This window comes from Lonchura striata, chromosome 20 (assembly GCF_046129695.1).
Source record: "Lonchura striata isolate bLonStr1 chromosome 20, bLonStr1.mat, whole genome shotgun sequence".
Classification (NCBI taxonomy): Eukaryota; Metazoa; Chordata; class Aves; order Passeriformes; family Estrildidae; genus Lonchura; species Lonchura striata.
Genome location: NC_134622.1, coordinates 10,516,259 through 10,739,430, shown reverse-complemented (window position 1 = coordinate 10,739,430; position 223,172 = coordinate 10,516,259). Strand labels below are relative to the sequence as shown.

At 53.8% G+C, this 223,172-nt stretch overlaps 10 protein-coding genes across 13 annotated transcripts; 5 read left to right on the top strand and 5 right to left on the bottom strand.

The window, feature by feature from the left end:
* Window positions 1–22,844: 22,844 nt before the first annotated feature.
* On the bottom strand, window positions 22,845–25,269 carry MRPS23 (mitochondrial ribosomal protein S23). Its single transcript, XM_021533011.2, has 5 exons — window positions 25,153–25,269; window positions 24,907–25,071; window positions 23,937–24,014; window positions 23,710–23,833; window positions 22,845–23,224 (listed from the first exon to the last, which is right to left on the bottom strand). Exons 1-5 carry the CDS (start codon window positions 25,203–25,205, stop codon window positions 23,087–23,089), a joined length of 558 nt encoding a protein of 185 aa, XP_021388686.1. The 5' UTR covers window positions 25,206–25,269; the 3' UTR covers window positions 22,845–23,086.
* Window positions 25,270–28,719: 3,450 nt separating this feature from the next.
* Window positions 28,720–35,944, bottom strand: CUEDC1 (CUE domain containing 1). The gene is made up of 10 exons (XM_021533014.3): window positions 35,540–35,944; window positions 34,946–35,073; window positions 34,033–34,150; window positions 32,123–32,294; window positions 31,492–31,575; window positions 30,622–30,711; window positions 30,127–30,220; window positions 29,920–29,978; window positions 29,563–29,633; window positions 28,720–29,344 (listed from the first exon to the last, which is right to left on the bottom strand). The coding sequence occupies exons 1-9, from the start codon at window positions 35,828–35,830 to the stop codon at window positions 29,566–29,568; spliced, it is 1,104 nt and encodes a 367-aa protein (XP_021388689.2). The 5' UTR covers window positions 35,831–35,944; the 3' UTR covers window positions 28,720–29,344; window positions 29,563–29,565.
* A 17,356-nt stretch (window positions 35,945–53,300) lies between these two features.
* On the bottom strand, window positions 53,301–68,037 carry VEZF1 (vascular endothelial zinc finger 1). The gene is made up of 7 exons (XM_021533005.3): window positions 67,819–68,037; window positions 61,819–62,516; window positions 61,028–61,091; window positions 59,860–60,043; window positions 58,195–58,419; window positions 56,093–56,137; window positions 53,301–55,748 (listed from the first exon to the last, which is right to left on the bottom strand). The coding sequence occupies exons 1-7, from the start codon at window positions 67,849–67,851 to the stop codon at window positions 55,321–55,323; spliced, it is 1,677 nt and encodes a 558-aa protein (XP_021388680.1). The 5' UTR covers window positions 67,852–68,037; the 3' UTR covers window positions 53,301–55,320.
* A 12,755-nt stretch (window positions 68,038–80,792) lies between these two features.
* Window positions 80,793–82,322, bottom strand: SRSF1 (serine and arginine rich splicing factor 1). The gene is made up of 4 exons (XM_021533008.2): window positions 81,992–82,322; window positions 81,641–81,825; window positions 81,261–81,433; window positions 80,793–81,005 (listed from the first exon to the last, which is right to left on the bottom strand). Exons 1-4 carry the CDS (start codon window positions 82,183–82,185, stop codon window positions 80,811–80,813), a joined length of 747 nt encoding a protein of 248 aa, XP_021388683.1. The 5' UTR covers window positions 82,186–82,322; the 3' UTR covers window positions 80,793–80,810.
* A 13,735-nt stretch (window positions 82,323–96,057) lies between these two features.
* On the top strand, window positions 96,058–101,359 carry DYNLL2 (dynein light chain LC8-type 2). Of its 2 annotated transcripts, XM_021533013.2 has the most exons (3): window positions 96,058–96,206; window positions 99,335–99,473; window positions 101,067–101,359. In XM_021533013.2, the coding sequence occupies exons 2-3, from the start codon at window positions 99,342–99,344 to the stop codon at window positions 101,202–101,204; spliced, it is 270 nt and encodes an 89-aa protein (XP_021388688.1). In that variant the 5' UTR covers window positions 96,058–96,206; window positions 99,335–99,341; the 3' UTR covers window positions 101,205–101,359. The 2 variants fall into 2 exon arrangements, with proteins under 2 accessions (XP_021388688.1, XP_021388687.1); XM_021533012.2 differs by lacking the exon at window positions 96,058–96,206 and having other exon boundaries at window positions 99,321–99,473.
* A 10,755-nt stretch (window positions 101,360–112,114) lies between these two features.
* HEATR6 (HEAT repeat containing 6) lies at window positions 112,115–127,250 on the top strand. The gene is made up of 20 exons (XM_021533003.3): window positions 112,115–112,303; window positions 113,210–113,317; window positions 113,669–113,809; window positions 114,895–115,010; window positions 115,376–115,490; window positions 115,706–115,807; window positions 116,201–116,338; window positions 117,153–117,424; window positions 117,711–117,888; window positions 118,165–118,371; window positions 118,991–119,090; window positions 119,289–119,638; window positions 120,462–120,584; window positions 121,093–121,179; window positions 121,951–122,085; window positions 123,098–123,220; window positions 124,234–124,358; window positions 125,136–125,232; window positions 125,609–125,813; window positions 126,234–127,250. The coding sequence occupies exons 1-20, from the start codon at window positions 112,115–112,117 to the stop codon at window positions 126,782–126,784; spliced, it is 3,462 nt and encodes a 1,153-aa protein (XP_021388678.3). The 3' UTR covers window positions 126,785–127,250.
* Window positions 127,251–137,028: 9,778 nt separating this feature from the next.
* Window positions 137,029–157,458, top strand: HNF1B (HNF1 homeobox B). Its single transcript, XM_021533006.2, has 9 exons — window positions 137,029–137,370; window positions 141,859–142,058; window positions 143,302–143,566; window positions 143,998–144,239; window positions 151,572–151,735; window positions 154,266–154,398; window positions 154,504–154,695; window positions 155,056–155,174; window positions 157,438–157,458. The coding sequence occupies exons 1-9, from the start codon at window positions 137,033–137,035 to the stop codon at window positions 157,456–157,458; spliced, it is 1,674 nt and encodes a 557-aa protein (XP_021388681.1). The 5' UTR covers window positions 137,029–137,032.
* A 6,867-nt stretch (window positions 157,459–164,325) lies between these two features.
* Window positions 164,326–170,228, top strand: DDX52 (DExD-box helicase 52). The gene is made up of 15 exons (XM_021533004.3): window positions 164,326–164,452; window positions 164,562–164,778; window positions 165,095–165,225; window positions 165,423–165,608; window positions 165,793–165,936; window positions 166,719–166,830; window positions 167,073–167,145; window positions 167,219–167,422; window positions 167,789–167,879; window positions 168,046–168,168; window positions 168,383–168,533; window positions 168,782–168,857; window positions 169,025–169,096; window positions 169,216–169,308; window positions 169,578–170,228. Exons 1-15 carry the CDS (start codon window positions 164,366–164,368, stop codon window positions 169,663–169,665), a joined length of 1,848 nt encoding a protein of 615 aa, XP_021388679.2. The 5' UTR covers window positions 164,326–164,365; the 3' UTR covers window positions 169,666–170,228.
* A 4,882-nt stretch (window positions 170,229–175,110) lies between these two features.
* SYNRG (synergin gamma) lies at window positions 175,111–205,278 on the top strand. 3 transcript variants are annotated; one of them, XM_077787588.1, is made up of 23 exons: window positions 175,111–175,276; window positions 175,378–175,418; window positions 176,825–176,943; window positions 178,154–178,284; window positions 178,564–178,669; window positions 178,933–179,044; window positions 180,167–180,457; window positions 181,152–181,379; window positions 182,805–182,882; window positions 183,594–183,790; window positions 184,512–184,796; window positions 185,529–185,656; window positions 187,622–187,740; window positions 187,935–187,997; window positions 189,427–190,371; window positions 197,175–197,771; window positions 198,128–198,291; window positions 198,984–199,037; window positions 199,724–199,820; window positions 200,093–200,241; window positions 202,821–202,931; window positions 203,477–203,512; window positions 204,434–205,278. In XM_077787588.1, the coding sequence occupies exons 2-23, from the start codon at window positions 175,382–175,384 to the stop codon at window positions 204,563–204,565; spliced, it is 4,179 nt and encodes a 1,392-aa protein (XP_077643714.1). In that variant the 5' UTR covers window positions 175,111–175,276; window positions 175,378–175,381; the 3' UTR covers window positions 204,566–205,278. The 3 variants fall into 3 exon arrangements, with proteins under 3 accessions (XP_077643714.1, XP_077643715.1, XP_077643716.1); XM_077787589.1 differs by lacking the exons at window positions 180,167–180,457; window positions 181,152–181,379 and having other exon boundaries at window positions 175,122–175,276; XM_077787590.1 differs by lacking the exons at window positions 180,167–180,457; window positions 181,152–181,379; window positions 203,477–203,512 and having other exon boundaries at window positions 175,122–175,276.
* Window positions 205,279–208,937: 3,659 nt separating this feature from the next.
* DUSP14 (dual specificity phosphatase 14) lies at window positions 208,938–221,184 on the bottom strand. Its single transcript, XM_021533009.3, has 3 exons — window positions 221,035–221,184; window positions 212,702–212,796; window positions 208,938–211,358 (listed from the first exon to the last, which is right to left on the bottom strand). The coding sequence occupies exon 3, from the start codon at window positions 211,238–211,240 to the stop codon at window positions 210,644–210,646; it is 597 nt and encodes a 198-aa protein (XP_021388684.1). The 5' UTR covers window positions 211,241–211,358; window positions 212,702–212,796; window positions 221,035–221,184; the 3' UTR covers window positions 208,938–210,643.
* Window positions 221,185–223,172: the final 1,988 nt, after the last annotated feature.

The window sequence follows — 223,172 nt, the reverse complement described above, 5'->3', positions numbered from 1 at the left end:
AAGGAGCGCGGGTCTGGAGTACATTAGTGTGGTGGGAGGCCGGGAATAGCAGCCACTTAACCCTGTCATTCAGCAAACATTAGTGAATTATGAGTGTATTATATGTGGGTGATGTGTTTTGTGCAAAGCCCGCGGGCCCGCTGTAGCAGCACTGAAATGGGAGTGGGGGTCGGTGTCAAAATGTAAATTTTTATACCAGCTCTGGAACAAAAATAAGATTTTGTGTTCGCCTCCCAGCTACTGAAATCAAATTGCAGCCGAAATCAGAGTTGTAAAATAAGCAAAAATTTCCCTTCCCTGTCAAATTAGTGCCCCGATAAAGAAAACAAGGGAGATAAATGTGATTTACTCCCTCTCCCTCCTGTCATAAACATTTATGGCCGAGCTGTGAGCATGAGCTGCAGGAGGCAGCTGGGGCCGTTGGGGTTGTGCAGTGTCACCCACGTGGGGCTCGTTGGGCACGGAGCCCCTGCAGCCCTGTGCCCCCCGTCCTGCAGCCCTGCCCCGGGACCCCCAGCCCCATCCCACAGGCTCTGCCCTACCCCAAGCCACAGGTGGCTGTCCTGGCTGTCCCAAAATCTCAGCCTAAATCCCAGGTTTATTAACGTGCTTGGAGGACTCGAGCACCCTCTGCTCTTCGGCAGAGCCACGCATCCCCAGTCACACACCTCGAGGCTGCCACAGAAACCAAGCCAGCATTTATTAATTATGAGCTTAAGCGCTCCCTTTCACGGCTATTTACAAGGGCCGCCTCATTATTAATACAGAATAATAAAACAGAGGGGTTTAAAACCCATTTGTTCCACTGGGTACCAGTCCCTGTGGTGGCACGAGCTCGGATGCCGCCCAGCCTGAGAGCACTGAAACCCTGATGGTGATGAAACCCCCCCAAAAAATCCCTCCCCTCTTCACCATTCTGCACTCAGCTCCATCAGATGCCGTCAGAAATGAGCAGTTGCAGCCAGCCGAGGGCAGGGCTGCAGTTTGCAGCTGGGCACGAGGCGGTGCCAGCGCCTGGGTAAGGAGAGGCACTCGTGATTCATCAGCGCTTTGCAAAGGGCACCCGAACTTGACTCTGCTTGTGCATCAGGCCAAGGCTGATTCTGCTCTTCACCTCCACAGCAACGAGCACGGAGCAGCTCCCGCGGGCTGCCTGCCTGCTCTGTGGGCAGACAGAGCTGCTCGGAGAATCCCGGAATGGTCCGGGCTGGAAAGAGCTAAAAACCACCCAGTTCCACCCCCTGCCCTGGGCAGAGGCACCTTCCACTATCCCAAACCGTATCCAAGCTGGCCTCGAGCACTTCCAGCTTCTCTGGCACCCTGTGCCAGGGTCTCCCCACCCTCACAGGGAAGAATTTCTTCCCCATGGCCAAACTGAATCTGCTTTCCTTCAGCTTGAAGACGTTTCCCCTGTCCTATTGCTGCACACCCTTGTGAAACTGCAGTCTCTTTCCAGTGTGAGTGGAAGAGCCTGGCCCTCAGAGCCTGTCCCCAAAGCCACTGCACCCATGGTGGCAGCAAGCCCAGGTCGCAGCCTGACCTCCCCAGCGTCAGCAACTCAACCCTGATGGGGTCAGGCCTGCTGAAATTTGGGCACATTGCCACCCACTGCTGAGCTTCTGGGGAGCAGCCGAGGTGTGGTGACAGCCACAGTGTCCAGCCCACAGCTGCTGCTGCCACCGGGTGCCCGTGGCTGGGACACCTTGAGTGGCACTGGAGCCTGCACACTGCTCCCTCTCGCTGATAATTACTGATTAAAAACCAGTTAAACGTGCATTAAACCAGGTGAGCCCACCACGGGGAGCAGGTACAGAACGAGCACTGGCAGTGCCTCCATCATCTGGCGACACCCAACAGGGATCTGTCACCTCCTGCATCCACAGAGCATGGGCTCTGATGTGACACAAACATCAGCAAGAATAAAAAGCAGGAGAAAAGTTCCTGCTTTTGCCTTTTCTAAGCCTGCAGTGCATTTCGGCCGCCAGTAAAACTGCTCAGGATTGATACAGGGCTCTACCTCTTCAAAGCAGCAGTTTGTTCCTCTCAGCCCCTTTCATCCACACATCCAAAGTGCTTCCAGTCGCTCCTTTCACAGCCTTTTGACGGGTGGGGAATTCCTCTTTTTTTGATATTGAAAAAGTGAGCCAGGCTGGGCTGTGGGCTCCAAACCCTCCTGACTGGCGGTGGAGCCCAAGCCAGGTCCCATCCCTGTCCCCGTCCCGCTTTGCCCCGGCAGTGGCTGAGTGCCCGAGTTGAGATGCTGAGGGAGGTGAACGCCTGGAGGGGCTCAGCACCCAGAGGGGCTCAGCACCCAGAGGGGCTCAGCGCCCAGAGGGGCTCAGCACCCAGAGGGGCTCAGCGCCCAGAGGGGCTCAGCACCCAGCCCCGCACATCCCACCGAGCCCCGCACATCCCGCACATCCCACATATCCCCGCACATCCCGCACATCCCCGCCGAGCCCCGCGCATCCCGCGCATCCCGCACATCCCCGCGCATCCCCGCGCATCCCCGCATATCCCCGCACATCCCGCACATCCCACATATCCCCGCACATCCCCGCGCATCCCCGCACATCCCGCATATCCCCGCGCATCCCGCACATCCCCGCACATCCCGCACATCCCGCACATCCCGCACATCCCGCACATCCCGCACATCCCCGCACATCCCGCACATCCCCACACATCCCGCACATCCCCGCACATCCCCGCACATCCCCGCGCCTCGCCGCTCGCCGCCGGTGCCACCCGGGGCGCGGGGAGGCGGCGGGGCCCAGCCCGAGCCCGGGGCCGCTCCGACAATGCTCTGCCATTAGCAATCAGAATTTCCGCCGGCCGCTCATTCAAAATCAAGAGGCAAAATAATTGAGTCAATAGCGCTGCGAAAGGATTGCTCCTTCAGCCCCATTCTTGTGCTAACAATCCTCCAGCAGGGCTGAGGATTCAAAAGCCCGGAGAATCAAAAAGGAATTGATTTGATTCAGAGCTTTAGCCCGGGCTGTATTTAACACATCATTTTTGCTTGCTCTACATAGAGTAGAAACTGTTTGAAGGCAGAGGAGAGAGGGGAGCGGGAAGCCCAGGAGCAGGAGAATATTCTGGATTTGCCACTTTCCCAAGAGCCTGGGGACCCACCAAGAGCCACCCCGAGCGCCCTGAGCATCCCCCGAGCCCATCAGCCCCAAGGGCAGCGGCTGCGGGCTGAGGAGGGGCTGAGGAGAAGGCAGAAGATGCCTCCTGACCCCTCCCGGCCTCGGCACAGGGTCACAAATCCTCCCCTCCCGTTACCGAGTGGCCACGAGCAAAGCCACCGGATTGCCACCCACAAGGCTGGGATGCCCCAGGGTGCTGCAGGCTGTGCCAGCACTCGCCTCCTGCTCCCCTCCAAAGCACCATTCCCGGGATCCTGCAGCGTCCCAAGGAGCCCCTTGCTCCCAGAAAAACTTCCAGAGTAAAACCCCCTGCACTGGCAAGTCTGGCAATGACCTGCTTCTGGGCAAACACCCAGACACATTTTCATGATATCTGTGGTGATTTCTCAGAGCCCTTCTTGGCCTGCTTTTTATCTATGAAAGGGCCAGAAAACTCCTCATCCAGCTCCAGCATCCCAGCAATGAAGACAAACTAGAAAATACATAATTTCCCCAGATTCCATTAAACGCGAGGGCAGCGGCCACTGGGAGAGGATCAGCAACAAGAACAAGCCCACAGCTCCCTCCAGGGCTGTTCTACAAACCACACATTGAAACAGCAGCAACACGGAGGCACCTCAGAGCATCACACTGAAACACTTCCAGCAAAGTCTGAATGAACTGCAGAAACAAAGCCAGGATCCTGAGCAGGGGAAGGAGGGAGTGCCAAGAACATTCCAGCAAAGCCTTTTCTCTGCTCGCTCTGTGGCACGTGAAGCTCCTTGAAGCCCTTCTGGGTCGTTGTACCCCTCACAGAGCCCAGCTGGCGCCTGACACAGCGGGGACCCCCAGACCCCCACCCAGGCAGCTGATCTGATGTGTTGATGAGCAAGTCATGTCGCTATAATAAGGAGTGTTTATTTGAATAATAAGGTCAGGGAGTTAAGTAGTTGGTATTCCACTCGTAGGAAGCAGTTTGCACAGTGTCACTAATAATTAAAGGGGTTTTTTGACTAATCTAGTTGCTCTTCCTAAATATACTCCACTCTGTTCAAGAAACTCATCAAAGCAGCGAAGTCATCTTCAAGGTTATTAATCTCCTTTGCTCCACAGCTGGAGCAAATTTATTTGCTTGAATTAGCATGTAATAAACTTATAATAAAGCTGCCATATCCCTCACTTTAGAGATATAGTTTGTGTAATGGGTAGTTAAATCGAGGTAATGTAGCCATGGTCTTTGGCTCAGAAAGAAGGGGGAAGAAAAAACTCAAACTCAACAAAGTGCTGTGTTATCCCCAGCACTGGGGCTCAGGGGGATTCCTTGCAGGTCAGGAAAAGTCAAACTTTTTGGAGACCAGTGGCGTCAGATATTAAGCAGCAACTGTTCCCTGTGAGGGTGGGGAGGTCCTGGCACAGGGTCCCAGAGAAGGTTGGACAGGGCTTGGAGCACCCTGGCCCAGTGGAAGGTGACCCTGCCCACGGCAGAGGAGGAGAAATGGATCCCATCCAAAGCATTCCACGATTCTGTGACTCCGCCAAGCCCCTGAGCAGCCCCTTCACCATCCCCAGACCACCGGGAACAGCTGATTTAACAAACCCCACAACACAGCAAAGGAGGGGTCCACAAACCAGTGGGTACCTTCCCTGCCACCCAAGGAGAATTAGCCCCAAAAGCCCCCAGGGCTGCCCAGGAGGGGTGAAGCCCCAGCCCTGTGCAGCCCCACGGGGCAGCAGCGGATGCTCAGGCTGGCACCCGAGCCACCCATGCCAGCAGCACCCACACAGAAGGAATATTTCAAACAGGCTGAGCTGGGCACAGGGTGTCCAAGGGGGAGGAAAGAATTCGCTTCAGTTCACAAGTGGAGCCTTTCGAGGCTGCAGTTTCCCAGGAGCAATAAATCCTCTCCTTCCCTTGCTGCGGAGCGCTCAGGGCCCCGATGGATGTGGCACCCAGCAAAGTTCAGCTGCGCAGGGAGCACGGCCCCCACTCCTCCTCACAGGTTATTATTCACACAGCCTGGGCAGTAAATAATTCTTCCCTCTCTCCATTTCAGCTCTTTTCTGTTCCCGCTCTGCCTGGAGCAGGGCCTGAGCATTAGCCAGAGGTGTCAGAGGTGTTAGACAAGGTATTAAGGAGGTGTCAATGGTGAAATAGCTGGGATTACAGTAAAGTCTAAATAAGGTGTAAAATAAAACCAAAGGTGATAAAGTCGTTGATAAGAAAAGCTGCAGAAAAAATAGGAGTGCAATTATTTTTCATCCTGCTTGTTCGCTCTCACAGTGCATTATCTGTGGCTTTGCAAAGACTTGGAGAGATGGAGAGCTCCTGCTCTGCTCCCCCTCCGAGCAACCGCGTAAAAATAATGCGAGAAATTACTCCGGATGGCAAATCTACAAATTAGCCCTGATTACCATCCGGGTCTCACAGCCTCCTCTTCCTCGGGCTCATCAAACTCTGCTGAGATTCCCTGGCTCTGAACCCAGTGGCCCTTTCTGCCAGCACAAACCAAAATAGGGGTTTTTTTTTTTCAGAAAAAAAAAAACACAGGGGAATAATTCTGGTGAGGGAGAAAAAAAAAAAAAAAAAAGGTTATTTAAAAGCACGTTCATCTGCAATTCTGCCAGTGCTGTGAAGGGTTATTAACTGATTGGATTTCATCACATCCCACTTTGCTGCTGCAGAGGCTGATTGTCCCATATTTGCATTTCTCGTGGACAAGCAGCAATCCTGGCCCCCACGGTGGGCACAAGCCATGCCGTGTGCCCTGGGATGGCAGCGGGGGCTCAGCTCCATCCCATCACGGTTCAACACCTCGCCCAAGAATTTAGCAAAGTATTCCCATTTTTTTTTTCCTTTAATGGAAAAGCATTCATATTTATGAACAAGTCTGTCACTACCATACGTTGTGCCCTTTTTCCATACATGAAACAAGCTGCTTTCAAGGTTTTTAACTAAAATTGAGCCAAGTCTTAGTAGAAAAACTAGATAATGGGGAGGAAGGGAAATATTTTCTACCCTCTGTATGAACAATGACAAGAGTTTCCTTTCCTCACAAGGACTGCAGAGACTGGCTGAGTTGAGGGTCAATTCTGTGGCTGCCTCAAGAGAAAGCCTCAATGGTTTTTACAGAGCCAAGTGCAGGGGAACTTTGGCTGCAGCCCTGGACACTTGGCTTCCATGGATCTCCACCATTTGCAGCTCCAGCCACGGCCTGAGCAGCTCAGATCTGCTGCTCCAGACCTGGCAGCTCCCCTGAGCACAGCCAGAGCCCCCAGCAAAGCAGGACAAAGCAGCAACTCCATCCTGCCCTGCCGTGTGTGTGCAGAACCTCCCAGCCAGGGTCACCAGCAGGTGACAGCCAGAATTTGGGCAGGGGGGAGAGATCCAGCCTGGCTCCCGAGGCTGGGGGTGGCCGTGGCCCAGGCAGGCGAGGGGCACAGCCCGGGGTCTGCAGAGTCTCCTGGAGACTCGCCCAGTCTGAATAGCAAAGGACCTCAGAGAGCATCCCACCCCCCTGCCATGGGCAGGGACACTGCCCCCTAAACCAGGCTTCCCACAGCTCCATCCCTTCTGGTCTCGAGCACTTCCAGCTCCAATATTCACGTCCCTGTGCAGGTCTGCATTGCTGCACCCTGAACCCCAAAGAGCTGCACCCCAAACCCCCAAAAGAGCTGCACCCCAAACCCCCAAAGAGCTGCACCCCGAACCCCCAAAGAGCTGCACCCCGAACCCCAAAGAGCTGCACCCCGAACCCCCAAAGAGCTGCACCCCGAACCCCCAAAGAGCTGCACCCCAAACCCCAAAGAGCTGCACCCCGAACCCCCAAAGAGCTGCACCCCGAACCCCAAAGAGCTGCACCCCGAACCCCCAAAGAGCTGCACCCCAAACCCCAAAGAGCTGCACCCCATCACCCACAGCTGCCTGAGCCCATCACCCGGCCCAGCGAGCAGCCCGGGTGATTAATATTGAACATCAACAAACAAAACAATTGACAAGTCAACAGTTGAGGGGAAGAGGGGACTGCGCCAGCCCCGCGGTCCTGAGGATTATTTTAAATGTGCAAAATGCCAACTCTCTAAATAATCAAACTCCGCCGCTGTGACTCGGAAATTGCCACCCACGGCTAAAGCTCCCGTTTTAAACGCATCCTCAAGTCAATCTTTGTAAATTCCACATTAAATATTGATCAGCCCCAGCCAGGGCTGGTGCTGTGTGTGTAGCAGAGATGTGCCAAATTCAAAGAGCGGCGCCTGGGGAGGAGAGCTCACCCAGATCCCAGCCCAGGCCACAGCCAGGGACACTCCAGGGGCAGGGAGCTCCATCCCCCCAGGGACACAGCCAGGGAACCTGCCCAGAGGCCATGGAGACACTGAGGAGGACAAGGCAGGATCCCCACTGATGGACAGACAGCTCCTAAAGCTCCAGGAGGAATATCTAAAGCATCATGAGGAATATTTAAAGCACCATGAGGAATATTTAAAGCACCATGAGGAATATTTAAACATGGACACAGGAAGGAAGAAGAGATGCTCTGGTGCTTCCCTTCTTAAGACCCCAGCTCCAGCCACACTCCATGGGAGTGCATGCCCAAAAAATTCAAGATACAGCATCGGGGCTGTTCAGGTTCCCAAATTCACAGCATCACTGGAGGGCTCCAAGGGGGAGGTCTGAACCACCAACATTGCCACTGATCCCATTGAGAGGGGTTTGAGGAAAACATGATTGTAGGGAAATGATCCCTTCCATTTCCAAATCCCCAAATATCATGCATGTCTGTTTGTATATATATATATATATATATATATATATATATATATATATATATATATATATATATATATATATATATATATGCCTGGAGTATTATGAAATCATACTTGAAACCCAGATTCCAACTCCATTTCCCAACCACTCGTATAAAATTTTCATTACAGATTGCTGCCCTGCAGTGGAACCAGAGGGCAACTTTATTAGAGGCTGCCTGGCAGCAGGAGAATGAGCCAGTCAACAGCTCCAGATATTCCTCTGCGAGACATGGCAGAGTGCTGGAAATGGAACAGATTACATAAAAAAAAGTAATTCAGAGCAATTTCTAGTAAAGAGTCAAAGAACCATATAATTCAACATTTATATAGACAAGGCTTCAAGGGAACTCTTAAAAAAAAAAAAAAAAAAGAGGACGAGGTAAGGGTAAAAACTCTGGTTTGATTTTTCCTCTTTTCAATGTCTTTGTTAACCTGCCCCGTTGGTTTGTGCCACCCTTGGCTCTGGCAGCTCCTGCAGGGCCAATTCCAGCTCCCAGTGCCTGTTTGAGGCTGCTGCCCCCCTGCTCCTCCGAGGGCAGGTCCTGCCAAGGCTGCCAGCCAGGGATGGGGATGCTGTCCCCAGATGTGCCCACGTGCAGTTCTCCTCTCCCTCGCTCAGGGAAGCTCTGGAAGGAGCAGGGGAGAGGACAATCCTTTTTCTCCGTGGTTAACTGGGCCAGGTACCTGCAGCAGCCCCGTGGCTTCCCCGCCTCGTTTGTCATCTCCCGACACTGATGAAGAGCTTCTCCAGCGCCCTGCCTGTGCAGGGAACACATCCACATCAAAGCTGCTCGGATCATCCTTTTGCAAACTGTCTGCTGCATTTTCTGGCCTCGTTTCCTTTCTCATCTCCAGCTCCCGTTCTCTCCCTCCCTGAGCCCCTGCGGCAGCAGCGCCGCCCCAGCACCCGAGGCTGAAGGCTCCTGGGGAAAAACGGGGTCACTGCTTCCACTGCTCAGCCTGGGACCCCAGCCTGCCTCGGTGCATCAGCCAAAAACACTTCTGCAGCCAAGGATGCCCGTGGTGGGATGAAGGCGTTCAGCCTGTGATGGGACTCACTCTCAGGCAGCTCCTGGGACCTGGGGATGGAGGTGCCACAGCTGCCTGGGGGAGGTGAAAACAGCACCTAATTCTCAAAATGGCCACAGGTCACAGTGTGTGCAGTAGAAAAGCAAAGAGCCCTTGGGAAAAGCATCTCCTGCCTGTCCAGCAGAGCAGATTCCACCCCGAAGACCCGGGAAGAGAACTACAAGGAATTCTGCATTTTTGGTTTTTAAATCCAGAGGTGCTTTTCTCTCAACGATGGCACTTCAAGAAGAGCTTAAGGAACAGCATCCTCTTGGTTCTGAGAGCCACGACAGGCCAGATAACACCACTGCTTCATTAGCATCCCATCCCTTCTGCAGCCTCTGTTCCCCAGCCATATGGCCAGCACGACGTGCTTCCAAAAACTGGGACACCTACAAAGGCTTCAGCAGCAGCAGCCATCACGCTGGAGTAGCCTGTGCTTACATGGAGATGGGGAACATCTAATTTCAGGATCTTTTGGGTGTGAAGGAACAACGGGAGACAAGGTGACTCTGTGGGACAGAGCATCCCTCCTGCTGCAGATGGATTTTAACCAGGATCGCTCCAGGGCCCGAGCAAAACACAAATGCAGAGTGGGAGCACATCTCCAGCAGGGCTGCCCGGGTGGGGACACAGCTCCTGCCTTCACCTCCCTCCAGACAAACTCCCCACATGACTGCTCAGAGCCCCAGTGAGCTGAGCTGTGTCCAGCACCCAGCCAGGCCAGGGCTGAGACCTCAGCCAGCCGTGGAGAACAGAGTCCTTCTCCCCAGCCCCACCAGCCCCACCAGCACAACATCTGGGCACTGCATCAGGTGCCACAAATAGATGTTATGGGACTAAAAATAGATATTGAATGACCATATGCAGCCTCTGAGAGCAGCAATCAGTACAGGAGGCTCCAGGCTCTTGCCAAGGCATGGGGGGAAAGGAGCCCCCAAAAATGAGTGCAGGGAACAGCAGCACCCCGAGGTGCCACGAGCCCCTGGGGGATTTTATGGCCTGGGTGGAGGAGCAGGGAATTTGCTGTGGCACACTCGGAGCAGTGCAAAGAGCTGCTGGCCCAGGGACGTGTGTCCCTGGAGAGCCCAGCTGGCATCTCCCACCCTCCCGAGAGCATCTCCTGCTCTCTCAGCAGCACCAGGAGCTGCCCAGCACCCCAGGGGTGGTTTCCAGCAAGCAGGAACTCCTGCTGGCTCCTGCAATTCCGTGGGAGCCAGCAGGAGGGTCCGGGCTGCCTCCCTCCCCAGCCTATGTCAGCACTTTGTTATGCAGCCCTGTAGGCTCTTCAATTCAAAAAAAAAAACTAAGAAAGAGGCATTTTCAAAGCTTTAATGGCTTTGAAAACAACACGGAGAGTTCTCTTTACTGCGGGAGAGGTTAACGATCTCCCTCTGCTACAGAAGCAAACCGGACATCATAATAAATAACCACAATAAGATCTAAAGCATCACCCAGAAACTGCCAGGTGGGCAATGCCAATCAAACCACGAGAAGCATTGCTTAAACAGAGGCTGTGTGTCTTCTCCTGCCCCGACCTGTGCCCCGGCTCCTGGCGGCACCGAGGGGATCCCCGAGGCCCAGGCAGCAAGGCCAGCAGGGTGGCACCGTGCCGGGGTGGCACCGGGTCAGGGTGACACCGTGCTGGGGTGACACTGTGTCAAGGTGACACTGTGCCAGGGTGACACCATGTCAGGGTGACACTGTGTCAGGGTGACGCCGTGCTGGGGTGACACCAGGTCAGGGTGACACCATGCCAAGGTGACACCATGTCAGGGTGACACTGTGCCAAGGTGACACCGTGCCGGGGTGACACCGTGCCGGGGTGACACCCTGTCAAGGTGACACTGTGCCAGGGTGACACCATGCCAGGGTGGCACCAGGTCAGGGTGACACCGTGCTGGGGTGACACCCTGTCAAGGTGACACCGTGCTGGGGTGACACCAGGTCAGGGTGACACCGTGCCAGGGTGACATCGTGCTGGGGTGACACCAGGTCAGGGTGACACCAGGTCAGGGTGACACCGTGCCAAGGTGACACTGTGCCAGGATGACACCGTGCCGGGGTGACACCCTGTCAAGGTGACACTGTGCCAGGGTGACACCATGCCAGGGTGGCACCGGGTCAGGGTGACACCGTGCTAGGGTGACACCCTGTCAAGGTGACACCATGCCAGGGTGCCACCACACCACAGTGCCACCACAGCACGGTGGCCCTGCTCCCCAGGGGACACTCAGGCGTGGCAGACACTGAAGCAGAGGACGGCGGGGCTGGGAGGGACAGTGAAGCCCACCTCGCCCCAGCCGCCCTGCAGGGACACGGGCACCATCGAGCCCTGTCCCCGCTGGGTGACAAGCCCAGAACGTCGCCCTGCTCTGCGCCACCCCGGAGATGCCACCCTGCCCCTCGCCTGCCCGGGTCCCGGGCAGGGCTGGGGACAGGGACACAAAGGCAGCACAGGGGTGGCAGCCCAGCCGGGGAGCGGGGAGGAAAAGGGTCGCAGCTCCTCTCAGCGGGCATTAATCACCATTAATCACCATTAATCACCTTTCCCGCGGCTCTGCAGCCCGACAGAGCCATTCATCAGCGGCTATCAGCCCCACAGCCCGCTGGGCCCCTTTGTGTGGGTCCCTTCCCATCACAGCCAGATAAGATTATCAGCCAGGAGCAAGACACCCATTGAGCAACACCTGCCTGGAAGAATGGGATTTTGCTTTATTTTTTTATTTATCCCCCTGTCTCTAAGATGAGCTGTTTCTTGTCTTGTCAAACCACATCCTTTTCTTGAAAGAACCAGCTTTAAGAATCCAATTTGTCAAGCTGGACAATCATTTGAGAATCCATAAAAAGCCTCGGTGACTTTATCAAAAAAAATAAATCAGAAGGTTTTAAATGGTAACTGAAAGGGATTTGAAAATAGGTTGAGTGGCCTACATCAATTAATCTTCAGAGAGCTGGGGCTTTGTGAAGCTGGAGTGGCAGAGAAGTGTCAAAAACTAGTTACCGGGCTGGAGGAGATGGAAGTTGTCGATATTTCTCCTCTCCTTTTTCTCTTCTCCTCTCTCTCTGACTCTTCAGAACAGGGAGGCAACATCCCCTGCCCCAGGGCACTGGGAAGCCGGGCAGGGCTGGTGGCCAGGCCAGGAGGGGCAGGCTCGGGGACACTCTCTCCTGGTGGCATTTGTCCCCGTGTGTGCCAGCGAGGCTGGGAGCCTGTCCCTGTCCCTGCTGCCACCGTCACCCAGCACGGCCCTGGCAGCACCCGGGGCTCTGCTGGCACCGCAGGAGTCCCCAGGGAGGATGGATGGAGGAGAGGAGCGCACAGAGGGAGAAATGCTCCAGTTCAGCTCAGCAGACACACCCGCGGCTGCCAGGGGAAAAGCAGAAGCTGCAAAAGGAGGATTTGGCCGAGCAGAGCCAGTCCTGGAGCTGCCCAGCCACAAAACCGGGGCTGTGACAAAACAGAGCCCCAGGGATCACCCCAAGGGACACCTGGATGGAACCACGGGCTGGACAATTCACCAGAAAAATAAAGAGCCTGGGAGGAATCAACACTGGAAAGGGAAGGGCCACGCTGCCCTGCTCCGGGATGTGAGGGGCTCCAGATGGCTCTGAGGTTTAGTGCAATAAAAAATTTAATCTGACAGGCAAGCGTGGGGCTGGAGAATAATAATAAGACAAATAATTTCCTTAAAAAAACCCGAAAGGAATCTAACAGCTCAAAGATATCTTCATTTGCTGCAAAGAGCAGAGACCATCAGTTATTTCCTGCAGTTGGGAGCACATTCACGGGCTCCCAGACGGTATTTTGTTGCAGAAGCACAATGTAAGGACACTTCCCTCAGAAGGGGAAATGGATCTGGCTTGGAACCTGGCCAGAAGGGCGGCAAGTTCGGGCTCTGAAGCGAAGGCGAGAACTTTACCAATTAAATATGGATGTGATTGTCCCCCCTCCTCCCCTGGAACACTTCTGCACTGCCATTAGGTGATGATATAAAGACACAGGCCTCCTGGTGCAGCTTAATTGCTCCTATACAGAAAAATGATGAGCTGGATTGCGCTGCACAGGGGCTGCTCTGGCTACTTGCTGCCTTATTAATAGGTGATAGCGAGCTGTGTTTAATTCCTCTGCCCTAGGAAACCGGGGAGCCAGCAAAGCCCTGCTCAGCAAATACCTCAGCACTGCTCAGCTGCTCCACTGAGCAGCGAGGGCCGAGGAGAGTTTATATTTAATCACACACTTAAAGTGTTTTGCTGAGTTGATGCTCGGTGCAGGGGAGACAGGATGCACTCCCAATTAAGTCATCTTTTATTCCCCTATCCTGGTATTTTTCTTTTTTACTGATACACAGCACAGACATTCCTGTGTTTTGCAATCTGCTGCTCAATGATTTCTAGTCCAGGGTGAAGCCTGGGCAAGCTGAGGACCAAAGAAAAGCTGTTGTTTCGATGAGCAAGGACCTCAGAATGGGCTGGGAGCAGAAGGGGCTCTGGGATTTCTTCGCCTGGGATGGGGAGGGGGCAGAAATCCCCTTCAGCACACAGAGATGAGCAGGGATACCTTGCTTAGAGGTGAGCAGGAGGGAGCTCGCAGGGCAGAACACAGGGACTTGGAAAGGTGGCCAAAGGATGCTGCCTGATATTTAATATATTAACGTTATTGTTATCATAGAATCACAGGATGGTTTGGGTTGAAAGGGACATCAGAGCCCACCCAGTGCCACCCCTGCCATGGCAGGGACACCTCCCACTGTCCCGGGCTGCTACAGCCCCAGTGCCCAGCCTGGCCTTGGGCACCAGTGCCAGGGCTGCCCACCCTCCCAGAGAGAATCCCTCCCTAATATCCACTTGTTATTATCCAGCCTTTGGGAAAGCAGCATTTCTGCAGGTTTTCAGTCTGTACCTCCTCAGCAGCCGCTAAGTCTCTCCTAAAATCCCGCATTTGCCTCTCCTTCCTAACAGCAGCTCTAGGAAGAATCTTTTTTAAGGGCCTGACTCTCTCCCAAGAGAAGCTGGCGAGCAAGAAAAGCAGCTGGGCAGGGCTGCAGGGATCTGCAGGGGATGTGCAGGTTGAGTCTCAGCCGCAGAAGCTGCGCCGGGCGCGGGGGAGCGGCCGCCGCTACATTGATGGCAACAGGAAAAGCCGGAGGTACAAATGGCTTGAGAAAAGGCGTGATGAGATGTGACTGCCCTGGGTGCCGGCACTGCCGAGAGCAAAATGGGAAAAGACCACCTGGACGAAGAGAAAATGCTTCTGATTGCTCGGGGGAAAACGGAGTTAAAGACCATTGGAACGGACAGGGCAGTCTGGGATTGATTCCCGGGGAGGCGGCGGGGCTGGGAGCGCGGCATCCTCCCCGGGCTCCGGGGGCACAGGGCTCCTGCCCCCCTGGCACCCAGCTCCGTGCCCAGCCCTGCCTCTGCCCGCAAGCAGGAGGAGCCCGAGCCATTTGGGGAAATGCAGTTTAGGGGTCACACGAGTTTTTGGGTGGGACGGCCCCCGCATCTCCCCCCCCCATGCAAGGACCTCGACCCCAGTGATGCTCTGTGCCCGGGGCTGTGGGTTCACACGGCCGAGGGTTTTCTAAAGGTTATGCAAAGGTTGCCACCCAATTAACAATTAACAATTAACGTGCCGGAGCAGCGCCAGCTCTGCCTCATCCCAAACCTGAAGGCCACAGCAGCTCCCCGCACACCTCTGCACTGATCCCTCAGTCCCAGAGCACATTCCAGCGCGGGGGCCACGGCAGAGGTGAAGATAACAATAATATCCATCCATTTGCTCTACCTTGGGCGTTTTAAAGGCATCTCGTCTCAGAAATGAGCCCGTTCCAGCGTTCTGCACGATAACCTGCTGGGCATCCCAGCACGGGCAGGTGGCGGGGCTGCACTCACATCGCCAGGCGGGCCGGGACCCATCGCTGCTCTGCTCCGAGGTCACAGAACCACGGGACACTGGCTGAAAGGGACATTAGAACTGGAACCGCCGGGGTTCCTCCCTTAACAGAGGTCACAGACTGACCCAGCTGCCCTCGCGGTGTGCCCGACACCCCTGAGCTCCGGTGACACCGGAGCGGGGCAGAGCCCCGGGACGATGGAGATTCGGTTGCTCTGGGTGCCCAGCAAACCTGCAGCAGCTCTGGAGCCCAGCTGCAGGATACCCCTGCGTGCAGCAAACGCCGAGAGCGACCCTTGCAAAACAGCCACAAGACATTTCTCCAAATGTCATTCATTATGTCTCGGGTTACTAAACACAAGCAAATTAGGATGATTTCCTTTCCAGCATCACCAGCCTGAGCTTTGCTGTTCCCTTTCTCTCAGGTCTTCCATGAGATGATTTCCCTGTCAGCCTTGCCGTGCCTGCTCACGGCTCCCCAGCATTCCAACCCACCCAATCCACGCTTATTGCAACTCCAAGTGCTCCACCAATTCCTCTCCTCGCGTTGCAATTTCACATCCCCAAATATTGGGTGTAATGGCAGCAGCGCTCCTGCCGCTGCTTCCAAATTGAGCCAGGAGGAAAAACATTCGGGAACGTTTTCAACCGAGCCTTCACGGTCTGAAGGACGTTTCAAAGGCAGGGAACACAACCTGGCTCCTGCGGAGGGTCGTGAGGATTTCATCACGAGAAATTGCAAAGAGGGTGGGAGCGGAGCAAAGAAAGGGGTTGGGAAAGTGTGACTCACTTTTTCAACCCTCCCTGTGTCCCACAGAGCAGGGCTGGCCGTCTTGGCTGTATTTTGGGGGTCTGGAGAAAATAAAGAGCCATCAGCAGCAAGAGGCGGAGCTCAAATAACCTTTTTAACCTAAGGAATTGCAAAATCAAGGACATTTTTAAAAAGCCGCTGTTTTGGAGAGCCCCTCAATAAAGGCACATGGGAGAGGCTGTGGCACTGCAGAAATTCCCCCCGGGGCCCCCCGTGCGCCCACCCTGCCCCACCGTGCCAGGAAGGAAAACAAACAGCAGCAGAAAGCAGAAAACTTTCAGTCTCTCTGCTGTTAATTATGATCTTACTTTGCACAGAGAAGCTGTCATTCAGGCGCCGGTAATGGATAGTTTCTATTTCAATTCTCCCTCCACCCTATTATCTTTTATAAAATCCAGCCAGGCCGGTGATGGATTGATAAGGACCGGTCCCGCCGGCTCGCTCGGAGCGGCTCCACACACACCCAACTTCTGTATCTTTTTAAATATTTCAGTTGTCTGAGATCTTTATTTCACATTTCGATTTCCTGTAGTGCAGTAAATTTATCTTAGTCACCCAGTCAAGTTCTCTCCGGGTCTCTTATCTCCTCTCTCCGCACGACCCCCCTGCACCGCCGGCGCCGCGGTACAAGCGGCGCGCAGCCCCCGGCCCGCAGCCCCCGGCCCAAGGGGCGCCTCGGAAGCCCCACGGGGGCCGCAGCTGGGAATCCCGAGCCCAAACCCCGCGCTGGCCGCAGCCACGGCAGCTCCGCTGGGCTGGGAAAGCGCCCGGAGCCGCCGGCGGAGCCGCTCCCGCAGGGACGGCCCCGGGGCCGTGCCAGCCCGGGGCTGCCCGGTCCCAGCCCGGTCCCAGCCCGGTCCCTGCCCGGTCCCAGCCCGGGGCTGCCCGGTCCCAGCCCGGTCCCTGCCCGGTCCCAGCCCGGTCCCTGCCCGGTCCCAGCCCGGGGCTGCCCGGTCCCAGCCCGGGGCTGCCCGGTCCCTGCCCGGTCCCAGCCCGGCGCTACCCGGTCCCAGCCCGGGGCTGCCCGGTCCCAGCCCGGCGCTGCCCGGTTCCTGCCCGGTCCCAGCCCGGCGCTACCCGGTCCCAGCCCGGCGCTACCCGGTCCCAGCCCGGGGCTGCCCGGTCCCAGCCCGGTCCCAGCCCGGGGCTACCCGGTCCCAGCCCGGCGCTGCCCGGTCCCAGCCCGGTCCCAGCCCGGCGCTACCCGGTCCCAGCCCGGGGCTACCCGGTCCCTGCCCGGTCCCAGCCCGGGGCTACCCGGTCCCTGCCCGGTCCCTGCCCGGTTCCTGCCCGGTCCCAGCCCGGTCCTAGCCCGGTCCCAGCCCGGTCCCAGCCCGGGGCTGCCCGGCCGGCACAGGGCATCCGCACAGGGACGCGCTTTCCCCCGCTACAGCACGGGTTTTCAGTCTACGGCGCGGGTTTCCAAATATCGCAACAGCGAGGGCAGCGAGCACCGCAGGACCCCTCCCCAGCAGCGCTGTCCCGCCGGGGCAGCAGAGGGGAGCACTCGGACCGAAATGAAAGCGAAAATCCAGCGAACAGGTAAACGCGAGTCCCCGGCTCGCCGCTCTGCCGAGCGCGGTCGGGCAGCACCCCCTGGTGCCACCGCGGCACCGGCACCGGGGGCACGGGGAGCCGGGAGAACTGCCCGGGACACCGGGAGAACTGCCCGGGACACCGGGAGAGCCGGGAAAACTCTCCCGGGAAGGCTGGGATGCTGGGATTCGCCCCCCAGGGACCCCGGCCGGGGATGCCCGCGGAGCCAGCGCCGCTCGCCGGCCTCGGCCCGTGCCCGTCCCCGCTGCCGGCAGCCAGGAGCTGCGGGAGCCCGAATCCAGGGATTTCCCTCCCGGGGAGCAGCCCTGGCTCATGCTGGACGGAGCTCGGGTCCGCTCCTCCCCGCGGCTCTTGGGGCGATTTCCTCCCCCAGCATCAAAGCCAGCAGCAGGGCACCCGGTAAATACATCTGCACGATCTGCAGAAAGGTGATTTATCTGTAGGGGAAGCCATGGAAATTCCCAAACGCTCTTAAACATCCGTTTTCTGGCTCGAAACCATCAGCAAGTTGCCAGCTGGGGAACGCGTTTGCCTGCTCCCCTCTGTGTATTTTCTGCTTTTCATTATAATTTGCTAAATAATACATTACAATGAGTTATTTATCACACTCAGCCGTTCCACGCCGCCTCCTCCACGGCGGGGAATTTCACCCATAAATCAGACACACAAATACCGGCTGGCACGGCTGCAGGTCCCACCCTGACCTGCCCCGGCAGCTCCCGGGCTCTGCTCGGAGCCACCGCGGCACCGAGTGACAGCAGCGCAGGGAGAAGGGACAAGTCCAGCACCGGGCAGGGACCAGGCGGGGACAGCAGGGACACCTCGGAGCCGCGGACCTTCTCCTGGGGACCGAGCACAGAGCCCGGCCAGCACCAGGTTTGTCACTGCTGGGAGATGAGACAAGGACAGCGCCCACCTTCAGCAGCAGCACCGAGAGGGAAAATCGATGATCCCTCCTTTCCAAGTCACCGTACCCTCCCTTTGAAACAAATTGGTTTGCAAATACGGATTCATTTAACTTCACGCCACCTTAAATCAACAGTATCCGGGCCCACAGATTGGGAAAATCAAGGCATGGAAGGGAAAATTTAAAAAAAGCAGAACTAGGAACAAAACCCTCTCTCTGTGCTTTAACTACAAAATCATCTTTCCTCATTAGCAGCTAATCAGAACTACCAGAGGGGAAGAGATTACAGACAGGGCGGAGAGGGGAGTAACTCACAGAAATACAGACATCAGAACAGATTTTCATTTATTTACTCATTTATCACAGCGAGTCACAGGCTTTGAGTTCATGAGTCTGCATTAGCCTTGCAGGATTTTGGGATGCAATCTCCAAAATCTCAAGAGTGAACAGGTCACAGCCACGTGCCATCTCAGGAAGGAGAAAATCAGCACTTAGGGGTTGGTCTGGGGAAGTCTGATACTGCTCTGCCTGCTGGATTAGAGGAAAGCACTAATCTTCCCTCGCCAGCCTCCCAATGTCCCCGGAGCCCAGCCGCCTTATCTGGAGCTGGCTCGGGAGAGCAGGCCGGGCTGCCGGGCTCTGGGTGGGCTCTGGGTGGGCTCTGGGTGGGCTCTGGGTGGGCTCAGCCGCCCCGGGAGCCGGGGCTGGCAGCCGGGGAGCCCCGCGCTGTGCCAGCCTGCGGGGCTGCCCCCGGGAGCCGGCTGCGATGGGCAGCACGGGCACCGCAGCCGGGCTCGTTGTGCTTCACGGAGCAGCTCCCGAGCGAGCTGGGGGCTGAGCCCCGCGGCCCTCCTGCTCCCCAAACAGCTCCGTGAGTTAGACACCAACATGAACCACCAGCAGCTCAAGGCCTTTTCCCCCTCCCTGTTTTTCCCCAAAATTATTTGCAAGAAGCCGAGATTAGTATTTAGTCCAGGCAGGGAATGTCTCGTTTCAAGCCTTCCTTAGTTCATGCCAGCCCTCCAGAAGTGAGGAGAGACTCCCAGACCCGCCCACCGCCCCCTGGCACTGCCCTGGGCTGGCCCCCGGTCCCCCCGGGTCACAGCAGCCCCGGCACGTCCCAGCAGGAGCATCCCCAACCCTGCACACCGACCCCCGGGAACGCGGTTCTAAACAAGAGCAGGAAATGGTGTCTTTGTGTCAGGCAAGTGGAAGAAATCCAGGACCAAGAGGCTGCAGAGCCTTTCCACTTCAGACAGCAGGTGCTCTCCAAGATGTGGTTATGGCAACAAAATAAATGATGGATAATTGCTTTTGTGACAACTTGCCAATTAAATTAGACTCAGCAGAATAACATAATGACAATTTGTTATGCTCTGGTGGGCACTAACACACCAATCATAATTAAATGCTATGACTGAAATAGAACGCTGCTGTACACAGGAATATATAACCCCAATTCCCTCCCAGTGAAACATTATAGGTTCAGACTTGATTTCAATTTCTGGAGGATAACAGCATTAGCGCACATCAGAACGAGCTTGCAATATGCAGAGAGGCAGCACGGGGACAGGCAGAGCCGGGGCTCCGTGGGGAGCGAGCCCAAATCCCCGGCGAGAGCTCAGAGCCCCGGCGGGGAGCAGCCCCGGGGCTGTCCCGGGACAGCGCTCCCCTGCCTGCCAGCACGGAGCCGGGCTGGGCCACACGGGCTCCTGCAGCCCTGCCAGAGCGTTTCTGAACCACGCTGCCCTGGCCAGAGCCAGCTCAGCACCCCGGGCCCCACCGCCTGCCCTGGCTCAGGGCTCAGAGCCCTGCCAGGGTCCAGAGGCACCCAAACGTAAATGGGAACCTGCAGCTGAGCTGGGTCTGCTCTGCCCCTCCTGCCCTGCACCTCACCCAGCCCACAGCTCCGGGAATTACTGTGCCATGGACACTGCTGCTGCTGCGGAAGCAAAACACTGCAAAAAGCACCAAACCCGTTAAAAGCCCCGGTTTAGAACCACAACCAGGCAGGTGGCAGAGCTGGCACCACCCAGGTCTTGTAAAGCAGGAGCAATTCTGTGCCAGCCTCTCTCCAGTGTGCAAACAGCACATCGGAGCCAGCACCCTGCTCTGATTCCACATCCATTTTCCTAACAGATGCGGATTTCTGGAATATTCCAAAGCTCAAAACAGGGCAGGTTTGAAGACCAAACGTGTGTGCTCGGCACGGTTGGGCAGAGGTCAATCCCAGAGGATTCCACAGTGGCAATGCCAACGATTTTATATCTTATTTGGAGCCACGTCCTTTAAACACAAAACCCTTTATTATCTGCCTCGGTGAAGCTTGGCATTGGCAAGGTCAGATCACCTGCTTTTCCAGCAACGCTGATGAATTACTTTGGCTGCTCCAGACATTAAACCCGATCCTATTAAATCCTTAGCTCCCCTGCCCTCAGCACACACCAGCAGATATTGCACGGCCCAGGAACACGTGGAGGGGCCGAGCAGGGCTCTGGGAGCAGCTGCCCGGGGGTTAGAACAGAGCCCAGGCTCAGAGCCCGGCTCGCAGCCCCGACCTGTGGGACCGGAGGGGTTTGTTCCAGCAGGACACCTCCGCACCGCTTGGGAAAACATCGGTGTAAGGGATGCTGCAGCAGCCCCGGGAGGCTCCGATCACCCCTGCGCCTGCATTCTACCCCCCGAAACTTCCAGCCCGCATTTTTGGGACCTGCCCTTGGAGAACCTCCAGCCCGCTTCACCGGAGCTCGGGCCGCGTGTAACCGGTCCCGCGGCATTCGCTGCACTGGAATCAGCCTGGCAGTCGCCGGGAGGAGCGGCCACCCGCGGGAGGAAGGTCAGGGACGGGCGCAGGAAAGGTGGCACGGCTGCCCGGGGATGGCGAGGCGGTGAGCGCCGGTGCCCGGGCAGAAGGAGCGCTCCGGCGGCGCCGCGGGGACGTTACCGGCGCGGGAATCCCGGAGCATCCCGGAGAGCCTTTGCCCTGCCCGGGCGGGGATCCCCGCACCCCGGGCGTCCCCCGCTGCCTCGCGGGGAAGCCGCGGTGCCTTTGCAGGAATTCCCCGGTGGCAGCCGCGGCTCGGCGGGGCCCGGGCCGGGCTCGGGAGCGCCGCGGCCGCCGCTCGGTGCCGGGAGCGCGGAGCGCGGCTCCCACCTAGCGGGGAGCGCCGGGGCCCGGGGGCTGCGGGCCCCTCGGAGCCCTCCTGCTGCCGGGAAACGCCCCGGCAGTGACAAATCGCCCCCCCGGCTGCTGCCCGCAGCTTCTGAATTAAATCCCCGCACTCGCAGCGGGTCCCGACCATCGGCATCGCCCTCCAGCCCGGCAAACGCGCCCATCAACGCTGCTGGGGCTCGCTGCTTTAACTGGTTTTATGTGAATCGCACCAACGCTCCGGCTCGCATCCCTGACCCCGCGGGACCCCCGGCAGCCCCCGCACACAACAGATCCACGGCGCTGAACGTTCCAAACGCTTCTCATCAACCACAGCCTGCCCGCCCCAGCCGGGGCCGCCTCTGCCCCGGCAGCTTCCAGCAGGGAATTCCCATTCCCACAGCGGCACGACGCCTCTCCCTGCCCCGTCCCCCTCCGCCGAACCTGTCCCGCACACGTTCCCAGGTTCTCCCGCACCTTTGGCCCGTACCTGTCTCGGGAGAGCGCCACGAACCGCTGGGGCTGGGGCAGAAGCCGGGCACGGAGCAGCTCCTCAGCCGAGCCTTCCTCCCCTTCCTCCCCTTCCTCAGCCGGGGCTCGGCCCCCTGGGCACGGGGCAATCAGCCCAAACTCCCTTCAGCTGTGGCAACGGTAATTAACGCCCTGTGGCCATGGTAATTAACGGCCTGCAGCTGGTCCCCATCACCTTCCAGGGAGGAGAAGGCCCTGAGGGGTCTCCAGCTGGCCCCGAGGGCAAACCCAAGGGCTGCCCGTGAGCCCCCTCACTGCTGCAGCTGGGTCTGCCCCCAGAGCCGCCCTCCCGGGCTTCATTCAACACAAAACAAAACCAGTTCCAACTTTCTCTCATCTGCTCTGCACAGCAACTCCTTCAGGGCAGCCCCGAGGCTCTGGGAGGGCTCCACACTCCATGTTATTGCTGGACCTGGAAATGGATAACTGCTAAAACACAGGGATTTTTACTCTTTGTAACAAAACCCTGAGAGGGTTTAGCTCTTCTACAAGAGCAGAACTGGGAATAAAGTTTGACCTTCCAAGGATAACTGAGCAATTCTGCTGTAATCACAGCGCTGCCAGGAGGAAAGCAAGGCACAGGAACCAAACCAGAGGCGTTTCTGCAGCTGCTCTGCACTGCCACCGAGCTTTCCTCAGCAGCAGCAGCAAACCGGGCGGGGAGGGAGGGGCGCGGGGTGGAGCCAGCCCGGGCTTTTAAAGAATCACAAACGAAAGAAAAACGCGGCAAAAATCGCCAAGAAAAAGAGAAAAAACAAGTTATTCTCTGGTACTGCCACACCTCATCCCGCTCTGAATTTAGGCAGGTGAAGGGATGGGGAGAGCACATTATACCACTGCTATAAATAGCACTTTTCCTCCATCAGCTATAAAAAGGTGACACCTATAAAAAGGTGACAGCTGCTGGAACACATCCAACAGGATCTGCATTCCCCCAGCAGGAAACATCTTCACCACTGCACACCAGACACCTGGACAGGCAGAACTTCCAGTTTTTCAGGACAATGTTTTAATTTTCCACTTTTACACTCGGTATTTCCCAACTTGATTCAGAAAACAGTTGTGAGCCCTACAAAAAAATAAGATTATCTGTAATGTGGAGCTGGACAGAGGGGAGCGTGTGTGCCATGGACAGGCCTGGAGGGCACCAGGATCCTGTCCCTGAGGGAAACGTCCCCAGAGAGGGCTGGAGGGTGGCTCCTGGCAGTGACACGGCTCAGCAGGGCTCTCAGGAGGGACAGGGATTCTCCTTCTGTGTCCCTGCCAGCTCTGGGGGCTGCTCCTGCTCGTCCTTCCTCTTCTCCTGCAGCTCCTGCAGCACAGCCTGGAGCTGGGGCTGCAAGGCAGGATCCCTGGATCCAGCAGCCTGCAGGAAGGACAGGAGAGAGTTCATGGAACAGGCTGGGAAAAGCCTCTGAAGGGTGAGTGAGGAGAGCAGCAGCCCTCTGTGTGTCCAGGAAGGGTTTGATCCATGCTGGGATTGTTCTGGAGGCACAACACATTCCCAGAGAGGCTGCTGACCTCCAGCTAAAACATGGAAAAATTCAAGGTACAACAACAAATATACAAAGTTCCAAACACTTTCTACAGATACACCATGGATTATTTGAATGGTTATTCAGTTTCTTCTGCAGAAAAACATCTTTTCTGAGCCCCAAGTCCCTTAACCTTGGCCAGGCCCGCTCATGGCCACGAGGAAAGCTTTCTCTGCACAGCAAAGACATTTGTAGGACCATCAGGTGTGTGACTGCTGTGCTGAGGATTTAATTCAGACCAACTCAGCACTAAGGGTTGACAGTGGAGTTTTCCCAATCCAGCAGCCAAGGAACTCTGTGGATATTTAATACTCACTTTATCTACTCCTCTTCTCTGTAAAACGATCCCACTGGCTAGAAGGGCTTTTCCTGTTTCTTCAAACAACTTCTCCTCTTCAATTTTCCCTTCTTCCTTCAGCTCATTGTATTTCTCCACAAACCTGGGTCGCAAAGTTGCTTTTTTACACTCACAAATGATGCTCTGGCTCCCTGACTGAAGGGAGGAGGGGACAGCCTCAGGAACATTTCTGGTTCAAAGATCACCTCTGGCAAGTGGATGTGAAGTTTAACCGTGTCAGCTCGAAAGGCTTGGGGCCGTTGCCATAAACTTTGTAAAACCTCCTGCTCAGAAGAGGGAAGGGTTGAGATTTTGCAGCTAAACCAGGAGCAAACAGCCAAGAGCAGGCTCAGAACCCCGAGGGAGCAGTGAGAGCATGCACAGGGTTATTCCTCCTTCTCACAAGAACCTTCATGGGCACCTGGCAGGGTGGCACGGGGTGGCCTTTAGGGTCCCTGGCAACCCAAACCTGTCTGGGATCCTACAGAGCTTCCTTCCAGCTTTTTAATTGTGTTAATAACACAGCTGAATCACCAGCAGCCGTGGGTCAGGCCAGGTCTGGGGCTCTGTGCTGGGCAGGGCCCAGAGGAGCCCCCGGCTCCGCTGCAAACACGGGGCAGGGCAGAAAAAACACCCTGATTTACCCCAAAACCCACCCTGATTTACCCCAAACCCACCCTGATTTACCCCAAAACCCACCCTGATTTACCCCAAAACCCCCCTGTTTCACTCCAATTCCCCCAATTCACCCCAAAGCCCCCAGATTTACCCGAATCCCCCCCCAGTTTACCCCAAATCCCCCAGATCTACCCCAGGCTTTCCAATTTACCCCAAACCCCCCATATTTACCCCAAGCTTTCCAATTTACCCCAAATCCCCCTGGATTTACCTGAATCCCCCCAGATTTACCCCAAATCCCCCAGATTTACCCCAAACCCCCCGATTTACCCCAAACCCCCCCCGGTTCACTCCAATCCCCCCAACTCACCCCAAACTCCCCGATTTACCCGAATCCCCCCAAGTTCACCCCAAATCCCTCCAGTTTACCCGAAATCCCCCCAATTTACCCCAAATCCCCCCGGTTTACCGGAACGGCCCGGTTCAGCCCAAACCCCCCCAGCAGCGGGCAGCGCAGCGGGTCCGTGCCGCTGGCCGTGCCCGGGCCGTGGCACTCACGCCCTCACGGCGTCCTCCGGGTAGAGCACGGCCCGGACGCGCTGCCCGGCGCCGTAGCGCGGCCGCGGCACGCGGTACACGGGCTCCCGCAGCGGCGGGAAGGCGGCGTACACGTCCAGCCACAGCGGCTTCTCCAGCAGCCCCACGCGCACCAGGCTCCGCGCCCTGCGGCCACAACCGGCTCAGGGCGGGGCCCACCGGGAACCGGCGCCGCCGCGGCTGAGCCCCCCCCTCCCGTCGCCGCACCGGCTGAACACGCTGCCGATCTTGTGCGTGCGGCTCCCGGCCGTGGCGGCCATGGCGGCCCCGCCGGTGCTGCCCCGGAACCGGAACCGGAAGCGAACGGAACCGGAACGGGAACCGGAGCGCCGCCAGGGCACGCGGCCGAGTGCCGAGCGGCGGCGGGAGGAGCTGCCCAGGCAGCGCCAGCCGATGGCCGAGCAGGGTCGCGCCCCCGGCGCTGTCGCGACAGTCGGGACGGTGTGCCCGTGACAGTGACACGCACAGTGACACCGTGACAGCGACACCGTGACAGTGACACGCACAGTGACACCGTGACAGTGACATGACACCCACAGTGACACCCACAGTGACACAGTGACAGTGACACCCACAATGACACCGTGACAGTGACACCGTGACAGTGACACCCACAGTGACACAGTGACAGTGACACCCACAGTGACACCCACAGTGACACCCACAATGACACCGTGACAGTGGCACCGTGACAGTGACACCCACAGAGACACCCACAGTGACACCGTGACAGAATTCCCTCTGCAGAATTCCTTGTGCAGAATTCCCTGTGCAGAATTCCCTGTGCAGAATTCCCTCTGCAGAATTCCCTCTGCAGAATTCCTTGTGCAGAATTCCCTCTGCAGAATTCCTTGTGCAGAATTCCCTGTGCAGAATTCCCTGTGCAGAATTCCCTCTGCAGAATTCCCTCTGCAGAATTCCTTGTGCAGAATTCCCTGTGCAGAATTCCCTGTGCAGAATTCCCTCCTCCCCGCGCAGCCCGGCTCTCCAGCCCTCCGGCGCTTCTGAATTTAGCACAAGAACCCCTCGCCTCTCCTCCCAGGCTTCTCCTTCCCAGGGAGGGCTCCCGAGCCACACGTGAGGCTGGGAAGCTCCGGTCTTGCCGGGCAATGGAAGCTGTGAGATAGAGTAAAGATTGAACAGGGTACAAATCTATTCAGATTTAGGTCAAATGTACTACTTTCAGCATGCTAACATAAGTAAAATAGGTTGTTTAGTCTGCTAATTAGAGCACTAACACAGTTGTCCCAGCTAAGAAAGAAATACGAAGCCTCGGACCTCGAAACAGACAGGGTAGAGAGACCCAAGAGTTCTCTCTGTACTTTCTGACAAAAGCTAAATGGAAGTGTAACGGTAATCAGCAGAGCTGCCCCTTCCCTTCCCAGCCCCCTTTCTTTCTTCTTCCCCCTGTAAAGGGTAGAGAAATGCACAGTGATTTTAAAAATGTACAGTGTTAAGAGTACAACAGGACTTTATTATAGGAATTACTATTAAACATCTTTAAGAAAAAAATCACTTATGGAAATAAATTCTAAAATACCCACACTCACAAAGGTCACAGATCAGTTTGTCTTGTTCTTCCGAAATCTTTCTGTAGAGAAATGATACAAACATCATTGCGAATTGTACATTTTTATGTAAGAAATGCATTTTGGCTCCCAAGCCAGGCTTGTGGCCTTTCCACTCCATAGACCTGACTTTTGTTTTTCACAGGACACAAAACCAACCCCTCTCCACCTCCATTAGAAGGATGCTTTGTGCCTCCAAGAGATTTTGACACAGCCACAGAGCCCTGTGCCAGGCCCGGGCACCGGCACCCACCGGTCCCTCCCCAGCACGCAGCCCTGGCACCCTTCCTGCTGTCCCTTTCCGGGTGGGAGCAGCGGGACGAGCTCAGGCAGGGAGCAGAGCCCCGGGGCTGCTCCTCCAGCACACCTTGGTGCTCACGGAGGTGACCTGGACGTGTCACTTCACGAGCAGCCCGGAGGAGGGACAGGGTCCCGCTCTTGGCCCCGCTGCTGCTGAAGCCAGCGGGGCACAGGCTGCCCGTGGCCGTGTGCCAGCCTCCCCAGCAAAGCTCAACCCATCCCCTGGGCACCACCCGGCCCGTGCCAACCCAGCGGCACGTCCCGGTCTGCTCTGGGAGAGCTGAATTCCCAAATTCCCAGCAGCACGTCCCGGTCTGCTCTGGGAGAGCAGAATTCCTGAATTCCCCTCTCAGTCTGGTCTGGGAGAGCAGAATTCCCAAATTCCCAGTAGCACCTCCCGGCCTGGTCTGGGAGAGCAGAATTCCCAAATTCCCAAATTCCCTTCCCGGCCACGGGGGCTCCTCGCTGGCAGCGCAGCCCGTGCTGGCACAGAGGCGCCGGAACGCTGGAATGCTGATCCACTTCCAAGCCTGATTTTCTTCCAAATCCGCAGAGCTGGAGTGGGAAGGAGTCAGGGCAGCTCGCAGGGCCCCGGAGGGCAGGGAAGGAGCCCCCCGTTCTCCTCGGCGCTCTCAGGATGGAAGTCCCACCCAGGGATGAAGGGTTTTCCATGTCCTGATTCCCCCTCAGCCCCGTGCACCCTGACCAGGTGCTCCTCCAGAGCCACAGCCTCCCTGGCCAGGGCAGCCTGGGCATGCTGTGCCCTCCTGGCAGCTGTGCACAGCAGCAGGAGCAGGGACAGCCAGTGTGGGACAGCGTCCCAAACCCGTCACCGTGCTGCCCCACTTGGGACGGGCTCTTCCATCCTTCAAAGGAGAGGACACCAAAACTGGAACGGGCTGGGTGGGGTGGGAATACGGCTGCTTTGATTTTAGGAACCCAAAGTTTGCTGCCATCCCAGGGTGCTCCCAGCCCTGGCCCTCGGCACCCCAGAACTTGTCTGAGCACCAGTGCTGCGGGAGAGATTTGTGCTGTGGAGACATCACCTGGGAGCAGCCCAAGACACCCAAAAGCAGCCCCAGACACCCGAAAGCAGCCGTGCTCCTGGCCAGGAGCCAGGGGAGAGTGGAGCTGACGGGATGTCCCCGCTCCCCAGCACAGCTGCAGGGGACAGCAGCAGCGCCCAGCAGGTGCAGCAGCTGCAGGGGGAGGAAATCTTGGCGCCCGCTTCAAAGGCCCGCGGGCTCCGTGGGGATTGCAGAGGAGCCTGCCGGGAGCCAGCGCCTGCGAGGGGGACTTTTGTTACCAAACCCTGCGGAGAGGCAGCGAAAACAGTTGCGTGAGTGTTTGATGGCTGGGGCTTCTGCGTCTGCCGCCTTCACAGCTCCGATCCTGCAACATTTGTGCTGGTTGGCAGGAGCCAGAGAGTGAAACAGGCACGTCTAGAGCCACCTCCTGCATTTGGCAGGGAACGCCGTGCCGATACAGGAGAAGAAAATGTGCTGGCGGGAGCGAATTCTGCCTTTATGCTCGTCACTCATTACTTACACAGCGGAGGAATTTGTTTATGCAATTATTTTTAGCCTGACAGCATCTCCGAGAGCTGCAGCATTCCGGCGCTGCGGGCACGAGGAAGGGGCTCTGCTCCTGCCCCGCACCAAATCCAGCAGTGCCCCCAGGCCCTGGTACAAACTCTGTGCTGAAAACACCTCCACCAGCCCTGCCAACCCCTGGCTTGGGCTTTGCCTCTCACCTACAGCGGGGGCATCCCTGGAGCTCCCAGACTCCAGGAGCACCCCGCAGCCGGCAGGATGTGTCCTGCTCCATCAGTGAGGGTTAAACTGGTGTGAAATCCAGCCCTTGGAGCTGCCCCGTGGTGGCACAGAGCTTCCCAACCTCAAGGCAGTTGTAGCAATGCCGAAGGCAAAGGTTTAATTCAAAGTGAAACGCCTAGGAAAAGAAGGCCTTTCCTTTATAAACAATTTATATTATTTGACTATTACCTGATCTGAATCTCTGCTCATTACTCCTAGCAATAATAGACAACGGCTGTTAGCTTCCCTTTCTCACGTGGTTTTTGCTCCGGTGTGCGCAGAGTGAAGTTACATCAGACCACTACAGATATGTTCAGGAGTGCTCCGGGCAAGCAGGCCCCACGTGGGAACAGATCCTCGTTAGTACCTCTGATTTCATTCCTCCTGGACTGATTTCATTCCTCCTGGCCGAGGGAGCAGGCGGGGCTGCTCCTCCCCAGCCTCAGCCCACTGGCTCCTCCGCAGCCGCTCGCAGCAGCTGCCTGCTTTTTTTTCCTTTTTTTTTTTTTTCTTTTTGGCTGATTTGCTCCATAGGAAAAGTTGTTTTCAAACCATTGGTAAGAAAACATTGTGCCTCACTTTGACACTTGTACTTCGGAGGAGTACAGCAGCAGAGGGGGAACAGCCAAAATCTGGGTGATTTGTTGGGTGGTTTTTTCCTTTTTCAGCCATCTGCTGATGAAGCCTCGTGCCAGCAAGAAACCCCAGAGCTGGGACCTGCAGGGAGGGGAAGGGGAGGAAAGAGAACAGCAGGTGCTCAGCCTCAGCCACACAGTGACAGCAGACAGGGCTGTCCCAGCCGTGGCACCCATGGCCACTGATGGGGCTTGTCCCCACCCAGACACACTCTGGACCCAGCCTAAAGCACGTGTCTGCTCCTCCTGCCAGGCTGGGCATTCACACCGAGGTGATCACCCATCCCCAGTGCCTCTCACCGTTTACTGCCCGTCCTTTGGAGTCTCCTCCTCCTCCCGGAGCTGCTGCCGCTGTGCTTGGAAATCTTCATCTGAAAGGCAGAGGCAGGCGGGGGCTGTGCCACCTCCACACCACGGCCCCAGCCCAGGGGGAGGCATCCCAGCCTTCCCCAGGGCAGGGTTTCCTTGCTCAGAGAGAGAATTCCCAGTGGGACTCGGGGAGTTTCTCCCAGAACACACCTGAGAACACCCACAGGGGTATTTCTGCCAGGCGTTCACACCTGAGCCAGCCCTGGGGTGATTGTGGGGCCAGGCACCACGGGACCCAGTTCTGCCAAGCCCAGCACACCCAGCACAGCCTGGCACAGCACTCCTTACCATATGCATGTCCTTCCACGTCATCGAGGAGATTTGCTGTGGAAGCTGCTGTCCCCATCCTGCTCCCTCCGCTAAGGAAAACCACTTGTGGGGCCAGGATGTGGCCACGGCACCACAGCCACCCTTCCCAGCCACAGAGGTGCCCTTGGGGAGCCCCCAGGAGCACCCAAGTGAGGCTCCCCTGTCCCACAGCCCCTTTCAGGATACACCTGGTGCTTCAACAAGTGTTTCCTTTTTGATTTCCTCATCTTCGTCTTCTCGGAGAAGGCTCTGGCGAGCTCGAACAGCTTCTTGCGCGTGGCTGGGAGGAAGCAGCTGGGTGAGGGTCTCAGCCAAAAACCCTTCCCAAAGCTGCCACAGGCAGGGGACAGGAGAGGGGCAGGGCCAGGGGTGTGAGAGCCACCCGCACCCAACACTCTGTGGTGATTCCCAGACTCGGAGAGGGAGACAGGGACACCTCGGTCCCTAGTGGGAGGTGCTCGTTTTACCCTTTTTCTGGGATTTTCCTGACCTTCCTTACCCACCCCTCCCAGTGTCCCCAGTGCCTGCAGCCCAGCTGGGGCCACCCAAGGACCTCGGTCTAGTTGGTGGTGGGAGAAGCAGGCTGTGACCTCTGAGAGAGAGGATGAGTTTGGGAGAGTGCCAGGTACCGCTGCCATCTGCCCTGCCCGCCCCCGTCCCTCTCCCCTGCACAGCACTCACATTTCCCCATGAGCCTGAGCTTGTCTCGGAATAAGGCATCGTCGGACACGGCCCCGCCGGCCTCGCTGGCTGCAGAGGGAGCTCCCTCACCTGTGGGGCAAGCACCAGCTCAGGGGCAGTGCCAGCCTGCCGAGGGGCTGGCACAAACCCTTCCACCCCCAGTTCCAGCGCAGCGACGGGCAGAGCTGGGCAGAGCAGGGGGCATGAGGGTGCTGGCACATGGGGCTGGCTCTGGATGGGGACAGAGCCCCTGGGCCAGGGAGTGCAGAGCCAGGGGCTGGCAGCACACCCTTACAGGTGCACCAGCACCTCCCTCCAGGCTCAGCAGCTCCAAACTCCCCCGGGCTCTGACTGTGCTCTCCGTATCGGATGATGCCACCCAGTGGATCAGGAGCAAGCCCAGCTGGTCAGGGAACCAGAGACCCCCAGAACCATGTCCCTGTTCCCCAGGTCCATGAGCCCATCTGGAGCCCTGCCAGGCTGCCCAGCCTCGCCCAACCCTGCACGGGGCCATCGACAGACACCAGCTCTAATTCTGACTCTGGGCAGCTGCTGTGCTCCGAGGTTAATCAGGATTACCCAGGAACAGTCATTATGCCTCCAGGCACAATCCTCTGCTCCAGCCCAGGCAGGGAGGGCAGGGATGGATGGAGGCAGGATGCAGGAGCACTTCCACATGGGGAGGGCAGGAGCACCCATCCCCAAGACCCACCAGCTCCTCTTCCATGCTGGGAGGGCAGCAGGGAGGGGTCAGCCAGTTTCCTCCCTCCACAGCCACTCTGGAGGAGCTGGGCAAAGGGATGGGAATGGAGGGGCTCTTGGGGGGTCCTGCTGTGGAGAAACAATGCTCACATACGTCTTGGAAGTTACCTGATAATATGGAGGAGAAACCAAAGTCATTGCTGACAGCAACACCAGTCGACTTGGATTTTTTTGACTCGTATTTCAATCGATCTGAAACACAAAAAGCACAGCTCTGCTCGATCAGACCCTCGAGGCAGAGCACATGGCTCTGCTCCCCTTTCCCCTCACAGCCCCGTGGCTGCAGAGGGACAGGCTGCTGGCAAGGGAGGGAGCTGGGGCTTTGCTTCTGCACAGCGACCACAAGCACTTCGGTGGGAGCCCGCAGCAGCAGAGGAACTGCCCACCCACCACAAGCACACGAGGAGCACACCCGTGGTTTTCCTGCCACCTGCAATGACAGTGCTGCCAGGACCCTGCAAAGCACCATGACAGGGCTGGGGAGGGCTCAGAGGCCATTTCCAAAGCTCCTTGCTATGGACTCTGCCAGAGATGCTGCAGAGGGGTGGGAAGGGGCAGGAGAGCAGGAGTCCAGGGAGCAGCCCTGCAGTGTGGGCAGCTCAGACCCCCAGCCCCCTTCCCGGTCACATCCTGTACTGGCTCTGCTTTGGCACAAGCCCTGATCCCACGGGCTGCCAGCAGGCAGGGTCACAGCAGGGCACACACCCAAAAAGCAGAAGTTTCCAAAGGGCCCTTTCACCTCTCTCCAGGGCGAGAAGGAAATCCCGGTTCCTCTGGAGCTCCTTCATGAACTCTTCGTTCTGCAGGAAGAGCGCGATGCGCTCGTCCTCCAGGTACTGCTTCCAGCGCCGCTCCTGCTCCAGGGAGCCCTGGCCCCGCGGGACCACGGGCTGCCGGCAGCCGCGCGCGCCCTGCGGAGGCAAACGGGCACCTCGGCTGCTGCTCCCGGCTCCCTGCAGCGGCACCTCGGGCTCAGCTCGGCCTTCTGCCCCTCTGCCACAGCCCTGCTCCCCAGCCCCGATGGCAGAGCTGCTCCCAGAGCGGTGCCTCCCTCCTCCGCCCAACAGCCCAGGGCAAAAGGGACAAAGGGGGACAGCCCAGCCCCTGGGAAGGGGGACAAACACCCACAAGGGAACCTTTGGGACAGACACCCACATGGGAACCTTTGGGACAGACACCCACGGGAGAACCTTTTGGACAGACATCCACATGGGAACCTTTGGGACAGACACCCATGTGGGAACCTTTGGGACAGACACCCACGGGAGAACCTTTTGGACAGACATCCACATGGGAACCTTTGGGACAGACACTCACGTGGGAACCTTTGGGACAAACACCCACGTGGTAACCTTTTGGACAGACATCCCACATGGGAACCTTTTGGACACACATCCCACGTGGGAACCTTTTGGACAGACATCCACATGGGAACCTTTGGGACAAACACCCACGTGGTAACCTTTTGGACAGACATCCCACATGGGAACCTTTGGGACACACATCCCACATGGGAACCTTTTGGACAGACATCCAACATGGGAACCCCAGCAGAGCACAGGCTGGCAGGGATGTTTAACTCCAAACCATGGGGTTGTGCCATAGCAGAGGTGTAAGAGGTGTGCAGGTACGAGAAGGGTCTCAGCATGTCTCCCATCTCCAAAGAGCAGAGTCTGCAGTGTCCTGCTGACAAACGTCCCTGCACGAGGCACTGTCACACCTCACACCTGGGGAGCAGCACAGCCGCATGCTGCGGCACAGCCTCATCCCTGCCTACAATATTTATCTGATTTGTAGCTGCTCCCAGAGAGCCATAAAAAGCAAAAGCACACAATTGCTGGGGAAAGAAAAGGGCAGCTGCTCCTCTCCTCCCCCTGAGCCCAAATGAATTGGCAGGCTCCTATTCCCAGAAAGGTAATAGAGCCCGTGAAGCTCAGCTGGAAGGGCAATCATTCATGCAAACGTGGCAGGCTGCCTTTGCAGACGAAACAGCAGCGAGGAGCAGGGTGCCTGCAGCCCCCCCAGCCCTCTCCATGCCAGGAGGGTGCTGGACCCATTTAGGGGTTCCTGTGATAGCAAAGGGCCAGAAGATGCCCCAAATTGTGTCTGGAGCTGAGCAGCATGCTCAGCATGTGTTGGGGCTGCTTGTTCTCCATGGGATGCTACCCACTGCCTGCCCTGCTGCTGGCACCCAAACTTTGTGGCTTAAAACAACCACGGAGCACACGTGGGCTCTGATTTCCCAGGGGCAAATCCTCTTGCTTGCACTAGGTGTCCTACCCAAATTCCACTGCAGCTGTCCTGAAGTGCTCTGGCAATGCTGCTCTCCTTAGGAGCATTACTGGTCCTGTGCTTCTCACCAGAGCAGTGGGAAACATTTTCAAATAATTGAAAATATTAGGTGCATATGGCAAGTGGCATTTCTGGCACTAATCACTGGGATAATGCAGGAAAAATATCAAAGCTTTGCTGAGAGCTCTTTCACACCTTGCCCACTTCAGTCTCTTGAACAGGAGACACTTCAAAACTTTTGGGTTAGTCCACACCTGGTACCCAGCGTGCTGATGCTGCAAGCTGAGGGTGCCTTAGGACTGGGATGGTGCCCATGCCACAGCACAGAGCAGGCTGGAAGGGGTGGCCAAGCCTCACCTGCGCGCGGGCCGGCTGCTGGGGCAGGATGCGCAGGAAGTCCTCGGGGAGGCTGCCCAGGAGCGGCGGGTTCCAGTTCCTGTAGTGCGCCGCGCTGCCGGGGCCGGGCACGTCCGTCCTGCGGGGCGAGCACAGGAGCACCTTTGGTGAGGAGAAAGCCCCCAGCGCTGCCACGGCAGCGTGGCACAGGGCCTGGCACAGCACAGCCTGCCCAGCTCCGCCAGCAGTGCTGGAAACCACAAAACCCCAGCACATCCCCGAGCCTGCAGCGTTAGCATCGGCTCTGAAGAGTGAAAGCTTTCCTAGAATGTTTGGAATATTTGGGAGCTGCATTTCAAGCCTTGCCCTGCAACTCTGCAGGCTGGGCTTTCCTTCTCCTCCGTGTTTCACTCAGACTCCCAAAAAGCAGCTTGGTGGAGCCCCAGCACTGCGGGGATTTGCCCACAAAGCTGACAAACGTCTCTCACCCAGTGTCACACGCAGCTGCACAGAGGGCAGGGGCTGGCACAGAGGTGCCCAGGGCTCAGACTTGCTGACCCACAGCTCCACAGCTCCAGCCAGAGCGGTGCTGCCAGGGGCCAAGGGAGAGCCAGCCGAGGTGTGTGGTGCGTGGGACCGGCTGCCCAGCACCTGGTGTTTTCCAGCAGCAGCAGCGAGCGCTGCCCGCCCCCGGAGCTGATTTTTGCCATTCCACAGCCGCCGGAGCGGCTTTCCGGCCCCTCAGCTGTTGGTGTTTTAGAGCCTCACAGGGATTTTTGAGCCAGCTGTGAGCTTCATTCATCTCCCTTGGCTTTGTCTCACTGGACCCTGTACGGAGCAGGGCCAGAGGGCCATGCCAGGGCTGGCTGATGGCAGCCTGGGCCCTGTGCTAGCACAGGGTGCCCCAGGAGCGGAGTGCGGGGCTGGGGCTCACCTGGGCGGGGGGGTGGGTGGGGCGCGGGGGTAGCGGCTGCCCAAAACCTGGCTCTCGTAGGCAGGAGGGGAGTACACGGGAGGGGGCTCCTCGTCCGAGCTGTCCGGCTCCAGGGTCCGCTCCAAGATCTGCAGGGTGAGAGGATGGGGTGAGGGCAGGACAGGAAATGCTGTCCCCAGTGGGCCAGAGCTCCACGGGCAGCAGCAAAACAGGGATGGCACAGGCTGAATGCTGCTGCAGATGATGGGGCAACCTGCTGGCACTGGGGGGTTTTGGTGGAGTTTGGAGGTATTGTTTTCAAGGGGAGATGGTGGCTGAGCCTATCCATGCTGCACACAGCCTTGGGGAGTCTCTCTGCCAGCAGCAGAAGGGTCTCTGTTGGGTTTTGGGGCAAGGGAGAGCAGGGAGAGCACTTGGATTGATCCTGAAGATCAATCAAGACAACCTTTGGTGCAGCAGCCCAGCCAATCCGGGTACTCAAACCTCTGCCTGCCTGCAGCAGTTGAATAGCACCGTGGCCAGGCAGGAGGAGGCAGGATGGGGCTGCTGTGCCCGCTCACGGTGACCCACACAGGGGAGCCCCAGGCAGGTTACCTCGGGCGGGATGCTGTCCTCCGAGTCCGAGCTGTCGTCACAGCCGCTGCCGTCCAGGTTCATCTGCAGAAGCTGGTCGATGGTGGCGTCCACGGCGCCGTTGTTGGCTCTCAAGACGCACTCGATGATGTCGTAGTCCATGTTGGGGAACATGGTCTTGAAGTCCTCCATGGCCTGGTTGAACTCCAGGCGCCGCACCTGCCTGGCGGGGCGGCTGTTGTTGAGCTCCTGGGCGGAGGAGCCGCCGCGGGAGCCGCCGCCGCTGCTGCTCCGGCGGAAGAGGCTCGTCATGGCGGGGCGGCTGCGGGGGCTCGGTGCCCGCGGTCCGGCTGTGCCCGTGCCCCTCCTCACCGGGGGCTGCCCCGGCTGCCAGCCGGGACCATGGGTGGGCGGCGGGGGTCCCGCTCCCCGCGGCCGGCGGCTCCGCGCGTCAGCCCCCGGCGCACGGCTGCATCCTCCCACCTGCGGAGGGGACACGGGACAGTCACCCAGGGACAGCACCCAGGGACGGCACCCAGGGACAGCACCCAGGGACAGTCAGCCAGGGACAGCACCCAGGGACAGTCACCCAGGGACAGCACCCAGGGACAGCACCCAGGGACAGCACCCAGGGACAGCACCCAGGGACAGTCAGCCAGGGACAGCACCCAGGGACAGCACCCAGGGACAGCACCCAGGGACAGCATCCAGAGACAGCACCCAGGGACAGCACCCAGAGGCTCTCCTGTCTCAGCAGAGGACATTTGGTTCCATCCCACCCATCCCACCGCATCCTCGTGGGACTGAGCCGTCCCTGCAGCAGGCCTGGCACGCCGGAGCCTGGATGTGCCATGCCAGGATCTGCACCAACAAAATGCAAGGCAAGAAAAATGGCATTGCTTCCACTGCTGAGGGCTGCCCAGATTTAACGTTTCCAGGTTTGACATGTATTTATAAATACAGTAAAATCACTCTTTAAAATAAAACATGGAGTCGGCTCAGAGAGTGTCAGAGGAGGGGGCTAAAATGCTCTGCAGCACGGCAAATCGACCTTTTGGAAAAGCTACCAAATCCAAGATTAACATTCACTTTAAAACCATAAACAGATTATACAGCTACTGCTTCTCGTTTGAAAATGCAGGGCCAAATTCAGTTCTGGATTAACTCCACTGTTTGAAACAGAATTACCTCAGGAACACTTTCGATCCATAATATCATTTTCAAGGGTTTTTTCCTAAGTGGCAGGCAGAGAGTTCAGGATAACTGTCCCTAAATGGTATTTAATGTAGAACGTGCCAAGCACATTTCTTAGCAAAATGGTATAATCAGATTCCAAGCCATTAAGAGGAGCAGTCACCTCTGAAGGTCACCTGGGCTCTCCCCTGCCCAGCAAGACCATGTGTGACAGCCATGTCCCCTCAGCCCCTGTGCCAGCCACAGCCCTGAGCTGCTCCAAGGAACTTCCAGAGGCTGCTAGAACCAAATACACTTGTAATACATGAGGAACTCAGCGGGAGCTCGGGGAGAAGTTCACTTTTTGCCCCACTGCTAATTTACCCCCACCTTCATCCCTAGGGACAGCACTGCTCTGACTTGGTACCAGAGGAATCACAGGGATGATTCCTGCTCCAGGCATGCTCTGCTCTCCTTCCCTGGCTTTTGTAATCCTGGAAACATTTGCATTTGGATGCACCAGTGCACGGTGCCAGGGCCATCCAGTGCCACCTTCCTGTGGCATTTTCTCCCAGGCAGGACAGGACCCAGGGAAAAGCTGCTGCAGAATCACTGTCAGGCACAAGGGGCCATTTCCAAACAGCACCAGCAGCCCCCAGCTCACTCCTGCTCACTGATAACACCCATCTAACTGGTCACTCAGGCAGGAACTGTCTCCATCCCAGTAAGTCTCAGTGCCCAGGACCAGCTTGCCAGGAGGCAGGCACGGAGCAGCGCTGTGCGAGCAGAGCAGGAACAATTCCGACAGCTCTGCCCGGCTCCATTCACTGAGGACAAATAAATCCACGGGAGTCAATTAATAAAACACTGCTGCTCGCTTCCTCCTCCGCTCCCCTGACACATTCCCAGTGAAGAGCCAGCATTGTTCACACCTCTGGAATTAGGCTTTAATTGCAATATTGCATGGCTGCTTTGGTCACGTATTAAATTGAGTTGTAACACATTCACAGGGTACACACCTCCTTACAAGATTTGGCTACTCCAAGAGGATGGGGAAGGAGCCTGGACACACATGAGAACACGGGTTATACTGGATACACACACACACATGATCCACAGATGGATATGAGAGCTTCTGAGGAGAACCAATGCTGTGCCAGCCCATAAACCTCAAACAGCAAAATAACCCCCAAAATCAGGCTGGGATTCTCCAGATCTCCATAAAGTAACCAAAGTACCTGGGCTGGGGAATCTTTGTCTCCCAGCATTTGACTTTTGAGTGTGTATTAAAAGACTTCCCTGTAACCTGGCTGTGCCAGGCACTGGCAATCCCCCTGCCAGCCCTTTGGGCTCCTGCTGCCAACACCAACTCAGGGGAGGTGTTAGTCAACACTGCAGAGTCTGGGACAGCTCCCTGCAAGGGCTGGACAGTGGCACTGAGCACAGCAACGTGCTGAGCCATGGAAATCTTCCGGTCAGAAGATGAACAAAATTAGGGATGGGGACAAGATATTTCACACCAGAAAGGCTCCACTGCACATCTGGCTTCAAACAGCCCCAAGGGAATGTGTTGGGACCTTCCCTGCCCTGAGATACACCCCAGGAATTCGGGGCTGGCAGACCAGGGCAGTTCACATGCCCCGAAGGCTTTTAAACCCATTTTTCAAAGTCCTGCTGCTAATCCAAAGAAATGCAAATCACTACATCAGCATGAGTTAAAATCCAGGGAAAAGCAGCAAGTGGCCCTGTTGGCAGGAGTTGTTTTGAAGACCAACAGGCAGCTGTACTCCAGATCCCCCCAGCTCCTGTGTGCCCGCAGCAGTGCTCAGGTGAGCAGCGGGGAGGGCAGCAGGACCCGGGGGGCAGCTGGGGAAGAGGCTGAACCTGTTCCTGGCCCTTATTTCTGTGATGTCAGTGAGGGGCTGGGAAGACGCCAGGAAAAGCAAAATCCGTTGGATTTCCCAAAAAGGAAAGAAGAAGTTGGCGTGTGCCTGCAGTCCATGCGTGGGCACAGGCACACTCGGGCACAGGCTGGGCCCCTCTGCTCTCTGCCCCTGTGCAGAACCAGGCTGGGGTGACTCCTTGGCTGCTGCCTCACCAACTTTTCTCCTGCCTGACAACAGCTCCCGCTCTGCTATCCGCAGAAGGACCCTGAATGCTGTTATTCATCCACCAAACCCAGGCACAGGCATAATCCTTCTCCCTTCTGCTGCGCCCATCACAGGAGGAGCTTAAAGGCTTTGCAAGCTCCTGGCCTGCGTGTCCCTGTCCCGCGGGTCACAGAGAGCAGGGATGCTGGCACTGCCCCTGTGCCACCACCAGCCCTGGCAGCACAGGGTAAATCCTCCTGTCCTGGCAGAGCCTGGTCCTGGCTCACCCCAGCTGAGCCACCTCAGCATCCCGCAGGGGTGGCTGTCCTGGCAGTGACCTGTGCCACGGAGAAAATTCCAGGTGACATCCCGTGCCAGGCTGGGGCCAGGCACGGAGGCAGCACTGGGGTAGGAAGGGCTGCCACAATGCCACAACCACACCAGCTTTTTCCCAAGTGCCTCCACATGCTGGGACAGGGCTGGCACTGAAAATGCTGTGTTTTGGTGTCAGTGCCAGGGTAGCACAGGACACTTCCATACCACTGCTGTCTCACTGCACACCTTTGGCTGCAGCCCCTGCCCTTGGCTCACCACACAAACCCATAAAATACAACCAAACACAAGCTGGCCTTGGGGGGCAGCTCCCCGCTGCCAGCCCAGGGGCTCACCCTGCTCTCCTGCCACCCGAGCTGCCAGTGACCCGCACAACTCGGAGCCACCCTTGGCAGAGCCAGGGACAAGAGCAGAACCAGGAGAGCTCAGTCAGGGATAATGCTCACAGCCCGGCAGAACATCCTCCTGTGCCCCTGGCATCCGCCTGGGTACGGCTGCTCTCACCCAGCCCAGCAGGCACTCGGCACCTCCCAAAAATGGCTCTTCCCCGGCCCGAGGGGAAGCTCTGGAGAGGCTGCCGGCCTCAGCTGCCCGGGAGAGCAGCTGGATAATCCCGGGGGTGGGTCAGGCCGGGGATGTGGCGCTGGAAGCAGCAGTTGCTCGGCTGGGCGCGGAGCTCAGCCCCGCCGGAGGAGCCAGCAGCTGGAAAATCCCCGGGACCGACGGCTCCAGCCCTCCCTGCTCGGGGAAGAGCCTTGGCACCGAGTGCAGACCAGAATATTCTCTTCCCCAGAGTCTGCTGTGGCTCAGACAGCAGATGGGATTGCTCAAACACTGCCCAGCCCCTTCTCCCCTGCTATTGCCACGCTGTGCTCACGGATCCCCCAAAAACGCGCCGGAGCCTGGACCCCCCTCTGCAGCCAGGACAGGGGTGACCCCACCGAGTGTGGGGTCCCCCAGCCCCGCACTCCCCAGCCCTCAGGGCACTCATCCCGTGGTGGCTGCAAGCCCAGGCCTGTGGTGCCTCAGCTGGGGATGCAGAACACACGTGCAGAAGCATTTCCACGCACAGGATTATTTGGAGAAAAGGGCTGACAGCTCCCCCAGTTCTTGGAGGGAAGACTCTTGGAAGAAGTCTCAAAACTCAAGGATGTTAAACTAGAAGGAATGGCTCTGTCCAGAGCAGATGTGCTGAGTTCTGCTGTAGCCAGGCCCCTGCAAGGGGATTGCTCAATGTGGGAACGAGAAGTCTGGGAATGTGACTGCTGAGCAGCTGCATATGTGATTATAATAGGACTGAAATTAGGATGAAAAGTATATGATCAGGAACAGAAATGATGCTATTCTCTAGCACCAAACATGCCAAGGATGTGCAGGATGGGGCCCTACCAGTCTCTCCTAAATCTCCTTGTTACCTTCCTCTCTGCCTCAGGGGATGCTGTGCACCCCTCCTGGGCCTACAGCCTGGGAAAACTGGTCCCAGCAAATCCTTTTTCATGGAAACAAATAAGCACCTGAGGATCTCCTTTAATACTTGTTCTACCAAGTATTAAAATGGCTGGGTTTAAGCCCTTTTCAAAAGCAAAAGCAATCAAGGAGGCAAGCACAAGTAAGCCCTGCTTGGGAACCTGTGCAGCACGTACCTCTCTGCAACAGGAAATTCCCCTCTTGGCTCCGAGGGCAAGTGCAGAGGAGCTGGGAGAGCCAGGGAGTGATCCCAATCCCAACACGTCAGCATTCCTGCCTAGGTGGTCTCACCGACAGCTTTTCTGGGGAGCCCTGGCCACTGCAGCACTCTGAACACTCAGGATCCTCCTTTGAGGGATGCAGCTGCAGCCTCGGGGCACCCACTGCTCTCCCACCACCCTCCTCCCGGACAGATTTATGGGAGCCCTTTGTGAGCCCACCAGATGTCGGCCGTGCACGGCACCCAGCTGGCTCTTAAACCAACACCACCCTCTAAAACCTGGGGGGACACTTGTGAGAGCCAGGCAGGGCTGCACCCACATTCCCCCCAGTGCCGGGATGCAGCAGGATCCTGCTGCTGGGTCCCCCAGCCCTTCTGGATCCTGCTGCTGGGTCCCCCAGCCCTTTGGGATCCTGCTGCTGGTGTCCCTAGCCCTTCTGGATCCTGCTGCTGGGTTCCCTAGCCCTTCTGGATCCTGCTGCTGGTGCTCCCAGCCCTTTGGGATCCTGCTGCTGGTGTCCCCAGCCCTCCGTGCCACGGCAGGCAGAGCCACCCCCTGCCCCTCGGCATTGTGCAGCGCTAATCCCCGGCTTTCACACGTTTGCCACGGCAGGACCGCAGCCCCCGCCCCAAACTAAGCCCACATTAATGAGGTAGCACTACATCCTCATCCAAAAGTCGCCTGCCTTTCGAGGCCGCCTTGCACTGGTTTCATTGAAGGTAATTTGATCTTGGTAGGACGACATTCCTAAAATAGTTGAGGGAATTCAAACATGAAATAAGGTTTCCAGGAAGGGATTAAAAAAAAAAATAGGTCAAGCAAGTGTGAGCGATTAAAGTGACCCGGCATCCCTTTGTACGGTTTAGCTGCGACTCTCTCCAACTCTACCTCGCATCAACGTGTAATAAATTAGGTCCAGGAGGCTGCCCAAAGCAGAGAGGCTGATATAAGATTATTGCAGGAGGTGGCTGGTGTCGGTGACCTTTCCTCCCCTGGCTTTCACCGCCGACATCACATCAAACACAGGGCCCAGCTGCACCATCAGCTCAGAGCTTCGGCACGGCCGGGAGCCAGCGCTGCCTCCGTCCCACGGGACAGCCCCGCGCCCATCCCGACCTTCCTGCCTCAGTTTACCCATCCCAAGGCTGGCAGGAGGGAAGCTCAGGCACCCCGTGCCCGCTGTTGTCCCCCCGGCGCCAGCCGTGGCCACCACGCAAAGCCCTCGTGCCATATGTCACACAAACCCATCTTTAACTGCTTATCCCTCTTCTCCCTTTGTGCTCCCAGCTCGGCACAAAAGCGCTGGGAAGCAGCTGGGAGTGAAAGAAAATAAAAATTCCTGCGGACACAAAGGTGTGTGGCATTCCCTGGGGATTGGGCTCAGGGCGGGGCACGTGGTGAACCCACTGCCAGGCAATTTTTGGGTTAGGTTTGGGCAGTGAGGAATAAAGGGGAGTGGGAGAACATGAACCCAGCTGGGGGCAGGGCCAACCCCACTCTCTGGATAATTAGTGTGGCTGATTCCAATTGCTAATTTGCCATTACAGGTCAAGGGTCACAGAAATTAAAGGATAGGAGGGAAAAAGGGAGAAAGAGCCTGAGCAGAGGCAGTCCCTTCCCCTCCATCTCTCTGCAGAGCAGGAACATACTGAAATGGACTGGGATGAGACTGGGCTCACCCTGCCCCAGGCTGGTGCAGAGCATCTCTGCAGGATTTGTCGCTGGGCATCCCACAAAGGCAGGGATGGGCAGGGATGGGCAGGGATGGGCAGGGACAGGCAGGGCTGGGCAGGGATGGGCAGGGACAGGCAGGGACAGGCCGTGCAGAGCAGGCCCAGCCTCCAGCCTCTCCGGGGGCTGCTCTCCTGCCATCGGGGTTTAAGGGCCGTCACTCACTGCGCAAAGGAAAAATCCCGTATTGATTCACCCGAAGCTCTGGAGCACAGACCACACGAGTTTCTATGGAAACAAAATTAGTGGAGTAAAACTCTCCCTGCCAGCACACGGTGAATTATTCACCAGGACAGGCCCCTGGCCAGAGGGGCTGCTGAGAAGATTTAAAGGTGATCACAGAGCGGCTGCTGTGATCCCCCTTCCCTCGGGGACCAAACCACAGCTGGGGAGGAGGAAAGGCCCTGCCCTGGGTTTCCATGCCGTGTGTGTGGTGGGAAGGTCCTGCACCTCCCTCACCAGATCCACAGCCTCTGGGGTCCCCAGGGAGAGGAGGAGGGCTTCCCCCTTGCTTCCCCCATCCCAGCCCCTTGCACCACAGCAGCAATACATGGCACAGAGTTTCATTGCCTGATGTCCACCTGCCATGCACCAGCCACCCTGTGGTCACCCATCCCTGGCACCCAGGATGAGCCTGAGGGCAGGACTGGCCACAGCCCAGTTCATCCCACAGAGCCTCTGCGAGCCAAGAGCCAGGGAAGAAAGGGACTAAAGAAACACAAACAGAGGAGGGATTTTTCATGAGTCACTAAGCCATATGGCGGATGCGTATCCCGGGAAAGTGCCGAGCCAACAATGCAGCGCTGCCGTACCCTCGTTGTCCTGGGACACAGTGTCACACTGTAATTGCACCAGGCTTTTGTCCTCCCTCGTGCTGGGTGACATTGCTCAGCAGAGGAGAACCTGCTTGAAAGGCTAAACTCACCAGGGACAGGTATTTAATTAAGGCTCTAGTCAGGCCCCTCCTGCCAACCGGCACGGGCTGCTCCATCCCAGCACAACCCGGATTGTGGGGCGGAGAAAAGCCCTGAAAGGAGGAACACTGAGTTTGCTCCATCACAGCACATCACAGAAATTACACAGGACACTAACCTGGATTTGAAGCCAGGCCAAGGCTCAGAGAAACTCTCAGTCTCCTCAGCAGCAGAGTCACTCCTGCGCCAGCACAGCTCAGTTCTGGGTGCCAAAGGGACCCAGACCACCAGCAGTGGCTCTGCCTGTTGTCCCTTTTGCCAAAATCTACCTGCTGGGCCTAGCCACCACAACAGGTCACGTTCTTCTTCAAAGTCCCATCTTGCTTCTCTTCCATTATTTTTAAGTTTGCGTGACTAGTTCAGGTACATCCCACCCCAGATGATTTGCACCGATCATGGCAATCACCAGCCAGGGAGGGTAAAAGCCACAAGGATTTTAGAAGGAACAGATTAAGCTCCAGGAGCTGGGAATCCTCCCCAAAGACTGTTCCCCATCCCCACTGCTGCCTTATGGCCCCAGCACGTGCTCATCTCCCTCAGCAGAGCTCCAGCCACCGCTGTCTCTGTTTGCTGAGATGCTGTCCCTGTTTTCCCCTGCTCAGCCCTGCTTTCCTCGCCACGGACAGCAGCCAGGCTCCATCCCGCAGTGTCTGTGTGCCCATCGGCCTGAGCCTTCCCCGGGGAGAGGAGAGCCAGGGCAGGGATCGACCAGCTGTCAGCCAGAAGGAAGAAATACCACTTCCAGGAGTCAGAGCTCATTTCCCAGCAATAAAAGCAGGCTGGGGCTGGAAAGAAGTACTGCTAATGGGGATGCACATCCCACACCACTCCAGCTGCCGATAGGAACGTACCCAGGGGCTGTAGCTTGGAAAACTAAAAGCCATCAAGGCCTGGTTTAAGTGGCACAGCTGTAGATTAGGCTCAGATCAGGGCATAAAGGATCTGCCATTCCCCACATGGCTTACTGCTGTGGATGATGCCCTCCACGTGCCAACCTCGGCTTCTGGCTCTGAGTTATGGCTCCTCCAGCAGATGGAAAAGAAAACCTTAATGCTTCCTTCCAGGGAGGGGAATGGCTCAGATCAGCATCCACCCTTAACTGCTCCACTCTCCATCCTCCTCATCCCCATTATCCCCACTCCACCCACACACACTGCTCTGGGGACTCGAGGAAGAGCCAGCATCTCCAGTGCTTGTAAATGCTACATAGAAAGGAAGACCTGGGGAGTTTGTGCTTCCTGGAGTTATTTGTGGGTGGATTTTATCTCCTTTCCCATCTATTCTCGGTGTGCTTTGGTGAGGAGGGTCCTCACTGCTGAGTGGGCAGCCTGCCTTGCCTCTGCCAGGCTCACACCCTCCAAGCAGGGCTGTGAGACTGTTCTACCTCCCCAGAAGGCAGACCCCAGGGACTGGGACATGCCTGGGCCCAGCCAGGGGACAGTCCCTGCAAGGCAGCTACTGTGGGTTTGAAGACACACTTGTTTGTTTGTTTGTCGCTGGGCAACAGAGGGGATGGAAAAAATGTCAATGTCATATTGTCACCTATGAGTCACTGCTCAGCACAGTCGAGATGCCCAGGTCCTGGGGAGACCGGAAAACGGCCTGAGGCACCCCAAAAGCAGCTCACTCCAGCTCTCTGCCTGTGTCATCCTGCTCTTCATCTTCCCCATCCCCACAGATGGGGACTCGAGTGGCCTGGGCACATCAGTGGCCTGGGGACATCGGTGGCCCAGGGGCAACTTTCCGAGCCCCAAAAGACGAGGCAGGAATTTGCATTCCTATTTGCATTTCCTAATTGCGCCTGCGGGTTTCCTGGGGCAGCGGCTGCCTCTGGTTTCCATGGCAGGTTTTGTGCAGACCTGGAGAACCGAGGGAGGCACAAAGAGGCCACAATGGACCTGCCACTCACCCGCATCAAAGGCGGCCGGCGGGGCGGGCCGGGGGCGCTGCGGACGGGCACCCCGGCACCGGGGGACCCCCGGGCCAGGGGGAGAGGGTGGCTGGTGGCCGATGCGCTGGGACAGCCGTGGGGACACGGACATGCCGCGGTCCCGCTGCCTGATGGAGGAGCCCAGAGGCAGCAGCTGCTGCGCGCCCGTCGGAAGTGGTGCAAGAGCTGGACCCAGATGTTCCCCCTGTTCTCATTTCCTGTTATTTTCAGCCAGCTTTCCACCCAGCTGGGTGGGTTGCTTTCTCCTTCCAACCTCCCACTCCATTCAGGGACTGTCTGGCTCGCTGCTGTGCCCATCCAGCTCCCGTGCTGGCCCCGGGAACTGGCAGAACGGCCAAAATGGACCGGGAAAAGCCAGTCCCCACACCGCTGCTGCAAGCCCAGTGCCCACGGAGCAGAGGTGAGGTTCCAGCCAACGTCCCTCCACCATGCTGGCTATGGTGACAGAGATGTTGCCACCACAACAAGAGAGCGACACATTTCTGTGCTATTATTTCACGGTTTTTTCTTATTCTATAGTTATCAATTATCATCACCATCATCTTGTGCTGCCCCAAAGCCTCCCAGCTCTGACCACGAGCACCCCACAGGCGAGCTCACCCACAGGGTTAGGGCAGAGCCCGCTTCCCACACATCCCACCCCGGGATTTTATTCACAGCACAGACCCTGACCATGAACGACCCTCTGATCCCCTCCTGGCTGTCCCACTCCCAGTGCCAGCATCGGTACTGTTGCAGGCAGACAAGCCCCAGCACCTCCTGTCATGCTGCTGCTGCTCCCTGGGGCTCAGGGAACCGCAGCTCCGGTGCCACGGCAAAGCCTCTCAGCCACGGCACCAATGCCGTCAGGTGTCGGCAGGTTTTGTTCATGTTCTTCTCATTTGAAAGCTCTTCTTTAATAAAATGCTGGAAAAGTTCAGACTTTCCCAGGAACTCTGTGGCTGGGAAGATGATAAGCACCTTTGACAGAAATAGTTTTGGCTGTCAGAGTCTCTGACACCAGGGCTGTGGACAGCCAGGGACTGGTGCACGAAGCTCTGCCAGCATCAGGCACACCCACAGGTGCACCAGGAGGTGACGGCAGGGTCTCCTGTGCCATGACAACCACCCAGAGCTTCCCACCACCCCACCACCAGCACCAGCCAATCTGCGTTCCCAGAGGACTCCCCTGGGGTCTCATTGCCCCGGTGCTGCACTCCCGCCAAGTACTTCCACAGGAAAACCTCTGTGAAAACCACAAAAAGCTTCTCAGCGCAGCAGATGCCGCTTCAGCCTGTGTTCTTGGAGATGGAGGAGGAGGAGGAGGATGTGAGGAAAGCCACAGCTTCCCCGGCCGCAGGGCAGCCCCGCCGGGAAAGCCCCGGCGGCAGCCTCAGGGGTCAGCCCAGGATGGTGGTTCTCCAGTGGAAATCCTTACGGCTCCAACCCCCGTGTTTGTTGTCAGTGGCAGCAGCACGAGGAGGAGGTGTGAGGAGGAGGTGCGACTCCACTGCTTTTTAAGAAAATAATAAAAAAAGAGCCTTTCCAACCCGCCTGAGAGACAGGCGGTGCAGGAGAGCACTGCTTTGAGTGGTGACTTGCACTTGCCTCCTTCTCCATCGCTGTCTGCCCACAACCACTGGCAGCAATTTCAGCGCTGGAACCCCAGGTGAGGATCAGCCTGGCAGGACGGTGCCCTCCATCCTTATGGAGGATGACAAATGTGCCCGAGCTGGACACCCGGTCGGGGGCTCACAAATGTCCCTGGTCACCCAGGAGGTGACCACCACTGCTGTGGCACACTAGGGCTCTACCAATTCCTGCACCAAGTCATGCCTGCCGGGCGGGGATGGCAGAGTGTGAGGTGTGCTGCTCCGTGAACGTGGCACAGGGGGACAGGGATGAGGTCCAGCAGCAGGAACCACCTCATCCAAATCCAGTGGCACAGAGGGGCCACGCTCAGGGACCGGCGATGCTCTGGGGCTAAGCAGGACGTGGGTCCTGCTCCATGGCCGAGCCTGCCGGCCCATGCCTGGCCCCACATGGGGATGGCTCCTGGAGCACACAGGATGGTCCCTGGAGCACACAGGATGGTCCCTGGAGCACACGGGATGGCCTTTGCCCCACACAGGATGGCACTTTTGGCCCCACACAGGATGGCTTCAGCCCCACAAAGGATGGCACTTTTGGCCCCACATGGGATGATACTTTTGGCCCAACATGGGATGGCACTCGGCCCCACAGGGATGGCCCCAGTCCCACACAGATGACACTCGTGGTCCCAGACAAGATGTCCCTGGCCCCAGCCCCACAGGGATGGCACTCGTGATCCTACACAGGATAGCCCATGGCCCCACATGGGATGGCCCAGCCTCACAGGGATGGTGCTCGTGGTCCCACACGGAATGGCACTCTTGGCCCCACACAGGATGGCACTTTTGGCCCCACACAGGATGGCTTCAGCCCCACAAAGGATGGCACTTTTGGCCCCACAGGGATGGCCCCAGTCCCACACAGATGACACTCGTGGTTCCAGACAAGATGTCCCCGGCCCCAGCCCCACAGGGATGGCACTCGTGGTCCCACACGGAATGGCACTCATGGCCCCACAGGGATGGTCCCACCCCACAGGGATGGCCCCAGCCCCACAGGGGTGGCACTCTTGGCCCCACAGGGATGGTTCCACCCCACAGGGACGGCACTCATGGTCCCACAGGGATGGTCCCAGCCCCACAGGGATGGCCCCAGCCCCACAGGGGTGGCACTCTTGGCCCCACAGGGATGGCCCCAGCCCCACAGGGGTGGCACTCTTGGCCCCACAGGGATGGCCCCAGCCCTACAGGGGTGGCACTCTTGGCCCCACAGGGATGGCCCCAGCCCCACAGGGATGGTCCCACCCCACAGGGGTGGCACTCTTGGCCCCACAGGGATGGGGACGGCGCTCGTGGTCCCACAGTGCCGGGGGCTCCGCACGCGGGCCCCTGCCGAGCCCGGCGGCCGCGGGGCCCCGCGCAGGCCCGCGGCGGAGCCGAGCAGCCGGAGCGGCGGCGGGGCCGGGGCCGCGGCCCCCGGCGCTCGGCTCCGGCCCGGTCCGGAGCGGCGGCCGCAACAGGCGCGGCCCCGGCCCTGCCGCTCCGCCGGGCCCCGGTAGAGGCCGAGCGGCGGCGGCCCCGCTCCCCCCCAGCCCCGGCGGGGCCCGCGCGGCTCCGGGCCCGGCCCGCGCAGGCCGAGCGGCCCCGCCCGGCCCGGCCCGGCCCGGCCCGGCGCACAAAGAGCCCCGGCCCGCCCCCCCTTACCGGCGGTCGGCGCCGCGCTGCGGGGGCGGCGGCGGGCGGCTCCAGTCACGCCGGGAACCATGGAAAGGAGCCGGGACGGGAGACGTACGTGGCGGGCGGGCGGGGGCGGCCGTGCCCGGCAGCGGGGGGCGGCGCGGCGGGGCCGGGGCCGGGGCCGGGCCGGGCCGGGCAGGCTGCGGGGGCGGGGGGCGTGCGGGGCCCGCGTGTGCCCCGGGCCGCCGGCCCGCCGCGGGGAGCGCCGGGCTCGATGCGGCCCCGCCGGGGCTCCGAGGGGCGGCACCGCCCGGGCCCCGCCGCTCCCCGAGGTGAGGCCGCCTGGCCTGGGGATCTCGGGGCGCCCGCGCTGTGCCCAGGCTTCCCCAGCGCCTCCAGCCATGGGCTTGACACCTCCGAATGGCCTGGGGGCCGGTGTGTGTAGGGAGCAGCATCCAGATGGGTGGATGGATGATGGATAGATGGGTGCATGCATGCATGGATGGATGGATGATGGATAGATGGGTGCATGGATGGATGGATGGATGATGGATGGATGGATGGATCCATCCTAGATTTCCAGGCTGGCTCTCAGACTCTTCCACACCTTTGGAGTGTCCCGGGCTTCTGGAACCTGGACCTCCAGTCTCGTGGTAAGGGAGGGAGACAGCCCTGCTGCCCCACAGCTGAACATCCCAGATGGGTTATAAGCAAGGATCACTCGGAGCAGACAGAAAACAGCCGTCCCCGTATCGCACGCTCTGGCTGACAGCTCAGGACGGGAAGCGATCTCCTCTTACAAATTACAGGAGCCCGTTTACACAGGGCAAACACTTCCCGTTCCACAGAGACCAGAGCGAACGGCAGCAGCTCAGAGCCTCCACTTCCCTCCTGGCTCTGCAAACCTTCCAGACATGCTGCGGGAAGAACTCCGCACCGCTGGGCACCACGGCCTCCCACAGCACCCTGCCACAGCCAGAAACTGCTCGGCTGCAGGGCTGTGGGTGCTGGAGCCTGAGCACGTGTGTGGGATGGTCCAGAGCTCTCACAGCACAGCTGAGATTTGTCCCACTCCATCATTTCATCTGTGTCTGAGCTGAGCAGTCCTGGGTGAAGATGTGGAAGGCTTTGATGAAATACAGAGTAAGAGTGGAAATACTGGAGGCAAACCTTTGGTTTTCAGTGCCTAGAACATGTGCCTCAACATCCTCTTCCCCAAGTTAGCGCAGATCAGACTCTTCCGAGGCACAGTGACATGCAGTGAGCTTTGGTGGCTGCAGTCTCCTCCTAATCCAGGCTTGTTTCAGGGAAAATAGGCAATTTTATATCCCTTTGATGTGGGTCTTACCTGCTAATGATGCTAGGAAGTAAAAAGAAATGGGCATAGAAATACACAACTATGAAGAATTAAAATAGTGAATTTAATTCAGCCAATTCCAACAAAACTGGTAATTCCCTGAAAAACAAACCTTGCACAGAAAACATGGAACAGAAATGGTTTCATCTTGACAGCTGGTGAGAACAACTGGTGAAAAGGTGAATGGAATATTTCTGACTTCTCTGGAAAACACAAGGTTTCACACATCCTGAAAATGCCCTATTTTTTACTAAATGGGTCGGCTTGGGAGGCAGTGATTGTAAATGCTCTTCAAGGAAAGCACAGGTCTGTGCTCTGAACTGCAGATGCCAAATGTCTGGCTTTCAGAAAGCACTGATGCCTCCCCTAAAGGAAAAGCTGGGACTTCTAAAAATGCTAGAAACATGGAATGATCTGGGCTGGAAGGGAAACTCAAAGCACAACTCACTCTAAGCCCCCACCAAGAGCAGGGACACATTCCAGTAGACTAGCCCAGAAACGTGAAGAACAGCAACAAAAAATGTATTCTTTTTCAGAATGCTAAGCCTGGCTTGCCCAGTGGTCCTGATCGGGGCTCCAGGGCGATGCAGAGTCTGATGAAAGGACGCGAGGCTGCGGCTGTCGCCAGGCGCGTGGCTGGACAGCCTGGCTCGGCTCCTCAGCACTGAAATACTCTTTCCAAAGCAATACCAAAAAAGGTTTGTTTCTAGGTCAGGACCTCAGTACTCAATTTTAACCAGGGGCTGACAGTCCAATCTGAACACAGCTGTAAAATGGATTCACGGGAGAAGCTTTGGCATTCCTTTTGTAATTAGAAAACAGCCACTGAGGCGTGTGCCTTTAAAGGTGAAAGCTATTTTTGACATAAAAATTAGCACGTAGTTCCTCTGTCATCCCTCGGCCGCTGCGCTGGGAGCTGTGAGTGAACAATCCAAAGATAAGCAAGAAGTATAAACATGCTGATTTATACAAATACGTAGAAGGGGATCAGGTTTAATTTGTTTTATTCTGTGACAGTTAGGAGACAAGATTTATTCTTACACTTTTTCTCCTAAAAAGCACTGGTTCAAAGGTCCACTTAAGCACTGAAACCCCAATGGCATTAAAAAACTTGAAGAGCTTTTAATAGCTACCTTTTGAAATTACTGTTAAATCTATTTTTGAGATGGATAAACTAAGCTACCAATGAAGCAGGGCAGGAGTTTTTGGAAGGGCCCAGCTGTGAGAAATTGTCATTCATTTCTCAACAACTCAGCTCCTGTACAGGGACTCTGAGATAAAAACTACCACAGTGCTTGATGCTTTAAAAACCTGAGCATTCTTGAAATTCCAATTTTCTCTCTTTGGTGGGAATCTAACCCCGACAGCCTTGAAAATGAACCCCAGGCAGTTTTCAGGATATGGCTCAGAGTGGCTGTTTCTAAAATAAAAGTGAGGGAAGAGAAGCAGAACTTGGAGGCTTATCAGCACCCGGAATGCCCCGGCTAATCCTCAGCAGCCCCGGCCCCTTTATGTAACCTGGGATTGCTGCAGCTCAACAGCTTACTGGGGTCTGGGTGGTTTTCTTTATGCCTCTTGTGGACAAATGCAAACACCTTAAATACTTCTTTCTTCTGCCTCTCTAAGGAAAAAAACTGTTGTAAGAGGGGGAAAAAAATGTTTTATTTGTATCAATGGCTAATAGAATTAAACTTCTATGCTGAGACTAAAACATGTTTCTCTCTGATTCATCATGACTGAACAGAACTTTCCCAATTTACAATATTCAGGTGTAACGCTTGAAAACAAGGTTGAATCCCAAAGTTCACCCCAAACACTCTGTGGAGGTGTTGGGATGTTCCAAATAGAGAACACCAGCCCGTTTTTACCCTGCACCCCACTCCTGGCAGTGTGGCTGGCTGTGCTGCAATACTTACGTCCCTGTGGCCACCTCCCCGTGGCTCTCCTTGCCCGGAGGACGCCTTTCCGTGCCCTCCATCTGACTGCTCTGACTTTCCACGGCACACATCCTTCCAAGGCAAAATTCAGCCCTCAAGCTCTCTCTCGGCTGGTGCTAAGCCATTCACCTCACGCTGAATGCTTACGGAAACTTCAGAAGGAAAAAAATAAACCCCCTATTGAACTCCTTGCAATCGGAGACCTGAATGGGCTCGATATAAACCCCACTCGAACCAGCGGCAGCAATAGGCTTCCCTGGATGTTGGATTCCATCCAGCTTAAAAGTTTCCATGAAATAAACTAGGCTAAGCACATCAGCTGCATAGAAACTAACTCGGTGTAACAGGAGCATCTGTTCTTCACGTCCACCATTTTCTCAGCGCCTGAACTCGGCGGCGCGAGGTGCCAGTGGATCCCGGCCGCGCCGGCACGGACACGGATTAGCAGGGAGCATGCACGTCGTATAAACTACTACACCAGGTAGCTTTTGTTTGTCAGAAAAACAGCTGAATGTATTTGCAAGGATGGCATTACAGAGCGAAGTCGATGTCCGCACTGAGACAGCAGAGGAGCACACCTCGGACCCATTAATACACGGTACAAAGCAAATGTTTACCCAAGTACAAATGAAACAGGTCGACAATTAGCTAATGCAGCTTTGTGGACATAAACCAGGTACAGTCGAGCAGAACCAACATAAAATAAAAAGGAAACAGCCCTTTTCCTACGCCACGCTAAGAGCATTGTGGTTAGTGGTTTGGGAAGCCTCTGTCACGGTGAAAAATTTCCTTGCCGGTGTTTAATGTGTTTATTCTACTGCTACACTGCTGGGATAAAAATAACAGCTGGCTGTACAAGGGACCCACTGTCAATACTGCAGTAATTGACAACATACAATTAAGTCTCACACCTGTTTATTGTAAGTAATTCATAGATAACCACTTCTAGTACACATTTTCATATTGGCTTTTAATGCTTTTGCTTTTTTTTTTTTTTTTTTTAAGCTCAGGGATACCCAAATTTCACCTAAGGGTCGTCACTGTGGTTACCCAGACCCAGAAGGCTATACCTACTTTGGGAAACTGGTGCAAGGTGGTGTCGTGGCCAGGGATGGCAGAGATGGCTGGGGAGCTACAGGTCCCAACATGCAGGACGGTGTGGAGGCGGCAGCGGGGCCGGGGCAGCGGGGCTGGGGACATGCGCTGGCGGGCTGGCCGTGCAGCCGGGCTCTACACAGGGCCAAAACAAAGACCTCTACACACCTGGAGTAAGAACAGTGGTAACAAAGTCATAGCTACATATTCTTCTCTACATTTTTGTTTATTGAGACAAACTAATTAAAAGGCACAAACATAGGGCATATGTTTACATGGACATTATAACAAACATATACATTAAAAGTGTAGGAATGTGTTTCCTTTCTGCTAAACAGAAAGTTCCTAAGCTTTTATATATACAAAAGTTGTACAATTTGATGTCCTAAAGTACAAAAGATCATTTATAAAATTATTTTACACTAAGCTCTATTTTTTTTTTTTTGTTTGTTTTTGTTTTACTATGTAGTCCAAGCCCCTAGAACAGTTTCACGTAAGGATACAGATACCTGTCACCTGAGCCAGCAGCCTGGCAATCACTGCTCGCACGGACACGGCCGGGGAGGAACGGAAGCAGTCCAGTGTGACTGGTCAGTCCTGCTAGCACTCTGTGAAAATGCACACGCTAATCTCCAGAGCTCTCAACTTCATTAAGATAAAAACATCTCAACTGTAATTTCTTTTTTTTTTTCTATTTTTTTTTTTTTAATTTAATGTAGAGGTTGGGTTTAGGGTGGTTTGTTTTTTTTTTAAAACAAAGTTTTAAAAATGTGAATATGTGACATGATAGTCTAAAAAGTATATCTGTTTCCCTAGACTTTGCTTTCTACTTTATGTACAGATAAACAGGTTAAGAAAAAAAAGCACATGTAGCTTAAACATGTGTGACCATTTATGAGCAGTTCTGGGCTGGACAGTTCAGCACCCCAGAACTCCCACAAATTGATAGAAATGTGTTAACACAATAGAAGAATAACGTAAAAATGATGATGTTTGCAAATATTTACAAAGTTGAACAGATTTGCACAACACTTGATTAAGAAATAGGGGAGAAATTAAAAGACGCTCTCTGCTTGTCCTGGAGGGGCATCCTACCTAGTTAGTGGTTAGAATAAAAACTGTATACAATTTAATATAAGACAAAACTTCTAGTGAACAACTAACACGTCTGTCCCCTGCTGAAACACCAGCAGGCTCTGACTGGGAGGCAGAGGGCATAAAAATCACACCCAGGGCCTCCAGAATCTTCCAGCTTAAAGCAATTTTCCTTAAGTTTCCAAGCACTCCTTTTGCTCCTAGATAAGAGTCCCATGGGGGTCTGACTGTTCAGAGACCATGTTTACATACATTTCGACTCCTCTTCTGTCAGCCATGGCTGTTTCTCACCAAACAATAACAGGTTTTTTTTTTAAAAAAATGTTGACTACAATGCTCTATTCCCTTAGGGTAATATGTTGGGTAATATTTACATCTCCAAATATCAGGTCACAATCCCTATTATATGTTGAAGTTAGAATGATAAGTTATCATATGCTTTGCATATCAGAGCTGGTATCACCTTTCCCATAGGGAATGCTGCCTGAAATTACCATATTCCCAAAGGTAAAATGCATATTTTCTCCAAAAATGCATTTTTTAAAAAATGACAACATTGTAATGCATTTACTCATTAAAAAAAAAAACAAAAAAACAAAAAACCATCAACACAGACAAAGGTTCTACACTAGCTCAGAAACAGTGGACTTGCCTGGCAGGTTAAAATGAGCCATCCACCCTGTCACAGATACAGAGGGGTCTTTACTAGTGTTTAGTTTAAAATAATTTTCTAAGTTATAATTTGAGGGGATAAAACATAAAACTGGTTTCTTAAATTACCTTTTTTTTGTTTGTTTTTTCTTTTTTTTTTTTAAACTCTGGCAAATAAGTATCTGCTCTAATTCAGCATCAGTCAGCTACAATGTAAAACTTAGTTTAAATGAAGTGCTCCAGTGAAACTCAAGCCTGAACCATGTGAGCCAAATCAAGGGGAAGATGCTACTGTGGTCTCTGATGGTGTTGCCCCAGTGAATTTATTATTAACTAAAACAAAACAAAACAAAAAACCCAACAGAACAAAACAAAACAAAACAAAATAAAATTTAAAAAAACCCAACCAAACAAAACCCAAAAAAGAACTGCTGGTAAGGATTCCATTTTAATCCTTTTTAATACTGTTTAGAACTTGTTTACCAGGGAGGAGAGGTGGGCAAGGCCTGGGGCAGGAAAGGCATGCTCTCCACTGGTCTCATGGCTATGTTGAGGGGACCAGCCAGCGTCATGGGGGTGGGCAGGTTCATGGGGGACGTGATGGTGACGGGGTGCGCTATGTTCACTGGAGCGGTGACCGGGGTGGGCAGGTTCACCGGGGTGGTGAGCGTTAATGGAGAGGTCATGGACAGAGGACTGGTTATGGTTACAGGATGCCCTAAGTTCATCGGACTGGATATATTAACTGCACTTGATACATTTACTGGACTTCTCATGCTCATTGCAGCTGCCACTGTGACTGGGTTTGTGATAGTCCCAGAAGCCACAGAGGACGTTATATTGAATGGAGTAGTAAGAGTCACAGGCGTAGTAGCAGCAGTGGAGGTTTGGCACAAGTTAGCAGCTTCTAAAAATGAGACATAAAAAAGACAAAAAGTTTTTTAACACAGAAAAAAACCGTGGACAAGATTTAAAACAAAACAAAACAAAACAAAAAAACCCAAAAACCGAACAAGAACAAGTACAAATTCTGGAATAATTTTCTTTAGGTATTATTAGTAAGTTAAAACTGTTAACATTCTATAGCCTACAGGAAATACAAACTCTCATGCAGGTAATTTTTTTTTTCCTGAGAAGTCAAGTGAGGTTGTCTTAGCAAGAGGGTTTTTCCATGTTCATAAAAACAGTACTGTACAATCAAAAAAATTCTCCCAAGAGGAACAGTAGAAATAGAGGAGAGAGTGTACATACCGAATGGTACGTACTCTATAGCCTTCTCAAAGGTGAACTGACATTCTGTGAAGGTTTTAAAAAGTCATTATTAGGGACTGATAAGCAAAGCTCGTTTCCATATTTACCTGCTTATTTCAGTCTTAATTATTGCCACTAAACTGCTCCACTGCTCACAATACCTCTACTTCAAGGCTACCCCAGCAGCACATCCCTCAACCCCCACCAGCCCCTCAGCTTTCACACAGCTCCAGCTCCAGGCCGTGTTGGTTTGGGGGGGTTTGCAGCAAGCAGGACTGAAGTGCAGAGCAGGGGAGAGCCAGGAGGCCGGGGCTGGGGAGCGGGGGGGACGGGAATCACTGCACATCCATCAGCACCACCTGCCGGCTACCCACACCGGGAGGCTCCGGGAGCAGGGAACGGGAACGGGGAGGGGCTGGCTGCTAAGAAACCAGGGAAATACACTCCGCATCAACGTTACTAAGCCGTGGCTGCTTCCACATTGGTAGGGCAGGACCCCAAGCTCAGTTACACCCACGTGTCAGAGGTAAGCCAGGAGCAAAGAGTCCGCTTTGCCTCTGGGGCAATACAAATGTAACTTTGAAAGCAACATTAGCCCCATTCAAGGGTTACTGTTGGTTCTTCAAAGTCCACAGCTAGGAGGGGTGGAGAGGAAGGGAAAGAGTAAAAAAAAAAATAATTGTGAAAATAAACTGTACTTGACCAAAAAAAAAAACCAAAAAACCACCAAAACTCCCATCTAGTGTTGTAAAGCCACACGTGGAACTAGCACAGGAGGACCAGCATGGAAAGAGCAGCTCAAGCATGGCACGGACTGGTCTAACTTCACCTTCAAGCACAGTCACAACCCAAAGACACATCCCACACATGCCCCTTCCCCAGTTAAGCTAAAAGCACCAGTGTGACACCACTGTCACCCACCCACCTCCCTCACCCCTCTCCTGCTCCAAACCACTGTTCTGTTAAAGCATATTCAACACTCTCAATAAGAAAGGAAAAGGAAACAAGACATAGGAAAGAACAAGCAGAAAATAATTTCCAGTGATTTTCTAAATCAAACATCATTTGCTTTATCTATTTAGTGGCCTGATGATATGTAATGTTTCTGTTATCACTGCATTTTAACATGAATAAGCTGTTTCTGCACTGTCTGATCACAGAATTCAATTACTGGCAAAACAAGAGGAAAGGAAGCAAGCAGCCTAAAACACAAACAAGAACCTAGAAAACAAAAACCAGATTGAAGAATTGAAAGGAAGGTTAAGAGAAAAGGAAAAAATAAGGTAAGTCAAAAACATTCCTTAAAACAGCCAGTGAAAAACGGTAAGCAGTGGTCATTAAGAACTACTAAAACATGTAATTCATGAAGTCACATGATAGGCATTAATAATCAAACTGTTGTGAAACAAATAAGCAGCAGTAATGAGAGAATTTAAACTACTGTATCCTAAAACCACTAAACTGAAGCAATCTCTTCCCTACAAACTGACACCATGACCAACACCAGCAATCCCACTTCAATTACAGCAGCAGGGGTAGAGGTAAGCTGTGAGCCAACACTGATGAGAAACAGGATCACTGATTACCTCATTTTGCAATGAAACAAAGCAACAGAGAGAGAGAGAGAAAGTTCTCTGAGGTCTAGAAAAATTTGTGCAAAGACAGTTAATGATGATGGAGCAGCTGGAATCAGCGGGAGGAGACAAGATGAGAAGGACACAGGAAGCACACCCATGCACCCTGGTGCTGATGCAGGGGCAGAGGGAGTGTGTGTGCACAGGTGAGCAGGGTAAACAAGCACAAACACAGCCAAAAGACACATGCAAGTGCAAGCCCACACTGCTGCCTGGAGCACACACAAGCTTCCCTCTGTAACTGATGGCTCGAGGAACACAGGCAAGCACAGAGACCAAGGGAGCAAGTCACGAGCAGGTCATTTACCACAGCCTGCTCTGGGACCTGTTTCCTCCTGTTCTCTCTTAGCTATGACTTCCAAGAATGAAACTGTCATGTAAGACATCCTTCCTGACACCCTCAGCTCCCCGTATGACTGTGAGCTGCCCTATTTCACAAACCCCCACGTCAATATTGGTTTGTTTTACCTTTCTTCCTGGCTTTGACGGCCTCTTCCCACAATCTCAGGGTCTCTACCTGCTTTCCAGGCCAACTTGTTACGTGTTGCTGCTGCTGCTGCTGTTGCTGCTGCTGCTGCTGCTGTTGCTGTTGTTGTTGCTGCTGCTGCTGCTGCTGCTGCTGCTGTTGTTGCTGTTGCTGCTGCTGCTGCTGCTGTTGCTGTTTCTGGTTGCTGGTCTCTTCACTCATGCATGCTATGCCAATCAAGTAAGAACACAAATTCACCTTGAAAAGTTATTCAGTTTTCTGCTGAGATCACAAAGGCAACTTCTACAAAGAGCATGCGGAATCTCATAGGATTCCAAGAACAGAATCACAGAGATGTTTAAAATAATATCATTAATTCTGTGCTTCATAAAACTACTTTTCCAAGAGCTAAAAACCAAAACATAACTCAAGAACATCTACTTTTAAGTGCCAAAACAGACTTTTGTCATTATTTAGTTTGTATTTAGGAAAAATTAAATGAAAAACTCCAGTTAGTCTCTAGAACTCAAACTGAAGCCACTTTTTTCTAAACTTTAGCTACGGCTTAAAAATGAAAAGTAAAAAAAAGCCTTTTTACTTTTTATTGAAGTATAACGTAAAATCTTCAGTTTACATCAGAGAACAGCCTGTCACTATTCTCTGGCCACAGTACAGCTCATCATTTCCACCTCTAACAACTGCTCAAAATGCCTCATGTGAACTGGCTTAGCACCACCAAACTGGCTAGGGAAGCCAGAGTTGTAACCCTGTACCTTGAAAAATACTTCATATCCAAATTTCCTACTAAGCTCAACATTCAGGCATTTCAGACATTCCCAGTACCTTTAAATTATCCAGGAGTAACAGGAACTGCAAAGATGTTGTAAATTAATACAGTTTAAAGGCTTTAAGGACAAAGTTTCCAAAGATATTCCTTACTTCTGCCTCTTTATTCTTCTGAAAACCCATTTTATATTACTAACCATGTGGGGCTAACTTAAGTTACAGGTATTTTAGTAGGGAAAATTTGGAAGTCAAGTCTCCATTTGCTTGCTAGGCATTCCCAGGTCCAGAGTTTAAGTCTAGAAGGAGCTATTACAAACTTCTCATCTGACCTCCTGCACACCAGTCAGATGCCATTAATGCCCAAAACCTATCAGGGCTGGATTTAAATCCTTTTCTTGTCAGCTACTGCCTGAGGGAGGAAACACTGAGCCCCAGGGTCAAAGCTCAGAGAAAGCAGAGAAACCTTTCTCCTGATTTTGATGAGCTTTGGATGAGGCTTCAGACCCAAAACCTGGCAAATCTTAGCAGTTCTTAAATGGTCTAAAATATCCAAATTATCTGTTGGACTTTTAGACCTGCACAGCTGAGGAAGCAGCACTGAACTTTAAAGGTAAGAAAACTTGGGAACTCTCTTCTTCAAGAGAGGGGTCACTGTCATGAACTGCAGGGCATTCCCAAGGGATGAGAGCACAGTCTTGCAGCAAACAACTCCACACACGCCAATTCTTGAGCTGAAGCACATTCTGTTACTAAAGATCTACTTTTAAGGAGGTGTGACCACCCAGACTGACAGACACATATAGCTGCATTTTAACGTCATCAAAGGCAATTCCCTTGGCAAACACATTGTTATTAGAAATGTTTGTAAAACGTTCACCTACTTTTATTGATGCCTTGTTTACAGGTATTACAGTTGATACTTTGGCTCTGCCCGTGTGTCTTTAAGTGGCTGGTGATATATGCTGCACTCAGAAGTTTACCACAGATATTACACGATACCTTTCCTTCATGGCGCACCATGTGTGTCCGCAGTCTGTCTTTGGTGGCAAAGGCAGCAGTGCACGTCTGGATGGAGAACAAAGTTACACTTGAGGTGCAGACAGAGCAGCACAGCATCACCTACAGGCCCACTGCAAGCCCACCTTACCCTGCAGGTCCTAGCAATATCCTAAGTGCATTGACAACTTTAAGTTTTACCTGTATTTGCAGAGAAACAAAAATCAAACTACTCAGCAGAGACCGAGAATGGAATTCGCTTCTGAGACAATCAGGACAAAAATCATATTCTATACTGCTTGAACTTTCTGAAAACAGTGGGTTGCCTTACCCACCAATGCAAGAGGGAGCTTATAAAAAAACACCTACAATAGGCAAAGTTGGTTTCTAATGTAATTTTACTGTACAAATATGAACTTGGTACCTTACATGCTCAATTACTTCTGCTCCCATCCAGAACAAGGAAACAAAACCTTTTCCTAACACTATTCTTTTTACCCAAAGCTTTTATTTAATAAGATGAGTCACTAAAACAGGTTGGAATAAGCATGGATATTCTAAGTAAAACATTTAATTGTTCAAGGGCAATCAAATTATTTCTCCTAGATTCAGTCATCAACTTAGGACAACTTGCTTTCCCCTTCCAGCAAAAAAACAGATCCAGAATCAACCATTCCACCCATTTTAAATAGATGTGCTGAGAAAGACATTTGATTGGAACATGCTGAGAAACACAATGCACACATTACCCCAGAAATGAGCACTAAGCTGAGGATGCTGCTACAATCCTACTACTACGTTAAGCATATGGTAAAACAGAGCAACTATGCTGTTCTCCAAGAAAGCAAAAAGCCTCTAATCTTCCTAAAAAGGCAACCATGGCATCTTTTCAAAGTTCCACCAGAACTCCAGCACTGTGGTGTGGTGGCAAACGTTCCTTTTTTCTAAACTTGCTTTTCAAAAATCCAGGAGTAAATACAGTTCTGGAAAGATTCACCTGAGTTCTACTGACACAATAAGGTATTGTTCTTAATAAACCATTTTAGCCCTTACTTGGCATTTGAAGGGTCTCTCTGTTGAGTGAACATGTTTAACGTGACAGCTTAAATGATCAGGCCTGCAAGAAAGAGAGGAACAGGAGAAAAGTGCACACTGTTACCAACACAGAACCAGGACACCTTGGCTACCAGTGCTGGCACCGCGCTGGTCGCTCCCTGCAGCCCCCGTCCCTCTGACAGCCAGGGTAAATCCCTTCCCCTCACCTACCAGGGGCTTCACCTGCAACAGCTCACAGCTCAAAACCAACCTGCAGTTTAAAACTTAACTCTGTTCTCCTCACACACCTGAAAATGGCACCTTTGGTCACACCTTGTGTAAAGGTGAGAGCGCAGCAGCTCTAAAGGTTGAGGTTTTCTCTGTTGCAGGCACAGGTATAAACAGAGCCAGCAGCAGTGCAAGATCCCCCTGAGCTCTGTCAGTGCCCTCCACCCTGCTGTAAGAGCAGGTAACAGCTTCCCTGCCCTGACCCATTTGGTCACAGACCATGGAAAGGCTGGTGAAGGGGCTCTGTGCCCACCCCCAGTGACACAGACACACATCTTGTGGCACCTGGATGAGGTCGAGAAACCATTTCAAACCACTCTCCTAAAAAAGTGACCACTCCTGGCCACTGCTAACCTTGCTCAGATGGAGACTCCCCCAGGCTAACTGCAGACAAGGCTCTTTATCCCCTCACCAATCTCCTCAGAAGTTTGGTTCTCCCAGCTCCTCACTACCACAGAGCTTAACCCTTCTTGCTGCTGAAAAGCAATAGCGGAGCATGCCTGGGATTTGCTACATGGTACCTTGAAAAGCCTTTTCCACAAACACCGCAGGTGTAGGGTTTCGTGATGCCACCTTCGTGAGACCTCACGTGGTAGGTCATGCGATCCTTTCTCTTGAAGCGCTGATTGCAAATGGGACATTCGAAGGGTTTCTCGTCGGAGTGGGACAGCTTGTGCCGGTTGAGGTGGTAGACGTCCCTGAAGGCCTTTCCACACATCTCACAAGCGTGGTTCTTCTTCACGGGCTTGCTGGGCTTCTTCACCGTCTGCGTCACTGCCATGGCCGTGGCGCCGGCGCTGCTGCTGGGGTTGGTGGCAGAGGAAGACGTAGTGACTGTGGACAGGATGCCTGCGATAGTCGAAACCAGCGAACTCCGGCTGTTGTCACCAGCGATGGTCGAGATAAGGGGCACCATTGTGGTGGGAGTTTTCTTTGGCCGTGACACTAACTTTATCCCTGTGTGGCAGGACTCGTGACGCCTCAAATGGTAGCTGTCCCTGAAAGCTTTGCTGCAGTAAGTGCACACAAAGGAGGTTTTAGGTTTTTCCTTTTTAATCCCAACAATAGCATCCTTTAATGTTTCTGATGCAGGCTGAGGTTTCTGCGTTATTGGTAAGGGCAGAATCGGCTTCTGATCGGGCGGCTCAACAGCAGAGCTCAGGAGAGGCAACAAACTGTTCTGTGCTGCCTGCTGTTGGTGATGGGAGGCTTCGTGTGCCTAAAACCAAACATTCACACTTAAATTCTCTGGATGGGTGCTCGCTCTGGCACGGTGAGAACATTTACAAACGACAGGGAAGCGCATTCTAGACCAAAAGCCGTGGAAGGAACAACGGGGGAAGGTTACATAATGCTGGTTTTGAACAAGATAAACCGCTCACGCTGTAAATGCCCAGGCTGTGCAGATCCTGTGGTAAGTGCAGGACACAGCACAACCATCAAGGAATTATTAAGTTTCTGGAGGGCAACTTTTTATGGAAGACAACTAGGTGCTTGTCAGATCTTTTAATAACAGCATTTCATCTTTACATAACAGATAACTCATTTTGATAATGATCGTATCAGATGGCACATCAGGACTATCTCTGGAGAGGATGAAGGTACTGACAGGAGTTGCAAAATAAGGCCCCACCTTTAAGCCGAGCTTAGTGCACACTGAGAATTGAACCGCAGCCACAAAGAGCCAGGAGGCGATAAGGCGTCTTATTTAAACAGTGTGTTCATACCCCTGTGCCAGCACTGAAACCAAAGCAACTGGAATCAGGAGCTGTCTAAAGCCACATCTCTATATTTAGCAGGTTCCTGATGCATTTATCCACTGACCACTGTGCTCTCTGCGTCTGGAACTAACAAGAATAGCGGCGCAGCCTTTTTCTCTTCGTCAGCAGCTACTTTGTGCTGGGAAGAGAACCTGATCGATACACACTGGGAGACATCTAGAGATGCTGGAGAACACGGTTCAGGGGTGCTGGGAATAAACCCTGAATGAAAGCTGTTTGAAAGCAGCCAATACCAACCAACTCTGAACTACAGAATCTGTGGCAGAAGCTCCAGGGAAGGGAAGGGGGGGGCCCACAGCCAGCATCCCTCAGCTGAGCTGCAGCCTGCCTGCCACCACGGGCTGTGCTGCACCACGCGTGGTTATTCTAAGGCAGAAACACTGTTATTAAAACTCATCCAGTCAGACTGGGACAAAACACTGGCAGATACAATTTTAATGTGGTTTAGAAACCACACAGACCAATTCAGCCTAATGGAGCATTAAAATAAATCACTCCAGCACCTTAAGCCAGTTTAAGTGCATCTGTATTCAAGATGTGCCTCGGTCTCATCAGACCAGTTTTAAATCAGGCTCGTTATTAACGCAGTGTGCCAGGCCCGAAGCTGAGTTTGGGGAAACTTGCATTCCCATTAGATCAGCCTTCCAGGACTCCTTTCCTATGGTTTTCCTCACGAAATAACGTGACTCAAAGCTGTGAGAGATGAATAAAACACTGTGCCAGTGCTCGACCCTGACCTGTCTACTTTTACATCTGTTGGGGTGGACAGTACTGGGAGGCGCACTCAGGCTACTGCTCTTCCCATGGGAATCCATTTCAACACGTCCTTTGGACAAGCCAGTATTTCCAGAAGCTCACTTCGGGCCTTTTTCCCAGTTGTATCCTGGCTGCTTTGCCTGCCTGGATCGCAGCAGGGACTACAGCCCCTGCAGAACATCTCTCCCTTGCTGTGGGGCAGCTCCTGCATCACTCCAATCTCACTTTTTGGGAGCGTGATGCTGGTGATCTTTGAATAAAAGCCACGGGTGGATACAAACAGTAACCCACGTGGGAAAGAATACGAGCTCCCAAACACTCTCAGCCTATCTGACAGGAAAACAGCTCACAGGAGAAAGCCTGGACTCCGGACACTAACAGGAGACAAAACTTGCAGGAATCATTAGGAGCCAGGCCAGGCTGTCCATCTGCATCTGCTTTTGAGATCCGTCTGTGCCGAAGCTCGGGATGCAACAGGTAGGCTGGAGATGAGCACACCTGCCAGGCCACGGCAGCCACCTCGCACAACAGCCCGAGGGCTGCTTTATTTCAGGGAGAGATTGCTGAAGAGCCTCATCCAGAACTCTCCTGGAGGCGACGCTGCTAAATCAGGGCACGGCACAAGCCCCAGCAGCTCCATTAAACTTCTCCCTCACTTCAGTGACAACCGTGGATATTCAACCATTTATTTTCCATGTTTTTAAAAAGGTTTTGACACTTCTACATTGCATGTAAATAAGAGTTTGCATGATACACACTGACAGCACAATACTGAGCAAGTTGTGCACTTCAACACAATTTTAACTTTAAAAAAATCTGAAATGTTTTACAACTTCAAATCGGCATTAAACAATGTTGTTAAACTGCACCAGAAGACACTGCAGAGCACCTAATGATAGCTCCGGAGATACAATTTCAAAGGCAGACCTAGCAGCTCGGATAATGGAGAGCCCAAATCCTTTGGACAAGGTTCAAACTTAGGCAGTTTATGGATATTTTTAAGCCTCAAAGAATCGTCAGCACTTCAAGGTAATGATGCACTTATTCCTACAGATCTGATGGAGACAGTGGACATAAAACAATGTATATTCATCAAGCTACAGGCTGTGGAGCTGCTGCTTATGTAAGTCTGCTTATCTCGGTTCCGAGGGAGCCAGCATTATTCACGGCACCGTGCTCCTCGCAGCCCCTCTGCCACCAGCCGTGTTCCTCAGTTTCCAAGGGCTGTTAAAGCCTTTTAAAAAAGGATCAGGCAGCATTTTTTTTAACTCCCTGCTGGAGAAGGGAAGCCAGCACCTGCTGCACGCCTCTGGCAGGCGCAGCTATGCAGGCTCTGACCACGGTTTTACTTGACCCAGCATTAACGTCAAGTCAAGTCAACATTTTGGAGATATTCTGATGGCCTGGGACAGGCTCTCCTGAGAAATCCCCTTGTTCTGTCACTAATTCCTTCTCTCCTTGTGGGGCAGTAAACAAAAAAACCCTGCAATTCATGACCCAGAGAGTAGGATGTGGCATTGTGAACTTCCAATGCCAGAGGCTAAAATATTTTTGTGCTTCAGCCTTAATGTGAGAGCAACAAATTAGCATGAGTCATATCTTGAACACTCCATCTGATGGATGAGTCCTCCTCACATTAACAGATACAACTTTCGCTTCCCGAGCACATCCTAAAAGTGGTTTTCCAGCTATGCATTTTGGGGACTAAGAAGATCCAAACAAGAACTGCTTATTCAGTAGCACGATTGTTTCTTTAGAAAGGGATACAATTCATCAAAATGCCACCTAAAAACAATCAAACAACTTTATTTGGAAGGAACAGTTTACAGTTGCACAGCCCACTGCTACAGGACTAAAATGAAGGCATCGAAACCTCCTCTAAAAACATTTGGCTAAAAATGACAACTTTATATTCCACGTATCAAGCAGTCCCTTAGGAATCCTGTCCCAGCTGGAATGAACACTTGGTTTAACACTCCCCCCAGGAAGAACGAGTGTGAATATTCAGTCACTTCCATTTGTTATTTAACTGACACTGGAGACAGGCTTTTAAATCCACGCTTTTTAACTAGTTTTAACTAATCAGCTGGATCGGGGCTGATGTGCTGCTGTGAGAATGGGAAGAAGAAAAATGAAAGTCACATCAGGACTACCTCAGTGCTGCTTTCTGCTGGGTGCATTGGCACACTCGCACCCCAAATCATTGATTCTAACAAGACCACTCAAGAAACAATATCCAGCGCTTATTATGAGCTCTGAAAGCTTTATTATTTAGTGAGGGGGGAAAAAAAAATCAGAGGAAAATTTCCACGTCACAGTTTTATGAAGATGCTTTCGAGTCACACTTTCAGAAAGTGAACTGCTGACTCCTTAATTAAAAGCAGCAAAGCTGACTCCTAAATCAGCGTGTGACATCACTACTTCAAAACTCAGCACCTTCAGAAAAGCACGGACGAGCAGCGAGGAGCTGGACACGTACTTGAAGCATTACTTGGCATTTCTCAGCCTGCTGCAATACAGTCCTGCCAGCGAAGGAAAAATTTCCCCTGGAAAACGCTCAGCTGGGAGGAAGCAAGGCACCTAAAGCAGGGCTCGGAGGGAGATGGCCCTAAACTAAGGAGATTAACTTCTTAGCGTGAAGTTTCCTACGTGCGAATCACAACTGCCCACTAGAGTGAGAAATAATTCACCAGACCTCAGCCCAACTCCATGGCATCGCCCGCATCCATCACGGCAAGGCGGAAAGCCCAGCGCCCAGCTCCCGGTACCGGCTCCCCGGAACATTCCCGGCGTGTTTTCCGAGGCAGAGAACCCGAGCCAGTGACTCATCCCCTGCTACTTGCAAGGGACGAATTTTTCCTCCCTAAAGGAATGGTGCTCGCTCTTTATTCGCGGATTTATTCATTCAACTCAGGTTTTCAAACTCGTGTCACGGGTTGGGTCTGGGTTTAATTCCGAGGAGGACAGTGAGGAAGCGGGCGGCCGCCACCAGGAACGTGCAAAGAGGATTATTTTACCTTGAGAAAGGTGATGTGCTGGGAGCTTTTTTTTTTTTTTTTTTTTCTCGGCAGCTGCTGCTGCAATCACACATTTTATGTTTTCCAGCCCAAAAAAATTTTTTAAAAAATCCAGGAGAAAACAATCTGGTGAGAAAGGGCTCGCGAGGCTCACAAAAGCCAGGCAAAGATTTTTTTTTTCCCCCCCCTTAGGTTTTTTTTTCTGGTACATTGGATTTTCTTCGGAATTACATAAACAGCGGTGTTTTTAAGTCAGTCTTTCACCGACAGAAAGGGGGAAAATTGTGACTCAGTTGGCAAAGGGAGGGGTTGCACGCTCCACCGTCCCTATTCCTCCCCATTCCCGTTAGGATTTCGCCAGTTTTTACAGAAATCCAGCCCGCTCGCGTCCTATTTTAAAAGAAAACAAGCTCCCTCGTCAGCCGGCCCTGAGTCAGGCTGTTTAAAGAGGGATTAATTTATTCTCCCAGACACGGCGTTTGTTCCATCGGGGTTTTGTTGGAGTCCGGTGGAAGCTTGGGGTTGGTGTTTTTTTTTTTTTTTTTTTTTTTTTTGTTCGTGTTTTTTTTTTATTTATTTTTTTTCTGTTGTTGTTTATCTCTTTGGACGAGGGGGAAGAGGAAAACAAGCAAACACAAAAAAAAAAAATAATAGAGCGCGATCTCACGCTTTACGAGGGAAATAAATAAAATATAAATAGGAATATCGGTGGTTTGTAATGAAAGCGGGAAGGGAGCGCGCTGCGGGGCGGCGGCGGAGGGAGAAAGTGCAGGAGGGAGAAGCGGAGCCGCGGGGCCGGCGGGCCGGGCCGGGCCGGGCCGGGCCGGGCCGGGCCGGGGGCGGGCGGGGGCCGGGCGGGCGCGCTGAGTGACAGCCCGGCCCGGCGGGGACCGGCGGGGCCGCGGCCGGGAGGGAGGGAGGGAGAGGGGGGGGCGCGGGCAGCGCCGCCGCCGCCGCGGGGCCTCACCTGAAAGAGGAACGCGGTCCAGTTGGCCTCCATGGCGGGGGCGGCGCGGCCCCGGGCGGCGGCGGCGGCGGCTGCGGCGGGCGGTCCCCCCGTCGCTCCCTCCCCCGGGCCGCAGCTACATGGAGCCGACAACAAAGCGGCGGCGGCGGCGGCGGCTCAACATGGCAGCGCCGAGCGGCCGCTTCCGCTAACCTCGGGCTGCACCACTGCGGCCCAGAGGGGGGAGGCGGCGGCGCGGCGCCCCGGCGGGGCGGCGATGACCGGGGCGGCCGCGGCGCCGCCCCCGCCGCTCCCCTCGCCGCGGGGCGGGCGGCGGGCCCGGGGCGGCGCGGCGAGGCGGCGGCGCGGGCGGCGGGGCCGGGGCGGCGCGGCGGGCCGGCCGCCCCCCCCCCGCGGGGCTGGCAATGGGCCGGTCCCGGGCTGGGGAAGCCGAGCTGTGGCGAGAGAAGATGGAGGAGCGGCCGAGCTGTCCGGGGCCGCCGCCGCCGCCCGCCCCGGCTCGGCCCCGCGGCCGCCGAGCCGCCCGCCCGCCCCTTCTCCCCTCCCCGCCCGCCCGCCGCGCCGGCAGGCAGGGAGGGAGGGAGCGGCGGGGGCGGCTTCGCCCGCGGGTGCGGGCGGGCGGCAGCGCCGGGGGCGGAGGGGGGGAGCTCGGGGCCGCCCCGGGGGTCGCCCGGCCTCGGCACAGCCGGGATCGCCCTCGCCCAGCCGGGCTCCCCTCAGCCCCCCGGGGCTGCCGCCGCCTCCCCGGGCCGGCCCTGCCTCGCACCCCGCCTGGCCGGGCTCCAGCAGGGCCGGGCCGTGTCCCCGGGCCGGGCCGTGCCGGGCCGTGTCCCCGGGCCGGGCCGTGTCCCCCGGGCCGTGTCCCCCGGGCCGGGCCGTGTCCCCCGGGCCGGGCCGTGCCCCCCGGGCCGTGCCCCCGGGCGATGCGCTGACCCGGCGCAGCCCCGCACACGTCCCCGGGGCCAGCCGGGTGGATTCGCCCGTACCTGAGGCATCTTCCGCAAGCATGCAAATCGTAGCCACCAGCAATTAAATACATACGTACCGTTAATTACGTGTTTACACACACCAAGCACGTCCCTGACAGGCAGCGCGATGGGGCCCGGGGACGGCTCCCTGCACCTCCCTGGTGCTGCCAGGACAGGGAAGGATGCGGGGCACATCTGTGCCCTGCCTCAGGTGGCATCTCAGGGACACCCGGCACTTCTTCGACACCCGACTGTGGCAGGTTTAACACTGTCACATGAAGGAGGTTTTAATCCTGACCTCCCTTTGCCTTCCCTGCCACTGGGGAGATGAGAACAGGCTTACAGCACTTTATTATTTATTTTCCCCCAGCTCTGGTCAATCCTCTTTGCTCAGGCCTGGATCCCTGCTGATCATCCGAGCCCTCGGCGGCACCGGGCGCGGGAAGAAGCGGCCGAGGCGCCCTGGCTGCAGCGTGCAGGGCTAAATTTGGCCCCTGTGACTTCCTCCCATATGGGACACCCGGTGGTTTTTCTCGTCTCCTGTCACAGATAATGCAAAGGCCGGTCCTGAAGCAGCCACTCGGTGCAGCAGGCAGGAGGGACAATGGGGACAGAGCGGGGACCAGGGGACACGCAGCGGGGCTCAGCTGTGCCTTTGTTGGCTCAGTGTTGGGCAGGGCACCTGGCTCCTGCAGCGCTGCTCCCCAGCCCTCCCCAGGCAGTTCTTCACCTTCCCAGAGCATTGCAAAACAGTCCTTGTTCTGTTCCGAGAGATGCCTGCGGTTCTTTCACGCCTCTCAGGCTTTTTCCCTTGAAACTCCAGCCGGAGTCAAGTGGTTATGTCAAAATGTGTTTGCATTTGAAACAAAAAAGAGTTTCTCAGCCTTGTGACCCAGAGGGAAGTTTGTGACTACGTGTGGGCTTGGCTGCCTGGAGTGGCCCAGCCTGCCTGGGAGCACCTGCAGCTCCAAGGGTCTGTCTGCCTCAGGGAGTTTGGAGCCTGCTTGGTTTTGACCCCGCTGTCTGCACCACACTAGAGTTCCGTGCTGATGCGCAGCTCTGGAAACTGCAAAATATCACCCTTGCTCTGCAGAAGCTCCTAACTGAGAAAAACACCCAAAAAAGGGAGCCAAAGGGGCTTGCCAGTGCAGCACTCCACCAGCCCCGCTCTCCTGGAGATGGTCTGTGCTCATCCCAGGTGTTTTTCCCAGCCGTGGGATCAGCTGGATCAGCCCCGTGTCCCTGTTCCCAGCCCGGTGCTGCCTGCAGGAGAACCCCACGTTCGGGGAGAGGGGACACCACTGGTAATGTCCCTCCCGGCCGCTCGGTTATTTTTGTTAACGCTTATTAAGGAAGACTTGGGAGAGCTCTTTGTTAAGGGCTCACACTCACTTCAATTAAAGGCTAAGAAAACTACCCAAGCGTATCACTGACTCATCGGAGAAATCCCGACCGGCACGTAGCCGCCTAAACTCTCTTCTTGTTTTCACAGCTCAAGGAGCGAGAGGGGACACAGGAACAAAACCTGCCAGACTCGCAGCTAAGTCAGACCAGAGGGAAACGGAGCTGGAACCCACTTCCCCCTCGGCAGTGCCGGGCTGGGCCCTCCCAGCCCCGCTTTACCCCAGCACACCCCGAGCCCGGCGCTGGAGCAGAGGCGCTGGGAGTCCCCGGGGGAAGGACTCGCAGGAGCTCTATTTAGAAAGGGCAAGTCTGTGCCAAGCCTGACGAACCTTCCTTTACCCAGAATTATAACTGGAAGTCTAAAAAGCCGCAGTGTTTGAAAACACATATTTACATTATATATGCCCCAAAGCAGAATAAACAAAGGTTAGATTTGTAAACTCTCCATCTTAATTAAAGCAGCGCTGCTTAGGACAAACCCACATAACAGGCGGCTTGTAGTGGTGTGTTATTTAATTTATACCTTGCAGCTCCCTTAGTCATGGAGCTGGGACAGCGATAGCATCAGCAGCCACCCCGCTGTGCAGGCACAGGGAATTTCTAGGGCACTGGGAGCCGTGTGGCCCATTTACCACCCTCCCGAGGCTGCGCTCTTCTGCCTTCTCAAACTCAAATCTTCCCTCCTTCTCCCCTGGCTCGAAGGAAGGGAATGCTGCGGGTGTCTCCTGTGCCGGTGCCAGTGCCGAGGCTGCTGGTGGGAAGCGCCCAGGGCCAGGCCGGCACCGGAGCTGCCCCTCGGTGCCGCAGCCACGCTCTGCCCGGTGCCAGCACCACGGACCCCCAGCTGCTGCTGGCAGCCCTGCTCCCTTCTGCTGGGCCAGCGTGTGCTTGCACCGCTTACAATAGAGACTGTGGCCAAATATTTCAGCTTTGCAGGAACCCCTTTCTGTTCATGCTCTGAGTGCCACAGCGGGCTTTGAATTTCGCAGCTCTGTGGGGCTGGAGAGCCCTCGAGAGTGTAAATAAGCTGCGCTGATGGTACTGAGAATGTGCTCCCCGCAGGCAATTTCCCTTCAGCTGCTTCCCAGGTTCTGTCTTCTCCGCTTTCTCTCTTTGTAGCCTTGATTCCCTCTCAAAGTGATCAGGGACACTAAACAGAGACAGTGAATTACCTCTGCGGGAACCAGGGGTGGAAGCGGAGTGTGCCTGCCGGGAGGAACCCTGGGATGATCCAGCATCCTCAGAAGAGCATCCCACGGTCTCCCACCGCCCAGCTCCTGTTGGACGAGCATCCCTGACCCGCAGCAAAACGAGGGTTGAACGTGCTGCAGGGAGAAACAACCCATTTACTAGGCAGAGGAAAAAGGGAAAGGGAAAGGGAAAGGGAAAGGGAAAGGAAAAGGAAAAGGAAAAGGAAAAGGAAAAGGAAAAGGAAAAGGAAAAGGAAAAGGAAAAGGAAAAGGAAAAGGAAAAGGAAAAGGAAAAGGAAAAGGAAAAGCCTTGCCGGATGGCTGCCCACAGTCACAGACTCCATCCCGCCCTCGAGGGTGGCAGCGATGCCCTGTCCTGCCCGGGCCACCGCCCAGCCGGGAGCGCTGCCACTGCCGAGAGCGCCGGAGCTGCTCGCAATGCGCGCATCTGAAAGATCGCCTCACTTTCCAAAAGAGGGAAATAGGAGGCAGGAAATCAGCAGCCAGCTCGGCTGAAGCACGGAGAGGCAGGACGAGGAGCTGCTCCAGGGGAAGGAGGCTGTCCCTGGGACTCAGCAGGGATGGCCGGGCGCTGCTCCCCGCTCGGCTGCCCCGGGTTCAGCCCCGAGCTCCGAGGCGCGGTGCTGCGGGATGTGCAAGGAGGATGGACGGAGGGAAGCCGGGGGAGCCCGGGGATGCCCAGGGCAGAGGGGTTGCGGTGCCGGGTGGCAGCAGGGACACCGCCGGGTCCGCAGGGAGCTGGGGGCCAGCTCCCTGCGCTCTCACCGCCTCAGGGCTGCCCCAGGGCCGGGCGATGCTCCCCCAGGCAGGAAAAGCCTCGCGGTTACTCCATGCTTTAAGCATTCCCTGGTGAAAGCATTCCCATGGCAAACTGCCCTGCCACGGTCCCTCCCTTCCCTGCGGCGCTCCCGAACTCTTTCTTCTCCTGCACCCTGCCCCTCCTGCCCCCTGTGCCCGCTCTGCCAGGCTGCCGCAGCTGCCGTGGGAGCCCTTCGTGCCTCCTGGGATCTCCTCATCCTCCCTAAGCTCTGCCACCCCTGTGGCTCCAGCGCTGTCCGGGGGCACGGCAGCGCCCCAGCATCGCTCTCTGCCGCAGCCCGAGCGCGGCTCTCCCGGGCTGGCTGCCCGGTCCGGGGCTCGGGGCTCTCCCGGGGCTGGCTGCCCGGTCCGGGGCTCGGGGCTCTCCCGGGGCTGGCTGCCCGGTCCGGGGCTCGGGGCTCGCCGGGGCTGGCTGCCCGGCCCCGGTCCCGGGGCTCTCCCGGGGCGGCTGCCCGGTCCGGGCTCGGGGCTCTCCCGGGCCGGCTGCCCGGCCCCGGTCCCGGGGCTCTCCCGGGCTGGCTGCCCGGTCCGGGGCTCGGGGCTCGCCGGGGCTGGCTGCCCGGGCTCGGGGCTCTCCCGGGCTGGCTGCCCGGCCCCGGGCTCGGGGCTCTCCCGGGCCAGCACACGCCGTGACCGAGCGGGAGCTGCCCGGGGCTTCCGGCGGGCGAGGGACAGCGAGCCCCGGGCTATGTTTAGCCCTGAGTGCCCTTATCTCTTCCCACCTCCTTGTCCCCAGCCGTGCCTGGGCTAATCTCCGCTTGGCACCTTGAGCGCCGCAGTGCCCCGCGCCGCCGGCACCAGCGGCTTTTTGTTGTTATTTTGGTAATCTCCGTCACAACTTTTTCTCTTTTTTTTCTGCCATAGAACGGCCGCTGTCATCTGCTCCCCACGGAGGGAAGAGCCGCCCCGCGGTTGTCACCCCGGCCCCGGGGATGCTGCTGGTGTGGCCTGCAGGGTCACTGCCCGTGCCCATCCCTGGGGACACGCCGGGACAGCCGCACACGGGGCTGGGCACTGGTGTCACATGGTGGGGATTGCCCATGCTTAATATCAAACTCCAGAATCGTGGAATAGCTTGGGCTGGAAGGGATATTGAAGATCATCCAGTTGCACCTCCCTGCCATGGTCAGGCACACCTTCCACTAGACCCAACTGCTCCAAGCCTCATCCCTGAACACTTCCAGGGGCGGATGGGGCAGCCACAGCTCCTGTGTGGCCTTGTGATTTACAGGGTGTGCACAGACACCAGGGGATCACAGCTTTTTCTGTCTCCCATGGGACATATCAGAGCCCTCCTGGCAGGTGCTACCGACCCCTGCTCACCCCCTGCCCCGGGCTGCCCTCAGCACTCTGCCTTTGAACCTGCTGAACTCTGCTGCTCTCCAGGAAAACTGGTTCCCAGTTTGATTTGCAAACTTCCCGAGCCAGGGCCCGTACCAATTACTTAGCAGCGCGCTGCTGCGGTTAATCACCAGTGACCATTTTTAGTAATAATTCCTGCGGGGCCAAGGGCTGCAGGGAAACATCCGCTCCCGCCTCGCTCCCCTTCCCACCATCTGCCCCGGCTTCTCCCGGGCACGGGATGTACAGCAGCAGGCACATCAGGTCAGTGCATTTAGGGAAAAACACGGCCGCTGAATTAGAGCAGCCGAGCCAGCGAGGAAATCCTAACGCTAATCCCTGATCTTTCACTGACACGCGGCAAAGCTCGGCCAAGCCGGCTGCTTCCCTCCTCCCCGGCCACAGCTGGAAAACACGGATAATGCTGCATTACCTTCCCTGCAGGGCTGCTGCGATTAATAGCGGCAGAGAGCTCCGAAATCCTCCAGGGATGGGGATGGCAGGGATTAATACTCGGCTAGATGGTCCCCCAGGACCATTTGCCAATGCAGTGCCCCATTTTCTTTATTCTTTGCTATTTACTTTTATTTTTTTCTGGGACCTGGGTGGTGTTTAATCTCATTTGGCAGTTATGGATTGTCTCCAAAATAATCAATGTTTGTGCATTCATCTGCATCGCTCAGCTGATCCCACAGGGATGAGCATCCAGCGCTGGCGGGAGCCTGGGGCAGAACATCCCTGCTCTCACTGGCCAAGGAACCAACTTTGCTCCGTGTTTCCAAGGAGGAAACAAAACCTTTGGTGGTAGCAGGCAGCTCTGCCTCAAATTAATTTCGGTGCCATTGGGAAAATATCCTGTGTCATCCTGCAAATCAGGCAGAAAATGACGCTCCCCACGCCTTCCCTCCTGCCTGCACCCTGCCTACTGTAAAGACACGCACGTGTGAGGATGGAGAATCAATGGATCCAGAGCCTGCGCAGCGGAAATTTCCCCCCGTGTTTCATCTTGTGTCAAAAATCACGACGAAAATACAGCCCTGCCCTTTGTCAGAAGGAAAACACGCAGAGTTCAGCAAACTGCCAAGTTTTCCATGTTCAAATTTCCGCTGGCAGCTGCTCTCCGCAGCATCCCAGCCAGTCAAACGCCCCGTGGGATGCAGCCAGCCCCAGAGCCCCGGATCCACGCTGGCAAATCTTCCCCGCTCGGCATCCGCGTGCTCCGAGCTCGTCAGGATCTGTCACGTCAGCAGCTGCGCAGAGGGCAACCAAGTCATGCGAGAAACCGGCGTTTCTTCAGAAAATACCGGTCCCGGAGCGTGAATCGCGGCTGAGTCACTGAAACACGACACTCACTAAAGGGATGAATTAGAGCTATTAGAATATAGAGGTAATTATTCATGTGAACAAAGCCCGGCTCGATTCTTTAATGATGACACAAATTAGTGCATAAAATTATGTTAATGGCTCTGCAAGCGGCACATCCGCCCAGTGCCCGGCGGGAGGGGACGCAGAGGTGAGCGGGGTCCCCCTCAGCGCCCGGGAGCGAAGCGAGGGAGCCGGGAGAGGCTGCGGCCATCCCGCGGCTCTGCGGGCTCCGTGCCCGTCCACGGCTCTGCCAGGGTCTGTGTCCATCCCACGGCACTGCTGGGCTCTGTGCCTGCCCTGCGGCTCTGCCCGGCTCCAGGACAATCTGCGGCTGTGCCAGGCTCTGTGCCCATCCCATCCCGCAGCTCTGCCTGGCTCCAGGACAATCCTGCGGCTCTGCCAGGCTCTGCCAGGACCATCCCACAGCTCCTGCAGCTCTGCCGGGCTCCGTGCCCAGGACCATCCTGCAGCTCTGCCCTGCTCCATGCCTGTCCTGTCCTGCAGCTCTGCCAAGCTCCGTGCCTGTTCTGTCCTGTGACTCTGCCAGCTCTGTGCCCATTCCATCCCGCAGCTCTGCCTGGCTCTGTGCCCATCCCACAGCTCTGCCAGGCTCCAGGACCATCCCATCCTGCAGTTCTGCCTGGCTCCAGGACCATCCCACAGCTCTGCCGGGCTCCGTGCCCGTTCTGTCCTGTGACTCTGCCAGCTCTGTGCCCATCCCATCCCGCAGCTCTGCCCAGCTCTGTGCCCATCCCATCCCGCAGCTCTGTCGGGGCAGGACAAAGCATGGCAAGGACCACGCAGTGCGGGTGGGCACATCACTGGCTCACCTTCAGGTGTGCGGGAGAGGGATTTTAGGGGATGCTTATTACACAGGGAACTGCCTGGAATCTTCATTTCTCCTAAAATTCAGCTTTCTCTTTGAAAGTGCTCCAACTGCCATTCCAGATAAACGTCTCTTCCCGTGCAGGTGCAGCGAGAATCATTCTGCACTCGGCATGGGGGACTCTCACCAAAGCTGGGGCTGTTCTAAGCCAATCTAGAAATTACTCTGATTTTGCTGCACAGCTAAAAACTTTGCTGTTATCAGGAGCAAGAAACCTCACGGCACAACCAACGCAGAGAGATCAATGAAAGAATCCCCTGTTCTAAAGCAGAAGTTTCTGTTAGAAAAAAAAAAAATAAATAAAAAAGAAGCAAAAAACCAAACAACAGAAAGAAACCCCAAACTGCGGTTTCTGGGAGAAACCACAAGTTTTCTAACCGTTTCTATTTCGGAGCTAGCCTTGGGTTTATTAAGACGGGGCTATGGGACGAGGCGCAGCGAGGAGCGGAGGTTCCCTCCCTCTGCAGGGCGCTCCCGGAGCGCAGCGCTCGCACAAAGGAGCCACTATCGGCCGGCTGCCGGGCAGCTGCGGCCCGGGGCGGCACGGAGGGGCCGCCCAGCCCCGGGCCGCACAATCGCCCTCAGTTGTTCCAACAAAGCGGCACTATGGGAAGAGCAGGAGCATCGGAACGCATTCCCTGCGGGAACGGCGCGGCTCGCCCAGCGCTGCCGGGCAGGAGAACCGGGCAGGGAACGCTCCCTCAGAAACTCACCTGCTTCGGGATGGAAAAATGATGTAGGAGAGGGGGGCCACCTTTAGATGTCCCTTCTGCTTTAACAAAGGCAATTCCATTTCCCTACCTCTTTTCACCTTCAGAGAGAATGGCCTCTCAAAAGGTTTCGTTTCAGGAAGAACACGTTCGTGAAAGAGGACGCCTTGCCTTGGTTGGCATCTGCTGAAATCCTAGCAAATACCTTCCGGGAAGAGGTGCTGCTGGAACAGCCTGTTCCCAGCACCACACGAGGATGATGTCAAAGCCAATGCCAGCTTTGCCCACCAGCCGGGCCCGTGGATGGCCCCCAGGCAGCAGATTCCCCACGGGGGAAGTCAAACAGGCTCTTCCTCATTCCCTTGCACCCTTGCAGAAGCTGAAGGGCAAAAGAGAGGGCACCGGGCTCCCCGGGTTGTGCCAGGCACGAGTGTTGTTCCCAAAACTCACCAACTCCTCATCATCTCTGTCACAATGTTAATGAACTCATAACGTGGTATAATTAAAAACTGAGAGTGTGTCAGGAGGCACAGCCTCCTCAGTTAACTTCTCCTAATGCTGTCAAACCTGGTTCATAGCACATTTCTGAGATATTAATTTAATTCCTCTATTTTATGTCAATCAGAGAAGATGATGCTCCCCTTGAGGACGGTGGAACACGCTGGATCAGAATCTGAAATTAAAACACAGGGCACTTGGGGAAAGCCTTGCTTCACCCTGTGGTTTCCCTGCTCCAGCAGTGCCTGCAGCACGGTGACGGAAACAATTTTATGGGAAAAAGCTCCACAGTGGGAACAGGGTTATTACAGGATCTCTCAGTGCTTCACAGACACCACAGCTGGGACATGGAGCACAAAGTGAGCAGGTGATGCTGGAGCAGGAACAGACCAGCACCTCCTCCTGGAGTGACCCGAGCTCTCCTCTGGGAGGGGGAAAGCCAAAACGAGGGAGAGGCTCTGTTCCCTCCCATTCTCCAGGTGAAAGGAAAGCATCCTCTCCATGCCACCGGAGGATTGCAGCCTTCTGGCAGAGGTGTGGTCCCCACCGCCTCCGAGACTCCAGTCAGCTTTCCAGGAAGGTGACACTCCACAAATCCCAAAGTAGAGAACTCTGTGCTCCACTTCCTCTTCAGTGCCCTCCTGGAGCATCCACAGGGTGATCCAAACCACTGAGATCATCTCAGGTGCAAACATTCCTCACGTAGCTCCTGCTCCAGCAGTCGATCCACACTTGGAGCACATCCTGCACCCACCAGCTCCCTGGTGCCAGAAGCAGGACTGACAAATTCCAGCCTTCCTGCACCTCCAGCACACCCCCCGCACAAGGAATTGAATCCTGAGTTCCAGCCTTCCTGCACCTCCAGCAAACACCCTGCACAGGGAATTCCGAGTTCCAGCCTTCCTGCACCTCCAGCAAACACCTTGTCCAGGGAATTGAATCCTGAGTTCCTGCCTTCCTGCACCTCCAGCACAGGAATTCCACGTCCGAGTTGGCTGAATAGTCCCTGAAATTGGTGCTCCACACGTCAAGGAGCTCCTGGAGAACCCGCTTAGAGCCGCCAGTTCTGCCTGGACTCCCTGGCTCAGAACTAAGGGCTGGATTTCAAAGTGGACACTGCGATCCCTGAGGAGTGCTGAGGGATCCTCACTCCCCGTGGGTCCTTTGGAGAGGGATCCTCTCCCACCTCCAGTCCTGGCACACCCAACTCTTCAGGTTTTGCTTTGTGAAGCACCCTGAGCACACCCATACCCTTTTAAATCCCTTTCCTTCATCACCAGCGATGGAACAGATCAATTCCAATTCCCAATCGAGTCTGGTGGTTCTGGGCTGAACTTCACCTTTGCTGCCCCAGCTCACACCCGTGTGCCGTGCAGCCCCCACTGCCCCGGCTTCCCACATCCCACCAAACTGCTCTGGCAACAGCCACCCCAGTCACACCTCCTCTGGGCATCCAGCCATCCAGGGGAAGGTGCTGTCCAGCCTGGCCACAGGCTTGCCCCAGCCCAAGGATTACACAAGATCCCCACTCCTGCTCCACCCACCCACAGACCAGTTCTGCCCACCTTTATCCCCAGGACAAGCCCAGAAATCTCCATTTTCCCTATGTGATCTCCTATCGACACTCATCCTAACGCTCCCTCCTTGAAGCATGGAGAATTCCTCCTCTTCCCCTCCCCATCTACTGGATTCCACCCCTTTCCCAGGGAACTGATCCTTTATTGAGGAGAAGCTCAACCACGGGCGCTTCCTGGGGAACACTCCGGCTCTGTTCCACACAAAAGGCTTTTGTCCCATCCCAACGCCAGGACGAGCCTCTGCGACCAACGATGACACGGGCCGTGTTTTTGTAAAAATTTTATTTGTCAAAGAAAAAAAGCAATGGCCAATTGAAACCTACATCATCTTTTAACTCCAATTTTGGTCTTTAAATTTAGAGAAATGACTTATTTACTTTTTAAATTTTTTTAAAACAAACCCCCCTTTTTCCCCTTTAAGGTTTACCATCTACTCGTGCTGAATCCTTCCAAGGAGATTGCTCCAGCGTACCTCTCCAGGTCCTCGCTTTGCTCCTTTTACCAAAAAAATGCAAAACTCCATCGTGCATCTTAAGGGCTCCAATCGTCAAAAATAGGAAAAAGGTATCTTTGGAATAGCCAATTGAGTTGAATAAAAAAATCCACACGAATGCGGTTTGGTTGGGGCAGGAATCCACTCCTATGTTCCTGGTAATTTGATCCCGCTCCATGAATCCTTGTAATTCAGCCTCCCTATCCTATCCACATTATGATTTGAATCCAATGATCCAGCTCCAAGGATTGGGATCCAGTGAGCCCTCTCCAATCCAAACCTTTATAACCAGCAAAACCAAAAAAGAGGAGGCAAAAAGTTAGATACTGTAATGAAAAAATAGGATTCTGGGGAATGATCAGTTATGTTTGCCATCAATTAATTCAGATGTACAGTAATAACTATCAATTCCCCAAGACAAACTTTCCAATGGTGATGCTCAGATAATTTCTTTAGAAACGTTAACTACTATTCGGAGGAAACATTGTAAATATTTACAATATGTCAACTGAAAATGCCAACATACTCAGCGCATTGGTGGGTACGAGGTTTTGTGGTTGTAAAAAATGGTTTTACTAAACTGGAAAAGCTTTAACTGCTCGGTCTATCCACCTACTATGGAATGGCTGGACTACAGCTGCACTCCCAGCTGGAGGGAACGTTTACAATCGGTGTTTTCACACGGATCGTGAGTCAATCGTGAATTAGTCTGAGGGGGCAGGGCTGAGACTTAAATTATTCCCCACTAGGTTTGCTATTTTTATTTTGCTTTCATTCTGGTACTTATAAAAATGCAACAGCCACGCTGTATCAGTCACACAGAGGACATGCAGATTTTAGCAGTATTGATATTATACTCTGATTGCAAGTTCTACTACAAGTGTACGGCTACTACGGACATGGACACTTGTAACCAAACGCTGCGGGACAAACAAACCAATACTTCCCCCCCGGCCCCGCTTACTGCTTTAGAGAACGAGAATGGAATAGAGAATTACAAAAGCAGGGATCTGGCCACAATTGCCCCCCCAGTAAAGAAGTTTTAAAAGAGAAGAGCAATCGCAGCCTGCGGTCACGAGGACATGCCTGAAGCGACACGTGGGGACACGTAGGTGCTCGGCCTCAATTCCCCTGTCTCTCAGTATAAGGTCAATACTGCCAAGTTCATCTGTGACAATAGCACTTGGAGTCATACCATTGCCTCCATTATTGATCTGATCCTCCTCAATCCTCCTTTTGACAATCCTAAAATGATTGACATGTGCTCCACAATCCTTTAATCCAAAGCATTCTTAATCCATCTCTTCAGATATGTCTACAGAAAGACACACGAAAAGGCAAGATAAAATGTAAGATCCCCCAGAAGAGACAAGTTAGCCACAAACATCCCAACATCCCCAGCTCGTCTCGACCACAGCGGAACACTGAGACATTTACACAGCAATACCACGGCTCCAAGAATGTTGGTATCGAACTAGAACTAAACCAGAACAATCCTGACTGACAGCAATTAAAATACAATTTACCAAAGACAGGAGGGGAATGTCGGTGTCCAGGAGCAAATACTCACTAGGGATTTTACACAAGAATGCAATTCAACACTTCAGCCAATTCGAGTAAAACAGTTGGAATTTGAAAAAAAAAATGAAAGACTGTACTAAGTAAAGGAAAACTGTGTACAACATGGGGTTCTACAAAAAGATCAGAGCTAGAGTGATGTTTATGTACGAGATCGGGATCTGCTGTGGCGGGGAGAGTAGCGTGGAGATCCTCTGCTTCTTCTTGGGGAATAACTGCGGCTTCTGCTGTTGCTGCGACTACGGCTCCTGCTACGACTACGGCTGCGGGACCGAGATCTTCCATAGCTTGGGCTTCTTGGGCCATCAACTTTAACACGGATGTAGGCAGTTTCTCCCTATTGGATAGACAGAACTTTCGATTGACACGTCGAGGCTTCAGGGCCATGTTTCAGGCATGCTGACAGACTGCAGACAGTGCTACTATGGCCGGGACACACAGCAGAGCTTACACGTCTATGTCCGGCCTGACCACACACTCACTTAGCTGCCTCCTAACCAAACAGCGACCACCACGCGTTCCTTACCTTCAAATCCTACTGTTAAGCCCCTTGTATCCAATTCTGGCCAAAGAGAATAAGTGTGATACCTACCTCGTGAGATCTAAATTTAGTGTTATCCAGCTTTCGCACAGCGTAGGTCATGTCTTCCTTCCGCACAAACTCCACGACACCAGTGCCATCTCGGAAAACATCAGCATAACATACATCACCTGCTTCACGCATGTGATCCTTTAAATCCTGCCAACTTCCACTTGGAGGCAGCCCTAGGGAAAAACCAAAACGTGACTTTAAAACCGGATTAGAGCCTCACCTCCTGTACTGCAGCAGCAGAGCAGAGGAGCGCTCAGCATCGCGGGGACACCAAAGCACACGGGGCCATGCTTTTTAAGGAGATGCTGGCAGCAGCACCGCGCCTGCAGGACCCCGGGGGAGCGCTTACGCTAAGAGAGAAAGAGAGAGCAATGACTCACCCGAGACGATCACTCTGTACTCCGAGCGCCGGGACGGCGGGCCGTACCTGCCCCGGGGGGCTCCTCCGCCCCCGCCGCCCCCGCCGCCTCTGCCGGTGCCGCGGCCGCTCCGAGGGAACTCCACGCGGAGGCGATACCCATCGTAGTCGTAGCCGTCCCGCCCGTAGACGGCGTCCTCCGCGTCCCTGCGGGCGGCACGGGGCGGGCGGTGAGCGCGGCCGCCGCACCCCCGCCCGCCTTTGTTCGCGCCGCCCGCCCGCCGCTCCCCGCCGGGCCCCGCCACCGCGGCCCGCTGCTCCCGGGGGGCTCCGGGCAGCCCGGGGGGCCAGCGCAGCGCCGGAGGGGGCTCACCTGGGGTCCTCGAACTCGACGAAAGCGAAGGGCGGGCCCCCGCGGCGGTTCTTCAAGTCGATGTCGCGGATGGCGCCGTACTTGTAAAACACGTCCTCGATGTCCTTGGTGCGGATGTCGGGGGGCAGGTTCCCCACGTAGATGCGGCAGTCGTTGTTGCCGGCCGGGCCGCGGATGACGCCGCCGCCGGACATGGCGAGGTCGGCAATGTTGGCGGCGGTGCGGGGCCGGGCCGGGCTCTCGGGGCGCTCCGCCTCACCTCACCGCCGAGCGCCGCTCCAAAATGGCGCCCGCGCCTCCGCTCGCGCGGCCTCTGCGCGCACCGATCCCACCGCGGGCCGCACCACCGGCCGCAGCACCGCCCGCAGCAACGGCGGCTCAGCGGAGCGCGCGCGCGTCTTCCGCCGCGCCCTCAGCCTCCCGCCGCGCGCATGCGCGGTTCCGCCACAAAGTAGTCCCTCGGTTCTTGCCGCCGCGGAGAAGCCGAGTCCGTACGGGGGTCTCGAGGCTGCGGGAGTTCCGTTATACCGTGCGGAGACTGCGGTCCCCGCGGCATATAAAAGACGCTCCTCCCGGTAGCGGCTCAAACGGCGGAGGCCGCTGGCGTCACGTCCGGTGCGGCTCCCCGCGCCTTTAGGCCCGGCCGGGGAGGGCGCGGCCCAGAATGCACCGCGCGGGACGGCGGGCGCGCTTGGCGCCAAGAGCGGGCGCGGCCCACAATGCACCGCGGCGCGGCGGGGCCCGCTCTGCCCTCATGGCCGCGGCTGCGAGCCCGGCTCTGCCTCTGCCCTGTGCCCGGCTGCGAGCCCGGCTCTGCTCTGTGCTGTGCCCGCCTGTGTGCCCGGCTCTGTCCCCACTTCTGTTCCCGCCGTGCCCGGTTCTGTGCCCAGCTCTGTCCCCCGAAGTGGAAGGGCAGTGTTACAGGCACATTCTTCTCTCTCCCAGGATTTTTCATAGGGGAGCACAGAGGAAAGAGAGAGAAAACAATTTCTATTTCTGCTCCTTGTTTTTCCCAGGTGGAATGTGTTTGGAGAATTGTTTACCTGGGGTGATTGGTTTGATTCAGGTGAGGATTGTTTGAGCCTGATGGCCAATCCAACCCACCTGGGGCTGGGCTCTCAGAGAGGGGCACGAGTTATGAGTGAGTTATATGGGACTTAGAAAAAGTAGGTTTGTAGTTTTAGTATCTCCTTTAAATAGTATATTAATGTATTGTAGTATAGTTATAATAAAGAAATCATTCAGCGCTCTGAACTGGAGGCAGACATCAGCATTTTTTCCCAGTGGGTTCACCTGCACTTACAATAGGGCAGCATGTCTCTGCCCCAAGGTTTTTAAGGAGAAATGTCCATGTTGGATTGCCAAGGGTGGGAGAGCCCATCTTCACAAGGGCAAAGGGTAAATTCCCGACTGCCTGGCCATGTTCTGCATCTGTGACAGAGTCTGAGGTTTCACAGTTCTCTCTGCAGTGGGGCACAACGCCTGTCGTGAATCTGTGTAACCTCAGGGGGTGATTTGGGGCAGATAATGGGCTTTGAAGATTGAACAAGCTGCTCACAATTTAACAAGCTGTTTGGTTATTTGCCAGCTCACCAGAAACACTTCATGGAGTTCCCATGCCTGGAGGTGCCCAAGGAGTGGCAGGACTGGCACTCAGTGGTGATGGGCCCAGGATTGGACTCAGTGGTCTTGGAGGTCTTTTCCAAACTACGATTCAGGGATTCTGTGATCCCTGGCAGTGCCCCAGGCCAGGCTGGATGGGCTTGGAGCAGCCTGGGACAGTGGGAGGTGTCCCTGCCATGGCATGGATGAGCTTTAAGGCCCCTCCCAGCCCAAACCTTTTTGTGATATTAAAAAAACCTAACAAGTCCTCTTGCCACCAAAAAACAACCCCACAAAGATCCTGATTATGCTTTTCCCAGGTGTAGGGAAACTCCATCCCTTGCCAAGAAATGAGTCTCTGTTTTCAAAAACTCATTAAAACCACTGAAAGTTATTCTTAAAGGCATCATGAACCAATGGTAACTCTGCCTGCTTTGTGTAAACCCCATTGCATAATTTCTTTTGTGTCTTAATAATCCTCATAACTGCTCTAAATGATTCTCTTAATTACCTTAATGAAGTGTCTCTTTATAGCAGTATTAGATGTTTTCTTCCTCATCACTTTCCTTAGGTCTGTGTTATCACTGGAGTGTTCAGTTGGAGATGCTGCACAATACTTATTTCTCAGAGTCAGTTTTGGCTCTCTAGCAAAACACATATGTGGGGAATTAATAAGTTATGTAGAAAATAAATTACTGGGAAGGCAAGGCAAATAATCTTGCTGAAAAAAAGAAGCCAACTACTCAAAAATGACAAGTTTTTGTCCTCAAAATGGGAGCAATGGAAACGAGGGCTTTCCAAGGGAGAATAATGCAGATATTAGGCACATAACATCATTGCTTATTGTTATTCCTGCTGAAACTTGGGAGGCAGGAGGTTTCCCAGGCAGAGCTGCAGGGCTGGGGCTGTGGCCTGTCATCGCCCAGCTCTGTCACACAGAACCTGTTTGTCCTAATCCTTGCTACAGAGCATCCAGCTGGATTAGTCCTGACTAATCTTACTGTGTTGCAAAATAACAGTTCATCAAAGCCCAGATTGTCTGGGAGAAAAGGGTCGGTTTTTAAGAGGCATCTGAAGTAATTTTTTTTTTTTTTTTTTTTGAGATCTGAGCAATGAACTGTCCAAACTTGTAATTTCCCTCTGGTAACTGTCCTTTGGAATCTGCTGCTGGAGGGGTTTCCTTGGCATTGCACCAGGAACTTGAAACCACACAGGTTGTGCCTTTGGAGTGAAATACAAAGCTGATACTTTGGGGGTGTGTGTGTGTGTGTGTGTCCATTTTAAACAGTGCTTCCAGGTGATCAAACTTACTGTTTTGCATGTAGGAAAAAAAAAAAAAAAATCCAAAAATACCAGTCTGACTTTTTCAGAGAAACTCTGAGCTTAAGATAAGACAAGGAAAGTGTGTGTAAGCTTGAAAATAATTCCCACAGCAGTGGATGGTGACAGCTTGTTTTATTTATGCAGATTTAACTGCAAGCAAAGAGATTTCCTCTGCACATGCTGGGGCATGTCTGGATGCAAACAGAAAACACAGCACACTGCCAGTGGGAATTTTTCCTGGAAGCCAGCCCAAAAGGACACACACAGGTGGGGACTTAAAGGAGAAAAGCCAGACGAGCAGAGGTAGCACCACCACAATTCAAATCGTCCCAGGGGGATTGGGAATGCTCATTTTTTAAATTTCCAAAACCCTGCTGTTTTTCCTTTCTGAGAACAGCCACACCCCATGATGTGCTCAGATCCCAGGTCCCTGGAGCACAGTGAGGGGGCACAGGGAAGCAGAATCAGTTAAATTGTACGTGTTTATTTGTTGGGCTGGTAGCAATAAAAGGTTAATTTTTAAATATTAAAAATAATAAAATTGTTTGGTTTGCTGTGATTTCTGCTGTCTTGTTTTCACGTTACTTGGATTTGCAGTGATTCCCACATGCCAGCACACCATGGCTGGGGCTGGGAGGGAAAGGGGCAGCAGTTAGCACAGACCAGAATTTTCAGTGAGCCCCCCCAGTCCATTTTCATGGATTTATTTCTCTGGGAAGACATTTCTGTTTATCCAGAGCTCTGCCATTGCTCCCTGCCTCCCACTGTCACCGAATATTGTGGCAGCTGCTTGCATTGCTCTTCCCTCTCCCTGCCTGGTGGGATGCTCCAAGGCCTGACGAGGAGAGGGAGGAAAATAAATGCAAGCTGTCAATGTAAATAAACCTGCTAACAGTCATTGCTGCTAAGGAATAAATAAGCGGAAAGGAGCGAATCCATTTGGGTCGCTCACTCCAGAGGGAACCTCGCGGTTTGGCGGGGACTGGGCAGCGAGGCTTTTCCTGCAGCTGCTCCTTTTCCTTTTGCTGTTGCTATTTTCCTGGAGTTTGCTCCTTTCTGCTGGAGGCATTCCCACACTCCAGGTGCGTGGCACACAGCTGGCTGAGCCATCCACGCCGGGATCCGCTGGGCAGCCGCGGCCGGAGCGGCACAGCTCCGGCAGCGGAGCTCACCGGCCCCTCCTGGCACTTCCCTTCCCAGCTCTTGTGCTCCAGCTGGGAGTGGGCAGTGCCATCCTGACACAGGGAACTGAAACGCTGTTTGTAAATTCGAGGTGATGATCACTTCTTATCTGGCGTGTGGCGTCTGTCACCATCCCTGCCAGGACACCGCAGGGCCACAGACACATCCCAGGGGTGTCTCTGGACGGGCCGTGCCACCCAGCCAAGCCTTGGGAGCGTGGACAGAGCTGCATCTCTTGGTTCTCCAGAAAGAACCCAAATGTGCCAGGCCTGGGTGGTTTTTAAAAGGTTTTCCATTAGCTTTGCGTGGAGAGCCGCTGGCAGCGCTGCCGATGTCCCCGCTGCCTCCCCGACTCGGGGCTTTCAGCACCACGCGGCCCCTCTGGCATCACTGAGGGTCTGCTGATTTTATTTAACACGAGGAACTACAACGAGAGAGAAATGCATTAAGATTGGTTTCAAGCAGACTATTTTAAAATACAAATAAAGTTTTTGGAGCTGTTTTGTGGGCGCTGTAACTTTATGTAAACACTGGAGGAGGCGAAGGACTGTGATAACCATGTGAAACAAAAACTCACAGAGACCAGGGTGGGAGGGACGCTGAGCCATATATTTTTCCTGTTGGAGCTCAATGAAAGGCAAATAAACGAGGAAAAATAAACTCAATGTTTACAAAAGGGCCAGCGTGGGATCAGCTGCCAAGGTTTGCTGATCCCAGTGCCCAGGTACTGCTGAAAGGATTCTGCTTCCACTGGAAATCCTGTTCCACAGCATTTTATTATCCAGACATTCCTAATCTAGGAAACCTCATGGTTCATATCCCACTAATTCTTAAGGAGAAGGATGCAAAGTAAGTGCTTTTAAATGAGCAGGTTAAAAGATGTGTCAGAAATTAGGAGCGGGGCCCCAGCAGCGGCTGTTCCATGCTCTGCTCTGCAATGCAAATGCATTTGATTTATGTATAATGCTGCACTTGCTGTACCACTGTAGCCCAACTAAAACATGAAATATAACCCCTTTTTTTTCCTTTTCCTAGTAGGCCTTTTAGGTGCAGTTTCTTGAGGGCAGTAAATAGGAATATCAGGCCTTTGCCAGCTGTGTCATTTAGAGCATGAAAGATGGATACAAATTTGATCATTTTCCAAGAAGCAGTATTTTTATCCTCTGAAACACACGTGAGAAAGAAAGGACCCACAGAGCAGAAGCTGCCTGGGATGAGGAGCCTGGGCTGGCAAGGGCAGGGAACTGCAGCACCAGTAAAAGCTGCAGTTCCTCTTTGGGAACCAGTTAACCATAAATCCAAGGTTTTGGATAATGTCCTGGCATATCAAGGACTTTACTGCTTCTTCATTTTCCTTCCTGTTCCAAAGGGTTTCACCACACACACACACACACACGGGGCAGCCCCATGAGGCTTTTTTGCTGTTAGCAGCAAACAATACCTGTGCTGCTGGGCCGAGGGTGAGCACAAAGCAGAGGCTCCCCTTCTGTTTGCTCCGAGAGCATCAATGCTGCCAGCGAGCAGTTTTTCTCCTCTAGGGCTCATTTTTGTTTATTATTCCCCGTTTCATTCCTCGTCCTCCTAAACTGATTGCATACCTGCTTGGAGTTAGGCATGAGCCGAGCACTGTAATGGACTGGGGCTGAGGTGCCCCTGGACACTGGTGGGACTGGAATGAGCTGGAAATATATCTTCCAGACCCCTACATTGGTGGTTTACACAAGAACATGGCTTTGGGTGTTGCTGGTGTCTGCTGGCTTCTGGGTGCTCCATGGCAAAGCCAGGTGTGTGTGCTGGTGGCTGACCACAGGCTGGGCTGGATCCCAGCACAGAGGTTCACCTGGATCCCAGCACAGAGGTTCACCTGGATCCCAGCATGGGGCTCACCTGGATCCCACCATGGGGCTCACCTGGGTCCCACCATGGGGCTCACCTGGATCTCAGCACAGGGCTCACCTGGGTCCCACCATGGGCTCACCTGGATCCCACCATGGGGCTCACCTGAGTCCCACCATGGGGCTCACCTGGATCCCACCATGGGACTCACCTGGGTCCCACCATGGGGCTCACCTGAGTCCCACCATGGGGCTCACCTGGATCCCACCATGGGACTCACCTGGGTCCCACCATGGGGCTCACCTGGATCCCACCATGGGACTCACCTGGGTCCCACCATGGGGCTCACCTGGATACCAGCACAGGGCTCACCTGAGTCCCACCATGGGGCTCACCTGGATCCCACCATGGGGCTCACCTGGGTCCCACCATGGGGCCCACCTGGGTCCCAGCACGGAGGCAGAGCCGTCCCAGGCCACCAAGGGCTGTTCCCAAGGCCACCGAGGGCTGTTCCCAAGGCCACGTGTCCGTGCAGAGCTGTGCTCTCCTCCCACGGATATTCCCGGCCCGTGGGACCTGAGCAGTTGCAACGTTCCCGCAATAAAATCACCACCTCTGCAAGCTTTGGCAATGTTTGCCTGGAACCTCTGCTCTTTGCTGGCCATGGAGTGCATTCCTGACACCTCTCCCTGTGTATCCACGATAACCATCTCCTCAGACCAGGGACCCTGCCCAGTAACTCCCACGCTGGCAATTGTCAAGCAGGGGATGGGGTGCACTTGCAGCTCCAGATGGGAGTTTTCCTGGCTCGTTCTGGAGATGCCAGAGGGAGTGGATATGGGCTGTGCTCCCCTCTCTCCCTGCTCCTGCCCTCGTGCCCTCGCTGAGCATTTGGGTTGTGCTGGCTGGGAGCAGTGCCCTGCACAAGGACAGCCCTTCCCTCTGCGTTTCCAAGGCTGATTAAGCGGGAGGCAGAGTAGCCTTAAGCATTCCTCTAATTAAAACAAAATCCCTCGTGGCCTCTTATATCCAGAGAGATATTACAGACCTAAGGGTTGTGTAAAATGTGTATTTATTGATCAGATCAACTGTTGCAGCTCCTGTAGAGTTCAGTGAGAGCATCAACATGACCAGGCTGATGAGGAGGGCAGGAGGGGGTTTGATCCGAGCTCTCAGTGATGCCAGCCCAGGGCCAGTCCGTGAGTACAACCTGCTGTGAATATATTTATACACTTTTTTATACGTTTATGTACATTGAAATACACAGCTGCCCAGCTAGGCATCACCTCCAACACACCCCTGCTTTCCCAGGCTCTTCCCTGGATATGCTTTGTGGAGTTATACCACAGGGGTTTGTTTCTGGCTGCTTTGCTTCTGAGCCCACTCAAATGGCAGTTTTTTTCTATTGCAGGAAGGCAAAAGCATTTCTGGTAAAGCCTCAGAGTGATTGAAGGACAGGACATACTTTCCAGGGAGAAGCAACCTGAGATTTTGCAGGCTGAGATTTTGTTCTCAACAAGTTGCTCCAATTTGAAGCAGAATCCTAAGAAATGTGAGTGTGTGGCGGAAATGTCTGCAGGCCTGGATTAAAGTGGTGCTGGCAGATGAGGCTGTAGCTTCCACAAGATAAACATTACAGAAAAATAGTGTAAATACGGGGGATTCTATTTTTTTTTCCCCCTCATTTTTCCCTCACTTGGGCTAGGAACTGCTAAAGCTTAAATAAATCATTGCAGAAGTGAGACTGACCTAAATTATTCTACACAGTGGAGACCTTGTCTCCTGCTTTTGGAGATTCTTGTATTTAAGCTGTGCCAGAACAGGGTTTAAGTTGTCTGTTCAGCAGTAGCTCCTTCCTACGCCCTGGGGAGCTTGGGGGAAGGTGTGAGATCGGCTGGTGCGTGCCAGCAAGGCTGCTGGGGAGGCAAAGCCACCAGCTCACACACTGGGGGAGCCAGAAGGGATTTTTGGTGCCACACATCCCGTGCTCAGTGCTGGCAGGTTTCCCTGCCCCGTGTGGGGCTGTCGCTGTGCCGGGCTCCACTTGCTCCCAGTGAACACGCAGTCCAGTGCCTGATTAAGTCATGCGTGTGTGTCTAATCAGGGAATGCACAAGTGCCCAGATAATTTGCATTTGAGCACCCAAGGAGGTCATGCATCAGCATGCAAGCTGAGCCTGCAGGGGCACACACAGGCTCACGCTTGGAGCTCGCACAGGTGCAGGGCTATTCCTGCAGGGAAGCGGGCTCAGCATCCACGGAGGGCTCATTCCCGTGCCCGTGAGCCCGGCCAGGGCATGCATGGGCACGCGGGCAGTTCATGCATGAGTGATTTGGCACACAAATGCCCAATTAGCCCGTGCGTGACTGCTCAATCGTTTCATGCATGAGCACCAAGTGGTTTACACATGGTTTCCCAGTAGCTTCACTGGTGAGCAGCCAGAGTGTTCCCAGAGCAGGGACTCCCCTGGGGACTTCAGCCTGAGGCTGGAAGAAGGAGCAAGGAGCATGGCAGAGTGGAGGGAGTGCAGCATGGGGACGTGGCTGATGTGGATGTGCCGAGGTGGGACAGGAGGAACCCCCACCGTGCAGTCAGCCCAAAGCCACTGTCATGTCTTGGCACCTCCCAGCTCCTCTGACGGCAGCACCGTGCTCTGTGTGACCACAGGAACCCAGCTTTGGCAAGTGCTGTGGCTCACAGGAGGGTGGAGTAAATGATCACAACAGCCCTTCCAGCCTTAAAAATGTAGGAAGCCTTTGATGTGCAGGCAGGACGTCTTGCAGATAAATCATGTGCGGTGTAGGGCTTGTGCTGGAGCACCAGCCCAAGGAGGGGGAGCACAGAAAAATGGAGAAACACAAAGTAAAATTACTCATCCTCCTGGCCCTGGCCCTGCAGGCACCGAGTCTGTGTCCCCAGCCCCTGTGCCATGGTCGGCTCAGAGCCCTGCACAGCCCACTGTGGGAGTGAAGCCACAAGACACAGTCACAGAGCACGTGGCTTTGATGTGACCTTTCCTTCGGTGTTCATGTTGTCTCCAAACCCGTTTTTCTGTTCAGGAGACATCCGATTAAAGGGAGTCACCAGTCCTCAGTGCATCCAGCCAGTCCAGAAGCCTGGGCTGGGGTGGTGGGAGCTGGGAGCAGAGGGCTGGGTGGCTTCTTACCCTTCATCCCCCTGCACACACTGAGGCAGTTCTTACATCCCTGTGCTCATACAAGCCTGGCGAGATTCCAGAGAGACATGCTTATTTATGGATCCTGCATGAACTGCACACCTCGAGTCACTCACAAAAACTTGCAGGGAGCAGCTGACCTGAATCCATATTAATAAGGCTCACAAGCCGTGGAGTGTTTTCTCTCATGCCTGTGGGATGGCAGGAATGCTCTGCCTTGTGGCACGCAGGCTTTAGACAAAAAGCTGTCTATAGCCTGTCACATTTTGAAGCCCGTTTGCCTTGGAGATAAGCCCAGGCTGCCCTGCCGTGGTGCCACGCTGCCTCTGCTCCGGGCCAGACCTGGGGAGATGAGGAGTGGTGGCTCCCAGCACGCTGGGGCCAGGGGAAGGCCGTGCTGGCCTTGGGGATGGCGTTGGGGTTTCAGAGCCCCGGCGTGTGATGCTGCTGGCAAGTGTGGGGTCTCGTCCCACAGAGGAGCATTGCCCCTTGGGCAGGGTCACCTCAACCTCTGCAGCCACTGCCTGGCTGCTTCCACAGCGGTCACAGGGAGGCACGCTCTTCCCAGATGGGAAAGCCGGGGGACAGTCCCAGCTCTGGTATTCCTGCTCTCTGGTCTCACCTTGGGATAAAGCCTTTGCAGATCAGGCAATAATCCAGAGGCCTTGGGGCTGCTCTTGCTGTTAAAGGACCACTCACGTTGTCCAAACCCTCCACGTCAGCAGTGGCAGCTCCCGAGGGAGGTTTTAGAGCCTTTCCTTTTAAAGGGCTTTTTCTTTTCCAGGGGATTTATCCAGGTTCAATAGCAGGGATTCAGGGAGATAATAACGTACATTAACCAGGGCGCTGGAAACTGCTTTGCAAACAAGATTGATCAAAGCAGCCCAGGATGGAGAGCAAACCCTCCGGAATGTGCTTTGCAAAACACTTGCCAAAACAATTGACTCCTGGTAAAAAAGAACACATTGGGCAGCCCTGGGGGCTGTGCCAGGGAGGGACCCGGCTCCAGCAGCCAGAATGCTGGTGGGGGCTGCAGCCATGAGCAAGGGCTTTTGTGGATATGATGGAGTGGCCAAAGTGCCCTTGGGATGGAGGAGCAGTCCTGCTCCAGGGTGCCCACACCCTCCATTCCACTCCGGAGGGAAGGTGCTTTACTGCTGGTGTTGTTTTTATTGATTATTGGCAAAGAGAGTGACTGATGGTGGAGTGTAGAGAAAGGAGGGGAGCAGAGGTGCAGGATACACGTGGGAGGAGGAGAGAGGGAAGGAACTCCTGCAAGGACAGGAGATAAAGGTGACATTTCAGCCGTTGTCTGCTGTGGATCTTTGCTATAAAGTAAGTCAGTGTGCCATGTCCACAACAGGGCAGAGCAGAAATAAAGGGCTGAGTCATATCAAAGTGAGTTTAGGTTAAATATGAACAATTTCCTGTGGGGGATGTTTCTACAGAGGTACAGCATGGAAGCAGAGCTGGTGGAAAGAATGCTGTAGCCACACTCACACTGTCAGCCCTGCGTTTGGATCTCAGAACTCTGCATTCCTTGTGGCGGATGGGTACAAAGTCTGTGGTTTTTTTCTTGTAATCGCCTGGGATTGGAAACACATCCCAGGGGAAGCATGTGGCCATGGGGCAGGAGGAGCACAGCCTTAGATGGCAAACTGCTTCTCACGCCAGGCCTTTTTCCTGTGAATCTCTGTGAAGTGCTTTATATAGTCCACTCAGAGGAATTTATAAACAAATACCCCTTGTCACTCTTCAGGAATGCATCTTCCTCCATCGATTCTCCAAGCACTTTCTTTGTCAAGGCCACGCTCCTTCCAGTGCAAGGAGCAGGACTGAGCCAGGCAGGAGCCAGGCTCCTCTTGGGGCTTCCTCTTGCTGCAGTTTCTTTGGGAGGAGGCAGGATGTAACTGGGATAGGGTTACTCTGGGATTATAGAAGCAGCCACCAGCTCTGGGGACAGCAGACTGTCACCATTTGTGTTCACTGCTCTTTGATACCTTTTCCCTTTGCTCCTCAGGGCAGCTGACTCCTGCCCTGGGCTGAAGGTGCCCACAGCCTTGTCCAGGACAGGAGGGAGACAAGTGGTTCTGCACTGGGAAAATGCCAGGAGGTTCACATGGTGTAACTCCTGGGGATGTCCTGTGCAGGATTAAAAACTGCACTCAGTGATTCTCGTGGGTCTCTTCCAACTCAGAGTATTCTGTGATGGGAGCTCTTGAGGGAAAGCTGGGGGCTCCCACTGGGTGGGACAGATATTGTTAATGCAGGTGAACCCAATGGGAAGAAATGACTATGTCTGACTCAATTCAGAAGGCTGAATTATTTCTTTATTATAACTATGCTAAAATGCATTAATATACTATATAAAAGGAGGATATTAAAACTACATACTACTTTCTCTGACTCTAACACAACTCATGACCCTCTCACCAGTCCAGCCCCAGGTGTGTTGCATTGGCCATCAGGCTCAAACAATCCTCACCAGAATCCAATCAAGCAATCAGCCCAGGTAAACAATTCTCCAAACACATTCCACATGGGAAAACAAGGAGCAGAAATAGAAATTGTTTTCTCTTTCATTTCTCTCTGTGCACCTCTATGAAAAATCCTGAGAGGGAGAGAAATGTGCTTGCCACAGACAGACAGGATAAACGTCGCCCGGCAGCCGCCCGTGGCCTTGAAACCTGCCGAGCCCCACACTGCCCTGCCTCAGCTGCGCGCTGAGCAGAGCTCGAACCTCAGCGGTGTGAGCGCGGCTCCGTTCCAGAGCTCCTGGGAAGCTCGTGAACCAGATCCACGCCTCAACAGAGCCTCGGCACAGCTATAAATAGCCCAGCCCAGCGCGGTGCAGCGAACCTGGGCGAGCCGGCTGCCCGCGTGGGCAGGGCTCCGGGAGCCCGTGGGGACGGCCGGTTGTTCGCTCCACAGCGTGGCCTTGTCCGTGTCACCTGCTCGGTGTCACCAAGACTGTGTCACCTGCCCGGGCATGGCCTTGTGCCCCCGTGCTCCTGCAACCTCAGTGCCGGGCACTGCAGTGTTCATTCATCCTCGCTTCATTTTCTGCTGCTGACTTCTCTCTTAAAGCAGGAGCTCAGGTCTGGACCCATTAAGGAACAGTAAATATTTTATTTGCTGTTGGAGCTCTGACCGATATCTCAGAGGCTACAGAGGTCACAGTAGGAAATATCCATTTCATTAGCAAACGGGATTGGCCTGTTCCGAGGCTGCTGGCTTGTGGAGTGAACCCAGCCTGTCCCCTGGGTGCTGTTACCAGCTCTAAGCTTGTCTTCATTCAGCAATCAAGTCAGGGAGGTTTCAGGACCTGGAGTGGTTTTCTTGGTTCTAAAGGCTATACAGGCAATTAAAACTGGTCTTGTTAAGAGGCAGCTGAGCCCAGGCACCGCTGTTTCCCTCTCACTACTGTTCGGGCACTGCAGCATGGGAACGGGGACAGCACAGGAATCAGGATTTTTTGTTTTGCTGGGCTTTTCTTCAGGTAGCTTCTGCAAAGGGCTTCTTGGCACTGCTGCTTGAGTGAAATGGAGCAACCAAAACAGGAGCTGGCTGGCGGCCAGCCCAGCAGCCGGGGGGGCAGGTGTGTGCCTGGAGCACGGCGATGGAGGGCAGGAGCCCCGTGTGGGACAGCCAAGGGTCTGAAGTGCCAGGGTCACACCTGTGTTTGAGGAGCCCTGTGCAGGAAATCCAAGTGCACGAAGCACCGGGGTCGCACCTGCGTGCCGGGGTCCGGCTGGGCTGTGGTCCCTCGCTGCAACCCCGGTGCAGGATGCTCAGAGCTCCTGAGCAGGTGTGTGAACAGAGAGGTTTCATTCTGCCCTCTCGGCTTTGCGTGCCTGTGGGACATCACACGTTCTCGTGGTGAACGTATGATGGAGCAGCTCAAACAGCCACATCCCCCCAGGTTCTGGGCGTGCGAGGACAATTCTCCATGGTACCCAGAGCACCCGGAGCGCAGTACCCACGTTTGGGATTTTATCAGCTTTCCCACACGAAACAAGGCTGGCAGGAAAAGGGCCTGGCAGGATGCCCTGACTTCCCAGTGACTCCCGCAGGAGTTCAGTGAAAGCTGGTCGTTCCCCAGACTTCGCTGGGCATTCCCCACACCCTGCTCCCTGTAAGAAAACCCCAAGAAACAGCGGAACACTTTTGATGTGTTCAGGATGGGGAAGTGTGTCCGGGGAGATGCTGAGTCCTGCGGGGGACACTGAGCACCTGCCTGCTGTGACCCGAAAACCTGGACTTTTGGGGCGCATTGTCCAGCTCCAGGGAACATGCATCTGTCCCAAATGGGGTGCGAACAGCCTCAGGGACTTTTCACTTTAATGCCTTTCAGTTGTACGTATGTGCCACTGTGGGAGGACATCTCAAGGCTCGGGAGATGCATGTGCATGGCAGATTGGGGCTCTCAGGTGAAAGGAGCCACTGCAACTCATCACCAAGACAGGACTGAGTCAGGCTGAGCCCTCTGACCAAGAACACTTTGGTGTGTGACCCAACCCAGTGAGTTCCTCTTAGAAGGGTTCAGCTCCCGCTGGGGATCGGGGTGGTCGGGGATCAGGGTCCCCAAGGCAGAGGGGACCCCCGCAGAGGAATCATGACTCCCCAGGGCAACAAAGGTCCCTCTAGGGATCAGCCGCTCCAGGGGCTCTTTCCCCGGGGATGGGGCCCGAAGGCGCGGAGCCCCCAAGGCGCCACCGGCCCCTCACACCTGCGGGCCCCTCACGGCGCCCCCGCCCCCGGCCCCGCCCCTCCTCGGCGCGCGCCGCCCCGCGGCATTGTGGGATGAAACAGGATGTAGGCAGAACAGCGCGGGCGGACGGGCCGGGCGCGGCGGGCCGCGCCGCGCCGCAGCCAATGGGGGAGCGGCGCGCCGGGCGGCGCGGCCAATGGGGTGGCGGCGGCCCGCGCGCCGCAGCGGGCGGGGCGGTATTTGAGAGCGGCGCGGCGCCGGGGCGCAGAGCGCGCGGGGCGCCGAGCGGAGCGGAGCGGGCTGAGGCAGCGCGGCCGGGCCTCTCACACCTCCTTCTCCTCCGTGCCGTGCCTCGCCCTCCCGGGGTGGCCCTGTCACTGTGAAAGGTGAGCCATGTCTCCGCCGGGCTGCGGGTCTCCAAGCCTCCCGTGTGCGGGTGGCGGCGGGGCCGCCCCGAGGGCGGAGGTCGCTGCCGTGGCCGGGTGCGAACGGCTCTCGGGGAGCGATTGGAGCCCGCCCCGCCCTAAGGGTCCGCGCCGCTGCGGAGCCGGTGCCGCTCCAGGCAAGGTCACCGCGGCCTCGGGCGCCCCCGGAGCTCCCCCCGTGAAGGTCACGCAGGGCTCCGGCTCCCGGGAGCCCTGCGGGGGAAGGGGCTGTGCCGCGCCCCCTCCCAGCGCCCTTTTCCGCCAAGGTGGTGGATGCGGTTTGTGCAGGGGTTGGGCCCCGTCCCCAGTCGCCAAATCCATGCTGTCCTAGCGCTGGTGGAGCGGTGGGTGCTGGGCTTGGGCCCCGTTCCGAGCCGTGGGATCTATGCCGTCCTGGTGGGGTAATGGTGGGTGCTCCCATCCTCGCGATCCACGCTGTCCTCTTTGCGGGGGGTGGATGCTGGGCTTCAGCCCCATCTCATTGCTAGGGTTCTATCCTGCCTGGAGAGGGAAAGAGTGGTTACTAGGGGGCTTGTGTTCTATGCTCTTCCCAAAGCCCCAGCTTGTCCTACTGCAGTACTGGGCTTAAATATTAAAACCTTATCCTACTGTGGTAAGAAAAGGGTTGGTTGCTGCCTTGGGCCTAATTTCCCTCCCAAGGCCTCATGTTGCCCTGGAGTGGCAGCTGGGGCTGTGGTCTTCCTTCTCAGGCACCACATCCTGCTCTTGAGGGGAAGGAGTGACTGCTGGAGCTGTAATGTTACCCCTTCCTAGGCCCAAATTGCCGAGATAGGTGCTGGGGCTTTGTGGTTTTCCTCAAAGAGGGCCAGATTGGGTGGCAAGACCCTGAGAGCCACCTGTGATCTTGTGGTTTAGGGTTATGATGTGTCTGTGGTGCTGCTGGGCTGCCTCTGCAGGGTGACCCTGTAACCTCCCAGGACTGAGCAGAGACTGGGGCCCTGCTGTGTTCTGTTCAGGTGGGCGCAGGGTGTGACACTGCCAGCCCCTGCTGTGGCTGGCCCTGGGGGATGCTGTGCCCTGGGCCAGTGCAGGGAAGGTCTCCTGGCCAGCGAGTGCAGCCCTGCTGAAGGATAATCATTTTTTCCTCTGGCGCTGTCGCCCGCGGCAGCACAGGCCTGCACTGGGATGCTCCTGGCCTAGACAATGAGGAGGGAAGGTGCCTTTTGCAGGTCGCTCTGTGGCTGCTTATGCAATGGCAGGTGCCCTCTGAACTCTGGGAGCAGTGCAGGTGTGTGTGAGGGCTTGCTTGCTCTTTCCCTAAAGAAGCTTTTCTGGAAGAATGCCCCACAAGTGGATTTCTGTTGCTTCCTTCTTCCTGTGGACTGGACAGACACCCAGAAGACTTTTCCAAGGGTGGTGAATCCAAATCTACAGGCAGTTTGGGCTGTTCTGAGCTGTGTCTTCTCTTCCCTCAGCTTCTGGGCTGCGGGCAAAGCCCCACTGGCTGAAACCACGGCATGGGAAGGAGCAGACTGCCGGGAAGTGGCTTTTCCAGGGCTGTGATAGGGGCATGTGCTCTCTGTTGGCAGTGGAACTCAGTTCCTGTCATTCCTCCGGCTGCTGTTAGTGTGTGTTAATAGCAGCGCTCTATTAAACACTATATCTAAACTGTATAAATTAAGGTCGCAATAGAAGTCCTCAAGTGCAGGCAGAAGGAAGAATTGAAGTATTGTAATCAGAGGGCTGCAATTATGTAACCGGATTCTCTTTCTCTCTGGGTAGCAAGCTCCTTTAATTGCTGTAACAAAGCTACTCCTTCAGTTTTCTGGGGCTCTTCCAGGAAGTGATCATTGCAGCAGATTTTTTTTCACTCCACAGCAGAGCTAAAAATGTGTAGTTTCACTGTTTCAAAACACACTTACTTGGTAGTATCGCTCAAGACTTAGAGTGCTGTAAAAGGATTTAGGAACCTTAATGGTGCTATGCAGGCTTAATTGGAGGCACTCCTTGCCATTAAGAAGCTTATTCCCACAAAGTTTTAATGTGCTGGGGTAAGAGCTGCTGCAAGGTGAGCAGCTGGATCCCCAGGTAACATGTGCCTCCCCAGGCCTCGAGTGGGGAATGGGAATGAGAGCTGTGGTGCCCAGAGCAGGCCTTCATGGTGGTCCTTCTCCAGGGCTTGAAGAAAGACTGCAGTGTTGGGATCGTGAAACCCTGGTTTTCTAGGATAAGAGGAACTGTGCTGGAAAGTTCCCAGTGCTGAACACCTCCCTGGAAAGGGCACGTCAGAGCTAATGGCTGCTGTGGCTGCTACAAAGCAGTTTAGTTTTGAGAGCAAAGGGGGCTGCACACCTCACTCCAGAACAAGTCCTGGGCTGCAGTAGCATGCTGGTTTTGGCAGCTGTGTTGTGGTTCCCAGTTGAGGAGGGGGCAGGAAAAGGAGAGCTTTGCCAAGCTCTGTCTCGGTAGTGGGCCCTGCTTCCCCTGCCCTGTTTCCAGGCTGCAGTGTGGTGTTAACCTGCTTCTGGCTCATCAGACTGGCTCTGTCCCCTGGGAACAGCTGAAGGCTCCGTTTCATGGCAGAGCAGCAGGGAACTGAAAGTGTGATGATGGCTGAATGTGGAGCAATGCTCCTTCCAGGCTAAACTAGCAGCAGGAGCTGCGACACCTGGGATGGGGTAGAATAAAAGCTCTGCTCTGAATGAGCTTCCTGAGCCTCTGTGCCCGTGGCAGACAGTCTGGGATCTGTTGCTTGCAAGGCTCTGAGCATGGGATGCTCCAGAACACTGGTACACCTGGACGGCAAACTTGGCTGTAGCCTATTGATGTGCAGGAGGGCTGTGGCTCTCTGCAGATCCCGTCTCCTCCCACACAGAAGCTTTTCCTGCGTGTGGGTAATGCAGGTGGTGATGCTGGACTACCTCTGCTCTAACCTCCTGCCAGTGCTCCGGCTGTAAGGGGCACCTTGGCCTGGGGCTGCTGTAGGCAACCCCGATAAACTCACTCTGGCCATAGCAGGGGTTTGTGGATCGCCCTGTGACGCAGCCTGCACGGAGAGGACAAGCTCTGATGCACAGGAAGCGTCTCCCGTTTGGGAAGGGATTAAAGGAATCTATGTTCTGCCTTAGGTTCACAATGTCTGACAGAAAGGCTGTGATCAAGAATGCGGACATGTCCGAGGACATGCAGCAGGATGCTGTAGACTGTGCTACACAGGCCATGGAGAAGTACAACATAGAAAAGGACATTGCAGCATATATCAAGAAGGTAACTCCGGGATGAGGGTGCTGTGCTGGCTGCGACTTCCCAAAGCTCCTGAGTCTGTCAGGAGCTGAGTGGCTGAGGCTTCATGCTTGCGTGCTGGGAGGGAGAAGATACTTGGCTTCTTGGCTGCTTTACTGCTGTTTTCAAGAGGATGGTGTGACTTCTGCAAGGTCAGGGGAGGGCTGTGGCAGAGCTCTGGCAAGCTCTGAGCAAACTGCAAATGCTGTCCCTCAGGATTTGCCAGCCTGGAAAGGGCTGGCAGCTGCCTCTGCTTAGGACTTGCTCCACAGACCTGCAGCACCAGTGCACTGGTGTCACCCCAATGTTTCACCTGGTGGGCAGCAGTGCATGTGTGCTTCTGGGATGGGCCTTGTGCAGGAGGATGGGCCTTGTGCTGGCTGCTGGAGCTGTGCAAGCTGCTGTCTTAGAAACAGTGCAAGCAGCTGCCCTGGCTGGTGAAGAGGTTCTCTCCCCATTTGCAGGAGCCTGTTAATTCAGTCTCATGCTTGATGGCACCTGGGGAGCTGTTGGTTCCTCCTGTAGCAGCTTCTCAGAATGGCCAGGAAAAGTGCTCTTGGAGGAGGGGGATCTTACTTCAGAGGCAGTGAAGTCCTGGCACCTGGGCTGGTGTTTGGGCCTTGCTTGTAATCTAAGCTTGAAGGCAAAGGATTCAAAGGTGTCTCCTGACTTCTCAGATCACTTTGAGGCATGACTTAGCTCTAAGTGCTTGGGGCAATGCAGCCTGTAAAGTGAGGGAGTGCAAGAGAAGGCATCCAAAAAGAGCTTGGCCTTTATTTCATGAGAGTGTGTTGGGAGAAGGGAAGCAATTTGATGCACCTTCGTGCTCTGGCAAGAAAGCCTTTTCCTTACTTCAAAGGTTACTTGCAAACAGCTCAAACTCTTCTGCTGTCTGAGAACTAGAACTGGCTTTAATCTTGGATGTTGGGTCTGTTCTTCTTGCTCTGTCTGGGGGGAGGGAAGGGTGTTCTTGGGTGTTAATTAGAGGGAAGGAAAATGGTCTTTAACCCTATCCTGCCTGTGAAGTAGGAGACTGTTGAACCAGCATTCAGCTCACTTACCTCTGACCTCTTGGGTCTTTGATCTCTGGCCTGTCAATCTGCTCATTTTCAGCGTGGATTTTCTCCCCTTTGTGTACAAGAGTTCCAAATAGCAGAAGCCAGGCTTTTCTTCCTTCCTTTTTTTAGGTGACCTTTAAGCTCAGATGCCTTGCTGGAGCAGACATGCCAAAACCTTTTTTATTTTTTGTGAGTGGGTTTGGAATGGGAGAGGAGGATTATTCCCCTGATTAGCCTACACACAGGGCTGTACCAAGGAAAGCTCTTGCATCTGCTCTTCCTGCCCAGGGCTGATGGTGCTCCAAGGCTCAGAAGATGTTTTGCTTGTGTTGAATCCTTCAAACAATCCAGTGCAGAGGTTTGGTGCTTAATTTAATAGTGTCTCGCAGTGGGGTATCTCAAGATGCTGCAGGTGGGAGGAGAGGTGATAGTGTGTGAACAGAACCAGCTCAGAATTTGTGCTTAGAACTATTTTGATGTGGGCTTTCTTGGCCTTAATGCCTCTCTTCTCTTTCTTCAGGAATTTGACAAGAAATACAACCCAACTTGGCACTGCATTGTTGGCAGAAACTTTGGCAGCTATGTAACACACGAGACAAAGCACTTCATCTATTTTTACTTGGGTCAGGTTGCAATTCTTCTCTTCAAGTCTGGATAGGAAGTAGGAGCGATTTGAAATTTGGACTGTAATGCACTGATGGCTGAAGCCACGACTCCCTCTAACATGGCTATGCCGCTGCATGGACTGTATACTATATTTAATGTGTATATGTTGCAGTAAAAATCTACTTCTGTTTAGTTGCCTGGGAAGAAGGCGGCATTTTTTTGTTACTGCTTTTTTTGGTTGTATTGCACTAGGAAACCTGTAAATGCTTAAACAATGGCCTTTACGTGGGAAGAAAGAAAACTATTCCACAACAGCTCCCTCACTGGTAACTCCTTCTTTGAGGCTGGGAAAACTTTTTTGGGCAGGCCAAAAGCCCCAGACTTCCTTACTGAGTCCTGTTAGACTGTTAATCTTGCAAAGAGGAGCAAAGCCAGTGTGAGCCTCTGTCCCACCCTGCAGACTGTAGAGAGCTGGCTCTCCCAGTACCCTTGGGGCAGGTCTTAGACCTTCCCTGAAAGCTGATGGGGTGGCTCTGGGTGACGTGGCTTCCACACCCAAGGTGATCTCCACCTTTGACTGTGATACAGGCTTGCAGCTGGCACCCCTCGGTGTTCTTGCTCAGTGCCCTTCGCTGTATTTTTGGCTCTGCTGAAACATTGACCTAGACTTGAGTAAGCAATTCAGCATGGTCTAGAAGGCTTCAAAACCAGCCCCTGAGTTCCTGCTTGTTGCAGAAAGCAGCAATCCTGTGGCTGAAGTCTTTAGACCTCGATACCGAGTCTAAAGCCACGTGGCCCGGCCCCGCAATGGAGTAGGATATCAAATTGGTGACTACTGACAACAGCTCTATTCGGCATGTTTGTAGCCAGTTGTCTTAACACTGCCTTAACTTGATGCTCTCCTTAAAGCAAGCTAGTCGTGTGGAAGATTTGTAAGTGGCCACTGTCTCTTTTTTCTTTTTTATTTTCTTTTATTTTTCTGTAGCTAATAAGCTATTTCTGGAGGATTGTCCTCCATGTTCTGATATCTGCTTTTGTTCTTAAAGCACAGTACCAAGAAGTTAAATTTACATGTGATGTTTGTGTGAAGGAAACTCATGTGACATCTGCTTCAAAGGCAGACAAATGTCTTGGTCTCCAATAGGTTCAGCAGTGATGTTGTCTTAGTACGTACTGACTCGGGATTGCACTGCAGGAAGTTCTGACCTGGGTGTGCAGAAATGCTGTGTGATGGCAAGTAAATCCCTGGTGCTCGTTTTAAGCTCTAATTATTGGTTTGCTGACTAATGCATTGGCAATACCACTGGGCTGGTGAGCCCAGCTTGTGTTCCTGAGATTAATTTGGTGTTGGGAATAAATCATTGCTGGGGGCAAAGGGCAGAGTGAAGGGAGCTCTTTGTGAAATGATTTGGTGACCCAGGTTGATGACTTCCTGAAGTAAAAGTCCTTCTTGTCTCTGTGCAAAATCCAAAGTATGCCTAATTTTGTATTATGGGTAGAACAATGTTGTAACTAGAAAGAATGTAGCTGTCATAAGTTCATGTCGATGGAAATGTCTGCACTGGGATAACGTGCCTTGGACTGTCTGGGGCACTCGTGTGGTCTTCTCTCTTCAGAACTCCACTCTGGGTCTGAAAGGAGAATGTTTTGGGTTTGTTTTTTTCCAAGCATGAGTCTAATGTGAATCTGTTCACGGTCTCTCGTGGAGCAAGATCTGTTCCCTTCATAACTGCAATTGCTCAAATACCATTTATTTTTTTTCAAACATTAAAGGTGAATTGACACATTTAAACAGTCTCTGTTTTCTTCTTCCTTACCAGCTTTCTTGAGCAAAGCCTGTCCTTGTCCACAGAGGGTGAGCAGCAATTTCTCTGCCCTGGAAGGTGCTGATGACCCAAAGATGGCAGGTCAGGGAGGGAGAAACGGCCGGAAGAGTTTGGGTGGCCCCTCTGTGCTGGTGCTGACCTCCAGCTCAGCTCAAAGGCTGAGCCAGAGGGGAGACATTGAGGGAATTGTGTCCTGCTGCACCCTGATGGGATGCTCTGTGACAAGTAACCTGGATCTGATGGCTGGGAGCTGACCTCTTAATGGCTTGAGGCAGCTTCCTGCAGGGGAACGTGTCTCCCTGCTCCCCAGGAAAGCAGGTTTTCCCTTCAGGCCTCCCCCCTGTGCTGCAGAGAAAGCTGAGCGCTGAATCTGATGCATTTGATGCCTCTCACAGCGCGGGGGCTGCGGGCTTACCCTTAAACAACCTCCTCAGCTTGTTATCTTGCTCCCGATGCAACCTAAATTTGGGGTTGTGGCCTCGGTGATATTTTGGAAAAGCTGTGGGCTCTTCCCAAGCACAGCAGTGTAACAGCTCTGCTGTGGCACAGTAACACCAGCGTGAGCAGCGTGACTCAGCCCGGGCGCTCCACACGGGCTGAGTGCTTGCAGCACGGCTGTTACACACAGGCCATCTGCTCCAGCCTGCACCTGCCAGCGCCCCAGAGCAGGGGTGGTTTCTACTTTAGGGGAGCTGCCAGTGATGCTCTTTTCTTGGTAGTCCCAGCCTTTTAGCTGGGAGTGGAATTGCTGGGCTTAAGTGCCAGCTGGGCTGTGCTGGGGCTCTGCATTCCAGGCCTGGCTCAGTTAATACTGTGGCTCCAAGGAAATGTGCAGTCATGTGGGGCTGGGCTAGTCAAGCCCCTCTGTGCACGGGGCCCTCAGGCAAAGCAAGAGGCAGAGAAACTGGATCCTGAACCCCAGCTGCAGTACAGGAGGCTGCTGATCCAAACCTCAGGTGAAATGCTTTTGCAGCCTGAGTTTCATCTGGGAAACCCCCATTCCAGTCATGTATCCAGGGGCTGTGGTACTGCTGGAAATCCATCTCTGGTGGGATGGGGAAGGCCCTGCCAGGGCTGGAGGGATGGTGTGCCCTGGAGCTGACACACACCACTACAAAGTGGGCTTGGTGCCCCCCTGGATGTGTCTCTGCAGCAGGAGTCCTGCTTCAGGCTGAGGAAGAGGAGCTGTTGCTCACATCTTCAGGAACTAGGCAGTGAAACAGAGCAGTCTTTCCCCTCAATCATCTTCCTTGTAGCACTGGGCCCTTGAAAAACACAAACTGCCTAAATTTGAGCAGTGCTTCCCTCTACACAGCTAAGAGCAGGGAGAGGTTTGGTCATGGAGCTGTGTCCCACTTCCCTCCCCTCCCACTGCCCAGCAGCTGACAAGGCTCTTGGCTTTGACTTTTTCCATTACTGGGCTCCACTTTGTCTCCAGTTTCCACCAGGCACAGGTGTCCTGGATGATGCCTCGGAGCATTAACTGTTTCCATGCTGGAGAAACCAATGGCACTCCCAGGACAGCTGCTCCATTTCAAGCTATTTGGAAACATCTGGATCTGGGACACAGGAGTGGAAGGTATGTATCTGCAGGGGGAATCATCTGGAGGAAGAAACTGCTTCCAGATGTGATTGGGCAAAAATGCTATTGAAATGTAAACTCAGTTTATGTTGTGCTGCCTCAGAAGCGCTCAGAAAGCGCCTGGGTGCAGGGGAGGGACTCTGAGGCTGCTGCTGTGGGGGAGTTCTGGGTGCAGATGTGCCTGCAGATGTGCGTTCGCTGCGGGGAGCTGTGTGGTTTGTGGCTGGTGAGAGTGTCACATTATTTTCTCTCTTACCAGCCAAGTCATTCAGTTCCTCATGCTGAGTATTTCTTCCAGATGCTGGAAGTGCCTTACAAAAGCGGGGAAATGTGGCACTGGAGAGCAGAGAGGCTGGGGAGCTGTGCTGTGTGGGTATCACTACAAGACACTGCCTGGGATTCACTCTTCTACAGAGTAAGCATTGTGTAAAGCCACAGGAGAAGGTGCCAGCCCATTTCCTTGCCTGCCTGGTACCATGTTCTTCCCTTCTCTGTGACCAGCTGGGACTTTGGAAAGGGACAAGAGGCAGCCTAGGCTTGGGAGTTGTACATTGCTCCTGTGGGAACACCCAGGCTGCAGATCAGGGCTGTCCTTGTGTCCCAACCAGCCTGCAGCATTGCCATTGCAATGTTGTGCTCCAGGCACATGGAAGTAGAGTCTGTGGCTGGAAAACCCAGTACCCAACAGACCTGTTCCTTCTCCCAGCGCTTTTGCAGGTGATTAGTGATGATGAGAGAGAACGTGGAGATAATTTTGATCTCACTTTTAGCCTCTGCTGGGTAAATCCCGAGGAGGACGGTGGCACACAGTGAAGGAAGCAGGGCTGTGCCATCCCTGCCCACCCGAGGTTTCCCTCCTTTGTTCTATTTATTGAGCAAGGATCCTGACACCCTTTCCCAGACAGTGACTCACAGCAGCGCTGTGCAGAAGCCATGTGTCTTGGAGCACTTTGTAGATGCAGGAGCTGCAGGAGCCTCACAGGAGCCAACTGTGTTTATTAAAAGATGATCAGATGTTTCCTTCCTTAAGGCAGTGTCTAGCTGAGGCTGAGTAATAACTCATTACCAACAAGACAAATAACTGCTTATCATCAGGTCAGTGCCTTTGCCAGCCTTGCTGGTAGTGGTGGCAGGTGCTCTGGGCACCAGTGGGCTCAGCACCCAGAACAGGGGGTAAGAAGACCCCTTCCAGTCCCTGTCTCTTCCCCAGGGGCAGCCCCAGGCTCTGCTCTGCTGCTCAGTGGTGTTTGGCCCTGAATTAAGCTCGAGGAACAGCTTTATCCAGCCCTGGTGCAGCATGTTCCCGACTGCCTGTGGAATCAGGCTGCTGGAGTGGCCTCTGCAGGCCATGTTGTTCTTTCCTGGTGCTGGGGCTTCAGAACCAACGTGCCAGAACTCCTTGTGGCCTGATGGAAAAATCAGCAGTGGGCCAGGGCAGTGTGGAGAGGCATGCCAGGAGTGCAGCGCTGTGGGGCCATGGGTGAGGTGGGCAGTCATGATCCTCCATGTCCCCTGTCCCCACATGCCCCTTGCTGCCAGGGCTGGGCTGGGGAGAGGCAGAGCAGGGCCAGCTCTCTCCCTGGGGCCGGGACCCTCTTGGGCTGGCTCAGAGGCTTTCCTCAGACGCCATCCTCTGGTGCAGCCGCCGTCCTTCCCTGCCAGATGCCATGGCATGTCTCCATGTCCTTTGTTCCCTGCCTTGCTCACGCCTCTGCCATGATTTATGGCCCTTGCGGAGCAGCCTGGCTGCAGCTCGGCTGCTTGTCCAGACCCCTGGGCTCTGTGCCCTCGTTCCCAGCCTGGGGCAGGGAGCTCTTGGGGAGTGCTCTGACCCCCCTGCATTCGGCCCCCATGTGCCTGGCCTTTTCTTTCACCTCCTTCCCGCCTGGGTGTGAATGAAGCGCTTTCAGGGGGAGGAGATTGTTGGGAGCCCAGCTCTGCCTGTGCATTGGTAGCAGCCCATAAAAGCATCCCAGGAATTCGCCTCGGCAGCCCTGTGCGGGGTGAGCCAGTGAAAGACACCCTTTGTTCCTGCAGCCCAGTCCCACACACCCTCTGGAATCTGCAGAGCTGGATGCGGCTCCCACTGCCTGCCACGCTGCACTCAGGCCCTGGGGAAGAGGTTTTCCCACGTCTTAGCCCGGCCAGGGTGAGCAGGGCACTGGAGAAAGGCTTCCCCAGGCTTTCCTGAGGCAGGCCTGTGACCCCAGCCTTAGCCTGAGCTGAGTCAGAGGGACGGAAATCCCTTCTCTCAGGGCTCCCTCTCCCCGCGGGGTTTGGTTACAGGTTTGGGGTGTGATTCCTGCTGCCTGCCCAGCTGCCGGGGCCGCTCCGGCGGGGCTGACACGGAGCCAGGCCGGGCCTCGCCGCAGCCTGCACACAGCCGCCTGGCGCCCGGCCCAGAACATGGCTCTGGAAAAAAATAAATGTCTTTGTTGTTGTTGAGGAAAGCCCAGAGCGCTCCGACAAGGACACAACCTCTTCCTAAAGCTGGGTTTCAAAGCCCTGCTTTCTCGGAGGGCTCCAAGTGACCTGGACAAAAGCATCTGCTTCTCCGTGGGTCAGCCCGGCTGGAGGAAGCGCTGACCCGCGTTGCAAGGGCTGCCTCTGAAACCCCAGCTTGCAGGGCACCGAGGGATGGCACCCATGCAGCCCCTTCCAGAAGGGTGCCCACCCAGGGGTGCTGCTGGGGAGCTCCTGGAGCTTGCCTGGGCTGTCATTAGCAGAAGAAAAGCTTCTGGTGACTCAGCAAGCAGGGCTCGGACACTGCCTCTGTCCTGAGCAAGACTGACACATGCAGTTCCAGCAGAGCCAGCGCTGGCTAAAGATACTGTGGTACTTAAATATTTTATAGAAAATCATTAAGCAATTAAATCTGGTGGATCTCACATCATAGAAAAAGCAGCTTGAAACCTGTGCAGTAAACAGGGCAACACTTCCTGCTCGTTTGGGATGTCTTCTTGGAGTCTAAACTACAATCCTTGCTTCAAAATAACTATAATTATCTCTTAATTGCCATTATTGTTTAACATTTTTAGTATTTGCAAGTGCAAACTGTTACAGTTTTCCGTGCAGATACAATCAGTAGCCGGGGTTCACAATGAAAGCAATTAAAATCCTGTGATTATCACAAGGCTGCGTGTCTCTACACCAGCTTCAATCTGCATCACTTGCCAAGATGTAGGCTAGAAACTCAGACAAATTTAGCATTTATTTAGTAACCCAGCAAAGCTACTACCTCTTGTTGCCTCCAATGATTTGCATCTACGGCACTTTTTGGAAGGACGGGAGCAGGGAGGGGAGGGGAAATAAAGCAGTTTCTAGAATACATCCCAGGAGAATATACAGCAAGAAAAATTATGCACATGAATTATGCATCTGAATTATGATTTCACTCCTATTTTTGTCCGGATTAGCTCATGTTTGGTGTGCATCCCTGGCAGGGTGCTAGCAGAGTGCACTCCAGCTCCCAGCAGGTCACTGTGGCTCTGGGTCCTGTGGTCCCTGCTCTGCTGGCAGCTGCTTCCCAAGGGCTCACAGAGCTTCCTGGGGCTCCAGCCCCCCAGTAACGATGGCAGCCCCTGCTCCTGCACCCCTCGCAGGCTGGGCAAGTCGTTTTTCTGTGTTAATTGGATGCCTGTCTTCTGTAAACACACCAGGGATGACAAGGGATTTGGGTGTAAACTAAAAAAGCAGGTCTGTGCTATTTTGTACAGAGGGGGAGGTGTTTGGAGGCTGTGCTGCCACCACCAGCCTTCAGCGGTGCTCCCCGGGTCCCCAGCATCTCCTGGAGAAGGCAGACATGGAGACAGCTTGGCCTCTGCCAGCCCTGGGGAGGTAAACCCAGGAGAGAAGGGGAAGGCAGTAGCAGGGCTTCCAAAATCTCACCCGATGCAACTTCGATCCCAGCACACACTCAAGTAAAGCCAGCAATCCTTCCAGGAAAAACTGCTTGGGAATCCTCAGCTCCCTTCCCAGGAGGGCTGGTGACCCCAGGCCATGGATGTTTCCATCTGTAAGGAATTTCAGTGGCCCTCATTGCCATTAGGGAGGGAATTATCCTCACTGGCCAAGTCAGCAGGGCACCTGCACCCAGGTGTGGGGTCCAGTCTGGGGTGGGTGGGAGCACAGGGCACCTTTGATGGGGCTGTGAATGCTCCCTGGCTGGGTTCTTCCCTCACCAAACTGCATGTCTCATCTCTGCTGTTGCCTTGGATTAACATCCCTGACATCCCAGCAGTTGTTTGCATGAGAAAATGAGATTAGGAAACTATTTCAAGTATTTGTGTCTGTTGTTGAGTGGCAAACAAAGCTGGAGCCAGTGCTGTTTGTCCTGTCAGCTGGCCCAAAGCTTGGGAAAACAGCCGGGAAGGCAGTGGGAGACACACAGCTAAGCACCAGGGGCTGAATTTGTACATACCTTTGGAGAGTGGGAAATGTGGAGCTGGTGCAGGCAGAGGCACCAGCTGAATAATCCCCTTGCCAGGGATGGGGTACCTGCCTGTGTACATTTGTGGGTACCTCAGAGGATTGGGATTTTTCTACATTCAGGTGTTTCCCATCTGCTTTGAAATGCTGCTGGTAGGAAGCAAAAAGTAAATTTGGGCAGTCACAGGAAAGAGGAGCAAAGGCAGAATTAATGGAAACGGGCATCTTGGAAAACCTGGGCTTGAAACCCCTGAAATTGCCTGCTGAGATCTGGGCTAGTTGTGCTCCCGGGGCGATCAGGTTAAGATGAACTCTCCAGTTTGCCTTTTGGAGAAGGACACAGCTGGTGAGGCAGAGAGGCAAGGAGGAGGCCAGGAGAGCTGCAGCAGCTCCAGGTCTGTGTATTCAGCTCAGCAGGTCCCTGCCACATCCTGGAGCTCTCCTGTGGCTCCTGTTCAGTTTGGTTTCCCCGTGGCAGCTGTCACTGTCCCTGCATTTTCAAACCACCTGCTGGAGTTTCACAGAAGTCATCCATACATTCAACAGGAATATCAGTTTCCAGGAGCTCCGGGGGACCCTGAGATCACAGCAGCTGATACAGGGATTCTGCTGAGCTGTGCTCCCCCCACCAGAGCTGGAATTCCTCTTGCATGGGATGTCTGCTGGGGGTACAGGGAGCTGGGGGCTGTTTAAACTTCCCCTGGTCTTTCTGGGGTCAGGGGTCCTGGGATGGGCCCCCACCCCAGCTACTGCATCCAGCCCAAGCAGGACACTTTCTCCACATTTTTAAGCCAGAAGTGGCTCCTAAAATCAATACAAAAGGAGATTCCTCTGCAGCCTAGGGAACCACCCTGTCCACATTCTTCCCTGAGGCCTTCAAAGGAGCTGAGGAATCTAATTCCCACTAATTTGCTTTGAAAGCACCAACTTAAAATTGTAATTATGGCCTGGTGTCTTACTGCTAAGGGAAGACCCCAGCAGACTGCAGCTTCCTTGCTTCCTAAAACATCAGTTTTGATGATTTATTAAGACTTACATTTTTAACAATATGATGTTGGTTAATGTTGGAAGATGTTCCTACAATTAATGAAAATTTCATAGACTGACTGGAGAAGAAAGAGACCATTTTATGTCCCCTACCAGATGGCCTAGACCAGCTGCTCACTTTTTTCTTTGAACTGTGATTCTAATGACTTCTCAGTCCTTTGAAGTCTGCTTAGAGCTGCTGAACCAGATGGATTTGCATGATAGTAGCAGTGCACGTTTAACAGTGGAGGACTTGTGCTATTTTCCCTCCTGGCCACTGCTGAATGCTGCAGTTGGGGGATTTGGAGGGGTGAGTAAACCCGGAATATTGCCAGGCACTGGCAGAATGTATCTTGGTGTAACATGACTGGCTTCAGTGGAGTTATTCCCCAAAGCCACAGTGTCCTTACCCAGCTCTCAGCTGGTTTTGCTGCTTTATAACCCATGGGATGCTGTCAGTCATGGATTTATTTGGGCCTCACAAAGCAGGGGCTGCTGTCAGAATGCACAGTTCAGCACCATTAAAAAAAAAAAAAAAAAGAGGAAAAGAAGAAAGGAGCTTTAAATATGTATTAATAAGTTTTTAAAATAATAAACCACAAAGTAAAATGGTGACAAAAGAAACAAAACTGAAAAAAGATCCCTGAGTGCAGGTTTGGTAGGAATTTATGCAGAGAAGTTGGGGAGGTAACACTGACATTCCTGGGTTTGAAACCTCAAATCAATAGTGAAGGTCACTATTTTCACACTTTTTCACATCACTTTTTCACACTGCCTCCCAGAGCACTCACAGGATCTCAAGCAGCTGCTCTCCCTGGAGCAACGTCTGGGCTAGGCTGGCACAGAGCTCTCTAAAATCTCTCAGGACTCTGATGATCCTTGTGGGTCCCTTCCAACACAGGATATTCTGTCATTCTATCAAAATCATCCCTGCACAGTAATAACATGCCTGGGGCTGTCTCTGTGCTATGTTTCGCTGTGCCTGCCTCAGTGGCCTTTAGGGACTTTTGAGGAACAAACAGCACAGGACAAATGGAACGATAAAGGGAAGGAGCAGAGCAGGTACCCAGAACCAGGCAGCCCAGGGCACAGAAGGACACCGAGGCCGTGGCACTGGTGGAACAGAACACACTTGTCTTACTCAAGGTGGTCAGTGTGATAAGGAAATGGAGTGAGGGTAAACCAGAGGTAAGGCTTTGCCTGGATGTGACATGAAAAGCACCATGTCCTGGCCCTGGAGCCCTCCTGCTCCTTCCCAGGTGATGTGGATCCAGTGCTGGCAGCATGACAAGGCAGGAACACTAGGCTGAGCCCCGCTGGAGCGAATGTCCCATCAAGCAGGGCTTTGCACGCCTTGGCTGCTCTCCCCGGTGCTGTTCACAGGGAGTGCCGGGAGCCCAGCTGTAATTTGATGTTACCTGCCAGGGGGATGTCAGTGCTGCTGGGATGCAGATCCCATCCCCGTAAGGGGAGCGGGTTCCTGCTCGCAGCCGCTGGTCCCGCTGTCCCCAGCGCTGGGGATGGCAGCACGCCCTGGGTAGGGCTGGGACAGGGGCGTGGGGCAGGCGCAGCCTCTGACAGCGCAGCAGCCCTGATTTCGCCTCACAGCCATCTCATCCTCACACCGGCCGCAGTTCAGGCTGGACAGCGGGAAAGCTCGGTGGAGCACGCTGTGGCACAGGCGGAGCCCGGTCCCTGAGGTGTGGGGCGGGAGCAGCCCCTGACAGCACAGCAGCCCCTGACAGCACATCAGCCCCTGGCAGCACAGCAGCCCCTGACAGCACAGCAGCCCTGATTTCACCTCACAGCCATCTCATCCTCACACCGGCCGCGGTTCAGGCCGGACACCGGGAAAGCTCGGTGGAGCACGCTGTGGCACAGGCGGAGCCCCGTCCCTGAGGGGGTTTAAAACCCGCGCGGCCGCGGCTGCCGGACGCGGCCCGGCCCCGGGGGCCGTCCCAGCCCGGCCGACGCTGCGCTCCCACACTCGCTGCCGGCCTCCCACAGCCGGGCGGGCACCGCCACCTTCCGCACGCCCTGCCCGGCCCGCGGCGCCCCGGAAGGGCTCCGGTTGCCATAGCGGCGGGGCGGGGCGCGGGCATGGCGGCGGCCCCGCCGGAGCCGGAGCCGGGGCCGGGCCCGGCCGGGTCCCTGCGCCGCTGCCTGGCGCGGCTGGGCGCGCTGCGGGCCCGGCCCGACGGCAGCCGCCGCACGGAGCTGCACCTGCTCTTCGACCAGCTCATCTCCGAGAGCTGCGGGCCCCAGCCCGCCGCCGCGCCCGGCCCGCAGGTACCGCGGCCGTGGGGCACCGGGCCGCGGCGGCCAGCAGCGGGAGCAGGCGGTGGGGGTGGTGGACGTGGTGGAGAAGGTGGAGGCCGTGGTGGAGGAGGTGGTGGAGGAGGAGGAGTTGGAGGTGGAGGTGGTTGTGGAGGAGGAGGTGGTGGTGGTGGATGTGGTGGAGAAGGTAGAGGAAGTGGTGGAGGTGGAGGAGGTGGTGGAGAAGGAGGTGGTGGAAATGGAGGTTGTGGAGGAGGAGGTGGTGTGGTGGACGTGGTGGAGGAGGAAGAGGTAGTGGAGGTGATGGAGGTGATGGAGGAGGTGGAGGTGGAGGTGATGGACGAGGTGGAGGTGGAAGAGGTAGTGGAGGTGATGGAGGTGATGGAGGAGGTGGAGGTGGAGGTGATAGACAAGGTGGAGGTGGGCACGGCGTGGTGCGGCTTTGCCCCGCTGTGCCCACCCCCGTGTCCCCGAGGTTCCAGCACACCTTCCCCCCGGCCCTTCTCCAGCTCTTTGATGCCTCTTGGCCCCGCTGCCCCTCGGTGCCAAAGCTCTGCCGGGTGGGTTCGTGGGTGACGCCAGCGGGTGGGACTGTGGGCCTCGGCAATAGTCTGATGTTGGAAAAATAATAATTTTTTAAACCTTAAAGCAAGCCCTTGAAAGCTGAGCACTCCAGATGAGCAGCATGGATGCCGCTCCATTGGCACAGTACAATAATACAGTAATAATGAACACAGTAGTTCATTATTACACTGGTTTGTCTTAATTTTATTTCCAAAGCAGGCTTACTTTGTGCTTTGGAATTAATTGATTTTTGGACAGTATCTTCCTTTTCCTTGATCTAACTTGGTGTTTTTCTTGAGCCATTATTGCTGTATTTGTAGTCCCTAAATAATAAACTGAGCCTTTCTCTTCCAGGATGTTTGTGCTGTGCTTGTCCAAGGCTGTCAGTTGGTTCCACTTGATCAGGAGCATCTTGTCAGCAAAGTCTGTCAGCTTATGCATCACTTACTCAACAGATATCAGGTAGGAAGAGTTTACTCATGTCCCTTAATAAGCCAGTGGAACTCTGTCTTTTTCCAGGGCTGTGGAGCCAACCTTCAGGCAGAGTTTCTTGGATTTTCACTGTATTATTTATCTGATCTGGTTTTAGCATGGTTCCTTATAAAACCACCTCTCAGTCAGAAGTGATTCCCCATGGGAAATAGTCTTGGTTTTAGGACACTTGTACAGATTTATCTATTTCTGGTCAGGTGTGATCTCTGCTGGTGTGTGATTTTAACAGCCAGGTCACCCGAATCTGTGACCAGTTTCTCAGGGTTTATTGACTGCAGCACTACAAGATGATGTTTATCTTGGCCTTTTCTGTTACAACAGGTGATGGTTGATGAGCAGCACTTGAATTTCCTTCTCTCCTACTGCATCTCTGCTCTGAGGCAGTGCAGCTCCTGGACACATGTTGAAATTCTGCAAGCCTTAGCAGCTCTTGTTTACAACAATGGGCCTAAGTGTCAGAAGGTGAGTTTACAAACAGAGAGATAGTAACAGCAAAAGTATTTGCACCGCTGCCGTTTGTACTTTATATTTTTTCCTGAGAGAAAGAATAAAAAAGTTCTCCATGCTAAGATTAAATCCCCTTTAAATACTGGTTGATATTCATGGGAATTTCAGTTGTGTTTATTAATAATTATTATTGCCATGTGGAATGCTCTGTACCTGGTGGCTGCAGCTGTTGGGATCACCATTAAATAAGGGCACAGGCTTAGCCTGCAGACCAACCACCTTGTGCCTCAGGCAGGAAGACCATGGGGAGCTTGAAATTGCACATAAGTCTCCAGGCAGGCTCCAGTGAGGATGCTGAAATCCATCTGTAACCAGGTCTGGGCTTTCGCTGGGCACCGTGTCACAGGAGCAGCTCTGGGGGCTCAATCCTGTGTGAAGCTCCTTGCTGCTGCAGCTGACAGGGTTTGAAATGCTGAATCCTCCTGCTGTCAGCAGCTCGTGGCAGCTTGCAAAGCAGTCTCTGCTGCTGGGCTGAGCATGGGGTGGTGATGCTCACAGTTTGGGAGCTGCCAGCTTGTGTGGGCTTGTAGCCCATGTAGAGGCAGCAGTTTGGTGCAGCAGTTGTTCCTAGCTTAGCTTCATGTCTGGGAAGGGAGCATAAGCTGGGACTCAGCTGAACTGTGCTCAACTGTGTCCTTTCTTAGTGCAAAACAAGAGGACTTAAGGTTTTCATGCTGTTTTTTACAAAGGTGAATCTGAAATTGCAGCTGAGAATTTTTAGGGTTTGCTTTACTTCTCATTATTGTGCTTTGTTTTTTGTTGGTAAAGAATTCAACTCATTTCACTAAGTCAGGTCTGCTCTGCCCATGATGGTTATCAGTGGGTGACCTGTCCTTGTCCTTGTCTCAACTCATGAGCCTTTCCTTACGTTTTCTCTCCCCTGAGAAACATCTCTCCCCATCTGAGGGGCAGTTCTGGTGGGCACCGGGTGTCCAGTCATGCTCCAGCCACCTCTCTTGGTATTTTCCCCCCAGACACAAGCCCCAGGAGGCTGAGGGAGGAGCACTGACCCCTAATGGCTTTTGCTGGTTTGTTTTCAGTACCTCCCGGATCTGCTGGGCAAGGCTGGGCTCCTGCTGCAGTTCAGCGACCCTGCCCAGCCAGAGGTGGAGCTCAGGAGGGCAGCTGTGCGCAGCATGGCCAACCTGTGTCTCAGGTGTGTACCAGCCTCCTCAGGTGGGTTAGAACCTGTACATCTGCCAGCACAGGGCCAGCAAGGTGGAGGTGCAGGAATTTGAAATGCAGAGCTTTTAGTCTGCATAAACCCATAAACTCCCAGTCAGAAATAATGTTTCAGGGGTCACTTTAGGGAAGAAAAGAAAAGCTGTTGTGCTGTCTGGTTTTTTGTGCAGAAGGTTTCCTTGTGTTCTCTGTATGCTAGAGCTGGCCCCTTTCCATCAGCCATCCATCCATCTGGGGCTCTGCAGGTTAACAGAGAGCTTGGATGGGACTTTGTGTAACTTTATGAACCTATGGACAGACTGTAAAGCAACCTCATGTCTCCTCCTGCTCTAACTTTAGTGTCCCTGGACAGCCATACCTGGATGAGTCCTACAGAATTGTCTGTTTTCAAACTTTCCTGAGTGTTCTGCAGTCTTCAAAAACCCCTGATGTGGATGACATCACTTTTTGCATGGTAAGTGTGAGTCTAATTGCCTAAAATACTCTAATTAGGAGATTGTGCTGCTGGAATATATGGACTTTGGAATGTTGGCAATTAAGATTTTGCTTTATTAGTCTATAGTTTATCATATTACTGTCCCAATTGAGCAAAACTGCCTAGAAAGTTACTTGAAAGATGTGAACTTGCAGTGTTTTGGGAAGGAAAAGTAAGTAATTCTTTGTTTTCAGTTACTGCAAAGTGCACTGAAAGGTGTCCAGTCGCTTCTCAATGGTGGGAAGATGAAACTGATGCAAACTGACCAAATTGGAGCTCTTCTGGCAGTGTTAAAGGTAAATCCTTAAATCCACCTGGAGGAAGAGGCAGGCACTGGGAGGTTCCAGGTGCTGTTAAGTGGGAAACAGCAGGAGATGAGCAAAAGGGAGCAGAGAAGCCTGAGTGTGGGGGTGGAATGGTGTGTGAAATATTTAAGAAAAATATATTGAGTTTCTCTCACAGCATTTCACTGCACTTCCCACTGCAGAATGTGAGAGGAAGATGGGAGGCTTGGGGTTTTTTGGACCTACTTGAAATCCTTCTATATGCAGATGGATTTCAGATGTTGCATAGCCTTATATATGTGAGAGGCAGCAGCTGGGGGAAGGAGCACAGCTGAAATTGGGTGAATTTGGTAAATCTGTGCCTGAGAAAGGGACAGAACACTAACCTGTGTGTTCCTGTTGCAGAAATGCATGTTCCATGGGCTGCCAGGACTGAGCATAGAGGTGCCCACAGCCCTGTACCCTGCTCCCTTACCTCAGTATGATAAAAGGTCACCTGCCAAGCAGGAGCAGGCAGAAGCAGCCACCTCCAAGCAGACAGGGGTAAGCTGGGCTGCTCCTGATTCTCCAGCCTGTTTGTTGTGGTTGTGTCTTACCTCTCATGGTATTGGTGGCTCTTCATGTCCTGAGCATGTGGGACATTTAATTCTTTGCTTCTAAGGTGATGATTACAGATTCTGCACTGAGTAAAATTGCTTTGGGAACTCAGGTGACAGGAACAAATGGCTCTGCAGGGCTTGGCTTTCCTCAGTTAAGCTTTGTGCAACAATTATTCATCCATAGCCAAGAATTCCTGGCCTGCAGGCACGGGATTGATGTGTGCAAACTCACCAAAATTTTGTTTGACTCTTTCTTAGGGAAGTCAAGTTCATTTAAGACTGATTTCTTGCCTCATCTGTTCTGCTCAATCCTTCAACAGGTTATTTTTTAACATGTAAATAGTTTGGATTACTGATTATCTGAAAGACATTAGAGGAAATCTATCTAGTCATGTTGACTTGTTTCTTTTGAGGTGCTGAAAAGGAAGAATAGTTATTGCTACCTACTGTAAATCTAAAAGAACTACAGAACTATTTAGTGTTGTTCTTTAATCACTTGTGTGTGAAATATGATTTTTAGCTAAAAGTTCCCTGGATATATTTTACTTTATTGATGAAGAAGTCAAAGGTTAATTTTTGAGGCTATTCAGTTATAAACTGTTTACTTGGGCATTACTGAAATTTTGCGACTGTTGCTACTAATTTTAAAACTCGGATGCTAAGGAGTGTCTGTCTATGTGTAGGGTATTGCAGAGAGATGTAACTGCATTTATGTATTCATTAAGCATTGACTAAGAAAAATAAATTTTTTCTCTTAGAGCCGAAGAAAAAAGTGCAAAGGGAAACAAAAGAAGGGAGAGTTTGGGGAAGAAGGAAGAGAAGGCTCAGAGGATGCAGGAAATGAGTCGGTGCTGGGAGCAGACATGCTGAAATTGCAGCTGGGGGATGTGCAGAGCAGCCCTTGCCCAGGGCCCCGTGTGCCAGACGTGTGTGCTGGGAAGGAGCCCCTGAGCTCTCAGCCCTGGAAACGCTTCAGCAGCAGCGAGTCCGAGTACTCCGACACCGAAGGGGGCATCCAGAGCAAAGTGAGGTGACTGCTGTGCCCATGAAAACGTGGCATCCCCAAAACCCTTCCACACCACCCTTTGTGCTTAGCCAAAACTGCTGAGGGGATCGCTTTCCCTTTTGATTTATGAGATGGTGCGAGACAATTGGAGGGCAATAATTTGTGTTGGTTTGGAAGTAAATTTGTTCTTCCTCTTCCTGTTCTCGGTCTAAAAGATTTCCTCTCACAGCCAGCCACTAATACACACGAAAGAGGTGGAGCCCATGCCTTGTTCTTGCTGTTTTTGTTAATCTTTTTGTTTGTGTTTAAGGTCTTACCAAGCCAATGTTCGCCAAGGGGCTCTGGCCTGTTTCCTCTCCACTATAAAGTCAATAGAAAAAAGAGTTCTTTATGGCTACTGGTCAGCATTTGTTCCTGATGCCCCTGGTATTGGCAGCCCCCAGTCTGTGTCCCTGATGACTATTGCTCTAAAGGACCCTTCTCCAAAGGTGAGGCACTTCTGAGTACAAAAATTGTTGTTTTCCCCGTTAATCTTAAGAGTTGTCTTCTCAGGCCTTCAGTAAGTTTTTGGCTGCTGCCCAAGAAATAAATAGGAAGTGTTTGGCTAAGGAAACAAAGGATTGGTTCTATATTGCCTAAAGTAATGAAAAAAAAGATAGTTGGAGTTGAATTTTCTCTTGCTAGAGAGGATTTCATATATTTTAAAATTCTCCATCTGCTCAGAGGAGTTGTTAAAAGGTATCACAAATGTTTTCTCGTTCCAGACACGTGCCTGTGCTCTTCAAGTCCTCTCAGCCTTCCTGGAAGGTTCAAAGCAGTTCCTGTCTGTGGCTGAAGATGCCAATGAGCACAAGAGAGCTTTTACTCCTTTCTCAGTCACCATGGCTTCCAGCATCCGGGAGCTGCACCGCTGCCTGCTGCTGGCCCTGGTGGCCGAGTCCTCCTCTCAGACACTGACACAAATAGTCAAGGTACCTGCACTGCAGCTGTGCCACGTGCTCCCAGGGGCTGACACTGCTCTCTGCATTATGTCCTGAAGAAAGATTGCACAGAATTGCTGTTGAGGATTGAGGTGGTGGTGGTGGCAAACAGCCCTTTGTCACCTCACAGGGGTTTCTTGGCTGAGTCATCCTACAGAATCCTGGAATCACAGAATGGTTGGGGTTGGAAGGGACCTTAAAGGTCACCTTGTTTCAATCCCCTGCTGTGGACAGGAACACCTTTCACTAGACCAGGTTCCTCAGAGTTCCATCCATAGTCTTGGGGTTTCTTTTCAGCACAGTTCTCTTTTTTCTGCATTTTTTTAGTCTTTTTGGAGCTGAATGAACCTATAAAATGAACCTGAAGACTCACATTGACTTTAAAACTGGAATCCAAATTGACAAATCCTTCCATGGGCTATCAAAATGCCTTGGTCTTTATGCCATGTCAAAGTAGTTAAACCCAAGTTCATATCCAGCAGATAATTGGGGTTGTTTTTTTCAGGTGCCCTCAGATAATGAGCTGCCTGAGTGACCTAAATTACAAATGTAAAAACAGACCTGTTGGAGGCCAGGCTGACATTGTAACCAGCACCTTTCTCTGTTTCAGTGCCTTGCAAACTTGGTTTCCAATGCACCCTACAGCAGGTTGAAACCCGGGCTGCTTACCAGGGTGTGGAACCAGATCAAGCCCTACATCTCTCACAAAGGTTTGCATTCTCCCTGCTGTATTCCTCCTGTCTGTGCTCCATAATTCAGAATTCAGTAGCAGTGGATGTTTATATGTTATAATCCATCTGAGGCTGGATGGATAAAACTGCTGAGGGAGGATGCCGGGCTGTCAGTGAGGTTCTAATGGAGTTTTTTTTTTTTTTCCTTTTCCTTCTCCCCCCCATTGTCTCTTGCAGATGTCAACGTTCGAGTGTCCAGCCTGACCTTGCTGGGGGCGATGGTCTCTGCCCAGGCACCTTTGCCAGAGGTGCAGCTGCTCCTGCAGCAGCCCAGCTCCTCGGGGCTGAGCAGCAGCGGCAGCGCCAGCCCCGGGCGCCCGGGCTGCTGCGAGCAGTGGGGGAAGGCAGCGCCCTGGGCAGGGCAGAGCCCGCAGGGCAGCCCCGCAGGCCGTGCCCCCGGCGAGCCCTGCTGGCTGCTGCGCCTCTGCGTGTCCCTGGTGGTGCTGCCCAGGGAGGATCCCTGCCCCGACGGCCCCTCCGTGTGCAGCGTCTACGAGCCGTGTCCCCTGCGCCTGGAGGCCCTGCAGGTGGGGGTGCTGGGGGGCTTGGCTCACACCCAGCTGTCCCCCTTGTTTCTGGGGTCCCTTGGCTCCCTGCTTGCTCAGGGAGATTGAGGCTCAGGCCTTGGCTTGACTCCGGGAGAAACGTTTTGATCCCGTGGCCACAGCGTGGCTGTCCCGCTGCAGACCTGCTGCAGCCAGTTCATCTGCCTGTGCCTTTTTGTCCTCTTCCAATGTTATCTGGGGGTGTGTGCTGGCAGACTGTGAGACTTCCCCGTGCAAACTCCTCCATGCAGAATCCAAATTCAAGTTTTGGTGGGAAACAGTGGGAGAAGAGCCCTGCAGTCAGAGAATGGTCTGCAAGGAGCTGTGGAGTGACTCAGGGAGTCACTGTGGATGCTGAGGCTTGGCTTTGTTTTAATTCATGTAGCCACAGAAAAGGGTAAGATTTTGTAACATGCATCCCAAGAAGTCTCACTCTTTTTCTGGAGCAGTAAATACTTGTTAAATCCAGCTTCACGGAATGCTGCAGCAGTGTTACAGGAGGTACAGAATGTCTGGCTCTCAGTTTTTTTGGCTACAGGAGCCCTCGCTTACAGTAAATAATTCATGGTCTTGCTACCTGATAGTGCTTCTGTGGCTCTTCTTTGAACAATATAATGGAACAGGGAGGCTTTTAATCAACTCTGGTATTCCAGAAGTTGTGCTGCAGGGTGTATCTGTTACATCAGAGTTCAGTATAGGGTGCCAGGGTTGATTAGCCCATTAACATGATTTCAGTGTAAGTTGGGGTATTTTGGGTAAACAGAAGGAAGAAACGCTGAATGGAATTTTTTTTGTCTGTGTTTAGGTGTTGGCTCTTCTTGTGAAAGGTTATTTCCCTATGGCTCAGAGCTATTTCCTGGGACTTGGAGAAGTGGCTTGCAGATGCATGGAAGAAATGGATCCATCCATTCAGCTTCATGGAGCCAAAGTAAGAGCAGGAGACACATCAATGTCGTTTTGCCAAGTCAGTTTTATCTGTCTGTGTGCTTTGCAAATGCAGATGAGTGGTGATGAATATTCAGAGCATCTGTGTGTGTGATATAGAAATGCAGTACCCTGACACTTTGAGAAATGCACCTTCAGCTTCCAGTCTTGAAGTCTCAGCAGAATTTTGTTGCTCTGCTGAGTCACCAGGAAGCTTGGGAAGTGCAAGGACCACAACACTGGTGCTTCCCTGGCTGAGCATCAGCTGGTGCAGGGGCTGGACTCTGTGACCCAAAGATTTCCTCTTTGTGCAGTAGTTTGTTATGCTGTGCTTGCTGAAGACTATGTAGGAAAGGCTTTTCCTCTAATTCCAGTACTAGCAGGGACAGAACAGCCTGAACCAGGACTGAGTCTTTTATGTTTGTTCCCTGGCTGAGGAGATGCAGGTTCTTTAGTTCCATGGTCCTTGAGTCATCCCTGATGAAAACCCCCTTGCTTTTTGTTCTTTGTAGCTTCTGGAGGAGCTGGGCACGGGTGTCCTGCAGCAGCACAAACCAGACTCCCCCACTGCCCCTGAGCAGAGGGTGCCTGTCAGCGTGGTAAGTGTGAGATTCCACCTGGCTGAGCTCCTTCCCTGCCCTCTGCAAAGTCACTGGCACAGACACAGACAAAGCATTGCAGGGAGGCAGGAAGGGACTCAGACTGCAGCTTTATGGATGCCAGGGTGGACAATTTCTGGAGACTTCCTGCAGTCATTTGGCAGTTGTTCTTGTCTGTGGACAGATGTGTTGGGGTTTATTTCTTTTACATGATGTTAACTCTGTGTCTTTGCCTCTTCTCTTCCCAACTCTGCAGCCTGCTGTAGCTCAGAGAGCTGGAAGAACAGCACTGATTATGTGTGTGTCGTTACTGCTGCATAAAACTTTTAGAATTTTGGTGAATTTGCATTGTTAAAGAGCCAACCTACATTTTCTGGCTGGTCCCAAGTGCAGAGAGTGGGCAGAACCACAATATATGTGAATTTAGAAGAATTCATGAGCTGTTTGTTGGCTAAGTTTGCAGAAGTTGAGTAATAATAGGCCTGTTTAAGTCTTCCTTCTGTGAACAGAAGACAAGCTTAAAAATTTCTTTGGCTCATGCTAAGTTTTGAGCCTACAAGACAGGAAATGTGTTCGGTAGCATCAGGTTCCTGTTATTTGCTATGAATGTAAATTGTCAGGCAAATGAAAACACTCAGCTGTGTGGGTTCAGGAGTGGGATTGTAACTATTTAATGCAGTTTAAATTTCAGGGTATGATGATCATTTTTAAGACAAGAAATTAGGCTTAATTGCTGAGTTTAGAAGATAAACCTGGCTGCTTCTCCTGCAGGTTGTGACCTTCTGGACGATGATGTTAAATGGCCCCTTGCCTGGCACCCTGCAGAACTCCCCCCATGCCACTCTCCAGACAAGTGCCTGTGATGCCCTGTCCTCTATCTTACCAGAGGCTTTCAGCCTCCTGCAGGTAGGAGAACACACCTTTCAATGTGGTGGTTTTACCTTCGAGGCTTTGTCCTTGTCCACCAGCTTACAGTAGTGTAAAGCCTTTTAAAACTTGCCAGGAGAATGTAAAGAGACCTTCCCAATTTTTTTTTTTTCCTCATTCTGAACATTGTGACTGTTGAAGGCTGGAAAGGGCAATGTTGGGAGCAATTAGCCTGTCAGAACAATTAAACTGTGGGTCACAGCAGCTGTTTGGCCCCAGCCTTGGCAATGATGCACAGGAGATGGAGGACAAGAATTTCATGGCATGAGGGAGGGCTGAGGGATTAAATTAATCCTTTGAGGAGCCAGCGGAGCCAATAGCCAGGGCCTGATGTTGTGCACCCGTTTGCACGTGTGTTTTTATCCTTTGCAACATGAAATATGCTTTTAAACATGAAAGCCTTGGCAGTGGATTCCCCCTGCATTGTGCAGCTCCTTCTGTGTCACTGTGCCCTTGCTGGGGAGTGCTCTGCCAGGTCTCATTTGCCCAGGAATTGCTGGTCCAGCAGTATCTGTGGAATTCTCCAAGTACAGCGTGTACTTCATCCTCCTGTACTTTGATCCCATCCCCTGTCCTGTCCCTGTGGCCAAGTGGGGTCAAGTCAGTGCCCACTCTGACCTTCTGTCATGGGCTGGTGAGCTGACAACCTGCCCAGGCTGAGCTCAGCCTGGCCTGGCTAACGAGGGGCAGGGAGGGAGGGGAGGCAAGAGCAGCCCATCCTCTCTGAGTGAGCTCTGAGGGGCCACTCCTTCAGCTTTGGATGGAGCTAACACTCTGATTTCCTTCTTGGTCTTACCTAACAGCAGAGATCCTGTTATTAATAAAAATTACTATTTTTATTGCTGCCTGCTGGAAGCATTCCTGTTTCCTGGGTGGGCTCCTGAAACACCCCTCAATTCGCTTTATCTAGAGCATGCTGTGAGTGGCAGCTCCTTCAGACACAGGGCGTTTCAGAGAATTTGTGTGTGCCTGTGTCCCTCTCCTCTTGCAGGGTGACCAGCAGATCCTGTGTGTCACCTTGCTGCTTGGCCTGAACCACAGCGAGAACCCCCTGGTGAAAGCTGCTGCTGCCCGTGCCCTGGGAGTCTACATCCTCTTCCCGTGCCTCAGGCAGGTCAGAGCCAGCCCTCCCTTCTTTGAGCCCTTCTGGAATCAGCCACGAGATGTGGAACATGGATTTGTTTGCAATGAGTTCCCTTAACTTTTGGCCTGTAGCATGTTCATAGTTTTCCTTACTGGCTCCAGAGCTGCTCTTGCCTCTGGTGTGAGAGCAGAATTGGTGCAGCTCTGAGGGAGGTGAAGCAGAAGGGAGAGGGAAAGGAGGGAGGTCAGGATCTTCCCAGGCTCTCAGGGATGGAAGCTGGAGTGGGGAGCTTGGCACAGAGGAGCTGCAAGAGGTGAGGGGAAGCTGGGAGGAAGGGAGCAGCTGTCCAGTGCTCTGGGAGTTTGGTGTTGGACTCGATCTTTGAGGTCTTTCCCAACCTCCACGATTCTATGATTCCAACAAGTTTTTAATGTGAGGCCCTCAGTCTTGCTTAAAACTAAGAAATAAAGCTTATTTGGAGGGAAAAAAAGGATTTTTTTCTACAAGATATCAGCTTGGCTGAGCTGGAAGATTAGTTTTTACAACGTAACCTTTAAGTGAATGATTTCAATAAAAAAAATACGCAGTAGCTGCCTTTGGAGTTTAATTCCAAAATATTTTGAAACAAAATCCTTTACCATAGGCACATGTAATGTGCCATAGAAGAGAAGATTAGACAGGCAGCTCAACAGGGAGTTTGGAGAAGCAATTACTTTAAGAGCGGGATTTGTTGGGTGTAAGGTTGGCAGTCCATGTAATTATGTTAAAATCCAAAGTAACTAAATCACCAATGGAATTAAATAATCCATTGAAGCTTTTCAGCAACAGCTACCCAAGAGTGGTGGACTTGGTCAGCACTCAGGCTTGGACTGTTAATTAAAGGTCAGGCAAAGCTGCAGAGAACATCATGAGCTCATTAGAAGGTGTCACCTAAAAAATTAAATGAACAGAGTTCAGTTTCCCTGGAAAAACCAGAGTGTGTTACTAAGAAAATCACCTGTATTTTGAGAACTCTGACTTTGCAGCAGTTTTTGCTTTGACAGGATGTGATGTTTGTGGCAGACACAGCCAATGCCATTCTGAATTCCCTCCACGACAAGTCTCCCAACGTCCGTGCCAAGGCAGCCTGGTCCCTGGGCAACCTGACTGACACCCTGATCATCAACATGTATGTGACATACCCTGCCCCTGCCCCCTTCCATGCTCTGGAATGATTCTGTGATACTTAACATCAAAAAAAGCGCTGAATGTTGGCTTGGATCCTTCTTTTTAACACCCTCTGCCTGTGTGTCTGCCACTGTGGGACACTGTTTGAGCATCCTGTGTCCATCTGGGAACACGTTCCACTATCCCAGCTTGCTCCAAATCTGACTTTGGACACTTCCAGAGATGGGACAGCCACAGCTTCTCTGGGCACCCTCACAGGGATCACTTTTTTTCTAATATTTTATCTAAACCTGCTCAGTTGGAAGCTATTCCTCTTTGTCCTGTCACTCTAAGGAGAGACTCTTTAAAACTTTTCAGTTTTCCATTTCTTGTGTGTTGCTTGGTGTAATTACATGGTTCCTTTACTTTCAACATAACACAAGTAAAATTAATAAATATTTAACCCTTCCTCAAGCTAGAGACTGAAGGAAGCCCAGCCTACTGTTACATTTTTAACAGGAAAATAGTTATCATATATTCCTGCTACAGAATTGCCCCTGAGCAATTCCTTGCCCTCTGTTTTTTATTACAGATTTAACCATTGCTAACCAGCTTTCTTGCATTGATAGTTTGGTTTTAAATTAATAAACATAGTGGTCACATGCAGAAAGGTCTGCCTTACATATTAGCCCTCTAGAGAGTGAAGGTTGTTTGTTCATGGGCCTTTATAAAGGGTGGTATCACATCTTTGGGGATGGAGCAGCCGAGCTGGGTGTTCACAGGGTGATTCTCCTGCCAGGGAAACCTTGGGACCAAGCTTCCAGGAGGAGCTTTCTGATCTCCTGCTGCTGAAATTGCTTCGGTCTGCCACGGAAGCATCCAAGGACAGAGACAAGGTGAGGCTGAGGGCAAGAGGGGTCGGTGTACTTAACTCCTGCATTAAAAAACAAAATGAAAAAGGCACCAGTTACTATAGGTGTCTTTACCCCAGTGTTTGAGGGGAGCTGCAGCTCACCTCTTCCCCACAGGGCTGGTGGTCAGAGAGTTCCTGTGTTGTTTGAATCACAGGGAATTTGGCTGGGCTTTCCCACAGTACAGAGGTTTTTGGTTTGGTTTGTGGCCATTAGCAGAGAATGATCTTTCTGGTGGCTTTTAGGAAGACACAGTGTGATTCCTGCTGTGCTCCTTGCTGGCTCTGAGATGATTTCACAGCAGGCTTGAAACCAAACCTGCCAACAACCCGAACACCGGCGAGGTTGTTGTGTGTTCCAGGTGAAGAGCAACGCCGTGCGCGCCCTTGGCAATGTGCTGCATTTCCTGCAGCCCTGCCACGTGGCCAACCCCCGGTTCAGGGAGGCCGTGGAGGAGTCCCTGCAGGCCCTGATTGCCACGGTGGGCAGCGAGGCCACCATGAAGGTGCGCTGGAACGCCTGCTACGCGCTGGGGAACGTCTTCAAGAACCCTGCCCTGCCTCTCGGTGAGAGCCTGCTGCCTGCTCCCTCCCTGAGCAGAACATCACCTCTCTGCCAGGGGCTGCAGGAGGAGGGGGAAACCAACACAGCTGAGCCTGGCTGCCACAGCTTTCCCGGGCTCTGCCCAGTGGAACAGGCTCAGCTCCTCCCCATGCCAGTGCAGGTGTAGCTGCTGTACAGCTGGATCTGTCATGGCAGGAAACAGTGTGAGGGTGGGATTATAGGTGTGAATAAAAGCCAAATGTCCTCTTGTAAAACTTAAGGAGATTAACAGTTTTAACTAATATTTCATTTCATAACCCCCGATTCTCTCTTTTAAATGACAATAAATTCAATAAATGTCAGCCCATTAAATTTTCAGGAGACATTTATAGTTTTGCATATTTTGGCTGATTAAAAAAGGGGTTTTTTTGGGTTTTTTTTAGGAGAGGCTCCTTGGGCTACGCAGGCTTTCAGTGCCCTTTCCTCTGTAGTGAAGTCCTGCAAGAACTTCAAAGTGCGGATCAAGTCAGCCATGGCCCTGTCCATCCCCAGCACGAGGGAGTGCTACGGCTCCACAGAGCAGTTCTGCCAGATCTGGAGTGCCTTGGTGGTGGCCCTGCAGAGGAGCGAGGACACCGAGGACTTCCTGGAGTTCAAGTACAGCTCCAGCCTCAGGAGCCAGATCTGCCGGGCCCTGCTGCACCTGCTGCAGCTGGCCAGGGGCACGGACCTGCCCCTCCTCGGGGCCAGCCTCAGGGAGCACGGCCAGGCCATCAAAGCCCACGTGCTGCACTACCTGAGCTCCTCGGGCCAGGAGAGCGAGGCAGGGGCGCACCCGGACCTGGGGGAGAGGCAGAGAGGATTGCAGGGAGCCATCGACCACCTCAGTGGCATAGAGAGGGAGCTGCAGGGCAAGGCCAGGGTGCGAGTGTCCCTGTACCTGCAGGATGTCCTGGCACACCACACCAATGCCACGGAGCTGGCAGAAGCTTGAAGGAAATGCCCGTTTCAGTGACCAAAGCTTCCACAGGAAGCACTGAGCTGTGTTCCCTTGCACAGGACATCCAGAGGAAAAGTTTCCTGCTGCTGATATTAAGTATTTTGTTTCAGACTTCATTAATAATGCCTCTAGGACTTCTTTTTTTTATTATTATTACTATTTTTTATTGTTTGGGGAATTCTGCTGTTGCCCTCCCTGGGGCTGCTTTGTGCACTTTGCTGTCACAGCGTCGCCACTTGGAAAACAAACGCCTTTTCCTCCTCTGTGTGTTTTTTAAAGCTGCTTGTTCCCTCAGCTTATCTCAAAGCATTTTGTTCCTATTGCTGCAGGATCCAGAATCGTGTTTGTAAAGCAGGGGGGTGGAAGAATTTTGTTTTTCAGAGCACTGCAAATGTTGTCACTCTTGTGTTCCTGCAATAAACCTGAATACGCCAATATTTGAAGAATAGCTTAGAGCAAACAGCCTTTGCCTTCAGCTGTCTGTGTTCCCAGTGTTGTACACCTGGCCTGAGCCTCCCTGCTGCCTCCACTCATCCTGTCTTCCAAAAAAATCAGAATTCCTTCTTTCCAGGTGGATGGTACTGTGCTGCCTAAGCCAGAAAATTCAAAGTGGGTTCTCCAGGGCTGGAATTTTGGCTCTCCAAGCACCTCTGTGGGAGGTGCAGTGGTGTTCTAACAGCGCATGGATTCGTTTCTGGTTCTGGAGTTCTGTCCCCTTCCATTCCTTCCCGCTGCTGTTACTTACTCTGTGTTTGCTCTGTGCTTACTCTGCTGATAGCCGGGGAGCGCTGAGCTCTCTGATGTTGCTGGGGACAAATGAGCACCTCCAGGAATGAGCAGGGCTCTGGGGCTCTCAGAGTTAAGTGCCTGCTGTCCTAACCCTGGGCTGGATGTTTGAACAGAGCTCAGGGCAAGCCCTGCCTGTTGTAAAACCTCTGGGGGATACAAAATTCATCTGCTTTGTTCTTCCACCCTCGCCGCTGGTTTCAACAGGCTTCAAGTGCTGAGAGTATCCAAAACTTCCTGCAGCAATGGAGCATTTTTCAGGGGATGGATGAAAGGAGGGATGGATGGAGGGATGGATGGAGCCAGATCTCTGCCAGGGATGTCTCCTGCTCTACCAGCCCCGTGTGTGTGGTCAGGCTGGATGCCCTGGGATGGAGGCAGAGCCGAGCATCCCTGCTGGGCCTGTCCTGGCTTGGCTTCAAGTGACACATTTGCACTTCAGCTTCACTTGCTCCTTTCCTCTGCCTGCTGCAGCTGTAGCTGATCCCATCTTTGAGCTCCCACACCTGAACCAAGCCTGTGTTTCTTCACTGCCTTGGAGAGAAATCTGTCCCATAGCCACTGAAAACACAACTTTGCCTGGATTTCTTTCCCAAAGTTGCTGACATCTCTGGAGCTGCTGGTGCTGGGGCAGCTGTGGGACTTGGGAGCAGGGTGTACCTGAGCCGAGTGTGCTCCAGCAGCCCCATCCAATGTGGGGCTGTTCTCTGAACGGAGAAACCTCTGGTTTTGTGCACCCCAGGAAGCAGATGGGAGCTGCTGTTATTCCCAATAGGGCCTCACCCTTTGCCAACCGTCTGGGGACCAAGGGCTGTGCCCTGCCTGTGCCACCCCTGGCTGCCACTGAGAGCCACGGGGCTGCTGCAGCCTCCGTCCACGAGGTGCTCGGGCCGGGGAAAGGCAGCACCTTCCCCACCCTGGCCAAGGTTTTATTGTACTGCCTCTTTATTGTGGTGTTTACAAGCCAGGCCCTTTATAGGTTTTCCTATGAATAGTTCCAAGGAGAAGGTAATTACCTTATCACATGCAGGATGATTTATAGCCAAGGTGGCAAGGGACATTCAGCTCCACATCGGCTCCGTTTGAAAGACAATCCGCCCGTTCTCCCGCGGGGTCACTGGGTGGGGAAGACAAAAGGGCTTTAGTGCCCGGCCTGCTGGCAGCCCGGGGATGTCCCCTGCGCCGGGAGCGTTTCCCTGCGCTGGTCGCCACCTGCAGCCCCGCGGGTGCCCCCGGGGGTGGTGGGCTCTGCCCTGGGCAGCGCAGCACAGCGGGGCACTCACGGCGTGCCTGGGGCGCTTAAACACCCCAGCTGCTTTGATTGGGAGTTTTATTTTTTAATTACTTTTCCCCTTCCCGCCAACAGCTGTCTCTATGACCGGGGAGCAGAGGCAGTGATTTACCGGCCGCCCTGCGGCTGCTGCGCTCCGAGCATCCCCGGGAGCGGCCCCGGTCCCCGGGCCACGAGGTGGCACCACGTCCCCGGGCACGGCGGCGCCTGCCCGTGTCCCCCGGCCGGGGTCCCGGCTGTCCCCGCGGTGCTGTCGCGGGGGCAGGGGGTCCCCCGGCAGGACCCGGCTGCCAGCAGCCCGTGCAGCCGGCGGTGCTCGGGCTCCGGGCGATGCTCCGGGCGGTGCTCCGGGCGATGCTCCGGGCGGTGCTCGGGCTCCGGGCGGTGCTCGGGCTCCGGGCGGTGCTCCGGGCGATGCTCCGGGCGATGCTCGGGCTCCGGGCGATGCTCCGGGCGGTGCTCGGGCTCCGGGCGATGCTCCGGGCGATGCTCGGGCTCCGGGCGATGCTCCGGGCGATGCTCCGGGCGGTGCTCCGGGCGATGCTGCGGGCGATGCTCGGGCTCCGGGCGGTGCTCCGGGCGATGCTCCGGGCGGTGCTCGGGCTCCGGGCGATGCTCCGGGCGATGCTCGGGTTCCGGGCGCGTTCCCCGTGTGAGACCCAAACGTTTTCCCTCCCGGTGAGCTCTGGCCCCGGGGATGCGGGCGCAGCCTCCCGGGGCTGTGACTGCGGTGTCAGTGACACCGGCCCGTGCGCGATGGGGTGGCGGCGGCAGGGGTGACTTCCAGTGGCGGGGTCAAAGGGAAGAGGCTGATCCTCAGTTCATGCCTGCTGTCTCTGCCATAAAAAATGGCCCCGCGCTATCTCGCCGGCCGTGCCTCCCTGGGACCCGCTAATTCGGTGATTTTTATCCGTCTGTTTTCCTTTTCTCCCCTCTGCAGCCTCCCGGCGCTCCCTCTGGGGCGGCTCCGGGGTCGCGGCTGATGGATGGAGCCGCGGCTCGGGGGAGGCGGCGGCGGGCGAGGGGATTTGGGCACAGCCCGACCCTCGGTGGCCTGACCTGGCTGTCACCACGCTCTTCCCGGGGGCTGAAGCCCGTGGCAGGAGGGATCCCTGCAGGAAGGGTGTGGGCAGGGAGGGAAGGAGCGTGGAAACCGTGGACGCCTCAAGCCTTTGGGCACCGCAGCGCCAGGTGGGGATGGGGACAGAGATTCTGAAGGGGTTTGGAGAGCCCGGGCCCCAGGATTGTCCCTGGGGTCATGCCTTCCTGTGCCACCCCCGGGAAAAGGGAGCCCACGCTGCTCCGGGGGGGTCCTCTGGCTCCCCGGGGGCCCAGACTGGTATTTCAGTCCAGACGTGCTGGTATTTTTTCAGTCCAGCAGATTTCCTTGATGGCCCAGCAGCGGAGCAGGGGGCACGCTCGGCACGCTGGCACGGTGGCAGCTGCAGGGTGGGGGGTTCCCGTGGGAGCACAGGGCGCACAGCCTGGCCAGGTGACGTCCCAGTCCCCTCTCCTGGAGCAGCAGGAAAAACATTTGCTCTGGAATGGGAGGGAAATCTATGTGGAACTTGAAATTTGCTCATAAAGCCGGGCTGGCCGGGTGGGAGGCTTGCCACATCTTGCTCGAGCGCTGGCCCACATGCAGAGAGCTGTGATGGGCCGGGTGATTCAACAGCCACCCCCGTTCCTGTTCCCGTTCCTGCTGCGAGCCCCTGTGTGCCGCCACACCGCTGCGGTTGGCCCGCTAAATATTTTGGGGGGCGCCCAGCTCGGTGCTCGCCGTGCCTTTGGTCAGTCCCCCTGTCCCTGCTGGGCTGATGCTTTTACCAGCAGCCTGCCCAGGCGATGCCCCTCTGCGTGCCACCCATCCCATGGGGACCCATCCTGGGGACAAAGGCGGCTTTCAGGGCCCCGGCCGTGCTTGGGCGGCCTCGGAGATGTGTGAAATTCGGCTTTGGCCCAGCTCCTTCCTGGAGCGGAACTGTTCTCAGCGAAACCGTCCCCACCGCCCGCCCTAATGGCTTTTCTCTGTGCGCCCGCATTAATGAACGCGAGGCCCAGCCTAATCGGGGGGAAGCCATGCAAGTAATTGCTTGAATTTTTAATTCGGGGTTATGATAGGGGAATCAAAGTCACACGGCAGCCGCTGAGGCCGCCCGCGTCTCCGCACCATTGACTCCCGCAATTTGCTTTTGATTTTTGCCCTCCCGGCTCCCCCCACGGCCCGGTGGGGACCCTGCTGGGGGCCGGGGCTGGACCCTCCCGGGGAGGGCAGCGGGTGCAGGGAAATGTGCTTGGAGAGGGGGTCCCACCTGCCACAGGCGCTGGGGTGAGCTGGGCTGGGCCCATCGCGGGGCTCTTGCCACAGGTGGGAAGTTGTTGCCAGCCTCCAGCAGCATTTCCTTGTGCAGAGTTGGATTTTGCTTCTCTTGGGACCTTTTGAGTTTCTCTGGTTCCCTTGCGGCAGCTCTTGCCCTCAGCCTGGGGAGCCCTGCACAGAGCGTGTCTGGTGCCACCATTGTCACATCGAGGGGCCGGTGACACATGGCAGTGGCCATGGGGTGACACGCAGGGTGTGGGGCTGGCCAGGTTTTGGGTTGGACCTCCCTGTAGTGCAAGTGGGACTCGCGCTGAAGCTGGCCCACATTTGGGATCCTGTCCTCAGAGAGCTCCTCCAGCCCCGAGCATCCCCTGGGCCTTGGCAGCGGCCAGGGTGCTTTTGTTTTCCCAGAAAACAACCCCACCTCCGCGCCGGTTCCAGCTCGCTTCCCTCCGCTTTGTCTCAAAATTAATAAAGAGTCAGAGGACGCGCGGCAAAGCAGAATGGCATCTGGGCAATGCCTGCCCCTCTGGGGACACGGGGCCAGCGGGGCCACCCTGCCCGGACCGGGCGCAAGGCAGGGCCACCGGGCCGGCGGCTGGCTGGCCGGCGGGCACAGCGGGCGTGGGATGTGCCCGCGGGCACGGGGCAGCCTGGCTCTGCTCCGGGACCCTCTGCCTGCCCGGCTGTGCCCCGTGACCCCGTGTTTGGGGTTCGGGCCGCTGTTGTGGTGTTCCTTGTGCCGCGATCCCACGGGCAGATAGCATTGTTTGCCCTGACACGTAAGCCAGTGACAACCTCGAGCTCTGGCATGGATTCCGACCCTCTCCTGGCCTGCCCTGCTTCCAGCGCCTTTTTATAGCCCAGCAGAACTTGTTTTGCTGTGGCAGCGAAGCAGAACCTGAGCGTGAGCTGGAGCTGCAGGGGGATGTGAGTGCGGCTCGCGGTGGGTGCTGGGTCACGTCCGCAGCCCGGCCGCCCCAGCGGCCCCGCAGCGGGTCCCTGTTCCCCACCCTGCCCAGCCCCGGACCCCCTCCAGCTCGGGACCTGGCGAGGTGGAAAGAAGCCCCCAGGCTCCCAAAATGAGGGGTCTGGGGTTTTGGGAGGGCCCAGAGTGGGGACGTAGCGCTGGGGAGGGGATGTGGTGGGAAGGCCACCAGAAGGACACATTGTCATGGCCACAGGCAGGGGACAAGCTGAGGTGGTCCTGACCCCCCTGCCTGTCCCCTGGCAGAGCAAAGGGACACCGAGCAGCCCCAGAGGGGTCCCACCTGCAGGTGAGGGGCCAGCAGGCCCCCTGTGCCCCCCCAGAGCAGCAGAGCCTCGGCACAGGACGGGAGGTGAAGACGGATTATGAAAGTGTTTCTTTGCTTTGCTTTTGAGAAAGGAGAACTTCAAAGGGGCCATTTATCACCAGACAAAGAGAGTCGCGAGTTATTTGCAAAGTGTAGGGGAGAAACATTAATTATCAGCGTGACAGACAAACGCTGCTGCTGGGTGTCCTCCTGCCCACCCTGCGCCCTGTCCCAGCAGGTCCTGGTGGCTCCTGTTCCCCCCACGGGCCAGTCCCAGCTCCTCTCTTGTCTCCTCCACCTGTGCCAGGTGGACCTGAGGGCTCTGGGCGAGGGCAGCGGGATGATGGATGTCCCCAGGGGACGCATGTCCCCAGCATGGCTGGAGAGGCAGCATGGGGGTTCCCCATTGTGCTGACACTGCTGCCAGCACAGCCCAGCCAGTGCCAGCCCTGCCCGAGTGCTCCCATGGGCTGAGACCAGACGTGGTGGACACCAGACTGGGCATAAATCCATCCCTTCAATCCATCCCTTCAATCCATTCCTGAGCCCCAGGGCATCTCTTCCTGGGTGATGCCCAGGCTCGTGTTTGTGTGCTGGAAGCAGGGGGCACACAGGGGGAAGAGGAGTCGTTTCCACAGCACAGCATCCCTCCGTAGCTCGGTGACAGCTGGGACGTGTCCCTTGCTGGGAGATGAGTGGGTTGTGCAGCACAGCCCGTGCTGGGGTGTCCATAGGGTCAGTGGGGTCCAGCAGGGCTCAGCCCAGAGACGAGGCACCCTAGGGCTGAGCCTCTCTCCCAGGAGCTCTGCAGAGGGAGAGCAAGGCTGCGTCCATGATCTGGGAGGGAGAAGACAAGCAAAAAAGGTAATTTCCATTCTAAGCAAGCGTGCCACAGACCTGGCTTCCCGGGAGGGTGGCAGTGGCACCTCGGCGGTGCCGGGGCCGTGGGTGCCGTGGGTGCCGGGGTGGGGGGCAGGAGGGTCCCGTGGCCCTGCCGAGCGAGCCCCGCGCGGACGGGCAGCTCTGCCTTTCATGTCTGACCCCTCCCGAAACCACAGCTTCCCTTCGCCCCGCGCGGGGATCAGCCGCGGGTCATATTTAATAAAGGTGGGGACGGGAGGAGGCTCAAAACATTACATCACCTCGTGTGGGGGAGGCGCGGGCAGGCCGGGAATGCGAAAATCTCAGCGCAAGTGGGGGCAGAGGAGAAAAAAAATCCCCGTGAGGGGGTTTAATGGCCTGCTTTGGTGGGAACTCTTGCCCACTGCCCGCGAGGTCAGAGCGCTCAGGCGTTAAATGAAACAAACTGCGAGGGAAAAGCGAGAGGCAGACACGAAACGCGCCAACGTCCGTGGCAGAAATCGCCCGGCGCCGTGCCCGCCCCGGTGGCTCGCGGGACAAGTCCCACGGGTGTCCCGTGGCTCCTGTGTCCCCGCTCTGCCCGGTGCCGGGGCCACGAGGCCGGCCTGGCCAGCACGCGGGTGCCCTGGCTCCTCTGCCAGGCCGTGCCAGGCCAAAGTCCCCGTGCCGCGAGCCGTGCCCGGCGCTGACCCGCGGTGACGGCTGGCACCCACGGTGGGAGCTGCAGCCGGCCCAGGCAAGCCCTGCTGGCCCCTCTGAGGTGCTGGAGGATGTGGCCGTGGGTCAGGGCATGGCCCGGTCGCAGCGGGATGGTTTTTCCCCTCTGAGGTGCTGGAGGATGTGGCCGTGGGTCAGGGCATGGCCCGGTCGCAGCGGGATGGTTTTTCCCTCGTGCGGACAGTGTGAAGGGATGGGCTGCTGGTCTGGTGCCTGGAGCCTCGCAGATGATGGGAGAGGAAGGTGAGGCCGTTCCAGCCCTGGCAGCTGCCGCCAACGTGGGCTGGCTGCGAAGCCGGGTGGCTTCAGAGGGTTGAGGGGATGCTCAGATGAAAAAACCCTCCCGGGGCAGCCGCCCTGCATTCCCAGCCGCAGTCACCTCCCGCGGAAAGCTCGGGCTGATGCTCCCGCCAGGCTGGGCTGGGAAACTATGTGCTCCCAGCCCCCGGGGCACCCTCCGGCCCCCCGAGCCGTAATGACCACGCTCTTCTGCTGAGAGGAGTTAATGAGCTGTGCCGGACAACGATGGGAAAGGACCGCTCGCACCGAGGCTCCCGACAGCGCTCGGAGGAGCGGGGCGTGGAAGAAGGGGGAAGAGCAGTGGGGTGAGAGAGATGGACCAGAAAACGATATCCACTTCATTAGCCAGGTGGTTCCAAACGTGTGGAAAGAGGACAAGGTCCGGGTCACCCACTGTGACAGAACACGATTATCATGCGATGCCATGCAGCCTGCGCAAAGAGCAAGTCAAAGCTCAGCAGCCCACTTGAAAGGGCCAGGAGACCTTCTGGGAACGGGAGCCAGGCTGTTCCCAGGCCGTGCCGGGGGTCCGGGCGCTCAGCCCGGCTCCTGCTCCGCCCTGGCACCTGCAGAGCCTCCCCCAGACCGCCCTGGGCAGGAGCACGGAGGGGCAGCGCCGGGAGCGCAGCCGGGGGCTGTGGGCACCTCCTGGGGCACCGAGTGGCTGCCCGGGCTGGCACAGTCCCTCCAGACCCACGGCTGGGTGGTTTGGTGCCTCTTCCATCACCTGGGATCTGGGGAATTTTGGGGTGATCAGGGACCTGCTGTGGTGTGAGGGATGAGGGCACCTGTGGGTGCAGGGAGCTGGTGGGGCAGGTGCCACTCACCCTCAGAGCAGGGGAACACTCACAGTAATCTGCTCCCTACAGACCTTGGGGCAGGGCACAGCAGAGCTGGGGAGCCCCTCACCCTCACACCGAGGGTTCACACGGTGGCAGATGGGCAGGAGGGAGCTGCTGTCCCTCCCTGTGCAGCCCCAGCACGTGGGACCAGAGCTGGGAATTTGGGCTGAGGGCTCCAAGCTGGGAGCCAGGAAGGGGCTTTTTGGGATTTTTCAGTGCTGTCTTCTCTAGGTTGTGCTCAGGCTGCCGTGTGCCCACGACAAACCCTGTGCGACCATCGTGTGCTCAGCCACACACAGAGAGGTTTTCTGCTCCCTGTGGGTGCCTGATCCCCAGCATCCCACTCTGCCTGTGGCTCTGCCCCGTCCCCCAAAGGGCAGGGGGCTCTGAGGGTACTGTGCTGCCATCCTGGCCCCGAGCTGCTCCTGTTCCATGGAGCAGGAATGGTTTTATGGACAGTTCAGCCTGTTCAGCCTGTGCAGCTTCCAACACCTGCTGCTGCCTGTGGGCACAGGCTGTTCCTTCCCTTCCCTTCCCTTCCCTTCCCTTCCCTTCCCTTCCCTTCCCTTCCCTTCCCTTCCCTTCCCTTCCCTTCCCTTCCCTTCCCTTCCCTTCCCTTCCCTTCCCTTCCCTTCCCTTCCCTTCCCTTCCCTTCCCTTCCCTTCCCTTCCCTTCCCTTCCCTCTGGGCTCTGGGGCTGCATTTGGGGTCTGCCATGGCTGCTGGTGGCTGGCAGGATTTTCTGTGTGTTTTCAGATGGACAGGTAACTCCGGGTGCCCTGGAAAAGTCTGATTCTGGGCTGGGAACACTGGGTTCGAAGCTGTTGGCCTTTGCTGGGGCGACCATCCAGGTGCCAGCCAAGAGCAGCAGGAACTGGAAGTGCTTTGGGCAGCTGGGCAGTCATGAGTGGAGATTTCAGACCTGCCTTCCCCTGAAGGGTCCCGGCCTCGTCTGTGCCCTGCTCTGGGTGTGGTGCTGCCGCTCGTCTTGTGCCTGCTTTGACTGAAGTGAATTTGTTGGTCTGTGTGCACTCACAGCGATGGGAGAAGCAGGCTTTGCTCAGCTCCCAGAGCACGGCTCGGATCTCTTCCTCTGCCCATCCAAACCTGTTCCCTGCTCCCAGCCCTGACTGCTGCCAAGGGTCAATGGGGGCTCCGTGTCCCCGGTGCCCCCTGTCCCTGCAGTGTCCCCTTTGCTGGCTGGGTGTCCTTCCATGCCCTGCACGGCAGCGAGCCTGTCCCCAGAGCTGCCCACAGCGGGGGCCACGACTCCCACTGGTACCCCCGTGTCCCTCACAGCCTGTTCCTGCTCTGTGCCGGGGCTGGGGCAGCAGGACCCCGCAGCGTGGAGGACACGGGGGAGAAACCTCCCCGGCGAGACGAGGAGCGGGTCTCGCCTTGGCCCCTTCCAGCGTGGGCGCAGCGCCCGGGGGAGCCGCACCCGCCGGGGCTCTGCGCTCGGCGCCGGGGGCCGCGGGCGGAGGAAGGCGCTCGGTTCCCGGGGCGCGGCCGGCAGCGGGACCCCCGACGGCAGCGGCTCCGGGGGCTCGCAGCGCCGTGCCGCCGTCCCGCCCGGCGCTCCCCCGCCGCTCCCCGGGGCCTCCCGCCGGCCGCGAGGCAAAGTCCGCCCCGGCGGGCGCTAAGGGCCGGGCCGGGCCGTGCCGGGCCGGGGCGGGGGCCGGAGGAGAGGCTTTGGCGCTGATTTGCATAAGGTATAATGCCTTATGGTGGCGGTCATGGCTTGTTAGAGCGCGGCCCGCGGCCCGCGGCAGCCGGGGCGGAGCGGGAGGAGGGCGGCGAGCGGCGGGCGCGCCGCGGCCCCGGGAGGAGGATGGTGTCCCAGCTGAGCGCCCTGCAACGGGAGCTGCTGGGCGCCCTGCTCAGCTCCGGGGCCACCAAGGAGGGGCTGATCCGCGCCCTGGAGGACATGGTGCCCGCCGCCGGCTTCGGCGTCAAGCTGGAGAGCCTTCCGCTGTCTCCCGGCGGGGCCCCCGACGGCAGGGCCGCCCTCCCGCCGCTGGCCAACGGGCACGGCAAGGGCAAGCTCTCGGGCGACGAGGGCTCCGAGGACGGCGACGACTTTGACACGCCGCAGATCCTCCGCGAGCTGCAGTCGCTCAACACGGAGGAGGCCGTGGAGCAGCGGGCGGAGGTGGAGAGGATGATCAGGTACCGGCACCGGGCGCTCCCCGCGCCGCGCCGGGATCCGCCCGCCGGCGCTCGGGCCGGCGGCCCCGGCCCCCAGCGCCCTGCCCGGGGGTCGTTCCCGGTGTGTCCCACCCGGTGAGGGGTCCCGGGGCTCCCTGCCCGCCCCGCCGTCAGTCCCGGCGCTCCCTGCTCGGTGTGTCCCACCCGGTGGCGGTCGCGGGGCTCCCTGCCCGCCCCGCCGTCAGTCCCGGTGGCGGCTCCCGGGGCTCCCTTGCCCGGACCCCGCGGCGGAGGGCAGCGGGCAGGGGGGAGCCGGAGCCCCGCGTCCGCGGCCCCTCGCCCCGTCGGGGCTGCCCGTCGCCGGTCCCGGCGGGGCCGGGGCTGCCGGGGCCGTGGGCGCTCGGACCGGCCGCCGGCTCCGTCCCTCCGCGCCGGCGGCTCAAACATAAACCGCACCACGTGGAGCCCGGGGCGTTATTAATTTATTTCTATAAATCATCAACAGAAAGATACACAAAGGGCCGCGATCAGGGCGATCGGGCCGGCGGGTTATTCATTGCCGGGAGCGGGAAGGAGGAGGGAACCCCCGACGGCAGCGGCTCCGCTCCGGCCCATCCCGAGATGCGGCTCCGCTCCGGACCGAGCCGGGCCGGGCCGAACGGGGCAGCCCCGGGCTCGGCGGGCAGCGCTGCCCCGGCCCGGGGGGGCGCGGGTGGCACCGACCCCGCTCCGGAGCCCCGGGGAAGCGGCGGCGGCCGCCTGTCCCGCGGCCGGTGTGAGCAGGTGGGAGCCCCGGGAGGAGGGAGCCCCGGGAGGAGGGAGCCCCGGGAGGAGGGAGCCCCGGGAGGAGGGAGCCCCGGGCAGGAGGGAGCCCCGCGGGGACGCCCCGAGCGCGGCGGGCACACCTCGGGGTCCGTCCGCGTTTCCCCCGCCGGGCGCTGCCGCTCCGGTGCGTGCCGCGATGCCCGGCGCGACACGCGGGGCGCGTCCCCGGTCCTGCCGGCCGTGTGTGTGGCCGTGCCAGCCTGCAGAGCCCGGGGACAGCCCCGGCCCTTCCCCGGTACCCCGGGATCTCGGCAGCGACGCGCTGCAGCCCTGCCCCGGCAGCGGCAGGGCAGACGGTGCCCTTTGGGGACAGGGCAGTGCCGCCCGTGCCCGCCCGGGCTGGGAGCCTTCGGTGCCAAAGGGGCTCCGAGCGAGGCAGGATCCATCGCGGGCCTCTCCCGATGGGTTCCCAGCCCTCCTGCTTGGCATGGAGCCCTGCAGCCCTGGCTGCTCCCACCTGCCCCCAGTGCCCTCCTTGCTGGCCACATCCAGCCCCGGGGTGCCCGGGGTGCTGGCCGGGCTGAGCCCCGGGATCCCTGTGCTCCCACAGGTGTTTCTGTGCAAAGTTTGCCTTGGGTGCAAACAGGAGCGGGCACATGTCCCTGAGGAGCCTTTGCAAAGAGCTCGTGTTTGCTCTGCGAGAGGCCTTTGTACTTGGAGAGGGAGCAGGTAGGGGAGCCGGGAGACACCGACTGCAGCCGTGCTGGGGGGCTGAGCCCCCTCTGCTCCCCCGGACCCAGGGCAGGTTCACTCCCGGGCTGCTCCCACATCGCTGGGGCTGCTCAGGAGCCCTGCAGCTCTCGGGCACCGTGCTCTGGGCTTTGCTGCCCACCCACGGCGTGGTGGGTGCCGTGGGTTCACCCCGGGCAGTGGCACGGAGAGCCCAGCTCTGGCACAGGCAGCCCCCGGCTCCCTCCCTGCCCCATGCCACCCGCCAGGGCTCACCCACACCTCACTCAGGTGATTCCTATAACCCCAGGAGCACCCAGATCCCACCCGTGGGCTGGGATCCCCGCCCTGGGGACCCAGCAGAGGCACCCCGAGATGTGTGGGGAGCGCAGGCACAGCCGATTCCCTCCTGTGCAGGGAGATGCTGACCAGGGTGTCATTTCTGCAGGGAGCCGGGTTTATAATCCATCTCTATAAATTCTTGGCATATTTCTCCGAGGATGTGGAGTGTATTTACCTGGTTTTGAGGCTGACAAAATGGGTGAGCTGGTCTGGGAACCCCTGGGAAGAGGAACAGGCTTTGCCCCCCGCCTGTGTGTGAAGCTGAATGGGGAAGTGGCTCTTTCTTGGCCACATTGGCAGCCAGGCTTTGTGGGGCTAGTTTTGTGCAAAAAAATCACCTTTCCATGGTTTTGGTGAGAAGGACCGTGGAGCCAGGGCTATAAACTGGTTTTCCAGTATTAGAAAGAACTCCTGGGTTGGGTCGGGGTTTTGGTTTTGTTTGTAAGTAAAGTTCTGTTGAAGATTGGACAATTAATGTTTGTTTTATTTCATTTTGGTGACAGAATCAAAGAATAAGGGCTGGTGTTGTCTCAAAAGGTTTTCCTCTCTGGCTTTTTAGGTTACCAAAAGAGAAAGGAAAAAAGAAAAAAAAAAAAAAAAAAAGAGACCAAACAAACACTCAAACGTTTCATATTGGGTCAAGTCCAAACATTTTGTTTAACATGAAACAAAATGTTTGGGTTTGGTTTCAGGTTAACCCTTTTGAATACGGTCAAGTTGATTCGTAAAGGAAAAATCACTTCTCAGAAATGAAGACCTGAATAATTGTTTTGAAAGTGTAAGTGTGAAACACGTTGGAAATGTCAAGGTGAAGCCTTTTGAAAAATAATTAATGGAGGGAAACTCGGGGACTTTTTTTGCTAATTCTAAAATATTTTTCCAACCAAAACATTGCCAAATTTTATTTGAATTTCAAAATCTCTTCTGTAGCCCCCGAGTCACTCATTTGACATTTTCCAAGTGTTCACGGGCTCTTGGTTTCACTCTGAGGAAACGCTGCCCTGGGCTCGGTTGCGAACCAAACCGCTCTTAGAAATGGTAATGAGCTCTGTTTCATGAACTCGTTATTAATCAGTAATTAGTGGGATCAGTTGGTGACACGAAGCGCTGGTGACAAAGGTCTGCCCGAGCCCCTCAGCCCGGGCGCGGCGGCTCTGCCCGCTCTGCTGGGAAGGAGATTTCCTCCACGTCCTTCCCCTCGCTTCCCACCTTCTCCTGGGAGCCGTCCCGTGCCCAGGACCCCCAAACCACTGGGGTTCCCCTGCCGGGGGTGCGGGAGGGCTCGGGCTTGGCGGCTCCAGGACGGCTCCGTGGCTCCTTCCCGGCCGTGCCAAAGCCCTGCTTGGCTCTGCTCTGGTATTTTGCTGTGGATCCAACCAGCTTTGTTTGCAAGGAAAAAAAATTAGAAATCTACTTGTCGGGCTTTTTTTTTTTTTTTTTTTTTTTTCCCTTCACTTGACAAGTTGAAGGATCCAAAGTGAGTAATGGACTGGGGAAGCAGTCGGACGTTCCAAGCGCGGCGTTGGGGTATCGCATTATTTGAGTGCAGGACTGTGACCAGCCCTGGGCTCACACTGATTTTGCAGTGCTGAAAGTGCTCCTTTTTACTCCCTTTTAGCCCAGAATAAACCCTGGGGTCTTGGATGCAGCACAGGTGTGTTGGCCTATTCCTCTGCTGTCACACTGGGCATCCGACAGAGCTAAAGGCCACGGACAGCATTTGGATTTTCAGCTGTAATTTTATTTGTTCTAAAATAAAAATACCCTAATCAGCAGACTCTAAATCAGCGTCAGCTACCCCAAAGACAGTAAAATAGTGCAATTTAGAGAAGAGTCATTTAAACTTGGGTCCTACAGGAACCAGATTCAAGTGTTTAATAATAATCAAGAATGACTCAAACTTCTCAGGGTCTTGGTTTCAGTTTTGCGTTCAGGGACTCAGGTTCTTGTGCCTGGTTTGACCTTGGCTTCTCAGCCTTTGCGTAGGGTCAGTGCGTGCACAGCTGTGGGAGCGAGGGAATAGGGTCCCTTTGAAGGGGAAACTGAGATTTTTAGGTCATTCTCCCTGTGGGAATGGAAGGAAGAAGCTGCACAGCAAGCGCGGCAGGTGGGCTTTGGTGGCAGTGCAGGGGTCCCTGCCAGCCGTGGGACACGGGCACAGTGCAGGTGCTGCACCCTAAGCAGGGGCAGGAAAAGGTGAGCAGGGGCAGGAGAAGCATCCCCAGCACTTCTCTTTGTTCGTTCAGAGTCCAGATGGGCTCCCCGTGCCCACCTGTGCCCACCTCCCACGGGAGAACCCGCGCCGAGCGGAGGGGCAGCGCTTGGTGCACGGGCTGTGCTTCTCCACGGAGGGCTGGAGGAGCTTTGCTGGCTTTCACGGGGCCTTGGTGTGTCCCACCAGGACTCTGGGATCCTCTCTGCTTCTCCCTCCCTGGGGGAACAGTCTGGCTGCCAACCAGACTGGGGTGGGGGTGAGCCCCATCCTGCCAACCCTGGGGTGGGACACAGCTGGTTTGGGGGCCTAGGGAAAAACATACACTCTGAGGATTTTGTGTCCTTCTGAAACAGTTTTAATAATGACAATAATAGTAATGAAAGGTTTCCATTATGGGAAGAAATACTGGGGGCTGTTCCCTGGCAGCAGATATTAACCCTTGGTTTCCCTGCCCGCAGCGAGGACCCGTGGCGGGCAGCGAAGATGATCAAGGGCTACATGCAGCAGCACAACATCCCGCAGCGGGAGGTGGTGGATGTCACCGGCCTCAACCAGTCCCACCTCTCCCAGCACCTCAACAAGGGCACCCCCATGAAGACCCAGAAGAGAGCTGCCCTGTACACGTGGTACGTCCGCAAGCAGCGGGAGATCCTCCGCCGTAAGTACCCGCGGGAATGGTGGCACTGGTGCAACGGTGGGAGAGGGGTCCCTGCGTTCCTGTCCTGCCCCTGGGGACCAGCACAGCCCCCAGACCCCGGCTGGGCAGCATCTCCCCAAAACAGTTTTCCAAGAAAAACGAATTTAAGGTGCAGGAAAAGTGGGTGAGAGCCCCTCTTGGTGGCAGGGTTCCCGCCGGCTCATGCACGCAGCTGAATTTCTGGGTATTTGTATTTGTCAGAGCTGGGAAAGCAATTAATGATGGCTCACAATTAGGTGCTTTTCCCATCTTTGCCCCTTTTCCTTGTTATTTTTCAGGCTGCTCAATTTTTTCAACTAAAAGTGTAAAACATGTAGAGAGAGAAAATTAAAAACCCCTGAATTGCTGCTGTGTGTAGCAGGATTTGGGGCAGTCTGTGCTGTTTTAAATGAAGATGATTTTGACCAAGCACACAGACTATTCCTTTGTGCCCCTCTCCCACTCTTCCCTGCTCTGGGATCTGTCCCGTAGCTCTCAAAGCAGCCTCGAGTGGCACTGGCAGCCCCAGGAAAGGGCTCTGCCTCCCTCTTCCAAAAGGATGCAACATCCAGCAGACAGGAAGTGCAAAAAAGGGTTTAGCACCAAATACCATTGCTCTGAAAACACACCTTGAGACGTTAGAGCAAACAGAGCCTGCTCCAGCCTTGCCCTGTGTTTCCCCCCGTCACGGGGGGAAAAGCCATTATAAAAAGAGGGAGAATTCCCCTGCAAAACTGGGAATAATAAAACCCTCCCATTAATCTCCCTTTACTGCCGCGGTGACAAGTGCCGGGGCTGGGGCGGCCGCCGAAGGTCACCTCTGGTGCTGCCCGCCCCGGGCACGGGGCCGGCGTCCCACCACGCTGGGAGGGCAGTGGGAGGGGAGCTGTGGGTGAGCAGAGAGGGGCACCCTCTCGGGGGGCTTTGCAGCCAAACTGCCCGGCTCCTCGCTCGGAAAAATCCTCCCAAAACAAGTGCAGGCTGGCAGGGGCCCTGCCCATGAATATGCATGGCCATAGCATGCCCTGCACATGCCTCCCCATTAAACGGGGATGGCAGCAGGCTGGCCCCTTCCCGGGATGGGTGGCAGGGAGCACCTGGCTGGCTCCAAAGCCTGCCGTGGGCTCGGGGTGCTGCAGGAGGGGACACGGGGTGGCCTCGGCGCGGGACAGTGGCTCCGAGCGGCGGCTACAGGCCAGCTCACGTCTGCTCCTTTCTCTTTCAGAGTTCAACCAGGCAGTCCAGGGTTGTGGAAATATGACAGACAAAGGCAGTCAGGATCAGCTGCTGTTTCTCTTTCCAGAGTTCAATCAGCAGAACCAGGGGGCTGCCCAGCTCGACGATGCCTGCTCTGAAACGCCCAGCAAGAAGATGCGGCGCAATCGGTTCAAGTGGGGGCCGGCCTCCCAGCAAATCTTGTACCAAGCCTACGAGCGCCAGAAGAACCCCAGCAAGGAGGAGAGGGAGACCCTGGTGGAGGAGTGCAACAGGTAATGGCTGCCCCACACACCTGCGCTGCCTGCCCTGCCCACAGCCTCAGCCTTCCTTCTGAAAGCCGAGGGAGATGCCAGGGAAAATGCTGTGGGAGATGCCAGGGAAACTGCCATGGGAGATGCTGCGCCCCCAGCTCACCACCCCGGCTCCCGGCTCGTGGCACGGCATTGCTGAGCTGCCAGGCCTCTCCTTGCCGTGTTTTCCCCCTCTGGGTGATGTCTGGGGCAGAGTGAGCTCCGTGCTTGGGCAGGGATGTGGTGGGGATGCAACAGGGATACCACAGCGATGCTGCAGCATTGCCAGGGGGAGTGGGGATGGCCTTTGCAGTGTGGCTGTAGTTGAAGAGAGCAGATGGGCTTGCAGGAAGGGCTGAAACTCCCCCAGATTTGTTGTGACCCTTGCTCCAACGTGTCCCTTGCCCTCGCAGGGCCGAGTGTCTGCAGCGAGGAGTGTCCCCCTCCAAGGCTCACGGGCTGGGCTCCAACCTGGTGACGGAGGTCCGTGTGTACAACTGGTTTGCCAACCGGCGCAAGGAGGAGGCTTTCCGCCAGAAGCTGGCCATGGATGCCTACAGCTCGGGCCAGCCCCCGCACAGCATGAACCTGCTGCTGTCCCACAGCTCCCCGCACCACAGCCAGCCCAGCGCCTCCCCACCCAGCAAAATGCCAGGTGAGACCTCGCCGGGGGGCCTGGGGATGCTGGCACAGCGTGGGGATGCCGTGTGTGCGGGGAGAGGATGCTCAGCCCGGTGCCCGGCCCCGGGGAGGGATGGTGATGGAGAGCAGCACGTGCTGTCCCTGCAGTGTTATGGCCACACGGCGAGGGCTGGATTTCCGCCGTGCCGAGGATAAATCAGGGTTTGCTTGACTGGTTGAACTCATGGGAGTTCCGTGTGGGCTCGGCCGGGCAGGGAGAGGCTGTGCCCGGCAGGGCAGGAGGAGCTGCCCCGTGCCTGCCGTGCTGTGCCAGTGCCAGTCCATGGGATGCAGCCCACCGGGGAGCCCTGCTCTGGGGGTGCACAGGCAGTGCCCGAGGGAAGCTGTGGCAGCGTGTCCTGGCCTCGCTGCAGGGCCGGGGATACCCCGGGCTGGCTGCGTGACTCCGCAGCATCCCCGTGCCAGAGCGGAGGGAGGTGGGTGAAGAAAGCTGCCGGGGCTGCAGGGTGACCCCACCTCACCCTCCGCACTCCGCGGTGCGGCCACGCCGTGCCCAGGACCGGCAGAGCAGAGCAGAGCCGCCGAGAGCCCCCGGGGGATTGAAGTGGGAGCTAACGGCGTGGGCAGGGGGCTGCACGCCGGGGGCTCATCGGGGCGGGCAGGGGCCGGAGGCATTGTTGGGAGAACAATCCCCGTTGTCCCTCACTGCGCCCTGCAGCCCGCGGTGGTGCAGGGGGCTCGGAGGTGGGAGCCAGCCCGGGACCGTGTCCCCACTGCCCCGCGCCCCCGGACACGGCCCCGGCGCTGGCACAGCCCGGCCGGGGAGGCTGGAAGCAGCCGGCTCCTGGAAGTGACCCTGCAGCGCGCACGCAGCTCCTTACAAAGGCGAACCCCGAGGAGCCCGTGTGGCGGAGGGTCCCGGGGGCGCTGCCACGGACCCCGGCGCTCGGGGCTGGCGGGCGGTGGCAGCCCCGAGCGGTACCCGGGGATGGGCAGCTCCCGGCCCTGGGGAGGACCGGCAGCATCCCGGGGACCGGCCAGCGGTGACCAAGGAGTGACCCTGCCCCAGGAATGCCCCGCACAATGGTGGGGACGGCGGGGACGTTTGCCCTCCTGTCAGCGGCTGATTGCTTACAAGGTGCCCTACAAGCACATTGTCAGCAGAATCAGCTGTTTTCGGTGTCGCGGCGGGCTTTACAATGCCCCACCAGCATGCAGCCCCGCATTGTCACGGCGTTGTCCCCCGTGCATGCTTAATTGACAATTAAGCCGGGGCTTTGAACGAAGCCCGCTGCCTTTGATGTGCCCCCGGCCTGCCAGCGCACATGGGGCACCCCCCGAGAGCCTTTGTTTTCTTCTATTAGGGGACAGCAATTACTGTAACCGCGGGCATTTATCTCGGGGCTGGAGGGCCGTTAAGCCCCAACCTTTATTTTCCCGTCGGAGCGGTGCCAGCAGGGGCCGGCCGTGGCTATAGGGCCGCTGACAGCCCATTCCGAGGGGCTTTTCAGCAGGGCAGGAGTGATGGCTGCGGAGAAGAGCCCCTCCGGAGGGGTCAGGAGGGCTGGGCTGCGGGAATTTCTTGGCGGTCGGTGCTTGTATCCATCCTGAGGAGGAGAAGATGGGCACGGCAAGGGACACTGTGGGCTTTTAGGGCTGGTTTGGGGACAGCAGGCAGGGATGGAGCTCAGCCACGATTGCTTCGGAGAGCTTGGACCAAGCTGGGTCCGAGAGGCTCCCAAAACACCGCCGTGTCCGTGGCTGCTGGAACGGCCTCCAGGAGATGTTTGGGGATCCCCTCCTGGTGGGGCACACTCAGCTGCCTGGCTGACCCCATCCTGGCTGTCCATGCTGGGATTTGAACTGTCCTTGCCCCGAGGTGGCGGCGTCTGGGCCGCTCAATGCCTTAACAGCTTAATGACAGCGCAGGGACACTGCCCTGCCCCGCCCGGGACATCCCCGGCACATCCCGGCGGAAACGGCGGGGCTGGAGCCGTGGGGCAGCTGCAAACCTCTCCCGTGCCCGTGCACAAAGAAGGGTCGCCTCTCCTTGGGACATCAATGGGGTCTTGCAAAAGGGCGGGATGACAGCGGGGCAGGGATGAGAGCTGTAAAAGCCAAACATCCTCCGGCCTCTTCTCGGGGACCCATCTGTCAAGCCTCGAGCTGTGGTTTTTAACTATTTGGAGGTAAATACTTAAAGCCTTTCTATCTCGGAGGCTCCTCTTCGAGGCTGGACTTTTCCCTTCCTCTGGGTTTTATCAGCGATCTTGGTTCCCTGTTTGATTTGAAGGTCACTCGGGGCTTTATCTCGGTGCCATGCCGCAGACTCTGCCTTATGCCATTTTTATCTTCAAGGAGCCCCGAAGACAATCGGGGCATTGATGAGATTAGGAGAAGCACCGCCCGCCCCCCGAGCCCGCCCTGCATACAAAGGGCCGCCCTCCCTGCAGAGCCCCGGCCCCATGGCCGGGGGGCTCAGCATCCCCGGGGGCTGCACACCCATGGGGGCTCAGCATCCCCGGGGGCTGCACACCCATGGGGGCTCAGCATCCCGAGGGGCTGCACACCCATGGGGGCTCAGCATCCCCGGGGGCTGCACACCCATGGGGGCTCAGCATCACCTCCAGTCTGTCCTGGGGGGGCTGCACACCCATGGGGGTTAGGGTGTCATCCATCCATCCATCCATCCATCCATCCATCCATCCATCCATCCATTCTTCCATCCTTCCATCCCTGCTCTGCAAACATCAGAGTAGCAGATCAACATCTGAATCTGAATATCTAATCACATTTATATATATGGGTATCTACATATGCATTAAAATGCATTACTTATATATATATATATACATTTAGATAACTCTATAGATGGAGGTAAACATAAAAATAACCCAGTGCCACCCCTGAGATTGTTCCTAAAACCCAGAGGACAATTGAAAGGCTTTAAGTTCCCTTTAAAAGAAGAGCCCATCAGCCAAGCCTCGCTCTGGAGGTACCCTGGTTTATTCCCCGTGTTCCTTGGGGTGCTGGTTCTCACTGGGACCCCGTGCCAGTGGTTGTAATATTTTACTGTCGGGCACATTGTGGGGCTCGGTGGGTACAGTGCACTGTTAGGAGATTTCCCCTGTTTTATGGGGGTAATTAGAACTTTATGACGGCAGCGAAATGGGAGGGTCTAGTCCCCATAAACGGGTTTATAATGGATATAAATTATGCACCTCTGTAACTGAGCAAGATTAACACTTTAGGGACAATTTGAGTGGCAGCCCAAAAATCAGAGGTGTTCTCAGTGATGGCTGGACCTGAATTTTGGGAGGGTGAGATTGCCCCATCAGTGACCTGGCTGTCCATAGTGTCAATGGGTGAAGCATCACTGAGTCCAGTGTGTCCCCAAAAATTACATTTTGCTTTTCTCACCCCACTTTCACATCCTGGTCCACGCTGATGGCTGCATCCTGTGGGTCAGGCAGAGCCGGAGCTGCATCCCCTCCACCACCAGATCACTGGTGAATTTTTGGGGTCTCTTTTGGGGTTTGGCATTGCTGGTGATGTGCAGGACATGGGTGAAGGTCTGGGCAGAAGTGCAGCCCAGAGCTGGGGGAAGGGGCAGACACTGGAGGTTGGGATGTGCTGTGGCACCGTGGCAGCAGGGCTCCCGCTGCATGGGAAAGACAGTCAAAAGTACAATGAGGGTTTTTTAAAATACAATTTGTTAAGATCAAACATGACTTAAAGCAAAGCAGAACCAAACTGCTTCGCTGCTGTTGCTGCCAGAGGCACGGGCCTGGTGTGTGCTGAGAAAATGGTGCGAGGCTACGATGGAAGTGCTGAAGAGACCAACCCTTGCCCTAAACTCCCTCCCTGCCCCCCAAAGCCGAGGCGGGAGGATGAGTGTGGCACCCCAGAGCAGTCGGGGGGCTCTGGGGCTGTGTGTGGGTGCACAGGGCCCCTGCCCCGCGGGCTGGAACGGGGTTAAGGCTACGGGAGCCGGACCCTGCGGCTCGTCTGGGCCAGGGGAAAGCAGTAAAACATTTCACAGGCTGTGCAGCTCAGGGGCCACACAATGGCCCGTCCCATAAACACAGTTTTACATTATGGCTGTAGCTCCAGTTCAAAAAAAAAGCCTTGGGGAGGGAAGGCTCCGTGGCCAGACCCATTCCCAGTGATCCCATGCAGGCTCCTCTCCTGAGCGGCCGCGGGAGGAGACTGAGGGGGAATAAATCCCTTTGCACAAGGGCTGCTTCCAGCTGTGGAGGCACAGGAGAGCAGCAGGAGAAGCCTTGTGCTGGGCTCTGATGGCTGGCTGAGCCCAGCTCATACAGCCTGGATGCCAAGGCTCGCTCCGGAGGAATCCTTCAGTCCTGCTGCTCCCAGCTGGAGCCGTGGCCCTGCACTCAGCCCGGCCGTGGGGCTCTCTGGGGAGCTCCCAGAGCCTGAGCTGCCAGGGCAGGGCTGGATCCTGGGCGTCAGTGATGGAGGGAGGCCTGGGGAGTCAGAGGAAAGGCAGCACCCCCGTCACCAGGGAGCTCTGTGCGTTCCAGCAGTGACAACAGCAACAGTGCCTTGCACTGGCTTCCCCATATTACTGATCTGATCTGCCCAAATCCAGCCCAGCCCTGGGGACACATAAATAATAACATCCCTCCCGTTGTGGGGATGGGGAAAGCCCAGTGAGGATGGGGAAAACCCAGTGAGGATGGATGCTTCCTAAAGGGAGCCCTGGCAGAAGGCTTCTTCCTGCCCAGCAAGTGGCTTCTGAGCAGGGTCCTTGGTGGGGCTGGGGAGTGGCACCGCTGTCACCAGCCCCAGAGCCCAGCCTGGCTCACCTGGGGAGAGTTAATCCTCATCAGGACACAGAGTCTTCAGTGGTTTTATCTGGAGACCCAAAATCCCAGTCCCCAGCCTATCTGGGAATCTCGGCGCTGGTTATTGTTCCTCAAACAATCAAAGTCTTGTCCTTGGGCTTGCAAGGAAGAGCTTCAAAATCAGCATTTAACCTCTCGTGTGTTTCAAAGCCAACTTCACAGCTTTGGGGGGCTTGGCTCATGAGGTACCACCCCCTCAGCTGGATAGGGCATGATTTTGCATTTAAAACGGACTGGTTTGTTGTTCTTACTGAGCCCAGAAGAGGCTGAAGAGGGCAGAAACTCTGATTTCCTTTGCGAGAGGAGCCGTCTGCGCTCTGGTCTATCTCTGAGATCACGCCCAGAAGAAAGGGCTTTATTTTATCTCCCCTGCCATTGTTTCAGCAGCGGGATCCCGGCCCAGAGTGAAGAACTCTGCAGGGCCGGGGCGGGAGGAATGTGTGTGACAGTGCCCGGGTTGGGCAATGTTTACCCTGTTCACGGCAGGGACGTCCACTCGGGCAAATATCCACCTGCCAGAGGACATTCTTTTATTATCAGGGATAAAGGGGTTTGCTGGGAAATCATCAGGAGCCAGACATGGGGAGGAGATTCCTATCTGTGGCTCGTGTTTAAGCAGCCGATGGGGAAAATTTGGAGTGGCTGTGTTGTGGTTTTGGTGGAGGGTGTGGGTAGGAAGTGCTTGGGCAGATGGTTTTGGAGCTGGGGGAAAGCTCCTGGACTCCAGTTACGATTTCTTTGCTTTTCCTTGGTTCAGAGATTAATTTTAGAGCGGCCCTTAGAGCATCCTTCACTGAGGCAGCCCCAGGCTGAAGCTCCCCTGTGATGGTGCTTCTGAGGAGCTGTCCCGTGTCCTCATGCACTGCCTGGTGCTCATGGTGGCTGCCAAGGTGGGCTTTGCCCCCGTGGGGTTTTTCCCCAGGAGAGCCATGGTTTGTCTGTCCATCATCCACCGCTTCGATCCCAGTTCAGTAAATCTGGCTGGGAGCACAGGCCTGGACTCCTCCTAATAAATGGCTTTTCACCCTAGCTGTCAAGGCAGCCCTGTAAAAGACACTTTTGTTTGCCATGGGTTTTCCTCAGTTAATTATTTGTGATCTGTAGATGCCTTTCCATGACACATGGCTGATCATATAGTTATCAGTGTGGGGTGCTTTAGCCAAATTAAATATATTTATGTAGAAGACCTGTGCTGGGGCCAGATTTCCCTCCAGGGCAGTGGAGGGCTGGGGTCTGCTCTGGAGGCTGGTGTGTGTCTGGCCCCTCTGCCTTGCTGGGGTGCCCTGTTAATCTTACACTTGTGGAGAGGGTGTTGAGGGATGCAGGAGGGCCTGAGAAAGCAGTGGGAGCCGTGGATGTGGGAGCTGGGGATGGCTGGGCTGCAGGCAGAGCCTCAGAGGGCTCAGGTGGGCGTGCAGCGTCACTCCTGGTGTGCAGGGTCACTCCTGGTGTGCAGGGTCACTCCTGGTGTGCAGGGTCACTCCTCGTGTGCAGGGTCACTCCTGGTGTGCAGGGTCACTCCTGGTGTGCAGCGTCACTCCTGGTGTGCAGGGTCACTCCTGGTGCTGCAGGGTCACTCCTGGTGTGCAGCGTCACTCCTCATGGTTCAGGGTCACTCCTCATGTGCAGGGTCACTCCTGATGGTGCTGCAGGGTCACTCCTGATGGTTCAGGGTCACTCCTGGTGTGCAGGGTCACTCCTGGTGCAGGGTCACTCCTGGTGCAGGGTCACTCCTCATGGTGCTGCAGGGTCACTCCTGATGGTTCAGGGTCACTCATGGTGTGCAGGGTCACTCCTGATGCTGCAGGGTCACTCCTCATGGTGCAGGGTCACTCCTCATGGTGCTGCAGGGTCACTCCTCATGGTGTGCAGGGTCACTCCTCATGCTGCAGGGTCACTCATGTTGCAGGATCACTCCTCATGGTGCAGGGTCACTCCTCATGGTTCAGGGTCACTCCTGATGATGCTGCAGGGTCACTTCTCATGGTGCTGCAGGGTCACTCCTCATGCTGCAGGGTCACTCCTCATGCTGCAGGGTCACTCCTCTTGGTTCAGGGTCACTCCTCATGGTGCTGCAGGGTCACTCCTGATGCTGCAGGCTCCCCAGGCCAGTGTCCAAGAGCCGCAGCAGGAATTTGCAGGCCGGCTGTGAGCAGTGCAAATGGAAACGGGGGCTGCAGGTGCGCGTGGGTCTCCCTTGCCCCCGTGGCAGTGGACAACATGGGACTGCAGCTCCAGCCATAAACTCCTGCCTGCAATTGCAGGAGATGGGCCGGGGAGAAGCTGGGGAGCGGCGCTGGCGGAGGGGACTCCCTGTCCCGTGCTCCCCTCGCCGTTGCCGTTCCCGGGCGGCCCTTGGGAGCCGCACAGCTCCGCATCCCCGCGCCCCACGCCGAGGGAGGGCCGGGGCCGAGGGCCCGGCAGCACCCCGGGGCCCTCGGCGGGTCGGTGGGTGACGGGGCCGGCGCTGTTCGCAGGGACGCGGTACGGCGCGGCGGCGAGCGGCGAGGCGGCGTCCTCGGCGGCCATCGGCCACCACGGCGGCGGCGCCATGGTCACCACCAGCCAGGCTGTCCTGCAGCAGGTCTCCCCGGCCGGCCTGGACCCGGGCCACGGTTTGCTCTCTCCCGAAGGGAAAATGGTGAGTACACCTGGCCCGCTGTGGCGGCGGCGCTGATAAGATAAGAGGGCCCGGCGGGCCGAGCAAACACGCTTTCCCCGGGTTTCACACGCGGCAGGGCCGAACAATGGCGCATTGTGGGGGCGCCGAGTCCCGCCGGGACTCGCTGTGTTTGAGGCGCATCTGCCGGAGCCCGGGCTTCATTGATCGCAGCCTGAAGGTGCTGGGTGGATCACTGTTTGCTTTCCCCTGCCCGTGACATGGCTTCGATAAAATAGTCATTCATTATGTGTTCCCTAAGCCCTCGCAAGTTTGGGAAGAGCTTTCCCTGCCAGCAGGGACCTTCTTGTCCCAGGAGATTGAAGCTGCTCATGCTGGCTCTGGCCCCACTGCTCCTGCCTCTCCCCCTCCCCTTTGCCATGCCTTTGGGGCTCTGCTGGGCAGAGCTGATGGTGTCAGCCGGGCAGGAGTGGAGGTGGGACATCAGCATCCCTGTGGTGCTGGTGATGCAGGGCCATGGCAGGGCCCGGGCACTCAGGGTGCCCCTTCCTGCTGCAGAGCCCCTGGAGGGGTGGGTGAAGGAGCAGGGCAAGCAGGGGGTACAGGGGTTCAGGCCAGGACGGGATGGGATGTGGTAGCAGAGGCACAGCCCGTCCCTGGAGCAGGCTGGCAGAGGTTTGCCTGCAGCTGCTGCTTTTCCGGGAGTTCTTTTCCTGCTGAAATCGAAAGTCAAACATGGCACTGGGTGACGGGGCCAAGCCGGTTCTTCCCCGGTTTTCACTTCCATTTTCAGAGGGTTGTCCCTCCTGGGCCACCCCGTCGGTCTCCTGGCAAAGCTGGGTGGCCCTGGAGGGGCTCACTGTCCCCTCCCTCAGCCATGGCACTGGTTCATTGTGCCTTCCTTGGCTGGGGAGGGTCTCTGTGCAGTCCCTCGGGCCCAGCCACTCACCCTGCGGAGCCAAACGTCCCCTGCCATGCTGGGGGGACATCACAGAGAGACACCCCAGCCCCTCCAGCCCACTCCCTCTGCCCCAGCACACCCAGATCACCTCAGGGTGTGTTGAGCCTCATAACCCCCAGCCTGGAAGCCATAAAATGAGTCAGGGATAAGGTGGAGGCAGCACTGTGTGCCCAGGGCAGGGGTCCAGGCAGTGCCAGCCCCCCCTGCCAGCTCCTGGGACCGGGACAGAGACCCCAGGAAGGGGCTGGGCAGCACGGGAGGAGGAAAGGGAGCAGATTAAACTGGGAAAAGCTGCTTGGTGAGGTGCAGGAGAAGAGCCCTGCTGAGTTCTCCCCCAGGCACAGCCACTGCCCAGAGCCGTGGGGACCGTGTGGGACCGCGGCTCTGCCAGCTTATCTCTGATCTCCAGGCAGGGCTAGCTGGTGCTTGCAAGTGATTTAATAGAAACATGCTGTAGGCTGTGGTTTCTAGTAAGTAAACATGTGCCTTTAATGCCCCACATGAAACTGCCAAGGAGGTTGCTGCATCTTTCAGGAAGGAGCGTAGCTGAGGCTCCAGAAATCTCTCGTGGCTCACTCTTTCATGCTCCAGTGTTTGCCTGAGCTGTGTTAGTGCCAGAGGGTCTTCCCTGAGGCTCCAGTGCCTGGAGGGTCTTTTCCAGTCATGCACAATCCAGGTGCAGTGCTCTGGGGCTAAACACCCCGTGAGAGGAGCGGGGCTGCGGGCGAGCAGCGTGTGCTTGCCGGGAGCTGTTTGACTTGTGCAGCCGAGTGTGGTGTAACCCGGCCTTGAAGGGACTTTGAAAGTGGAAAATACCGGATCAGGAAATGTGAGTCGCTCCCGGGCTTTGGAATTTATTGATGGATTTGTTTCAATTGCTATCTCCAGCTCACATGTGCAGAATAAACAAGGTGCTCGGAGCTGGTGTCCAGAAGTGTCACCTGAAGGGCTGCAGGGATGGCTCTGAGCTGGGATTGAGGTCACTCAGTGCAAGAGGGTTAACAACAGGAATTAGGGGAAGGTGCAGCAATTAAAGAAATAAGGCACTCACATGCGCTGGGGAGCAGCTCCAATTCTCACAGCACATGCCAAGTGCCTTTGTCTGATCCCTAAACTTTAGCCCAAAACCCAGGCACTGGCTCTGTCTGTGCACACCCACCCTGTCTCACCAGTATCCTGCCAGATGGATGACTAAGATCATCACCACGAGGCCCTTTTAATCTGCCTTCTCTCAATTTTCCTCACTCTCCTGAGTTTATGGGTCCCACTTTCCCCTCCAAGCACCATGGTCAGAAGTTAATGAGTGCTGAGAGCCCTCAGCTGTCCCCGTGGGCTGGAGCTTGGACTCGGGGTACGAAGCAGCAGAGGCTTGGGATGTGCCGTGTTCCGGTGCCACGCTCCGGTGGAGCTGGAAGCCGGTGCCAGCAAAGCCTTTCCCAACACTTTTTGCTGTGTACGAACACGAAGTGGAGGTGCTGCAGCCCCGTGGGGGCTCTCTGGGGCGAAGCCTGCTCCCCTCTGTCCCCATGGGGAGGAGGGGGCCGGGGGCTCCCCGGGGCTCTGCTCTGACGGTGCTGTCCTGCCTGGCAGATCTCCGTGTCGGGGGGCGGGCTGCCCCCGGTGAGCACCCTGACCAACATCCACAGCCTGTCCCACCACAACCCGCAGCAGTCCCAGAACCTCATCATGACGCCGCTCTCGGGAGTCATGGCCATCGCCCAGAGTAAGTGCCCCCCGAGATCACCCCTGCGCCCTGCCCGGGCACGGGGTGGCACTGCCCGCTCCCGCCGGCGCTGACACCCCCGCCCTGCTCTCTCCCTGCTCCCAGGTCTGAACACCTCGCAGGCTCAGAGCGTCCCCGTCATCAACAGCGTGGCTGGCAGCCTGGCAGCCCTGCAGCCGGTGCAGTTCTCCCAGCAGCTGCACAGCCCACACCAGCAGCCGCTGATGCAGCAGTCCCCGGGCCACATGGCACAGCAGCCCTTCATGGCCACCGTGACCCAGCTGCAGAACTCACACAGTAAGGCCTGGGGGGAGCTGCCTGCATGAATTCAGATGGGAAATCGGCTCGTGCTCTCCTCCCGTGCTGCCCTGCCCAAGCTGGCACCCCTGGCTGCTGCCCCTCTCTCGTGGTTCCAGCCCGTGGGATGCTCAGGCTGGTCACATCCTGCCTTATCCCTTCCTCCATGCTCCAGCCTCAGCCCCTCAGTCCCCACGGGTTTCTGGGGGCAAGGATGCAGTGGCTTGGGGGGGAGTGGTGGGTTCTTCCCTTGGCTTGTTTTATCCATCCCTGTCTCCCCGCTGCCCGTTCCCATCCCTGGACCTGCCGTGGCGAGGGCTGGGGTGGCTTTTCCCTGAGCTGTCCCCCTGCTGTCCGCAGTGTACGCACACAAACAGGAGCCTCCCCAGTACTCCCACACCTCCCGCTTCCCCTCGGCCATGGTGGTGACGGACACCAGCAGCATCAGCACGCTCACCAACATGTCTTCCAGTAAGCAGGTAATGGCCCACAGGGCTGGGGGGGGGCACGGCATGGGGGCCTGAAGGTGGGGTGGAGCTTTTCCAAACCCTCTGGGTGTGGGGCTGGAGGTGGGAGTAGCAGAGACCCCGTCCTGCTGCCTGTGGGGAGCTGAGGGTGAGAAGCCCATTCCAGCCCCTTCATGGACTCCAGAACACCTGGTTGCAGGTGGTGGGATGGGGATTTGGGTGATTTTGTCTAACACTGGGTGGTACCAGCCAGGCCCTGCTGATCCCTGGGGATCCCCATGGGACTGGGAGCACCCTGCTGATGCTGAGGAGGTAGAACCAAGCAGGCTCTGCTGCCCGTGTCCAGGGGGATCAACCCTGGTTGGAGTCAAGTGGAGCCCAAGGCTCCCCAGCTTCCCCCAGCCCATAAACCTTTATCATCTGCCCACTGCAGGTGTAAGGCCGGACTTATCCTGGTTCAAATCAGGTGTGTGAGGTTTTCCTTAGACAATAGTCCCTTTCTGAGAGCCAGCTCTGGGGACTGTGGGAAATATGTGGCCCTTATTGATCGCTAGATAAATAAGAGAGAGCCTTGAACTTGCATTCAGATAAACTTTCTTCCCGAGGTTTGACAGGGGACAGGGAAAAAATGTCTGCAATGACCACAGAGTAAATACAGTGTGGGATTGCTGTGAGACCCCCCCAGCATTGCTGTGAGACCCTCGGCGAGGGTGAAGGAAGGGGCTGGGGCTGCAAACAGGAGACACGAGGGGCTCGGGGTGCTTGGGAAGGGGTCACGAACGCCACCCCCCCGGGGATCCCACTCTGGGCAGGTCTCAGGGTGAGCACTGAGGCACGGCCGCCCCTCTGAGCTCCATTTCCTCCGTGCAGCTTTATCGGCCCATCTGCTGCGCGCTCAGCCCGAACTGCCCTGATTAATCGAGCTCTCCTGCCTTTGATGCCGGGCTGGCCGCGGCAGCCCCGGGACACAGGAAATGTCCCTGGCAGGGGGACAGAGCCCGGCCATCCCCGCTGCTGCGGGCCCTGCGATCAGCCTACCCTGACCAGCGCTGCCTCCATCACCTTCTTGCACTTTCCTGAAAGCAGGAGGAGGTGTCGCGGCTCAGGAGGGGGATACGGGGCCAGGACCCTTCACCTGCTGTGGTGAAGGGGCACCCACCCCCCTGTTACCCCAAATACACGATAAACATCCTGCAAGCATCAGGGCAGGGTCTGACCTGTCTCCAGCATCAAACCCTCCCAGCCCCCAGGGTCTCTTTTCCTACCAACCATTCTGTGCCCAAGCTACAGCCTGAAAAATTTATCTTTGGACATGGATCTCTTTCTTGGTGGTCAGCAGTTTCATTAGCAAGAGGTGAATGAAGTGTGACACATGCAGCATAGGGGCCCCATAAATGCTGCTCACCACCCAAATTGCTCAAATGCCTGAATATTTTTGGTGATTTGGGTTTCTGCCATTGACTGGGGCTACCAGGGGCTGTGCCCTGGCTCCTCATACCTTTCCCCCACCAGACCCCAAAACCTGTTCTGTAGTGGAAGTGGCTGCTCTGGGTCCTGCTGGAGGGACAGAGCTGGAGGGAGCTCTCTGGTCACCCCTCAGCTCTCCCCTCTTGCTGTGGGTCTCTTATCAGATGTTGTTGTTAGACCTGGAAGGGGCAAATACCTCCCCGTTCCTCTGACAACGCTTGAGGCCGAGCCACCGCGTTTATTACGTTGGCAAACACCTGATAGCCAGGCCCAGTCCCTAATGACATGTCACGGGAGGCTCCTGGCGTCTCCTTATCTCCGCAGGACGATGTTTGCTGTGCGCTCCAGCCCGCGAGGTCACCCCACCCCTGTCCCCCGCCCACCGGGGACTGGGGGGACCCCAGGCGTGGGCAGGGATGGAGAGGGGGGCTCTGCAGCGGGGTGGATGTGGCACGGGGGCTGCTCGGCTCTGTCCCTGGAGATGAGAGCGCTGCCGGGGCGCGGCGATGAGCCCCCGGCGCCGCTCCCACCCCAGCCGGGCTCAGCCTCACGCCTGGCTGCTCCCGGGCTGCCCGGCACAGCCTGGGCACAAACAGCACCTTTTTTAGTCTTATTACTTTTGGGAGGGGGTGGCAACAGCCGGCTAAGAAAGTATTTTCCCACCGCCTCCCCCACAGGGGTGCCAGGGAGGGCTCGGGGCAGGGCAGCACCAAGGTGGTCACGGAGCGGTGATGCTCCAAATGCTTCGTGGCGCTGCTGCCCCCTCCCCGTCCCGCCTGGCTCACTGCGCTGCTCTCTCCCTCCGCAGTGTCCCCTGCAAGCCTGGTGATGCTCCACAGCAACGGGATCTTCTTTTCCACAACGTCCCGCCGGCGAGCCGCGCTCGGAGCCCGGGAGCCGCGCTCGGAGCCCGGGAGCCGCCCGCCGGAGCGCGGCCAGCGGCGGAGCCGGAGCGGGGCCGGGCTCGGGGCTCCCCGGCGGGGCCGGGCTCGGGGCTCCCCGGCGGGGCCGGGCTCGGGGCTCCCCGGCGGGGCCGGGCTCGGGGCTCCCCGCCGCCCTCCCGCACCGCCCGAGCCGCGGCGCCCAGCCGGGACTGCCTCTCCTTCCCTCCACGCCGCCTGGATGTGTCTTGGGCATTGTTCTGCTGAAGTATTTGCCTTGCAAGAGGCTCTCCCGAGGAACGAGGCACGAGCAGTGCCGGGGACTGGCAGGAGGGGAAGATGGATCGTGGTTTGAGTCGTACTCCTCCGCTCGGACTGAGAGGGACCGGGGTCTGTTACTTGGCGTTTGGAGGGAGGAATTGCATGTGTTGTCGAACTGAGCCAATTAAACTGTAAATATAGGTACAGTCTGCTCCATCTTCCCCCCTCCCCACTCCTATACACAGAGATTTATATAAAAAAGAAGTAAATTTTGTCCAATGGATGTAAACTACTGTAATTAAGTGCAATTCCCCCATCTGTATATATTGGTCCTGAATATCTTCTTTTTCTCTTTTTTTTTTTTATGGTAAAGGTCAGAGATGAGGATGGTTTTGGTTTTGTATTTCTCGTTTTCCTTTAAATGAGTCAGTTCCAGTCCTGGGGCTGGCAAGGACCCTGGCCAGGCAGCACTGGGCTCTGCTGTGCAGGAGGACAGGCAGACACGTGTCCCCTGCACGGTGACATCCCACGTGAAGGAAGGGCACAGGGCGAGCTGAGCAGAGCCCTGGCAGGACCTGGATGATCCATGTGGGAACAGCTGCCACTACCAACCACTCTCAATGGACTTCCCTGCTCCTGGGGACTCTGAGGTGGGCTCTGGTGGGCTGGGGAAGGACTCGGCAGCCTGGTGAACACATCCAGCTGCTGGGAAGGGTCAGCAGCTTCCAGGTGAGCCTGGAGCACTCGCTGCTCCAGAGTGAAGGAGGCCACAGGGAATTCTGGTGGGATCTCCCCCATGGGTTCAGAGACTCTCCTGGATTTTCTCCTCCCTCGGGGCACAAAAGGGAGTGCCCATCACTGCCTCATGTCCTCCTAGTGAATGGCCAGTACGGGGGGGCTTCTTCATCCCTTCAGCAGGTGATGATGAACCTTGTTGGCTCCACCCTTAGCAGTGCACAGGCTGCCCTCGTCCTCATGGATGGATGGATGGATGGATGGAATATGGGCTGTGGTGTGGACACTCCAGCTGCTGCCCTGTCTCAGCTGGCACCAGCTCCTGCATGGAAAGCTCTGCAGGAACATCTCCAGCTTGGGAATGATCCCAGCTCTGTGGTGAGGGCACGTCTAGCCCCTCAGGCACTCGCTGAGGACACACACCAGAGCCCTGGAGGAGTTTGGGTGCCCAAGTCCAACCTCCCAAAGCCATGGAAGCTGTTAAAGGCATCGTCTGCCCTCTGTGAGACATGAGCTCCTCTGTAAACGGATTTAATGCTCCCCAGCTCTGCTGATTTTTCATTAACTTTGTGGCATGTGCCAACTGCTGAGGGGGATTTCGAGAGGTGGAGAGCAGCAGAGGTGCCCGTGGACAGATAGCCATGCTAAGAAGGAGAGCACTGGATGCTCTCTGGGCTGACAAAGGCTCTTTGACTCAGTTGTCTGCACAGTGGGGCCCTCCCCTCGCTGGGACAGAGCTGCTCACCGGCGAATAAGTCATCAGGAAATTGCAGACCAATATTCAGAATTACATTTAATTTAATGTATACCATAATTAAACACCATTTCTTCTGAGCCCTTGCTGCTGCTGTGTGGTCTGTGAATTCCACAGGGGTCGTGTGTGGTGGTTTGGCAGAGGTGGGGCTGACAGGGACACGGGCTGGTGGCACGTCCCTCCTGCTGCCCCTTGCAGTGACCATCTCTGTTTATTCCTGCCTGCATCCAGGAGTCGCAGGAGGTTTTTGGAGGTGGGGAGATCCATGTCCTCACCCTCCTAATGATGGCCTAATGATGCTGCCCTTAGCCCAGCAGTGTCTCATCCCCTGCTAGCTTTAGCAGCCCCGTGCTAAGCAAACCAATTAGGAGGGGAGTGCCAAAGCCAGCTCTGGAATCTGAGCCCGTGGGTCAGGGCAGCCCCAGGGGGAGGTGGCAGGGTGTGCTCTGGGGCTGGAGAGCTTTTGAAGATCCTTGATTGTGAAGAGCTAACAGAGCTGAGTGACTCAGAGCACAGCAGTGGGAAACTGGAACCTTTGTGAGTTCATGGTGATGTGGAGTAATGTGAGGCTTTCCCTGGGTGATGCAAATCCAGGTTGATTTGGCACTGCAGAGGGAGGAATGGACAATCCAGTGGGAAGCAGGTGGGAGAAGGAGGCACCAGACCTGCTGCAGCTGAGTCTATTGATGCAGTGCCTTCTGGGGCTTGATTTCTGCACCAGCTGGAAGAGAGTGAGACTGAAAGGATGGAGCTGGGGGTGTGAGAACCCTTTGGGAAATGGTCCAGGGTCAGTGCTGCTCTGCAGAGAAGGTAAGTGGAAACCTTTGGAAAAGGAGGCTTTGAGAACTGACCCCACCACAGAGGGATGTGATGAAGGAAGAGGGGACAGAGCCAAAAAAACGAGGGAAAAGGGCAGAGGATACATCCAAATGAAGGCACAGAGGGAGCAGGTGACTCCCACGGAGAAGTGTGATGAAGCAGACAGGATAAAGTCAGTAATGTGAGTAGAACAAAGGATGAATACCAGATAACTCTCCCCAGGGGTGAGGGTTTCTGAAGCTGCTGAACAGGGACTGTGTGCTGGCACTTCCCATCCCTGGGCAGCAGGCTCTGGGACAGGGGGAGCAGGGCAGGGTGCGTAGGGTGCTGTGGGTGCCACACATACCTGCGTGGGGAGAAAGCTTCCTCTGATTTTGAGTTAACCTCTGCCTGAGGAAACCCTTCTGGATGGTAAATGCCACACAAAACTCTTCAGGGCAGCCTCTGCAGCAGCTGGGCTGGGGCTGGGGCTGTCCCTGGACCTCACCTTGCTCAGAGAAGCCTTGGGTGGAACGTTTGCTCCCACAGGTGCCCTGGCTGCCTCGTTAAATTGCTGCCAAATGCGATGTCATGTCAAGTGAAGCTCCTGGAAGACACTGTTTTCCTCCTGTTGCTGTCAGGCACGTGGTGTTTGTGTCTGATGCAGTTATTATGGGGCAAAGAAACCAGCAGAGCCACGGCAAAGTTTGTTTATGACCAAAATACTTTTACAGGGTTGGGTGATTATTTTACAGCTCAAAGCTGCTTACAAGGGAATTCCTTGCACGTGAGGATTCACAGCCTGCCACGAGGCTTTAGCATTGTCTTTTCACATGAGCTGCAGCCTCCTTCATGGGCACAGGGACAAGGCTGGGCTAAATTAAAGCGCAGGTGTGGGTACAAAGGAGTAATCCCCCAAATCCCAGCTCTGCCAGGGCTGCCATGGGTCTGTGTGACACGAGGACCTGCTCTGTCCATGGAGTACCACCCAAAGCTCTGTTTTGGTGCTCCTTGCCCAGCCCGTGGGCTGAGGGTCAGGGGAAGAGCAGGGGAAGCCTGAGATGTGTGGAGGGCAGGGCAGGAGCTTGACCTCTCCTGCACCTCCAAGGGGAGCACAGCTGTGGCAGCTGGTAAAGCCCACACCCTGCCAGGCTCCTGTTTGTGCTGTGGGTGCTGCCAGCAAAGCTCTGGCTCAGAACCAGCTGGGCTGCCCTCGCTGCCCACCCCAGCGCCATGGCAGGGATGCCCAAACCCTGAGCAGCAGCCCTGGGCACGGGGCTGTGCCAGGCTGGGCTGTGCCATGCCAGGCTGTGCCAGGCAGGGCTGTGCTGTACCCAAACACTTCAGAAGGCACTCAGCATCCAGGGCGAAGCTCTCTGCCCGCTGCAGCACATCCCTGATTGTTCCTGCAGCCCCGCCGTGCCCTGGGCTCCCGTGAACCCTGCAGGATCCTCCTCCCCTGGAGCAGCCCAGGCAGAACCGGAGCTCCGGGGGAGCCACCAGCACCAGCAGGGAGAGGTCTCTGAGCCCCTGGACTTTATTTCTGTGACCCAGAGAGAAAATTTAAAAGTCTAAAAACTCAAATGTGCCCTAGAGCTGTCCTGTCCCAGTGTAGGCGTAATGCAGAGCCGTGGAAAACCAAAGCCTCAGGCATTTTACGCCGTCTTCTAATTCAAGGAACTTTGATTTTACTTTTCTACTCAGCAAAACTAATCCTCCTCTCTGTAATTAATATGCTGCTGAAGTGGATTCTTAATTACAGATAAATCACAAATCTACACACTCAACTGTTATGCTTTTCAAGTAATAAAACAGATCGTTTGTCTTCCTCAGATGAACAGAGCCCAACCAGCACACCATTTCCCTCTTTATGAAGAATTCATTTGCCTTAGAAAGAAAGTCTTTAAAAAAACATTGCAAGGATTTCTTGAATAGGGGATCAAAGCTCCCACACTGCTGGAAACCATTTTTTGCTAAATAAGATGTGAGTAAAGGGGGAAAAAGTAAAAGTTTTTTGGTAGTGGTTGGGATTACAACACCCTCGGGAGGGACGAGGACGTGGGGTCAAGAAGTGGTGACCAGGTTAGCAACACAGGGAACAGAAGGGCAGGACAAAGGAACAGAAAGTGGAAATGGACAGCTGAATGAGGACGCATGTTTCTGTGCTGCAAGAGAATGGCTGCGACATCAATTCATACTGAGAGCTGAGGGCTGGGGGCTGCTAATGGATGGGGGGACACAGCAGGGCTCAGAGGTCAGCGGGGCTAATTGACTCCATGTGCATGGCAGTGCTGCTGGTGGAGCAGGAGGGCAGCACTGGGGGCACAGTGCAGCAGTGCTGGGGTGCAGCAGGGCTGGGGCACACATGCAGCAGTGCTGGGGCACAGTGCAGCAGGGCTGGGGCACAGTGCAGCAGTGCAATGCTCAGGATGTTGCGTGGTCAGGGTTGGAACAGGCTCCCCAGAGCTCCAGGAGCTTTTGGACAATGCTCTCAGGGATGCACAGGGTGGGATTGTTGGGGTCCCAGCTCGGGATGTTCCATGGTCAGGGTTGGAATAGGCTCCCCAGAGCTCCAGGGGCTTTTGGAAGCTCTCAGGGATGCACAGAGTGGGATTGTTGGGGTGTTTGTGCAGGTCTGGATGGTCCCAGCTCAGGATGTTGCATGGTCAGGGTTGGAACAGGCTCCCCAGAGCTCCAGGAGCTTTTGGAAGCTCTCAGGGATGCACAGGGTGGGATTGCTGGGGTCCCAGCTCAGGATGTGCCGTGCTCCCTCGCTCCTGGCACGGGCTCTCTGCCCTCGGAAGCTCCTCACCCTGACACACAGGATTTCCTGGCTGACGATGGGGAGACTGTCCCTTTCCTCACTCTTGAATCTGCCAGCAGCATCCCTCGCTGAGTGATGGCTGTTGGAGATGATTTACAATTCTTTGTTACACAAATGCCTGCACATTCTCCCCATCCTCTCGCAGCAACCCTTAGTCACTGCTCCCAGCAGAAGGCAGAGCCTCGGCCTGGGAACCGCACGGGGACGGAGCTGGCTCTTCATTCACTGTAAATTCACCCTGGGGACACAAGGAAGGGAAATGTCACCGCTGTGCTGCTCCGCACCCAGGTCCTGGGTCTGCTGCCACTCATGTGCTGCCAAGCTAAAGGTCTGGCAAAGAAAAAGAGCAATAAATCAGGCAGAGAAGGGCGGAGGGGAGGATCAGGCTTACCCGATTTTTCATCCCAAAGTTTGTTATTAAAGTAGTGAATGTTACAGGAGGAACAGCCATGGCCTATATGTCTTGGAGCTCTTGCATTTCAGCAACATAAACCTTTAGCCCTCAAGACTTTTATTACATTAAATAATTTTTATTCCTGCTAAGTAAATTTCTGTTTCTTTTCCTTCATGAACAACCAGGAAAAATCTGTATTCTTTGATCTGATAGAGAGTACTAGATCTACCTGCATTATTGGCTCTCGCAGCTTATCATAATGAAGAAATACATTAATTAAATAAATTCTGATCTTAATCTGGGCAAACTTTCTTGAGTGCTCTGAGGAGCTCAGCCAGTTGCCAGGTTGCTCCTGCCATGGCCTCAAGCATTTCTCTCCTCAGGCACACTCTCGAGGGTGGATTGTAGGAGTATAAATCAAGGACTAAGCAAAGTGGTCGTGCACAGGGCAGCACCCACACCGTCCTGCCTGCCCCCTGCTCTGGGATTCCTTAAAATCAGAGGGGTTTGGGCACGTTGCAAAAGGCAGGCCTCAGAGACAGCAGGATGGTGATTAAAGCTAAGCAGTAGCTGTAAGATTTGTCAGCAGAAAAATTATACAAGAAGCAGAAAGAAAGGATAAATAAAATGGTCTGTGTATTAACTAGAACTACTGTTTTACTTTGTGTGATTGGTCAAAAAGCTTTTAAAGTAAGTTGTAACATTAAGTTCTTAGTCTGCTGCCTGGGATGTGAGCTGCTGGCATCTTCCCATTGTCATAACCATAAATGAGAGTGATGCTAAAAAATAAACAGCTCGAGACGCGTTCCACAGCGGCCCCGTCCCGTTCGTGACTTGTACAGAGCCCCCGCCAGACTCCAGGACAGAGCCGGACGGGGCCGCACGGAGGCCGGGGATGCTGCCCGTGGCCGCCGTGCTGTCGCCACAGGCGCTCCGCTGCCGGCGCGGCCTAGGCAGGCCTGGGCGCGCCGTCGCCATGGCAACGCGCCGCCATGCCCGCGGGCCGCCGGAAGTCCACCCGCCGGAAGTGCCACCCGCCGGAAGTGCCGCCCGCTTCCGGCGCGGCGCGCTCTGCCGGGAGCGCGGCGCATGGAGACCCACGAGCTGTTCCGCCGCCTGGGCGCCGGCGCTCGCTTCGACCTGCGCCGCTTCGGCCTCGACGCGCGGCGCTTCGGGGTGCGGGCACAGCCGGGGCAGGGCTGGGGGACCGGCCCGTGCGCGGTTCAGGCTCCTGAGGAACGGGGCCTGGCCACGGCGGCTCACCCTTCTCCCCGGTCTCCCGCAGGTGGTTAAAGGGAACCGCGGCGGCGTCTCGCCGGAGAGCCTCGACTTCTTCGGGAGCAAGGAGGGAGCCCCTCAGGGATCTGCCGAGGAGGGCGGGGGGATCGCAGGGGCTGAAGAAGAGGTGAAGCAGCAGAAAGATGGAGCAGGGAAAAACGATGGAAAGAGGAAAAGAACGGCAGAAAGCAGTGAAGGGAAAAGAAAAAAGAAAAAGACACGAGGTATCTGTACACACACACACACACACGCACACACACACGTATCCCTGGCAGAATCCTCAAAGAACCCCAGAATGGTTTAGGTTGGAAGGGACCTTCCAGCCCATCCAGCTCTGGGATCCGTGGCTGGCCTGGCTCAGAGCTGATCTCAGAACTGGGCCAAGATTCAGTGCTGAGAGCTGGGGATGTGGTTGGCATCCTTCTGAAGTCTTCGTTAGCTTTATTGGGAATGTGAGGAAAAAGGTTCTGAGATCTTGTCTCTAAATAACGCCTGTCTGTATTGTACTAAAGCAAATTTCAACTTGTCTGCAACTTTCAGGAGCAGCATCAATGCCAGAGCTGTCAGAAAACAATGGAATAAAGTGGATGTCCTCTCTGGAAGCAAAATTTGAAGATGCAAAAGACAAAAAACCTACTGTGGAGAAGCTCGAACGCTTGAGGAGAGAAAAGGTGGGACCAGGGGGTTCTGATGCAACAAGAGGTTCCTGGTGTTCTCTGGGTGTTTGATCTAAAACTGGGGTTTATTTTTGGGAATTCCTCATTGGAGGAGGGTGACCAAGTGTGGGGGAAAGACCCAGGAGAGGAATGCACATGTGGTGAGCTTTATGGTGCAAATGCAAAAGCAGGAGTTTGTTTTTGCCTCGCAGATCAATCGCTTCAGGCACCAGCACAGGATCAACGTGCAGGGAACAGATCTCCCTGACCCCATTGCCACCTTCGAGCAGCTTCAGCAGGAGTACAAAGTGCACCCTAAAATCATGGAGAATATCCAGGCTGCAGGCTTCCATGTCCCAACAGCCATCCAGATGCAGGCAATTCCCGTCATGCTGCATGTGAGTTCTCTGGGCTTTCAGGGATTCTGCCAAAAGCTGGATCAACTTCATCAGAATTGAAAGCTTGGCTTTTTCAGTTTTCCTCATCTGTGTCAGTTTGCAGCATTGATATTTATGAGAATGGAATTTTTACCTTTTTTTTTTTTTTTTTCTTACTGAAATAAAAGTTTGTTTTTTCTTACAGGGTCGGGAGCTTCTGGCTTCAGCTCCTACAGGGTCTGGAAAAACACTGGCATTTTGTATCCCTCTCTTAACACATCTGAAACAACCCAGGAACAAAGGATTCAGGGCTCTGATCATATCACCCACCCGAGAGCTTGCCAGCCAGGTGTGTGTTGAGGGAGTCTCACACTGATGGGCTTCAGTGTTGTCACGCTGCATCAGCAAAATAACACCTTTGTAAATATTTTTTTTCCTTTATTGCCCTCACGTATCAGAGAAAGCCAATTTAAATGTTTCTTTCAAGTCTTTTGACTTCTGTGGAGTAGGTACATATCTATTATCTGAGTCTAATCTAAATGATTAGATTAGAGGCTCAAGATTCTTTGATCATATTTTAAACTGCCCAGTGCTCAGGTGCTCTTAAAACCTCCTTTCCTACTTCAGATTGCTATGAGAGGTTTATCTGTTCGTCCCAAACTTGGAATTTCAAGGGATAACGTTATAACAAAGCTGTGTTATTGAAATGAAATAAAAAGACACCTTTGGGCAGTTCTTATTCATGTGAAAGAGGGAGCCACATATGGTAGTGATGTGAATAATGCTTGTTAGAGAGCTGCATTTTATTAGCTAAGGAAACCAGAGAGCTTTCTCTTAACCAGAGAGATTTCATTGAAATCAGGGTGAGGTTTGAAGCTCTGACTTCAGGATTAGGGTGCCCAGAGCAGCTGTGGCTGCCCCTGGATCCCTGGCAGTGCCCAAGGCCAGGCTGGACGGGGCTGGGAGCAGCCTGGGACAGTGGGAGGTGTCCCTGCCATGGCAGGGGGAACTGGATGGCTTTAATGTCCCTTCCAACCCAAAGCATTCCATGACTCCACAATGGCCAGCAGTTTTTTGGTTAGTAAAGCTCATCAGCTCAGTTTGGAAATGCAATCTCTGCTGCCTTTTCAGACCCACAGGGAGCTGGTGAAGCTGGCAGAGGGCACAGGCTTCAGAATCCACATGATCCACAAGGCAGCTGAGGCAGCCAAGAAGTTTGGGCCCAAGTCTTCCAAGAAATTTGGTAACTGTTGTAATGACTGAAGTGCTTTTAAAAAATTAAAAAGTGTCACTGACCTTTCTCTTTGGGCTGTGTGGTTTTAAAGAGATGGTTAAAAAGTGGCAGGGAAGAAATGGGAAGTGAGCCTGACATGGACTCTGCTAAACTGTACCTCTGGCAGATTGGGTTGGATCTGGTGTTTCTCAGGGCTCTGTTGGGTTTATTTTGTGTCTTTTTTTGACATTTTGCTTCTTTTCTTTTAATAGATATACTGGTTACTACTCCCAACAGACTCATTTATTTGCTGAAAGAAGATCCCCCAGCAATAGACTTGAGCAGGTAGGAGAGTGTTCCAACTGTGCCTTGCCACTCTGAAGTGGCTCTCCTGAAAATCAAACCTCCCTGTTCCTAGCGTGGAGTGGCTGGTGGTGGATGAGTCAGACAAGCTGTTTGAGGATGGGAAGTCAGGATTCAGGGAGCAGCTGGGCACAATCTTCCTGGCATGCACCTCCCACCTGGCCAGGAGGGCCCTGTTCAGCGCTACCTTTGCCCACGACGTGGAGGAGTGGTGCAAGCTCAACCTGGACAACGTTGTGCTGGTAAATGTTGGGGCAAGGTAGGTGTTTTCTGCTTCTTTTTTCTTCGTAATATCCTGGGAAATTGTTTGCTTTGCATCATCAGCCTGCTTGGTTTTGGGGCTGTTGTAGTCAGCGCTGCAGGTTGTTTGTCTCCAGAGAAATTTGAGTAGGCACGTAGATAGTTCTCTTGTGTTGAATAAAGTGTTCTTTTCCTTTGACAATTAATTTATCATCAAGTAAACATCAATCTTAGGAGTGTGCACTGGTGGATTAGGTTTTGTTGTGCAGTATTTCTCATCCACCAGGTTGTATTTTTATGGAGATTATTTATTAATATATAAGATAAGTTTTTGTTAATGTATATAAAAAATACTGAAGCATTTCTGTTGAATTTCTGGTTTCAGAAACTCTGCAGCAGAGACAGTAGAACAAGAGCTGCTGTTTGTTGGATCTGAGACAGGAAAACTAACAGCAATGAGAGAGCTTGTTAAAAAGGTATTTTGGAGAGACTTGAGTGTGTTCTTTTTCCTGTTCAGCTGAGCTGTGATCTGTGAGAGACTCCCAATTTCCCAGGATGTTAAACCATTGCCCAAATCTGCCATGTCTCAGTTTCTGCAAGGAAAAGGACTTTGGAACCTGAGATCAACTTACTCTTTTGCAGGGTTTTGCTCCTCCAGTCCTTGTTTTTGTACAGTCTATTGAGAGAGCTAAAGAGCTTTTTCATGAGCTTATTTATGAAGGCATCAATGTGGATGTCATCCATGCAGACAAGACTCAGCAACAGGTAGGAGGATTTTATTTCTTTTCAAGAAATGCTTTAGAAAGAAAGGTGAAAGCAAGAGTGTTGGAATGCAACTCTAGGTAACTGTGGCAGCAGATTCCTGCAGGTTTTTGTTCAGAGGTTTAGATTTATTCCTTAACATCATGACAACTTTCAGGAAACAAGTTCATCTCCTTTCTGGGACTGTTTCCAAATATCTTTGCTGTTCTTTTCCTAGAGAGACAGAGTAGTGCAGAGTTTCAGAGCTGGGAAAATCTGGGTGCTCATCTGCTCTGCGTTGCTGGCTCGAGGGATGGACTTCAAAGGTGTGAATATGGTCATCAATTATGATTTGCCCACGAGTGCAGTGGAATACATCCACAGGATAGGTGAGGCGTGGCTCACAAATCTCCTCCTTTTTCTCATTTCTGAGGTCTTGCATGTAGATGTTGCTTTTGTCAGCATTCTGTGAACTTTATTTAGATGTGCTTTCATTCACTGGGAGCAATGTTTGGGGATTGGCTGCTTTGGTATATCCTTGGTGAGTGAACATGCAGCAGGAGGCTGGGGCTGTGAGGAGGAATAAAGGGAGATGTCTGAAGTAAAATCTCTGCTCTGCAAAATGTGTGCTTGGCAGGTCGTACTGGAAGAGCAGGACACAGAGGAAAGGCAGTCACTTTCTTTACAGAAGATGATAAACCTTTATTACGGAGGTAATATGTCTTAATTAATAATGACTTTATTTCTTGCTTGAAAAAGAATCACCACAAAACAAAAGACCAACAAACCAGCTGGTTTGTTTGGTTTGCTGTTTTCCACAAAAAATATTTATCACTTGTCCAAGCACTGGAGTTGATCTTTTCCCTCCTCTCCTTTCCAGTATTGCCAACGTTATCCAGCGAGCTGGCTGTCCTGTGCCAGAATACATAAAACATTTGCCCAAACTACAGAGGTATGTTCATTTTTAGCACTTAAACAGTCTTTTAATCAGTGCTTTTTAAAAACTTATGGTACTTTCTAGAGCTAGAAACCCTAGTAATTTCATCTTTCTTCACTAAATGTTGTTCTCAGCAAACAAAAGAAGAAATTCATTAAGAAACCTTTAACAAGAGAATCCATTTGTACCACCCCAAAGTGCTTCTTGAATAAAGGCAAAATCAAAATGTAAGTAGGTTTTGCTGAAGAGGAGGTAAGAGATGCTGTTTATCCAGAAACAGCCCAGAAAATTCAAGCAAAGTAACAGATAACTTGTTTGGATGAACCACACAGTCATAAAGATTTTAGTGATGAAGTTTTAGTGTCAGTATCTGTCTGTGGGAGCTTGGATTAATGACAGCATTTTGCCTTGTGGTGCCATGTGTCAGGTGACAGCAGCCTGAGTTTAAGCCACTGGTTATGTTCAGGTGTCTTGATCTCCAATGTGTTTCTTGTAGGAAAACTACAAAGGAAAATACTAAGGGAAAGAAGAAAGATAAAGAAGACAAAAATGGCAGTAAATTACAGACTGTTTCAGAAAGCTGAATTCAGGCTGGTGAGCTGGGGCTGACACCTCTGTCTGTGGTGGAACAGAAGAATGAAGATGGCAGCGATGGTGAAGGGAGAAGAACATTTCTCACGTTTCCTTTGGGGTGAGGGTGGAGGTTTACATGCTAGAAAGTCTCTACTGCACTGCCAGAAGAGAATTCCTGGATGCTTCTTATAGAAGCTGGAGCATGTGCTCGTGCAGTGAATGCCGTGTATTTCTGACAATAGTTCAAAACCAGCATCAGTTTGTGTTACTTTCACACAGTTTTGTACTGCTCCTTGAAAAAATACTGTCTGTGTTAAGATTTCCCCTAATACATTTTTAGATTCTTCCAGGAGATTCAGAGACAAAAACCACACAATGTTTACCATCAGGTTTGACTTCCGTGGACACTTGAAAAAAGCCAAAACAAACCCACTTGAATGTGAAAATAAAGCCTTCCTACTGTTTTTCTTCTATAAAATTATATTGAAATAACTAATACCTGACATGTCCAGTAATTTTGTACGCTTTTATAACTGAGCCTGAAACTAGAATAAACGAGGTCATAAGATGTTAATTCAGAGACCTGTGTGTCTGTGCAGCCTCGGTGGAACAAGTCTGCAGGCAAAAAAAGCCCAGCTCAGTGTGTTTTCCCTGTCTTCATCTGCTCAGTGTGTTCTCAGCCCACCCTGCTTTTGTCATCAGCATTCCAGTCAGGCAGGAATGGCTTCTTTGTAACTACAAACCTTTAAGGAAGAATTTCTGGACAGGATTGTCCTGGTTTAATCTAGTTTGCATGGGGCAGCCTCAGCACCCTCACAGGGAGGAATTTATTCCCAGTATCCAGTCTAACCCTCCCTGTGTCGCTGTGAATCCATTGCCCCTTGTGCTGTCACTTCAGGCTCTTGTCGCATGTCCCCGGGTGACCCCAGGGGGAGGTTGGGCTCAAAGGCGGCACTTTCTTTTCCTTTTTATGGAAAAGCAGTGATTTGGATGCTGGAAACCGGCGTTCCCGGGGGAACGAGGGGCCACTCATCCCCATCCAGGCTGTTCTCGGGTGGCCATGGGGTTGTGGAGCTGAGGAACCGAGGGGATGTGGGGCTGAAGGGATGTGGAGCAGAGGAATCGAGGGGGTGTGGGGCTGAAGAACTGCGGCTATGGGGCTGAGAGGCTGAAGGGATGTGGGGCTGAGGAACCAAGGGGATGTGGGGATATGGGGCTGAGGGGCTGAAGAACCGAGGGGCTATGGGGCTGAGGAATCGAGAAACTGAGGGGATGTGGAGCTGGGGAACTAATGGGATGTGGAGCTGAGGAATTGAGGGGATGTGGGGCTGAAGGGATGTGGGCCTGAGGAATCGAGGGGGTGTGGGGCTGAGGGGATGTGGGGCTGAGGAACTGAGAGGATGTGGGGCTGTGGAACGGAGGAACTGAAGGGCTGTGGCTTTGTGGGGCCGTGGAACGGAGACACCGAGGGGCCGTGTCTCTGTGGGGCCGTGGCTCTGTGGGGCCGTGGCTCTGTGGGGCCGTGTCTCTGTGGGGCCATGGCCCTGTGGGGCCGTGTCTCTGTGGGGCCGTGTCTCTGTGGGGCCGTGTCTCTGTGGGCCGTGGCTCTGTGGGGCCGTGTCTCTGTGGGGCCATGGCCCTGTGGGGCCGTGTCTCTGTGGGGCCGTGTCTCTGTGGGGCCGTGTCTCTGTGGGCCGTGGCTCTGTGGGGCCGTGGCTCTGTGGGGCCGTGCCTCTGTGGGGCTGTCCATCTGAGGGGCCGTGTCTCTGTGGGGCCGTGGCTCTGTGGGGCCGTGCCTCTGTGGGGCTGTCCATCTGAGGGGCCGTGGCTCTGTGGGGCCGTGCCTCTGTGGGGCCGTGGCTCTGTGGGGCCGTGTCTCTGTGGGGCTGTCCACCCGAGGGGCCGTGCCTCTGTGGGCCGTGGCTCTGTGGGCCGTGGCTCTGTGGGGCTGTCCATCTGAGGGGCCGTGGCTCTGTGGGGCCGTGTCTCTGTGGGGCTGTCCACCCGAGGGGCCGTGCCTCTGTGGGGCCGCGCACCCGCAGGACCGTGTAACGGGGAGCGGCGGGGCCGGGGGCGGCGCCTGCCCAGGCCGGCCCCGGAAGCCGCCGCCGCCGCTCCGCTGACGGACGGCGGGGCCGAGCGCGAAGATGGCGCTGCGGCCCGGGCCCGGCGCGGGGGGCGCCGGCGGGGCGGGCGGCGGAGCGGCCGGGGCCGCCAGGTCGGTGCCGACCGCGAGCGGCGGGCGTGGAGGCACAGCGGACAAAGAGCGGGGGCGGTGATGGGGAATTGAGGCACGCGGGGAGGGGCGGCATGGGGGGCGATGAGAGCGCTGGGGGCTCGGAGTCCAGGTGCGATTGGGGTCAGTCAGGGCCCAGGTGCGCTGCGCGAGGTTTCTGGCTGGGGCCTGGGGGTCCCAGGTTGGGTGCGTGGGCTCTCAGGTGTGCTGCATCCTGGGTGGGGTGTGGGGGTCGCAGGTGTGGTACGTGGGGCCTCAGGTGAGGTTCGTGGGGTCTTGGGTGGGGTCCCAGGTGGGGTTCGTGGGTTGTCAGGCGAGCTTTGTGGGGTTTGGGGTAGGATGGATGGGGCTCAGGTGTAGTACCGGTGATCGTGGATGGAACATCAGTGTTCCAGGCAGGATGTAGTGGGGTCCTGGGTGGAGTACGTGGGGTCCTGGGTGGAGTACATGGGGTCCCAGGTGTGTTGTTGGGAATGCAGCCACGGTAGCTCTGCGCTTTGCCAAGATTTATTCACGTTTTTGGGGTGAATCCCCAGCTCTTTTCCCCCCGTGTGTCCAGGCTTGGGCAGTTGTGTCCCACTTGCCGTCAGGCTCTGCAGGTGCAATCTCAGATATTGGGGTGGGAAGGATTTGGGGATTCTGCCAGTGCCGCCGCTGTCGGCAGCATTAAATGTCCCTGTCAGGTCTGGCTGTGGCCTCCCTGGGACCCAGCTTCCCTGGGGACTTCCCTTTTCCCCTCCTTCTCACAAAGGGCACCTTGGCCACAGGGAGGACCGAGGAATCCTGTTGGGAGGAAAAAAAAAAAAAAGTGTTAAAAGAGATGTTGTGTTTCTGTAAAGCTTGGAAAACTGGATTTCACTACCTTTGAAGACTCTAGTAATGTTTTTTTTCAATGTACGCTCTCATCTGCTGTTTATCTCTTGTCCTACTTCCAGGGAGGCTGAGGAAATTTTGCATTTGACAATTAAGCCTCATTGAGTTGTCTTGGATATCCAAAGCCCACAGTTTTGTCAGTGTTACTGGGAGTGTTGTCACTGTTGTCAGTTTCAGAAATAAAGGTTCTGAAAAATAAAATTATTTACAAATCACCATTGCCCATTGATAATATTTTGGTTTCTCTGAGGACAAAATCTGGAGGTAGAGGGAAAGTTCTGTTCTGTGTCTGTGTGGGTTCTTTGCCTGATTTCACTTCAATTTTTGCACATTTCTGCCACTTAAAAATACTCTGACGGTCTGTTGCATCAATGGAGTTGTACTGCTTGAGAATTAAGGGGTTTAAAAATCCACTTGTAGATGGGAAAACGTTCTGTGTGGTTTGGAGCTGTTACAGCAAAGTTTCAGTTCAGAAAAGGTGTTGCTTCTCCCCACACTCCTGCATTTTGGCTGAAGCTCTTGCTTGGTTGGTCTGGGGCTTCTTGGTGGTTTTTTTTAAGCTCCATATTTAAAATACTCATGTAGTAGGAATCTACAGATTTCTAGTACTGCTTTAGGAGGTCTGTTGTAGGGTGATCACTTTGTTCCCTTCTCTTTACTGTGTTTGTGCAGCGTACCCAAGGCGGTCTCACACAGGTCCCCTCGCTGGCTCCCTCAGCCACAGAACCAGCTGCTTTCACTGATTGCTCTGGGCAATTCTGCATCTCCAAAAAAGCAGTTCAGTAATAAATTCCCATTGGTGGAATGGTTTGTGGCTGTGCCAGTGTGGCTGGTGCTGGCAGTTGCACACTGAATCCTGGAGTGAATACGGACGGGGCTGTGCTGCCAGAGCTTGCTTTTCTACTTTGGACTAGCTCATCTTGCAGTGCCCTCTAATCAGCTGGGAGTTTTTTGGTTGATTGTTTCTTTTTATTTTTTTCAGCAGAGACTTATAAATAAACCAGGAGCTGTGTAGAAAGGGATAAATATTTAATAGTTTGGCCTCTACTTGCTCCCAACAAGCAGTGGTACCTCCTGACGCTTGTTCAGTTTACATTGCATTTGCTGGTTTGGAGAATTCTTGTTGTTCAGGTTCAGAATTCTTGTTGTTCAGGTTCCCCAACCAGAAGGGAAGCAGGAAGCTTAGAACACTTCTACATGCTTAGGAGATCTTCAGAAATTACATTTAGTATTTCATCATTCTGACTAAAGTAAGTCTATTTGTTTTCATGTTGATACTGTATGCCAAGGAATGGATTTAAATGACTGAATAGAGTTAAACAGACCTTGGCTGTGGTGAGAATCAAGCCCTGCACATGTTTGGGGCTGAGCTGTTTGAGTCTGCAGAGTTCTTCAGAGGGAGATCCCCAGATGGTGGGGGTGGAGGATGGCAAGACTAGACCATTGGGAAGCACAGGTGTGTGATAGTTATGGAAGGCAAAATCAGCACACAATGCTCAGGGCTGAAGAAGAAGCTTCAAGATGATGAAGATCATGAATAAAGTGAAGAGCAAATGGGTCTTGGTGACCGTGTGACCCGCTGCCTGTACAGTGAGGAGGTGCAATTTGCTCCTGGATAAATGCATAATTTAAATTCCTTATTTTATCTTAGTGCTCATATTACACAGCTCTTTTATATTTATAAACCAGGTTGGCTTTCAGGACTTCCTGCAGCCATTTCTGATGGCATTTTCTCTTGTACTCTTCGACAGTTTCTTTTACATCCACCCTTGGAATTGAACATTGAATATCTATAAGTGTGTTTCTCTTCCACAGCACTTTGATGTAATAACTGCCTGGGACACTGAGTGAGGTTCTTGTTTGGGAAATTGCTGCTGACGTGGGTTTCTGCAAGTTGCTTGCAGATGAGAATTTTAAACTAGGCCCTTTTTTACTGTTTGGCAGCTGTTTCAGAGTGAGGGCTAGCAATTTCCATTAGGATTTTAGTTGAAATTTTAATGGTTCTTCCTCTAGGTGCACTTGACCCTTGATATGTGAATGAATGTTTTCTCCAAGATGCTATTTTTGTTGTAATTAGACAACTGAGAAAATAGAAACTCTATTATTTTGTGATACTTAGTGTTTCTAAAAGGGGAAGGGGAAAAGTAATGGAGTTTTGTGGATAGTTTATTTTTCTTCAGAAAAGCTGTTCCTAAGCAGCTGAGAAGTGTTCTCTGGTGGTCCTGCTGAGTCAGATACTTCCAAGAGGAGATGGTTATTCATTCCCTGCTTAGCCCACACAACAAACTGACCTGTTCCCAAGCTGTGTGGGTGCTGAGAGTCTCTTGTGGGTGATGTGGATGAGTCAAAGCCGTGTCAGGGCTGCTGGGAGGATCAGATCTGCGTTTCCTGGCTCTGCAGCCTGTGCTGGCGCTGTGGGGTGCTTCGGGGGATCCCACTGAGGGATAACATTGCCTTGGATGGGCTTGGGTTCTGGGGGACCTGCAGGAGCAGCTGCAAGTGCTGACCAGAAGGTGGGAGGCTCCTGGTGGTGGTGCTGCCGTGGAAGTCGAGGTGGATTTTCCATTTGCCCTAAAGTGACAGAATTTCACATACTCTCGTTTTCCTCCTGCAGCTTCATGTTTCCTGTGGCAGGTGGTTTGGGCCCCCCTCAAGGTACGTATCGGCTGCGCATTTTGAGCACAAAGTTCTTGACTTTGTTCAGACAAATTAGACCTAAACCAGGTCTGCAGTGATGTTCAGAGGTGTGATTATTAATTGAACTCCATGGCTGGTTTTTGTCCTTTTGAATTCAGCTCTGTTCAAATGACTCTCACTCCTCTGCTGGGAAAACCTCCAGTGTGCTGTTGAAGCAGCGCCACCAGAATCTGGATTAAAGGTCCAGGAAAACTACATCTCCCTTTTTAACCTGAATTGGCCTTTTAGACTCTGGTGTTATTTTGAGTGTGGTATTTCACCTCTCTTTGCTTCATCTCCCAGCTGTGTATACCCATACTGTGTGGGTGTTGCAAGACCTGGTAAATATTTACAAAGCACATCAAGACCCCAGGACAAGAGTCACAACCTGTGTGGAAAGTATTAATACAATGGCAGAGCCTCAGCCTTAAATTGCCTTTGTTCTCATTCCTGATGCAGTGCTGTTTGTTTAATTAGGGGAAAATATGCAGAGAATTTACGGGGAAAATAGAGTTTTTTATTAAAATCGCAGGGACTGATTCATGGATTATTCCTGCCTGTGTCATGCCCTCCTGGAGTGTTTTTGCATAATTATCTCCATGGTGTGCTGGTAACAAGTGCATGTTAGCGTTTGTCTCCCAAGACAGCAAAATGTGAGGGAGGAAGATGCTGAAACATAACACTTGCTTTATTCAGTGAATTAATACATTCCAGCTTGATTTGTCCAATTTTGTGCATGTTTAGCTTTTACTGACAAGTATTGTTACCATTCTAACACATGTAGTGGGCTAATTAACCTAAAGTGTGCTAATTAACCTACAGACAAGTTACCCAGCCAGGTCAGAGTGTGAAGTTGCTTTGTGAAAGGTTGACTTTATTTCCCAAGATTTATTTTCAGAAGCTGCTGGTTTCAAGAGAAATAGGAATTACCAGCACCAGTCACTCTGGTTAATTAAATAGTTTTAATTGGAAATGACCCTTCCAAAAATCTTATGGGAAAAAACCCACAGAGAATCTTTAGGATGGTGGGATAATTCATCAGGTTAGTTACTGAAAAGCCCTGTAATATTTTTCCCTGTAGAATGACCAGTGTCTAAACTAAGGAGATTTCTGTGGCTGCCTGCAGTGTAGCAAATGTTATTATTTTTATTTTTAAACAGTCCAGCTCAACTCAAGATTTTTTTTACTTTCCTTTGCTGGTTTAGTAAACAAAAAAAAAAAACCAAAAAAACCAAACAAAACAAAAAAAAACCAACCAAACAAACAAACAAAAAAAAACCCCCAAAACCAAAACAATTAAATGGGAGAGGCAGGGTTAGGGAAGGGAAAAAAAAAAAGCTTTTAACATTAACTGGGCTCTTAGCTTGTTTAATGTTTCATTGCAGGGATGATTCCTATGCAACAGCAAGGGTTTCCAATGGTTCCTGTCATGCAGACCAACATGCCAGGGATGATGGGAATGAATTATGGCTCTCAGATGCCTCCTGGACCCATGGCCATGCAGGTGTGTGGCAATGAAATGTGGGCTGAAACTGCAGAGCCCCAGGCTGGTTTGGGTTGAAAGGGCCATTAAAGCTCATCCAGTTCCACCCCCTGCCATGGGCAGGGACACCTTTCACCCTCCCAGGCTGCTCCAAGCTCCATCCAGCCTGGCCTTGGCCGCTTCCAGGGATGGGGAGTCCACAACCTCTGTGGGCACCCTGTGCTAGGGCCTCACCACCCTCACAGGGACGAATTTCTCTCTAATATCCAATCTAAGCCTGCCCTCCTTCAGGTTACAGCCTTTCCCTCTGTCCTATCATTTTTCTTTTTCCTCAAGGTAACTTTGTCTTTAGTGCTGCTGTTGCTAATTGAGGAATAAGAATGAAATATGAGCAGATCATATTATATTTTCTCTCTTTTAATCTGTTGTTTTCTATTTAGCGCCATATATGCTTATGTACAGTTTTGCACTTTGTTGAAATTCAATGTTTTGCATGACTTTCTAACCAAATTGCCGTGTCACAAATGGAATTTATTGTTTTGCCATCTCCTTACACTCCCTTCCCTCCCCCAGCTGCAATTTATTATGTTATTTTGGCAAAATTTATAGTAGGAAGATGTTTTTATGAGAGCTGGTCTAAAAATAATAAACAACTTTTGTTCTCTTCCTACGTGTTCTGAGACCAAATGCAAAATGAATGGCAAGAAAAATAATTATTTTCTGGCTCCTTCTATATTAGGCAGCTTTGCTGCTCTAGATGTCCCAGAATATATTCCTCAGCAAATGCTTCTGATATGGTTTATTCAGACAAGCTCCTCTTGGCTGTTGTCATATATTGTTGGTTCCCTGGATATGTCTGGGAAATGCCTAGACCACATTTTCCAGCATCTGTGGTTGGTAGGAGGGGGTATAAAAATATGAAATTCCTTAGAATAGGAACCAAAAATCCCAAAAAATCCTGTACTGAGTGGTGTGGGACGGCTGTAGCCTTGCTGCTCTTGGGGCAGGCTGGGTTTGAAGAGTTGGTTTTTGACAGTTTTCCCGAATTCTGTGAGGCTGAGCGCTTGTGGAGAGGAAGAGTGCCATCTACTGAGGGCACTGCTCCTCCAGCACTCCCTAACACCAGGCTCCGTTTATTGGCACTGCCAGTGCTTTGGCTTTTTCTACAGGGAAAAAAAATACACTGGAGCTGAAAACCCCCCCCGGAGCTGTGTGCTGTGTTTGCTTGCAGGGTGGCATGGCCCTCGGGCCGATGCCAGCAGCTGGAATGCCCTACATGGGCCAGGCCTCCTTCCTGGGAATGCGCCCGGCCGCCCCGCAGTACGGCCCCGACATGCAGAAGCAGTTTGCAGAGGAGCAGCAGTAAGTGGCCCTCACTGACTCCTGGGGAGCCCTGCTGGGAGGGGGAGATGTGCTTTCTCTGCAGCAGCACTGTTTGGGGTGTAGAATATTGCTGGATGTTCCGTTGCCTCTGAACTTTGTGGTGCTTGTCCAGGTCTGAGAAGAAGCAGGAGTGTGTGCACCAAACCATCTGAATTTGAGACAGCAGAAATGGAGAAAGCAAACACAAACCTGATATGAAAAGTCTCACAAAAAAATATTTTTTTATATATATAAATTTTTAAAATAATTTTCCTTCAGGAAGAGGTTTGAGCACCAGCAGAAGTTCTTGGAGGAAGAGAGGAAACGGCGGCAGTTCGAAGAGCAGAAACAAAAGTTGAGACTCCTGAGCAGTGTGAAACCCAAGGTATGGCCTGATAATGAGTGGAGTGTTTCTTTCTTCAGGTTTTCTTTTAATAGCTTTTAATGGGAGGGTCTCTTTCTACAAGCAAATCAGTGGGAATTGCATGAGATGCCAGATTATGGCTTGAAAAACCCCTGCAGGAGTCAGTCCTTTACACACCCTGCCAGCACCAGGCATTGCTAATTCTGGTACTGAAGAAGTGTGTGGGTATTGGGAGAAAACTGAGCTGTTGTCAATTTTTCAAAACGTTTTCTGTGCTGTTTCAGACAGGTGAAAAAAGCAGAGATGATGCTTTGGAAGCCATTAAAGGGAACTTAGATGGCTTTTCTAGAGATGCTAAAATGCACCCAACACCAGCAACACACGCAAAAAAGCCAGGTTTGTAATTTTCCTCATTTTCCAACTGAAAATAAAACTCCAACGTTTGAAATCCTCAGCAGGGGGGCTAATTCCAACAAGTATTTTTATTTGCTGGTACAAAATGAGTGGATTAACAGTTTTGTAAAATCAAATGTCATTCTGGGAGCTGTTTGCTTGGTCAGGATATGAGGGTGAAATATTAGATACCAGTTGTTATTAAAAGACTAGAAATCTTTAACAGAAAGCCTCATGTGCTGTGCTAAATGTGAAGCATCAAGGGAATTGACAAAACGTTTGTTCTTTTCTAGTCAAAGCATTAATTAATGTTTTGCAGAGTGCTTTTGAAGATGAGAAGTGGTATTTAAGTGCTAAGAATGATCAAAACCATGTATAAAGACATGAGTGCAGTGTCACAGCTGGCTGATGTGTCGTTGGGCATGGTCAAAACAAGCCTCTGTGTTCTCAGTAATTACACTGGCAACAATTGCCACTTAAGATTTCTTGTGGTCTGTAGCGTAGTTTCTTTAGTGTCTAGCCTGAAACAAAGCTTATCTAGGCCAAGCTTTTTCCTATATAAAATTTGTGTCTCTGCTGTGGATTCACTCCTTGGTAAGTTTGCACTTACAGGTGGTCTCTGACAACTTCCCTCTATCTGTAGATTTGCCTGTCCTTCACCAGTTCTGTTGAAATGAGTAACACTGAAAGGAATCAAGCAGAAAATTGTCTACATGAGCAGACATTTCTTTTGTACTTTATGATACATTGCTGAGTTTCTGTGGATAAAACATTCCTTTGAGGGAGAATGTCCTCTGACAGACTCCATTATGTCCAGTTTGAAATATTACCTCTGGATTTGTTTTGACCCTGTCTGCTTAAAACAGACAGAATACTTTCACAGTCAGCGTGAAGAACCAAGTTTCAGTGTTTACATCCTGAAAAGCTGGGAGAGATGTGTGGTTGGAAGGGGCTGCTCAGTTTTCCCTTGTGCTAGTGACACCCTTCACATGTCATCACGCAGACTCCACACTGCTCCTCCTCGCCCCTTTTCTGTGTATTCCCAGCGTTTGCCACTTTTCCCACAGTCCCACCCGTGACCCTTATTCCTCATCACTTTGCCTTGTGTGTTCATTCCATTTGCAGATCATCCCACACCATCTCATTGTGCTGTGTCTGTTTCCCATTCTGCTTTTCTCCATGATGAAGAATTTAGTGACTTTATGCAAGGGCCCGTTGAAACCCCCAAACTGGTGCCTCAATCCACCTCTCAGCCTTTCCATCCTACCACTGAGGCTGGGCAGCTGCTTTCAGAGAGGGCTGTGCTCCAACCTGTCCCTCCAGCCCAGGCTCCAGTGTTATCCACCTTGCATGGTACAGCTGGGCAGGTTCCTTATTTTCCTACCTCTGCATCTCCATCCAATACCCATAAAACAGGTAACTCTAAAGTATCTTCTTTTACATGTCACCCTCAGAGCTACACACAGTCTTTACATAATTTGTTGGTTTTTTTTTTTTTTTTCAGCCTGGCAGGAAAAAATAATTTAGACAATTAAGCAAAAACCTGCTGATCCATGGGAAAAGATGATTTTAGTCCCCTTCTTGCTTCCCTTAGAGCTGCCTGTAAAAGCAAGTCATGTGTGGATCCAAATAGTGCTAAATACACACACACACCTGACCTTATGCGGCACTAAATCTGTGGGGTAGAAAAAAACACAGTTGAGATGGTGATATTTGAAATAATGATTATGCTGCTGTGGAGCACTTGTGTGCTTCCTCTCTTGGAGGCTGAAGGGATGTTGGTGAGATGAACATGAAGAGTTTTGGAGATGTAAGTAGATACTGGGCACTTCTGCTTGTGATGCCTGGATGATTACACAACAATAATTGTAATACAGGAAATAGTTTTGTGTCTTCCTCTTCTTACTTGTTTTTTGAGTGTTGAATTTGTTGTGTTTGTGGTAAGTAAAGGGCAGAACCAGGCTCTGAAAGAGAGGGTGGTGCTGTTGGTCTGAGCTGGGGCTGATAATCTCATCAGTGGTACCAAAAGTTCTTCTCCTTTGAAAAGGTGGAAGTGCAGCCTGGGCAGTTCATAACAAAGTATAAATAATCCCTCCTGCTGTTTATTCAGGCTCTTCCTTGGAGGAGAAAGCCTTAGCTCATGGCTCAGATGAATCTGAACAAGAGCAAACCAAACTTAAAACCTCCGAAGTTGGGCACAAAGCCTCGGCTGCAAGCCAAGCCCATCCCAGTCTCACCAACAGTGACTGGGATGTTGTAGGTGGACATGAAAGTGGTCCCACTGCTGCTGCAGAGGTGCACAAGGCTTCAGAACAAAACAGAGCAGTTGAAGAGTGTGGTGAGCAATCAAAACATTTGACAGAATTTCAATCTAATGAGATGCTGCTTGGTGCTAACGCTCTGTTCACTAATTCCAAGGCCAACCCTGCGTAATTTTGCTCTGAACACCTGCTTGAATATGTCAGTGCCTCCTGCTCCTTGCTCAAAGTGTAACTGCCATGATTTTGCTCTGAACTTTCTCCATGTGAGTTTTATTGTTGTAATCACTTTTAACACGTTTGTTTAATCAAGTTTGCTGTTTTAATATATTCTGTCCTGTCTTGGGGAAAAAGAAGTTGTGCTGTCTGAAGATATTTTTAAAAAACTATCTAGGGGAACTTACCACTAAAGGTGGTCAATGTCATGGTGGGTTTTAATCTTTTAACCTTGAGGGGATAAAATCTTGCCAGGTTTAAACTCTTGGCTAGTTAATACTTGTTTCTCAATTATTTGCTGCTCATACACATTATGTGTAAAACTACCTGAGTTTTAGGGGTGAATATTCAAAAGATAGTCTCGAGGAAAACTTAAGGTTTTATTCCAGTTTGGATTTTGTTAAATCTGTTGACTGAATATAGAAGGGGGGTTAAAACTGAAGAATAACAAGGTCTGAGGAAGTGGCAAATTTATTTTACTTGGTTGGTGAAATTGAAGGAATTACTTATATTAGAATGTGCTTGGAATTGTGGGATAATTAGAAATTAGACTGCAGTCAAGAGAGAATCCATGTGGAAGGATGAGGAGATGCAAGGGTAGTGGGAAAGACACTGAAATCCGAAATTATGCTGATTTTGGTCAGAGCTCCATTCAAGGTGAGCATAAAATCTGCTGAGGAAGACTGAGGGGAAGAGCCCACATAGTGGAGAAGGAAATAACTGATTTTCAGGGAGTGAAGTGTGGCAGGTCATCTTACAAAAGCCTGTAGTAGTGGAGGTGGCTGTGGTGTCCCCTGGAGCTGCAGACTGGGAGCAGTGGATACAGGTTTGTGGATGTGGGATACGATCTTGCTGAGGTTCAGTCCCTGGGCTGTTTGTGGATTTCCCAGGGGAGGATGTTCTTGGGGAACATTGTGGGGTTTATGGTAGGTATGGATTGATAGCCAGCAGGGAGCTGATGGGAAGCTGAATTTGTTATGACACAGAACTGCTGTGAAACTTGAAGACAGTGAGACTTTAGGTTCTGTACATCTGCACGTTGAGGGAGGCACATGAGGAGCTCCTTATTTCATTTACATATATAACTATAATCTATTACTGCCACATCATTCTAGTTATTATTTCATATTCCTGCAGTATCTGTTTTTTCCTCTGAGCACAGTGATTCCAATCTGAAATCTTTGCCTGAAATGCTGAATGGTGCTGACCAGCTGTGGTGTAGCCTCTTCAGATCGTTGTACTCTGTATCCTAATACAACTGTTTTTCTTACTGAATGGAATACCTTTAGGAGTTGGAGTGTTCCCTCCCCAGGACCCCATCCAGCAAATTATGCCTCCCTGGATTTACAATGACAGCTTGGTCCCAGGTAAAGCAACCAGTGGGCATTTGGCCAGGTGGGCAGTGCAAAGTGTCAATGTACCTGTGCTTGCATGGCCACTTACTGATCAAAGCCTTATTTCCTCATCAAAAGAGTCCTGGATCTTTGATATGTTACATATTTATGGTGTCTTATCTGCATTTGAAGAAGCAGGGGTTTTGACATTTGAGCATGTTAACAAATTCCAGATTAAACATTTATGGCAGCAGCTTATCCCAGCAGAGGATGCCTTGCTGATAATGCTGCTTTCATGGGTATTCTTGTTTTTGGCATGTCTTGTAATTTGGCAGGCTCATTTCTGAAGGCTGTGTGTCTTCTATGTGTAAATAACACAGTGAATAGAAAATGAATTGCTGTAGTAAATATTGATTACATGAGGTTTGAGTACATAAGGCTCTTAGAACTATCTCTTCATCTGGGTTATTCTGCAATTTCATTAAAGAAAAGTAGTTTGAAATGCAGCACTAAGTGTATTTGATATAAAGTATTTCTCAGTTTGAGTTACACTTGTCTGTAAAGACCATCCAATAACACATTTAGATGAAACATGGTGCTACAATACAGTGCCAGAATGCTCTTGCTTTACCTTACATTGAGTGCTCCTGATTTGATATCATGTTGAGTTTGAGACAGCATAAAAACGCAATAACATTTGAGAAGAGCAGTTGTCAGTGTCTAACGCTGCCTCCCTCACAACAGAGCTGTATAAGAAGATCTTAGAAACCACTCTGACTCCTGCTGGAATCGACACAGCCAAGCTCTACCCCATCCTGATGTCCTCGGGACTGCCCAGGGAGACCCTGGGGCAGATCTGGGCCTTGGCCAACCGCACCACACCTGGAAAGCTGACCAAGGAGGAGCTCTACTCCGTGCTGGCCATGATAGCAGTGACCCAGGTATGCTCTCACCTGGCAGCCCTGGGCTGCACACCTGCAAAACACTGCTTCTGGTGAAGTCCAGCACAGAAACTGCTCTTGTAACACCAGTGGGATTGCAATCTTAGCAATTTCATCACTTATATTTCAGTTACTCTCCTGTAAAACACTGCTTCTGGTGAAGTCCAGCACAGAAACTGCCCTTGTAACATCAGTGGGATTGCAATCTTAGCAATTTCATCACTTTCATTTCAGTTACTCTTCCTTTAGTGTCAACTGAAGTTCTTAGATATAGGTACACATCTCATCTATATGTATTTTTAATATCAAATGCAACAAGTGACAGGACAAGAATACATGGCCTCAAGCTGTGCCGGAAGAGTTTCAGCTGGAACATGAAGAAGAGTTTATTAATGGAAGAGGTTATTAAGCACTGGAAGGGGTTGCCCAGGGAGGTGGTGGAGGTGTCCAAGGAAGGACAGTGCTCTGGGCTGGGTGACAGGGTGGGTCAAAAGATGGACTCAATGGCCTTGAAGGCGTTTTCCTACCTCTGTGTTGAATATAATTCACTAACATGAACCTTGATGGCGTGTTTGGATGTGGGAGGTTTACTGGGAGCTTGACCAGTACCCCGCTCCTTGTTGGCTTCAGCACAACGAGCTGCAGAGTGGACCTGAGCACACACTGCAGCCTTTGATCACCACTGCAGCTGTAACTAACTGTGTGCTTGTTGCCTCTGCAGAGAGGGATCCCTGCCGTGAGCCCTGACGTGCTGAACCAGTTTCCAGCCGCGCCCGTCCCCACCCTGTCTGGGTTCCCGGTGCCGCTGCCCGGCGGGGTGAGCCAGCCCCCGCTGCTGCCCGCGGCTGCCCCGGCCTCCGTGGGGCTGGGCATCGGGCCCTCTGTGATGGGCATGAGCATCCCCGGGCCTGCTCCTGCTCCAGCCCCTGCTCCTGCCCCGGCTCCAGCGGGAGGAGCTGCAGCGCAGCCTGCAGGAGCCTTCCTGCCCTCCTACCCGCCCGGCCAGGTGAGCTCGCTCCCTGCCAAACCCCCTTCCCTGCAAGGGAAATGAGCCTGCCACTTCCAGCCTTAGATGCTGAGAACAGGTCTTAAGAATATGGCAAAACACCCCAGAGCTGAAATGCAGCATGTGATGTCTGAAAATGTGAAGTGCCACTAAGGGCGTCCTTTTATTTTTTCAGTTCTTTCTGGAGGCATTAGAAGAGGTACAAAAGTGTTCTGTATTCCAAAGAGGATTTTAGTTGTAGTTAGGATTTTGTAACGCACATAAAATGGAATTTTAGGTTAAACTGCACAGTAGCTGTTAAAATGGAAGTTTCAGGAGCAGCAGAGAACACTGAAAACCTTCCGTTTACAGAGGTAAATAATGTGGGGATAAATTTTGCTGTTTGCAGACATGCTTCATCCTTCAGAAAATACTTTTTGTGGTGCTATTAATTTTAAATTATTCATTTATTTAGATTATTATTATTTGTCCTGTATTAAAAGATGACATGCCTATGATCAATAACTCATTTATTGTGAAATAATGAACTGTTGTTCATTCTTGCTCCCTGTAATCCTGTGTATGTTTGAGTAGGGTAAGGTGCAGGCAAAGTGGAAGTGCTGATGATGCTGGTGTTGAAAGGTTCTTTTCCTTCTTTTTTTCCCCCCTTAATCACACTTCTCCAAGCTGCTTTCTTGTATGACAATTTTAAGAGCCAGCAGCATAGCAATTAATGTCTTGTTTGTAATTCAGGTAGTAAAACCAGAAGATGATGACTTCCAGGAGTTTCAGGATGCCTCAAAGTCTGGCTCCCTGGATGACTCCTTCACTGATTTCCAGGGGGAGGCAGCCAAAGCAGCCAGCTCACAGCACCGGAGCAGGTACCAAGTCCTTGGTGTTTCTGTCATTTCTCTGGTCAGTGCCTAAACTTTTGATATCTGACTATAAACCTCAGTTGAAACATCATTCAGACTCCAGCAATCCTGGCTTTTCCTTTGGGAGACAAGATGTAATTCCTGATCCGGCAGATTTTGTATAGCAAAATAAACAAACACGTTTCCTCCCTTTGACAGTTTACAATCGACCTTTCAAGATTTACAAAGACTACAGAATTTCAGCCTTCTTTCCTCTTTATGCACCTCCCAGGTGTCTAATTGTAGACAGACACATTTTTTGGGTAGTAACTAGCTGTTCTTTGTGGCAAACAGAGCTCTGAATTCCATGTGATCCCTGATTACCAGGTGCTTCCTCAGCAGTGACATCAAATGGGGATGTTCAGCCCAGTTGTTCTCTTATGCTGAGGCAAATGGTTTCTGTGTAAGAAATATAATTTTCCTGATGGCACAGAAGTCCAGGATGCTTTGGTTTGGAAGGGACGTTAAAGATCATCAGTTCCACCCCCTACTCTGGGCCAGAGAAACCTTTCATGAGACCAAATTGCTTCAAACCCTGTGCAGCCTGGCCTTGGGCACTCCCAGGGTTGTCAGTCAGTGCCACATGGGTCTGAAGATGCCTTTTTAAGTATATCTTGTGTTAGATGTCATTTTGCAGCTGAAGCTAATCTTCTGAAAAGTGAAAGTTTTGACAGAAAACTGTTGCACAATGGGGAAGTAGAGGAACATAAAGAAATGTTTCAAAAAATGGTGTTTCTTTTTCACTGCAGCAGTTCTCTTTATTCAGTTGTGGAAGCGTTCAGTTTTGAACAAAATGTTACAATGAGCTATAATCTAATTGCTTATGGAGCTTTATTTTAAAAAAAGCCATCTGTGGAGTACAGCTGATTAACCATTCCATTTGCCAAGATTGCATATCTAATAGCCTGCTTTGCAGGGATGGGAAATTTAATTATATTACCATAAGCTCTGTTTTTTTGCCGTTGCACTGTCTGCCTGCAAGCACCACAGACCAGCATCAGCACATGTGTGCAAGTGCTTGGCTTGTGTGTTGCTTGTAGGCTGCTGATAAGGAGATTTAAATGTCTCTGGAAAGATTCTTGCTCCAGGCTGAAGAATGCAATAGAAATTCATTCAGGTTTTCAATGTGAGTGACACAAACTGGAGGTAGAATGCATCATTCATATGTAAAGGATGTTGTTGTGTGGAGCTGCCAAGGTCTGATAACGGGGGCTTGTATGGAGGGCAAGCAAAGCTCTCTCCTAAATCTTCCAGCGTTTGCTAACAAGTTGTTAGGTTGTTGTGGCAGTTTTACTGGATAAAATAGAGTGTGTTTATGCAAAAAGGCTTGCTTGTGTACCTAATCCTTATTTTGCTGACTAGATACCTGCCTAAACTCCCTGATTGGCACTGACAAAAATTCAGAATTACTATTTCCCTTCTTTTGAACAGTGACCCCACTTTATTATCTTAATTTTACAATATGTAATGAGATATAATCAGAGTTAGATAAGCTGAAAGTATGGAGCTGTTAAAATCTCCGGTAGTTTTAACTCTTTACTGTCTCTGGATCTATCAGGGGGAATTTTCATAGGGATTAATTAAGCAGGATTGATTCCTGGGGTGTGTCTGGGTGTTTGTTCTCTCCTGGGCTATGAATTTGTTGGTATAAAGTTCTGGAGTGTTTTGTTCATGGTTTTGATAAAATTAAAATCAAGAATGGTGCAAATTGACTTTGAACTAATGAAATATGATTAGGTGAGATAAAGTGGGAATTTACCCAGCTGAGGTCACTTACATCAGGGGCTGGATTAAACACTCATTAAGGCATAAGCTTAGGTTTAGGAATGAAATTGTGTAGGCATAATAAGAGGTTCCTTTAAATAGAACCTGGAAATGCAGATTTCTTATGGATAAATTAAGGAACTTTGCTTTTATCTCTTTTGTTTTTAGTGTTCCTTCTTTACTAATGCCACTCCCAGGTACCAAGCCACTTTCACCAGCTGACAAATATGCTGTGTTTAAAGGAATGGCAGCTGAGAAGCCTTCTGAGAGTGCAGCTGCTTTTGGAGGTAAAAGGACAAATACATAACCATTATGAGCAATTTATTGTACAATTTCATATATCTTCTTTTTGGCATTGATAAGATATTCATATTTAAAAATCAGAGCAATTAATGTAACTTTTTCTGTGTGAATTCATAATTTTGCTGTATGAATTAGTAATTTCTCTGTGTAAATGTATTTCTTTTCTCCTCATCTCTAGATGGAGGGGACAAGTACAGTGCTTTCCGGGAATTAGAGCAACCAGCAGAAAGCAAATACTTGGGTAAGCACTGGGGCTTTATTGGGTTTTCATTATAATTTGTAGCATTTCTCTTTGAGCTGCAGAATTTCCATCTCTGCAATTCTAAAATAATGGTGGTGCTGCTTCTCTAAAAAAGTTGGTAGGAAGTATCTTGAAAAAAGAGGCCAATATCCTATTGGAACAATGTGCTGATGGTATTTCTGGAAGGTTGGCATCTCTTCTGGGTGCTCCTGAGTTTTATTTTAAAGTGATGATGTGGTTGGAATTTGTTTTAAGTAAGGAGTCATTCATTTATGAAACCCCTGTGGTGTTTTGCGAGCTTCTCATGCTTGGAACCTCTTCAGGATTAAATGCTTGCAGTAAAATGAAATAACATTTGATCTCTTTCTGTACATGTTCTAAAATAGAGAAAGTTGCTGCATTTGCCTGCTGTCAAGGTCTGACCACTCTTAACCCTTTCACCAGCTTACATTTCTAATGGAAAAGTTTGCAATTCTTCAGTAAGTTTAGTTTGCTGTGCTGTTGCAGTTTTTGATCAATGAGTAGCAATTTCAGGAATATTTGTATTGTTGCTGAGCCAAATGAATTGGTTTGGAGGGGAGGGAGAATGGAATAAAAGGTCAGGTGTAGTTGTGGTCCTTTACTGCCATTACTAAGAGTATTGTTTTAATTCTTGGTTAAACTGATTTAAAGTGTGACACTGGTAGCTTAATAATTAAATGCTAGTGGTGTTTTTCTAAAAGAGAAAAAAAAACTATTTTTTGGACACTTGTCTTAAAGTAAGCATCAATACTTTACAAAAATTATAAGTAGTCCAAGTATGTACATGCTGGTGAATGGGTTAAACAATGTTTTCATGTTCAAAAGAAAAAAGTTATAAAATTAGCACACCAAAATATTGAATGTAAATCCAGTGAAAACATTCTTACCTCATGTTGGTTTTGTCTCAGCCATCTGGAGATCCCCCCTGAAAAAGCTGCAATATTTCAGAGGGAGGAAGGGAGGAATTGCTTCCATAAAAAGCAAATACTGTATTGGCATAAGTGAAATTTAAAATTGCATTCATTGTTTGGCAAACATGAGGAAGGTGAGGTGGGGAGAAGAACTTGCATGGAAGCCTCATAATGCAGTATTGATCTCCTTTTGAATCCATTTGTCATGGTGTGTTTTGATATTAAGTCAGTGTAAAGGGAGTTTAATATGGCTTTGAGGCTATTTGAGAGAATTAAGTGTTTGCTGGAGTGAAAAGTAGAATCACTGCCCTTGACACCTGTGTGGCTGATGGGAGTGGAGTTTGCAGTTCCTTGTGCATCCCGAGGTCTTCCATTTAAGCAGTTTGCATAAAACCTTCTGACCCTGCATGAGACAATTTGCTTGCTTGCATGGTGTGAACGTGCTGTGTTTGTTGTGCAGGGTTTAATTGTTGTTTTCTCCCTGTTTTCATTCCCAGGAGAGAACCTTGCAGAGTTCAAGCCCACAGGAGCCGACGATGGTTTCACAGATTTCAAAACCGCTGACAGCATCTCCCCGTTAGAGGCACCCTCAAAAGACAAAACCTTCCCTGCACCCTTCCCACCTCTGCCTGCTCAGCCAAAACAGCCAGCACAAGCCAAGACCCCTTTGAATCTGGCAGACTTGGAGCTCTTTTCCTCTCCTGGAGAAAACAAGCAGCCATCCTTCCCACCTGCATTTAACACCTCAAAACCAGGCTCCTTCCCCCCACCACCCCTTCCATCCGCCTCTACCCAGCCAGCACCCAGCAAAACTTCCAGTTTAGCTGATGACTTTGGAGAGTTCAGCCTTTTTGGGGAATTTTCTAACGGCGCATCAGCCAGTGGACAAGATGACTTTGCAGATTTTATGGCTTTCAACAACAGCGGGGGCTTTTCCGAGCAAAAACCTGATGACAAATACAACGCGCTCAAGCTGGAGGCCAGCCCTGGCGCTCAGGCTGGCTCCTCGGGCAGCACAGTGAAGGGTGGGCAGAGCTCTGCCACCACTGCTACGCCCACCAAGTATGACATCTTCAAGCAGCTGTCCCTGGAGGGCTCCGCAGCGGGCTTCGAGGAGGCCAAGGACAGCGCGCTCTCCTCGGTGAAGAGCGATGATGACTTCGCCGACTTCCACTCCAACAAGTTTTCTTCCAGCGGCGCCGAGAAGTCGCTGGTGGACAAAGTGGCAGCTTTCAAGCAGGCCAAAGAAGACTCTGCTTCGGTGAAATCCCTGGATCTGCCTTCCATCGGCGGCAGTAGCGTGGGCAAGGAGGACTCCGAAGACGCGCTGTCGGTTCAGTTTGACATGAAACTGGCTGATGTGGGAGGAGATCTTAAGCATGTCATGTCTGATAGCTCTTTGGATTTGCCAACAGTTAGTGGCCAGCATCCACCAGCAGCAGGTGAGGAACTGGTTAGATTGCTCTGGTAACGTAGGTGGTGCAGATTCCATGTTCTCTGTGCTCAATTACAGTATTATGCACTCGTCTTTCAGTAGTGGAAGACTCCTCAGTGTGTGTCCCCGCCAGCCACGGCCCCTCAGCAGGGCACCCTTTAGTTTTTGTCTTAGAAGACTATAAATATAACTAGCTGGAACAGCTTGAACTCCAGGCCAGTTTATTTTTGAGATTTAACATCATCATACTGGTACCTGTTTGCTATTGGCGCTTAAGGGACTCGAGTGGAAAACATTCCAGTGCAAACAGTGTCATCCCATTTATATCAGCAAGATGATGGCAGAATCTCACTTTAATCTCTTGTTTTCCACAAAGCATTTGGCTTGGGGACTTCCCCAAGGGTCACTAATTGGGGCTGTTAATGAGAAGCTGACTAATCACCAACACCAGTGTATTCCCCTTACAGTGGGGCTTCGGATAGGCAGGATTTTGCAGGACTGCAGTAGTAGAGTATTTCCCACACCTTTCAGTGTTAAATCCCTCGTGGAAATCATTGTGCCAAGGCGCTGCAAGTGCTGGTCTTATGACTGGGAGCTCTTGGACCTAAATTTAAAACATGGAACTTTCACTTTATCCTTATCAGGTTTCCACCTTCTTTAATTTTCCTTTACGACAACATTCCTGAGGGAGTGAACTGACCATCTCTGACCTGATCATGTATCATAAAACAAATTTCCCAAGTGTCCTGCTTTTTCTTTTCATATATACAGAGGAGATAAGCTGTAGTTAAATGTTCTGTGGCCTTCAACAACATGGGAACCATTACGGTGTTCTAGGACAAGTTTTATGCAGTCAAAGGCTTTTCTGAACAGGGGGAACATACAAACTGTAAACGTAAAAGCTCTTGCTGCAAGAATTGGTTATTTCCACATGAAGTATTTCTTCCATTTTTTGCAGATATGGGTAGAGAAAAAATATACAGTACTGTAATTTTGCATTATATGATATTTTTAAGTAGGGGAGAGAATTAAGTTGGCAACTTCGATGTGGAAGATACTCTCTGACAGGGTACAAAATATCAGGAATAATTTATTAGCAAAGACATTTAATTTTCATATTACTGCTTGGGGAAACTCCCAAGTTGAGTGAGCTGTCAAAACGTAGCACCAACAGTGTATTCTTGAATGTTTACTTTGGGTTTGAAAGCACTTTTTCCTAATATTTTTCTAGCCTCTTTTGGTGGTAGTTTGACTTCTGTAGCTCTTTACAGGACGTGTGATTTTGCCACAGCAATCCCTGATGAATAATTGCTGATTGTGGCAGGAAAGCCTCTTTTTTTCAGTTTGTTTAAAGGGGTTAGCCCTTCATGTGCTTGTTGCTAAACTTTTGAACTCTGAAGTATTAATTAGAAGCTATTTTTATTAAACTTAAACAAGTCTGTATTCTCCTATGGTGCCAAGTTAGCTGTTATTCCTAAAGGGAGAGTTTTGCTCCATTTAACTCTTTGGATTTGGTGGCAGGACGTGCTCTGGACACTCTGCTACAAACACTCCTGTGCTCACATGTTCCTTTCTGTGTGTTTGATGCATTTCAAGCTATGAACTGCTGATGGTCAAGTCCTTTTTTTTTTTTTTCTTTTTTCCAGTTTACATGAAGTTTAAAAGCAGATTTTTTTTTCTTTTTTCCTCATCCTTCCCTTCGATCTGTAAATCTAGTGTCAGAAAGGGACAGTATCCCTTTGTCACCTCCCTGCTGGGAGATGGGAGATTGTCCTGGGGAGCTGGAGGGGTGCAAGCCCTGTGTCCCATCTCCAGGGGAGCAGCAGCAGGACAGAGGTGCTGGGAGATGCTTTGGCTTTGTGACGTGCCCACACAGAGCTGTTTCTTCCTTGGCTGTGAGCTTTGACATTTGTAGCTTCCAGGTATGGGCAGGTAGGTGCTTGTGCTGGGAATTAGGGAGAAATCCTTGGCTTGCTTCCCAAGCCAGGGCCCTGTGGTCTCCTGAGGGGTGAAGGTTTCCAAATTTTCTCTCTCCAAAGGGGATCCAGTCTCTTTAAACTCTTAACTCTCTGTGTGGAAGGCAGATGTTACTAATGTTGCCTGATTTCTCCTGCATTTACTCCGTATAACCCTTTGAGCACTGGCTGCATGCTGTTAGTTTGGACCAGGCTGCTTCTTTTACACCAAATTTATGTTTCACTCCGAGCTGAGAGCATTAGAATGGGCACCTGCTCCTGTTGGGTGAACCTGATTTGTTCTTCCTGCCAAAGGTTGCAGCCAGAGGAGCCCTGCCCCAGGCACCCTCAAAGGGTTATCTGCTGCACTGACACACCTGTAAAGTACCTTTTTCTTTGGCATTACTGGAGATTCTCTGTATATTTTAATCAACTTCAGGTTTTTTTGCTGCTTTTTCTAATGTCTGATTTCAACTAAACATTTCCTGTGTGAATGTGCCTTTTCAGATCTGCTTTGATATCTCTCTTCTGCAAGTATTGACCTGCATGCTTTACTCTGATACCGCCCTTCCGAGCTCCTCTGTATCCCTATCTTTTGTGATCTGTAAGTCCTGCTGTGTTAATAAATATTATCTTGGCATATTTTGAAAACGTGGGGGTGTGTGTGATTTGTTGCAAACTAGCAATGGATCTCTTCTTCCTCAAAAATACAGAGTTTAAGGCTCTAGTATCCCCTTAAGCTGGTGGGTGCCTTTCTCTTGCAGAGCAGGGTGTGGGTGAGCTTCTTTCTCCTCTTCCAGTGCTTTGACCTCACTCCCTGTGACATCCTGAATCTTTATATATCAACCTAAATAATATTTTTTTCCAGAGATCTGTGTTGGAGAAGGGATGGAGTGGAGGAAATGTGTGGTGGCAGGGTTGTTTCTGTGAGTTGGCACTGAAAAACTGTGTTACTGTCTAGACTTTTATGAGTAGAAGCTCACTTAATAATATTCTGATATTTATTTAGCTAATCCAGTGTGAGTTAACCAGAACCCCAAAGTGAATTTTCCATTTGGGAAGTTCTACCTTTTAAATATTGAAACTTTTAAACATGAATGACAGCTGCAAAGTTTTGGCACGCAATTATGTCACTTCAAATTCCTCCAGCTCCTGAGCCACTGACAGTTTGGGATTAGCATCAAATTAGCAGACAAGGAAAAAAGCTAAAAATAATTGAGATGTGGAATAGTTAAAATGTTGTGGGGTTTTGGAGTTGCCACAAGAGCAGGAAGCAGAATGTGGCTTTTCTTCATTACACCAAGCTGCAGAGGCTTTAAAAGGGAAAAAAAGAAAAAGGGAGAAAAACATAACACCCCTCCTTGGTTCTGCAGATCAGTAGGTCATGCCCAGCCCTAAAGGTTTTTAAACCAAATAGATAAAAATATAGATAAAGCTGAGACCTATCTCTGCAGGGCTGGTGCAGCTTGTGTTTGTTCAGCCCGTCATTCCTGGAGGAGGCAGAGGAACGTTCATGGCTGTATTTATTACGTTTTTGTCCAGATGTGACAGTCAGTTTGCCTCCCTTGCCCTCATTTGGGTTAATTCTACACACAGAAGAGCTTATCCACCCTGGTTTATCCCGGGAGGGCTCTGACAGGGAGGGTGTGGATGTGTTTGCTGTGGCCTTCCCAAGGGCCTCTGTGGGACTGAGCTCCCAGTGGCAGCTCGGGGGTTTTATTCTGCTGTGAAACATTGCTTAGCATGACCATTCCAAAATAATTAGCAAATCCTGTAATTCCACAAGGTTTTGAGCCTCTTCTCTCCTATTTCCTTACAGTCAGCGTTCTTGATGGTTTCACCTTAGCTACAGCCATTCTTTAGAGAAAGCAAATGGCAGTAATTCCTTTATTGTTAACTGTTCCAAGCTGAGAAACGGGCTTGGGATTTCTGTGGCTGCTGACAGGCAAGGCACTGCTGGCAGCAGTGCGTGAGGCTGTGTGTTCTGCAGGCTCCTCTCCCTTGTGAGGCAGCAGGGAGCAGCTGCTGCTGTCCCCGGGGCTGCTCAGGCTGCAGGGATGTTCCCAGGGTAACAGCACTCACTGATGCTGCTCTGCTGGGAGCAGAGCTGCACAGCCACCACCTGTGTCACCCTAACAGCCACAACGTGACACCGCAGCTAGCTTCATTCATCAGACCTTAATACCCACTGAAATACAAAACCCTGAAAGTCTCCTATGCTGGCTGAAAGCCCTAAATTTATTCCAGTGTCCCTGAGTTGTCTTTCTCAGTTTTCTTCAGGTAGTCACTAATGCTGTCAAGGGTTTTCCTTAAATGATTAAACTGTTGACATTGAAGGCTCCAGCCTGCAATTTGCCTCCAGCCATAACTTAATCCTTGGTAGTTGAAATAAATTATTATAGTTGGCTCAAATCAGGGGTGACAAGTTTTTCTGTAGATGAGATAAGACTGGGAAACAGTATTTTTAGCTGTATTTCATCCTGCTGTATGTCCCTTGCAGCCAGTGCTTTCCCTTGGCTGGCTCCTGCAGGTGCACCTGGTCCCAGGTGATGATCAGACACCTTGGACTTTGGGTTCCACATTCTTACTTTTCATACTTCTCACTACATTGTTTTAGGACTGCTTGAGCTATTAACACTGACTCTGAATGCAGTGTTTTTCCAGTAATATAATATTCCTAGAAAAAGGTTTATTCAGTGGAATGATCCTTCTGGAATTACCCAAAAAAAAAAAAAAAAAAAAAATCAGGTGTACAGAATAGAACCATTACATTTCATCTGAGCCTTTGCACCTCTTCAGAGGTTTTTGTGTCTGCCTGAATTCACACACAGAGAATCTTGACTCTTGGTTTGTGAATAATTAAACTATTGTTCTGCCTCTCCTGCCCTATTGATTGCAGGTCAGTTCAGGATTCCCCCTGGAGCCTGCTGCTGTGCCTGAGGCAGGAGTGGATCAGCAGTGCCCTGACCTGGGCCTCAAGGATGTGTTTGCAGCTCAAAATCTTAGCAGTTACCAAAGGAGTGGTTCCCGACAGGATGTGAGTGTGCAGGTCCTGGGGTGGGATCACTCCTCCTCCCTCTCCCTCCTGGGGGCACTGCTCAGATCTTTGCTGCCGTTTGGAGCCAGCACAGAATGAAGGGAAGCAGAGGTTGCCTGGTAGCTGGTGGTATTTGCAGGATCCCAGGATTAATTACAGCTGGCTCACGTGTTGGAGGTGGTTCTGCCTCTCTCTCATGCAAAGCTTTCATTTCCCTTCTTTAAACAAAAACTTGAGAGCACAGGGTGTGGTGTGTGGTGATAAATCACCGACCCCTTTCACTCAGAGCCTTTTTTCTGTGCCAGGAGCAGGTGCTTTCATCCCTTTCTGTTTACCCCTGCACATCCACAGTTCCAGAGGAGATGGAGACCCGTGTGCAGGGGCTCAGCTCCGGGTTTGGGATGCTGCCCAGGACAAAGCAGCTGCAGGAGGGCCCTGGGGAGGGGCTGGTGCCACTGGCTGTGCCTCGCTGGCCCATGGCAGTGGCCACTGAGCTGTGCCCTGTGTTGCTTAGGTTTTTCATTAGCCATGTATGTGGGTCATGCCTGGGAAGCAGCCTGGAGCCTGGCCTGCTCTCCCCCTGCAGTGAGTGAATAAACCAAGGCAGAAATGGTTGGTTAGAATGGTTTCATCCTCGGGCTGGTGGCTGGAGTGCAGGAGGAGGACAGCTGGGAATTCAGCTTGTTCCCACCCTGCTCTGTCAGAGCCCAGCGTGCCAGCCTGTTCATCCCTTGGTGTTCAGCACCATGTCTCAGCCCCGGGGAGGCTCAGGGAAAACTTCCTGTGCTCTGGCTTTGCTGTTCCTGCAGCTGCTGGACCCCGGGCAATCCGAACTGGCAATTGTTCCTGCTGGAGAACAGATGCCAAAAGCAGGGTAGGAGGGCTGGTTTGCAGGGGAGGGGGGCTCATGCCTGAGTGCAAACTGCCCAGCCCTGGCTCCTGTGCCTTCACTGGGTCAGTGTCAGTCTGGGAAAAAGTCTGGGAAAAGATCAGTGGGGTGGGAGCAGCCAGAGCCCCCGGGCACTGCAGGCTGTGAGCTCACACCTGCCCCTGGCAGGGAGAAGAACCTATTGGGCCATGTAATCACCAGGTGGGTATAAATGTTTGGAGCTTTCTGCAAAATAATTGGATTTTCTCTAGACTTGGCTTTTACAAACTACTTATTCAGTTAAAACATGATCTCTGCAATATCCCTGTCAGTGCTGGCACCTGGAAGTTTGACGAGTCGGCCGTGCAGCACTGCAGGAGCCCTGATAAGCTCAAACAGGATTTCTAGGCTTTTTTAGATCCTTGCAGCACATTTTTACATGTTATTTGTATCAAAGCATGAATATAAAATTAAAGTGTATTAATACTTTATCAGAGAAATGGAAAAGTCAGCCCAGTCTTCTGTGTGGTTGGATTTGATAAGATGAAATAACGCATTAAAGGTGTTCGAGTTGTAAAATTTATATTTTGATTGTAGATTCTGCAGCCAGAAAACTCAACTGGTGATCTGTGCAACCTGGACTGGCCAGAAAATCTTTTTTTTTTTTTAGTGTTTCTTCACTACCATAGTGGTACAGTGACTTTCAGCTTAAAATGTAACACAGCATTCATAGGTCAAGGTTTGCATTCATTGAACAGAGAAATATTTGTATGAAATGCTCAGGTATTTTCCAGATTATTTTTGTGCAAACTCCAGCCCAATCCTCAGCGAGACAACAATTCACTGTGTCTGTCCTTGCAGCTCCTCCAGGCTCTCAGCACGTGGTTCTTGGGCGGCGTGGAGAGTTTAAGGTTTGAGCTTCAGCTCCTAATTGTGGGGCTTTGTTTCAGATGTGGATGACTTAAAGGCTGGCCCGTTTGGAAGCTGCCACAGTGGCTCTGCACTCAGCAGCCTGGCGAGCTACGACTGCTCCGGCTCCGAGCGGGACGAAGGCCAGCAGGGCAGGAGGCTCTGCTTCGCCCAGCCCTCCAGCGGCTCCTCCGCGGCCACCTCTGTCCTTCAGAAGAAGGAGACCTTCTTTGGCAGCTCAGAAAACATCACCATGACAACAGTTTCCAAAGTGACAACCTTCTCCAGCGAGGATGCTCTGCAGGATGGTTCCTTCGCAGCCTTTGCCACCTTTAAGGACTCGGGGTCGCTCTCCGGCGGTGCCGGCGACGACGTCGTCGGGGACTTTGGGGATTTTGCCAGGATTCCCTCGGAAGCTCAGGATGCAGCAGCAGCTGACGCAGCCCTGGGCGCCGATTTCCTCGCTGGGGTCTCCTCTGAGCTGCGGAGAGAGGCCGCAGATGACTTTGGAGAGTTCCAGAGTGAAAAACCAAAAATCAGCAAGTTCGATTTCTTGGTGGCAACGTCCCAAGGCAAGGTGAAATCCAGTGAGGAGATGATCAAGAGTGAGCTGGCCACCTTTGACCTGTCTGTGCAAGGTAAGCCTGCCCACGGTGGAGGAACCTCATGATGCATGTGCTCATCAAAGGCTGATTTTCCTAATTGAATTATAAGTTAGCTAATGGGGATTGTTCCAAAGGCTGCTGGAAATGACCTGAATCTTCTCATTGATTCCTGTGGCATTTGGAGCAGGCCTTTTTCTACAAGGAAAATAATTGTTGTGCCAAAAACCTGTAAGAATTGAGGGACTTGGGGAAATCTGCAGCGGTCACTGAGTAAAGAGAAATATTTGTTTTTCTGGAGGAGCGGGACAACCCTTGCTGCCACTTCATTCATTTTAAACAGCTTGGGTGTTTAGAGTAAAGGAATAATTTTTTACAACCTGACTTTTTAGGGTCTCATAAGAGGAGCCTGAGCCTGGGGGACAGAGAAATCAGTCGCTCCTCACCTCTGGCAGCCCTGGAGCAGCCCTTCAGGGACCGCTCCAACACTCTGAGCGAGAAGCCAGCCCTGCCCGTGATCAGGGACAAGTACAAGGACCTCACTGGGGAGGTGGAGGTAAGCAGCTGTCTGGGGCACACCTCAGCTGGCACTGACATCAGGGGCTTCTGTATCCAGCTCTTTGGGGCTCTGTCTCTTTGGGTATGGGTGTGACTGTGAGGTGTGTCCAGGTGTAGTCGGATGTTGTGAGTGGAACCTGGAAGTTCCTTCTCTCACATCTTTAAAGGGAAGTGGGAAAACAGAGAATTTTGTCTGAAACACAGAATCACTTGACTTTGCAGCCTAAGGTTATGACTGGAAATTAGTTACACTTTAAATCTAATCCCAGCTTTGGCAGAGACTGTTTGCTTTGGGGAATGGCATCACTTTTTGGCTGTGTGGTAGTTATTTCTGTTGCTCATCCTGAGAAGAGATGGGAAAAGGACTCAGATTTAATTCTGCTAATCCCTATTGCTAGAACTGTAACAAATGTGTCAGCAGGAGGTGTGTGCAATGAAACCTTTCACCCACCCCTATACATTCTCCTTCTGAAACTCATTCCCACTCCCAGAAATCAAATTTTAGAGTTCAAGTGCATAGAGAGTCTTGGAAGAATGGGGAGAAATTAGGAACAGATCTGTTAAAAGTTCACACAGCTGATCTGCAAATAGTCCTTTGAAATACCTGTCTGCTGTGTGTCTGTTGTGTAGGAGAGAGGGAGAGAAAAGTGTGTAGGAACAAGACTGAGCCTGTCCTTCTCTTTGCTCTAGGAGAGCGAGAGGTACGCCTACGAGTGGCAGAGGTGCCTGGAGAGTGCCCTGCAGGTGAGTGTGGCTGCTCCTCCTCCTCCAGATCCTTCCTCCTCCCTGCCTCACTGTGTTTGAGACCAACAGGCAGAGAAAGTGTGGGAATCAGCCCTGGGAATTACAGCTTTTAACCCAAAAGCTGCCACCTCCTCAGCTAAACACCCTACACTAATCTCCCTGTCGCTGGGGGTTAGTTTGGCTTTTCCCTAAATATTCCAGATCTCTGGTTAGTGGGGTGGTCCCGTGTTTGGGTGCCCAGTATTGTGTGCTCAGGGCACTGGTACCAGTGCCTGGCTCCTCAGGGCTTCCTGAGGGACAGAACTGTTGGTGTGCTGTGCCCAGGGACCATTTGTGTGCTGCTGGGGATATTTCACTGCTCCTGAACATTTCTTCTTTGCATTTCAGTATTAGAGAGCCCAAACTGTGAATGCTCTTATTAAATTAGACAGCAAGGCATACATGCTCCTAAAACTCTTAATTTGGTAATGAAACTATTGGGGGGAATACATTAAGGTTTTAATGTTCACACTTTCCTCTGATCTACTTAAGCAGGAGTGTATAAAAATGTGTGATGGAGTGTGGCAATAGTTTCTTTTTTAATTTGCCTCCTTTTGCAAATAACACTTTCTGCTGGGGGCAATCTTATTTGTAATGATTATTTAAAGATAGAAACCCCATCATTGTATGAAATTCATTCCCACCAGGTCATAAAGAAAGCAAACGACACCTTAAATGGAATCAGCAGTTCATCTGTTTGCACTGAAGTTATCCAGTCTGCTCAAGGCATGGAATATTTACAGGGTATGTTTTAATTTTCCACATGCTCTTCACTGAAAGTTCTTCCCTGAAAAACAAGAATATAGAATCACTCTTCCCCAAGTGGCATTATTTTTAATCCTAATCTCTGCCTGCATCTGAAGAATGAAGAGCTCTTCTGCCAAATAAATGTAACTCCAGCTTTGAAGTGACCCTCCATGGTTACCCCTCCTGTGCCACTCTGGTTTTGCCATTTCTGAGTTCAAGGCTGGGGATCCAGTGCATTCTCTGCAATCCTCCCTGTTTCACATCCACAGGGGTTGTTGAAGTCTACAGAGTGACAAAGAGGGTGGAGCTGGGCATCAAAGCAACTGCTGTTTGCAGTGAGAAGCTGCAGCAGCTGCTGAAGGATATTGATAAAGTGTGGAACAACCTGATCAGCTTCATGTCCCTGGCTGCTCTAACGGTAAGACCCAAATAAGATGCCTGGTCACTCAAACAAATGTCATCATTTTATTTAAAGAGGCTTTGCAGGGTGGGCTGAGTTGATTTTTTGTGTTTCTGGTCTTGGAAAATGGAAATGAACTTATTTGTGAAAGCTAGTTTCAAACCCTCTAAGAAAACTCTTATTTGTGCACAAACATGATGTTGTCTTACTTGTACTTTAATGATTTAGGTGCTATCCTGGGTGTCTGTGGACATCTCCAGTAAGGCCAATGTAATAAAATCCAAATTAGCCATTTTACAAAGCCAGAATGACAAGCACATACCTTGTTTTTAATATTCCTGCAATTGGCTTTAATGCTCACAGTTCCATAACACACAGTGGAGCCACACAGGAACACCTAAACTGCTTTCCCTTCTCTCTGCATTTGGAAATGCCCGAGTTTGTTTTGGTTCCTGCCATGGACTAAGCAGCTTTTCCTGCTCTGCACTGCCAGGAAAAGCTCCCAGACAGGCTGGTAGGAGCTGGAGAGCTTTGGGCATGGCTGGGCAAGGGGGACAGGGATGGTCTGAGGGGAGGCCCTGTGGAGCAGGAGCATCCCATGGGAAGGCTCTGCACAGGAGCTGGGATTGAGGGGGGCACACAGAGGAGCAGGACAGACACAAATAGAAGGCAGGAAAAGCACCCTGCCAGTAAATACCTTGTGGGGTTTGTGTTGCAGGAGATAGCATGTGCAAAATCACTTCCTTCAACCATGGAAAAACTCATCATTTTAGAGAATCAGCCATTTTTGTGTGCTTTGTATTGAGTGACACAGTGGATCCTTTGGCTCAGTGCATATCCAAGGAGCCTTCAGCATCAGCACATCCCACCAGACATCACTGAGCAGATATTGCCATGGGGTGGTTTCCTCTGAGCAGTTTTAATTTGTGGCTTCCTCCTTGCACTGCAGCTGTGGCCACAAAAGGTTTTTCCTTCCCAATAAACATTTATTTATTAGTAAGGCTTGGAATTCTTGGTTTCTGTTTGAAATGCCCATCTTCAGCTCACTGTCATTCCCTGCATCATTCTCGATGATCAGTCCCTTTTATACATCTTTTGCACATTTTAAACCTCTCCTGGTATTTTGGTGATGTCCTCTGATGCACAGAGCCTGCCATCCTAGGAAATTTATATCCTCAGCATTTTCCTGCCTGGCAGAGGAAGTTGATGGACCTGGATTCACCTGTTTGAACTCTGGCATTGCTGATAGGAGCAATCCCAAGAGCTGCCAGCATCTTTTCCTGATTTAAACAGGTGGATTAAAACACAGTTGCTAAAATGCTTTTCCTTGGAAGATTACAGGGATTACCTGAAGTCCAAAGCTTGGCCCCATGTCCTCTGAGCTGCAGCAGCTCCTGGCTCGCAGCTCCAGCTGAAGGTGAAGCACAGCAGGAACTGCAAGCAGAGGCTTCTCACATGCACACAGCGTCCAGCTGAATGTCCCCCAACCCAGGGGCTCCTGACTCTGGAATTCTCCAAATCCCCCACGGGGTTCACTGGCTTCACACTTCTCTGCTGTTACAGTCACAGATCCTAAATGATGCAGAGGTGCCAATTAACTGCAGAGAAGGATTCCAGCTCCCAGGCATGGCTTGGAAAGGTTAATTTTATCTTTTAAAGGATTTTGTTACAAGGTAATTTTATGCACAGCCTTTCGGTTTTTTCACAGCAAATTGCAGGATGACCTTCTCATTTGCTTCACTCATGCATTTGGTAAACAAATATTAGAGTGCCTTTATTAATTTGATTGATCTACTTAGAGATTAAAGGGTGTTTTTTTCAGGATTCCAGCTACTCTCCAGCCATTCAGCAGGGCAGCATGAGCAGCATACCCACAGTGTGGATTGAGACACACATGGCCTGGGATCACACCATTTTTTAGGCTTCTTGCATTTCTAGTCATTGTTTTTATTTGCATTACTATCTTCAGTGCAAAATTTGAAGTTTTGTATCATCTTTATGCAGTGTTTTAATTAATCATGTGGTTGAAATGTGAGGTTAAGAACTAGAAAAGTGACCACAATAATATATTATTTACAGCCTTATTCTCCCACCCTTTGCCTGTCTTTAACCTGAGCATGTGTGTGGCTGGTGGCCTGAATTCCATGGTTTGGTTAACCTTAATATCCCATTTTGTACTGCTCTGCCATATTGTAGGCTCAGAAAAAAAACCCCAAAAAGAGAAAACCAGCTGCCCTTTTTTGCTGAGGCAATCCCAGGGAGGCCAGGCCAATGAGCCCTGCTGCAGCCACCTCCCCGGGCTGGCTGGGAGAGCTCCCTCCCCACAGCTGCACAAACACCTGCAGGTCCTCTGTTTGCCTTCCCCTTTGCATGTGGGAATGTGCAGCTCAAGAATTCCTTCCTTTGTAGCTGAGGCCTTTTTAAAGGCTCTGAGAGTTATAAATTGGTGCTGGTGGAGATGGCAGATCCATCCTGACAGCTCTGATGGTTGTCACCCTGCCGTGCCACGTGGCATGCTGGCTCCTGGTGCTCAGTAATTCTTCATGAAACTTTCTTAGGCACTGAAGATGCCTAAAATTCCTGTCTGCTCTCTTCAGCCAGATGAAAACTCCCTGGATTTCTCTTCCTGCATGCTGCGCCCCGGGATTAAGAATGCCCAGGACCTTGCCTGTGGAGTGTGTCTCCTAAACGTGGATTCCAGAAGCAAAGTAAGTGTGTGGTGCTTGAAGTCCTTCTGAATTTACAGTTTGGGCTTCCCTTTGGAGAATCCCAGGCTGGTTTGGGTTGGAAGGGACCTTAAAGCCCACCCAGTGCCCCCTGGGCCATGGCAGGGACACCTCCCACTGTGCCAGGCTCTCCAGCCTGGCCCTGGGCACTTCCAGGGGTGGGAGTACAGAAAAAAATCTTCATGGTTATAATTTCTAAACTCTGACCTGTAGATGGGTCTCAATAAAATCTTACAATGGAATGTCCAGTGTTCCTTGGGCTTTGGTGTGGCACAGCTGTGGAGAAAGGGTTGAGTTTAATTGTTGGTAGTGGGCAAGAAACAGAGGTGCTAAGATTTAAAAATACATACTGTTTTTTTAACAAATAAAAATCTTTTAATGACTTTTTTTCATTAAATGGCTCACTAGAGGGGACTGTTGCCATGAGCAGAGCTGGGAGGGACTCCCAGGACATGTGCAGAGTTGTGCCAACCAGTTAAAACTAGAGGCACTTTTCCTGACTTTTTTTGGTTTTAACGTTATTTCAGAAAGAAGAGAAACCTGTGGAAGAACTTCCCAAAAAAGTATGGCTCTGTAAAAAAACATTCTTTCTAGACTCATTCTTCTTGAGTGTGGAAGGCTGAGCTGCTAATGAGCTCTCAGCTGTCATTCTCAATTGTACCAATCATTAATCCTCTTCTCCAGTCATGTTTTGTGGCCGTTAACTCTTGATCTGATCAACTAACATGCTCCAGAGCCTCCCCCTGTCTGTCTGCATGCCTGTACCTTGTGCCCAGCTCTCTGGTTTTGTGCTCCTTCTGTTGTGTGGTAGAAAATCCTCGAGTTCCTGAATTTGTGCTGCCTGGGTGTCTGGAGCAAGAGAGGGGGGATTTCAGGGGCTTTGTGCTAGAAATATTGACTTTTGGCTTTGTGTAGCAGGCAGTGGCATTTTTAGAAATCTCTGCAGGAAATCCAGGGTGTGGAGAGAAGGGCTGGGATATTTTTTTTTTAAATAGAGAGCTGTGAGGCATTGGAAAATATCTCCTAGCAACAAACAGCGAGGTGGTTTCAGCCTGTTCATGGCTTCACACGCTCAGAGGCTCCTATTGTAAAGCAGCTTCAATTAACAGGAGGAAGCAGATCAAATTCTACCTGAACTAACACTAATAGCAAGAATTGCACCTGCCTAACCCACAGCCAGGCTGGAGCCAGGGAAATAAATGCAGGATCTGTCTGCTGGCAAGCAGGACAAGCTTCTCCTGTGGTAGGGAGGTGGAACAGAACCAGAAGGTGCAGGGAGCAAGGTGAGTGAGCTGCCAGGGCTCCCTTCCTGCAGGTCTGGGCTGGCTCAGCTGTGGTGGCTGAAGGTTCTGTCCACCTGCAGCTGAAATCAAATGGAGTTGCTGGGGTGGAGTGCTCAGGGGAGAGTCGTGTGCTGTTTCCCACTCTGGCTTTAGACCCTGGAGGGGATCAGGCTGTCACACTTGTTCCAATTCTTCTTGCAGGCCTTTAATTCCGAGACAGATAACTTCAAGCTGGCATATGGAGGGCACCAGTACCACGCCAGCTGTGCCAACTTCTGGATCAACTGCGTGGAGCCCAAACCCCCGGGTCTCATCCTGCCAGACCTGCTCTGAGAGCAGCTGCACTGCAGCTGGAGCTCTGGGTGCCATCGTGCAGGACTGGGGGTGACTGCTCTGCTGGACAGGCTGCAGCTGGGCTCAGGCTTTGAAACCTTTGGGGGTTGAGTTTTGGTACAAAAATCAACGGATTAAAGCCACTGTTACAGATGGTGAAGAATTCACTTGTAATGGCCAAGGTTTCAGGAATAACTGGAAAATATGTAGTATGGCAAAAAAAAAAAAAAAAAAAGTGGCATTTAAAGTGGCATTTTGGTCTTTCTGAAGATGAAAACGTTATCCTGTGTAAAAGCAGCCTGGTAACCATATACATAAACCTGGGAGAGGTCAGCATGGAGCTTCCCAGAGAACCTGGAATGCTGGGCTGATTTGCATAGAAACAGCCACTTAAATACTTGAAGTCTGTATTTGCAAGCAGATCTTTTCCTGAACGATTTTGGGACACAGACCTTGATGTTCTTTAAGTATTTGCTGCTGTGATATCACAGCACATGAGTCACAGCAGCATCCAGGCAGAATGAATTATTGACTCAGAAGGAGAAGCTGCTGGGTGTTTGTGCTTCAAGTTGTGCTGGGTGCAGAACTGGTTAGTGCTGGAAGGTGAGGACTGGAAAACTGCTGTAATTCTCCTGTGCTGTGTGGATTCTGTAGTGCAGGCAGCTGGAGTTTAAAACTCAGTCTTTGTTGTAAATACAGACAACTTCCCTGGATTTGTCCTGAGCTCCAGGCAGGGTTTTGTTTCTCCTGACCTTTTGGGAGCTGTGTGGCTGCATCACTGCTGAAAGCTGGACTCTGCTGATGCAGCACATCTGCTGCTCTGGAGATTCTTTCCCTTTTTTGGCTGTGGAGATGCTGTTCTGATGGGATGGGAGGGCTGTGTGTGACTCCTGCAGTCTGCTGCTACCTGTAGCAACGTGTTGTGTTCCTGTGACTCAGAGCTGGCAGCACAAGGTGGCCCCTGGCTCCTGCAGCAGGGAGTGAGATGTAACACCCAAAGGGATTTAACCCTGGAATTTGGTGGTCTCAGCAAGGCATTGTGTCCCTGCTGGCTGGTGGCTTTTGGAGGTGCTTCTGGACAGGTTTGTGTCACAGACTCTCACTAAATGTTACCTGTACATCCAAAGCACCTGGTTCCTCCTTCAGATCCAATATCCAGAGGACTGTGCAGTCCATGGAGTGCTGGTCACGGGATTTTAAACCTGTCTAGGCCCTGTCTAGGTCTGCAGGGAGTGTAAATCCATAGGGTACAACTTTCTCCTTAATTCTTTGGCTTAGTCTCTCCGATCTGTTCCTTTCCTCCAGAGAGCTCAACAGCTTCTCCAAGTTAATCCTTCCCCCATTACAAGTACCTGACATTGACCTGTGGTTATTTGCTGAAACAGAAATTACAATGAGGAGAATGATGCTTTGTATTTAAAAAACAAACAGGCTTAGTTAAACAAAACTATTAATTAGCCCAAATGAAAGAATCTTGGCTCAGAGGTGTCTGGCTCCTTCCTTACACCAATTACCATAAATCTCCTTGCTGCCTCAAATTAGCTCATTCATGAAGTAAAGCACCGTGTGCCTCCAGCTGCAGCTGATCCAGAGGCAGATTTCCCGTGCTGTGCTTCCCACATCCTGCCCAGCAATTACCAAAAAAGCAGGGAAACAACTCCTTGCTTCCCTCCCTTTCATTTATTAGGTGGGAGAGAGCTCCAGCACCAAGCTTGTGCCCACAGCCCTTGTTTTCCAGCACAGTGAGGCTGCTGTGCCCCTCAGCAGTGCTCCCACAGGAGTTTGGGGTCAGGGAGCCACTGGCAGCTATTCCCAGTGGCTGGGAGAGGCTGGCACTGAGGGAATGCTGTACTGGGAAAAGGGAGTTCACTGTCAGCCGCCACAGCTCCCCAGCACTTTGCCAGAGAGGAATTTTTTCCCCTAATTGAAAGAAAATGCCACAAATAAGAGGCCATGGTGTGAAATTTAAAGCACCAGCTGTATTATCACAGGAGCATCTTCCACGCTGGTTTTTCTGTCCCTGTCACCAGGTGAGCCCCTCCCTGAGCTGCAGCCGTTTCTTTTGGCCCATAAAAAAAGGAAAGGAATGGACATTTACAATTCCAGCTGCAGCAGAGCTCACTGAAGGGTGACACTGCTGCTCTCCTGCCCCCGCAGCAGGGACAGCAGCAGGCCCATCCCTGTCCTGTGGGGCAGGCAGGGCTCTGCTCCCAGCAGCTTCAGCCCTGGGAACACAGGGAAGGCTGCACGGAGGTCCCCTGGGTAAAGGCACTGCACGAGGAGCATCAGCTGCAGATCCCAGTCATGCCAGTGACTCACGGAGCATTCTGCATCCTCTCGGATGCTGTTGCCAGCCAAAGCCCAGTGTCCTTCCAAGCTGTATCCAAGGTGACAGGATTGTCACAGCCCACCTTCCCTGCTGCCTTCCCTTTGCCTGTGTCCAATTTCAGACCTGTAGCTCCTTTTCCTGCATGGATTCTCTCACTGGAGAAGAGAAACGAGATTTTCTTTGTTTTTTTATCTACGTGTAGATAGATAGAAGGGGCTGCCTTGGCGTGACCTGTGGAAAGTGGAGTTTCTGTCTCTGTGTGTACGTTTGGACTTCTGAGGAATTATTAGCTCGGTTATTTAATGTATTTAAATGGCTTTATTTAATGTGTTCCTGGTGCTGCCCTGCCCTGGCAGCTTCTCCCTGCTGCTGGGGCTGCTCCAGCCCTTCCCCTGCTCCTGGTGTTGGGCTGTGAGTCCCTGCAGCCCCTCAGAGGCCACCCGTGCCCTGGGCATTGCCACCTCCTGCACTCCCCAAGGGCCTTTCCTCCCTGGCAGCAGCTGCTCCTGGCTGGTTTGGGGGGAGCAGCTCCTTCCTGCAGTCCCTGCAGGCCGAGGGGTGAGGGTGAAGCTCCCCAGGAGCTCACAGGCACCCATGGACTGCTCCGAGTCCTGTCAGCTGCACTGGGAATCATCCACTTGAAACAAAACCTGCCTTTCCAATAAAAGCTGCTATTGTACAAACTGCTGCTTTGAGTTTACTTTCAATTCTGCACCTGTATTTAATTCCAGTTCTCAATGTTAAAATAGGAATGTCATCATTTTATGAAGAAGAGCAATCAGAAAACTTCTCTTTCTATTGTGTTTCTTCTCCTGCCCTCTGGGCAAATGTTATTTTTCTTCCAGAAGTGGTTTTGTGATTATTAGTTGGAGCTGTTTGGGTTTGTGCTGTGCTGGAGTTGCTGCTGATATTTTAAATCCAGTGAGAATAACTGTTATTAATTGACTTTAGTACCTTGTTTACTCCCTTAATTCCTGCAATGATTTAGAAATTCTCTGTTGAGATTCAAACCTGGTGTTCAATAAAAAGCTCGTTTCATATCTGACCAGCCTGGGAAGCTGAAATATTTACATCAAAATGTAAGTGAAACCTGCTCTGTGCCTGGGATGGGGAAGGTGTCTCACCAAGTACTGGAAGATATAAAATATTTTCCAGACAATTAAGATACCATTTGGAAAAGCCTGTGGGGAGCAGGAGAAGGAGTGTTCCTCTCAAAGCCAGTGGGTGTGCTCAGAGCAATCCAAGGCAAACCAGGGCTCTTTTTTCTTTGGTTTCTGTACATTTGAGAATGGAGAAAAAACTGGATTTTGAGGGGGAAAACACTTGTGTAAAATCTTTTGCTGTAGTGAATTCAAGAGGAGCTTTTGCAATGAAATCCCCACAAGCACTAAGACTGTAATATAACCTTGAATGGGGATTTCAGGTGAATTGTTTCCTCATGTATTTTATTAGGCAATTTCACTTTTTATAGGTGTAACTTTCCCTTGTGTTTAAAGCCAGGCCTTGGTGCCTTCTTGGCTGAATATCAGCATTCCCTCTCCCCTCAGTCCTCGGGCAGTGTGTGCACAAAATCTAAAGAATAATCCAAAGTGGAGAATTTTTAACCTCCCATTTTTTTATACCAAAAATGCTGTTAAACCCTACTTTGCCCATTTTTAGGTAAAGTTTAATTTTGTGAGCATATTTCAGTTTTTAGCATTTTTTCCCCTTTAAAATGTCATGTGTTGGAACATCTCCAGACCAGTGATTAATCTTTATTTTCACTCTCTAGTTCCTCGCTTACCATTTCCCTGGCTGAAGTTTAATTCCTGCTAAATGTGGGAGATGAGTCTCCTGTGTTTGCCTGCCACTGGAACTGGGATCCAGTCATGGAAGCTGACCTGGGAGCAGTTGATGGCAAAGATCACCTTTATTTCAGTGGGGCCAAACTCATCTAGAAAAGCAGAAAACATCCTTCAGCTACCGCTGTTGAAAGGCACTGCTGGGCCTCAGGCTGCTGCTGGAGCTCCATTAGCATACTTTGGAACAGGAAACCAACACATGTTCTGGTTTAATCTTTATTGATTTTTTTTTTTACAAGTATAGAATCTCATTTAAATCAGACAGCAATGGCAGCACTCTGCCTGCTCCTCCTCCAGAGGCAACAGAAACTCTGGTGCCTTCTCAGGAGCGGGGCTCTCCTGGGCTCCAGTCACACTCCAGGGAAGTGACCCTGACTCCACAGTCCCTGCCCCTGGAGCCACGGGAAGGCTTCTCCCAGGGAAGGGCTGGGGCTGGAGTCACTCCTGGCACACTCTGAGCGAGGCCAGGCCTCTGTCACCCCCCGTGGGACAGACAGGAGCAACCCTGGAATGCAGCATAACCTTGAGGACGGAATGGAGAGAGGCAGGAATGGGCTAAGGCAGGTCCAGAGCGGAGCCAGAGCTGAGGAACCAGGGGACTCACCCTGTCCTGGGGCTGTCCTGGCTGCAGGGATGCTGGCACAGCCCTGCTGAGGAACCAGGGGATTCTCCCTGTCCTGGCTGCAGGGATGCTGGCACAGCCCCACTGAGGAACCAGGGGATTCTCCCTGTCCTGGCTGCAGGGATGCTGGCACAGCCCCACTGAGGAACCAGGGGATTCTCCCTGTCCTGGCTGCAGGGATGCTGGCACAGCCCTGCTGAGGAACCAGGGGATTCTCCTGTCTGGCTGCAGGGATGCTGGCATAGCCCCACTGAGGAACCAGGAGATTCTCCCTGTCCTGGCTGCAGGGATGCTGGCACAGCCCTGCAGAGGAACCAGGGGATTCTCCCTGTCTGGCTGCAGGGATGCTGGCACAGCCCTGCTGAGGAACCAGGGGATTCTCCCTGTCTGGCTGCAGGGATGCTGGCACACACAGCCCAGCCCAGCAGGGGACACACACACATTCCTGAGCGTCTCTTTGGCTGCCCAGTGGCATCAACCCTCTCGCTTCTGCCTGGAGCCACATCTGGACAAGATCTGTCAACTTTCCACACCCACAACACACACCAGCATTTTCCAGTAGTTGGAAGTGTATTCCAAGACTATTGCCCTGGTATGGAATGAGTGAAAAAGGATCTTGTATTTATTTGATTTAAATTGCTCAATTTTTATTTTACTTGTGGCCGACATGGACTGATTCAATCTTGGTTTTTTTTTCCCTTTTTTTCCCCCTAACTTTGAATACAATTAAGAGCTGACTAAAGATCTCAAACACTATATACTGAGAGTCACTATGGATGTTAAAGAAAACACCAGCACCAGCACCACAGCCCCTGTATTCCTGCCTCCCTGGTGCTTGGAAAATCTGCTGCTGTGGAGCAGGGCCTCGCTGGTGCTGCTCCTGAGCCACTACAGGGTTTTGCAAGGAAGCAAACAAGCTAGAAGAAAATATCCAGGCTACTACTGCACACTTGGGACACCCGCTCTGCCCAGTGCCTCTTGGGCTCTTCCCTGGAGGATCCTAATAAACTTGACTAAATGAAAGAAAAAAAATACGGAGGCTTAATGGAAGGAATAAACTTATAATGAGACCCGGTTTTGCTAAATCGGAGATGCAGATGGGAAATCCCCATAGAGAAAAATGCTTTGAAGGGAATCGTTGGCCTTGCAGGTTAGTGAGGTGAGAATTGAGGTTCTGCTGTATGGTAAAGAACCAAAGTTGGCCGTAGAAGGAGAAGGGAACGTCTCCAGTCTGGTGGACTCGGAAGAGCGCGTCCCTCCCGTTGTGCTTCCCGTCTGCGGTCCCATTAAATTCCCCAGTAAGGCATCAGGGGTCTCCTCTCTCTCTCGTAAACGTCTGGGATGATGCCATAGGGTGTCTGTACCATTTTAACCGTGGTCTTCCCAAAGAGCTTCCTCTCGTAGTCTATCAGCTGCCTCCAGAAGCCCACGTTGGGCCGGATCACGGGGCGCCGCGACTTGACCCAGTTGTAGGCCTCGAAGAGGGAGACCTTGTGGTACTTCATGAGGAAGGCGATGCAGAGCGTGGCCGACCTGCTGACGCCGGCGGCGCAGTGCACCAGCGTGGCGCCGTGCTTCCGCGCCACGCTGTGGATCTTGTCGGCCACGCTGTCGAAGTACAGCGAGATGGGGGCGTTGGGCATGTCGGCCAAAGGCACTTTCACGTACTCGAACTGGGGCCAGTTGAAGTTGGGGATCTCGATGGTGGCGTTGATGATGCAGGTGATGCCCCGGGACAGCAGCAGGTGCCGGTTGGAGGCGACGCTGCCCCGGCTCAGGTACAGCGAGGGCGTGATCTGGGCGATGCCCCCCAGGGCACCTTCGGAGAGCATTCGCGGAGCCATCAGAGTTCTCGGCAGGGAGTTGTGGCTTCTGGAGGTCATGGAGGATCTTGGCACTCAGGCTTCCATTATGGGAAGAGAGCCAAGGGGATGTGCAGCCAAGGGAGGGATCGTCTGGCCTGGTGGCGGCAGGACAGCGAGAGCTCCCGCTGCTTAGTCACTGCAAAACACAAGTGAGGAACATGAGCGGGGAGCCGTCCCTCACCGTGTCTGTGCCAGCAACAGGAAAGCCCAGCTCGCCCTGCTGTGGCCTGGCAAAGCTCCCTGGGGAATGTGGGGCTGGGCTCACAGTGCTCATTACTGCTGTCCCCCAGGCACTGCCTGGACAGACAGCAACAACAAAACCTTCCAGCCTAATTAACTCCAATTAATCGCCAAGGGTTTACCTGTGGGCCCGGACAGCATCTCACCCGGACCAGCACGTGGAGGAGGAGCTGCACCTTTTCCATACTTGAACACAGCAGCCTCACAGCTGGCCACAGTTCAAAGGGATGGTGAGGAACAGCAGATGCCAGCAATTTCCAGCACCTCTCCCCAGTGCCACCCTTCTCCTTTTTAGGTGTAGGAAAGGCCCCGCCAAAGCACATCAAGAGAGGAAAATGGCTCATTAGGAAGGGCGGTGAGTCACGTCCATCCCCATCAGTCATCGGCTCTCACGGAAGCAGGGGAAGTGTGGAAAGAGTGACCTGGTTATGTCAGAAGCTGGGAGTAAAACCCAAGAGCAGAGGCTGGGACAGGGGAGGCTCTTGTCCTGCTTTAGTGCCTGACTAATGCTTGGCACAGAGACACGCTCTGCCGAGGCCTGGGATCGCCCACGGGCCTGGAGGGTCCCTGCTCGGACTCCCCCTGCTCCTTTGGGGCACCTCCAAAGCCAGGGGAGAAGCTGCAGGCAAGGGGACGAGCCCTGGAGTATCAATAATCTGCCAGTCTGTGTGTTCTCTGTTTGGAGAAGGGCATGGGAAAGGCTCCAGTCTGTGCAGCCTGGGGAGTCCCTGCCCAGGTACCTCTGAGCCCACCCTGGTGGCACTGGCAGAGCTGAAGGGACTTGGGGGATGCTCGGGGGCCTTGGGGACAGGAATCTGTCCCTCCAGCAATTCCTAATTATGTTAAGAAGGTCCTTTAAAGGGCTGTGGCTTCCCCAGCCCTCAGTGTCTGCCCTCTGGGAAGCACCCGCAGGTCCCAGCAGTGGCTGGTGGTGCTGCCAGTGGATTTCTGGCTCTGTGGCACAGAAACTTAATGAGCATAACGTGGCCTCCTCCGTGGCTCTTCCCTGCTGGCAGCTACTTGAGCAGCTTCTGAAGCTGTGGACCTAAAGCTGCAAAAGTTCCTGCCCCAACGAGGCTTTTGCTGCAGCTACGAGTGCTCAGCTTCCCCCCACTGCAGTCACCCAGCTGGAGCAGCAAGGAAAGGTGTGTTTTTTCAGAGGAATCAAGTTCTCTGAGCAGGGGAAATCCCTGCTCTCAAGCAGCTCTTACTGACAGTGCAAAGGATTTGGGCACTTACGTTTTGTACCAAGTCCTGCCCTAGGTCACGGACGGCACCGCGGTGCTCCGGGCTGCTGAGGCTGGGGTGGCTCAGGGAGCGTGTCCAACGCCGAGCTGGGGAGACAAAAGAGCACGGATTGGACTGGGAGCTGCACTGGGCTCTGGCATTACAGGTGAGGGTCCAAGAGCTGGGAGGGAGGAGCACGGCTTCCCCACACAGAGACAGAGGACTCAGGGTAGCACTTGCTGCCAACACCACCGTGTCACCAATTCCTGCCAACACAGCACTCAAAATCACGGTGAGCCCAGAGGAATCTGAGGCTGGCACAGAAGTCATGGCTCGAAAAGAATTAAGTCACTTAAGTAATTAATTTGCTCTAATGTCTCCTTTAGCATCCACCCAGGCCCAGAGAGCTGGGGCAGGTGTGTCCTTCTGATGGTGCCCAAGCCTGTTCTTCTGAATGGGAAGGGGCAGAGCTGATCCAGAGCCACAGCACCATGCTCCTGAAAAGCTGAGGATGGGACCACCATCCCCTTCCTTTCCTGGAAGCCTGAGTGGAGGTGTATCACCTGGGAAACACTGCTGGATGAGAGCAGTGCCACCCCAAAGCAGCCCTGAGCCTGGCAGAGCCTCCAGCTGCTCCTGGAGGAGCCAGAGCACCCCTGAGGCTGTTTGGGAAGGGCTCTGCTGCTTTCCATAAAGTGGTTCCTGTTTGCAGGCAGGAACTTATCCGGGGATTTGCATGTGACAGGCTGGGCTCGCTCTGCAAACTCTGGGGATAAACACCTGTTCATCTCTATCCCATCCCATCCCATCCCAGGCTGCTCCAAGCCCCATCCAGCCTGGCCTTGGACACCTCCAGGGACCCAGGGGCAGCCACAGCTGCTCCGTCCAACCTGTTCCATCCCAGGTACACAGGACATCCCCGGGGCTCGGAATGGCCGGCACTGCTCCCCCCTGATCCAGAGCAGCTCTCAGCCAGAAGGACGGAATATTTTGAGGAGCATCTCATTCTTGCAGCGAGAGATGAGGCTGCCGTGCCCACAGAGCACGCGCCTGGAGGCTGATGGTGCCCGGCGCTGGGGCACAGCCAGCACAGCACCCGCTGCTGCGTCCCCTGCCGTGCTGGAGGTGGCTGGGATGCCACCGTGCTGTCCCAGGCATGTGACAGAGCCACGCTGCTGCCCACACACACCGGGCTGAGCAGCTGCTGCCGTGCGGGGAGCTGGGAAACGCAAGGGGCTCGTCTGCCCGGGCTGGCAGCGGCTCCGGCTGAGATCGGCAGGTGGGAGCCTTCATCCGTGCCCAGGGCTGCAGCCCCGCATCCTCCTGCCCAGCCCGGAGTGCCCCGCTCTGCTCCCGGGAGAGTGCCCCGGCACACCCGCGTTATCCCACCGCACCCCGCTGTAATCCAACACTGCTGCTCTTCACGCTGCCATTCCTGCCATTGTGCTGGGGCAGAGAAAGGGAAAAGGAATGAAAAGCCTCTTCCCGGGCGTTGCTGAGTGCAGGAAAAAAAGGAGAAAATCGCTGAAGGTGGAACAAAGCACTCACACAGCCGGGAAGGCTGATGGCACAAGAGGCTCCTGGCAGGGCACAGGGAGGGGCACCGGCTGCCCCTTCAGCCTCTGCGATGCCGGGTACAGCCAGGGTGCATCACCTCATGTGAAATAAAACCCTCTCCTCTTCTCCCACTGCTCCTTGGTTGGGGATTCTGAGTGCTGGCATAGGCTGGGGAGTCACACCAGCCCAAAGCCAGCGCCCCAGGGTGCTGAGCCTGTCCAAGGGCTGGATCCAGAACTGTCACTACGTGCTCTCCAGAGGAGCTGGAGTGTCACCGGGGTGTCCTGCAAAGGGCTGACATCCCCAGAGGGTGCAGATGGTCCTCTGGGAGAAGACGGGCTGGCAGTGGGCCGGTAGCCACCGGGTGTCCTGCCATCGCATCCTCCTTTTTCTGGGCTGACTCCAGTTAATGAATTAATTAATCTTGCAGCAGCCCTGACCCACAGTGAATCCCTTTCCAGACAGTGCCTTGGTCTTGCCCACACGCAGAGCCCAGACAGTGCCCCATGGGGTGGCAGGGGTCCCCGGGGTGGCAGGGGGCAGGACTGGAGCTGCCTCCTCCCTCGCTGGCAGACTGGTGGGTTCTGCCACTTCCCTCCTCTGCATAATCAGGGGTGGGGGAAGCCAGTGGCTAATTACAGCCTGGAGAACACTCTGTCTTCAAAGCCTCCAGGTCCTCTCCCAGCGCTCCTGGCCAGCACCATCCTCAGGTTTATGGCGAGGGGACACTTCTCCAGCCTGGATCTCATCGTGCACCCACCAACCCTCCGCAGCTCTCAGCTGTACCTCCTGCTGCACCTCCAGGCTGAGCTTCGTGCTTCCCCGGTCTCAGGAGGAGGGGCAGGTGCCTGGCCCGGGTAGCTGCTCCCGTGGAAGGCTGGCTGTGTCCCACCTGGGCTGGATCTCCTGGCCCCAGAGCAGCTCCTTTCCAGGTAAGAGGACTTCCAAAGCAACGCAGCAATGCCGGTGCCGAGGTCGGTGTTTTGTGGTGCAGCCCCTTGGAAAGGTTGCTGCCGGCAACGCTCGTGGCTCTGCTCTTCCAAATCTTGCAACAGCTGGAGTTTGTTTCTCTTGCTTTCATTCCTGGGAACGCAGTCCTGTTAACAAAAGCTGGAATTCCCACGGGAAAGCATTGCTGGCTCCTGGACCGCCTGAGAAAGACTTGAAAACACCTCTGGAAGCTCAAATGACAAACAGGGCGAGTTTGTGAGTTGAGTACTGTGATCTCCAGGACAGGAGGGAGAACTGGTCGGGCTCTAGACAATGAGTTGGCAAGTCTGAGCTTCTGCCTTCTTATTCTGGTGCTGCCGGGTGGTTTGCTCTGATTTTTAAGGGTTTGTTTGTTTGTTAACGCAGCTCCTCCATCTTGAGCTGGGGCTGTGGCTCGTCCCTGAGGCACTTGAGTTTCTGTCGGGCTGTGTGGCAGGAACACAACCATGGGGCTGCTACCTGGGCAGGTGAGAGCTCCCCCAGGCCTCTCTCCCTGTGGGTTTAATGCAGGGTGGGCCCTGCTCATGGAACAGAGACACTGAAGCCCCTGGTTTAATTCCCAGATCATCATCTGGGATTTGAAGCAGGTTTGTGGGCTGGGTGTGCAAAATGTCAGTACTGAGGCAAGGCTTCTCCCCCCTCCCAGGAGAAGAAAAGTTATTCATTTTGGAGATGACAAATGCTCTCTAATCCTGCAGTAAAGAGAAGAGTCAATATTGCAGGCGCTGAATGAACGAGCCTGCTCAGGGCTCTTTCCAGCCAGGCTGAACAGCAAATTGCTTCAGAAACGGTCCTGGAGAGTGGCATTTCAAGTAACTTTCAGCACACAGCACAAACTGCAGCCATTCTGGGGTCAGGGCTTGCTTGTGCTGAGTCCAAGGGAGCCCAGGGCAGAGCCGGGAGGGGAGAGAACGAGTGGGAGCCGCTGGCTCCTCTTGCCAGCCCTTGGCTCTGCTCTCCTGCCTTTGGTTGTGCTCCCGGAGCCATTACAGGCTCCTGTCACACGGGTAAGAGCCATCAGCACATCCTCACCATGGGAAGGTCGAGTGGCTCGGGTTTGGAACTGGAAAGAAGGAAGGGGAGCAGGTGGGGTGATCTGGGCTGAGCCGGAGGATGCTGCGACCAACCCCCGATTGATTCTGCTGGCAGCCTGGGCTGGCCCCTGGGAGCAGGATGGGAGCTGTCAGATGTTAAATCAAGATAATAATCTGTCTGCCCGGAGCTCTGAGCAGGCCTGGCTGCTTGTGCAGCTCCCAGCACAGCTGGGTCCCCACGCTTGCCAGAACACACCAGTAACTTCCCAGAGGATCCACAAAAAGGGGAATCATGCCCAAAACGCACAACAAGACACCCTGCTAACAGTCCCGGGCTCTCCTGGGAAGCTCCACGGCCCCAGATCAAGCAGTTTAGCCCTGTCTGCCCCCCGTGCCTGGAACGCAGGCAGCTCCCTGGGCTGCAGGGCTGGCAGTCCCTCAGGAGCCTGTCCCAGCCTGCTGCCTTCAGAGGGGTGGCAGCTGACACTGCTGTGTCCCTCCTGCTGGCACCAGCGGGGCGCTCGGTGCCCTGGGTGAGGCCAGGGCTTGGCAAGGCTCACCCTCCTGCCTCTGCTGAGGATGAGCCACCCTCGCCCCACAGCCACATGGCAGCACGGAGCCTCGGGCTGGCACCAGGCTCAGGGGTGGTGACTCCAACCCAGCCGAGCAGTGTCTGAGCGCTCTGCCAGCCAAAATCACTCCCTGACTGCCGTTCTCCCAGCAGGAAAAATGGGCGGTGAGGTTTTTGCAAGGACTCATCTGAGGATGCCACTTGGCACCGCGGGCAGAGACTCAGGCTGCCAGGCAGGGCAGCAGGGCAGCAGCATCTCAATTCCCACTGCCACCAACTCCTGTGACAGCGGCCCACAGCCACTCTGTGATCCCTGCCACCCTGTGATCCATGCAGCCACCCCCTTCCACAGCAGGAACAGGCACTGCTCCCTCCCCAGCTGGCAGCTGGATCCTGCCAGCTGCCAGCCAAACCTCTGGCCACAGGGAGAGCTCCCGGCCGCAGGGACGGAGCGAGACGGGCAGCGGGCACCACCTGGGGCACGCTGGTATTTATAAATCCTCGCTCTGCTCCGAGGACAAGCCTCCCTCGGCAAGCAGCGAGAGGATTTGATGCAAGAAAAACAAACCATCTTTCTTTTAAACGCCACGTCTGTGCTTTCAGAGCCACGGGCCCCGCGTGCTGCTCGGAGCACAGTGGGGGCATGGGGCTCCCCCAGCACGGAGCAGTGCCCTGGCCACCTGCATCCTGCTTAAAAACTCCTGGGAGGCGTGTGAGACGCTTTAAAAAGCAGGAGTAAGCTGTGAGGAGGCACGAACAGGATCAGACTGTTGCGTGCAGCGTCGGTTCCCTACTCGGCTGAGCACTGAGGGCTGGTTTCCAGCCCCCAGCGGTGATTCCACCTCTTCTGGAGCACCACAGATTATTCCAGCGCCAGCTGATGGCATCTGGATCGCAGGTGGAGTTTAGGAAAGCTCCATCCCCTGCTCCCTGTGTCCAGGTGTGACCCCGGGGGATGGGGATGGAGAGCAGGGAGCAGACCCACGCCTGGCTCTGGCTCCCGGGGTGCTGCAAGATGGAGCCTTGTTTTTTCCGGAGCCGTGCCCGGCGCGGTCACAGCTGACAGGAGGGACACAATCTCTTCCCTGTTAGCACAACAAAACACAGGGACCTGGTGTGTTCGCTCCTGTGTGACCCTGCTGGGCCCAGGGATGTGCCTGCTGCTCCTGGGGCTCTGCCCCAGCCCACCCCAGAGCCCATAAAATTGAAGGCAGCTGCAAATTCACTGCAACGTGTCCTGGAAACAATCCGGTGCCTCCACGCTGGCCTCACCCGGGCCTTTTCCAGGGGCAGTGCCAACTGGTGCAGGCTCTCAGCTGCCTGGCTTCTCAGGGGGGCTCAAAGCTGGCAGCCTGATGAACCTGATGGTGACACATTCCCCTCCCCTGCGGGCAGGGGCTGCCCACGCCTTCCCCACGCTTCCCAAGGCTGGGCAGGGGCTGGCTGGGCAGGGCTGGGAGCAGAGGGGATGCAGCAGCTGTAGGGAGTGAGGTCAGCTCCGAGCACACCCATGGGGTTGTGCCGGGTAACAGGAAGAGAGGGCAATTTTAATCACTTAGGGGGAGATGGAGTGGACACGTGGAGCTTCCCCTGTGAGCACCGCTCGGCTCCCAGGAGGTCGCTCTGCCTGCTCCAGGCTGGGGGGAATTCTCTTTTCCAGGGATGCTGTGCAAATTCACATTTCCTCCATGAAGGACTCCTGCATCCGAAGGGAGGGACCTGCAGACCCCCCCACACTGCAGGGTGGGATGGTGAAAATAAATGAGAATTAATTCCCATCGGCCTGGGAACCCCTACCCACCTGGCCTAGGGGTGACTGTGGCAGCACCTGTTGATCCTTCCTGCTGGGAACCCCAAACCTGCCTGATTATTATAATTTTAATCTATTTTTAAAGCAGGGGAGTAGCTGTGTGAGCTGAGCCCACGCACTGCCTGCACTACAGGTGCCCTGGGAAAGGTGGGCAGTGCCTGCCTCCCAGTTCCTGGCTTTATTCCCAAGCATCCAGGGAGCTGGGACTCCTGTTCAGAGATTCCTCAGCTATTTCCAAATACCAGAGCCCTCTCAGCAGATTATGGCTGCTCAGAGTGTCCTTTTTGAAGTGATAAATGGGTGTGTGTGTGTGCTGAGGGCTGTGTACCTGGAGAGGAGGGGCTGGGAGAAGCTCCCGTGCCTGGTTTGAGATGTTACCCCTCCCTTCTAGGGAAAGCCACCCTGGAAGGAAAGTCCTGCAGCGGTGGCAGGAAGCCTGGAAGGCTTCTCTGGTGCACAGCCTGTATAGATGGCTGTGGTGGGGTCAGCGTTGGTGCTCCCAGGCCCCACCGCCCTGCCCAGGTGCCTTTTTCCCACTCCTCATTCCCAGCCTTTTCCTGCATGCCCAGGCGTGCAGGTGGCTGGTTCTGCGGGACAAAGCTGGTTCTGGCTCCCAGAGCGGAGACCTGAGACTTTTTTGCGGCGGCTCTGCATCCCTTTCCTCCCTCAGGCAGAAGATTTCCCCCCACACCCTGAACGTTTCTAGCACTAGAGTGGCAGGAGCTCTCTGGCTTTCCAGCTCCGAGATTCCAGCTGGGATCAGGTATTGAATTAAGCCGTGCAAATTTCCATCTTGCCCTGACCAACGAAGAAGCAGTGCCAGAGCCCAGAGCAGACCCCGCAGCGAGGGCTGGGATGAAATCCCCGGGATTTCGCCTTTGTTCCTGGAGGAAACCGGGATGTCTGTGTCCCTGTCCAGGACCCAGGCGAGCCCTCGAGGGCAGGAAGGACAGGCAGAGCTGCACGTTCACACCTTCCAGGCTCAAATCGATTAAAACCTGCTGCATTACTGCTCCCCTGACGTTCACCAGGGTCACGTCAGCCAAGTCGTGGCAGCAGATCTCTCTGCCAGCGGGGAACAGCACACGTCCCCCAAATCAGGGATCCTTCCTTCTCATTCCTTGGGAACCAGAGTGCCACAGAGCCCGTCCCAACCACCAGAACACAGCAAACACCAAGGTTTACAGCGAGGCCTGGGGGAGGAATCCACTCCCTGCCAGAGCAGGGGCAGCTGGTCCCGTGTATCGTAAGGGAAAACTGTTTTGGCAGTGCTAATCCTCCACCATTCCCGAGGCAGGGGCATTAGGGATAAACTGAACTTGCAACATGATATTAAGGCATCTGCCAACACTCAAACCTCCAGAATAAAAGGCTCATTTGCTGCCCAGTCGAACAGGTTATGATCCTGCCTCATCTCCCTACAGCCAAATGCCACTCATTGATTACCGGTGTTGCTCAAAGCAGCTGCTCCGGAGCTGAGTCAAGGGCCGTGCACGCAGCCGGGCTGGATGTGAGGCCGGGCAGCTGCGGGCACCCACCGGGGTGCCGGGGGCACCGGGGAGAGCTGGGGGTGTGGAGGGCAGGAGCCAGGGATGGGAGACATGGCAGGAGTAAGGGATGGATCCCCAGAGCAGGAGCGCAAGGGCAGGATCCAGGGAAGGATCCTGTGCTGGGGGTGCAGAGGGCAGGAACCAGAGGTGGATGCCCAATACAGGAGTGCAAGGGCAGGATCCAGAGAACGATGCTGAGCTGGGGGTGCCGAGGGCAGGAGCCAGGGATGGGAGCCCAGAGCAGGAATGCAAAGGCAGAATCCAGGGAAGGATGCTGAGCTGGGGGTGCCGAGGGCAGGAGCCAGGGATGGGAGCCAAATCAGGAGTGCAAAGGCAGGATCCAGGGAAGGATCCTGAGCTGGGGGTGCCGAGGGCAGGAGCCAGGGATGGGAGCCAAATCAGGAGTGCAAAGGCAGGATCCAGGGAAGGATCCTGAGCTGGGGGTGCCGAGGCAGGAGCCAGGGAAGGATGCCCAGAGCACGAGTGCAAGGGCAGGATCCAGGGAAGGATCCTGAGCTGGGGGTGCCGAGGCAGGAGCCAGAGGCGGGTGCAGAGCCAGGGATGGGTGCCGAGGGCAGGGCGCAGGGATGGAGCCCCGTCTCCGCTGCGCGCCGAGGCAGCCCCGGAGCCGTGCCCGCGGTGGGCTCGGGGCTGCCCCCGCTCTCCCGGCTTTGAGCGGCGCCCCACGGCACAGCCCCGGCGCCCCGAGCCCGGCGGGACCCCACCGACCCGCGTCCCGCCCGCCGGGACCCCTCCCGCCGGGGCGGGCTGGGCACGGCGCACAGAGCCGGGGCACCCCCAGCGCCGCGGACCCCCACCCGGCCCGGCCCTACCATGGCTCCCGGGCGGCGGCTCCGCGCTCCCTCGCAGCCGTGGCGGCGGCGGGCCGGGACTTTTATCGTGCTCGGCCGGCTCCGTCTCGGCGGTGCCACCTGACCGCGGCTGCCGGGGCCGCCCCCGCCCGCAGAGCCGCCGTTACCAGGCTACGGGGGGCGGCCGGGCCGGCCCCCGGGCGGGGCTCCGGGAGACCGGCCCCGCTTAAAGGCGCCGCCCGGCCTGAGGGCAGCTGTGGGGAGAGCGGCGCTGAGGGCGCTGTGCAGAAAACACGGGGTGCCTGTGGAGAGCGGGGAGAGTGGGGTGTGCTGTGGGGTACATCAGGGTCCCGGGGGTGTGGGGATGAGTGGGGTCCCTGTGAGGATGGAAACAAGTGAGGGTTTCAGTGGGGACACGACGGGGTCACTGTGGGGATGGGGATACTGAGGGTCACTGTGGAGAAAACACGAGGTGCTTGTGAAGGGGAGAGTGAGGTGGGGATGAGTGGGGTCCCTGTGGGGATGTGAGGATGAGTGGGGTCCCAAGGGGATGAGCGGGGTCCTGGGGGGATGGAAACAAGTGAGGGTTTCAGTGGGGACACGACGGAGTCACTGTGGGGATGGGGATACTGAGGATCATTGTGGAGAAAACACGAGGTGCTTGTGAAGGGGGAGAGTGAGGCGGGGATGAGTGGGGTCCCTGTGGGGATGGAAACAAGTGAGGGTTTCAGTGGGGACACGACGGGGTCACTGTGGGGATGGAGACAATGGGGATCGCAGTGGGGACACAACAGGGTCGCTGTGGGGATGGGGATACTGAGGGTCACTGTGCAGAAAACACGGGGTGCCTGTGGGGAACGGGGAGAGTGGGGTGTGCTGTGGGGCACAGAGGGCTCCCATGGAGATGTGGGGATGAGTGGGGTCCCAAGGGAAAGGAAACAAGTGAGGGTTTCGGTGGGGACATGACGGGTGCTCTGTGGGGATGGAGACAATGGGGATGGCTGTGGGGACACAACGGGTGCCCTGTGGGGATGGATGTGTGGAAGGCAGTGATGGGACATGGCAGGGAGAGGTGGTCACTGTGGGCACAGGGGTGTGGCAGGGTCCCCATGAGGACGGGACAGCATGTGGGGATGTGGCAGGGCCCAGGACATCCCTTGTTAGGGATGGGATGTGCCATGTCCCCGTGGGGACCCTGCCAGCATGTGTGGGCACAAGGTGGGGTCCCTTTGGGGATGGGGACGTGCCAAAGTCCCTCGGCTGGATGGTTGCTCACTGGGGAGGGGGCCAGCCCTGAGAGAGAGAGAGGAACCTGGTTTTTGTGACTCGGGACATCCCAAGCCACAGCTCCTCCCCACGCTGGGAGCACAGTGAAGGAATACCAGGTGGTCCTGAGGCTCCTGGGGCTTCTTGTGGCACCCTCCTGGGGGCCAGGCTGGACCCTGGCCCAGGGCAGGGTGAGCTTAAGTCCCTGTGGATAGCTGGGATCTCCAAGGAGAGATGCCACAGGCGGGATCCCCATGGAGGGATGTCATGATTTCGGGGATCCACACAGCAAAGGGGTCAGAGAGTTTGTTTTCGGCTGCAAACTAGAGATTGAGGTGTAGGCTCTGCTCCCACTGCCTCACCACCATGGCATGGGACAAGGCTGGCACTGGCAGAGGAGGAGGAGGAGGAGGAGGAGGAGGAGGAGGAGAAGGGGGGCAGCCTCTGCTTTAACCCCGTGGCTGCTGGAGCGAAGCGTGGCCACCCCAGCCCGCTTTTGTTCGCTTTCTGGTTTTGTTGTCGCACGCTCTGACCAAAATAGCCCAAATCCCTCCTAGGAAGCTTCCCCCAGCCCGAGCCCTCGGCTGGTATCTCGCTCGGGCAGGTTTCATGACTCAGCAGCCCAGATGGAGCCGTCCCTCACAGCCCTCAGCTCCAAATCTGTTTATTGCTCCAGAGGCTGTTTTTCCAAGAACCTCGCTGCTTTATAGCAGCCAGAGCTCTCCCTTAAAACCCTGCCTCTCCAGCGAGGGCTCGCGTCACACTCCGCGCGGAGGTGGGCGAGGAACAAAAATAGACAAATTAAGAAAACCTCAAAAGGCCAAAAAAAATGAAAATGTGAGGGTTTGGGCTCTCCAAGCTCAAGGGTTTTTTTTGCCTCCGTGTTGCATCAG

Excerpts from the sequence above, each read along its gene's own strand:
- MRPS23 (XM_021533011.2), bottom strand. The coding sequence starts at position 25,205 with ATGGCCGCCACGGCCGGGAGCCGCACGCACAAGATCGGCAGCGTGTTC. Across the intron at positions 25,072-25,152 it reads ATCGGCAGCGTGTTCAGCCG|GGCGCGGAGCCTGGTGCGCG; the intron begins GTGCGGCGACGG and ends TTGTGGCCGCAG. Across the intron at positions 23,225-23,709 it reads AGAGAAGAGGAGTAGATAAA|GCTGCTGGATCCAGGGATCC; the intron begins GTGAGTATTAAA and ends TCCTTCCTGCAG.
- CUEDC1 (XM_021533014.3), bottom strand. The coding sequence starts at position 35,830 with ATGACGAGCCTCTTCCGCCGGAGCAGCAGCGGCGGCGGCTCCCGCGGC. Across the intron at positions 30,712-31,491 it reads TTTCTCCTCCATATTATCAG|GTGAGGGAGCTCCCTCTGCA; the intron begins GTAACTTCCAAG and ends CTTGCCCCACAG. Across the intron at positions 30,221-30,621 it reads GCTCAGGCTCATGGGGAAAT|CCACGCGCAAGAAGCTGTTC; the intron begins GTGAGTGCTGTG and ends GCTTCCTCCCAG.
- VEZF1 (XM_021533005.3), bottom strand. The coding sequence starts at position 67,851 with ATGGAGGCCAACTGGACCGCGTTCCTCTTTCAG. Across the intron at positions 61,092-61,818 it reads TGTGGAAAAGGCTTTTCAAG|GCCTGATCATTTAAGCTGTC; the intron begins GTACCATGTAGC and ends TCTTTCTTGCAG. Across the intron at positions 55,749-56,092 it reads TATAGAGTACGTACCATTCG|AAGCTGCTAACTTGTGCCAA; the intron begins GTATGTACACTC and ends TCTCATTTTTAG.
- SRSF1 (XM_021533008.2), bottom strand. The coding sequence starts at position 82,185 with ATGTCCGGCGGCGGCGTCATCCGCGGCCCGGCCGGCAACAACGACTGC. Across the intron at positions 81,826-81,991 it reads GTCGAGTTCGAGGACCCCAG|GGACGCGGAGGACGCCGTCT; the intron begins GTGAGCCCCCTC and ends TGCCGCCCGCAG. Across the intron at positions 81,434-81,640 it reads GTACAGAGTGATCGTCTCGG|GGCTGCCTCCAAGTGGAAGT; the intron begins GTGAGTCATTGC and ends GTTTTTCCCTAG.
- DYNLL2 (XM_021533012.2), top strand. The coding sequence starts at position 99,321 with ATGTTCTGCCTTAGGTTCACAATGTCTGACAGAAAGGCTGTGATCAAG. Across the intron at positions 99,474-101,066 it reads TTGCAGCATATATCAAGAAG|GAATTTGACAAGAAATACAA; the intron begins GTAACTCCGGGA and ends CTCTTTCTTCAG.
- HEATR6 (XM_021533003.3), top strand. The coding sequence starts at position 112,115 with ATGGCGGCGGCCCCGCCGGAGCCGGAGCCGGGGCCGGGCCCGGCCGGG. Across the intron at positions 115,491-115,705 it reads ATGACATCACTTTTTGCATG|TTACTGCAAAGTGCACTGAA; the intron begins GTAAGTGTGAGT and ends CTTTGTTTTCAG. Across the intron at positions 125,814-126,233 it reads GAACCCTGCCCTGCCTCTCG|GAGAGGCTCCTTGGGCTACG; the intron begins GTGAGAGCCTGC and ends GGTTTTTTTTAG.
- HNF1B (XM_021533006.2), top strand. The coding sequence starts at position 137,033 with ATGGTGTCCCAGCTGAGCGCCCTGCAACGGGAGCTGCTGGGCGCCCTG. Across the intron at positions 137,371-141,858 it reads GAGGTGGAGAGGATGATCAG|CGAGGACCCGTGGCGGGCAG; the intron begins GTACCGGCACCG and ends CCCTGCCCGCAG. Across the intron at positions 154,696-155,055 it reads CCAGCTGCAGAACTCACACA|TGTACGCACACAAACAGGAG; the intron begins GTAAGGCCTGGG and ends TGCTGTCCGCAG.
- DDX52 (XM_021533004.3), top strand. The coding sequence starts at position 164,366 with ATGGAGACCCACGAGCTGTTCCGCCGCCTGGGCGCCGGCGCTCGCTTC. Across the intron at positions 166,831-167,072 it reads CAAGTCTTCCAAGAAATTTG|ATATACTGGTTACTACTCCC; the intron begins GTAACTGTTGTA and ends TTCTTTTAATAG. Across the intron at positions 168,858-169,024 it reads GATAAACCTTTATTACGGAG|TATTGCCAACGTTATCCAGC; the intron begins GTAATATGTCTT and ends TCTCCTTTCCAG.
- SYNRG (XM_077787588.1), top strand. The coding sequence starts at position 175,382 with ATGTTTCCTGTGGCAGGTGGTTTGGGCCCCCCTCAAG. Across the intron at positions 178,285-178,563 it reads CAGTTTGCAGAGGAGCAGCA|GAAGAGGTTTGAGCACCAGC; the intron begins GTAAGTGGCCCT and ends ATTTTCCTTCAG. Across the intron at positions 187,741-187,934 it reads GAGTGCAGCTGCTTTTGGAG|ATGGAGGGGACAAGTACAGT; the intron begins GTAAAAGGACAA and ends CCTCATCTCTAG.
- DUSP14 (XM_021533009.3), bottom strand. The coding sequence starts at position 211,240 with ATGACCTCCAGAAGCCACAACTCCCTGCCGAGAACTCTGATGGCTCCG.